A 280,588-nucleotide genomic window follows, 5' to 3' on the forward strand; every position below is an offset into this window, starting at 1 on the left:
TAGACTATTGTTGTTCAGTTGCCCAGTTGTGTCCAACTCTTTGCGACCCCACGGACTGCAGTATGTCGGGACCCCCTGTCCCTCACCATCTCCTGAAGTTTGCCCAAGTTCATGTCCATTGCATTGGTGATGCCATCCAGCCATCTCATCCTCTGATGCCCTCTTCTTCTGCCCTCAATCTTTCCCAGCATCAGGGACTTTTCCAGTGAGTTGGCTATTCGCATTAGGTGACCAAAATACTGGAGTTTCAGCTTCAGCATCAGTTCTTCCAATGAGAACACAGGGTTGATTTCCTTTAAGATTGACTGGTTTGATCTCCTTGCAGTCCAAGGGACTCTCAGGAGTCTTTTCCAGGGCCACAGTTTGAAGGCATCAATTCTTTGGCGCTCTGCATTCTTTACAGTCCAGCTATCACCATTGTAAGTGACCACTGGGAAGACCAAAGCCTTGACTATACAGTTCTTTGTTGGCAGAGTAATGTCTCTGCTTTTCAACACACTGTCTAGGTTCGTCATAGCTTTTCTTCCAAGGAGCAAGCGTCCTTTAATTTCATGGCTGCAGTCATCGTCTGCAGTGATTTTGGAGCCCAAGGAGAGGAAATCTGTCATTGCTTCCAACTTTCCCTCTTCTATTTGCCATGCAGTAATGGGGCCAGATGCCATTATCTGAGTTTTTTAATATTTAGTCTTAAGCTGGCTCTTTCACTCTCCTCCTTCACCCTCATCAAGCATTTTAAGTTTCTCTTTGCTTTCTGCCATTAGAGCAATATCTGCGGTTGTTGATGTTTCTCCCGCCTATCTTGAATCCAGTTTGTAACTCATCCAGCCCGGCATTTCTCATGATGTGCTCAACATATAAATTATAAAAGGGTGACAGCAGACAGCCTTGTCATACTCCTTTCTCAATCCTGAACTAATCAATTGTTCCATACAGTGTTCTAATTGTTTCTTCTTGATGCTCATACAGGTTTCTCAGGAGACAGGTAAGATGGTCTGATATTCCCATCTCTCTAAGAACTTTCCACAGTTTGTTATGATCACATAGTCAAAGGCTTTAACATCAATGAAACAGAGGTAGACGTTTTTCTGGAATTCCCTTGCTTTCCCTATGATCCAGCGAATGTTGGCAATCTGAACTCAGATTCCTCTGCCTTTTCTAAACCCACTTTGGATATCTGGAAGTTCTTGGTTTGTGTAATGCTGAAGCCTAGTATGCAAGATTTTCAGCATGACCTTACTAGCATGGGAGATGAGTGCGATTGTCTGTTGGTTAGAACATTCTTTAGTACTAGCCTTCTTGGGAATTGGAATGAGGATTGACCTTTTCCAGTCCTCTGGCCACTGCTAGGTCTTCCAGACTGCTGACATATTGAGGGCAACATTTTGATAACATCATCTTTTAGAGTTTTGAATAGCTCTACTGGAATTCTGTCTAGTCAAGGCTATGGTTTTTCCAGTAGTCATGTATGGATGTGAGAGTTGGACTGTGAAGAAAGCTGAGTGCCGAAGAATTGATGCTTTTGAATTGTGGTGTTGGAGAAGACTCTTGAGAGTCCCTTGGACTGCAAGGAGATCCAACCAGTCCATCCTAAAGGAGATCAGCCCTGAGTGTTCATTGGAAGGACTGATGTTGAAGCTGAAACTCCAATACTTTGGCCACCTCATGTGAAGAGTTGACTCACTGGAAAAGACCCTGATGCTGGGAAGGATTGGGGGCAGGAGGAGAAGGGGACGACAGAGGATGAGATGGCTGGATGGCATCACCGACTCGATGGACATGAGTTTGGGTAAACTCCGGGAGTTGGTGATGGACAGGGAGGCCTGGCGTGCTGCGGTTCATGGGGTCACAAAGAGTTGGACACGACTGAGTGACTGAACTGAACTGAACTGGCATTCCACCGCACCACTAGCTTTATTAACAGCAGTGCTTCCTAAGGCCCACTTGACTTCATACTCTAGAATGTCTGGCTCTGGGTGACTGACTACACCATCGTAGTAATCTGGTTCATGAAGATCTTATTTGTACAGTTCTTCCATGCATTCTTTCCATCTTTTCTTGGTCTCTTCTGCATCTACTAGGTCTCTACCTTTTCTGTCTTTTATTGTGCCCATCTTTGGGTGAAATATTCCCTTGATATTTCCAATTTCCTCTTATACCTAGCTCCCCACAAAATTTGCCTCTGTGCCCTACCCTGTAGGCACCTCTGATTGGTACTCCAGCCTGTGTCCTGAAAGCATACAGATACCATTTCTTCGCAAGCATCTACTACAGGATAGGATATATTTGTCAACTTCTACATGGATTGAAATTGTGGAGTCAGCTTCCTCATTGTCTGGGAACAGCTGCAGGTGGGAATATCTTGTCTGCATTTCTGCAATAACCTCCTCCTGGACTCCTGGTCTCCTGTCCTTTGGCCTGTCCTCCACAAGACCTCGAAAATGAGCCAACCAAGACACTAATGCCACCAAGTCCTTCTGTTTGCAACTTTCAGTGGCTTTCCATCTTCTTTAGGATGGAATCAGGACTCCTTAGCCCAGAATCAGTGGCTTCTCATGACATGAGGCTGGCTCGCTTTTCCTATTGCTTCACTTGCCTCCCCACTAAGGTATTGGTTCTCTACACTTGTCAGGCAGTTTGCTCTTCCTAGTGTGGGATGGCATTTTGTGCTCCAGGATCTTTGTATCCACTGCTCTCTCTGCCTTGAATGAGCTTCCCTTCCCCCTCCTCTGGATGATTTCTTTAAGACCTAGCTTAAGCATCATCTCCTCCAGAAGCCTTCTCTAACCACCTCCCCCCCCAATCTTGTCCCATCTCAGTTCAGTGCTTCCTCTCTGTGAGGACACATCATGTTACCTGTGGAACTTGACTCATGACTGAAAATCTGCTGTCTTGTTTATCTCCTTCACTAGTTCATGAATTAATGAGGGCAAGGACTGTGTTTTTTTTAAACTGTTTTTTCTAGTCATTAACAAAATGTTTGGACTACAGTTCAATTTTTTTTTCTTACTAGAATATAAGAATGAGAAATACACCTGTAGCTGCCCAATGTTATATTCCTGCTTAGGAAGTAAGCATTTTTTTTTTTTTGATCCAGGTACAGCATACATTTCAAAATTATTTCAGACTCTAATTTTGCACACACTTATGATCACAATGCTTTATGTTATATGTAAATTATCCCATTTAATATTATTTTAAGCTCACAAAAACCACATGAGATAGTAATTATTTCCATGTTATAGATCAGCAAGACTCAGGGATATATCAGCATCTTACAAATAGTAAGATGAACCAGAATTTGAACTAACATCAAGGAGCCTGATAGGCTGCAGTCCATGGGGTCGCTAAGAGTTGGACACGACTGAGCGACTTCACTTTCACTTTTCACTTTCATGCATTGGAGAAGGAAATGGCAACCCACTCCAGTGTTCTTGCCTGGAGAATCCCAGGGACGGGGGAGCCTGGTAGACTGCCGTCTATGGGGTCGTACAGAGTCGGACACGACTGAAGCGACTTAGCAGCAGCAGCAGCAGCAGCAAAATAGTCATCATCCTCTGAAGAAATCACTGAGATTCAATTAAGGTTTTTTTGGATGTAGAAAATTTGTTTCCTCTTCTGGTTCTTTGTAATTCAGTCTCAAAGGCAGTGAAGGAATTTGTGGCTAACTCATGAATTGGTGGGTGACTCTGGAGCTTTCAGTATCACCACTATCATCAAGTTGCTCAAACCCTGTCCCTTCCTGTCCTTCTTCTCATAAATATGTTATAACTTATTTTTAGTCATCTTTCTTTAAACCGACATTTTCAGCTCCACTTGAAGAAGTGGCAAATGGTTACCCACCAATGAATTACCACCAACATAGGTGACATAGATGGTATTTTGACCTGCCTTTAAGATCTGAATAGAAGGATTCTGTTACCGAGTGTTCCTTATGGGTAGAAAAGGGTCTTGTTAGACTCTGTAGACTCTCATTCGAAAAACATTTACAGAGGGCCTAATAATCACAGTTAATAACAGTAGCTAACATTTGAGTGTGTGTGTATTCAGTCACTCAGTCTTGTCCGATCCTTTTTGACCCCTTAGGACTGTAGCCCACCAGGCTCCCCTGTCCATGGAATTTTCAAGGCAAGAATACTGGAGTGGTTTTCTATTTCCTCCTCCAGGGGATCTTCCCAACTCAGGGATTGAATCTGTGTCTCCTGTATTGGCAGGTAGATTCTTTTCCACCCCACCACCTGGAAAGCCCCAGCTAACATTTATTGAGGGCTTAATATACATTGCTGCTGCTGCTACTTCTAAGTCGCTTCAGTCGTGTCTGACTCTGTGCGACCCCATAGACGGCAGCCCACTAGGCTCCGCCATCCCTGGGATTCTCCAGGCAAAAACACTGGAGTGGGTTGCCATTTCCTTCTCCAGTGCATGAAAGGGAAAAGTAAAAGTGAAGTCGCTCAGTCGTGTCCGACTCTTAGCGACCCCATGGACTGTAGCCTACCAGGCTCCTCCATCCATGGGATTTTCCAGGCAAGAGTACTGGAGTGGGGTGCCATTGCCTTCTCTATTACTGAGGGCTTAATATGTGTTCCATGCCCTTCACATGTAGTAACTCATTTAGTTCTCATTGGTGGAAGATTCCCTCAGGCAGGAACGATTATTTTGATAGTTTTATAAGTGAACAAAATGAGAGACAGAGAGGCTAAGCAACTTGTCCAAGGCCACACAGCCTATGGTATATGCCTCTCCTGCCACACACAATGTTTTCTGCTGTCTTTGGGTACATGGAGGTGAGTGTGAGGCCCTACCCTCAAGGAACTTATGTGTTCATGCATAAAAGATATGAAGCCTATAGCTGCAATACTCTGTGATCTCCATGTGTGAGATGAAAAGAAGCATAAGAAAGGGATGCTTGGTGGCCAGTTTATGACATCAGAGGAGCCATAGAGGAGGTGACATTTCAGAGTTTTAAAGGACTAATATGAGTTAAGGATATCGGAAAGGCTAGGGATTGTTGCAGAGAACAAACTTTGCGGTGGAGATAGAAGCAACAAAGTGTGGAGATGGAAGAATAACTTTCTTGAAGATAATAAGAAGTTCCATGAGGCTGGCTCACAGGATCCACAGGGAAGTTTGATGAGAAGTGAGCCAGAAGAGTAGATTGAACCAAAATCACGGAGAGTCTAGAGACATTGTACTTTATTTTGTGAGAAATGAAGATTTGTGGAAGGTATTTTTAACAAAAGAATGGCATGATTATATTTGTGTTATACCTGTAAGCATTAGGGAAGGTGGGTAAGTGGAAGAGTCAAAAAAAGAAGCCAGGAAATTAGTCCACCAATTCCTGGCTGGAATTACCCATGCAAGAAACAGAGACCCCCAAAGAAGGCATTGGTTGGAAAAGTATTTTAAGTAGAATCAACAGAACCTGGTGACCTTATGCTTCTTGCTTGGGCCTATGTGGATAGGATGACATTAACCATGGCAGGAATAAAGGAGGAAGAACTCACTCATTTGTCTGCTTTTGCGTTCGTACACACTTGATCAGAGAGCCAGGACCTACACCAGGAAGTGGAGATCCAGCAGCCAATCAGACATAAATCCACCCTTGCAGAGCTCACAGTCTAGTGGGTGAGGCAGACAAGTAAACAGACTGATTACAATAAGAAGGATGAGTGAGCCACCCATGGAGTTGAGTCCTTGAAGTCTGAGGATGAAGTCTTTCCATCAGCCCTCACTGGCATGACCCACCCTGGAGGCAGCACTAATTTCTTCTCTGTTCCTTTGATGGGTGCTCTACTTCCCTATCACTCGAGTTGTCCAGCCTGGCTTCCCCGGGGCAAAGGCCAAGAATCTGGTGTAGATATTTGGGGTTGGCAGGACTGGAGTCAAGGCATAGCTCCTACTAAGGCAATGCAGAAACTGGGCATCCCAACGTGTGAGTCGAGTCAATGCCCATCTCAGAATGCCAAGAAGACTAGATAGAAACCCGAAGTCCAAAGGGCCAGGAATGGGGAGACAGAGCCAAGAGTTTGAGTTGGGCAAACACCAGGCCAGAAGAAGCCAGAACCCCCAGGATGACTGCCACAATCTCGGGGGAGATTTGATGTTTTCCCGTGTGGGCTGGTAAGCACATAGTACACGGGTTCTGGGAGCTGGCAAAGGGTCAGAGGTAGGACACCAACCAGTGTGCCTTTCCTACCTGCTGCAGAGAATGGCCCAGTCCCCACCTGCTGTCGGCCTCCCAGGTAACCCATGCTGATTCATCTGGGCCTGCTGTAGACTGAAGAGCAGGGGGCAGGCTGCCTGGGGCTAAAGGAAGCAGAGTCAGGAGTCCACTGATTCTCGACAACAGGGCCTGTGGGAAGACTTGTTTCCCACTTTCCCTCTCCAGTTCCCTCAAATGAGGTCAGCAAAAGCTGGAGCCTGTGTTTGAGCTGCCAGTGTTGTTGAGGAAAGCCAGCAGTACCTGCTCACCCATTTGGGATGTCCCAAGAATCTAGGCCCTGTTCAGAACATTCAGGGCATATGGTGGCAGGTAGAGAAGAAGATAGTAGAAAATGAGAGGAAAAGGAGGTATAGAGGTCAGGAAAGGGAGCAGCAAAGGAGAACAAAGGAGATTTGGGAAGGAAGACAGATGCCAAGGCCCTGTTTCCTGACTCTGATTCTTGGAGGTCTGCATACAGTGGCCTCATTCCACACTACACGGCCCCTTGGCAAGGGAGGGGGGCAGGGGGCATGTGGAGAGAGAGCTAGCCTGACCAGGGAACCTACCTGGGGCTCTGGAAGCCTGACAGACCCTGACAGGAGATGATAGCAGGCCAACTGAGTCAAGAGAGGGCAGGAAATAGGAGAGGGGAAGGGAGTGGTGAAGAGACCAGGGGCCCATGATCACCGCAGGCTCCTCTGCCATTGATCACGGCTTTGGGCAGCGTTTGCATTGATTGTTTGTTGCCCTCTCTTCATTTTATTAACTTTAATTCCTAACTGGGTTGATCGGCAGTTGTTCTTCCTGGAGGGTATAATTAGGATCATAAATAAAGCCAAATGGGGAGTTTGGACGACCAACAGCTGTGCATTCTGTGTTGCTGTAATGAGCCTGGGGGCCCCCTTCTACCCCCACCCTGGAGAACTCATTTTCCAACAATGGATTTGTTGCTTCGTTGGCTCAAATGGAAAGCTGAGGTCTCAGAGAAGTCTCATGCTTCACTGTTGGGAAGGAATCAAGGTTGAGGTTCCAGACAAATTAGCTTGGGTATTTATTGTAGCAGCCTTTTGAATTTAGAGGCCATAGCAAGAAATCAATTCCAGAAGTCACATCTTCTACATGAAACCTCCCTGGGCACTACATGAAAACTCCCTTCCCACCTGCTTCACCCAGGTTAGACCAACTGTCCCTCAGATCAATCCCCTTTTCTCCATGCCTATTGTTCAGGACAAGTTTTTTGCACCTAGATTGTTCCATAGTCCTCCTAGTTGGTCTCTCCATGTTATGCATCTCACTTTCTCTAAGGTAATCTTCCCAAAATGCAAATCTCTCCATGTCTTGCCCTGCCTTCCAGAATAGATTCCCCTTAGCAGAGCACAGAACCTTTCATAATCTGGCCTGTCTGACCCCCACATACCTGCCTTACCACTCTAAAACAATCCCAAACACAACCACCCCTCATACCCCTGGACCTTTGCACATGTAATCCCTTTTCTTTGAATATCCTTCTGCCTCCTTCATATGGAAAACTTCTATCTACCCTTCAAGGCCTGGTCCAAATACTTTCTCCTCAAAATGAGTCTTGTTGAACTCCTTCCAAAAGATACCCTTCCTTGGAGCTTCCACAGGACTTTAAATTCACTTCTCAGCACTCTCTCTCTTTCTTGTATATATCCATCATGCTTGGTCTAATATTTGTCCTCTACCGTCTTAAATCTTGTGTGTCATTGTATCATTCTGGAAATGCAGATGCATTTTGGGCAAGGATTGTACCTTTGAGGTCACTTTTTTCTTTAAGGCCCTGCCCATAAGCATCCTGGTAGATGATGCAGGAATGTTCTATGTGATAAAGCTGATGCTGCATATATGGCTAAGTATTTAAACCACAGCTGTCCACTAGAATTTTTGGTGATGTTGGAAATGTCCTACATCTACATTCTCCAATATGGTAGCTACTAAACCACTTGTATCTATTGAACACTTGAAATGTGATTGGTACAATCGAGGATATAAAAACTTAATTTCATTTAATTTAACTTAATTGATTTACATTTAAACAGCCACATGTGGCTAGTGGCTACCATAGTAGATAGTACAGACTTCAGTTCAGTTCAGTTGCTCAGTCATGTCCGACTCTTTGCGACCCCATGGACTGCAGCATGCCAGGCCTCCCTGTCCATCACCAACTCCCAGAGTTTACTCAAACTCATGTCCATTGAGTCGGTGATGCCATCCAACCATCTCATCCTCTGTTGTCCCCTTCTCCTCCTGCTTTCAATCTTTACCAGCATCAGGGTCTGTTCAAATGAGTCAGTTCTTCACATCAGATGGCCAAAGTATTGGAGTTTGATCTTCAGCATCAGTCCTTCCAACGAATATTCAGGACTGATCTCCTTTAGGATGGACTGGCTGGATCACCTTGCAGTCTAAGGGACTCTCAAGAGTCTTCTCCAACACCACAGTTCAAAAGTATCAATTCTTCAGCGCTGAGCTTTCATTATAGTCCAACTCTCACATCCATACGTGACTACTGGAAAAACCACAGCTTTGACTAGACAGACCTTTGTTGGCAAAGTAATGTCTCTGCTTTTTAATATGCTGTCTAGATTGGTCATAACTTTTCTTCCAAGGAGCAAGCGTCTTTTAATTTCATGGCTGCAGTCACCATCTGCAGTGATTTTGGAGCCCAGGTAAATAAAGTCTCTCACTGTTTGCACTGTTTCCCCATCTATTTGCCATGAAGTGATGGGACCAGATGCCATGATCTTAGTTTTCTGAATGTTGAGCTTTAAGCCAACTTTTTCACTCTCCTCTTTCATTTTCATCAAGAGGCCCTTTAGTTCTTCTTCATTTTCTGCCATAAGGGTGGTGTCATCTGCATATCTGAGGTTATCTCCCGGCAATCTTGATTCCAGCTTGTGCTTCATCCAGCCCAGTGTTTCTCATGATGTACTCTGCATATAAGTTAAATAAGCAGGGTGACAATATACAGCCTTGATGTACTCCTTTCCATCTGTTGGAAAGGAGTCTGTTGTTCCATGTCCAGCTCTAACTGTTGCTTCCTGACCCTGCATACAGATTTCTCAAGAGGCAGGTCAGGTGGTCTGGTATTCCCATTTCTTTAAGAATTTTGCTGAGTTTTTTGTGGTGCACACAGTCAAAGGCTTTGGCATAGTCAGTAAAGCAGAAGTAGATGTTTTTCTGGAACTCTCTTGGATTAAGGACAGACTTGGATTAAGCTAATTCAGAATAAATTGGTGAAGATGGTGAAGGACAAGGAAGCCTGGTGTGCTGCAGTCTGTGGGGTCACAAAGAGTCAGACACGACTGAGCAACTGAACAACAACAATTTAGAATAAAAGTTAGCCTAAAGAGGCAGCCTACCTGTATTAGATTTAGCACCTCATATTAATAGCTATATTGTAATCTTTGAATAAAATAAACGCTAACAGTAATAATAATAAGGGGTCGATTTTTTCTTTTTTTTTTTTTTTTGGCTGCACTGGATCTTCATTGCTGCTCTAGGGCTTTCTCTAGTTGTGGGAAGTGGGGGCTACTCTCTAGTTGTGCACAGGTTTCTCATTGCAGCGGCTTCTCTTTGCAGAGTGCAGGTTCAAGGGCATGTGGGGTCAGCGTGGAGCACAAGCTTAGTTGCCTTGCAACGTATGGGATCTTCCAGGTCCAGGGATCAAACTTGTGTCCCCTGCATTGGCAGGTGGATTGTTAACCACTGGACCACCAAGGAAGTCCTTGAATGGTATTTTGATAGCTTAATCTGGGGTGATATCACAATCATCTTCCCAGTCAAACTTTTGAGAGTCTGGGGCCATATCATCTGTGGACTTGATTAAAACATACAGGGACTGGCAGGATCTTGCCAGTAAGAGTCTTCTAAAGAGTCAGAGGTTGAAAGCAGCTAAGTGAGTGACTCCTAAAATGGGTAGTGATATGCTTTCAAGCAGGGAGAAAGGTTTCTTAGGATAGTATCCTGAGGTCTGAGAGATATTACAGCCTGAGAGTCTTATGCATGTATGCTCAGTTGTGCCCAACTCTTGGGACCCCATAGACTGCAGCCCACTAGGCTTCTCTGTCCATGACATTTTCCAGGCAAGATTACTGGAATGGGCTGCCATTTCCTAATCCCTGGGATCTTCCCGACCCAGAGATCGAACCCTCATGTTTTGGTGTCTCCTGCATTAGCAGGCAAATTCTTTACCAAATGTACCACCTAGAAAGCCCAGAGAGTCTTATAAAGAAGATCTTAATTTACCCCGAAGGAGCCAGTTATTGACCAGGGCCTAAAAACATTACAACAGGAGTAGGATAAGACCAGCCCAGCAGATGTGCAGTGCCAGGCTTATAGGTTTCTTTAAACTCTTGCTCCAATGGAAGATCTTTCTTTTACTTTCCCCACCTCTTGGCAATTAGCAAAGTGTCTGAACTCAAAAAGAAAGCTTCATCCTTTCTCTTTGGACAGCTGCATCATTTGGAGTTAGGGGTGTTCAAAGCTCTCTGGTGACTGATGACAAGGTAGAACAATGTGACAGGGAGGTGAGAGCTGGGGTGGGATTGACAGCAAAAAAAGCGAAGTTCTCTAGCTACAGGCTGCCTGCTTCAGCTATCAGCCCACGCTAGTGAAGAGGAAGGGCTTGGGAACAGAAGTACCCACCGCCCCCAGCCTTGGGAGGAAATGGTTTTACCTTGGGGGAAGGCAAGCAGAAAAATCAGGGTGAGACTGCCAACGTGGCAATACGTCTGTTTAAAAACACTCTCACGGGATGGTAAGAACTAGCAAAAGGAAAATAATTACAGCTTTTTAGCTAACAATGCATCTGCTTAAACTAAGGTATAAATAGATCCTTAAGCCTCCCCTACTTGGCACAGTTCATTAATCTCAACCTTGAGCAGCCTCTCTGAGGGGAGCAGGGGACTGTTTTTGGTGAGGCAAAGGGGCTCTTTTCCCACCCTGAGGCACCAAACCACCTTATAAAACCAGTTCAGTCCCTGGGGAGGAGAAAAGGCCAGAATGTACAACAGGGAAGGGCTGCATTCAAAAACTGCCCCCACTCATACACTGTGAAAAGATACAATCATTTTGGGAAACAGTTTGGTGGTTTCTTAAAGAGTTAAACACATGCTTATCTTATCATATGACCCAGTGATTCCACTTCTAGGTACTAATGCAAGAGAAATGAAAACATACATATACATAAAGACATATACACACATGTTCATATCCACTTTATTAATAAAAGCTGCAATCTGAAAGCAACGCAAATGTCCAAAAACCAGGGAATAGATAAACAATTTCTGATATATCCATAAAATGGAATATTAGTCACCAATATAAAGGAAAGAGCTACCAATAGACACAATGACATGGATGAATTTCAAAATTATTATGCTGAGTGAAAAAAGTCAGACACAAGAGTACAAGCAATATGGTAATATATATGAGACAGGAAAGTCTAATCTATAGGGCCAGGGGACTTCCCTGGTGATCCAGTGGTTAAGATTTCATTCTTCCAAAGCAGGGGGGGCAGGTTCAATCCCTGGTCGGGAAACTAAGATCCCACATGCCACTTGGTGCAACAAAAAGTAATGATAATAATAATAATAATAATGTATAGGGACAGAAAGCGGGTCAGTGGGCACCTGGGGCCAGAGTAGGGGGTGGTGATTGACTGGGAAGGGGGCTGGAGGGAATCTTCATTAATCAACTGTGGTAAGATTGTTGTAGGACAAGCTGGCAGGCTTGGAAAGGTCATTCTGATAAGATGGAAGCTCCAGCCCCTCATCAAGGCTCTTGGGAAGGAATTATTTTCCTAATCAAGAGATGTTCTATACCTTGATTAGAGAAGGGAATGGCAAACCACTCCAGTATTCTTGCCTGGAGAAATCCATGGACAGAGGAGCCTGGTAGGCTACAGTCCACGGGGTCGCAAAGAGTTGGACATGACTGAATAAGTAATGAAGGCATGCATACATTGATTATTGTGGTAGTTACATAAGCACATGCATTTATCAACTCATTGACTGGTACATCTAAAATGAGTACATTTTATTGTACGTAAGGTACACTTTATTGTGTGTAAATCGACCTCAAATAAAGTTGATTAGGAAAATAATTCCTTCCCAAGAGCCTTGATTAGGGGCTGGAGCCTCCATCTTATAAGAGTGACCCCAAGCCTGCCAGCTTGTCCTACAACAATCTTACCACAAGCAGACAAATGTCTTCCCAGAATGCCCAAGCAAAGATCAGGGAAGTCTCCCTCCAGGCTTGGTGATACTGCCAAGCTGGAAAAACAGCTCCCTGGTGCCCTGGAAAAGGCTCCTCTCTGGCCCTTGATCCTTAAGAGGCTGGAATTTCTGGGTGAACAAGAAGGCCTGGGCCCAGTCCCCGGGCAACTTCTCTTCAGCTTCAGGCAGGACGCCCAGCCACTCCTCACGCAGGTGCTGGCTTGCTGTTCAAACACAGTGCCTGAGGGCCCTGGTAGGTCCCCCAGGGGGGCAGAGGAGGGAGGCCGCTTAATGCCCAGCCCATCCTCTGCCCCTTCCTGCCCACCGCCCCCCCCCCCATATGGTGGCAGGGCTTCTGCCTAGAGAGCAAGCTAGCAGGGGAAGGAAGCAAGGTCTCAGCACCCACCCTGCTTCCGCAAACAAGTTCTGGGCCAGGGAGCCCAGAGTCACCCAGACCTTTACTCTGAGTACAGGTGGTTTTAACAGCCCGCAGAGAGCCAGGGGATCGGGACAGGACAGGGCCTGAAGCCGTGGACTTCGAACTCTTAGCCCAGTGCCCTTTCCCCTGCCTCAGACTGGGCTCCCAGTTATTTTCTGGGGGTGAGTTTTTCATGGGGGTTAAGAGTTCTCCAGAGCAAGGCCTATGAAACAAAGGGACTGTCTCTGGCAGTGGCTGGTGGCCCTTGGGGCGTGGGGGCTGTGGCTGCTGGTTTGTCAAAGGGCAGATGGTCCCCAGGTGGGCACATTGCCTTTGCACAGTGGCTTAGGCCAAGGTGCTCCCTTCAGATTCTTCTGTTTCTGCAGTTCAGGGCCCTTGGGGGCCTAATCCTCTGTGGCATTATAGAGAGGCTGGGCCCAGACCAGATTCTGCTCACCGTGGGATCTGGCCTTCTGGGCCACCCGATTCGCAAGGGTCCCAGGAGCCCCACCTCCTCTGCTCTGCTTCCATGTATCATCTTTGTCTCTGTTGCTCTGCTTTTCTCTGTCTTAGCCTCCCCTCCCCCATTCTCTGTTGTCACCTGCACTGTTTTTCCTGCCTTGCTCAGTCTCTCCAATCAATGGACTGTTCATTCCCAGGGGTCTCCTTTCCTTATCTTCCTGGCAGCAGATGGCCTTGGCCCAGAGGTACAGCATTAGTTAACTCTCTCTCCTCCCATCCACTGTATTTCCAGAGAACTATCAGCAGCAGAGCCTCAAGGGCAGCCCAGGGTTAGAGCTCAGGAAGATTGGGGTCTGCTCTTCTCTGCTGTGTGACCCCTCCCTCATCATGTGCCATGAGCAGGGCCCTTGCCCATGCACCTCAGTTTTACCATCTATAAAATGAGAGCATCTTACCTTTTTACTATCGTAGCTCTGCACTAGCCCCCAGCATACACACATGCTTCATGCTTTAAAATAAAAAAACCTTGTGCTATCAAACTACATTTTTCAGCAATTATGAATTCAGGAGGCAATTTTGTATGAAGTAAAACCAACCAAAACTTCTGAGCATGCCATAGTTTTGTTTCATATTAGTAGTTACTGAATAAATGTACATTATCATGTTCTTCCACAAAGAAACTTGACATTTTAGTTAAGCCTGCGTAGCCTTCATACAGATAAATGCTCTATTTCTGCTAGGCTTTTGGAAAGACAGAAATCAGCTCCAGGCCTCCTCTTGCCTCCTCTTTTCTGATCTGGGGTGTGAAGTGGAGAACCAAGGATAGGTGATCGTTAAGACCCCGTGGATTGCTGGAGTAGTAGGCCCAGTGTGTCTCACTATCATACTGGTCACTCATTAGGCACCAATATCAATGATCATGCCCACCAAAGCCTGGCCTCCCATCAGATAACAAAGAAAACGGCCAGCAGGTTAGGGCCTGGGTACTAAGACACACATACCACCACCACCACCCCATACCGGCACAAGCCCTTTTGCTCCTCACCTGCCAACCTAACACCTAAGTAACCCCAGAATCCAGAGCTAGTGACAGTGGAAGCAAGAAGAAGCCACGGTTGTCCGAAGTGCCTCAGGATTTTCCTAAGGGAAAGAGGTCAGGTGCATTGGCAAGGAGACCACACTTGCGAACAGAGGCTGTTCCCCCGACCACCCTGAGGGCTTTAAAGCAAAGGTGAAAGAAGAACCGGTCCCCTTGGCACCCCTCTCCCCTGTCCACCTGCTGTCAACATCTCCTCTCATTCCACAGGTGGGGAAACTGAGGCCCAGGAGTGTCATTTCCTTGCCATTTTCTTTTTTTCTTTGTCCCTCCTACCCGTGCATCCCAGGAATAGGTCAAGGGTGCTGAGCTGGATGGGTTAACAGGGTTTCTGGCCTGGTCCACATCTAGTGATTTGCAGGTCTGCAGCCCCTGCTCCTAACTCCGTGGTCTACTAGACACTCCACATGGTATCTTAGAGGTGCCTCAGTTGGTGCTCACACCAACCCACTTTCCCTCTTTGGTGGAGGAGTTGCCCCTCTGGCTGGGTTTCACAGTTTTGCGCTCAGCCACCAATCACCCAGGCTCTGCCTTCTGAGCCAGGGAACCCGCCACCTGCTGCCCTTCACTCCTCTCAACCCAGGCCTCATCCTAGCTCTCCTAGACCACAATGATGGTCCTTCCAGCCTCCCACCCACTCCTATGATTTGTTTTCTTCACCTCTGACTGATCACTCACAACCTTGGTCAAAACCTTGAGTGACATCATTGTACAAAGATTCAGCATATGTGCAGAAGGCAGAAGGGGGAGAAATGAAAGGAATAACTGAAGTTCTTGGAGGACAAGATGGGGAACCATTCATCAGACTCAGTGCCTGGCTCAAGGTCACCCAGCAAGGCAGAGATAGAGTGGCATCTTTGGGGGACAATAACACTCTCTCACCAGGAGAACTGACCACCCTTCCCCATCCCCCATCACCCACTGGATACTAGAGATGTCATGTACCCTGTTCTCGCACACTCTTTCACACCTCTGCTTTCTTCTTCATGCAGCAATGTCCTTCCTCTCTTCCCCTACCTATGGTTAGCCAGCTGCCCAAGCCTAGCTGAAATTCTGCCTCCTCCAGGAAGCTTTCCCTCATGCCTCTCAAGGGACACCTCTCTCCACGTCACTCAACACTCTCCGATTTAGGTTAGAATTATTCCTGTGCATGTCCCCTAGGAGGGGTGGGACTCATCTTACTCACCTTCATATCTCCAAGAGCACCCTGCACAGTGCCTGGCCTACCATAGGTGTTCAACAAGTATTTCTAGAATGAATTACCATTATATTTATTTTGTCATTATAAATGGCTGGCATTGCCAGCGTCCTTTTTTGAATAAGTCACTGGACTCAGCATGCAAGTCGGAGCACAAGTGTCTTCACAATGATTAGCGCCAATGATCAGCCCCATTTCACAGGTGGGAAGACCAAGACTCAGAGGAAACAAGTCCCTTGTCCTGGGTCTCACTGCTAGAAGGCAACTGAATTGGAACTCAACCCCAAGGGTAGCTGATTTTAAAGCCTAGATGTAGTCCTGTGATTCTTGATCTCTGTGCTCTGTCTGCAGCCCAGATGACAATATACCTGGGCCAGATGGGAAGCTGGTGAGGGCCCAAGGACTTTGTGGGCCCCAGATGGCCTTTCTAGCTGTGGTGACACAGTCTCCACTCAGGTCTGCTTTATAGATGACCTTGGTGGTTTAGATCCTGTCCTAGAATCCTCAGTCCAGCAAGGTAACAAGAGTTCCCCACTGGCCCCATGCAACGGGAACACAAAGTACCTTTGCACACAACCTTTGTTGGTGACGGCAAATAGGGCAGGCCAAGGGCAAAAAGGTAAGGTGGCAGAAGTTTGTCTTGGATGGTGTTTGCAGCCTTTCTGTTCTGTTCTCTTCCTACTTGGGGTTTCCTGCTGGCTGCCCCCTCCCCTTGCTGCAGATTGCATGATGCAGTTTAATCTGTTTATAACCCAGAGTGGTATGAAAAGACTGCTGAGGGAACCTAAGGCTTTGGAGGAGATTTGCGATGAAGGAGGGGGCTTTCTCCTCCCTCATGGAACTTGGACCAACCTACAGTTGGTCCCAAAGAGAGCCTGTGATTGTTCTGCCCCTTGAGTGGCCCCTTTAGCATCTCTTCTTTTCTCAGCTATTTGTAAGGCCTTCTCAGACAACCATTTTGCCTTTTTTCATTTATTTATTTCAGGGATGGTCTTGATCACTGCCTCCTGTACAATATCATGAACCTCCGTCCATAGTTCTTCAGGCACTTTGTCTATCAGATCTAATCCCTTGAATCTATTTCTCACTTGCACTATATAATCGTAAGGGATTTGATTTAGGTCATACCTGAATGGTCTAGTGGTTTTCCCTACTTTCTTCAATTTAAGTCTGAATTTGGCAATAAGGAGTTCATGATCTGAGCCACAGTCCGCTCCCAGTCTTATTTTTGCTGACTGTATAGAGCTTCTCCATCTTTGGCTGCAAAGAATATAATCAATCTGATTTCAGTATTGACCATCTGGTGATGTTCATGTGTAGAGTCTTCTCTTGTGTTATTGGAAGAGGGTGTTTGCTATGACCAGTGCGTTCTCTTGGCAAAACTCTGTTAGCCTTTGTCCTGCTTCATTTTGTACCCCAAGACTAAACTTGCCTGTTACGCCAGGTGTTTCCTGACTTCCTACTTTTGCATTCCAGTCCCCTATGATGAAAAGGACATCTTTTTTGGGTGATAGTTCTAGAAGGTTTTGTAGGTCTTCATAGAACTGTTCTATTTCAGCATTACTGGTTGGGGCATAGACTTAGATTACTGTGATATTAAATGGTTTGCCTTGGAAACAAACAGAGGTCACTGTCATTTTTGAGATTGCAACCAAGTACTGCATTTTGGACTCTTTTGTTGACTATGAGGGCTACTCCATTTCTTCTAAGGGATTCTTGCCCACAGTAGTAGATATAATGGTCATCTGAAATAAATTCGCCCATTCCAGTCCATTTTAGTTCACTGATTCCTAAAATGGATGTGAGATTTGGAGTATAAAGAAAGCTGAGCACTGAAGAATTGATGCTTTTGAATTGTGGTGTTGGAGAAGACTCTTGAGAGTCCCTTGGACTGCAAGGAGATCAAACCAGTCCATCTTAAAGGAAATCAGTCCTGAATATTCACTGAAAGGACTGATGCTGAAGCTGAAACTCCAATACTTTGGCCGCCTGATGCAAAGAACTGACTCATTGGAAGAGACTCTAATGCTGGGAAAGATTGAAGGCGGGAGGAGAAGGGAACGACAGAGGATGAGATGGTTGGATGGCATCACCGACTTGATGGACTTGAGTTTGAGTAAACTCCGGGAGCTGGTGACAGACAGGGAGGCCTGGCATGCTGCAGTCCATGGGGTCACAAAGACTCAGACACGACTGAGCGACTGAACAGAACTGAACTGATTGGCCCCTAGTCACAAAGCTCAGTGGGGAAGTACGTTTTCACTTTTGTTTCCTTCACTGGATCCAAGTCCCTGTGCCGAGGTCCCCCGATATGGGGCCTGCACAGTCTCCTATTCCTGCTGCTACCCCTGTGCCCCTGCCCCACAACACACCGGACCTACTCATGCTCAAGCCCTCTGTGCGTCAGGCCTGCACTCAGCCTTCAGACATCAGCTCATTTGATCATCACTAGAGCCCTGAACTCTCCACCCCATTTGATGGATGACGCGCCCAAGCTCAAAAGGATTTGACGAGCTGCTGAGATTTGAACTTCGTCCCAGGTGGCTACAATGCCAATCCACTTTGACCTCCTTTCCACCCACTGTAGCCTGGAGATCCGGCTCTGTTCCCCTGGGCAAGCACAGAGCCTGACGCTTCTGCTGCCCTCAACTGCCCAACACTGATGTTCCCAGGGAGCAGAGGCCAGCCAGGAATGAGGGAGGGGGGCTGCCCAGCACTGTGGCTTCACTCCAGGGCAGGGGCAGACTGCCTGGGTTGGCTCATTCCTACTTTTATGACCGACTTGAACCTCAGTTTTCACTTTTGTGAATCTATTTCTGGGGATTCTTCTGAGGATTAAATAAGAGAGTTCAAGCCAAGTTCTTGGCACAATGGCCCTGGGTAGGTGCTCAAGAAAACCTTTCTGACTGGCAGTCACCTGACTGGAGGCAGGGTGAGGAGGGGATGGTGATGAAATGGCACAGAAAACCACAGGAAACTTCATTACAGAGACTGACAGCATATGCAAGGGAAGGAACAAAACAAGAAGAAAAAACTTCAAAAATGTGGCTGAGTAAAGGCAACAGTATAATTACTATCATTTATAAAACTACTTTCCCTTAATGCCTAATTCCCATGAAGTGCAACAATGATTATCTCATTAACTATGTGTCAGATTAGCTTTATTGTAGGCTTTATTTGATTAAAACAGTGAACTCTCAACTTATACACTCATTCTTTATAGTCTGTAGTTTCTGGAGCACAGTCCTCTGCTGACAACTTTTTCTACATTAGAAGGCATATTTCCAGGCAAGTGACTTGTAAAATTCAGTTATTTTGCCTTCCCAAAGTGAAGTGGAAAAGGGTGGAGGGAAAGTCTCAGAACTTTCATCAGTGTTTACCTTGGAGTTTGCAAAGGCCAATGATGAAAGGTGAATTATATGTCAATGTTTTTAAAATCGGGGGGGGGACTTTTATATTATTTGAATATTTTACTGTGTGCATTTGCATTATTTTGTAAGTAGTGGAGGATGCTATTTTTTTCCAGATATGTTGGAAACTCAAAAGTTGTTACATTCTGGATTCTATTTCCCCCATGGGGAGGAAAGGTTGCTCTCTATCATAGGTGCTTAAGCACCTGATATTTTTCTCATTGTCTGATAGGCAGTACAGCCCCCTCCCCCTTCTCCTCGCCCCTACCTTAACAGAGAAAAGCTGCTGGCTGACAGCTCCCTTCTACACAGGGTGATAGCTGAGAATTTTCAATAGGGAAGTGTCATGCTTGGCCAACTCTGGGGAAGATAGAGTAATTGGCTGGAATCACAGAGCTGGGCACAAGAGGAGACAGAACTGGTTGGGGGAGGGTCCCCTAGAGACTGGGCATCTTCTACGATGCCTGACTAGAGTCATCGTGTCCGGAGGCTCAGGCCCTTCAGCAGCCTCTCTCACCTCCAGGGGCACTAGTGTGTGCTGTTGACATACGGGAGAGTCTCTGAACCCCACAACAGACTCAAAGGACCCTCTTCCCAAGGTCGAGTTGTATGTTTGTGGTGGGGGGAGTTCAGGATGAAGAGCCCAGCGCCAGCACTCAGGTCCAATGCAGAGGGGAAGACGGGATGGGACAGCAAAGGCCCCTTACATTATTACAGAAAAGGAGGCCAGAGATCCAGGAGAGGGTACTGTCCCACTGTTCTGATTCCCTGGGGTCTATGCACATAGGGGCCTGCAGGTGAAGGATGAAATATCAGATGGAGATGCTTACTCTGATTCCAACTCAGCTCTCAAGGCCTGAGACAAGGGCGAATTGGGATCCTGGAGGACCAGGGTGGGAGGGCCTCCAGAGAGGAGCCCCTCACAGTGAGGTGCGGGAGGTACTTACTGGTTTCACCCTGTCCTCATCAGAATCCAGTGCCCAGATGTGGCCCATGGAAGAAACCTCCAGCTCAGGGCTCCTGGAGACCATCTTCCTCCAGCCCTGGTCTCACTCCTGTGGTCTGGCTGCTTTGCCTTTGGCCTGAGCATAAGGCCCAGGGCAACTGTGTCCAGCAGAAACATGCCAGCACATATATAACTTAAGATTTTCTATGGTCACACTTTTAAAGTGTAAAAGAAACAAGTGCAATTTTTTAGGAATATATTTTTGCTTAATCCCACATATCCAAAATATTATCACTTCACTATGTAATCAATATAAAAATTAATGAGATCTTATGTATTCTTTTTTTGGACTAAATCTTCAGAACTGGGTGTGATGTTCACTCTTGTAGCACCTCTCATCTTGAGCTAGCTCTATTCCAGGGCCCAAGAGCCACAGGGGGCTCGTGGATGCCACACAAAGGGCTTTCCCTGTGCCCTGACACTCCTCAAAGGGCCCATCCTTTGGCCTCCTCAGAGACCCCAGGCTTTTGCCTTTCTCTGACCCAGGAGCAAACTAGCCTTTGGGTCTGGGTGCGTATCTATCTTTCTTTTGTTGAGCAAGGAGGCCCATGGGGAAGCTGTCACCTCCTCTCTCTGTCAGACAAGGGATTCCCATTAGACTTGTAACTTTCAAGCAATGGAACTTGTTTTTCAAATGAGATCTTATGCAGAAGCCCCATGTATACCTCAGAGGAAAGAGTTGCTGCTGTTTGTTTGAAAAAGATGAGCATCATGGGCCTTGCTTCCTCCAGGCCCTACACTGGAGGTAACTGATTAGCCAGGTCCCAGAGTACTAAGGAGGAAAATCCTGTACCAAGCATTAGTCTGCAACTCACATTTCTCACATCATTTTATAAATATGCAAAACTACACTGTAGGTTGCTTGTGAACCCATATGTATAGTAAAAGTATGAAAACACACACGGGAGATGCATCTGTCTCAAGTTAGTGGCCTCTGAAGAGGAAGGAAAAAGGATGGGTTAGGGATGGGACTTCTGTTCTGTGGCCAACATTTAACTTTCCGACTAAATGAGACTAAAGAACATGAGCAAAATGTGAACATTTCTTCAAGCTTAGTGGTGGGTATGTGGCTATCTAAAATATTACTCTGTACTTCTCTGTATGATTGAAATATTTTATAATGTAAAATTTATGTAAAACTTTAATAAGGGTAAAAATATATAACGTGATGTCACCTAAAGCAAAAAAAAATTTTTTTAATAGTAAAGTAAAATGTAAGGGCCCTCCCACCCCCACTACAATCCCCCACCCCCACATTATCCCTAAGATGCCTTCCACCCTTCCTGTTCTGATAGCCCAGGAATCCAGAGGCGCGACTGACCAAGGCTTGGGGTCCTGGAGAAAAGGACTAGAGTCAAGTAGTTCTTCAGTGAGCGTTGATTGCATCTATGGCTACCAGACACGTGTGTGCCCCTCAGGTGATTAAGAGCCAACCTGGTTCAAGAAGTGCTTAAGAGAAGAGCCCTCTGGCCACTGGCCTCTGGTGCTGGAGTGGGAGGGCTGAGGGAGGCGGCTGGGCTCTGCTACTTCCCTGGCTCCCACGGCTCCCAGTCTGTAGATTTTGGGGAGCCCCCTCCGATCCCAGCCTGCCTCTCCAGTGCACTATGGATTGCTCTGGACTCATCTAGCCAGCTCTGGGGGACACCGCTTGCTCACTCACTGGACTATCTGCGTCTTCTCCCCTGAGGCCTGGCTCTGGCTCCTCCCAATAGGCCCTCCTCTCCCCTTGGCTCTTGAGTCCTGGAAGCTCAGAAAGGTCCTTTTTCTGGTCTGGGCAAGGGGGAGGTGGAGGGTTATTTGACGGCAGCCATGAATTAGGTCTGGTCGGTTTATTTCATTCCAGAGAACAGGTCCTGCTGGTTTGCCATTTGGAGAGTTTGGCCCCAGTTCCCAGGGGCTGGTTAAATGGTAACTTGTCTCTGGTTGTTTGTGGAAAAGTGACAGAGAAGGAGCCACCAGCTCTGATGAGCAGGGGGAGACCCAGTTAGCTCTGGGTGCTGGACTGTAAGTGAAGCTTATTTTTTTTGTTTCTTACTCTTTTCTGGGATCTCCCTCCATCACACGACTTCCTAGATGAGTTAAGAGCAAGGAGGCGTGGTGATAGTATTAACAGAGTTCCACAGTCACCCAAGACCCTTCATGAGGACCTTTCATGCTTAATCAAGAGCCCTGTGTCCATTTGACAGCAAGAACAACAAAGGCCAAGTCGAGTGAGGTCACTATGAGTCACTAGCCTTCCTGGCTCAACATTTCCTGGCTCAAGAGGTTGAGCAATCTAGGTGGGGGTGGGGCCTCTGCTTCTTCCATCAGACTGTCCCTCCTGGTTTTCAACCCCTCCATTGTGTGGTTGGGGGTAGGGCCAACATCCTCCCTTTGTTCAGCACCTGCCTGATTATAGAGCTGGACACACGGATCTCATCTGCTTCCACAACAGCCTTTTTAGGCAGGGATGTTTTTGCAGACGAGAGAATCTAGGGTCAGAGAGATTAGGGCCCTTGTTCAGAGTGTTGCTGCTGATCAGCCCAAAGGAAACCCGGCCTCCAGGCACCAGCTTGGGACATGGGCTTGTCTGATGCTCCCAGGCTTATGCCAGACCTGCCTCTGTTTCCAGAGGAAGGACTCCAGAACACAATGTTTCTGGTCTGAATGCAGGAAGGATAAGTGTTGGGGATGTACAGGGGTCCATCTTGGAGTGGACAGTCAATTTGAGAGCAAGGCTTCAGACCAGCCCTCCATTTTCACCTTTCTGCTGGGTTAGCCTGTCTTAGCCTTGAGAGTCTGTCAGCTCACTCCCAGAGTATCGGTGCTATGCTTACTGGCATTAGTTTGGCCATTTCTCAAGTAGAGTCCCACCTGTCACTGTATGCTCACCTGGTGTCAACATTCTAGTGAGAAGAAGGAAGAAGAAGCATCCCCCAACTCCTGGCCCACGATTCCAAGTGGGCAAAGGGAGGTCTTTCCAGCTTTTGGAGACCTTGGGGAGACAGGCACCCACCCACCTTCTCCCAGTCAAAGACTATGTGCAACACAGGACAGGCCTGGGTCATCCTGGCTTCTTGGGGCATGAGCTGTGACTCCTAAATTTCCTCCTTGGTTCCCTGGAAAAGATACTACCTTCTTCAGCAGGTCTTATGAGGGTACAATGACATAATGTGTGTGGAAGAGTCTCAGGCAGAGGCTAGCACAAAATGTGGGCCCAGCAGCCTCATCCCCTGTGGCTCCCTGGGCATCTCTGCTGTGATTTCAGCCTCAGAGGAGTGGGAAGCTCCAGGATTTCACCAGGAGGGAGCATGGTGTCCTTATCCTCAGCATCTGGCTCTTGCTTCATTGAGGCCACTTGCTGTCAAGCAAGGGCCAGATGTTTTTGCTGAGGAATCTGTAGAGGTCAGTGGGAGTCAGGAGCCAGGGTCACAGGGCAGGTGGGCTAAGGATAGCTCCCCACGGCAGGTCACAGCTGGGGCTCTCCCCAAGCTGAATGCTGGCTTGTTTCCTCCTGCAAAACCATCTTATGTAAATAGGTGCTGGGTTGAGCACACACAAGCTAGAGTTGAGAATTGAACCCCCCAGTGTGTTTAAAGGCCTGGCCCAGGGTGAATCATCGCTTAGCCTGCACTGGGAGCCCCTCTAAGGTCAGAGCAAGGGGCCCAAGGAGCTGGGCTCCTCCTCAGTGTGTCCTGGGAGGGTACACTAGGCCTCCAGGCCTGATGCTGGGCCCATCCTCCTCCAGGGAGGAGGCTGAAGGATGCAGCCTTGAAAAGCCCATCACCTGGTTTGGGAAGAGGGACCCTCTTGCCAGGTATTTTCAAACTTTGATCCAATTTCTCCCGCCTTCAGGAGGCCCAGCAGGGAAAGGGTGAGTCAGGCAGCTCACATCTGCTGGGAGAGTGTGTCTCAAGTGGGCACCCAGTTTTGCTTCCAAGGCGCTGGGCCCTCTATCTCAGAAAGGGCATTCCTTTTCCCTGCACCTTTGGACCTCCTGCTGCTACACACTTGCTTCCTCCAGGGCATCCCAATGAGTGACTTTCCCGCCCCTAGGACAATAGACTGTGGCCTCCCTTACAGAACCAGTTTGAAGCCAAACAGTGACATATCCCAGTTCGACTGAGCAGGAGGCAACAGTGGGGTGAGCACAAGTCAGTTCAAGGCCAAGAAAGGCAAAATATCCATAGGGACCCAAAGTTAGACCATAGCAAAACACACTGGTTCATTTTCTCTTCATTACAACAACAGCTTTGGTCTAGTTTTTGAGTTTTCTGAAAGAAACAGGCTGCTTGGCTCTTCTTGCTGGGAAGATATCTGACAGTACTGCTGCTGCTGCTGCTGCTAAGTCGCTTCAGTCGTGTCTGACTCTGTGCGACCCCATAGACGGCAGCCCACCAGGCTCCCCTGTCCCTGGGATTCTCCAGGCAAGAACACTGGAGTGGGTTGCCATTTCCTCTTCCAATGCATGAAAGTGAAAAGTGAAAGTGAAGTTGCTCAGTCGTGTCCGACTCTAAGCGACCCCATGGACTGCAGGCTACCAGGCTCCTCCGACAATGGGATTTTCCAGGCAAGAGTACTGGAGTAGGGTGCCATTGCCTTCTCCGATCTGACAGTAGTTTCAACTAATCACAGTAACAAGTGGTATGGCAGTCAACACTCACAGAACACTCTCCCCTGGCTCTTTTCTCCTCTGATGGGCAGGGACTACATGGCCTTGCAAAGTAACCCAAGGGTCCCTTCTCTTCCTTGTGACCCTATCAGGGCTGCTGGGCAGCACATGCCTTCCTCTCCTCAGCAGCAGGCCCGATCCCTCACCCTCGGCGGCAAAGGAGGGGGAACAGTTTGGGGGGCTGTGGCCTTCCTAACGTGAGAGAGGAGCATTTAGGTCCAATCTGCTGTCTAGAACTTACAGAAACATCCTGAGAGGTTGATAAGTCTCCATGGGAGGTCTGTCCTCCCCCCAAGGGAGCTGAGAGCCCTTAGAGGTCTCATGGATCAGAGGATAGCCCCAGCACAGGCATCTGGGTGGATGTTGAGCAGAGCCTGGCAGGACGGGAACCAAAGCAGAGGCGGAGCCACTGTAGGGGAACAGGCTCTAGCAATTTCCTCAAAAATGGAGAGCCTGACAGGGCTCATACAGTGTACATTCCAGCCTGGGATGGAAAAGCTGGTGGGGGCTGCTGGACAGGCAGCCCAAGACTTCTTCCTAGAATGGCCCTCAGCCATGCGCTGAGGCCTGGGAGGCCCTCACCATGTGTGCAGAGCAGGCTAGGGTGGGTGTGGGGTAAAGAGGGGGGGCACTGCTAGATAACAGATTGGGCTCCCTGGCCAGAGCTTAGGGATGAAAATGGCCAAGGATACCTTCTGAAAGTGCTGCCTGGCCTCTTCCTCTGAGAAGGAGGAAGTGGCAAAGAAGAAACCCGAGTGGCCTTTGTCAGCCCTCTGCTGCCTGGCTTCCCTGCTGCCAGGCACCTTGGGGGTGAACTCCAACCCATAACTCCACCGATCTCAGAAGGTCACATCCTCTGCCGCTTTGTGCTCCTGACTTTCTGCTGATTTCCTGCAGAGCAGTCTGTTATTCCCACAGTGTGAAGAACAGGGACGGCTCCTCCCCCAGGGCCCACTCACTGGGCACAGGGGACCCTAGCTGACAACCTGGCTCCTTCATAATGCAGGGTATGGTTGGGGCAGACACATCCGCTTCCTGGACCTCTAAACCCATATCTGCTGACCGAGGGCATGAGACCAGAACACCCTTGAGCTGCCATCCAGACCCTACAATCTCCCATCCCATGGCTTTCCTCACCAGTACCATCCTTTTCCTGCCCCTCATCCATGGATAGTTGACAAATAACTCTGTCTTCTCCTCCTCAACCGTGAGGCATCTCTCCTGGACCCCACATCAAGGGGCCCAAGAGTCAGGTGCAAACACCTGAAGCTGCCACTCACCGTTGGACTCAGTTTAGTTCAGTTGCTCAGTCGTGTCCGACTCTTTGCGACCCCATGAACTGCAGCACGCCAGGCCTCCCTGTCCATCACCAACTCGCGGAGTTTACCCAGACCCATGTCCATCGAGTCGTGATGCCATCCAACCATCTCATCCTCTGTCGTCCCCTTCTCCTCCTGCCCCCAATCCTACCCGTTGGACTAGGTTTTCACAATTTACCACACACCTGTCTATTATTCATGATTTCCTTTCACCTTCATTGCAAGATAAATATTGTTAGTTCTATTTTACTAACGGTGAGATGACTGAGTCTCAGGCCTTGTGGCTTTGCTCAAAATCACCAAGCAAGTCAGGGAGAGGGCTCGGTTTTGAACCCAGATCTGTATGGGGCCCACAGCTGGGCCCAGCAGGGCCCGTGGGTCACCTTCCTCTGTGGGGCTGAGGTGTAAACACCCAGGTGCCTCCATTCAGGGCTTGGCTCTGCTGCCAGCTGAGCCTAGTGATGTCAACATTGCCATGGAAACCCTTCCCTGGGCATTGGGCAGGTCCAACCTCCCTAGTGCAATTTTCCTTTGTGTGGACTTTGCAATGCGTTGCCAAGGCAGTGGGGCCTGCTGGGCAGGTTGGCATGGGGTGGAGAAGGCAGACAAACTCACACTGCATTCCAGCAACACGGCCCACGTGTTGGGAGAGTCCATTGCTCTCTGGAGGGAGGGGCAGTGGTCTAGGGCCTTGGGCTAGTGGCCAAGGCCATGAAGGTTTTGGGGGAGACCCTGGTAAGAGCCCCAGCCTAACCCTTTTGGCATATTTAGTGCTCCCTTTGGGTCTTGCCATCTCAGAATCACCTGGGCCAGAGTCTTGTGATAAAGGCAAATTCAGAGGTCATTGCAGACCTGCTCATCATGGGGTGAGGAAGAACCTCAGTTTAACCTTGTCCCCAAGAATAGGCAATTCTGAGAACCACCGTTTATGGGAGATTAGATTTACTGAGCACCTAGATGTGCTAGGTGCTAGGTGCTAGGTGCTTTGGCCTAGTTTACCTTGCATAGTCCTCTTCCCAACACTGAGAGGAGAAGGTGAACAGAGGAACTAGGTTTTTGGTGGGTCTTTCTAATCCCCATTTCACAGTGGAAGACAGTAAAACTCAGAGAGCTCAAGTCTCTTTCCTGCCTACTGTCACCCAGCTTGAAAGTGGCAGAATGTGGATTCAAACCCAGGGGTTCAAAGCCTCACCCTGCAGCCTCTCCATTGGGCAGGGCCAATGGTACGGGCCAGGAGCCTGGCATTGTTAGCTTCCTCCTGTTGGTTTTCCAGGAAGAATCCTTAAGTACCCTTGTAGAGTGGGCCAGCTCTGTCCTGAGCCTCCCACATGCTCCCAGAACTGAACAGATCTTGAGCCAACAGAGAACCACAAAGCCTGTGCCTCCCTGCCAGCATCTGCGGCCCACCCTACCTGGTGAGAAAAATCATTGTCCCCCACTAAGTCCCACAACACCTTCCTCTGCCTGTCTGTCCCAGCATCCTTGCTTTCTTGAAGGTCTCCTGAAGTCCCTGGTCCCTCTGCCTGCCCCGGGGTGGATGGCCACTGACCCAGTCCACAGAGATGCCACCTTCTTGGAAGTCTCCAGGAAGAGAAACTCTGTGACCTTTGCCTCTGTGTTGATAGCCCACAGCCTTCCTTTGTTCAGCTTCACCCTTCCTGCTTTCTTTGAATACTGGCTCCGCTAGCACTGTCTCCTTCTTTCTTAACAACCCTTCAAGGTGTTTAAAGGGACTTTAGTCCCAGGGTTCTATTCTGCTGGTAACTGTTGGGGGAGGCTGAGACCCTGGCTGACCCCAGGGCCACTGGGTTGGGACTCTTCCTCCCCACATGCATCTCTCACATTAAAGGTCAACAAACATCAGTGATGTTGGATGAAGGCTGAACACACAGCAGGGATGCCAAAAAGTGTTGGATGGTGAATGGTGATGGGACTCTCAGCCCTGTGCTGGGCGCGTCAAAGACAGTCAGCATTCTGGCTCCAACCATTACCTGGCTCTGCTTGTCTTCCTTCATCGAACAAGTATTTCCTGAAGACTGTGCTATGTATTCTCTGCGCTAATAGGAAGGATTAAAAAAAAAAAATTTCCAAAAAGCCAAAAAAAAAAAAAATGAAGTGCATAAAAAACTCCAAACAACTAAATACTTGTGATCCCTGCCCCTGTAGAAGAATAGAGTCTAGCTGTAACTCCTGTTTAATATCACTTTGGACAGAAACAAAAGATACCTCCAGATACTCAGAACGGTCATCTTTAGCTGGTTGCATCGTGGGGGACGTTTAATAGCTTTGCCATGTTTTCTGAATGCTGTAAGATATGTTACATAAGAAGAGCCGCCCTGGTAAACACAAGTGTTTCTTGAAATCCTATTAAGAACATACCAGGGGCTTCCCTGGTGGCTCAGTGGTAAAGAATCTGCCTGCCAATGCAGGAGACACGGGTTTGATCCCTGGTCCAGGAAGATCCCACATGCCATGGAGCAACTAAGCCCCTGTGCCACAACTATTGAGCCTGAGCTCTAGAGCCCAGGAACTGCAACTACTGAGTCCACATGCTGTGACTGCTGAAGCCCTCAGGCCCTAGAGCCCGTGCTCTGCAACGATAAGCCACTGCAATGAGAAGTCTGTGCACCATAACTAGAGAGTAGCTCCCACCTGCCAAAGGAAAGAAAAGCCCACACAGCAACAAGGACCCAGCAAAGCCAAATGTGAAATAAATTAAAAAATAAATTTTTTTTAAATTGTTGAAAAGATCTTTTAAAAAAAAAAAAGAACTCACTATTTACAGACTCTGGGCCTGGAGGACAAGTTGGAGGTGAGGTTAGCCATTCCCTTTCCCTTGCCCAGACAAGTTAGTAAGTTTTCCCAGCCCCACCTCTACAGGGAGGGTGAGGCTACTTGGGCTGAGAGATCTGGCCACAGGGCCCTGGAGACCCCCATCCCAAGCAGAGAGTGCAGAGCAATCAAGGCACAGAGAAGAACTCCTACCACAGTCCTCTTAACCTCCTCCCTGGCCTGCCAGCCGTGGGGAACAGAGGGGAGAGAGGGAGGTATAGCTTTCCTGAAGGGGAGAGGCACCAGTGAGACTCGGCCTCTCCCAGTCTCAGTTTAGTCATCTGAAATGAGGACAACACCTCTTGTACTGTTGGGGGAATTCAGTGTGATAACTGGCTCACGGGCACTGAGGGGGCTTCTGCTGAGTGAGTGGAAGAACCACAGGCTGACTTTTCTCCCTTATTGGATTGAACCTCCTCACTTTGACCTCGAAGTTGTAAAACTTTTATAATCTGGATGAGAAGCCTACTCCTCGCATTTTTGAGCACAGGCTGCAGCAGGAAGCCCAAGGCTGATGATGCCCTTGTGCCCAGTTCTCTGGAAGTTCCTCAATGCCCTGGGGCCCAGGTGACCCCATTAGGACTGTCACACCCAGCTCCAGCACACCCCAAGCAGCAATCGCAGGAATGAAAGGGGTTATGACTGTCTTGTGGGAAACTCAAACATTTAAAATCCCTGTGAAGGCCAAAAAAAGTCCATCTGTAGGTTACAATCCATGTTCTAAATCTCAGTATTAATCTTGCTAAAATAGCACCTTTGTATTTTATCAGGGCCTTTCCTCCAAAAAAAGAGACCACAGTGAGGGAATCACAGGCCATTTTACTGTCCCTGGGTCATACCAGGCATCCATGTGCCATCTCAACACAATGGGTTTTCAGGCTCCAGTGGATCTGAGATTTTGGCGACGGTCCAAGGCATTGAATTTTGCCAGCAAATAAGGTAGGGGCCTCTGTGGAAGTAGAGGATATGAACTGTGTCCTACATTTGCAGAGAGGAGGTCCACTGCAAGGCTGGGCTTGGGATTCTTGGGGGGGTCCCAGAAACACCCTCTTCCCACACTAAGTATATAAGGATTTGTACCTGCTCTTCCTTCAGTAATCCCTGCATTTGCTTCTCTAACCAACCATGAACAAGACCATGATTCCCATTGCAAGGGAAGGAATCGAGGCCCAAAGGATAATTTATGAGAGGTTGCGCGGGGATAAAATTCAAGCCCTAAGAACTAGGACCATGTTACAGCAGATTTCCCAAAAGCTTTTTGCTGTCATATCTTTCCGAGGAGACTGTGGTTAGTGGGATTTCTTTTTCTTTGTAAGTTTTATTTTGTAATCATTACACAACCCCCATGTTAATACCCATGACAAGAACCCCAAAAGACCAAAAGATAATCTGTAACCAACATCTGTTGTATTTCCACATATTTCCTTCCAACCATTATTCACAGGAAAATCCTATTTCATTGCCTCTGAGATATGAATTTTTCACTTTTCTAAAATATAAAAATATAAATGCATTTTATAATTGATATATACACATAATGTGCCTGTATTTTTTTTGCCCCAGAAAAGCTCTTGGCAAATCTCTTGTGTCACAGAATCAAAGAAATAGGATAGGTCTTTCGTGGAGATATAAGACCATCAATGTGACTTGCCCTCAACTCCACTTCTCTGTAGAGCTCTCTGCATCAGCGAAAGTCTTAAAGACAAGCAGCCCCTACTGGATGAGACCCAGTATTTCATAATCCCTGGCTGGCCACACAGAGCACTCTGGTAATATGACTAACTTCAATACAAATCAAAACAGCAGTATGACATATGTAAGCCACTGCTCATAAATTCTAAGAGGAAACAGAAAGGAAAGCTGACATTTAGATGCATACCTATTATGTGCCAGCCTTGTGTTGGGGAATTTCAGGAATGAGGAGGGCTTCTGGCCTCAGATTGTAAAGGAAAGGTGTTTAACAATTTCAAGGTCAGGGTGGGGAAGGTTTCCAAGGGAGAGTAGCCCAACCTGTAGTGTCCCCTGACCCTTAGGATTAATAAACCAGAGTAAATTTTTTTAAAAGCATCTTTACATTGAATGTGTCTTGTTAAGCTGCCTCTTTTCAGGTGTCAAGTTACGGGCAGCCACCACCTGTACCTCTCACCTCAGTCTTAAATGATGAGCCTCAAAGTCTATTGACAATCAGGATCACCCGGAGGGTAGGTTAAACCACAAATTGCTAGGCCCCAGCTCAGAGGTGCTGAGTCAGTTGGTCTAGGGTGGGGCTTGAGATTTTGCATTTCTAACAAGCTCCCCATGATGCTGGGGCTGCCTGGTGTGCCTGAGGATGACCTGAGGAGCTTTTGAAAAAGCTGGTGCCTGGGCCCTCTCCGAGGATGCTGGGTACAGCCTGAGCAGCAGGATTAGCAAAGCTCCCCCATGATTCTAGTGTACTGACAAGATTGAGAGCCACAGGGGTTTATGACAAAAGACACCAGACATGATTCAGTTTCCTCAGACCTGGAGGGCTCCTTGCATTTCATGGACAAACTGCTCTATCTTCCTAGATTGGGGCCTGCCAGGCAGGGTCTCTGAGGGTCAAAGGGAAGTTTCTCATTGCAAGCCATACTTCCATACCTGTTTCTTTGAAGCCAAAAAAATAAAAAATCAGTTTTCCAATGCTGGAAAAAATGTGTAAGCCTATTGTTGTTGTTGCTGTTTAGCTACTCAGTTGTATCCAACTCTTTTGTGACCCCATGGACTGTAGCCCGCCAGGCTCCTCTGTCCACGGGATCTCCCAGGCAAGAATACTAGAGTGGGTTCAATTTTCTTCTCCAGGGGATATTCCCGACTCCTGCATTGGCAGATGGATTCTTTACCACTGAGCCACCAGGGAAGCCCTGTAATTCTATTACTCATTTGTAAATCAGGCGATGTCATAAAACCAAGCCTTCGGGTTCCTCTCGGCAAGCATCTGGGCACGTGCAGTGTCTGGCTGGAGCTGAGGATGGCCACCCTCAGATAGGCACGACTTGCCAGCTTGCCACAGTTCCCATCACTTCCTAGTGTTATTAGCTTCCCTGGGCCTGAGACACCCATTAATCTTAGCTCCTTAGAGCCATTTACATCCCTCCCCATTTAGTGCATAGGTATGAGTGGACAGGTGATCTAGCTGTGGAAATCCAGAGTGGTACCTTCAACTGAAGACAGGTGACCTGGGGAAAGTACTGTGGCAGTATGTGTGTGTGCGTGTTGGGTGCATGTTGGGTATGTGTTGGGTGTCGGAGTGTGAGCTTAGGTTCTGCTCTTAGCCTGGGAAGTCACAGCGGTGTGGGGCTCGAGATCCAGGTTTTAATCCCAGCTCTGTCACCAATTTGCAGGGTGACCTTAGACAGCTAACAACCTCTCCCTATGCCTCAGTTTTCTCACTTGAAAGATGAGAGCATGGAACCTGTCAACCTTCTGGGTCTTTCCCATTCTAGGAGCTGAGAGAAGACAGCCCAAGTCCCACAGCCATGAGCTGACAGGAAGTGGAGGAGGTGGCCTAGGGAGGAGAGACAACAGGGCCCTGGCTGTGGGCTGGGCAGACAGACAGTCTCAAGCCTCAGCCCTACTCCATCCTCTGCCAGGTGCCATGTCTTGGTGCCCTGAAGCATTCTGGACATGGAGCCAGACAGCCCACCTCTCACCAGCTGCGTGACCTTGGATCTCTGAGTTTTTGTCAAATGGGAATAATAACCTCCCCTGTGTATACCCTAAGCTCCATGAGGGCTGGGAAGGTGTTTTATTCACTATTACATACCCAGCACCTAGTCCAGTGCCTGGCACATAGTAGGTACTCAATAAATATTTGTTGAATCCATAAATGGATTGACTTAAGGATTAAATTGAATAATATACATGGAACATAGTACCAGGCACATAACAGTTGCTATATTAATATATTTCTTGGATCTGAGTCTCCTGACTCCTTGGACTTCTGTATTTTCTTCCTTGTCCTTTCTTGTGGCCTACCCATGGGGACACATTCCAGGAAATTTGACCATGGATCACCAGGCTATTGGTTATCATATCTGCTGCTGCTAAGTCGTTTCAGTCATGTCCAACTCCGTGTCACCCTACGGACTGCAGCCCTCCAGGCTCCTCTGTCCATGGGATTCTCCAGGCAAGAATACTGGAGTGGATTGCCATGCCCTCCTCCAGGGGATCTTCCCAACCTAAGGATCAAACCTGCATCTCTTATGTCTCCTGCATAGGCAGGTGGGTTCTTTACCACTGGCGCCACCTGGGAAGTCAGAAAGGCAGTGAGCTCGCCCAGGATCACATCTGGCTCCCACCTATACCCCCACAGCCAGTTTCAGCAGTAAAGTCAGTCCACAGGGCCAGTCCCACACCCCTCAATACCTCATCTAACCCACTGCACTCACTTTCCTCCTGGTACACATTTATTCATTCACTCATTCATCCAGCACACTTTATGGAGACTCTGTGGTCACCACACCTCCCCAGATCTCTCCCCCAAGTTTTGGATTAAACATCTAATGAGTTGTTGAACGTCCCACCTTGGACCTGCCAAAATGCAGCAAAAAGGCCAGATCACACTCACTTCTCCTCCAGGGCTCTCCCAGCTACTGGTGCCACAGCCCACTGGGTCCCCAAGACAGAAACCCAGGAGCTGCCCCTGACACTCCCAGCCAGGCACCCAGGCCTGACAGTTTATTTCCCAAATATTTCTTACGTCTCATGAACCCTGGCCTTTTCTAGCTTTGATATCCTCCTGTTCTCTTTCCTGTTCCTAGGTTTTTGCCTCCTCACCGGTCTATCTCCACTCCCCTGCTCCCTCTCCTCTTCTCCATCCTGCTCCCCTCAGAGGCTCCACCTCCTGCCTTCACCTCCCAGTTGCTCTCCTGTCCTTCAGGGCTCCCATGATCTGGGGTCCCTGCCACTTACCCAGCCTCATCTTGTTCCCTCCCTGTCTCCTATTTCATAAGGGGGCTTCCCTGCTGGCTGACTTTATTCTGTTTCTCACCTCAGGAGCTTACTCCAGCGTGCTTACTTCCTCTGCCTGGACTGCCTTTCCTTTCTTACCTCATCCCTTACCCAGATAACCCTTACTGACTTTTCAGAGCCAGTTCAATGTCACCTCCTCCAGGAAAACTTTTCAGACCCCACCCAGCCTAGATTACAGACTCCTGCTTTATTCCCATATTACCAGTGCATGACTCCACCAGTGTGCTTGCCACATTATTTTGTAATTATCTGCCTGTGTGTTCAGCTTTGCCATTAAATTGCTATTATGTTGGGGGCAGAGACCATGCTTATTCATCATTCTACTCCTCTGTGTGCAGAGTAACCCCCTTTTCACATCATATCGCTTCATAACAAATCACCCCACAATTTAGTGACTTATTTTGCTCATGATTTTTTGGATCTGGAATTTGGGAAGGTCTCAGCCAAGTAGTTCTCACTTGGGGTCTGCCATGGGCTGCAATCATGCGGAGGTTCTACCAGGCTGGATGCAAAAGATAGTGTATGCTCATGGCTGCAGCTGATGCTGGCAGTTGGCCAGGGGCTTGATGGGGTTTTGATTAAAATGCTACAATGTAGCTTCTCCAGCATGGCAGTCTCTGGGTAGTCAAAGTTAACATCTTGGGATGTTAGTCACTCAGTTGTGTCCGACTCTGCGACACTATGGACTATAGCCCGCCAGACTCTGTCCATGGGATTCTCCAGGCAAGAATACTGGAGTGGTAGCCATTCCCTTCTCCAAGGGATCTTCCTGACCCAGGATTTGAATCCGGGTGTCTCCTGCATTGCAGGCAGATTCTTTACCATCTGAACCACCAGGGAAGCCCAGTCAACATCTTACATAGCTTAATTCCCCAGAGCAAGCATCCTAAGAGAGCCAGAAGAAAGCTGTGTGACCTTTTCTGATCCAGTCTTGGAGTCAGGCAGTGTCATTTCCACTGTATTATATGGGCTATAAGTGAGTCACTGAGGAAAGCCTAGAATCAAGGGGGAGAGACAGGGATCCACTTTCGAAAGAGACGAGTTTTGAAGAATTTGCAGACATGCTTTAAATCCTCCATCACCCTCAACACATTTGTTGGATGGATGGTTGGGTGGATGGAAATTGCTCCCCGCCTAATCTGCCCTGTGGGCACTTAGTTCTTTCTTTCCTGCTTCCTTCTCCTGCCCCACTGTGACCCCAGCTATTTGAGAATTGGCAAGGCAGGGCAGCTGGTGGTGGAAGAGCCAACAGGCTAACAACCCACAGCCTGCTGTCGGCTGCTGGGAAATGGTGGGGCCAGTCCCTGTCAAGTCCTGGATTTCAGTTTCCCTGTTCAGATAACAAAGTGCTAGGCCACATCTCTTCAAGACCCTCTCTCCTCTAACTCTGAGTACATCCAGACCTTCCTTCTTGCTTTCTGAGAAGGTGGCTGGAGGTGGAGTCCAACCTCCATCTGCAAGGCTGCTCCCAGCCTTTATGTCTTTGAAGATTTGCTTCTAAATGACACAGCACACACAATACATTCTGGTGTGAGAAATTCAAATAGTACAGAAGTATACAGAGTAAAATATGAACTTCCCTCTGACCTCTCTTTAGGCTCTGCCTCTTTTCAAAGGAGACCAGCCCCATGAGGCCACACTCATGGCCCTTTTAATAGCATCTGCTTTCCTGAACATTGTAGATGCAGGGATAGCTTTGCTGGGGATTTGTGGTTTTCTTTTTCTTTTAACATAAACGAGACCATAGTGTTCACGTTGTTCTGCAACTTACCCTTCTTCACTTAATGCTGTATCTCTAACATCTCTGAATAGGGATAATACCCAAGTCTTTTGTAGTCCTCTAGGATATGCCACAGCAGGCACTCCACGTGGTTCATTTGTCCATTCTTCTTATTGTCAAACATGGGTAGATTCCAGTTTTCCATTATTCCATGCAATCTTGGACGTTCCCAAGCTGTGTTCAGCTCCCCCCGGGCTTGGAGGGCTGCACCACACTGCATCTCTGTCCAATGAGATGGAGAAGCTCTCTCCAGGCAAACCCAGTTGAAATTCTGAGTGCAAGTCTGGGACGCCTCACTTAGGTTCTCTGAGAACTGGCAGAGGAGCCAGCGAACACAGCCCCCACCTCCTCCAGGCAGGCAGGCAGGCGCAGAGGCAGGAAGGCCGGTCCGCGGGCTGCTGCGCTCCCCAGCCGGGTTCTAGTGTGGTTATGTAACTGGACGGCTAATGCTGCTTTCATGGTCGGTAGAACCCAAATTAAAAGAGGAAATTATTCTCCGGATGCTCAATTCGCCTAATCCCCATCTGTCTCTCCCCTGGTCCCCCACACTCGCCGAGCGCTGGCATCTAAGGGTCTTGAACGTACTCCAGATTTCTAATTTAGTTTGCTTATGCAACCAAAAATATTATGGCCGCGTTTCCTGGGGGTGACTAAGTCTGTATTCTGGGCTCCAGGCACGCTAAAAACGGCAGCGCCAGGGCCCCAGGCTGCTCGCGCGCGCACCACGCGCCGGCTTTTTTTGGTTCCTCCGAGGCGCAAGCAGCTCTGCGCCGGTGGGGGCCGCAGGAGCTAGAGGCCGCCGGACCTTGGGAACGAGGAGGGCCGGGACTCCCGGGAGGAAAGAGTGCATCTCCGTGAGGGCCAGTCTCGGGTGGCGGCAGACGCAGGGGAGGGAAGTGGAGGGGGGACGTTCTGGTCTCCGGCACCTGGGGTCCTCTCAGAACCTCACCCTCCTCCCTTTTCTTTTATTCTCCTGCTCTGATTCCTCTGTGCCAGGCGCAGGAATCCATCTTTTCCGCGTGTACCATCGCCCAGAGATTTGTGGAAAGGTATTTGCTGCACCACTCTTGACTCTGAAATAGCGAAAAATTGGAGACAGCACTTCTATCAGTGGGGATCCATCTCGTAAATGAGGGGAACTTCAACACTTTGGGGTCTGTGCAGCTGATAAACAATGGGTTGATCAAGAAGGCTTGACGTGGATGTGATTAAATTAAAATTTTAAAAAAGGCAAATCACAGAAAAATAGAGTAGAATTCTATTTTGTTTTTCAAAAAACCATCAGTGTGAACTCAGAAGGCGACATTGAACTGTAGGGGGTCACCTCTGGCCCGCAGACTGAGTTTGAGGGTCGGGGAGGGTGAAAGAGTCTGGGGTTTTATCCTACTTCTGCAATCTTTTTGAAACATACAGAAACTATATTTGTAATTACTTGCACACTTTGCTTTCAGTGTTACAAGGGAACTGGAGAGAGGAGCAGGGAGCTTCCCTGACTCTGTCCTAGTCTCTGGAACCAGTGGTCAGATCAGGAGTGGGACTGGCAGGAAGGTATCTGCTCTCTACCCGCTCCTGGCTGGGTGTCAAGATGCAGGACCACAGTGCTTTGAGGTCTTGCTGCCAGACTTCTTGGAGTTGAGGACTGGATGGGCACCTGGCCTGGCAGGGCAAATACTGAGGGGCAGAGCACCGGACCTGGAATCAGAAACTCGGCTTCTAGTCCTGGAGGACTGGGTAGAGGGCTGGTCTCGCTTCTGCCTGCCGCTTTAGTATCCTCTGCCCTGGTGGCCAGACCAGGGCTGGGTGAGAAGGTGTGGCGACCCGGCCTCCAGCCCTGAGGCCCGAGGCCAAATGTGAGACCTCAGCCACCTCTTGGGGCAAGACCAGGACTCCCTGAGGCCCCAGATACAGAGGGCAGGAAGTGTTTCCCAAGCCTATGACAGGCCCAGTCTGCATCCATACAGTACCAATCAGCCGGATAGTGGAGGCATCTATACTGTCACTGGAGAAGAAGCGAGGCAGCTGCCCATAAAAAACAAGGCGTCCCCACATCATGCTGCACACACCCCGGTGTGCAGGGAGCCCACTGTGGGGCTGACTTAAGTGTTTTTACTTCATGACTTCTTGAGGCCTTTAATCGCTCAGGCACATGGAGACTCTCCATGAGATGTACTGAATGCAGCTTTTACCAAAAACAGGTGACTCAGGAGCCCTTTCCTTCCTGAGCCTCTCAGAGGTCCAGAGTGCTACAAACTGGTGAGCGATGGATGGGAGGTGAATGGAACTGGCAGTGTGGAGAAACTTCAGATGAAGATGTGTGGGGGAGAAATATCTGTGAGAGATAAAAACAAACAGTCCTGCTAATGTCTGTCAGGGCAGGGGCGGGGGACCAAGGCTAATCTTTTTTCCTCAAAGCTTGACCCCCTGCACATAACAAACATGAACTCAAATAGAAGGCATGAAGAGCTCAGCTCCTCACGACCTGAGCACATTCACTCGTGCACACTCCCACGTACGCCCTCACATGAGAGGCACACCACTCATGAGAAGAACACAGATCCGTGCACATTTCCAGTACACACCCACACAAACCCTCGTGCCCAGGCAAAGCCACAGGTGCTCATGCACAAGAAGGCAAGCACACAAGACACCAAAGCTCAAATAGGGGCACACATGTCCGCACACACGCTAGCAGCCATGCGTGTACACACACATGCAGGTGAACACAGTGGATGCTGGCCTAAAGGAGCCGCTCAGGCAGGCACACTCTGAGGACACACTTGCATCCGCACACCCTCATACACACGGTGGTTTTTAAGGCCATACAGGCTCCATTCTTCTTGTAAGTGGAGCCGGCGGGAATGGAGTGAAATTGTGGTTTAGAGGGAAGCTGAAGGACTCCTAAAACGCATTTAGCAAAGCAGTTCACAGAGGCATATGTCCTTGAGTATTTTTATCTTTAGCACTCTTATATGTCTAGCAAAGTCTGGGTGGCTCAGTATTGCTGCCAGGAAGGAGGACAAGTGGCATATGGCCTCTGGGTGCAGAGAAAGGATACCCCTAGTTCCTTGTCACCCTCCTGCCCTGCCCCTCCCCCCACACCATAGTGTTTCCTCCCCCAACCGACTGGGTTCCCCAGAAGCATGCCCAGGCTACCCTCTTCCCACCAGGGAAACAGCCAGCGGGGCAGATTCCCCAGCCCCCACCCAGGTGCCTGGAGAGCAGGTCTGCCAGTTCCAGGCCCACCCCGAAGGAGCTCAGCTCTCCAGAGCACTTGAGGCTGTAGCCATCAGCCTTGAGTGTGGGCTATGGCTGATGGTGGGAGGCCTGGCTCCAGTTCTGCCAAATGTATGCATGGGTAGTGTTTTCCACTATTCCTGAGCTGGCAAAAGTTCTGGGCATGTGCCCCAGCCCTCTGGTTGGTCGCAGACAAGCCAGTGGATTTTGGAAGCTATTTAATCCTTGGGTTCTGACGTGCCCAGTTTACCATCAAGCAGCATCTAGTGCCCACGGATCTGATGTCAGAGGGCGGCCCTGGCACAGCTCCATCCTTCCTGCCCACATGAGCGTGGTGGAGCCGACAGAAAGAGGCCCAAAGACTTGCCTCGTGAATCACAGCCATTTGCTTCACGCTAGGCCTGCAAACATCAGCACCTTCTGAAAAATGATGCTGTAAGAGAAAAATTGCAAGGAAAAGTAACCAGGAGCTATCAAGTGAAGGTAGCAGACAAGCAAAACATTTTGACCTTGTGTTTATTTTAAACAATACTAAGTGTATTTAGGCAGAGAAAAAACTGGAAAAATGAACAGTGATTATATTTAGAAATTTATCATTTAGCAAATGTTTGTTGAACACCTAGTATTTGTATTTGTCAGATTGCTCGAGGTGCTGGGATTGTAACAATGAAGTGACAAAACCCTTAGGGATCTTAGATTCTTGAGAGTTAACAGACAATGACAAACACCTAAGCTCAACTTGTAGCTTAAATGTTGATAAGCTTAAATGTTAAATGTAGCTTAAATGTTGATAAGCGTGATGGGAAGAGGGCAAGGAGAAGAGATACAGGGCACTGGAGAGCTGTAATTTTTTTTTTTTTTTTGATGTGGACCATTTTTAAAATCTTTATTGAATTTGTTACAATACTGCTTCTGTTTTATCTTTTGAGGGGTTTTGGCCACGAGGCATATGGGATCTTTGCTCCCTGCCAAGGAATTGAACCCACATCTCCTACATTGGAAGGCAAAGTCTTAACCACTGGACCACCAGGGAAGTCCCAGGAGCTGTAATTATTAATAGATTTTATTTTTAGAGCAGTTTTAGATTTATAGAAAAATTAAAATAGTACAGAGAGTTCCCCCAAATCCCACACCCCACCCCGTACACAATTTCTCCTGTTATTGATGTCTTAGATTCAGTTCAGTTCAGTCACTCAGTCATGTCTGACTCTTTGCAACCCCATGGACTGCAGCATGCCAGGCTTCCCTGTTCATCACCAACTCCAGGAGCTTGCTCAAATTCATTTCCATTGAGTTGGTGATGCCATCCAACCATCTCGTGCTCTGTTGTCCTTTTCTCCTCCTGCCTTCAGTCTTTCCCAGCATCAGGGTCTTTTCCAATGAGTCAGTTCTTCACATTATGTCGCCAAAGTATTGGAGCTTCAGCTTTAGCATCAGTCCTTCCAAAGAATATTCAGGACTGATTTCCTTTAGGATGGACTGGTTGATCTTTTTGCAGTCAAAGGGACTCTCAAGAGTCTTCTCCAACAGTTCAAAAGCATCAGTTCTTTGGCACTCAGCTTTCTTTATGGTCCAACTCTCACATGTACATGACTACTGGAAAAACCATAGCTTTGACTAGATGGACCTTTGTCAGCAAAGTAATGTCTCTGCTTTTTAACATGTTGTCTTTTTCTTCCAAGGACAAATTTCTTCCAATTAAGCATCTTTTAATTTCATGGCTGCAATCACCATCTGCAGTGATTTTGAAGCCCAAGAAGAGAAAGTCTGTCACTGTTTCCATTGTTTCCCCATCTATTTGCCATGAAGTGATGGGACCAGATGCCATGATATTAGTTTTCTGAATGTTGAGTTTTAAGCCAGCTTTTTCACTCTCCTCTTTCACTTTCATCAAGAGGCTCTTTAGTTCCTCTTCACTTTCTGCTATAAGGGTGGTGTCATCTGCATATCGAGGTTACTGATGTTTCTCCCAGCAATCTTGATTCCAGCTTGTGCTTCATCCAGCCCAGCGTTTCTCATGATGTATTCTGCATGTAAGTTAAATAAACAAGGTGACAATATACAGCCTTGACATACTCCTTTCCCAATTTGGAACCAGTCTGTTCTTCTATGTCCAGTTCTAACTGTTGCTTCTTGACCTGCATACAGATTTCTCAGGAGGCAGGTAAGGTAGTCTGGTATTCCCATCTCTTTAAGAACTTTGCACAGATTGTTGTGATCCACACAGTCAAAGGCTTTAGCATAGTCAATGAAGTAGAAGTAGATGTTTTTCTAGAATTCTCTTGTTTTTTCTATGATCCAACAGATGTTGGCAATTTGATCTCTGATTCCTCTGCCTTTTCTAAATCTAGCTTGAACATCTGGAAGTTCTCGGTTCATGTACTGTTGAAGCCTACCTTGGAGAATTTTGAGCATTACTCTGCTAGCATGTGAGATGAGTACAATTGTGCGGTAGTTTGAACGTTCTTTGGCATTGCCTTTCTTTGGGTTTGGAATGAAAACTGACTTTCATTCCTGTGGCCACTGCTGAGTTTTTCAAATTTGTTGGCGTATTGAGTGCAGCACTTTAACAGCATCATTTTTTAGGATTTGAAATAGCCCAGCTGGAATTCCATTACCTCCGCTAGCTTTGTTTGTAGTGTTTCTTCCTAAGGCCCACTTGACTTTGCACTCCAGAATGTCTGGCTCTAGGTGAGTGATCACACCATCGTGGTTAGATTTGATGTCTTAGATTAGAATGGTGCATTTGTAACCCTTGATTAATGAACCAATATTATTATTAACTAAAGTCTGTTGTTTATTCAGGTTCCCTAAGTTTACCCAATTTTCATTTTCTGCTCCAGGATCCCATCCAGGATGCCACATTTATACTTGTCTCCTTAGGCTTCCCTTGGCTGTGACACTTTCTTAGATTTTCTTTGTTTTTGATGACCTTGATAAAACAAGGAGGTCCTGGTCAGGTATATTGTGTTGGAATTTGCCTGATATTTTCTCATGATCAGACTGGAGCTATCGGTTTTCAGGAGCAAGATCACAGAGGTAAAGTGCCATTTTCATCACATGTCATCTCAAGGGTACATTTTATTAGCCTGATTTATGGCTCTTGATGTTGATCTTGATCACCTGGCCGAGGCAGTATTTGTTAGGTTTCTCTACTGGAGAGCTACTCTCACTTCCCTTCTTGAAGTGTGTGCTCCCCATATTTGGGTGAAAGGGATGCTCCCCCTCCCCCATTTAGGGTGAAGTATCAACATAAATTATTTGGAATTCTTCTGCATGAGAGAGTGATTTCTTTTCCCCCATTTATTGATGTACTCAACACATTTATAACGGACTCACAGATATTTATTTTACATTTGGGTTATAATCCAATAATATTTATTCTGTTGCTAAAATTGGGAGCTCTCTCACTGACTCCTGCGGCCCTTTGACATATCCCCATCAATTTTTTTGTTTTTTAGCACTGCCTTACTCTCTGGTACAAGATGCTCCAGACTCATCTTGTGTACTTCCCGCCCCAGTTCTGGAATCAGCCATCAGCCCAGAGTAGGGAGGGTGGGGGAGTTGGGGAGGTGTGTGTGTGTCTGGGCATGGAGTGGGCCACCACGGAGCCGGCCAGAGAGGCTGCCTAGGGCGCCAACAATGGCTCATGGGGGTTGGCCCAGCACAGCCCAGTCCGTGTCCTCCTCCTCCTGACTGCCACTTTCAGGTGCCAGGAGCAGGCCCAGACCACCGACTGAAGGGCCACCCTGAAGACCACCTGGAAAGGCATTCACACGATAGGCTTGTACCTGAATTCCACCTCGGACCTCCTGGGAGGCAAGGACGGCCTCTGCCAGTATACGTGCAATGATGGATCTAAGCTTTTTCCATGTTATGGATATAAACCCTCCCCTCTGCCTCCTACTGTTTGGTGATCATGTTAACCTCAGCATCCCTTCCTTGAAAAAGTGCTTCAACCACCCTGGTGGGTGCTATTTGAGACCTGCGGTAAACACAAAAACGACTGCGATGAGTTTCAGTATTGCCCCTCCAAGATGTGCGGAGATGTGCAGAAAACACGAGGGCTCGCTCAGCACATGCAGGCATGTGAAACCACCGCGGAGCTTTTGCTTGACAATGTAAGCTTACATTTGGGCTGTACGCTGTACTGGGCAGCCAATGAGCCACATGTAGGTGTCGCTAAGAAGAAAAAAAATGATCTTTAAAGAAGATGCTGACAAGTGGTCACAGCAGATGAGGACAGAAGAACATAACCGTGGACAAACAGCTTACATTTTTACAGCATAAAGCTGCCTTATTTTTGTGAAAGGATTATTTTAAGACCTTATCTTGACATGAAAACTTCAAACGAAAGAAACAAATGCAGGTTATCTTCCTGGATGTTGATGCCTTAGTGTTACATTTTGCCTTGAGCAAGGGGTGCGTGTTAAAGGGAGAAATTGTTAAAAGAAAGAGTCTGACTCAATTTTCACAACTGTATTTACCAAAAACTGAAGCCAAATGTAAAATTCATTACAAAGTATATTCAACATTACCTTACTTGGAAATACGGGGAAATCTTCACTTAAGAAGTATGTTTGTTTACTGTAAAATTTAAAATACACATTTATGCCCTCCCACAAAAAATCATTATATCAGGAATAGAATGAAGGGGATGAGCAGATACCATTATAAGAATCCAAAGAGCAATGACTTTGGCTTAGATTGGGTTGAAGCAATGGAGGCTGGCGGAGGGGCTGAGATTCTGAGGCAGAGCTGATGGCATTTTCCGATAGACTGGATGTTGGATGAGAGCTGGCAGCCTGATCATATGGAAGGAGGCTGATGTAACTAGTCCCGTTGCGGGAAGGTTGGAAGAGCCGCAGGTTTGGTGGAGTGCAGGAGCTCACCTTTTTGATGTGTTAGTTTGTGTCCATGGTCCTCAGGATAAGTCCAAAGTCTGGATGTGTCTCCTCTGGCCCCATTTCCTCTCCAGGGTCCCCCAAGGCTCTCCTTTCTCTGAGATCCTGGGCGAGTCACCCCCATGATGCCCTCACATCCCCCACTTCTCTCCACCACCCTCTTCTTCTCGTCTTGCATGACTGCAATTAATTGTGTAACTGCCATCCTGACGTCCCACTATGAGTTCTCAGGGTTTCATTTGGAGTGCTGTTTGCACAGCAAGCTGGCTAGTCTATTTGGATGATAACCAAGAGTGGCTGTGATAGGTGAAGGATGGTTGTGGAGGGGGAAGACCATGGAAAGAGGAGACCAGCGAGCGTACTGAGGCCCCTGGTCTGTCCCCCGGCAGCACTACTGCTGACCTGGTCCCAGACCCTAGGCTCCATGGAGAAGACCTAGGTCTCTCTGCTCTAAGGCCTGACAGAGAAGAGGTTCTTAGGGAACATACACTGGCTATTGGTTGAATGATTGACTCTAAGTAGTAGCTCTGAATGATATTTTCTTTTCTACATTTCTGTATTTTCCAATTTTAAAATATAAGGTATTTCCCTCAATATTTAAAATGAAACCCAAAAACTAACCTTGAAAAATCATTCTTATTAAAATGTTAAATAAAAAGCAACACTTTCTGTGTCTTCCAAAGCTGAGGAGACACACATTCCTTCGCCTGCAATCTCTGCTATGGACATACAACCAACAAGAGACGCGGCCCTGTAGTCACAATAGATCAAGACTAGCGTGTTCATGGCAGCCAGAAGCTGGAACCTAACTAAATGTTCACCAACCATAGGATGGGTGAAAACATGATAGAGTCACTTGGTCATGCTACCACCCAGAAGGACTTAAATAGACTTAAATAAAATATAATATCAGGCAAAAGAAACTAGACACAAAAGAGCACATGCTATATGGCTCCATTTACAGACAGCATGTACAGTTTAGAAGCAGAGCTAGGGGGTTAGTCTAACTGGGGGTAGTAAGTGAAGTTGTGCAGAAGGGGCTTCTGGTGAGAGGCTATTTTTTGACCTGAGTGCTGGTTCCATAGGCATGTTCAGCTTATGCAAATTTATCCAGTTGTACACTTTCGAATTTTACAATTTTCTGTGTGTATGTTTAACTCCAATAAAAATGTTAAGGGGTCAGGGGGAAAGGCTTGCATCCTGGAGTGAGTTAAATCCATCTCTCTTTTCTGTCCAAAGGGAGGTGGAGTACAGGTGCCTGGGGTCCCTTGTGAGTTCCAGAGTTCTTCCCCAGTCTTGGTGACATTCAACCCCCAGGCTTGGAGATTCTGTTTCCATCAAGCCTAGAGAATGCCCAGAGCTCTGGGGTCAATTCCCAGAGTAAATCTCATCATCACAATTTAGGACCTAGAAGCAGGAGTCTGGGGGGTGGCTACAGAATGTGCCCCCTTAGCTGGGTTACTCTGGGCCTCCCTGCTACCAGCCACCAGCTATGAAGCAGAGCTGGGACTGAGGGCTGTGGGGAGGAGGCAGGCTTGATGTGGGAGGGCAGAGCTCAGCAGCACAGGCCACTAGGTCCCTGAGTCCTGTCTGGCAGCCTCTTGGCACCCTCCCATTCCTGAAGAGGGCAGCCTAGCAGGTGGGTCTGTCACACTTCAGTACCTCCGTCCTAACTTCCAGCAGAGGACAAGGAGCAGGACATCTGCTTGGCCTTCACTCAAGGTCAAGGGAAGCTTAGGGGCCTCAGTGACCTTGTACTTAGCCCCCAGAGGTCACTGCACCAGGGCTCTAGGGGCTCAGGTCACCACAGCCAGGATGGGGAGGACAGTAATCAATCGTAGCCCTGCGGCAGGCTGGGGAGGGGCGCAGGTCCAGCCCTGCCCTCCGCAGCTGGCCAGGAGGTTATTTATAACCACGGGTTGCCTTACCTCCTGACCTCCAGCTGGAGCCCAGCGATCCAGCGATTAGTATCTCCTCACCTTGCACTGTGAACAAAATACCTTCTGTGTGCCCAGGCCTCACCTCGGGGCTGCAGGAAGTAGGATGTTGGCCCTGAGTTAGGAGCCCCAGGCTCCCTTGGGTAGACCCAACCAGGCATGAATTGAGGGGAAGGTGGGAGCAAGGCTCAACGACGCCCGTTCCCTTACTTCCAAGGTTGAAAATGTTGGTCTCTTCTGAGTGGTAGTTTTATTTACAATATAGGACTCTCCTGTATTGTAGGGCTCCCTTTTGTGGGCTTAGATCTGCCCACAGGAGTGCCCTCTTCAAAGTCAGTGGGAAGGAGGCAGCACTGGTGATGGGATCCCCTCCCCCGAAATGGTTTCTGGAATCACACAAGACAAACAGCATTTTCCTTAGCAGGGGCCTCTCCTTCCCAGATGGCAGCTGAAGCTCAGAAGGATTCCAGTCACACAGCCATTCATGGCAGATCCCCTGCTCTTGGCTGACAGGGAAGCACCTGGATGTCAGACCTCCTAATTTCAACCCTGAGGAGGGGGTTGGGGATGGGAAGACTGGCCTTTGCGTTCAACACATGTTGGTTGAGCACTTGCTAGGTGCCAGGCACCATTCCAGGCAGAAACCCTTAGCCTTTTGGAGCAGTACTCTAGGGGACAGAGTCATTGACTCCCTGGAGCCTGGGGTCCCTTGATGGAGCCATAGTCCAGGCAACTGCTGAGGGTCTTGAGTCTCAGAGGGGGGTGACTGAGTTAGGGAGTGAGAGCGCCAGGCTGAGGGCGCTATGGGACTGCGGCCTGAGGCTGAGTATTTGCTGCAGGTGACCAAGGCCAAGTGAGTGTAACATCCCAAGCAGGTTTTGGATGCCTCCTTCCTTTGCTGCCATGCTCACACACACATGGAAGCACCTGGGAGAAATTTGGCTGTGTGACTTCACTCTCTCCTTGCCCTTTCTGGATCACAATTTTCACAAGTGAAAATGAAAGGGTTTGGCTACCTGGGTTCCTGTTCTATGGACTCAGAGATCCTCCACTCTGAGTTGGGCTCAGCCTGAGAGTGTCCCCTTGCCCCATGAAACCCAGAGTAGAGGCTGGTGGAGTCGGGCAAGGCTGAGTGGCCATGGGTAGCCAGTGCTGGCCAGACATGCAGTATGGCCATGTGTATGGAAATGCCATGCGCACATTGCCTGTGTGAGCATGCAGGATATGCCTGCAGCTGTGTGTGTAGGAGTGTACCTGGTGGGCTGGTGGCTGTATAAAACATGCACAGAAGGATGTGTATGTCCTGGCGTGTGTGTAGGACTGTTCACATGGGGGTGGAGAGGAGACAGTGTGTGTGCCAAGTGTGGAGTGTGTGGGGTCACATGTGTAGGTCCAGATATGGAGGCTGGTGTGTGTTGGAGGAGGGTCTTAGCTGGGCTTAGCTTAAGGCATAGGATGAAAGCCAGGAGGGTGCTCCCTCACTCTGCAAACCCCCTCTGCCCACATGGTCAGCCTGTGGCCGACGGGCCCTGACCAGTCAGTGAACTCAAGGTCTGGAAGAGTCAGCGGCTTTTCCAACCTCTTTGCCAAATGAGATGTCAGCACAGAGGCAGGGGTGGGGAGGCAGGCTGGGGATGCAGGCTGGTGAAGGTGGCAATGACTTCATGACAATGGGCTGCTGGGGAGGGGTAGGGAGCTGGGCCTGGCTGAAGTGAGGAATCCTGCCCCATTGGCCCCTATTTGGAGCAAGGCCCAGAGACCCACTCTGAGTGGGAGCAGCAGCTCAGCCCCAGGCTCACACTTCTTGGGGACCCCTTGGTTCCTTTTGTGGGGGCCATGGTTATGCCAGGGTCTCCCAGGAAGGTGAGGAGGAGTGCTCTGGAGCACCAAGCACCCTCCAGGGGCTTTCACAAGCCATCCCATCCCATAAGTTCAAAGCAACCCCATGAGGTAAGGACTCATTCCTGTTTTGCAGATGAGCAAACTGAGGTTCAGGGAGGCAAAGGAATGGAAGTGTTTGAAACTGTGCAGCTAGAGTAAGTGGTAGAACTGGCCCAGAAATGTGGGTTGGTGTGTCTCCTACTCCATCCCCTGTGACATGGGATGGTGGCTCCTCTGTCGACACCTTGAAGTTTAGGTGTTGGACCTTCTCTGAATCCTCAGACCTGGGGCGCAACTGTTGTTGTTCAGTGAATAAGTTGTGTCCACTCTTTGTGACTCCAAGGACTGCTGCATTCCAGGCCTCCCTGTCCTTCACTATCTCCTGGAGTTTGCTCAAATTCATGTCCATTGAGTTAGTGATGCCATCCAGCCTTCTCATCCTCTGTTGCCCCCTTCTCCTCCTGCCCTCAATCTTTCCTAGCATCAGGGTCTTTTCTAGTAAGTAGCCAAAGTATTAGAGCTTCAGCATCAGTCCTTCTAATGAATATCCAGGGCTGATTTCCTTTAGGATTGACTGGTTTGATCTCCTTGCTGTCCAAGGGACTCTCTAGAGTCTTCTCCAGCACCACAGTTTGAAAGCACCATTCTTCGGTGCTCAGCCTTCTTATGGTCCAACTCTCACATCAGTAGACATCCCTGACCATGCAATGCAGCCTCCACAAGTTATCAGAAGCCTTACTCTAAGCACAATCCAGAGGCTGGGCCCTATTCTGAGCACAATGCCTTGGTCCAGTCCAGGCTGCCTTGATTCACAGGGATCAGGCTTTCACTGCTCCTTTGTGGGATTAGAGGGGCCCCAAGATCACAGACCCAGTGGCTCATGTGAGTACCGTCTTTACACCCAGAAGCTGAGATCACCTTTTCGTGTTGTTTCTTCAGCCATTTACTAGTGTCTCATAATAATAATAATAACTACCCCTGCCTAAGTTTTATAGTTTACAAAATACTTTCACAAACGTTCTCATTTAATCCTTACAGCTGCCCTGTGATGAGGAGATAATATACCCATTTTATGAAACCAGAAGCTGAAGTGCACCAGGGAGGTTCTGGAACTAGTCTCAGATCTCATGACCAGGAACTGGCAGCCACCCAGGCTTCCTGACCCTCCTTCAGACCTGCTTCCACAGCAGCAGCTCTTTGCAGAGGAGCATGGTGATCATCCGTTTTCTCTAGAGGCAAGCCTCCATCATTCCCTACAGTGAGACCAGGCAATCTGTTCTCTTCATCTGGAGCTGAGTGAAGACTGTTCCCCATCCTCCCCTCCTGCAAATATTGGGGGCTGGGCTGGGTTGGGGGAAGATGTAAAGAAGCAAAAGGGCTGCAGGAGAGTGCTGGAGAGAGGTGCTGGGAGGGGTCCCTGCTGCCCTTGGCACTGGGCCCAGCAGAGGAGTGGAAGAGAGCAGAAGTTCCTGGAACATGAGCCCAATTCCAGCTGTTGCCGTGTTCTCATCTGCCTGTGGCAAGATGAGAAAAATAAAGACAATATAATGAGGTTTTCATAAAGCTTTTCATCAATCTGAAGGACTGTCCTCTTACCTGAGTTGTGTATTTTCCTGTGTGTATGTGTGTGTCTTAAAGGACTTTTCCTTTGACATTTCCTTTTAATGTCCTTAACTCAGCAAAATGAAAAACTGGTGACCATGTCAGATACTAAATTGTTGTTTTGGAAATATTACTGACCTGAGAAATCTGAAGACTGGGAACCACTGAGCTAGCTCTTAGTTCTTGGTGGGACCAGGCACAGAAGTTGTTTTTTAATTGAGGGATAATATCTGAACAGCTGGAAAAACTCAGGGGGAAAAGGGAATGGGTGGGGTTCCTGCCCAGATTCAGCCCCACAGCCTAGGCATCCCCAGGAAACCTGAGCAAAAGGGGTATTTGAGTAAGTGTACAGGGAATTCTGAGAAAGGTCTCAGGGCTAATTCTCCATGCCACACACCCTCGGCCTCTTCTGTGATCCAGAGACAGGTGCAAATATTCCCTTAAACCTCACCCCTGCCTTCCCCAGCCCTCTCAAGGCTGATTCCAAAATAGCCCAGGCCCTGGAGGAGACGTCATGGGTTAGGCTGGCTGCCTGCCCCTCAGAGAGGGCACATTGGTAATGCCAAGGCCAAATATAGAGGGACACAGGACACCAGAGGGGGTTTGGGGCTTGAGGAACCATGACAGCTTCAAGATGCCTATGCTACCCCCACCTCTTCTGAGCCCCGAACCCCATAGCAGCTGGGAGGCAATGCCTCCTGGCCCGGCCATGGCCCTGGAACATGTCTTAACAAGTCCTGATTAGAGCTGGAGGCGGGCTAAGAGGGTGCAGGGCCTGGGCTGGGCGTGAGCATGGGGACACCGCCTCCATCTGGGGGTCTCTCAGTGCTTTTATAGGCGTCACTTCCCACAAGTTGCGCTGAGATCAGGAGATTCAGGAGACAGAGGAATTAGGTGCCTCCCAGGCGGAAGCACTCTTGCCTTCCTTTCTTCCCAGCTTCTGAAGGAGACCAAGGCCGTAAACCTGGGGGTTGGAGGCAAAGAAGAGTGCAGGCAACCAGGCCAAACCCCAATAAACTACTGGTTCAATCGAACTGCATATAATTAGTCCTGATCGCCAAGGTTGCCTCCACCCTTCACTCCCAGGGATTAAAAGTCAAAGGGCAGAGCTGCTGACGCAAATGTCAGGGGAGGCAGGCACTTTGGATCAGCTGGGATCCGGTTCCCTGGGCTCTGCCGCCCTGGCGCCCTGGACATGGCATCTTCCAGGCCAGGCTCCAAGAGCCCGGTGTGCACGCAGGGAAGGGGGTCCACTGCCTCTCCCTCTTCCCGGTTCTAAGGTTAACTGTATTTGGTTGGAGGTTAATCAGAAATTTCTGTGACATGGCATCGCCGATGCTTGGGGAGTTGGGGAAAAGCAGCAGCTCAGTGTCTTGTGAGCCCTTCTCCTTCCCATGCCTAAAAAGGAGGACAAGAACTCTGCCCTCCCTACCAGGGGACTGGCTCCCTAAAACCCGCTGTCTGCCCCCCAAGGTTGACCCTACAGCAGGCGAGCCCTGGGTAACTGCACTGTGGTCTGTGCACCAGTGGGGACCCCCAGTGGTCAGTGTGGGACTTGGGCTATTGCAGACCCAACGCTGAGCTCAGCCCAGAGCAGTGGCTGGGGAGCTCCAGGGTGTGCAAGGTTTAGGGATTTGATTTTGGCAAGAGGGCTGTTGGCATTTGGAAGTTTTTTTTTTTTTTTTAATTTATTTGGCTGCACCAGGTCTTTAGTTGCAGCATGTGGGATTTAATTCCCTTACCAAGGATTGAACCCAGGCCCCCTGCATTGGGACCTTAGAGTCTTAGCCACTGGACCACCAGGGAAGTCCCTGGAAGTATTTTTGGATGTGCTGATTTTTCCTGATTGAACTGTGGCTGGATCTCGGCCTAAAGGTCCTACTGTTGGCAAATCAGCTCCAACATGTCTAAGAATGCACTCATCTACTAGCCCTGAACCTGTTCCTCCTCCCGACTTCCCTGTTTCTATTAAAAGCATCATCACCCTCCCAGTCCTTCAGAATCTGAACCTCAATCCTCCGAGTCATCTTCCACTGCTCCCCACACCGGGCTGGGTACCTGGTCCTGCCCCTCCTTGCTCTGCAGGTCACTCTAACAACCCTCTCCCTGGTACTTATGGCCACTGCCCCAGTTAGTGGGCCTCTCACCTGAGCAACCACCATCCTCAATATGCCTCTGGGTCAGACCTGGGTACATGACTGGCCCTCCACTTACTCACCGTATGACCTTGAGCAATTACTTATCTTCTCTGAGCTCAGCTTCCTCAGTTGTAAAATGAGGATAATAATTACAGTTTCCACCTCATAAAGCATTGCAGAAATTGAATGACAGAATGTACATAAAGAATCTGTCACACAGGAAATGCTCAATGGATGTGAATTATTAGAGATCATCCATCCAGTCCAACTTCTCCTGGGTAAACAAGTAAACTGAGGTCAGAAGCTGGAATGAGAGCTAATGTCTGGAATTGAGTTCCAAGTGTCTTCACAGCTTGCTACAGTGCAGGGTGAGTAGAAGTTCCTGGAGTCTTGAAGTTCTTCCATTGCACCCATCACCATGTTCTAAACCCAGAACCAAAGGCCACCTTCAGAGTTCACCTTGTTTAGGGGCAGGTATGCCTGGGAAGTGTTGAGGTCACGCAGCCACAGCAAATATTCTCTGAGATGAGACAACTACAGGTCACGTCCAGTGGCTAAGGCTGGCCAGGGTGGCCTGGCACAGCTGCCTCCCGGGGGCTGCTAGGCACACAGCAGAGGTCCAAGGAGGGCAGGCTCTTCCTCTTGCAACCCTGCCCTCACATCCCTCTCCCAACTCACACTCACCCCACCTCCAGTCCCCAGGGACCTCGGTTTGAGGGTCAGAGGGAGGAGGGCAGACTAATTCAGCTGGCTTCCCATTAAGGCACAAATGAGCACCTGAAGTCCACAATCTCACTGAAATTAAAGGTGAGAGCCTTGTTCTCAAGTTTTAAAAGGGACTTTTCTGCACAAAGAAGCAGCAGTAAGAAAAGCAGATGATCCAGGTTCAAACGTAGGCCTATCCTAGGGCCCCTGGACACTTACTGTCTAAGACAGTGGCTCTGGAACAGAGATAGTTTTGTTCCCAGGGACATCTGGCAATGTCCGGAGACAGTTTTGGTTGTTATAACTGGGGAGGGGCGTGTGCATATTCTCCTGGCATTTAGTGGGTAGAGGCCAAGGATTGCTACTAAATATCCCACAATGCACAGAACAGACCACACGACAGAGAATTATTCAACCCAAAGTCAATAGTGCCCAGGTTGACAGAAACCCTGGACAAAGAGCCTTTGTCCAAAGAGGGGAACTCTTGGCTCAGAGCTGCCCTAAATACTGAGGGAAGCAATGCATTTGAAGAACCCAGGACTGGGCCTAGTTCATGCATGTTTGCAAGGAACCTTTCTTTGCTGAGGCCTTTTCTTGGCCTGGGATATACTTTCTTGTGGGCAGAGGTAGAGTGGGCACATATTCTGCCCCTCACATGAGATCTTTCTGGACAGTCTGGTGCTCACTTGCAAACCCTTTCAACAAGGAAAACACAGGCTCTGGCAGAAGCCTACTGTCTCAGCAGGTGAGTTCTGTGGGAAATGGGCACTCGCCATTCCACCTGTGGGCTCATGAGGTCTCCCTATGACCCACCGACCTACCCCTTTCGCTTGAGACTGTGAGACAAAGAGAGAGAAGAGGATAGGAGGCAAAAAATCCCAAAAGAAAACCCTACCTCCTCCAAGCTGTCCTCAGACCTAGTAGATAGCCTGGAGGAAGACGTGTGTAGAAGAATCCCTGCACAAAGGCTGGTGTGAAGCCAAGCCAAGGATTGAGCAAGCCCTCCCTGCCACTCACCTCAGTTGGCACCAGGCTCTCCTTCAGCCTTAGCAGCTGTGGGGTCAAGTGTCTTCTCTACAAAAATCAGTCCCAAATAAGTGATTACCTTCTCCTCTGGGATGGGACTGGTGAACCCAGATCAGAATCCCCATACCCTGGCCTCTGAGCTCTGCTTTGCTGGTCTACCCAGCAAGTATTAATATAATAGATTATTGGACTATGGCCCTGACAGAAGACAGGAAGGGTCAGGCCAGCTGATATAATGGGACCCTAAGAATGTTTCTAACATTGCTCATTTGTGTGGTCTGGGGACCTGGGGGATTAAAATCATACCCTCTCTCTGCATCTCAGTTTAAGGCACCTGTTCACCAGGGACACTGCCACCTTCCAAACCTCACTGATAGATGAGACAAGACAGGGGTGGGGTTTCTGAGTCTGGAAACCCAGGCTCCAGGACAAACCCAGACACACAGCTCTTCTCAAAAAGGAAGCATCTGCCATGGGAGAGGGGCAAAGCACCAAGAGGTGGAGAAAGAGGAGACCCAAGGACTTGAGACTCATTGAGTACCATTAAAAGGGCCTAATAAAAGGATCTGTTCTCATCTTCAGGTTGGAGCTGCCTCCCGCCACTGAGATCCCTTTTCTGGGGAAATATTGTGTTGTTTTTTTTTTTTGGCCACACAGTGTGGCTTGTGGGGTCTTTAGTTCCCTGACCAGGGATTGAACCTGGGGCCCAAGACAATGAAAGCATGGACTCCGAACCACCGGACCACCAGGGAATTCCCTCTGGGGAACATTTATGGGCTTCCTATCCAAGGAGTGATTCCATCATGAAAGTTCTGGGTCCAGACTGCTCACCAAAAGTTGCTTCCAAGGACCCTCAACCATCCAGCTGTTCCAGCTCCTAGCCTTCCTGTCACTTTTTAACGCCACAAACTTTCTGACATCCTCCCCTCCCAAACCAAGCTTTTCCCTTCTTCAACTGGCTTTTATACTGCATGTTCCCAGATAGTGGGATCTAGACTGTAGTTTTGCATAGGTGGCTGGGCAAGGATGGACAAGCTCCGAGTATCATGTGGATCATAGGAGCTGTCTCTCTCTGACCCTGGAGTAATAGTGGTGGTGAGCAACAGAAAACTGTGTGTGGGGCCTCTCCACCCCTCATAGCCACCTGAGGGCCCTGGAGCAGCCCTGACCCCTCTTATTGAACTCCCCAGATATGAGAGTGGCAAAAACCCCTATTCCCTAGGTCTGTGTCTATGCCCCGTTCCCATTTCACCCCTGTGTGTGTGTTTTGACTGGTCTACAGCACTTGAAGGCCAAGGGGGAGGCATTCCCTGTGAATTCCTGTGCATTCCCTGCCCCAGGGCTGGCTGGTCTTATCTTACTCCTTGGGGCTCTCACCTGCCTCATCTGCAGGAGAGGAGACTGGAGGGTGCGCTTGGAGATTTATTCCAGTCACAGATGCTCTCCCTCTAATCCTTACCCCCTCCCCCTTTTCCCTTTACAGCAGTGGTTATAAAATCCAGGAAATAAATGTGGATTGATGGCCTATAAAGGGCTTAGTTAGTGCCCTGACCTACTGAATTATGTAACTCCTATTTATTATCGGCCTTGGATGAAGTTTCTATTGAAGCAACTCACTAAGCTGATTCCGTGACATTTCTTTTAACCTCGTTCAGAGGTGGCAGTAGCAGAAATTCCTTTGCAACTTCAAAGACCAGAAATTGGTGGTGTGGACACTTTCAAAAATTCCCTTCTTTAATCCTTTGGGTCAATGTTTCTCTCTTACCCATGGCAACCCCTGCTCACCTCAGCAGGGTTCCAGGCTCTAGACCACCTGCCTTCCTTTTGGGTTCCTGGGTTAAAGGCTGCCTTGGCTGGAGAGGCTCAGAAAGGGTGTCTTCCCCATCCCTGGTGAATGAAAGGAGTGAGAACTCTGGGCCATGAAAATCTAGAGGCAGTCTAGTTGAAAAAGAGAGTCAATCTCTGCTGTTGGATAACAGCCACTCTGGGCCTCTGCTTGCTTGTTAGATGACTCTTTGTGACCTTGTGGACTGTAGCCCACCCAGCTCCTCTGTCCATGGAATTCTCCAGGCAAGAACACTGGAGTGGTTGCCAATCCCTTCTCCAGGGGATCTTTCCGACCCAGGAATCGAACCCAGGTCTCCCTCATTGCAGACAGATTTTTTACTATCTGAACCACCAGGGAAGCCCAGCAGTAAAGTGAACTACTTTACCTTATCTGTACAGTTTGACCTTCAACAGGCACCCTCCTTGATCTGGTCTGGCCTGCCCTCACTAGGGTGGAGGGCCTGGTGAGGATGAACAGGAGGGATGAAGGGCAGACTGTCTTTGGAAGGCAGCATACCACCACAGCATCACAATGTGTTCAAAAGGGAGCAGAGCCCAGCCTCTCTGGAGCAAGGCCACTTTCCCAAACAAGTTCATTTCCTGTTCCCCCAAAGCCTTTTTTGCTGTGGGAGGAGGTGGTATTGGGAAACCAAGGATCCTCCCTAATTCAGTTTCACTGTTTAGCCCTTCTCTTTTTCCCTCTAGTGATGACACAAAAGGGCACTAGGAAGAAAATGTGAAGGCTCAGATGACATTCTAAGGTAGACTTTTGGAGACCTGTTCCCAGGTTCAGGAAGGGAAAGATTGACACCCAAGGGAAGAGCAAGACCTATTTAAGATAAACATACACCTATGGCTGATTCATGCTGATGTATGGCTGAAACCAACAATAAGTAACTTTTTTTTAGAAAAAAGACCTAATTAAGACATTTCTTCCATTCCTTGATGCCTCAGGGACAAACTGATGTATCAAAGCAGTTGGCGTAAGCTACATGAATTCCCTCCATTAAGGATCTGGATGGGCCTGAAGGCTCAGTCCATACAACTCAATGGCACAGATGACCAAGCCTCAAAGAATGTCACCTTAGAAGAAGCTTTAGAGCTCATTTGAGCCAAGTTCCAACTTTTAAAGATAAGGAAAGCTGAAGGTCTGAGAGAGTGATGACTCCTGATGGATCAGTGGTAGGGAAACATTCTTTATGGAGACTCGGCTTTTATGATGCTTTCTTGGCTCCCATCACATCACACCAGAGTAGCTTTTCTGTCACCTTGGGTGGGACCCCAGAAACATGGGCTTAATACCTAGTGAAAGTGAAAGTCTCTCAGCTGTGTCCAGCTCTTTGTGACCCCATGGACTACAGAGTCCATGGAATTCTCCATGCCAGAATACTGGAATGGATAGCTTTTCCCTTCTCCAGGTGATCTTCCCAACCCAGGAATTGAACCCAGGTCACCAGCAACACAGGCGGATTCTTTACCAGCTGAGCCACAAGGGAAGCCCAAGAATACTGGAGTGGGTAGCCTATTCCTTTTCCAGCAGATCTTCCCAACCCACGAATTGAACCAGGGTCTCCTGCAAGGCAGGTGGATTCTTTACCAGCTGAGCCACAAGGGAAGCCCCGTCTAATACCTAGATAGAATATTAAAAAGCCGAGACACTACTTTGCCGACAGTGGTCTGTCTAGTCAAAGCTATGGTTTTTCCAGCAGTCATGTATGGATGTGACAGTTGGACTATAAAGAAAGCTGAGCACCAAAGAACTGATGCTTTTGAACTATGGTGTTGGAGAAGACTCTTGAGAGTTCCTTGGACTGCAAGGAGATCAAACCAGTCAATCCTAAAGGAAACCAGTCCTGAATAGTCTTTGGAAGGACTGATGCTGACGCTGAAGCTCCAATATTGGCCACCTGATGTGAAGAACTGCTTCACTGGAAAAGACCTTGATGCTGGGAAAGATTGAAGGCAGGAGGAAAAGGGGATGACAGAGGATGAGGTGGTTGGATGGCATCACTGACTCAATGGACATGAGTTTGAGCAGGCTCCGGGGGTTGGTGATGGACAGGGAAGACTGGCGTGCTGCAGTCCATGCGGTCGCAAAGAGTCAGACAAGACTGAGTGACTGAACTGAACTGAATATGGAGCAGAATAGTCTGATAAACCTTCTGTTAGGTAGAAGCTTAGGAATGGGTCTCTAAATCAGCCAAGGTTTGTCCTGAGGCATCTGCCCAGTTTCCGCTCATCTCCAGTCAGGGTCCTTTGGGAAGGAAGAATGTGTGAGATGACTATAAGAATCAAAATTGGAATCTTTTCTGGTGAAGAACATGTCAAACTTTTGCTTCTAGTTCCTTATTTACTGCCCCAGGCATACTCTCCAAGATAGAAATGTAGATTTTCTACAGAATAAAAGCTTGTTTCAACAGAAGCAAAATAGGCCAAAATGCATCAAAAGGCCAGCAGCTAAAAATCCACTCTAGGATTTGTCACTTTGTCTGGGCTAGCCAAAAGTTAAAAAAAAAAATAAAAAAGTAAGCTTAATGAAGAAAGGTCAATAGGAAAATAAATTGAAGCCTCAGTGGGGGTTAAGGACACAAAGTTTGTTTACTGTTGAGTAGTACATTATCTCATTTAATCTTTCCAGTAATCCTTTGAATCATTAGTACAATACTCCTGATGAGCAAATTCAAGCTTTTGAAAGACTGCTCCACTCTTTTTGGAGGTTTTTGCACTGGAGATGGCCTGCAAAAATCTTAACAGATGGGGGTTTGTGTTCTTGCCTGGGCAGAGTAATGCTAAGCTTCTTAATCATGTAGAAAGCACATAATCCTCCTTGCCACTACACCACACCCTACTGTGCATCAGATGTTAGTATTTTATTTAGTTCTGTATGTCTTCTACCTGTTTATATGCAGTGACTAGGAGTTTAATAAAACATATGAGCAACAGATACTGAAAAAATACATTCTAATGGCATCTAAAAATGTCAAACTTATCACTCTTTTCATACTTCAACATGTTCCTCAGTGTGCCTGCAAAGGAATGAAATGAACTCTTCCATGAAAAAGAGAATACAGGTCTCCTCCTGTGTTTAGTTTTTATGGAACACTCCGTTTCCTTAAATTGGGGGGTGTGGGGGCAAGAGAAAAAGGCATTCCTTGAAAGGTTCAATAGGCCCAAGGTTTCCTAACACAGTTCTCTTAGGACAGCCAAGGTCTAGAACACTGATAAAAAGATTATAAATAAGAAGATTCTGTACTACGTAAGCACTGAAGACAGTTTTTCTCTTGTTTTTACCACATTAGAAAATAAATAGCCAAAGCAGACACCATACCAGTATCATTTTTCAGATAATGCCCCAATGGACAGTCGTTTAATACTTGACTCCACTTCACCATTTCGTTCTATTTTCCTCTCTTATCCTAATCTTCTCAAGGGTGTCTTACTTATCTTCACACACCTGACACCTAGGGACCACCAAATCCTGTTGTTGAGTGCCTAGTGGGGGCATATAATGTGTCAACTGCCATCACATCGTTACTTCATTAAGCCGTCATGAGAACCCTTTGAGATATTACTCTCCTTTTATAGTAAAGGAGCTAGTGACGGAAGGGTTGCAAAATTAGGGAACAATAGACTCAGGATTCAAACCCAAATCTCCCTATCTGAGATCTAGTACTTTCCCAACACATTGTGGTAGCCTCCAGTGTAGAGTTTAATCTGGTTTATATACCTCCCTATGAGGACCCTAGGCCTTTACTCATCTCAATTTAGACTTGATTACCAATGGGTAAGTTGTCTCCTTTGGCCAAGCCTCTGGATCACCTGAGGACAAAGAATAACACTCCAAAGGGTGGCTCTGTGGTTCACCTGTGAATTTATGGAGTAAACACCTTGAGAAAATTATTAGACGTTATGCAAGCTAGCCATAACAACTAAAGGGTAATAGCTTTTTTTTCCTATGAAAAAAAGAATAGCCTTACCAAATGAATGGAGTGAAATATTCCCTTTATGCTTTTAATGTAGCAAAGTGCCCTAAACTTCAGTTATCCGTAAATCGAAAAGGAAAGAGCACTGGGTTGAGCCTGGGGTAAGCCTGCTAGCAAGTCACCATGTGCTAAGAATGAAGAAGCTGTTTGTGAATCTAGCTGGGCTGCTTGAGTTCCTCTCAAGCAGCTAATCCCAATTAAAAGGATCAGAATCACCAGGGTAACTGTTTTACCAAACACATCAGTACTCTGATACTCCGGAGATTAGAGGAAGAAGGAAATATCCACTAATTCACTTCTGGAACTAGCTAGCTCCTGGATGATTCTGGCCACACCTCCCTCTCCTGGCCTGGTTGTGAATTGCAGCTTTTCTGTGAAGTTGCTGCCCGCAGAGCTGGTCTACCTTCTTCCTTGAGGCCTCAAATCAAACCATAATTACTTTCTTTATGTGGGTGGGAGCCAATGTTCTGCTTGGACATAAAAGCAAGGAGCTAAACTGCCTCCTTTTGTATAATGATGTTCTGATAAACTGGATTTCATAATTGAATTCTACTGAGATTGGACAACCTTGGACCTGCAAGCAGGTATGGTTAGCATCTGCAGACAACATACCAAGACAAATTAGAGCCAGGGTCACAGAACCAGAAAGATTAGAGCTAGGATTTTTTTAAGATCACCTGGATAAACTAAACCTCCTTTAACACACGAGAACTAAGGTCCAAACCAAAGATGTTAAAGCAGTAGATGCCTGGGCCCATAAGATAGTCAATTCATCAGGTCTGGAGTAGTTTCATGACTTTGTGGATGGCTGTGGAGTGCTGTGTTGAAGTGAGAGGCTAAGGGTCACAGTAGGGGTAGGGCCTATTCAGGTCTACCGCCTTCTTTCCCATTATACCACTGTCTTTAAAGGAAATGAGTTGTAAACTTGAATTGTATTACTTACCAAATATTTAATGCATTCTGAGAAGTTCTCCATCTTTCCTAACATACTGGCTACAACTGGAGATGAAAGTGAAAGTCGATCACTCATGTCCAACTCCTTGCAACCCCATGGGTGTTAGTCCTTGGAATTCTCCAGGCCAGAATACTAGAGTGGGTAGCTGTTTCTTTCTCCAGGGGATCTTCCCAACCCAGGGATCAAACCCAGGTCTCCCTCATTGCAAGCGGATGTTTTACCAGCTGAGCCAGTGAAGCCCAATGAGGTGCACCTTTGGCCAAAACCTGGGACCTTCTTTAGAGCTGAGGATGAAGTTCATGCTTTTGTAGTCACCAAGGCTCTCCAGCCCACACTGAGTGTGAGAGGCCTTGGGGCTAGTGAGGTAGAGCTTGGAGGTTTAGGCAGTATCTTTTCACTAAGTTTTGAAAGACAGTCTCAGCACTGTGTGGGACTGAAGGCTACAATTCCAGGCTCCTGTCCTGTTCCCCCAACAAAATTCTTATGAACATTTGCTGTCCTGCACTGAGCTACTCTAGTCTCTCACTAGAGACTGGCTGAATAAGGAATATGACTAAACGAGGCTCAAAAAAATCAGCTTTCAAAACAATGACTGGGTAGGCCCCAAAGTACCAAGGGGCAGTTAGGTAAGGTCCTGTAAAGTAGGAATGAGACAGGCTGTTTGTTATATTCTAGAGCATCCAACCTCACTGGATAGAAGGATGTGCCGTCAACTAGCGAACTGTTCCGTTAATGTGGCAATCAGGACTACTTTTACTATCATGTTAGAACCCCACATTCTTATAAACAAAGAACACGGCATTAGACTACATACCACTGCACTGGGTTCACACTGCGCTACCACATGATTAGTTTTATAATCGCCCTTCATTCCAGAGTCTCTCTCAAGCAAATGGATCACAATAAGCACACTGTATTAACATCTACATTACAGCCTTCCTCTTATTACTGAGTGACCTGGCAAATGGTATGCCTCAGTATCATGTGTGGGTTGTTACTCAGCATACCCACATTTCTAGAAAGCCTTATTGTCTATTATTCACATTGTCACTTAAACACGTGAGCTAAGCAAGCATGTTCTTCATGTATTCCTCACTGCTCACTTTCAGCCAGTGCCAAATGGCGACAATTCTGACCCTTGGAATGACATGTTTGATGGGGGATGATTGGGCTTTTCAAATATAAATCAAGGTCAGACCCCTGGGAAAAGCAAAAACAAAACAAAACACACTCCTCATACATGTTTCATATACATATTTATATATATATTTCATATACAAAGTTACATTCCGAACCCCAGGGATTCCATAATAGAAATAAATACTGAAATAACTACATTGCCAACTGAGCTTTTTGCTCATAGAAATGAAGCATCAGCCTCTAAAGAAATACCAAGTGGGATACTCTAGAACCCATTTTTAAGATTAGAGAGGCAAATAAAATTCCAAATAAAATGTCTAGGACAAAAGACAAATTCAGACCATAAAACAGTTAAAATAATGTTGAGAAATATACGACAAAATTAATAATAAAAACTTATTTTATGTTTTAAAAAAGGAAAGACATTTAGTGTTACAAAATAGCATAACCCTGTTAGAAAAGCACTTATGATTTCCACATTTAATTCTCTCTTCTCTTCCCTTTACAAACTGGGACCAAAATGAGTCCCTTTCTCAACATGATCAATTAAGAAGAGCCCTAAATCTGACTGAATCCTTTGGTAATGGTCATAATACTCACAAGGAAATAAATATTCAGTTCTACAGCATTTGCAAGACACACGTTCTTTAGGACAGTTACTTATTATGAGACAAGTGTTTTGCTTTGTTTTGTCACTAAGGCAGCCATTTAAAGGTTCTATTCTCAAATGTAGGAAGACCTTTACAAGAAATGAACAACACAGCAACTCAGAGAATGCATTTTAACCTTTTCTATGCAACACACTTCATGTGAAAAGTTATGTGCTGCATATTTTGTGCTCAAAATGTTTCACACTCTCAACAAGCTGTAGTTATTAAGACATTCATTCCTATTTTAAAGTTTTAGATCCACATGAGTTAAGAGAAAAACATTCAAAACTGAGTTCCTAAAGAATATTCTCCCTTTGCCTCATAGGGATTTTAACCTGCATTGAGCAGTAAGTATTAGGTTGATGTATATGATGATACTGTCATTTTTGTAGATCGGCAATGGTTGAATATCGGCAATTTTACATGGTTCAATGACATACATAAGCCAAATATAACAAAATGAGAAAATTCTCAGGTATTCCTTATTTCTTCCAATGGGGGTAATTTCTTCTTACATGGAGAGACCAACCCAAGGTACTCAAGCCTCTTCTCTACCATTGATGTAGTAGCTATAGGCAGTTTAAACCAACTACTCACTGCTTGCAGAAACTTATATTTGGGCATTTTCTACCAAAGGTTACCACCTTGACCAAAGTGAACACTACAAGAATATAAACCTATTGTTGGAGAAAAGGTGGAAGTAAAGCAATCTGTAGAAAATATAGAACTGAAATTACAAACATAAAGACAAGCTCTTAAAACAAATTGTATAGGCATTTTTGTACTCTCTCTAGTCCCTGAAGTTTAACAGGGCCACAGACATCTGACAGCTTTAGATAAAATAACTACACAGCTATATTCCTTAAGTTAAAGCCAATAAGTTTATAAAGAGCAATAATAAACAACCACTGTAACATGTTTGCATTTCTCATTTTTAACTCCTGATTTCCTAAATTACATTCAGTCATAGAAACGTGTAAAAGACTGAACAGCATGGGGTCTGACTCTAGGATGTTTACTTCTTGGGATTAAAATTCTCAAACATCTGGCTGTCTCTTTTTTGTGAATTTTATACAACATTCTCCCAAAATATTTAATGATGTGACTTTTTCTTTTAAGGTACTGCCAACAATGGCTCAGATTTAAAATAAAATATCAGTAAAAACATAACTTACAAGCTATGGAAAAGTAACCTAAGTTTTGGTGGCTTGAAAAAAGTGACTAAGTACTTCAAGTTAAAAAATTATCCTTTTCCTAAAGCTTTTACCAAGAGTTTTTTTCCTCCTAGTCATCTAAAGTGGGAAAATTATAATGTGTATAAAATGTGCTTCTAGACACATGTGACCAAATGTATCCAAAGGCCCCCTCTGATGTATTAAATCCTATGTACTTTATAATCTAGGCTAATCATCTATATGTTTAAAAACATACTGGTGGTACTTTTTACAAATATCTTTCCACTACAGTTCAGAAGTAAAGTACTTGGTCCTTAAGGATGCTGAGACAATCTGAGACCTTTGCTGCTTTCTTTTCCTGAAGCAGTCCTTCTCACTTGGGGCGGCGCCTTTGTCCTGTAAGTTTATATTTTAAATTAGTACTTAAATTTATATTTAGTTTTGTTTAAAGTGATGCATTAAGAATGGTAAATCATACATTTTCAAGAAGTCTGAGAGGGGAAGAAAAACTATAGCATAATGGTTTTTAAAACTTATTAAACAAGAAAGTCAGTTAAACCCAGACTCTATTTTTCACTCTATTGTGAGTGAAAAGATGTAATGTCAACTTTTACTTTATGCTATTTTGGCTTCTCTTTCAGTTTTCTTCTTTGAAGATGGCATTTTAATCTCAAAAGGGCATAAAAGCTTAAATGTTGTTTATGTACAGCTTAAATGTTGTATATCAAGTACGGGCAGTTATATAGTTTCATACAGGACAACAGAAAATACCACTGCTAATCAAATCACTCATTCAGTTCATTAGGCCATACTCCATCACCACTAAAGCTTTACTCTTACCTGGTAAGAGCAGTCAAAGAACAACTGGTAAACAAGTGAATTTTTTACATGGAAAAAACTCATCCAACCACCACCATCCACTGGTATAAGAAATCCAAACCACAATTTCCTTAAAAAAAAAAAAAAAAAAAATCCTCCATTGCCAAAGTGCATCTTCTAAGCCTTTTAAATAATAAACCTTTCAAATACGTCAGTATGAAAATGATGACACCAGCCTCAAAAACAAAAAATCAAGTAGAATATTCAGAAAAGCAGGCCTCATAAACTTTAGAGCTCTAATAAGTCAGAAACAAGAAATTTTTATTTAAATAATGTAGTCTTAATTTCTTTAATATAAAACCCCCCCCCGCAAAATCTGATGAAAACAAAGTTTTATATACCATATAAACAAGATTTGTCAGATTTGAAAGTGAAAAATTAGAGTAATTTACAGTTAGCTTTTAGCCCTCTAGGGACGTTTAGATAAATCCTGATAATCCACCTAACATTAGTTTGTGTCAATTTTATAATACATTGGGAGGAACTTTACTATTGTACTTAATGGTACAGTTTCATATATCAAGTATTTCCATTAATTCCATTATTAGTGACAGCTAAAACGTGACCCCATCAAATGAAGTAAGTGACATTAACTGTGCAAGAGTAAACCACATCTGGATTGCTTTCTAAAATTTGCCAGTTTGCAGAAAGTAAACATTCTTTGATTTGATCATAATATACTGAAATTGCCTATAACACTGGTGCAGTAAAACAGCTAGCTCCTGTATTGTTACAGTAGGACAGATTTTATAGTATAAAGTTAACAGAAAAAATGCTCACACATTATGTGGTGAAACTTATTTCACAAAGAGACCATTAAATAAAGGGAAAATAAACCATGCAGAAGAGATGGCTTCCCTGTTGCCATCTGTTTCCTATGGGTTCACTCACTACCATACATCACTTGCCACACTATCAAATGACTCCTTTCTGCTTTGGCGACAGAAGGTTCAAGTGGAAGATCTTCTCCAAGAAGCTCTGATTCTCCACCTTCATCACCTGGTGGATGATAAGGAGACGCAGATTAAGTACAAGATCGAAGGTGTAGGCTGATGTACATGACTCAGGGTGAGTCCATTTGCAGCACACATAAAACTTGCCTGATGCCCATTTCAGAGAACAGAGTAAAAGAAATGCCATGAGTCAGAATCTTCACTGTCTAACTTCTGCAAAGGACTACTGAGATCAATTTCTCATTGTTAAAATATTACAGGATATGAAAAAAGAAATGAAACAAAAAATATCAAATTCAATTTTAAAAAAGCATGTGCGTGTATGTGCTAAGTTGCTTCAATTGTATCCGACACTTTGTGACCCTATGGACTGTAGCCCGCCAGGCTGCTCTGTCCATGGGATTCTCCAGACAAGAATACTGGAGTGGGCTGCCAGGCCCTCCTTCAGGGGATCTTCCCAACCCAGATCAAACCCACAGTTCTTATGTCTCCTGCACTGGCATCTGGTCCTTTACCACTAGCACCACCTGTGAAACCCTTTAAAAAAGCATAGTTACTATTAAAATTGACCTATGCTATAAGATAGGCTTCCCAGGTGGCTCAGTGGTAAAGAATCCGCTTGCCAGTGCAGAAGTCATGGGTTCAATCCCTGGGTGGGGAAAATCCCCTGGAGGAGGCAGTGGCAACCCACTCCAGTATCCACTGGAGAATCCCAGGGACAGAGGAGTCTGGCAGGTTACAGCCGATAGCATCACAAAGAGTCAGACACACATGCACAATTCACACGCTTTAAAACAAATTCTGCTTTTCAGGCTGTGTTGCCTAGAGATATTGACAAACATAGTTAAGCAATTTTTACATTCCAACTACCATGTTGCAATGGAAGAAAAAGTTCCAAAAATCACCCAGCCAAATGAAGCCCATCTCTATAAAGGTATTCTCCATTCCTACTGACATCACCGTTGCTAAACTTAATATTAAAAATCCTGCCTTTAAAATGTGTCAATAAGCCTTTTACATCAACTCTCCAGCTGTGGTTCGCAGGCTCAGTAGTTGCTCCTTAGCATGTGGGATCTTAGGTCTCCCACCAGGGACTAAACCGGCATCCCCAGCATTGCAAGGTGGATTCTTAACCACTGGACCACAAGGGAAGTCCTAATGTGACCTTAAATTTTATATTCCTTTTTTTTTTTTTAACAGAATTTATAACTGAAGTATTTGTCACCAGTCTACATTATATTCCCTAAAGCCTTATGCTTAGAAACTTTTTCAATCATTGTGATTTTAGGCCAGTCCAAAGGGTTTCTTTATTTATAGCAAATAAATATATATCAGTGCTTTATAGTTTACAAAGCACAACACTTTCATAATCATCAATTCTCTGTATTTTCTTTTAAACTTCTCTAGCCATTTCTTCTTAGATCCCTTCATAAACTCTAGTGATTCTTTAAATGGAGTATTAAAACAGCGTTCTATCCTAGAATCTTTTCTTCTGGCCCCTACATATTCTTGGGTGAACTAATCAACCCCTGTGATTCAATTTTAAAAAAGCATGTGCGTGTATGTGCTAAGTTGCTTCAATCGTATCCGACACTTTGTGACCCTATGGACTGTAGCACCATTTTTTTAGCACCACTGTATGCCAAGAGTCCCCATAACCCTCCCTCCTGAGATATAAAACCCTTATACCTAAAAGCCCCATGGACTTCTTCCACCTAGACAACTCCCAACTTCCATGTGCTCCAAGGCCAGCATGTCCAACCCTGTGCTCACTCCTCTCCCTCCAGACCTGCTGCTTCTGTTCTGAGAGTCCTTACTGCTGATAGATCATCCCCTCTTTCTTCACACCGTTAGTTACCAATTCCCCGTAACAGTGCTAGTCTACTCCTACTGTTACTACCTTATTCACCTATTTTTTCCTAACCCATTTTCCTACCACTAGTCTTATATCTCCAATCCATTTATACACAAATATAATCCTATTGCTCCTCTATTTAAAGTTCTCCAATAATTTTCCTTTGCTTTAAAGTACAAACTCCTTAATTAGGTATATAAAGGCCTTTCATAATCCAGACCCTTCCTTCCTTTTCTGGACTGATCTGTGGTCAGATTTATTCCTGCTTCTACTCCATGCTCTAGTCATTTTAAAATAATTTTTCTTTAATTAAGGCAGTTTCACATTTTGAGCCATCTCTTACCTTGAAATGCCAGTCTCCCCAGCCTTCCCCATATCATCCCCATCCCAGTTCTTCAGACTCATGCCCTTCAGTGCTGAGTCATCTCAAGCATCATTTCTTGATTTCCCTCTTCTCCTACTCCTAGAAAGAACTGACTACTCTCTATCAGAGCATCTGTAACACTGTAATTTATTGACATGTTCTGTAATTTACTGAGGGAGACTTTGTTTTTGTATCTCATGCACACAGTAGGTAATTAATGTTTATAAGATGAGAGAATGAACAAATGAAACGTATTTGGTTACATACACTTTATGAGATATTTTTATTTCTCCACTTTGTAGGTGAGGAAACTGAGGTTCTGGTTGAATGATTTCCCTAAGGCCTTCTGACTGCATAAGCTCTTCACATACACCTCAATATACGACCAAACCCTGCTATTTTCTAATGCTCCTTCAAACAAACACACCTTGGCATAAAAAGAAAAAAAATTATGAAAGTAGCAAAAAAAAAAAAAAGAAAAAAAAAATCCAAGTAAAGGGTTCAAAGAAAACCTTAGAAATCACGTATCTGAGTTTCTTGTTTACGGTGAGTGAAAACCCACATCACAGAACAGCAGAAATGGAGCCCACAGGACCAACGACCTACCCATTCGGAAGTCAATGTAGCCCTCTCCTCCACTGAGGACAAGCACAGACTTCAAGGGTGTCTGGATGCCAGGCTCCTGTGCAGATGGCCCTGCTTTGTCAACTGCCAGATCTGTACCACTGCTGCCACTTTGTGGGCTGATGACTTGACCTATTTATATAGGAATGCAAGCAAATATTATTTATCAAGGATTAGAGTGGGAGAGTCTCATTTTCTCCTGAGTATTTTCAGAAAGCTGAACAACATAATAAGTACATTCTAATAAAAGCCTCTGCATGATGAGAAAACATCTATAAGGTCATGAAAGCCCAATCTGAAATCAAAGTAAAGCTATTCTGTCCCAAAGCACAAACACATCCAGAATCCAGTATGAGAACTGTATATGGCTCAGCTGTCTTAGCTGTCTGCTTCAGACTATTATAACCTACATCATTTTATCTGAGGGGTAGCGGAAAGATCTCTCCTCTGGCAGGGTACATATGCGTTTACATAAGAGACTGAGAAAAGTCTTCAACTTAAGCCTTATGAATTTGGATATTCATAATTAATATCTGAATTAATTCCAAATCCATAAGTTAAGTTATTAGCTACTCAGTTGTGTCTGACTCTTTGCAACCCCATGAACTGTAGCCTGCCAGGCTCCTCTGTCCATGGGATTCTCCAGGCAAGAATACTGGAGTAGGTAGCCATTCCCTCCTCCAGGGGATCTTCCTGACCCAAGGATTGAACTCAGGTCTCCTGCATTGCAGGAAGATTCTTTACCATCTGAGCCACCATGTGAAAACTCAAATCCAAATGTTTTCTCATATTTAAAAATAGTACATATTATTTTAAATTTAGATGATGCAAATAAAATTACTGGTTAATATATAATGCTAACATTTACGTTTCAAGATACAATCTTTAAGTATGAAATGATAGAAATCTTGAAATATTATTCATACTATAATCTCTATGAACATGGAGTAATTTCTTGCCAGATCTGCTATCTTTTGGTCAAGCTACACAGACCATCCCTTGAGGTGCTACCGAGACATAGTCCCACGATGTGATACACTTTATAAAAAATTACTTTATGTTGGACATGGACAGGATAGTTGTAATGAACTAGATTTTTATGTATAAATATTAACAAATCTCAAAAAAGAGAAACAAGTTGCAGAATAATATATGTGCAACATAAGACATAAGTTCAAAAATATAAAAAATACTATATATTATTTATAGATATGTCCCAACATGGTAAAAATACAAAAACATGGGCAGAAGGATACATGTCAACTTTAGGATAGTGGTTACAGATGAACAGCAAAGAGGGAAGGGAGTAAGATTAGAAGAATATAAAGGAGACTCAAATGAGTCTCTATGGCATTTTTTTTTAAAGCAAGAAAAGCCTGTAACCAGCAATACCACTTCTAAAAGTTTATTTTGAGGAAATAACTGTACAAAAATATTACACATACACTTCAGGAAGCTCATTACCATGTTGTTAAGAATACTGAATAACTGGTTAGGGTACCATGTGCCAGCTAGGTACACTTAATCATTTAATCTTTGGAATACCCTCAGGAAAAAGTATGGTGGCTAATCTTATGTATGTCAACTTGGCTAGGCTCCACACATTTTGGTCAAACTCCAGTGTATATACTACCGTGAAGGTATTTTTTAGATACAATGAACATTTAAATCAGTGGACTTTTGAGTAAAGCAGATCACTTACCATAATGTGGGCGCGTCAATCATTTGAAGGCCTTAAGAGAAAAAGATATGTCTCCCAAGGAGAAGGGAATTCTGCCTCCAGGCTGCCTTTGGACTTAAACTGCAAACACTAACTCTTTCCTAGGTCTTCACTCTGCCCTGGAGATTTCAGCCCCCATAATCACATGAACCAACTCCTTAAATTAAATCAATCTCTCTCCCCACAGCCCCCTTCTCTTTTTCTTCTTTTTCCCTCCCTATTCCACATGCTTTTGGTTCTGTTCCTCTGCAGAACCCTGACTTATACACTGAGATAACACCACGTCCAACGTCACATAGTTGCTGTGGCAAAGCCAGATTTAAACTTTGTCTAACTCTTAAACTTGTGTCTTACAGGGGAAAAAAATAATTCAAAACACAGGTCCTGCTTACAGATGATCAGTAACATCATTTAGTATTCTCAAGGGACATTTTCCATTGGACGTCATAACCACCACTTTTCATCTGGATGGTGCTTTATAGTTCCCAAAGCCCTTTCATTAATCTTTACAACAAATAAGGTTGGTTGAACAGCTATTAATCACACCCACTTAGGAAATAAAGAAATGAGTATCAGAGGTTAAGCAACTTGCTCAACACAACAACCAAGTGGCAGAGGCCCAGACCCCCAGACTACTTCTGTTCTTTGCCACAACACTGATAAAGGAATTAGAGCACCTTTTCCATCTCTTCCTGAATAGAGCCTTGATGACAGGGCTTCAGATGACCATTATATCTACTACTGTGGGCAGGAATCCCTTAGAAGAAATGGAGTAGCCATCATGGTCAACAAAAGAGTCCGAAATGCAGTACTTGGATGCAATCTCAAAAACGACAGAATGATCTCTGTTCGTTTCCAAGGCAAACCATTCAATATCACAGTAATCCAAGTCTATGCCCCGACCAGTAATGCTGAAGAAGCTGAACTTGAACGGTTCTGTGAAGACCTACAAGACCTTTTAGAACTAACACCCAAAAAAGATGTCCTTTTCATTATAGGGGACTGGAATGCAAAAGTAGGAAGTCAGGAAACACCTGGTGTAACAGGCAAATTTGGCCTTGGAGTACAGAATGAAGCAGGGCAAAGGCTAATAGTTTTGCCAAGAGAACGCACTGGTCATAGCAAACACCCTCTTCCAACAACACAAGAGAAGACTCTACACATGGACATCACCAGAGGGTCAGCACCGAAATCAGATTGATTATATTCTTTGCAGCCAAAGATGGAGAAGCTCTATACAGTCAGCAAAAATAAGACCGGAAGCGGACTGTGGCTCAGAACATGAACTCCTTATTGCCAAATTCAGACTTAAACTGAAGAAAGTAGGGGAAACCACTAGACCATTCAGGTATGACCTAAATCAAATCCCTTATGATTATACAGTGGAAGTAACAAATAGATTTAAGGGACTAGATCTGATAGACAGAGTGCCTGATGAACTATGGACAGAGGTTCGTGACATTGTACAGGAGACACAGATCAAGACCATCCCCATGGGAAAGAAATGCAAAAAAGCAAAATGGCTGTCTGAGGAGACCTTACAAATAGCTGGGAAAAGAAGAGAAGCGAAAAGCAAAGGAGAAAAGGAAAGATATTCCCATCTGAATGCAGAGTTCCAAAGAATAGCAAGGAGAGATAAGAAAGCCTTCCTCAGCGATCAATCCAAAGAAATAGAGGAAAACAATAGAATGGGGAAGACTAGAGATCTCCTCAAGAAAATTAGAGATACCAAGGGAACATTTCATGCAAAGATGGGCACAATAAAGGACAGAAATGGTATGGACCTAACAGAAGCAGAAGATATTAAGAAGAGGTGGCAAGAATACACAGAAGAACTGTACAAAAAAGATCTTCACGACCCATATAATCACGATGATGTGATCACTCACCTAGAGCCAGACATCCTGGATGTGAAGTCAAGTGGGCCTTAGAAAGCATCACTACGAACAAAGCTAGTGGAGGTGATGGAATTCCAGTTGAGCTATTTCAAATCCTCAAAGATGATGCTGTGAAAGTGCTGCACTCGATATGCCAGCAAATCTGGAAAACTCAGCAGTGGCCACAGGACTGGAAAAGGTCAGTTTTCATTCCAATCCCAAAGAAAGGTAATGCCAAAGAATGCTCAAACTACCACACAATTGCACTCATCTCACACGCTAGTAAGTAATGCTCAAAATTCTCCAAGCCAGGCTTCAGCAATACATGAACCATGAACTTCCAGATGTTCAAGCTGGTTTTAGAAAAGGCAGAGGAACCAGAGATCAAATTGCCAACATCTGCTGGATCATCGAAAAAGCAAGAGAGTTCCAGAAAAACCTCTACTTGTGCTTTATTGACTATGCCAAAGCCTTTGACTGTGTGGATCACAATAAACTGTGGAAAATTCTGAAAGAGATGGGAATACCAGACCACCTGACCTGCCTCTTGAGAAACCTGTATGCAGGTCAGGAAGCAACAGTTAGAACTGGACATGGAACAACAGACTGGTTCCAAATAGGAAAAGGAGTACGTCAAGGCTGTATATTGTCACCCTGCTTATTTAACTTATATGCAGAGTACATCATGAGAAACACTGGGCTGGAAGAAGCACAAGCTGGAATCAAGATTGCCGGGAGAAATATCAGTAACCTCAGATATGTGGATGACACCACCCTTATGACAGAAAGTGAAGAAGAACTAAAGAGCCTCTTGATGGAAGTGAAAGAGGAGAGTGAAAAAGTTCGCTTAAAGCTCAACATTCAGAAAACTAAGATCATGGCATCTGGTCCCAGCACTTCATGGGAAGTAGATGGGGAAACAGTGGAAACAGTGTCAGACTTGATTTTTTGGGGCTCCAAAATCACTGCTGATGGTGATTGCAGCCATGAAATTAAAAGACTCTTACTCCTTGGAAGGAAGGTTATGACCAACCTAGATAGCATATTAAAAAGCAGAGACATTACTTTGCCAACAAAGGTCCGTCTAGTCAATGCTATGGTTTTTCCAGTGGTCATGTATGGATGTGAGAGTTGGATGGTGAAGAAAGCTGAGCGCCGAAGAATTGATGCTTTTGAACTGTGGTGTTGGAGAGACTCTTGAGAGTTCCTTGGACTGCAAGAAGATCCAACCAGTCCATCCTAAAGGAGATCAGTCCTGGGTGTTCATTGGAAGGACTGATGTTGAAGCTGAAGCTCCAATACTTTGGCCACCTCATGCGAAGTTTTGACTCAGTGGAAAAGACCCTGATGCTGGGAAGGATTGGGGGCAGGAGGAGAAGGGGACGACAGAGGATGAGATGGTTGGACGGCATCACTGACTCGATGGACATAGGTTTGGGTAAACCCCGGGAGTTGGTGATGGACAGGGAGGCCTGGCGTGCTGTGATTCGTGGGGTCCCAAAGAGTCGGACACGACTGAGCGACTGAACTGAACTGAACTGATAGGGCTTCTTAGAAATCTCCCTTATGAGGTCAAAACTACTCTTGGTATTCTGTAGTGACAAAACAATATTACTGCTTTTCAAAAGTGAAAGAAGTCTCTTAAATAAAATCAAGTTTGTTTTTGGGGTGGAAGAGAGATTCTAAAATAGCTCCTATCAAGTATCTCTCTAGCACTTTATTCATATCTCCATTACAGACCATTTCAAGGATTATGTTGGAATTATCTGTAATTCCAGTACTTAGAGGGATAGACTGGATAGAGGGACAGACAATTACAGTTGGTCCTTGAACCATGCAGGAGTTGGGGCACTGACTCTCAGTGTAGTCAAAAATCTGAGTAAAATTAATAGTCAGCCTCCCATATTCACGGTTCTTACATGACTACAGTCTGTATCCAAAGATTCAACCAGCCATGGAATGATGCAGTATTGTGGTGTTCACTAAAAGAATCTGTATAAGTGAATCCATGCAGTTCAAATGCACATTGTTCAACAGTCAACTGGACACGCAACTTCTCAACAGAATACTCTAACTCACCTGGGACTGCCACAAAGAATTTCACAGCATCCCTGTGCCCATGGAAACAAAGCTGTGCATGTGCCATTGAACAATAGGGTATAAATGTCCCTGGTGTCACTTTATCACTGTTTTCATCACCATATACTCGGATGACACTTCCAGGACGATTTCCTGATGCTCCTGATGTTTTATTTGCTGCAACAGAAAAACCAAACACCAAATATTTTCCCCTAGAAAGTAGTAATGATGCAAGAGGTTACTGGTTAATCCTTATATTATCTAAAAGCTACAGCCAGTTGAGATAAAACAAGAGCAGCAATACCAATTCAAGGCAAAGCTGGAAAAAAAGAGAGATATAGCATGCTAGTTATTTTAAGTATCTTAGTAAATGGAGTAGGGGATTTTGCCAGTCTAGCACTAAGTTTACTTTCTAAACACATCTACTAATTAAAAAATCATTTTAGTTAAAACAGCTTTCTCAGGTACATCCATTTTGTTTTTTAATCCTCATTTTAGAAAACTAACCAGTTATATAGCTTAAAGTAAATAGGTATATTTTTAAGCAGAATTTTTATACTTTATCTTTTCATTTTTCTCCCTTGCGCTAAGTATATTTCCCTTGTGTGATGGTAAAAAGCTGAGCTTAAAAGGATCCATCCAGTACAATAAAATAGCTTTTATTTACACCAGATTGATGGTTGGTTAAATTATTTTAGAATGACCAGACTCACAAAACACCCCATTCCATGTGCCAGTAAGTGAATGAAAGAAACATGATTGGTAACAAGAGTAAACAATGTAGATTAATGACAGTTTTCAGAGAGGTTTCATGTTTTTATTGGAGGGAAAACAAAGTCTGACAGAAATTTCAGCTGCAACAAAAGATGATAAATAGACTAAGCTGCTGAGCAGTAGTTTGGTGGCCATGTAACAAACATTAAAAAACAAAAGAACACCTGCTGCAATGCAGTGATTGCAAGTGGATGACATTTAGGAACATTCAAGAGGGTATCTAGAGACGTGAGAATGGCCTCACGGTGGCCATGAGAAGCCAGGAAGAAGAGTGTGGTTCAGGATCTGAACTTACCCCTCAGCCCCAGTAAACGTCCCTGGTGGAGGATTACGGCTAAAGTGAGAAAGGAGGAAAGGGGACATGGAGAGGTGCATGACAGGGAGGAGAAGGATTACTATGAGCTGCCACTCTTCGCATATTCTATCTGGCAACTCAGGAGCTCAAAGCTCCTAATTAAATAAACAAAATACAACTTGGTATAATACCAAGAAACATACAAAGTTCTTACCAAAGCCTCTGAAGAACATCACTGCTCAAAAAGGACAATTTTATTTACTGTGATTTTGCTTTTCTTAATTATAAAGCAATTTCAGTGAATAAGAACTTACTGGGGAGCATTTCCTAAATGCAAATATTCCCCCCTTTTCTTGAAGAAATCCTGTGCAAATGACTATGCCAAAATGGAACTCTCATCTATAAAGAACGGAAATGAACTCTGGGGATCCTGGAATCTCTTAAGATATAAGATGTGGTCTAAACACGTAGATTTATAAGTAGTTGTCCAGTGGTTAAGAATCTGCCTTTCAATGCAGGGGACACAAGTTCAATGGTCAGGGAACTAAGACCCCACATTCTGTGGGGCAACTAAAGAAGCCTGCATGCTGCAATGAAGACCTTGCACAGCCAAAATTTTTTTAAAAATTAAAAAAAAAGAAAAAAGAAAAAAGGGACTCCCCTGATGGTCCACTGGTTAAGAATATGCCTGCCAATGCAGGAAACATGGGTTTGATTCTAAGTTGAGAAGATTCCCTATGCCATGGGGCAACTAAGCCCTGTGCCACAACTACTGAGCCCATTCCTGGAACTACTGAAGCCCGGATACTCTAAAGCCTGTGCTCTGCAACAAGAGAAGTCACTTCAATGAGAAGCCTGAGCACTGCAACTAGAGAGTAGCCCCTGCTTGTCACAACTAAAAAAACCCACACGCTGCAACGAAGACCCAGCAGAGGCCCCCAAAATAAATTAATCAAATTTTAAAAATTTTAAAGAAAATACAGCTGGGATTAAGAATTTAGGTTCTTTAGGGAATTCCCTGGCAGTCCAGTGGTTAGGATTCCATGCTTCCACTGCTGGGGACCCAGGTTCTATCCCTAGCCGGGGAACTAAGATCCTGCAAGCCATGCAGTGTCAGGGAGAAGGAAAAAAAAAACTTAGGTTCTTTAAAGGCTCAAAATGTAACACCATCCAGTCTTCCTCCTTTCTCCTAAAAGTTCTGGTGTGTTTATTACATTATTTTATGGTAATATTTTCAAATCATTTTAAATTCTGATGTGTTTATTTATTAAATTACTTTATGGCAATTTTCTCAAATCCTGCCCATGAATTCTGCAACACAAAATCACTTATATAATGAGTGATCAATGTAATGGAACACAGTATGAAAAACATACGAAGTACATTTTGTTCACATTCTTTCCAAATATAAGATAGCTTATTTCTAACATAAGTCAGTGTTTGATGACTTCCTCAGTAAGAAACATCTCCCACAACTCATAAGCTAAATGGAATATTCTAAACTAATTGCCACAGAGGTATGAAAAACTAGGATATTAGGTAGTTAAGAAATGTTTCTGGATACTAGTATAATAAAGTTGAAAGAAAAACGGACTTTGACAATTATTTAAGGAAATAGGACTGTGATTCCCAAAATGAGAAAAAGAGTTTTTCAAAATGAAAAACTTTTAACTGTAAATTTTATCTTGATACATTTGCTAGAGTTCGTAAATTTCACAGAAAGAGTGAAGGAACAATAGTTAGATCTTTGCCATCAGCTTGACTTTCTGAGTTACCACAGGTTTGCCAATTTAGTTCTATTATTTAGTTCAATTCCTTCCACTTGAATTTCAGACAAGGTTATTCCCCACAACTCTTCTATGACAGTTACCTAAAAACGTACTTACTTTCTGTCAATGGGATGGAGATAATGACACCATTTCCTGTTCCCACCCACAAACGATTACAAGACACCATAAGCGCTGTGATCCTCACAAAAGAGAAGCCCAGTTTTCCAGTACCTGTAATGGAAGGAGGGAAAACATTTTATCGAAAAGACAGAGCAGATGATGTTTTAGGTTCCAAGTCCCTCAGAGCAGCTGGACTAATATAATAGAGAGGATTGTGACCAGAGCTGGTTGGATATTTCCAGAAGTCACATCAATTAAGATCAACTCTCATTTGACTTTATTATCTATCAATTCATCTGACAATTCATGGCTATTATCTATCAATCAATATCACCTGACAATTCACGGCTAATAGAAAAAGAAAACTCTGAAAGCGGCTAGCATTATATCATCATTCAGAAGGAAGATGATGTGGATTAGGAAATATGATGCAGAATTTACTTAAAGACATGCAAAACCAAGTCAAATAAACCAAAACACAAAACAAAACAAAACAAAAGCTCAATAAAAACAGTTTACTAGATTGGGGAAATTAAATGTTCTTCCATTTTATAAGCTTAGAGAGTTCTTGCTTGCCTCAAATTTCTTTGCATAGGTTAATAAAGGATCTTTGCTAACAAAATCTATACTCTTTCCTTTTTATATATTTGGGTCTAAAGTAACTTAGAAATTTTAGGATACCATATGCATATAATTTAGGGAGAATTAATGCACTTTTTAATTTCAAAGGAATTTTAAACTGATCTTATTTTCAGGGATTTGAGAGGCAAAATTATTAAACAGGTAATATTAATACATTTAAGGCAAACAACATTTAGTCATAAGTTCCACTTACTAGAAATGAGAGTATGACCATAGAATCTCAGTGTTTGAAGGAATCTTAGTCTAAGCTAGAGATCTTTAACCTATGGTCAAAGTATATTTCTGAAATTAGTTTGTGTCTATGTTTATATATGTGTGCTTCTAGGAAGAGGACACACAGCTATCATCAGGTTTTCTGAGGGCAATGATTCTAAAAAAAGTTAAAAACCACTGATTGTAGTTCAACCTCTCTTCATAAAGAAATCATCTATGATGTTCCTAACGGCACTGGATTTGGTGCTAAGGATACTGCAAGGAATAAGCCAGAGACAGTCTAAAGCCCCCTTTCATGGGGCTTTAGTTCTGCAGGGGGAGAGACAGTATGATGATACTGGTACAACCACAGTAATGATAAGTCCATGAAGAAAAAGTATAAACCTGGAAATAAAGATGAGGAAAGGTCTTTTATGGATGCGACATATAAGACATGACCTGAAAGCCAAGTAAAAAGGGACTAAGAAAAACTTCTCAGACAGAAGATATAGCACCATATGAAGGCCTTGAAATGGGAAGGAACCTGTTGAATTTAGGTCAGTGTGGACAGACCAGAGTGAGCAAGGAGAGCTGTCCATACCATTTAAGTTCTTCTAATAATGTCACAAAAAAATCTCATCTAAAGACAAGAGTATTCTGCATGGCTGGCATTACATAAATGTAATGTATGGAGGTATGTCATGGTGATATTTGCACACTGGTTACTATGTAGAAAACTGACTGGAGTAGAGACAGGAAGATCAGAGGCTGTTGGTCATCTGAGGAGGAAAGGATGGTGACCTGGCCTGTGGGAACAGTGGTAGAGATAAAGACGTAACTCATTTAAGGGAACTCCCTAGTGGTTCAGTGGTTAGGCCTTGGCAATTTCACTGTGGGCCATGGGTTCAATCCCCGGCTGGGGAACTAAGACCCCAAAAGTCTAGTGTGGCCAAAAAAAGACATTACTGGTTTAAGATATTCTGGGGGGAAGACTTGACAGTTCTTGCTGATGGATTAGATGTGGGGAACAAGAGAGGAAGAGTCAAAAATCATCTTAAGTTTTTGTCAAGAATCACAGGGTAGATGGATCATTTGCCAACAATTTCAGTGATAAGAGATCACTACTCCTGAGGCAACTTACTCATTGGTTCTACTGAGCAATTGAAATCATTTAAAGATAAACCATTTTCTGATTGACAAAGATAAAATGCTTTGGACACTTACCTAGCATTTTGCTTACATAAGGCTCAATGTCCACATCCTGCAGATGTTGATAAGTATGTGCATGATAGAGACGGAGTGTGGAATCCAAACGAATGGAGACCCACACGCCATCACCCACCCAGGCAAGCTGCCGCACTTGGCTCTCCTTCCTGGGGTGTGCATCAAATGATTTCTAGAAAAGATTGTTCAATCACAATGTTACTTTAATTACTTAGGAGTTAGTGTTTAAAAATTGTGCTAATTTGCACAATAATTTGACAGACTATCTAGTAAAAGAGGAGCCTAAATATTGTTTACTCTTATATACACAATTGCTATTATCCCATACTACAAAAAAAAAAAAGAACTAAAGGATGTTGTGTAGACTATCAACTTATGAAAGTAATCTTGACACATTCATTCTATGTAACAGCATTCAACAAAAAGACTGAATTGGATCTCAAGATTTTGCATTGTTCCAGAGCAATACACAAAATAAGATCCTATTTATAGTTAAACAAAAATGAACCTACTGTGCTGTATGTGTATGTATATACCTGCATGTAAGGAATATATCTAAAAAATAAACACCAAATGGAACTTCAAGGTTTGTAAACAGGATTTGGGACAAATGGAGAACTTCCACCTTAAAAATTTTCTACTATTTTTCTTTCTTTAAACAATTAGAATAAATTTATATATTTGACAAAACTTTTTAAAGACAACAATGCTAAGAGGTTTTGTTTTTACAACAAATTCCCACTGCAATATTATTCCTCAGCCTGTGACATATATACGGATTTGCCTGAATACACACTGAGCAGTGGGGGAGACTTGAGTTTTCCTCCCAAACCACCTCTACACGACTAAACATTTCAAGAACCACGTATTCAAGCAATATATGTATGGGTGTACGGATACTCAGACATACATTTAAACATTCATGTGTGAATCTTCCTTCCTTTAAAAAAAAATCACTTCCCATACTCATAGTCAAAAGCAGCAAGAGAGACAAAGTACCATAGAAAGCTGAGAATTCATCCAGTGTTATCACTGAAGTACCTCAAAATACACAGATTCAGAAAACAATTTCTAAAAAAGCTGAAAATAACTAAATCTTAGGGATTTCAGGTAATGTAAATTCAGTAAGTACAGAAAACATGGGTTAACTTGCCTCTATTTTCATGGCCTTTGGCTGAACCACATAAATTTTGTTCCTATATCCACACCAAACTTTGTCATGTACCACAGTCATGCATCGGATGGAATGGTGAGGTCGTCCAAGATCTAACAGGTGATAGTTTGACAAATCCCACTGCCCATCTTTAAAATAAGAAATAGATTTTTAGTTTATGCATACCATCTTTTACTCAATTTTAACTCAAGAAATATTTTATTTGGGTGTGTAATTAAATTTATTAATGAAGCACCTCCAAAATATCATGTATTTCAGTGTATATTTACAGATATTAACTCCAGGCAAGCTGTATATATTAGATATATATATATACACAATGTAATATATACAGTGTATATATTACAGATATTAATCTGTAAATTAAATCTGTAAATCAGATATAAATCAAACAGAGTTGGACGAGACCTCAAAGATCATATGGTCCAACCTGCCACCAATTACCTGGACCCCCTTGCTCTCAACAGAGGTGATGTGATAAGTTATTTTTAAGTTACCTGTTTACAAAAGTATTTTAAGTATTAGAATGAATTTAAGGTTATTTTGGGCATAGCATTGCTCTGGCTCACTTGCATTTTTGATGTATCTTCTTAGGTAGAAGTCAAGGGCAACTCACTGCTAACGCTTTAGGAATTATGCATAACTTTAGTGATGACAAGAAATTCATTACAAATGAGAACGAACCACTGTAAGCTTGCTTTGCTTGATAATTTCAGTGAAAGAAAACATACTTCCTCACAAAGCAGCTGTTTCATTTTAAGAAAACTGTAATTATCGTAAAAATATTCCCCATACTCAGCTACAGTCTGCCTTCTTGTACATCAGTCAGTTCAGTTCAGTCGCTCAGTCATGTACGAATGACTCTTTGCGACCCCATGAATCGCAGCATGCCGGGCCTCCCTGTCATCACCAACTCCCACAGTTTACCCAAACTCATGTCCATCGAGTCGGTGATGCCATCCAGCCATCTCATCTTCTGTCGTTCCCCTTCTCCTGCTGCCCCCAATCCTTCTCAGCATCAGGGCCTTTTCCACTGAGTCAACTCTTCACATGAGCTGGACAAAGTGTTGGAGTTTCAGCTTCAACATCAGTCCTTCCAATGAACACCCAGGACTGATCTCCTTTAGGATGGACTGGTTGGATCTCCCTGCAGTCCAAGGGACTCTCAAGAGTCTTCTCCAACACCACAGTTCAAAAGCATCAAGTCTTTGGTGCTCAGCTTTCTTCACCATCCAACTCTCACATCCATACATGACCACTGGAAAAACCATAGCCTTGACTAGACGGACCTTTGTTGGCAAAGTAATGTCTCTGCTTTTTAATATGCTATCTAGGTTGGTCATAACTTTCCTTCCAAGGAGTAAGAGTCTTTTAATTTCATGGCTGCAATCACCATCTGTGGTGATTTTGGAGCCCAAAAAAATAAAGTCTGACACTGTTTCCACTGTTTCCCCATCTATTTGCCATGAAGTGCTGGACCAGATGCCATGATCTTAGTTTTCTGAATGTTGAGCGTTAAGCCAACTTTTTCACCCTCCTCTTTTACTTTCATCAAGAGACTTTTTAGTTCCTCCTCACTTTCTGCCATAGGGTGATGTCATCTGCATATCTGAGGTTATTGATAATTCTCCCGGCAATCTTGATTCCAGCTTGTGCTTCTTCCAGCCCAGCGTTTCTCATGATGTACTCTGCATGTAAGTTAAATAAGCAGGGTGACGATATACAGCCTTGACGTACTCCTTTTCCTATTTGGAACCAGTCTGTTGTTCCATGTCCAGTTCTAACTGTTGCTTCCTGACCTGCATACAGGTTTCTCAAGAGGCAGGTCAGGTGGTCTGGTATTCCCATCTCTTTCAGAATTTTCCACAGTTTATTGTGATCCACACAGTCAAAGGCTTTGGCATAGTCAATAAAGCACAAGTAGAGGTTTTTCTGGAACTCTCTTGCTGTTTCGATGATCCAGCAGATGTTGGCAATTTGATCTCTGGTTCCTCTGCCTTTTCTAAAACCAGCTTGAACATCTGGAAGTTCATGGTTCATGTATTGCTGAAGCCTGGCTTGGAGAATTTTGAGCATTACTTACTAGCGTGTGAGATGAGTGCAATTGTGTGGTAGTTTGAGCATTCTTTGGCATTACCTTTCTTTGGGATTGGAATGAAAACTGACCTTTTCCAGTCCTGTGGCCACTGCTGAGTTTTCCAGATTTGCTGGCATATCGAGTGCAGCACTTTCACAGCATCATCTTTGAGGATTTGAAATAGCTCAACTGGAATTCCATCACCTCCACTAGCTTTGTTCGTAGTGATGCTTTCTAAGGCCCACTTGACTTCACATCCAGGATGTCTGGCTCTAGGTGAGTGATCACACCATCGTGATTATCTGGGTCGTGAAGATCTTTTTTGTACAGTTCTTCTGTGTATTCTTGCCACCTCTTCTTAATATCTTCTGCTTCTGTTAGGTCCATACCATTTCTGTCCTTTATTGTGCCCATCTTTGCATGAAATGTTCCCTTGGTATCTCTAATTTTCTTGAAGAGATCTCTAGTCTTCCCCACTCTATTGTTTTCCTCTATTTCTTTGCACTGATTGCTGAGGAAGGCTTTCTTATCTCTCCTTGCTATTCTTTGGAACTCTGCATTCAGATGGGAATATCTTTCCTTTTCTCCTTTGCTTTTCGCTTCTCTTCTTTTTCACAGCTATTTGCAAGGCCTCCTCAGACAGTCATTTTGCTTTTTTACATTTCTTTTCCATGGGGATGGTCTTGATCTCTGTCTCCTGTACAATGTCACAAACTTCCGTCCATAGTTCATCAGGCATTCTGTCTATCGTATCTAGTCCCTTAAATCTATTTGTTACTTCCACTGTATAATCATAAGGGATTTGATTTAGGTCATACCTGAATGGTCTAGTGGTTTCCCCTACCTTCTTCAATTTAAGTCTGAATTTGCCAATAAGGAGTTCATGATCTGAGCCACAGTCCGGTCCCGGTCTTGTTTTTGCTGACTGTATAGAGCTTCTCCATCTTTGGCTGCAAAGAATATAATCAATCTGATTTCGGTATTGACCATCTGGTGATGTCCATGTGTAGAGTCTTCTCTTGTGTTGTTGGAAGAGGGTGTTTGCTATGACCAGTGCGTTCTCTTGGCAAAACTCTATTAGCCTTTGCCCTGCTTCATTCTGTACTCGAAGGCCAAATTTGCCTATTACTCCAGATCTCTCTTAACTTTCTACTTTGCATTTCAGTCCCCTATAATGAAAAGGACATCTTTTTTGTGTGTTAGTTCTAAAAGGTCTTGTAGGTCTTCATAGGACCATTTAACTTCAGCTTCTTAGGCGTTACTGGTTGGGGCATAGACTTGGATTACCGTGATATTGAATGGTTTGCCTTGGAAACGAATAGAGATCATTCTGTCGTTTTTGAGATTGCATCTAAGTACTGCATTTCGGACTCTTTTGTTGACCATGATGGCTACTCCATTTCTTCTAAGGGATTCCTGCCCACAGTAGTAGATATAATGGTCATCTGAGTTAAATTCACCTATTCCAGTCTGTCTTAGTTCGCTGATTCCTAGAATGTCTATGTTCACTCTTGTCATCTCCTGTTTGACCACTTCCAATTTGCCTTGATTCATGGACCTAACATTCCAGGTTACTATGCAATATTGAGCTTTACAGCATCGGACCTTGCTTCTGTCACCAGTCACATCCACAACTGGGTATTGTTTTTGCTTTGGCTCCATCCCTTCATTCTTTCTGAATCTCCAGTAGCATATTGGGCACCTACTGACCTGGGGAGTTCCCCTTTCAGTATCCTATCATTTTGCCTTTTCATACTGTTCACGGGGTTCTCAAGGCAAGAATACTGAAATGGTTTGCCATTCCCTTCTCCAGTGGACCACATTCTGTCAGACCTCTCCACCATGACCTGTCTGTCTTGGGTGGCCCCACACGACATGGCTTAGTTTCACCGAGTTAGACAAGGCTGTGCATAATCATTCATTAATCTATAGTTTTGCCTAATGGAAACACAGAATAAACCTAGTCTCACTTCATTGCTACTTCCCTGTCTTCTCCTTTCAAAACCATGCATCTTTGGCATGTGTTTTGGACACATCAGTTTATGGAACTTTAATCCGAACTCCCATTTGTCCAGATCCATTTCATGCTATCTTTCTACCAGCGTGAAGCAGGATCACCAGCCCTGCTCTGGACACTAATTTCTACGAGGTTTAGCATGTTAACTAACTTGTACTGAGCTTAATGTCACCCTTTAGGTAACTGTCACCTTTCACACAAATCTCCATCTACTCTTCAGAGCCCAAAGGAAGGACTTCACATTTATCCTTATTAAATGTATTTTGTCTTGCTCAGTTTTGGATTCAGTTTACCAAAACATTTATTATTCCACTTTTCTAGGTTCTCCTACTCACTAGCTGAGTGACCATGAACAGGTAACTAAAATACTGTGCCTCAGTTTCCTCATCTACAAAATGAGGACGACAATAGAATTTTCTTCATAAGTTGTTTTGAGGATTAAACTCAGATACAGTCTATAAAGGCCCTGAACAACATAAAACAGAGGTCTCTCTTTTCGTTATGGAGTCATTAACCAAAAATCTCTGGGCACCTAAGTATCATCTACCTCACATTTCTTGAGGCTGCAAAAAGACATGAGACTTTGGAAAAGCCTTGTAAAAATTTGAATTTAGTGGATCTGTATCTTTATAATATTTCCCTGATCCACCAATCTAGTAGGAAGGAAATATCACTTTTGGATGATGCATGTACCAAAGAATTGTATGCTCAATTTCTTTAATTCACTCAATGCAGTTTTCTGACACCTTCTGTCTGCAGAGGGGAAGAATATAAAAAACGTGACAAGAAAATGATTAAGCTTTACCTAATTAAAAATTCTTTTCAAGAACATTCCAAATGTAAGTAAATGCAAATTATTTTTAAAATACTGGACAAAAGAAAACATATCCTCTCACTAAATTAGGTCTATGACTAGAAAACAAATAAATGCTTCCATTGCACATTATTTAAGAGGACCATAAGGACAATTTGATCAGAATGGTAAACAAATTTTCACTGAGGTATATGATTAATGTATGCCTCCAGTCAAGCACTCATGTCATACATGGTTAGTATTCAGTTTAAACCTTTATTCTTTCTCCTATGAAATATCATTTCTTTAAAACATAAGAGGTCAATCTGTTTGAAAATGCTCCTGCAAAGCAACAAATCAGTGTACATGTTATATATTCATAACAACTCACCAACTCCTCTGTGAAAGATTGCAAGGGTACCATCAGCTAGGGCCACTAACACAATTCCTTTCACATGTCTGCAAATAGGAAAGGGGATTTTAGAACTCTCCATTTGGGAATACAGAAGACACCACATGCTACTGAACTAGTTCAGAGGTTCTCAGAAGGCCAATCTGTGATGTAAGGAGCTTACAGGAGAATCTAAAGGAACAGATTCTTTTCTTCATTGAGAAAAGTCTCGCTATGAAAATGTCTGCTGGACTAAATAGGAAGCATGTGTGGTGACTCAGCTGTTTCACTTTCTAACCTTCTCTCATTGCAGACAAAAGGTCCACAGACCAGAGGCACACACCTTGAGTAGAAAGAGTCAGCTCTGTGGATCTAAGAGACAAACTGACTTTTGACAGTCAACATACAGAAAGGGACTAGTAAATCAATCACCCAATCAACATATTCACAAAGTATAAAGAATATTCTAAAACAAGTATCACGGGTTTTAGTCGGTTTTCTCGCCAATGGACTAAAGAACTCTCAGTACAGTGAGGAATCAATCTGGCAAGTTTTCTCTTCTTAAATTTCTCTGGTTTATTTTCTAGTTTCAATCTCATTCATAAAGAGGGTTAAAAAAGACATGGATACTGCTTTAGTCATGAAGTACATGTTAACTTTAATAGTCTTAGAATCTAGTTTATACCAAAATACATATTTTTCAAAGGAAGAATTTCTAAAATAAAACTTACACAATACTGAGAATCGAATCTTTAAGTTTAATAGAATGGAGACATTTCCTCCACTGGGCTACAGATGAATGGACATACAAACTGTAAGAACAAAATCAAGACTGGTAAGGCATAGAGAACATCAAGTTCTTATAGTTGCTTATATCTAATAATGACACAAAGTTTCTTCAAAAGAAAAGAAGAGTAACATAAAAATTTCAGGACAAAACAAGGAAAGGATAGGCCTAAGAAATAAGAAATAAGCTGCTTACGCAAACAGAAACATAAAAAGAATGAAAAGCCAGAACTAATGCATGCTTGGTTTCAGATTACCGCATACTTCAGAATCCTTGGCTATCACTCTTTTTAAAAAAGTAGTCTTTTTACTTTTCTACTACACTGAACTATAAATTTCTGATGACAGAGTGGTTTACATCAGGGAGTGCAAACTAAGGCCCATAAGCCAAATCCAGCCATCTACCTGTCTTAGTACAGTCTGCAAGCTAAAAATGGTCTTTACTTTTTAAATGGTAGGGAAAAAAAAACCAAAAGCAGAGTATTTCACGACATACAAGACTTTTATGAAATTCTGTGTTCGTAAGTTTTATTATTATTAGGACATATCCACACCAGTTCACTTAGGTATTGTCAATGCAGTGGCTGCTTTTGCACCACAACAACATAGTTAAGAAGTTGCTACAAAGATCATAAGGCAACAAAGACCTGATATATTTCTTGTCTGACCCTTCATAGAGAAAAAGTATGTCAAACCTTCATTTTGTAGTATTAGTCCTTTATGGGAAAGATGCACTAGAGATCTTGTTTAACTTTAGGAAAAGCACAAGTTTGTAAGACTCTTAACACTACTACAAAGTGGAAAAGTCCTATAGTGTTCATCAACTCCTAAGCTTTTAGACTGTGATTTGTCCTTGTTTTACCAGAAGTTATGTTTAAAATTGGGCCTTAGCCAAAGAGATTTTTTAATCCCTTTTATTTATTGACAACTTCTGTTGTTCAGGATCTCCTATTTCTAGATCACCCAGATTTTAAAGTTTACTTTTTTTCCAAGAATATAATATGAAGGGAACATCCTATGACAAACATACGGTTTACCATTCAGAAGCAATGCAAATCCAAGTCCAATTTACGAGGTAGTTGCAATATAACTTCAGAATTGTGTGTATATAAAATTCTTCACTTTAATAGGCACTTTTTGTTTGTATTTGTATGTAGCACATTTTAGTTACCTTAAGATTTCTAAAGCAAAAGTGAAAGACTAAAGATTTCTAATATTAAAAGAGTTGATACCTACCAACCATTTTGAGCTCCAAGCCACATAGTTGGTAAAAGGCTACTCATTTTCTGGGCTTCCTCTCTCACCAGGTCTTGTTCATTTGACAATACTGATATTTGATCTTTATATGCATCTGAGTCATTACTGGACAAGGTGGGACAAAAGGGAAAAAATCTTATTGTGTTTAGCTGCAGTTTTCAGGAACTGATAATTTCTACATTTTAGTATATTGTTAAAAAATAAATTCCAGTAAAGCCAAAGTTAAATGGTTATATTAAACATTTCAGAGACAGTGAGAAAGGGAGGGAGGAAGGGTGGAGGGAAGGAAGGAAGGAAGGCAGACAGGCAGGTAGGCAAGGCAACGGGAGGCGGAGGGGAGGGAGAATAAGAAAGAATGAAAGGTATATAAATATATATATTGCAGCAATTGTACCAGAAGTAACAGTGACATACTAGGAGGCTCAAGGTACAGATAAAGGAAATAAGACACAGTAACGAAATATAGCAGTTAATATCCAGACTAAAGTTAAGGTTCTCCCTTATAGTTATCTTGAATTTTATGAGTTTCTTCTGTGGGGAGAGGAGAAGGAGAGATGGTTTGTTTTAAAACTACACATACATACATACACATACACACACACACACAAACACACAGAGAGACAAACACAGGAGGGTTAATTATAAACAATGTTCTAAAATAAATAAGCTGAAACATGCTTTTATTCTACCCCCAAACTTTATTTCTTTGGACTATCAGAGGACATTTAGTTTAAAAAAAAAAAGCATAACTGGGCTATCAAATTCAAAACAGACAAATGAATCAGTAAGTCTAAAAAGACGACTTTAGACCCTTATCAGCTTTCTATAAGGCCTAGAGAAGGCAAGAAAGAAAATTAAACAACTCTTTCTTTTGAAGGAAACATCTGAAACAAACTGTTTTCTAATAAAACATTTGCCAGACATCTAAATTCAAAAGGTCATTAAAACCCACATGGGAAATTTAAATGGTCAGTTTTGTGGATAGAGTGGGTGTAGGAGTGGGGATTAAAATAATGAGTTATTAACAGAATAGAAGACAGTGAGTACAATTTTTTAAAAAATCTCACTGTACTCACTGTCTTATATTCTGTTAATAACTCATTATTTTACTCCCCACTGACTGGTAAGGATTTTGACTAATATACTTTATAAGCAAGATTTTTTTAAGTTGGAAGGAATAGAGAGCAAATGGGGGAAAAATATGTCTAGAGACAATGCAGTGTAAGGAACAGATGAAGACATGGCGGGAGTAAGTAACAACATCTAAATCTGCCACAACAATGTCAATTAGTAGGAATATTTTGGCTGCTTGAGATCATTTTGGTTCCTTTTATATGTGCAATCTGGTTTCCTAAGTTGTTTACCCATTTTTATACCTTGATTGATATACTGGTGAGAGGTCTTCTGGGATTTGAACTCCCAAAGGATCTGTAAACACATGCTCTGTGTACACGCCAGTTTGGGAGACATCCACAGTATCTTCAGCTGATCCTGCATTGCCTTCTGTAGCTTCAGTTGCTTCTTCTGCTGTTGGAATATTTTCATCAATCTCACTATTTTCTGTTTCCTTTTCTAAAAAATAAATAAAGCATGCTAACTATTCCAAGTTTGAGCTTTTCTTCCAATCACTTCCCCCAACCAAACCCCCTCTATAGAATTTCACTCTTACCCTCCTCTTCTCCACATTATATAATAAAATTGAGGATTCCTGATTTCATTTAACAATCATCACAGCATCCTCTTTCAAGCTCTTTCATCCTTCTTACTTTAAAATCTAAGTTAAGTCCATAATGAGTCATCTGGGACAGGCTCAGATGCTATACAGATGGTATCTAAAGAAGACAAACATACCCGGCGGTTTTTCCATCACTGGAGAAGTTTCACTGGTATTAGGGGAAGTGGCAGCTGCTGTCACACCTTCTGCAGAACAACCAACTACCGTGATGCCTCCCAACAGGCTATCTGTCTCTGCTGAGCTATTGCTTGTCATGCTTCCACATAAAGATGCTTTGTCTACTTGTCCGGATTCTGAAAGCTCTTCTCCTGCAGGGTAGTCTGTTTCTCGGGCTCCTGAAGTTCAAGATAAACCTTCTTTAAATAGCTCAGTAAACTTCTATAAGTAGCATTTTCTCTATTAAGGCAACTATAGGTTTGAAATAACAGTAAAGGTGAGGCAAATATCTATGCAAATACACTGCCAAGATGGTAAATAAATTTTATTTAAACTAATTTAAACTCAATTCACAAATTGAGAAAGTAGTTTAAAAAATTAAGATAATAAATGCAACAATAATAAATAATAATTAATGCAAGCACAAGTAAACCAAAAAATGTCACAAATGTATTTCTGTTCTTAATATGAGTTCTTCAAGCAGCCAACTAATGAGATTAAAAACAACAAAATATAATTCTATCTGACAAGTCAGCAAAAATTTTTTAATTATCACTATTTCCATTTCAAATATGAATGTCTGCCACTATTAAAAATTAATACAGCCCAGGTGTATATAGTGCATTAAGATACTAGTAACACACTTAAAACCTAAGCATTTAACATTAAAAAAATCTTTTCAGTTCTCTTTATTTAGAAAGCTATCCTTATTCATATCACATTAAAAAATTTTATTGTAGTAAAATATACATATGTTGTTGCTCAGTCACTCAGTTGTATCTGATTCTTTGTTACCCCATGACTGCAGCACACCAGGCTTCCCTGACCTTCACTAACTCCCAGAGTCTGCTCAAACTCCTGTCCATTGAATTGGTGATGCCACCGAAACATTTCATTCTTCGTCATCCCCTTCTCCTCCTGCCTTCAATCTTCCCCAACAACAGGGTCTTTTCCAATGAGTTGGCTCTTTACATTAAGTGGCCAAAGTATTGGAGCTTCAGCATCAGTTCTACCAGTGAATATTCAGGGTTGATTTCCTTTAGGACTGACTGGTTTGATCTCCCTGATGTCCAAGGGGCTCTCAAGAGTCTTCTCCAGCACCACAGTTTGAAAGCATCAATTCTTTGGCACCTAGCCTTCTTTATGGTCCAACTCTCACATCCATATATGACTATTGGAAAAACCAAAGCTTTGACTATATGGACTTTTGTTGGCAAAGTGATGGCTCTGCCTTTTAAAACGCTGTCTAGGTTTGTCATAGCTTTCCTTCCAAGGAGCGGGAGTCTTTTAATTTCATGGCTGCAGTCACTGTCCACAGTGATTTTGGAATCCAAGAAAGTAAGACATCACTGTTTCCATTTTTTCCTCCATCTATTTGCCATGAAGTGATGGGACCAGACGCCACGATCTTAGTTTTTTGAATGTTGAGTTTTAAGCCAGCTTTTTCACTCTGGTCTTTCACCTTCATCAGAAGGCTCTTTAGTTCCTTTTCGTTTTCTGCCATTAGGATGGTGTCATCTGCATATCTAAGGTTATTGATATTTCTCCCGGCAATCTTGATTCCACCTTGAGCTTTATCCAGCTGGTATTTCACATGATACACTCTGAATGTAAGTTAAATAAGCAGAGTGACAATATACAGCCTTGACATACTCCTTGCCCATTTTTTAACCAGTCTGTGGTTCCGTGTCTGGTTCTAACTGTTGCTTCTTGACTTGCATACAGATTTCTTAGGAGGCAGGTAAGGTGGTCTGGTATTCCCATCTCTTGAAGGATTTTCCAGTTGGTTGTGATCCACACAGTCAAAGGCTTTAGCATAGTCAATGAAGCAGAAGTAGATGTTTTTCTGGAATTCTGTTGCTTTTTCTAGGATCCAATGGACGTTGGCAATTTGATCTCTGGTTCCTCTGCCTTTTCTAAATCCAGCTTGTACCTCTAGAAGTTCTCAGTTCACATACTGTTGAAGCATAACTTGAAGGATTTTGAGCATTACCTTGCTAGCATGTGAGATGAGGGTGATTGTGTGGTAGTTCAAACATTCTTTGGCATTGCCCTTCTCTGGGATTGGAATGAAAACTGACCTTTTCCAGTCCTGTGGCCACTGCTGAGTTTTCCAGATTTGCTGGCATATTGAAAGCAGTACTTTCACAGCATCATCTTTTAGGATTTGAAATAGCTCAGCTGGAATTCCATCACCTCCTCTAGCTTTGTTCGGAGTAATGCTTCCTAAGGCCCACTTGACTTCGCATTCCAGGATGTCTGGCTCTAGGTGAGTGATCACACCATCATGATTATCTGGATCATTAAGACCTTTTTTGTATAGTTCTTCTGTGTATTCCTGCCACCTCTTCTTAGTATCTTCTGCTTCTGTTAGGTCCTTACCGTTTTTCTGTCCTTTATTGTGCCCATCTTTGCATGAAATGTTCCCTTGGTATCTCTAATTTTCTTGAAGAGATCTCTAGTCTTTCCCATTCTATTGTTTTTCCTCTATTTTTTTGCATTGTTCACTTAAGAAGGCTTTCTTATCTCTCCTTGCTATTCTCTGGAACTCTGCATTCAGATGGGTGTATTTCCTTTTCTCCTCTGTCTTTCATATCTCTGCTTTTCTCAGCTATTTGTAAGGCCTCTTCAGGCAACCATTTTGCCTTTTTGCATTTCTTTTTCTTGGGGATGGTTTTGATCACTGCCTCCTGTACAATGTTACAAACCTCCATCCATAGTTCTTCTGACACTCTATCAGATCTAATCCCTTGAATCCATCTGTCACCTCCACTGTATAATCATAAGGGATTTGATTTATATCATACCTGAATGGTCTAGTTGTTTGCCCTACTTTCTTTAAGTCTAAACTTGGCAATAAGGAGTTCATGATCTGAGCCACTACATAAAGTCTGCCATATTAACCATGTTAAGTGTGTAGTTCAGAGGCATTCATTATATTCACAATGTTGTGCAGCCATCACAGCTATCTACATCCAACATTTTTCTGTCACTCCATACAGAATACCTATACCAAGTAAATAACTCTCTGATTGCCATACCCTTACCCCAAGAATCTCTAATTTAATTCTGTTTATGAATTTGCCAGCTCAGATAAATAGACAGCTCAGATAAGTAGAATCATACAGTATTTGTGTCTGAGTTGTTTCTAAGGTTAATCCATGTTATGCAACGTATCAGAGTCTCATTCCTTTATATGGCTGAGTAGTAGTTCACGCTATACATCAACTTTTTTTTTTTGCTCTGCTGGGTGGCATGTGGGATCTTAGTTCCCCAACCAGGGACTGAACCCATGGCCCTGCAGTGGAAGCACAAAGTCTTAACCACTGGACTGTCAGGGGATTTCCTTTAATTTTTAAACCAATGTTTTAATATCACATAATATTTAATATGAAATTTTAAAAGGGCTTTCCATACTAATCCATTTAAATAGTCCCTTGCCATCTGTTTTCCACCCTTCTCAAATTTCCATTGTTTTATTTTTTTTCACAGTATCTGAAAATATCCTCCTTAGTCATTTGAACTCAGTTTATTTTTTGCCTTCACAAACTAGAAAGAGATGCATAACTCTCTCTCCAGTAACCAGCTTCTACCAGTGAGGAGCTGTGGATGGTGCAAAGAGAGGAACTACTCTTACCTGGTACGCTTGATATACACAGAACATGAGAGTTACAAACAGTGAAACTGTCTAGGATGTTGCCTGGTTGAACAGCATCAATAATGATAACTTTTGTAGCTGAATGAGTGCTGGTACAGATCCAGACTAGACTGGATAATTCTTCTTGATTTTTTAACTCCTTCTGTTGTTCCTGCATAGGCAAAGCAAAGAAAATGAATGTTTAAAATGAGATGTGTGCATAAATATTTATATGGCTGTGCTATTACACTAAAGGACACTACTATTTAAAGTTCACTTCCAGATTATTTGGAAGGCTGAGAGTATAATCACCTTTCAATAATAATTAGTAGACGAAAAACTAGTAGTTAAAGCAGATCAGTGATAAAAAATGTTCTCTATCTTGACTGTGATAGTTGTTACACAGGTTCACACATTTGTCAAAACTCTTTGAACTGTACTTATTTTGAGTGTATACTTTATTGCATGTAAAATATACTCTAGTACAACTGACTTAAGAGTGAGGGCAGGGATGAGAAGTAATCAAGGGCATAGTAACCCCAATTAGAAGTTCGACCTAGAAGTAAGTCTGAGACCAAAGAGCTAAACTATTAGTCTCAGAAACTGGGGCAAATGCAATGCAAGCACTTACCTTAAGTTCCTGATCTAACTTGTCTAAGCTATTTTGAGATGCACTTCGCTGTTTACTGCCTTCTGCTTCCAGGCCAGCAACATCCTTGTAAAATACGCTTGCTCCAACAACAGAACCACCATCTCTGGTCTTCCCACCAGACAAATTGACGCCAACAGCACACCACAGCTTTTTGGGGTTAAAAAAAAAGATGGTATTAAGTCATTTTCTCTTTAAAAATGTTTAGAACTTTTCACATTTCCTTAAAAGATCTAATGATTACAAAGAGAGGGCTCTAATATTCAAACTATTTCAGTCTAAAACAACAAAATGAGTAACTTTGCCCACAAAAGTAGAATTTAAACTCCTTCTGTTTTAGAAAAAATCCATCAAGACTTTAAGTAATATTACCTTTAATTTCAATATTAATTTACCTTCATTGATGTATCTTTTTCATCTAGAGGTCTGAGATAGACAGGCACAGGTAAATTTTTCATCTTATTTTCCCCTTGTCCATTGGTTACCTAATAATTGGGAAGGGGAGAGGAGGACACATTGGCTAAGTTTCATCAAAAGTGAACTTACAGAACCACTGAGACACAGGCAAGCACTGCTATAACATATTTACTCTATGAAGTCAAGTTCAAGTTAACTTTGTCTTACTTTCTTGAAAAATAAGCAGAAAATCAAGTGGTAATTAGAGAAAATAAGGGAGCTCAGAAAAAATACACTAATTCACAGACCTGTTCGTACACATGCATGTGGGTGTGACTGTGTGTGTTGTGCATGTGTTTTAGGGGTAGGGAATATGTTCTTGAAAGACTTGAATTGAGTTTGTTGTTTTTTTTTTTATAAATTTATTTATTTTAGTTGGGGGCTAATTACTTTACAATATTGTAATAGTTTTTGCCATACATTGACATGAATCAGCCATGGGTTTACATGTGTTCCCCTTCCTGGAACCCCCACCCACCTCCCTCCCCATCCCATCCCTCTGGGTCATCCCATTGCCCCGGCCCTGAGCCCTTGTCTCATGCATCGAACATGGAATGGTGTTCTGTTTCACATATGATAATATACATGTTTCAATGCTATTCTCCCAGAATGTCCCACCCTCACCTTCTCCCTCAGAGTCCATAAAATTGTTCTGTGCATCTGTGTCTCTTATTCTGTCTCGCATAGAGGGTTATCGTTACCATCTTTCAAATTCCATATATATGCATTAGTATACTGTATTGTTTTTCTTTCTGGCTTACTTCACTCTGTATAATGGGCTCCAGTTTCATCCATCTCAGTAGAACCGATTCAAATGTATTTTTTTTAATGGCTGAGTAATATTGAATTGAGTTTTAAGTTAACAGTTTGAAAGGCTCCACGAGGAAGGCTTCTTTTAACATTTAAACAATAGATACTATTTTTCTTTTAAATGAAATCTTCAAATATTACAACAGACTAGGTTATCTCAAAGTCCCATACTCAACCATCTCCTATATTAACTCCTCTCCCTCTTCAAAGAACTCAGAGGCATTTCTTTTGAACTGTAGGGCTCTAGAAAACAGCCTGAAAACAAAACCACAATCCTTAATGCTTCTCTAAACATGTGGCAAATTCACGCTGCTTGAAACCAGCAGGTTTGGGATGTGTATTTAGAATCTTTCATGCTCAGGCCTACTCCTCTCTCTCTGTATTTCCCACTAGAAGCTCTTACCATATTCAAACGTTACCTGTTTGTACTTTTGAGGCAGACTCCAGCCAAAAGCCTGCACTCTACCATCTTCCTTCTGAACATGTGCCTTTACCTGACGATACTGTTCTCTCTTTTGTTCTCTGCGTGAGGCTAAACTAGCTTCAGTTCTAAAAGAAAAAGAAATTTCCTTTTTTAATTAAGTGAATATAACAATAGCTTATCTCCCTTCTTCTGCTAAAATAGAAATAATAAGAAAAAATTACCTTTGTGTCAGTTTACAGATAATATATAATTGAATCCTAACACCCCTGAGGTAGGTTATCATGCTCATTTATAGGCAGGGCTCTGAGAGGTTAACTTTCCCAGGTTCACATACTTAATGAGGAACAGAGTCAGGATGGGAAGCCAATTTCCTCTTACAACAAAAAGTGTTAGTCGCTCAGTCATGTCAGACTCTTTGCAACCCATAGACTATAGCCCACCAGGCTACTCTTTCCATGGAATTCCCCAGGCAAGAATACTGGAGTGGGTAGCCATTCCCTTCTCCAGGGGATCTTTCCATCCGGGGATCAAATCCAGGTCTCCTGCATTACAGGCAGATTCTTAACCCTCTGAGCCACTAGGGAAGCCCTTAATAGTTCCATCTGACCCCTTATAGCTGATCTGATAAGAGGCAAGAATATTCTAAACAGTTATTTAGAGCATAACCATTAGTCTGGAAAATACTTACTCTTCACTAAGGAAATCAAAGGCTTTGGACTTATCCCCAGGGAGTTGAGATAAGGTGCTACTTCTTTTCTTGACGGAAGGAGTAACATGAGAGGTTGGTGCATTGTACTTCAGATTAACTGGTGGTTCAGGCTTCTTAGTAGTGTTACTTGAGGAGCTGAAAAGTCGGCTGAAACTAAAAGGAAAGTAAGAGAGAATGTGTGTGTGCAGTGTGTGTATGTATCACACGCATGCTTAAGAACAATCCATAATTCTTCACAAATTTCAGAGTTTTTACAAGGCAATGAGTTAGAAGCTAGCAAAAAGACTTTTTGTAGTAACACACTGGAGCCTTAGCAAGAATTCACAGCCAAACTCAGACATTCAGGAAAGAGAAACTATTGCCTAGAATGGCAAATCCCTGTTTTTTAATTAGTAACTCTCATAATGAAAGGAAGAAGCTCTTGAGTACAGAGACCTTCTCATAATGAAGAAATAAGACAGTTCCTTTAGCCAGCCAGTGGTTGTTAAACAGCAAGGTACAGCTGTGTGGTTTGAACAGAAGCTTAGTAAGCAACTTCTAAAAATAGTAATAATAAAGTACTAGAACACATATTACCATTTTAACACACATCTTATACATTTCCTTACTAACCTCAATTTAAATAACTATTTTTCACATTCACTCAAAAAGAAAAAAAAAAAACACCTTATTTCTATTAAATAGCAGATTCCTCAAAAAGGGGTAAGTTTTAAGCACAATAAATGCATAGTACTTCTGGCACAAACACAGGTCAAGTCCAAAGCACAAACATATACACACTACTCAAACCCCACAAACACTAAATTTCTAATCTTCGCTCTCTAAATTTTCTTACAATCACACAATCAATGAATCAGTAACTTATTTAATGGGGATCTAGGAAATCAACTCTAAAAATAATTCCCCATTATTCTATTTAATTGAGCAGAGGATGCCATCAAATGCACAACCAACATGATGCAGCTTACGATAATACTAATTTTTTTGTCCTCAAGAACAGCCTTACCGAGCTGGCATACTACATACCAAAAAGAAAAAGTTCAGTTTAGCTATATACCCTGAATTTAAAAAGGAAAGTAACAAGAAAGAAATCATTTGTGAAAACAGATTGATTTTAATCTTCTTTGTCTCAAAGTGCTGGTATCTAATGTCTTCATGTGATTTTAGATACTTACAACTGCCAAATGCTTGACCTTTTCTTCTCCTGCATGGCTGGATTTTCTCTTGATGCACTACATGGAAAGGGAAAAGGAAAGAGAAGGAGGGAGAGAGATGAAATGAATGTGTTATCAGTGAGATGGTCTAGCTTTCTATCTAAACAACTAGGGACCCAAGAAGCTCATGAAATACACGGAGAATCAACAAGTTTAATAAAAAATTACTTTAATCTACATGTGTCAGTCAGTCTGTTAAGGCCAACACAACTAATAATATTGAAATTCCATCCCTTCCTCAAGAGCTCAGACTACTGATAGAGAAAAAATTGCTATCTGTGCAGGACAGATAACCAACAAGCCTGAATGTTGATGTTTAAATTTTTTATTGATGAGATATCCTCCAACTTTCCTTTTTATTAGGTTGGTACAAAAGTAATTGCAGGGTTGCATTGTTGAAACTTGCTGTTTGATATTGGAATACATTCTTAAATAAATGTGGTCATGTTATACATCATTTTAATGTGCATTTTTTGCTTTATGCTTTTTGTTAATGATTTTTTACTAGCTGTTTATATTTATTTTAGACTAGGGAAATGATGTCAGACAAAAAGCAAATTCAAGTAATTTTTTTATTCGAGTTCAAAATGGGTCATAAAGCAGTGGAGACAACTCGTAACATCAACAACACATTTGGCCCAGGAACTGCTAATGAACACACAGTGCAGTGGTGGTTCAAGAAGTTTTGCAAAGGAGACAAGAGCCTTGAAGATGAGGAGCATAGTGGCTGGCCATCGGAAGCTGACAACGACCAACTGAAAGCAATCACTGAGCTGATTCTCTTACAAGTACATGAGAAGTTGCTGAAGAACTCAACGTCAACCATTCTATGGTCATTTGGCATTTGACGCAAACTGGAAAGGTGAAAAAGCTCGGTAAGTGGGTGTAACATAAGCTGGTCAAAATTCAAAAACATGGTCATTTTGAAGTGTTGTCTTCTCTTATTCTACACAACAACGAACAATTTCTTGATGGGATTGACACGCAACAAAAAGTAGATTTTATATGACAACTGGCAACGGACCAGCTCAGTGATTGGACTGAGAAGAAGCTCCAAAGCACTTCCCAAAACCAAACTTGCACCAAAAGAAAAGGTCATGGTCACTATTTGGTGGTTTGCTGCCAGTGTGATCCATTACAGCTTTCTGAATCCTGGCGAAACCATTACATCTGAGAAGTATGCTCAGCAAATCAATGAGATGCACTGAATACTGCAATGCCTGCAGCCAGTATTGGTCAACAGAAAGGGCCCAATTCTTCTCCATGACAACGCCTGATGGCATACCACGCAACCAATGCCTCAAAAGTTGAACAAACTGAAATTTAGTATCATCCGCCATATTCACCTGACCTCTGATAAACCGACTACCACTTCATTCATCTTGACAACTTTTTGCTTCCACAACCGCAGGATGCAGAAAATGCTTTCCAAGAGCTCGTGGAATCCCAAAGTACAGATTTTTACACCACAGGAATAAACAAACTTATTTTTCATCGGCAAAAATGTGCTGACTGTAATGGTTCCTATTTTGATTAATAAAGATGTGTTTGAGCTTAGTTATAATGATTTAAAATTCACAGTCTGAAACTGTAATTACATTTGCATCAACCTAATATTAAAATATTGCATTATAAATCTCTGTCTCTACATAAAGATGTTGTTTGTCTTGTATTTCCAGTTCTCAAAAACTAGCTTGTAACTTTACTGTTCTAATGGGTCATTTTTCACAGGACTAAAACTTTTTCATCACCGAAAAGCTGACCAGGAAAGAAAATAAACTGGATTGATTAGGTAATTAGGCAAAATTCTTTTTAAAAAAAGGGCACTGCAAACTGATTTAGTATGGCTGTAAGGATTTTGCCATCACTGTCAGAGTTCCCTTTTCTTTTTTTTTTGACTAATTTTAAAATATCTTTTAATTCAATGGAGAAAGTTAAAAGTTACCTTTTTCTTTTCACTTGTTGACTACCATTTGGCTGTGAAAATTAAAAATAGTAATAAAAAGTGCAGCCTGACTATATGTCTCAGTTGTTAAACGATTTACTTATTATTTATTCAAAATCTCTTTATTAAAAGCAGGTGTTTAAGAACATATTTGTTAGTATATTGGTTTCTTTGTCCAATAAATAAAGATTAAGATACTAATCAGGCTTCTCTGGTGGCTCAGTGGTAAAGAATCCACTTGTCAATGCAGCAGACGTGGGTTTGATCCCTGGGTTAGGGAAGATCCTCTGGAGAAGGAAATGGCAACCCACTCCAGTATTCTTGCCTGGGAAATCCCAGGGACAGAGGAGCCTGGCGGGCTACAGTCCACTGGACTGCAAAAGAGTCAGGTATGACTTAGTGACAAAAACAGCAAGACACTACTTATCTTCTTCCTTCTTAGCAGTTATAAGCGATTACAACTTTTGAAAATTGTAAATGTGCTACATAAAATGTTTCATTCATTACTATTAAGTAAAGGATATAATCATAAGGAAGTAAAAGTGGTGGTTAGAAAATACTTTCATAAAGTTTAAAACAATGTGTCAGTGTGTACTGTTACTGGTAAATCTGATGTGACCATCCAAACTGAAAAATATGGGCAAATTAGGGGGCAATTCATGAACTCTTTAAAATTGAAGTAACAAACACTGTTACTGAGGATATGACCATTAGATGGCAGCAGTAATAAGTAAGATCCAACTGACAAAGGTGTCAATCGAAGGCTGCTTTTATACAAGACTAGTCAGAAAGGAGAAAAAAAATCAGGACTATTTTACAGGAAGACACCGACTAAGAATGATTTTGTTTCTTATGTTGAAAATGAAAATTTTATCTCTTCCTGACATTATTGCAAAAGTAGTGTCAGTTTCTATATTCTTTTAGAAAACAATTGATGAAAGAAATGTTCACATATTGAGGTACGGAGAAGTATTCTGGCTTATACATCCTTTAATTGAAATGTTATGCTAACTAAAATGCCTATTTATGGACTATCAAACATATATTATACATATGCTTTAATTATTAAAGAAAAGAGTGCACTGACCAGAAGTAAAGAATGTCTATGTTAAAAAAATAAAAGGTGAAATGCCTCCCTTCCTGGGACACCAATGCTGACACTCACTCTTTTGATGTTAAGACTCCCTTTCCAGGTGCCAAGGCCATACTGCCTCACTTACTGTACACACTGATCTGGTGTTTTAGAAACCCTGAAGGAATGTTCCCCTGACTTGTTTGACTTTGCTTGTTCTGACAAGATATAAAACTGTGCTGAAAACCACACATCTGTCAGTTATCAGAGAGGCTCTCTCCCAGGCCACAGTCCTCCATTTGGCACCAAAAAACTCTTCCATTTCCATTATAGATTGTTTATTGATTATTTTCGTCGACAGACTACTCAACTGCCTTTGAGAGGCTGTGGGAATATCCTCCAAGAGGCTCTACTGGCCCAAAAGGCACTCACTTCGATCACATTCTGTTTCTAATTGCCAGTGTTTCTTTAGACCTTTCCTAGTAAACAGAGAAAGGGCTTGGATCCCCAAGGGAGGACTCCAGTTGTGAACAAAGAAATGAATATTAGTAAACAATCAGAAACCTAGCAAACAATAAGTTAAGTAGGAAAACACCAGAGGTACTTCTCATACAAACCGAATCATCTCTGTCCATCGAACAGCTTCCTGAAGCTCCATCAATCTCTCTTTATATTGGTTTCTCTCCATGAGAACTCGGGCCATTTCTACTCTAGTAAACCTCTTCCTTTGGGCTGTGGGAATATCACTCTATAACGAAAAGAAGACTGCAGATCACTCTGGGAGCCTGTATCTGTTTTGGCCTTATAGCTCAGACTTAGGTAAAATTTTTAAGCTTTTAACATTCCTTAATTTTAATAGATTAACTTACAGAAAACTGGTCTCACAAAAATAAATCAATAAAGAGAAACAATTACTTATGACTGAAAAGCAGATGATAAAATTTCTAAATAAATACAAGTATTTGAATATATTATAAAGGAAATAAATACAAAGAATAGTGCAGATTTTGAATGAAACTAGAAAAAGCTGTTATCTCTATAGATTTAATATGCTCACCTGAAAATGCTGTTACCACAACAGTATTTTAAATTCATGTTCTATATAAATTGCTAGTTATTCAGAAATTAGTTACAAGTAAGTTCCAAAAGGGGTACATTTATCTCAAACAACCAATCTATACACATACTCAAAGCCACTGAAAAACATAAAAACCTGTTGGTTAGTTATCAAGGTACCCAATGCTGGGAGTCACTAAAACACCAAAGGAAATATAAAATAAATGTAAGATAGAGATAACTGTATTAACCAGAATTATTATTAGGGAAGATAAGGAATATGAGTATGGTCAGATCCCAAAGGGAGTTGCTCAAACTTCCTTCTACTGCTGCGTTCTTTCCAAAGGCTCTCCTGAAAAGGAAGGCTGGTTTAACTATTGGGCTTTTGTTTCGCTAAGTGGAGTATGCACATTTTGAATCAAAGCTGAAAGGCATGGGACAGTAAGATAAGAGCTGAGCTTAGCCTTCAGTAGTTTCTTCCTTCATCCTCCTGCCACAGAACCCAACCTCTCCTTTGAAAAAAAGAGTCAAACAACAAATGATTAAAGGATTTTGAGTTTGCAACATAGCAATCCCACTACTAGCTATATACTCTGGAAAAATTAGGAGACTCTCACTGCAATGTTCATAACAGCTCTGTTCGTAGTACTAAAAAGCTGAAAATAACCAAAATACTCATTTACAGAAAAGCAAATACATAAATTATAGTACATTTATATAATTGGATATTATAAAAGAGTTAACATGAATGAATTATATACCACTATACAACTAGGGTAACTATAAAAAACATAATACTGAAAAAAAGAAGTCTCCAAGACTAAATACATATAAAACACAAAAACAATGAAAATTAAACCATAGCTTATAAAGATACATATGTGTGTGATATGATAAAATTACTTTTCTTTCAAGTTAAGAAAATGGTAAGTACAGGATAGTAGTATCCTCCAGAGGGAAGAGCATAGCATAGCTTCAATGTCTGATAATGTCCTAGTTCTTAAACAGTGGGTTCATAATGTTAATTTATTATAATGTTATATTACTCTTAACCTACATATACAGCATATATTTTAAATGTATCAAATATCATATAAAAGCACAAATAAAAGATGGAAGGGGCACCAAATAATCATTCTGATCAGGACATCCATATATCTCAAGTCTGATACTTAAGCAGCAAACACCTATTATAGGGATGATAACCTAGTTACCAACATAATAACTAGTATGCTAACATTGGCAAGAAGTTCATATTTATTCTTTTGTATTTATATGTTGAAAACAATATGGGCTAATTGCTTATAAAGTTGATAGACATCTTTTTGTGTTTAATACCATTAAATTTTTTATTACTAAAGCTTTCATATATTTCTAAGTTAAAATTGGAAACAAAACAAACAACAAACAAAAAAACTCCAAAATTCTCCAGCTAGCTCTTGAGCTTGAACATGCAAACACAAGTGAGAGTACAAAGCCACAGAGGAAAACTGAGAACATGCAAAGAGCTAGAAAGCTTACCATCTGGATAGTACATCGGAGCATGATCTATCCTATTCATGATCATAAACATGATTTTGACTTTTTGATACCACCCTTATGGCAGAAAATGAAGAACTAAAGAGCCTCTTGATGAAAGTGAAAGAGGAGAGTGAAAAAGTTGGCTTAAAACTCAACATTTAGAAAACTAAGATCATGGCATCTGGTCCCATCACTTCATGGCAAATAGATGGGGAAACAATGGAAACAGAGACAGGCTTTATTTTGGGGGGGCTCCCAAATCACTGCCGATGGTGACTGCACCCATGAAATTAAAAGATGCTTGCTCCTTGGAAGAAAGGTTATGACCAACCTGCATATTAAAAAGCAGAGACATTATTTTGCCAACAAAGGTCTGTCTAGTCAAAGCTATGGTTTTTTCCAGTAGTCATGTATGGATGTTGAGAGTTGGACTATAAAGAAGGCTAAGTGCCGAAGAATTGATGGCTTTGAACTGTGGTGTTGGAGAAGACTCTTGAGAGTCCCTGAGAGAGGAGATCCAACCAGTCCATCCTAAAGGAAATCAGTCCTGAATATTTATTGGAAGGACTGATGCTGAAGCTAAAACTCCAATATTTTGGCTACCTGATGCACAGAACCGACTCATTGGAAAAGACCCTGATGCTGGGAAAGATTGAAAGCAGGAGGAGAAGGGGACGACAGAGGATGAGATGGTTGGATGGCACTACCGACTCAATGGACATGAGTTTGAGTAAACTCCGGGAGTTGATGATGGACAGGCAGGCCTGGCGTGCTGCAGTCCATGGGGTCGCAAAGAGTCGGACACAACTGAGTGACTGAACTGAACTTTCATCTTTAAAGTGATATATCCAAAGCTTAATTAATAAGATTTCCCCAAAATACCAGAATGTGGCAACGTAAGAAAAACAAGTTCAAAATTATAAACTTACATCATCATCATCTTTTGCTTTTTGCTTTGCATCTTCAACTTCTGCACGAGCTCTAGTGGGGGGAGTGGAAACAAAATATGTTATTCAAGTTGACTTCAACTTTTTACAGAAGAGAGAATAGGTCAAAAATTTTAACTATCGTTAAATGATTGTTTTTCTTTTTCCAAGCAGCTTTTTTAGCTGCTTTCATTTTAGGGAACATTATTATAGCACTGTTGTCAGAAAACCAGGTAGTAAAGAAAGCTGGGTAAAGAAAAATAATGAATGTTTACAGTTTCCTGATTAGCAACATCTGAACAGTCTAACTTCTTTCACAATCATGACATACACAAAAAATTGTAATAGTCAATAAATGGGAGGGTGTTCAGAGTAGAGGCAATCAGCCAGGCACTTAACCCTATCCCAGGCAGTTCTGTGCCCTTTGTGATTTGAGAGGACTAAAGGTAGCAGTCTTGTTATAATCCTGGTGGTACAATGGCAATGCTTGTTTGGTTTAGAACAACATGGTAAAAACTTACTTCCTAAGCTCTTCTTCCAATTCTTTGTTCTTTTCCTCCAGCTTCAGCTTGGCTTGTTTCACAGCCTCCAGCTCCCCTTGCAGCACATCTTTCTCACAGGTAAGTTCATCTACTTTTGCTATCAAGTCATTCTTCACTACATTCAAGGCATTTCTAAGAAACACATATTTAAAGAGCACCATTACAAATAAATATTCTATCTTTAAGCTGATTGCTCTTGTAGACTAAAGTAACTACAATCAAAAAGCTAAATAATAATTGAATGCTTCAAAGATACTCTACCTGATGTTGTCTGCAGGTTTAGAAAAAAAAGCCCACAAAGTAATGGCCTGTTTTTACTTTTCCCACTTACCAAAGAATAAATAGATAAGGCAAGACAGACCACCAAATTATCAAAAGTCAGAATTAAGATTAAATTTATAGCATCCATAAGGGTATTACTCTTAATAAGTTCTGAAATGATACTACACAGGACACATTCAGAAGGTTAAGAGAAAGGCATGGATATTTGTAGGGTAAAAGGAGATCAAAATCTGTTTATGGAAAAAAAAACCCACAACCCAGAGCAATGAAACCTATCTATTAGTGAAGTTAGGTCCCATTAACTATCTGCCTGTGTACATGTGTATGCACAAGGCCATACACAGAGACGGGGAGGAGATAGGGTAGTAAGTCTGCATTTGTACTATGTTAAAGATGTGACATTGACATGGATGAGAAGAAAATTCAGTATCTCTTATTCCCTGTTAAATTCTGTATATACTTACTTGGTTTCCAACAGTTGTGTATTTTCCAATATAAGATTTTCAACTTCACGACCCATTCCTATCAAAGAAAAAAGATAAAAACTTTGAAAATAAATTTATTAAAACTATATATAAGACTTAAAACAAGCTATAGTCACAAATTTTATTTTAACATTTTATCTGTCCCTCAATAATCTCATTTTGTCTATAATTTCATTTTTATATGTTTCCTTGCATACATTATAAAATTATAATTATCTACCACAGAACAAAGCTAAAGGTTTTCTTAAGTCTGTATTTTGCTTCTCCTAGATAATATTCCAAACAGTGAAGACTTTTCTGCCAAATATTTTTAAAAGTAACAGTATTTAGTGGGGAAAAAAGAATAGCATTAATTATGGATGAGAAATCATTTCTAAATCACACTTGATATTGTAGGCTTTTGCGTAAAAATTAGGTCCTATTAATACAGAACAGGCAGAAACAAGAAACAGAACCCCAACACAGATGAAACCTTACCAAAGAAATTATGGTCTTAAAGCCCATGCATTCCATGTAAAGCAAAAACAAAGAACAAGAGATGCTTCATGTGAGAAACAGCATGAAAACAGATACTTAATCCAACAAGTTTTATGCATGATATGAAAGACATCTGAAATCACAATGTTATGATTTAATGCATAATGATGTGGAAAAGACAGAAATTAAGATGATTTCCTTCATTCATAAGGATACTCTGATATGTTACTAATTCTTTTACAAAATAAACTTGAATATAATTAGAGTGAAAATTCCAGATCAATAATACAAAGGTTTCTTCAAAGTGCCATCTTTGAAACAGTGTTTACTTGTCAATTTATAGAACCTTGCTTAATAACTTAATGAGTACTGTAAGGTGGGTGGTAGAATATTCAATGCAAGATCAAACATAGTGATCTTCAGGGAGAAGAAAGCTATTCAGTTTGCGACTTGTAAGAAACTGAAGAAATTAAACAACACACTAGGGAACATACCTCAAAAAGTTACAAAAACAAAACAAAGCAAAACAAAACCCCGACCATTCCATGTTTCATAAGCTAATATTGGAAAATTACATACAGTGGAAGAAATAATATTCATAACCCACCTAAAAAAGTAAATATTTCTAAAGAAAACAAAAAAAATTAATAGAGCTAACATGTCTCTTTATTTTAAAAAAGAGGTAATATTTCAAATAACTAAAAGATAATTTAAAACTCAACCAACCTGGGAATGCTAGAAATTCTCTGCTCACTTATGGACTCCTATATTGTATTATAATGATCTCAGATATTCTCAAAGAACAAGGTACTTCCACCATGAAGAATAAATACCAGAAATAGTAGCTTATTTAATCATCTACATATTATCCAAAAGCTGAAACTAAACACAAACTAAAACAGTTTCCAAATTCCAATTTAAAAATGAATTTGACAAGATATGTTGAAATATTCGCTTTAAACACTAAAGTTAATAAAGCTATAAAGTCAAAAGAAACAGGGTTGAGGTTGGGTGAAAAAGTTTATATAATGACTGTCTGCTAAACTCTCAAGCATACAGGGAGATAAGCATAAAGGCTGAAAAATATATGCGGGAAAATATAGTTGAGCAGAAAAAAAATGAGAAAGCATTAATGAGAAAAGCAGCCAAGACCACCTAGCTTAAAAAGCTGTAACATTAAAGTATTTAAAAGCATACACACCAGAATATTCCCCTGGGGAAGCAGCCCAAGCAAAAAAATGAATGAGAATCTCAATTAGATTGTTTTCAGAAAGCAAGAGCCATACTCATTTATTTCAAAATGAGAGAAAGGAGCCAATAAAATTGAAAAGATGTAGAGAAACCAAACACAGTAAAGTATAAATATCATAAACAGGAATATTTTTGAAATATGTACTCTATGGAAATCATCTTATAATATAGTTTCTAGAGTTTACACATTCTCAGTGAAGAGCTCTTCTAAAATCTAGCATATAAATCTAATGCATAACCAATACCATTGTCCAAAATTTTCACTTTGAAATGTATTGATAAAAATGATGACTATAAGAAAAACGTAACTTGAAGTGGCCATATTTCTACAAATGTCTTCAACTAAGCATAAACTTAGGTGTAACATATTTGGAAAACTTATCCTATTAAAACAAGCAAAAAACTGCCTGACAGTTTTAAAAATAAAACACATCACATATGGATTTTAGCACTGATTCACAAGTTAGGTTTATAGATGGGATTCCAGATTATCTGTTGCTCCCTTGAGGAAGTATGCACAATTTTATCTATTTCTGTATGTGCATTTTCCCAAATGTACACTACTCTCTTACAAATTCTCCTGTAAGGGAGTTTTAGTTTCAAAAGTTAAAGAAGCATAGATTTAGAGGTGAAACAAAACTGGTAGAACTATTTAACAGTCCACTCACCCAGTTGCTGTGCCATGTGCCAAAGACTCAACAGTGAGCAAAAGATATAATTGTCTAGGCCATACTGAGCTTATAGTCTAGTCAGGGAGGCAGGCACATTAAAAAAACTGCAATAAAGTATCATGAAGAGTTGTGTAATAAATGTAGTGCTATGGGAATGCTTCCAGACACCTGAGCTTTAACTAGGGGATTAAAGCAGAACTCGTAGAGAAGGGTATGCCATTTAGTTAGAGGCAAGAAGGAGATATAGAAACAGATACATAGACTTTTTTTTTTCTTAAGGAAGGAGGCAAAAAATCCTCATGACTGGTTTTGAGGGAAGTGAGAGAGATTTAGGATGGAGAAAGGAGTTGATGGTGAGGTCATTCATTGAGTTAATACATACTGATATAAGAACAGCCTTGGGGGACATAAAGAAAGATGTTGATGAACTGAGTTTTAACTACAAAGTTCTACAAATCATCTTAGAAGTGGTCTAGAGTGCTGTTTGGAAGTAATAGTCTGGTGCTATTGAAAAAAATCTTAGATGGAGAGAAAACGTTTGGAGCAATGAGCCATGAAAACCCAGAAAAAACAAGAGCAAATAAGACATCTCAAACATGGAAGCAAGCCTAGACTAGGAACATCTGAAAGCTGGGCAGAGAAAGGATCCTGCAAGGACTGAAAAGAAATCATCAGAGGCAGGAAAGAATACAGAGAACTCTGATAGGACAGAACCCACAGCAAAGACTGTTTAAAGACAAATGTTATTTGAGAAGTCATGGGAAATAACTGAGAAGGAGCTGCTGGAGACAGCAAACAAGAAAGCTATTCCTGGGAAGGTCAGTGTGGGGCCGAATGACAGACTGCAGGCACATGCAGTACAAGTGAGGCCGGGAAAATCCTGCCGGTTAAAAGTAGACACACTTTCAAGAAGTCTGTTTTGTTCACTAGTATATCAATCTAGAATAGTGCCAGGCACATAACAGACACCTGCCTCACTGATATTGCTGCAAAAAAGCATGGCTGGAAATGGGAGGAGAGTCATCTAGTGGAAAGGTACTAAAGATATGGAGTCAGAAGAGGGCAGTAGTTTTATCCTCAACATGTTTAAATGATAACAGGAAGAAGTTAATTAAAATAGTGAAATTGAAAAAATAAAATTTAATCAAGAGTAAGAAAATTAAAGAAAATCTCAAGAATAGGATGAATGAATGTATGATTCACAAGTTCTAGAATGTGGCCATGGGGGGGTAAGTGACAAAAGTGAATGGAGAAAAGAATCACTGGAAATAAAGTCAGAGAATGAGATATCAATCAAGATAAAGGACAAACTGTGGGGGATTATCTTTTTTAAACTATTAAAATTTGAAAACAGTAATCTAAAACTGAGTACGTGCATAATGATTACAAAGACCAGGGAAGAGTTTTACAATAACACAGTAATTGTAAAACCAATAATGAGTTATAGAAATGGACTTATTTATCAACTGAAGACAATTTAAGGAACTTTGGGAAACAATTTTACCAGTTTAACCATGTTCCAGTTAGTGAGTATTACAATGCAATTACTATTGCTGAACAAAACAGAAGAGAAGCCAAGGAACAACTATGTGCGTTGGAGGTTTCATTTAACATCTTTGACCAAAAGTATTCATACAGGCTTAAATCACTTAAGGTAATATATTAAAACTTCAAATCTGGAACATTTTCCAGGTAAATATAAAAATATCTGCAAAAGGGAAAAGAGAGTAGTTTACAGTGTATTTCTTTTTTTCAAAGTGGAAAGGAAATCAGGATTTTGTTTTAAGCTATTTATTATGCTTAATTTTCTGACTTAAAGAATGGAAGCTTTTGGAAAAATATTTGATTTAAAAGATGACAATTATTTCTAAGCATTATGTGGCTTCTTACATCTTTACAAGTAAGTAAGTTTAGGGCCACCAACCTCAATAATGATATATTCAATACTGGATTATAAGGAAGCAGAGGGTAAAAAGTACATTTAAAAAGTACTTCACTCTGGTAAATTACAAAGGGGAAGCATGAAGGATTTTTTTGAGAGGTGATATATATTAATTCTGGTGGTGGCTATACAATTCTATGCATTTGTCAAAACAAAAAACTGTGCTTTACTGTATATAAATTTTAGTATGTGCTTAAACATTAAAAATTCTTTTTTCTAACATTTTTTTGTATCTGTTCCTCAATTTTGGCAGGAAGTCAGTTTCTTATATCAAATCTTAAAAGGAACTTTTCATGCACAATTTAATGTTAACAAAGAGCATAAATTTAAACGTAAAAATGGAGTGCTTCTTAAGAATTAATCCTTGAGACACCCTTGAAAAATGCAAGTTTGTTCAAAGCTTCCAATGTTTTACTTAGACTTTAGTGGTGGGAGTCTATACCTAACTCAGTTTATGTACTTTCAATCTCTCTTACTTTAAATAAGCCAATAGCTCTGTGTAGACAGAAACTGTGTTTCCTTCAAAATATACTTATTGAGGACATAACTGGTAATCAATAAATTTGACATAAATGAATGCAAGCAACACCTCTCTATATCCACAAGATTGATAAACAACACCTTTTAAGAACAGTGTAATCTATACTGAATTACTAAGGGATACAAAAAATGTTTGGAGACCAGAATCCATTCCAAAGGCACAGACTTTTAATACTATAATGTATTCAATTTCTATAAGGTCTTAAGTTATAAAGAAAGGCACATCAGAGCTAATTGACAGGAGTCAGATTCATGTAAACTTTTTTTTTTTGCCTGCATGGTGCAACTTGCAAGATCTTAGTTCACCGACTAGGGACCGAACCTATGCCCCCTGCAGTGGAAGCACAGAGTCTTAACCACTGGACCCTCAGGGAAATCTCATTCATGTAATTATTTTTCAAAGGAACTTTAAAGATCACTTAGAGCAGGTGCAAACTTTTTTGTGTGTAAAGGCCCAGATGGTGAATATTTTCGGCTTTGTAAACCACATAATCCCTGTCAGGGACAACTTAACTCCGCTATTGTGGGGCAAAAGCAACTACTGTGTGTGGGTGTCTGTGTGTGTTCCGTCCTGACCAACTCTTTGAGACCTTATGGACTGTAGCCTGCCAGGCTGCTCTATCCATGGAATTTTCCAGGCAAGAATACTGGAGTGGGTTGCCATTTCCTCCTCCAGGGGATCCTCCTGACCCAGGGATTGAACCTGCGTCGCTTGCATCTCCTGCATTGCCAGGAAGATTCTTTACCACTGTGCCACCTGGGAAGCCCAAAACCAAAGATAAAACGTTTAAAAAAAAAAAAAACTATTGGCAGTGTCCCAATAAAACTTTATTTGTACACACAAATAATCCAGGAGTCACAGCCTATCCAATCCCTGAATTAGAGCTCATGTCTTTCTTTTTATACACAAAGAAACTAATGCCCAGAGAGGTTAAGATATTTGGCAAAGGTCATTCACTCTCTGGTAGCTCAGCAGTAAAGAATCTGCTTGCCAATGCAGGATACCAGGGTTCAATCCATCGGTTAGGAAGATCCCCTGGAGAAGGAAATGGCAATCCACTCCAGTATTCTTGCCTAGGAAATCCCATAGACAGAGGAGCCTGGCAGGCTACAGTCCATGGGGTTGCAAAGAATCGGACAAGACTTAAGCGACTGAACAACAACAAACTAGATCAATAGTAGAAGAGCCAAATACAGTATCCTTTTCAAACCAGATAATCTTCAACAACACAAATTCTAACATATTTCTCAAGAAGATAAAACAGAATACTCTGTGAAACCTCAGAAAAGTCAAGTGAATTTAGTGAACTCTATTTAAGCCAGGAAGTAACTATCCATCAATCCATAAAATCTATATATCTATATATAACCCCATGTATACATATATTATTGTGTTTCTTATATGTAATACTGTTCTCAGAACATAGCAGGAAGGAGTTCAATAAATTGTGTATGTGAATTCAAAATACAAACTAAAACGCAATTCAATTCTAAATGCATCCATATGTGAAGACATTTTCATTTAAAACTTGCATGATTTCAAAGAATACGTTCCTACTAATTAGTTAAAAGCACAATAACTCTGCCCCACTGTACAGTTAGGGACTTCTTTTTAAATTTGTTTTTGGTTGTGCTGGGTCCTTGATGTGCAGGCTTTCCTCTAGTTGCAGGCGAGCAAGGGCTATCCTCTAGTTGTAGTGCACAAGCTTCTCACTGTGGTGGTTCTCTTGCTGTGGAGTACGGGCTCTAAGGCACATGGGTTTCAGTAGTTGCGGCTTCCAGGCCTAGAACATAGGCTCCGTAGCTGTGGTGCACAGGCTTAGTTGCTTTGTGGCACATGGGATCTCCCCAGATCAGGGATCAGACCAGGGTCTCTTGCATTGGCAGGCAGATTCTTTACAACTGAGCCACCAGGGAAGCCCAAGTTAGGGACATTTTAAAGAAATGTTCCATCATATCATTTTAAAAATCTATTTTTAAAACAGTATTATACTATTTCAGATAAACTATCATACCTAGTAAATCTGCTCCTTCATCCACATCTCCAATTAGACCTGAACCAGCTGAAGACAGTTCTTCAAAGAGAGATTCTGTATTGCGATCAAAAGCTTTGTTCTCTATGCCTTTGGTGGGAGTGCTAGGCAACAAAAACAAAACCAAATCAACAGATATGTCAAAGATGTTTTTAACAGTGCAAAATGAATACAAAAGGCTAAGTTACATAAGAATTTTTAACCTGTAATATTTAATATAAAATATAAATTAAAAGAATTTCTCAAAGGTTTCCTAAGAAATTTTCATTATACTCCACAGAGAGAACTAGTGAAGAAAATACAGATGTTTTTGTGGTGAGATCCTAGCAGACACAAACAAAAACAGCAGCTAAGAGAGAGTACTATTCTGCATTGTTCAGGCGCTGCTCTAAGTCTTTTCATAGATTACCTTATTAAAGCCACACCTACTCTACAAAAGAGCTGCTTGCTCTTATCCCAACTTTACAGAAGAGGAAACTAAAGAGGTTACGGAATTTGCCAAAATCATCCAGCAAATGAGTCAAAGAGGCAGAACTCAAACCTAGGCAGCCAGGCTTCAGAATCCATGATCTTAACTACCATGATCTATGTTATCTGGGTATAAACTGGAACAGCCATTTTATTTTTCTTTTAAGGGCAACTTGGCAGGATCTACTAAAATTAAAAATGCAAATACCCAGTGACCAAGGACTTGATGTCTAAAATACTCCTACAGGGAAGCATCCCTGGTGGGTCCACTGGTTAGGACTTGGCACTTTCACTGTGGTGGTCCAGATCAGGGAACTAAGATTCTGCAAGCAGTGTGGTATGGGCCAAAAAAAAAAAAAAAATTAATAAAAAATCCTACAAAAGCTCTGTCAAAAGAAGGCAATTATGTATGTAAAAGGATGGTCAGAGCAGCAAAAGTTGAAATAACCCAAGTGATCATTAAAAGGGCATAGATGAAATAAGTTACGTATACATCTAAGAGTTTAAAATTTTAACTTTAAAAACATTAAAACAGAGCTTCAAAAATGAAAGAAAACCATAATATAGAGGTGCTTTTTAAAAAGCAAGTTGCAATACAGTGCGTGTAAGCCCTTTTTGAAGCAGTATAGAAGAATGGGGAAATGTGAGTGTCTAAGCATTAATGTTACAATAATGGAGAAAAGTCTGCACAAGATTTCCAGTTAAATATGGTGGAGATAGTCATTTCTCACCCAATAATTCAAAAATGCAACTAAAATGACAGTAAAAGAATCTTAAAAGTATATGCCCACAAGGACAGAGGGAACAGAAAAAGAACCTACAGCAGACACAACATGAACAAAATTCTGTAAGATGGAAAACATGTGGGTAAACATTAGAAACTGATTTAACTGACCAAACTAAGCTGAAACTTAACCCAGTAGTGTTTAGAGAGAAAGTCAGTATGCAGCCAAAATTCATGAAAAGCTTAGGAATTGATGGAACCAGCAATCTGCAGAAAGAAGTATGCAACAGAAACATTAAGATAGAGGGATGGGATGAAAGTAAGTACAAAAAGCAGTATGAGAACCTATATCAACCCTCCAGAGCAGTGAGACCTCCCTTTTCCTGGCATTACTCCCCGAACAACAGAAGCCAAGGTCAAGTGTTACAGGCAGAAAACTGAAGAAGCAATATCATTTACTTGTTGTTGTTCACTCACCAAAGTCGTGTCTGACTCTTGGTGATCTGAAGGACTGTAGCCCACGAGACTCCTGGACATGGGATTTTCCAGGCCAGTATACTGGAGTGGGCTGCCATTTCCTACTCCAGAGGATCTTCCCAACTGAGGTAAAGAACCCGCGTCTCTTAAGCCTCCTGCATTGGCAGGCAGATTCTTTACGACATGTGCCAAAACTTTGTTGTTGTTCAGTTGCTCAGTTGTGTCGACTCTTTGTAACTCCACAGACTGCAGGACACGAGGCTTCCCTGTCTTTCTCTGTCTCTCAGAGTTTGCTCAAACTCATATCCATTGAGTTGATTATGCCATTCAACCAGTTTATCCTCTGCTGCCCCCTTCTCCTTTTGCCTTCAATCTTTTCCAGCATCAGGATCTTTTCCAATGAGCAGTTCTTTGCATCAGGTGGCCAAAGTATTGGAACTTCAGCTTCAGCATCAGTCTTTCCAATGAATATTCAGGGTTGATTTCCTTTAGGATTCACTGGTTTGATCTGCGTGTAGTCCAAGAGACTTTCAAGAGTCTACTCTAGCACCAAAATTCGAAGACATCAGTTCTTCAGGACTCAGTCTTCTTTATGGTCCAACTCTCACATCCATATATGACTACTGAAAAAACCAAAGCTTTGATTACACAGATCTTTGTTGGCAAAGTGATGTCTTTGTTTTTTAACATGCTGTCTAGGTTTCTCATAGCTTTCCTTCCAAGGAACAAAAGTCTTTTAATTTAATGACTGTAGTCACCATCCACACTAATTTTGGAGACCCAAAAAATAAAACCTATCATTGTTTCCACTTTTTCCCTTTCTGTTTGCCATCAAGTGATGGGACTGCGTGCCATGATCTTAGTTGCATGTTGAGTATCAAGTCAACTTTTTCACTCTCCTCTTTTACCCTCAACAAGAGGCTCTTTAGTCACTCTTCACTTTCTGCCATTAGAGGGATATAATCTGCATATCTGCTGTTGATATTTCTCCCAGAAATCTTGATTCCAGCTTGTGATTCATCCAGACCAGCATTTTGCATGATGTACTCTGCATGTAAGTCAAATAGGGAGACAATATATAGCCCTGTAGTACTTCTTTCCTAATTTTGAATCTGTCAGTTGTTCCATTTAAAGTTGTAGCTGTTCCTTCTTGACCCACTTACAGGTTTCTCAGAAGACAGGTATGGTGCTCTGGCACTCCCATCTCTTCAAGATTTGCCACAGTTTGTTATGATCCACACAGTCAAAGGCTTTAGGGTAGTCAATGAAGCAGGAGTATAGATGTTCTGTTAGAATTCCCTTGCTTTCTCTATGATCCAGCTAATGTTGGCAATTTGATCTCTGGTTCCTAGGCCTTTTCTAAACCCAGTTTATACATCTGGAAGTTTTCAGTTCAGTTCAGTCACTCAGTTGTGTCCAACTGCTTGCATACCCATGGACTGCAGCACACCAGGTCTCCCGGTCCATCACCAACTCCTGGAGCTTACTCAGACTCACATCCATTGGGTCAGTGATGCCATCCAACCATCTCATCCTCTGTCGTCCCCTTCTCCTCCTGCCTTCAATCTTTCCCAGCATCAGGGTGTTTCCCAATGAGTCAGTTTTTCACATCACACGACCAAAGTATTGGAGTTTCAGCTTCAGCATCAATACTTCCAATGAATATTCAAGACTGATTCCCTTTAGGATGGACTTGTTGGATCTCTTTGCAGTCCAAGGGACTCTCAAGACTCTTCTCCAACACCACAGTTCAAAAGCATCAATTCTTTGGCGCTCAGCTTTATTCATAGTCCAACTCTCACATCCATACATGACTACTGGGAAAACCATAGCTTTGACTAGATGGACCTTGGTTGGCAAAATACTGTCTCTGCCTTTTAACATGCTAAGTTGATCATAACTTTTCTTCCAAGGAGCAAGCATCTTTTAATTTCAGAACTGCAGTCACCATCTGCAGTGATTTTGGAGCTCCCCAAAATAAAGGCTGTCACTGTTTCCCCATCTATTTGACATGAAGTGATGGGACCAGATGCCATGATCTTAGATTTTTGAATGCTGAGTTTTAAGCCAACATTTTCACTCTCCTCTTTCATTTTCATCAAGAGGCTCTTTAGTTCTTCTTAACTTTCTGCCATTAAGGTGGTGTCATCTGCATGTCTGAGCTTATTGATATTTCTCCCAGCAATCTTTATTGCAGCTTGTGATTCATCCAGCCCAGCGTTTTTCATGATGTACTCTGCATGTAAGGTAAATAAGGAGGGTGACAATATACAGCCTTGATGTTGGGACCAGTCTGTTGTTCCATGTCCAGTTCTAACTGTTGCTTCTTGACTTGCATACAGATTTCTCAAGAGGCAGGTCAGGTGGTCTGGTAGTCCCATCTCTTGAAGAGTCTTCCAAAGTTTGTTGTGATCCACACAGTCAAAGGCTTTGGCATAGTCAATAGAGCAGATGTTTTTCTGGAACTCTCTTGCTTTTTCCATGATCCAACGGATGTTGGCAATTTGATCTCTGGTTTCTCTGCCTTTTCTAAATCCAGCTTGAACATCTAAAAGTTCATGGCTCATGTACTATTGAAGCCTGGCTTGGAGAATTTTGAGCATTACTTTACTAGTGTGCGAGATGAGTGCAATTGTGTGGTAGTTTGAGCATTCTTTGGTATTGCCTTTCTTTGGGACTGGAATGAAAACTGACCTTTTCCAGTCTTGTGGCCACAGCTGAGTTTTCCAAATTTTCTGGCATATTGACTGCAGTACTTTGACAGCATCATCTTTCAGGATTTGAAATAGCTCAATTGGACTTCCATCACCTCCATAGCTTTGTTCATAGCGATGCTTCCTAAGGCCCACTTTACTTCACATTCCAGGATGTCTGGCTCTAGGTGAGTGATCACACCACCGTGATTATCTGGGTCATGAAGATCTTTTTTGTACAGTTCTTCTGTGTATTCTTGTCACCTCTTCTTAATATCTTCTGCTTCTGTCAGGTCCATATCATTTCTGTCCTTTATTTTGCCCACCTTTGCATGAAATGTTCCCTTGGTATCTCTAATTTTCTTGACGAAATCTCTAGTCTTTCTCATTCTATTGTTTTCCTCTATTTATTTGCACTAATCACTGAGGAAGGCTTTCCTATCTCCCCTTGCTGTTCTTTGGAACTCTGCATTCAAATAGGTGCATATTTCCTTTTCTCCTTTGCCTTTTGCCTCTCTTCTTTTCACAGCTATTTGTAAGGCCTCCTGAGACAGCCATTTTGCCACTTTGGATTTCTTTTTCTTGGGGATGGTCTTGATCCCTGTCTCCCGTACAACATCATGAACCTCCATCCATAGTTCTTCAGGCACTCAGTCTATCAGATCTAATCCCTTGAATCTATTACTCACTTCCACTGTATAATCATAAGGGATTTGATTTAGGTCATACTAGAATGGTTTAGTGGTTTTCCCTACCTTCTTCAATTTAAGTCTGAATTTGCCAATAAGGAGTTCATGATCTGAGCCACAGTCAGCTCCCGGTCTTGTTTTTGCTGCCTGTATAGACCTTCTCCATCTTTGGCTGCAAAGAATATAATCAATCTGATTTTGGTATTGACCCTCTGGTGATGTCCATGTGTAGAGTCTTCTCTTGTGTTGGAAGAGGGAGTTGGCTATGACCAGTGCGTTCTCTTGGCAAAACTCTTATTAGCCTTTGTCCTGCTTCATTCTGTACTCCAAGGCCAAATTTGCCTGTTACTCCAGGTATTTCTTGACTTCCTACTTTTGCATTCCAGTCCCCTCTAATGAAACGGACATCGTTTTTGGACGTGAGTCCTAGAAGGTCTTGTAGGTCTTCTTATAACTGTTCAACTTCAGCTTTTTCAGCATTAGTGGTTGGGGCATAGACTTCGATTACTGTGATACTGAATGGTTTGCCTTGGAAACGAAAAGAGATCATTCTGTCATTTTTGAGACTGCATCCAAGTACTGCATTTCGGACTCTTTTGTTTACTATGATGGCTATTCCATTTCTTCTATGGGATTCTTGCCCACAGTAGTAGATATAATGGTCATCTGAGTTAAATTCACCCATTCCAGTCCATTTTTGTTCACTGATTCCTAAAATGTCGATGTTCACTCTTGCCATCTCCTGTTTGACCACTTCCAATTTGCCTTGATTCATGGACCTAACATTCCAGGTTCCTATGCAATATTGCTCTTTACAGCATCAGGCTTTACTTCTGTCACCAGTCACATCCACAACTGGGTGTTGTTTATGCTTTGGCTCCATCCCTTCATTCTTTCTGGAGTTATTTATCCACTGATCTCCCATAGCATATTGGGAACCTACTGACCTGGGGAGTTCATCTTTCAGTGTCCTATCTTTTTGCCTTTTCATACTGCTCATGGGGTTCTCAAGTGGTTTGCCATTCCCTTCTTCAGTGGACCACGTTTTGTCAGAACTCTCCACCATGACCCGTCCGTCTTGGGTGGCCCTACATGGCATGGCTCATAGTTTCATTGAGTTAAAGAAGTTTTCATTTCATGTACGACCAAAACCTAGCTTGAAGGACTTTGAGCATAACCTTACTACCATGCAAAATGAGCACAAATGTACAGTATTTTGTATATTCTTTGGCACTTTCTTTGAGATTAGAATGAAAACTGACCTTTTCCAGTCCTGTGGCCACTGCTGAGTCTTCCAGATTTGCTGATATATTGAGTACAGTATTTTATCAGCACTGTTTTTTTAGGAATTTTAACAGCTCAGCTGGAATTTCATCACCTCCACTAGCATTATTTTTAGTAATGTTTCCTAAGGCCCACTTGACTTTGCACTCCAGGATGTCAGGCTCTAGGTGAGTGACCACACCATCGTGGTTATCTGGGCCATTAAGACCTTTTCTGTATATAATTCTTCTGTGTAGTCATGCCATCTCTTTTTAATCTTTTACTTAAGTATGAGCAGAACAGCCAAAAAGCACCAGACATCCAAAGAAAGCCTCTGTTATAAAATTAAAACCCCCAAGTCATGGACTGTGGTAGGGTACTCAGAATAAAAGGAGACAATGAAAGCAAACAGCAGCAAAAATTTGAAAAAAAAAAAACCACAATAATTTTATTTTCATAATAAAGCTACGTCCACAAGAGAATTGTAGGATGTTATAAAAAGTAAACATCCAAGAAAAAGCTTTTAAGGAAAAAAATGGTGACAGTTGAGAGATAAAGTTGGGGAAATCATCCAGAAATTACAAAAATAGAAGAGATAGAAAAAAAGAGGGAAAAGGGATTTATGAGTGTCAGTTCAGAATGTTCAGTATCCACCTAATAGTTCCAGAAAGAGAGAAGACAAAGAGAAACAAAGAAAAAATTTCTCAACTGGAAATAAAAATTTGCAGATGAAACACGTTACCTCAGATACAGAAGAAGACCCCTACACCAAACACATCATCATGAATTTTTAGAAAGGAAAAAACAAAGCAATAACAAATAGGGATAAAGATCCTAAAGCTTACAAAGAATATATATAAAAAAGCAAGAGTCCACATAGCAACACTCCAAACTGACCATGATAATGAATTAATGTCTTCACAATTCTGAAGGAAAACTTACAAAGATTTTCCAATATAGAATTCTGTATTCAATCAAACTATGAATCATCCCTTTAAATGACATATATCACATTCAAGTTCTCAAAAAACTTAGTTGCAAACAGCCTTTTCCAGGAAGGCTAGTAGGAATATGATCTGCCAAAACAAAGGCATACATCAAGAAGCAAGATGACATGAAACAGAAGATATTAAGAAGCGGTGGCAAGAATACACAGAAGATACACATACAATAAAGATACACATATAAAAAATAAATACATACACATATAAAAAATACACATACAAAAAAAGATCTTAATGACCTGGATAACCGCAATGGTGTGATCACTCACCTAGAGCCAGACATCCTGGAGTCCAAAATCAAGTGGGCCTTAGAAGGCATCACTAAAAACAAGGCTAGTGGAGTTGAGGAAATCTAGCTGAGCTATTTCAAGTCCTAAAAGATGATGCTGTTAAAGTGCTGCACTCAATACGCCAGCAAATTTGGAAACTCAGCAATTGCCACAGGACTGGAAAAGTTCAGTTTTCATTCCAGTCCCAAAGAAGGGCAATGCCAAAGAATGCTCAAGCTACCACACAATTGCACTCATTTCACATGCTAGCAAGGTCATGCTCCAAATCCTCCAAGCTAGGCTTGAACAGTATGTGAATCAAGAACTTCCAGATGTACAAGCTGGATTTAGAAAAGGCAGAGGAACCAGAGATCAAATTGCCAAAATCCACTGGATCATCGAAAAAGCAAGAAAATTACAGAAAAACACCTACTTCTGCTTCACTGACTAGGCTAAAGCCTTTGACTGTGTGGATCACAACAAACTATGGAAAATTCTTCAAGAGATGGGAATATCAGACCACCTTACCTGCCTCCTGAGAAACCTGTATGCAGGTCAAGAAGCAACAGTTAGAACCAGACATGAACAACAGACTGGTTCCAAATTGGGAAAGGAGTATATCAAGGCTGTATATTGTCACCCTGCTTATTTAACTTATATGCAGAGTACATCATGCAAAATGCTGGGCTGAATGAAGCATGAACTAGAATCAAGACTGCTGGGAGATATATCAATAATCTCAGACATGCTGATGACAACACCCTTATGGCAGAAAGCCAAAAGGACTAAAGAGCCTCTTGATGAAAGTGAAAGAGAGTTAAAAAGCTGACTTAAAACTCAACATTCAGAAAACTAAGATCATGGCATCTGGTCCCATCACTTCATGGCAAATAGGTAGGGAAACACTGGAAACAGTAAAAGACTTTATTTTCTTGGGCTCCAAAATCACTGTGGGATGGTGACTGCAGCCAGGCATTTGCTCCTTGGAAGAAAAGCCATGACAAACCTAGAAAGTGTATTAAAAAGCAGAGACATTATTTTGCGGACAAAGGTCCATCTAGTTAAAGCTATGGTTTCTCCAGTAGTCATATATGGATGTGAGAGTTGGATCATAAAGAAGGCTGAGCACAGAACTGATGCTTTCGAACTGTAGTGTTAGAGAAGACTCTTGAAAGTCTCATGAACTGCAAGGAGATCAAACCAGTCAATCCTAAAGGAAATCAACCCTGAATATTCATTGGAAGGGACTGATGCTGAAGCTGAAGCTCCAATACTCTGGCCACCTGATGCATAGAGCCAACTCATTGAAAAAGACCCTGATGCTGGGAAAGATAGAAGGCAGGAGGAGAAGGGGGTGACAAAGGATGAGACGGTTGGATGGCATCACCGACTCAATGCACGTGAGTTTAAGCAAGCTCCGGGAGATAGTGAAGGACAGGTCCGTGGGGTGGCAGAGTGTCAGACATGACAAAGCAACTGAACAACAACAACAACAACAACAACAAGATGACGTGGTGCCCAGGAAGCAGAACAGAGGAAAGACATGAAAAAAATTCCCAGCAAGAAAATGAGAGCAAATTCCAGGACCAGAGCAAACACAATAAAGTCTACCACTGGAGAATGGAAATAGATGCTGCCAGGAAACTGGTTTTATATTTGGCCATTTGAGAATGTTTACATTTATGATTCGTTGGGTATCTGTCAGTGAATTAGTGATAGGTGTGTAGAAACCTAAGCAAAAGAAACAAAACAAAAACAAAAAACCCTGCGACTTTACTAAAAATTAAAGAAAATCAAAGTTGTAAAAGAAAGGAAATGTAATCATAGCATAATCTGTGACTAGGCTGTTGTTAGTATTTATACAATCATAATGATACAAACAGTGAATCTTAATTGAAATGAAACTGAAATATAATTATATGGGGCAATGAAAGGAAAGATGATGGTTTAAATAGCTATGTCCTTGTCATCTTTCACTATAAAGTCAATAGCTAATAATGCAGCCTTTTTTAAACCCACAGTCCTAATGTGATCCACAGAATTCAGAAAATGAGTGACAATTTGTTCAATTTTTTCAAAGAAGTACATAGCTAGTGCTGTTCTAGACACACAGGAGTATAGTTAATTCACTATACAGACGGGGTGCTGTAGGGCATTAGGACTTGATTTTCTCACAGAATCCCAACTGAAAAAGAGCGAGACCAAAGAAGAATAGCACATGAAGATGTGATTTAGATACCTGAAGATAAAGACGCAAAGCGATGTGAGAGGTGATAAGAGATATCCTCTTGAGAATGGGAATGAAAGGTCAGTAGGGGCAAGGGGCTACTATTGCCCTTCATATTTTGTATTACCATTTGACCTTAATACTGCATACATACACTGGAAAAAAAAAAGTGTTAGTTGCTCAGTAGTGTTCAATTCTTTGCTCAAACGGACTATAGCCTGTAGGCTACGCTGTCCATGGAGTTCTCCAGGCAAGAATACTGGAATGGGTACTCATTCCCTTCTCCAGGGGATCTTTCCGACCCAGGGTCTGAACCCAGGTCTCCTGCACTGCAGAAAGATTATTTACCATCTGAGCAACCAGGGAAGTATTTTGTTATTACCATTTAACCTTAATACATGCTTTACTCTAATAAAAATATGTTTTTGATTTTTAAAAAGAGGTTCAAAATGGTAAGTGGGCACAAGTGTTAATAAGTAGGCTTAGGAGAGAATGGAAAAGCAAATTTCACTTTTTATACACTGCATTGTTTAATTTCTTAAATAAACAATAAAGAAAAAATATTTCAATAGGGCACAGCCTTTGAAATCAAAGTCTTCAATTGAATGCTAGTTCTACCTCTTGCTAGTCTGGACAAACAGACTATACAACTCTGAGCTTCTTTATATGTGAAGGGAAGGACATCTGTCTCATAAGGTTATAAGTAAGATAAAATTATATGATGGTAACAATAATGTTAGCTAACCTTTATTGAACTGGGCACTCTGCCAATGATTTAACATATATTGATTCATTTACTCCTTACAATCATCTAAGGTATTATCACAATTCTCTTTCATGGATGTAGAAACTTACCTCAGATTCAAATCCATGTCAGGATTAGAATGCATCTAGTCTTATCTTAGGGTTTCCCTGATAGCTCAGAAGGTAAAAATTCTGCCTGCAATCCGGGAGACCTGGGTTTGATCCCTGGGTTGGAAAGATCCCCTGGAGAAGGGAACAGCTACCCACTCCAGTATTCTGGCCTGGAGAATTCCATGGACTGTACAGTCCATGGGGTTGCAAAGAGTCGGACATGACTGAGCGGCTTTCACTTTTTCAGTCTTACCCTAGGCTCAACCTTTTTAACCACTACTACATATAATGTCTAGTAGTGATCAACAAACGGCATACATTTTTATGATCACTGTTAATTACTTTACAAAATAAAATTTAAGGGAGAAATTAAAAGAAAGGCAGCAGCTCTTCTATGACATTCTTTTCTATATTTTTCTTTTTTAGTCACGCTGCACTGTGCAGTATGTCGGACCTTAGTAACCCAAACAAGGATCAAACCTGCACCCTCTGCGTTGGAAGCAGAAGTCTCAACTCCTGGAGTGCCACCAAAGTCTCTGTGTGACATTCTTGAACATCAGTATGTTTCAGATGATCTTCATTAAGATGATACATAACCATTCTCCTCTAATCACTAAACAGCCTCCCCATGTAAAATGATACTAAAATGAGACTAATTTCTTGCAGTAATGAAACCATTACAGTTTTGAAGGGAATACATTCTCTTCTTCCTGATTTGGAGGAAAGAATAGGTTTTTTTCAAATTATACTTTCCCCACTTTTGCTTTTATGTTTTCCCAAGTTCCACAAACCATGGAATACTCCTTTATGGAATACTCCTTCACTGTCTTTTTTCCCCATCCTTCTGCATGCTTCTAGTCTCTGATGCTACAAGGATAACAGTTCACAGAACACGTAAATTATGTACAAGGTCTGGCTTCAAAAAGAGAAAACTTAAATATAACATCAACATTTCTTCAGCAAAACATCTGAATGCATTTTATCTGGTCAGAGACCAAGGAACAGCAATGTGCTTTAGGGGAGATGGGAAAAGGGAAGAAGTAAGATATCCCAATTAGACTTGAACAGTACCTTGAGCCTTTATATCCACTGAGATCTCTGTCCATATCCAACTCAGGAGTGGATTCAATGATTGCCTGAACTTCTGACTTCTCTTCATTTTCAGCAGAACCTGAGAAAAGGACAAGATAACAAAAATAACGCATATAACACATACAGCCCCGATATGAAAATTGTTTCTATGGTTGTAAATACACCATTTCATAAAAATTTTTAGAGAGCTGAGAAAACAAGGTTAGACAGACAATAGGTCATATAATCAATTACCAGTAAATATGGAAATTAAAAAAAAACAATGAAAGTTTTCATTTGTGTTACTTTGGACACAATGCACTGTACACCAGGCCAGAACTCAGCACTTTCATTTTATTTAAGGAGTGAAATAGAGAGATTAAGGACAGAGGCTAATGACCCACGGCAGGGAACAGGTAAAGAATGTCCTCCTGCCTTTCAGGCTCTCCAGACCCCAGCCACTCTCTACCCACGCCATTTTTACTCCCTAAAATTTAACTTAATCATCACATCTTTTAAGCTTATTTACAATTGAGTACAATTTTATGAATCTACAGTAGCAACACCCCCAGAGATGCACCTTCTCACACATTTGCATCATTTGGATTTACTGAATACTTCGCCAGTATAGAAAAAACTAAGGTTACTTACCTGTTGATATGTTTCTAGTTTCTTGGACTACTTGTACTTCAATATGCTTGCTTATCTCTGACTTATCTGGTGTATCTGCAACCTTCACAATTCCTTCATTCTCCTCATGTAAGGGAGTATCGCTAGGTATTGCTGCCACATCTGAAGCAGTTGTTGATGCTGGAGTGGTAGCTTTAGATCCTCCCTGGCTAACATCAGAAAGTTCATCCTACAAATATAATTAGGGAAAACATTTTGATGAGTAATTTATTTAAATGGTCTTTTAAATAGGTTAAGAAACTTGAGAGAAAATTCTGTTAAAAACCAGTAAGTCACTTATTACCAAAGGTAATCAATAAATAATCTCTGTAGCTTGTTTTCAAGTAACTGGGTAATAGTTAAGTAATAATATTTTTCCAGACATACGTGAGATTCTTCTAAATAGAAAAAGTAAAGATAAAGGAGGACTGGCAGTATTAGCAATAAAAGTATACACTAATGTCATCATCAGAGTTTATAATGGCAGTTCTAATTTGCACAATCATTTGATAATGAAGACTTGTCTCAAAACACTTAAAGATGTACTATGTGGTTGTTGTTATTACTGTTCAGTAGCTCAGTCATGTCCAGCTCTTTGTGACCCAATGGACTGCAGCACGCCAGGCTTCCCTGTCCTTCACCATCTCCCAGAGTTTGCTCAAATTCATGTCCATTAAGTTGGTGATGCTATCTAACCATCTCATCCTCTGTCACCCTCTTCTCCTGCCCTCAATCTTTCCCAGCATCAGGGTCTTTTCCAATGAGTCAGCTCTTAGAATCAGGAAGCTAAAGTATTGAAGCTCCAGCTTCAGCATCCGTCCTTCCAATGAATATTCAGGGCTCATTTCCTTCAGATTGCCTGGTTTGATCTCTTTGCAGTCCAAGGGACTCTAAAGAGTCCTCTCTAGCACCACAATTAGAAAGCATCAATTCATCTTCATGCTCAGCCTTCTTTATGGTCCAACTTTATGGTCACATCCGTACATGACTACTAGAAAAACCATAGCTTTGACTATTTGGACCTTTCTGGGCAAAGTGATGTCTCTGCTATTCAATACGCGGTCTAGGCTTGTAGAGCTGTCTTTTAATTTCATGGCTGCAGTCACCGTCCACACTGATTCTGAAGCCCAAGAAAATAAAATCGGTGACTGCTTCCACTTCTTCCCCTTCTATTTGCCATGAAGTGATGGGACCAGATGCCATGATCTTAGATTTTTGAATGTTGAGTTTTAAGCCAGCTTTTTCACTCTCCTCTTTCACCCTCATCAAGAGGCTCTTTAGTTCCTCTTCACTTTCTGCCATTAGAGTGGTATCATCTGCATATCTGAAGTTGTTGATAATCTCTTGATTCTAGCTTCTGTTTCCTCTAGCCCAGCATTTCACACGATATACTCTGCATGTAAGTTAAATAAGCAGAGTGACAATATTTGAACAGTCAGTTGTTCCCAATTTTGAACCAGTCAGTTGTTTCATATCTGGTTCTAACTGTTTCTTCTTGACCCATATAGAGGTTTCTCAGGAGGCAGGTAACGTAGTCTGGTACTCCTATCAGTAGAAGAATTTTTCCCAGCTGTGATCCACACAGTCTCAAGCTTTAGTATAGTCAGTGAAGCAGAAGTAGATGTTTTTCTGGACCTCCCTTGCTTTCTCCATGATCCAACAAATATTAGCAATTTGATCTCTGGTACTTCTCCCTCTTAGAAATGCAGCTTGTACATCTGGAAGTTCTTGGTTCAAGTACTACTGAAGCCTAGCTTTAAAGACTTTGAGCATAACTTTGCTAGTATGTGAAATGAGCCCAATTGTGTGGTAGTTATGCAGATGACACCACCCTAATGGCAGAAAACAAAGAGGAATTAAAGAGCCTCTTGATGAAGGTGAAAAACCAGAGTGAAAAAGTTGGCTTAAAACTCAACATTCAAAAAACTAAGATCATGGCATCTGGTCCCATCATTTCATGACAAATAGATGGGGAAAAAATGGAAACAGTGACAGACTTTATTTTCTTGGGCTCAAAAAAATCACTGTGGGACTGAGACTATAGCCATGAAATCAAAAGATGCTTGCTCCTTGGAAGAAAAGTTATGACAAACCTAGATGGCATATTAAAATGCAGTCATCACTTTGCCAACAAAGGTCTGTATGGTCAAAGCTATGGTTTTTCCAGCAGTCATGTATGGATGTGAGAGCTGGACCATAAAGAAGGCTGGTGCCAAAGAATTGACGCTTTCAAACTGGGGTGCTGGAGAAGATTCTTGAGAGTCCCTTGGACTGCAAGGAAATCAAACCAGTCAATCCTAAAGGAAATCAACCCTGACTATTCAGTGGAAGGACAGATGCAGAAACTGAAGTACCAATATTTTGGCCACATGATGCAAAGAACCGGCTCATTGGAAAAGATCCTGATGCTGAGAAAGATTGAGGGCAGGAAGAGAAGGGGGCATCAGAGTATGAGATGGCTGAATGCCATCACTGACTCCACAGACATGAGTATGAGCAAGCTCTGAGAGAGAGGGAAGGACAGGGAAGCCTGGCATGCTGCAGTCCATGAGGTCACAAAGTGTTGGACATGACCAAGCGACTGAACAATGAACAAATGAAATGAAAAGTCTCCGCCACAGTATTTGACTGAGGGCACAATATTTTTTTCTCCTATGGAAGAAATTATGAAATTCTGTCACTAACAATGCATCCAACTACAAATAGAAGGAAGAAAGACAATCCTAAATATTAGCCTGTTGTTAAATATAAAATGTATCACTCGTCAACAGGAAGTCCATAAGACTCCAGGTACAAAATGAGGAAAAATTTTTACTAGGACCTAAATGGAAGCTGGAAGCATTGATATGAATTATTTAATGTGAAGTTGTAGGGGAGCTGCATGCTATTATTTCATATTCAATCTGTGACATCAAGAGACCTCTAATTCTTATTTTATGTTGCTCTATGTCAGGTTGTGCTGTTTCAGCTACCAATTTTGACTACAAATGCTGCTTTATTTATCTGAAGACCACCAGCCTAACAATTTGAATTGCCTGACGTCATTAAGTGTCCCCTTCAATGCCACATATAGGTGCCATAAGCGGAGACTTACCAGGTGATCAAGTCTCTTTCTAATAAACGTACTTGTTTTGTAACCCCACTCAAAGTCTTTCAATCTTTAAGAAACTTTCTTATTACAGGCTTTCAAGTCACTGAACAATGCCCACAAAACTAAGGAACCTGACTTGGGGTTCCAGTGCTGTAACTACAAAGGACTGGCACTCCTGTGCAAGATAACAAGTCCTGGTGAGATGTGAAGAAATTAGGATCCCTGTGTACTGCTGGTGGGATGATATGATGGTGCAACTGCTATGGAAAACAGCATAACATTTCCTCATAAAATTAAAAATAGAACCACCATATGATCCAGCACTACCCCTTCTGCTTATAAAACCAAAAGATTTGGAAACAGGGATTCAAAGAGATATTTACACATGCACATTCACAGCAGAACTATTCATAGTAATCAACAAATGGAAGCGACCCAAATGTCCAACAAGGGATGAAATGTATCAACAAAATATGGTGTATAAATATATATATATATACATATGTATGTATATATATGTGTACACATACACACACAATGGAATATTATTCAGTTTTAAAATGGAAGGAAATCCTGTGATTTCCTTGATACAACATGGATGAATCTTGAGGACATTACGCTAAGTGAGATAAGCCAATCACAAAAAGACAAATACAACATGATTCCACTTACATGAGGTCACATTCATAGAAACACTAAGTAGAGTGGTAGTTGACAGTGATGAGGGAAGGGACCCAAAGAGGAGTTTAATGGGTATACAGCTTCAGATGTGCAAGATAAAAAAGCTCTAGCAATCTGTTTCACAACAATATGAATATTCTTAACACTACTGAAGTGTATAGTTAAAATGGTTACAATAGTAAATTTTACTTTTTTTTTTTTAATCACACATACAAAAAAAGAGAATAGGTGGCATTAATTTTAGCTTCACTTGAGATACCATGGTGAAAACAATCTGGTCTTCATGCTATTTTTCTACTGATTTTAGATATCAGGCTAAAAGTCTATACACCTTTACAAAATACTTTCAATCGTTCCATTCATCAATGCCTCACGTACCCAGTGCTGTATAGAATATATATGTCACATATTATCTGCCACTGTCCCATTGCTAGTTATATTCAGAGAGACTATAAAGTAAGTTCACAACTATAAAAATAAATTAGCCAATTAAGGACAATTTAGAAATGTTCTAATATAGTGTTTTCTTAAGAAGCTTGCCTGATTTCATCTGAAATAAGCTAAAAAAGAGGGCAAGTAACTCTGCTATATAAACCTGTCTTTAGCTTCAAAGATTTTAAGCCTAAGCTAAGTAAAAGATAAACAGAATCACAAAATTCTGTGTATACATGTATTTTCTGGAGAGTTTCATAACTTTAATCTGATTCCTAGAGGAATCCGTGACCCAAAGAAACACTGAGAACCACTGAGACGAAGTAAGTCTAGCTCTAAGTCATACTATAGGTTAAAAAAAATTTAGCTTATTAAAACAGAGGCACAGATGACCTACTTCTGAAAATATTTCTGAAAACGATACTGGTACCACTGTTATCAATCAGGTAAAGGCCTTACCCTGGTTAACCCTGATCTAGTGGGTAAGATAAAGTCTTATTTTGTCCTTATATCCCCAGTGCCTAGCATATCAAGCCTGACATGAAGTAGGCTCTCAAAAGATGTTTGCTGAATGGTGCCCTGACAGGCGCTAAACAAATCTGTTTAACTAGGGAGGCAGCCCATGGGAAAATGATTTACTAGGCTGTCTCTAGGATACTTTCAAGTTAAGTACATTCTGCCCTGAGGACGGTATTTGTGCAAACATAGGAGAAGGCAATGGCACCCCACTCCAGTACTCTTGCCTGGAAAATCCCATGGATGGAGGAGCCTGGTAGCCTGCAGTCCATGGGGTCGCTAAGAGTCGGACATGACTGAGCGACTTCACTTTCACTTTTCACTTTGATGCATTGGAGAAGGAAATGGCAACCCACTCCAGTGTTCTTGCCTGGAGAATCCCAGAGACGGTGGAGCCTGCTGGGCTGCCATCTATGGGGTCACACAGAGTCGGACACGACTGAGGTGACTTAGCAGTAGCAGAAGTCTTCTTACCCAGAGCTGTATAAAGAGAAATAAGCTGAACTTCCATAGGATTTACTTATTCTTTTCTCTCCTTTATAGATTACAGTAAAGCCCTAGCAACCACCGTAGAAGAAACAATTTTCTTTCATTTCAGTGGGCTTCCCTGGTGGCTCAGCTGGTAAAAAATCTGCCTGCAATGCAGGAGACCTGGGTTTGATTCCTGGGGTTGGGAAGATCCCCTGGAAAAGGGAAAGGCTACCCACTCCAGTATTCTGGCCTGAAGAATTCCATAGGCTGTATAGTCCACGGGGTCACAAAGAATCAGACATGACTGAGCGACTTTCACTCACTCAGTGAATAACATCAGTAGTCTTCCAAACTGAGCACTTGATATCTTGAGAGCAGCAGTTGAGGAAGTAACCAAAAGTTAATCACTTTCATCTACTTTTTGTAAAATGTTTTGAAAGCCCATTCTCACCTCCTGTTCTATAGCTTTCAGAGGTTCAGGGCTACTTCTGAGCTGGGAATAGGGAAAAATTATAAAAGAGAAAAAAAACATGTATTTACTAGGTATCAGCATATGTCTAAGTATCTTTGGCTTGTACTACCTCTCAGGATAACAAGGTCTATCTCTATTTTCTACTCGGTACAAACGAGGGTTTGGGGGTTTTGTTTTGACTTAAAATCATCTCCTTTAAGTCTCTATTTTAAGCCATATCATGACTCAAAAGCCTGGGTCTTATCTTACCCTATACTTTGTCAATAAGCAGTTTATCACTCTACCGCTTTTTTCTATTCATAAGGGCTTCCCTGGTGGCTCAGTGGTAAAGGATCCACCTGCCAATGCAGGAGAGACTGATTGGGAAGATCCCACATGCCACAGAGCAACTAAGTCTAAGCCACAACTATCGAGCCTGTGCTCTAGAGCCCATGCTCTGCATCAAAAGAAGCCATCGCAAAGAGAAGCCCACATAACATAACTAGCCCCTGCTTGCTGAAACTAAAGAAAAGCCCACACAGCAATGAAGACCCAACTGAATTGAAGCAAAAGTCGCTCAGTTGTGTTGGACTCTCTGTGACCCCATGGACTACACAGTCCATGGAATTCTCCTGGCCAGAATAGTGGAGTGGGTATAAGTTCCCTTCTCCAGGGGATCTTCCCAACTCAGGGATAGAACCCAGGCCTGCACTGCAGGCAGATTCTTTACCAGCTGAGCCACCAGGGAAGCCCAAGAATACTGGAGCGGGTAGCCTATCCCTTCTCCAGCAGATCATCCCAACCCAGGAATTGAACCAGGGTCTCCTGCACTTCAGGTGGATTCTTTACCAGCTGAGCTACCAAGGAATCCCCCCAAAAGAGAAACCTTCCTGAAATTTATCCTAATCATCTTGAGTAATTAACATAATAAATATTCCAATTTAGCATACCTGGAAATGCTAAACATGCTCTTCTTCCCCCCGACTCGCCCCCTATCATTTCTGAAACTGATAGAGAACACTAATAATTAAAGGGTGACCAAGATTCAAATCCTTTCTCACAAAAACATCTATTTACTCATATTCTCTACTTGTACATTTACCCTTTTTGACACAACAGTGTTTCTCTTAAACACAAAGCAACTTCAAGTTTTAAACATTCTTAGTCTGGAAATCCATCAGTCTTTTTGAAAGTCTAAAATATAGCTGTGCTGCACTCTCTTAGTTCCCACCCATAAAAGTACAGATGAACAAGACAAGATTCACTTTTTTTCTAAATGAAACATAATTAACTTACAACATTATATTAGTTTCAGGTATGTAATACAGTGGTTTGGTATTTTTAGACATTATAAAATGACCACCATAATAAGTCTAAGTACCAACTGTTGCCATACAAAGTTATTACAATATTATTGACTGTATTCCCTATGCTATACATTACATCCCTTTGACTTCTTTATTCTATGAATGTAGCTTTGTAACTCCCTCACCTATTTCACTCATCTCCTCACACTTCACTTCCTTCCGGCAACTTCAATTTGTCCTCTGTACCTACAAGTCTGCTTCTGTTTTATATTGTTCATTTTGCTTTGTGTTTTTAGGTTCCACATATGAGAGAAATCACATGGCATTTGTCTTTCACTGATTGATTTTTTTCACTTGGCGTAATACCCTCTAGGTCCATCCATGTTATCAAAAATGGCAAGATTTTTTTATAAGGTTGGATGATATTTCATTTAATATACCACAGCATGATTCACTTTGTACAAACCAGACTGCATCTCCTTTAATATCTGTTTACACGATCTTTGATTCTGGATTCTCATCTTTAACTCTTCTCAACTAACATTTCATCAAAAGCTAGTAAATAACTCTCTAAATAAAAACGAAAGATTGTGAATATATATTTCAAAATGGAAAACAAAAACCTGCAGGAAATACTTAAAAGAGCATAAACTCATTTATCTTACAAAGACATATATGAGTATGTATTATCTATGTGCAATGTGGACTTCCCTGATAGCTCAGTTGGTAAAGAATCCACCTGCAATGCAGGAGACCCCAGTTCAATTCCTGGGTTGGGAAGATCCCCTGGAGAAGGGATAGGCTGCTCGCTCCCGTATTCTTGGGCTTCCCTTGTGGCTCAGCTGGTAATGCTAAAGAATCTGACCGCAATGCAGGAGACCTGGGTTCGATCCCTGGGTTGGCAATGCGGAAGACCTGGGTTGGGAAGATCCCCTGGAGAAGGGAAAGGCTAACCACTCCAGTATAACCCATGGGGTCACAAAGAGTCGGACACGACTGAGCGACTTTCACTTTCACTTTTCATGTGCATATGTGAAGAAAGGAGCATGAAGAATATACCAACTGACGATACACCAATAACTGAGGTGAAGGAATGGAATTTTACATTTTTTACTCTAGATTCAATATTATTTGATTGTGAAACCTTATTAATATAACCTTTTAAAAGAATTATTAAGCCTGTTTATAAAATATGTGATCTCAGATCAACTTTACATTTCTAGCATCTGGCACTGTTTGTGACCCAGTAGGTATAAAAGTTTTTTAATGTAAAAAGCAAGGCAATTTTTCTTCAACAGAAAATACTTAAAGCTATTTTTCCTATTCTAAGAGTTTGTTTAAACATTAAATATCAATAGTAATAAATATGCACGTGCCAATTACTTCAAAAGAAGTCACATTAGAAATATAAGCTTTAAATACCATCATTTTTAACAGTGTTATTTTTAACCAACTAAGTTTTACCAGTTTTCATTCTCAACATACATGAGTATCTTGGTCAACATACAACATAATAAATATGCCAAAAAGAGGAGGGGAGAAAATCTTATTTATTAACACCCAGTAAGAAAGAACTAATCCATTGCATCTTTTCTAAGCAAGAGTTTAAAAGGGCCTTCCCTTTTAAGTATGAATCTTATAATTTTGTCAGTTATACCTCAATAAAAATGAATGAATGAATGAATGGGAAAGTACCAAAATATTAAGAAGAGTAAATCTTAACTCAGTTTTCCCTTTAAACCCTCATTGTCAGCTGTGGATGATTCCTGAAGTTATCAAATAAGGATATACATGAGTGGGAAAGTTGGTAAATAACAATTGAAATTATAGGACTTCCCTGGTGGTGCAGTGGTTAAGAATCTGCCTGCCACTGCAGGGGCCATGGGTTTGATCCCTACTCTGGGATGATTCCACGTGCCATGGGGAAACTAAGTTCATGTACCACAACTACTGAGCCCACACTCTAGAGTCCATGTTGCAACGATGGAGCCTCCATGCTCTACAGCCACTGATCCACAACTAGAGAAGCCATGGCAATGAGAAGCCTGGGCACTACCATGCTCTCCACTACTACAGAAAGCCAATGCAGCAACAAAGACCTGGTGCAGCTAAAGGTAATACATTTTTATTATTATTTAATATTATTTAACTATTGGTGGATGTATTTTGAGACTTATAAGTAAGTCTCAATTATTAAATAAGTCTTAATTTGAGAATTATTAAACAACAATTATTTAATATTAATATTGTTAAATAATATTCCTTATGCTCTGTCCCAAGCAAACCATAAAATAATACAACATGTAATCCATTTTTTTTTGCACCCAGCACATATTTTGAAAACTTTTACACTGATACCAAAGACAGGCAAAGACACTACAAGAAAATTACAAATATCCTTTACAACTACTGACATAAAAGTCTTGAACAAAACACGAGCAAACCAAAGCAGTACATTAAAAGGTTTATACACTATGATCAAATGGGATTCATTCCTGGAATTTGAGAATGGGTCAACAGACAAAAATTAATCAATGTGATATGTCTCCTTAATAGAATGAAGGAAAAAAACCCCAAATCATCTCAATTGATGCAATAGTAGAATGACAAAATTCCACATCTTTTCACAATAAAAACACTTAATGAAAGAGAAACAGAAGGAAACTCACTATGATGAAAGCCATATATGAAAAATCCATGGCTAATAACCTACTCAGTGGTGAAAGACTAAGTTTTTACCCTAGAATTAGGAACAATATCCACTTTTGCCACTTCTAGTAAATATTATATCAGAGGTTCTAGGCAGAGTCCAACACGACTGAAGCGATGCAGCAGCAGCAGCAGGCAGAGCAAGTAGGCAAGAAGAAATAGGCATTCAAATTAGAAAAGAAGAAGTAAAATTATCTCTATTCACTGACAACATGATCTTATATCTAGAAACCCCTAAAGATTACACACACAAAGTTAAAGCTAATGAATTCAGCAAAGTTCCAAGATACAAAATCAACATGCAAAAATCAGTTGCAATGAACAATCCAAGAAGATAATTAAGAAAACAACTCCATTTACAATAGCATAAAAAGAATAAAATACTTAGGAATGAATGTAACCCCTAATCAAAGTCTCAATGGTGATGAAGCTTTGAAACTAGAAAGGTAGTGGTTATATAACACTGCGAATGCACTAAATGCCACCTGATTGTACACTTTAAAATGGTTAATCATGTTTTGTCCAGGCAGTACCCAGCTTGCTTTCTCTTTTCCTCCCAACATTTTACTTTTAGAATTTTTCAGTGAATACCCACATACTCATCACCTAGTTTATACCCATTAGCATTTTACTATTCTATTCTTTACTATTCTTTATCACATAACTACCCATCTTTCTACCAGTCCATGATGCATTTCAAAGATATTGTCATCATCAATACACTTCACCCCTAAACATTTCAACATGCATGTTATCAACTAGAGCTCAGTATCTGTTTTACATATTTTTGAGTTAAACTTACATAAAATGCACAAATTGTAAGTGCATTTTGCTGAGTGTTGACAAATGCACCCATCTGTGCAACCCAACACCCTATCAAGATACAGTACATTACCATCATCCTAGATATTTCCCTCAGGCCCTTTCTTAGTCAATCCCACCCACATCCCACCAGAGACAACTACTGTTCTAATTTTGTCCCTATCATACATTCATTTTCCATTATATAAAACTTCATATAGTTGGTACCACAGAACATGTGTTCTTTTGTCTAAGGCTTCCATCATTCAGCATGATGTCTTTGAGAACTGCTTCTCTTTTAGACCTCCAATTTTTTAATTCAGAGCTAGGAGGATGCTCCCAGACCAATTAAGGAAAAAAAAAAAAAAGCAGAACTATATGTGCTGAAATTGAGCAATTCACAAGACATATAAAGTGAAAGGGGGAAAAAAAGCAAAGTGAAGTGTGATGCATATGGTACTTGTGGGAAAAAAAAAAAAGATGTAAGCTTTTATATGCTTAAAATAACTCAGGAAGGACACAAGAAACTGGTTACAGAAGTTGCCTGAGGGAGGAGAAAGATACTAGAGGAGAGATTTTTTTTGGTAAAAAACTGAAGCATAATACACATACAAATAAGTTCACGTACCACAAGCGTACAGCTCAATTTTCACAAACTGAACACATCTGAGTAACCTGCACTTAGAAGTCAGAATCTTGTCAGCACCCTAAAAACAAAAAAGATGACCCTCTATCACAATTCTTGTGGGGGGGCGCTCTGCTGGGTCTTCGATACAGTGTGGGCTTTCTCTAGTTGTGAAGTGTAGGGGCCACTCTCTAGTTGCTGTGCTCAGACCACTCACTGCAGTGGCCTCCCTTGTTGTGGGGCACGGGTTTCGGGGCACACAGGCTTCAGTAGTTGCAGCTCCTGGGCTCTAGAGCACAAGCCCAATGGTCATGGGCTTAGTTTCTCCAAAGCATGTGGGATCTTCCTGGCTCAGGGATCGAACCTGTGTCTCTTGCATTGGAAGGCGGATCCTTTACCACTGAGCCACCAGGAAGCCCGCTTCTGTTGTTTATACTCTGGTTTTTGGCCATGAGGCATGTGGGATCTTCTGACATTTTAACTGGGTTTTGGTGTGGGTCTCTTTGGGGACATCTTGTTTGGGACTCACTGCTTTCTGGACTTGGTTGTCTGGTTTCTTTGCCAGATTAAGAGACTTGTTAAATAAGTTTTCAGTTCAGTTCAGTCGCTCAGTCATGTCCGACTCTGAGACCCCATGAACCACAGCACTCCAGGCCTCCCTGTCCATCACCAACTCCCGGAGTCCACCCAAACCCATGTCCATTGAGTTGGTGATGCCATCCAACCATCTCATCCTCTGTCGTTCCCTTCTCCTCCTGCCCTCAATCGTTCCCAGCATCAGGGTCTTTTCAAATGAGTCAGCTCTTCGCATGAGGTGGCCAAAGTATTGGAGTTTCAGTTTCAACATCAGTCCTACCAATGAACACCCAGGACTGATCTCCTTTAGGATGGACTGGTTCGATCTCCTTGCAGTCCAAGGGACTTTAATAAGCAATAATCTAATAACTTATTAAATAAGCCTCAATTATTAATAAATAAGTCTTAATTTGAGTAGTAAATAATAATTATTTACTATCGATAATATTAAATAATAATCCTTATCCTCTGTCCCAAGCAAAACATAAAATATTACAACAAATTATCCATTTTTATTAAGATTCTATTTTTATTTTACTCTACTGTAAATACTAATAAAAATACAAAAGGAAGTAATGTATAATATAAACCAATGGAAAAACCCAACATAAGGATCAAAGGAAGAAAGGGCCAGAAACAATCACATTCCAATCAATAAGCACATTTAGTGCCTAGATCTTGGTCCCTAAATATTGTCTCCAATAAATAGAACCAGGGCTTCTTTGAGAAGCAGTCAGTTGCACAGCAGGTACAGAGAAAATACAAGAACCTGAAGCATCTGATGGTGTCAGGAAGGAAGGACTCAGAAGAGTATGGGCATAAAGGGTATTAGGATGATTCCTGAAAGAGTTCCTGATGTCCTAAGCTGAAACAATTTAAGTAACAAAATAAATATAGTAAGTACCCTACACACAAAACTGCAAGTTTCGAACTTGCAAAAATGAGAACGTGCGTTCCATCAATGTCAGGTATGAGTGAAATTGTGAGTCTCCTACTGCTGACGATCTTTCAGCTCCACCATCTCCCATCTTCTCTTCCTCCTCCAGTCAGCAACTCTTCTTGCCTGTTGTACTACTATACTTTTAAAGGTACTGTACTGTAAGATTAAAAAGTTTCATTTTCTGCATTTGTTTTTATTTGTGTGAAAAGTATTATAAACCTGTTATAGTACAGTACTATTTGGCTGGTTGTGTTAGCTGGGTAACTAGGGTAACTTTGTCGGACTTACAAATGGGACCTAGGAACGTGCTCTGAAAATGGAGCTTGTTCATATGTACAGGACTTACTATAACAGTGTTGGATAACCTACAGAATAAAATATCTATTAGTTCAAACAAGGAAAGAAAGAAGGGAGGGAATGAGTAGCTCTCTCTTCCCAAAGAATTCCAGTCAATAAATTTGGAATGAAAAAAATAGAAAATAAGCATTAGAACACCACAATAATGATTATAGTAGCTAAGATTCACTGATGGGTACTAAAATCAGTAAATGAAAGTTTGAGAAACGGGATATCAGCACAGTTTCAAAATACATCCACCAAGATATTTATTAATCAAATTATAAAGAGAAAAACAATAACTTTACAGTGGGGAAATCCAACATACACTAGATGAACCAAGCAATCAAGGTTAACATCACCATTACAGCATGCTGCTTCTGTAGCAACCTTATTAAAAATATATAGCCTCAATCTAACCATGAGAAACCATCAGAGAAGCCCAAATTTAGAGACAGTCTATAAAATAACCAACCAGTATTCTTTCAGCTTGAAGGTCATGAAAGACAAGGAAAGACTGAGAAGCTCCCATATTAGAAGACACTGAGGCAACATAACTCAATGCAACGTGGGATCCTGGACTGGATCCTGGAACCAAAAGAGAACACTGGCGGGAAAATTGGCAAAATCTGAATACAAGTCTGTTGTTCAGCTAATAGTATTGTACCAATGTTAATTTTTTAGTTTTAATAATCTTATCACGGTTAGTTAATACTGGTGGATGGCAGGTGATGGGTATTGTTCCCAACATATTAGACATTGATGAGTCTATGTCTAGTCAATGTCTCAAAATGAAAAGTTAAAAAAACAAAAAAACAACCAAGAGCATTAACTGTTTTGAAATGTAAAATCATACATGCATTTTACGACAGGATCTTTAATCACAGAAGATACAAGAGTAAGGTTTAACTACTAGAGATTCAAGCTTGGGAAAACTAAATAGGAATGACTAAACATAAACGGAGGAGGATGGAAAATTCTTCTAAACAAGAATGCTGGCTCTGTTCAGGCATTTTTCGTTTTGCATGCTAAGCACATCCTCTGAAGAATGCAGCACGCATTGACCACTGGCTTTATATACCAAACCCCGTTAACAAGACCTTTTCACAGCAGCTCCACTGAAGTATTTCAAGTCTTGCAGTTTTAAAAGAACTCTTTAAAACTTTCGTAAGTAGGTACCAACCCAATTGCTTTTAGCTAAAATTGTTTTTTCTCAGTTTTAAAAGTCACATTCTACTAATAACCAACAACCTAGGAGACTCTTAAAATGAAAAAATAATAACCTTTTTGGAATATATATACATATTTGCACATTCACATGTCTGTAAGCGAGTGCAGGTGCATATACATGCACCAGCTGTATATATACATACATACGTGTACATGTGAAATTAGATGGAACCTATGAAATCACTCCCAAAGTGATACCAACCAAGGTCTATAAACTGTGACAATTTTATGTATAGCATACTTTAAATATTTAAAACATTTTGTTCTCTTTCTATATATGGGCACAAGGGAGAGATATATGAACCCTAAGCTTGTAAAGCAATGACGAACTTACACAACACAGCTGGTGAGAATACAAATGGCTATCATCCCTTTGGCAGGCAATTTGGTGATATCCAGCAAAATCTGAAATGTGTGCTTTGATTCAGCAATCCCACTTATGGGAACTATAAATACCAGCACAAAACTATGTACAAGGTTTATTCAACTCAGCATTGCTTGTAATGGCAAGGGATTAGGACAAAGTGAGGTGTCCTATCAGTAAAGTAGATTTTAATGGCAGTTGGAATATATGTGATCCCTTTCCCCTGGCCCTTCCTCTGCAATTCTGATGTATCATTCATCTTCCTTCATTCCCTTGTTTTCAATTTTACACTGGACTCTTCTTCTAAGCACACAAACAACCCAGTCTGTCCCATTTTTGTTGTTGTTGGTTTGTTTTTAATTTTATAGGGCTCTAGAGGATGGGTAGGGAAATATCTCTGCAAGTTATGCCTCACTAGGAAAATGTCCATTCTAGTTTTCAGGGGATAGGTTTCAGAGCTTTTTCTTTTTCTTGGAGCCACTATTCTTGCTTCCCTGATAGCTCAGTTGGTAAAGAATCCACCTGCAAGGCAGGAGACCCTGGTTCAATTCCTGGATCAGGAAGATCTGCTAGAGAAGGGATAGGCTACCCACTTCAGTATTCTTGGGCTTCCCTTGTGGCTCAGCTGGTAAAGAATCTGCCTGCAATGCGGGAAACCTGGGTTCAATCCCAGGGTTGGGAAGATCCCCTAGAGAAGGGAAAGGCTATCCACTTCAGTATTCTGGCCTGGAGAATTCCATGGACTGTATAGTCCATGGGGTCGCAAAGAGACGGAGAGGAGTGAGCGACTTTCACTTTCTGTTCTTGCTAGCAGAAGCCTCTTAAAGTCCACTGCTGAGTGGGTCTGCCTTGGAAGAGAATTTCCTCTTTTTCTTTGGGGACCCTCTTGTTTCCTGACTCTTCAGGGTCATTAACTGATTCCTCTTTGGGAAAAGACTTCTACAGCCAGCCGTCTCTTCAATATCGCTACTAGCTCCTCTTTGGAAAAAAGATTTCTTTTTCTTGGGTTTGGAGGTGATAAGATGGGTCTTCCATTCCATTCTCCCAGGGAGCCTCCTCAGGCTTTTGCTTTTTCTTCTTTTTGGGTCTTTTACTTGTCTCCTCATTCTCCGGGGCACTACTGTTTTCTGCAGATGCCAGGGCAAGCGCAGCCAGCCTCTTCTTTTCCTTATTCAAGTGTTTCTTCTCCTGTTTCTCCAGCTTCCTAGTAATCTCAGCAGCTACTTCATCTGCCTGAATCGTTGCCTCCTTCATGACATTCAGATTCTTTTGTGGAATCTCTCCAGTCTCATACACAGAAGGACAGTCCCTCCTCAACTTGTTCTCGAAGCTTCTCCCCAAATACACCGGTGGGTACCTCAGAGAAGCAATCAATTTATGAGACAATACTGCCTTGTTTTGCTAGGTATTAGGAGAGGCGGCCTCTGTTCTTGGCAGCTACTTGGCCAATGAAGGTAGAGTGCAAAATGAGTCTGGAAATCTTATCCCTTTGCTGGACCCAGGAAATCACTCAGACACTAGGACTGGCCATCAACCCTATAGCAAGAGGCCTGTTTAAGTGACGGAGCCCTAATCAACCATCACCGTGAATGTCCCATTCTAAGAGTACTTTTCCCTTTACCCTGCCAACTCAAGATATCCTTTTACTTTCCTCTAACCACAACTACTTACTTCTTGAGTAACCTACATACTATTTTCTTTTTTCATGAATATAATTCAGTTGGAGGAACAACCTTACCCTACCATTTTTAATCATTTTCAGCCTTAGCTTTTTAACTTTTATTTATTTATTATTTGGGGGTTTTGCTGAGTCTTCACAGCTATCCGGGCTTTTCTCCAGTTGCCCTCTAGTTTCCGTGCACAGGATTCTCACTGTGGTGGCGTCTCTTGTTGTAGAGCACGGACTCTAGGGAGCAAGGGCATCAGTAGCTGTGGCACGTGGGCTCAGCAGTTGCGGTTCCTGGGCTCTAGAGCATAGGCTCAGTAGTTGGGGCACACAGGCTTAGATGCTCCACAGCATGTGGGATCTCCCCACATCAGGGATCAGACCCGTGTCACCTGCATTGGCAGGCAGATTCTTTACCACTGAGCCACCAGGGAAGTCCCAGTTAGGGACATTTTAAAGAAATGTTTGGTTAAGTCATTTTAAAAATCAATTTTTAAAACAGTATTATACTACTTCAGATAAACTATCATACCTAGTATATCTGCTCCTCCATCCACATCTCCAATTAGGCCTGAACCACTGAGCCACCAGGGAAGCCCCCAGCCTTAGCATTTTTATAATACATTTTCAACAGAAAATGTCATTTAACATAAGAAGTTCCTTTTTACCAATTTCACTAGAAGCCCCCCAATAAAAAATTTCTGTTAGTGACACAATATAATACTCTTCTGCTTTCAGCTTTAAACTGATCTCTAAGCTAGATTTGAGGACCATTGAAAAGGTGTCAGGTGAAGCTTCAATGTAACTTGTGGCATTTAGATTGGCCTTGACAAGAGTACTTCTACTGGTGGTAACCTAAGCAGGATACAAATGCATATGTGGGAAAACTATAAAGAAAAGCAACTGGATGCAAAAGTGTGGAGTTCGGGAAAGGGATCAAGGTCAGAGATTCAAATTTGTGAAAGCTGATGGGTGGATGGTATTTACAGACATGAAACTTGAGTTACCTAGTTTAAGTAGAGTAGAGGGCTGAGCTTTAAGCCCTAGAGAACTCCAACATTTAGAAGTCCAAAATCAGTAAAGGAAAAGGACCTGTGAAGAATACCAGAGACTGTGGGGTTGGGGGGAGTGGGGAGGGGGTGGGGAGAAGTATCCTGGGAGCAAAGTGAAAAAAGCATTTCAAGAAGCAGAGAGTATTCAAATGTATCAAATGCTGCTACAATGTAGCAAGGGAATGGGAATTTTTCATGTTTGGAAAGATGGATATTTTGGATAATCCTAAAAAAGGCACACTGGTGCAGTAGGTAGAATTAAAGTCTCAGAGGAATAGGGTGAACAGAAAAAAAAACAACACATTCTTCAAACATGCTAAAGTTTGACCCCACCTTGAGGTCTTTACAGATGCTATTTGATCATTCTGAAACACATATTTCCCTGGACCTTTCCATGTACCTGTACATCTTCTTTTCAGGGCACAAGTCACCACTTCCAAGAGAAATTCCTTAACTACCCCTCTTTACTACTATTCTCTAGCCCCTTACTTTGTTTTATAAAAACAGTACGTAACACTACTTGAAATTCCATGCTTTCATTTATTTGTTTCTTTGTTGATTTTCCCAACAAGAATACAATACACAAAGGAATAAATATGTACAAATACTTCTTTGTAAGTTTTTTAAGAACAACATGTATATTTTTCTAGGTGCACCAGTCTTGACAGATATTCCTTTACAGTTATCCCTTGTTATCTGCAGGGGATTGTTCCAGAACTCCCTGTGGGTACCAAAATCTACAGATGCTCAAGTTCCTTACATTAAATGGTATAGTATACCTGAAGATATAACCTTGTTGACTATAACTCTCTCACAGTGAGAAATCTGCAATGAAGCAACAAAAAAGGTCCATAAATTTATAATCATGGGCAAATCTCCTTTACTGTCATTCTTCTGCCATAGTTTCCCTGGTTTTCTCACACAACATTTTCACCTTAACCTTATTTCACACACATAAAAAAATGTGCTAGTAAAATTAATACTATGAGCATACTCTTAATAGAGCTAGGTCATCCTCAAAGATCTTAGAGAAATGAAAGTTGAAAAACACATTACAATAGAGATGGTCTAGTCCAACTTCTGTCAGACATGGAAACCAAGACTAGTGTATTTGTTCAATGCAATCCACATGTGAACTTTAAATCCGACTCCCAGGCTTTTGCAAAGTTAGAGAAAGACATCTGACTAATAACAAAGACTTAAGTAAATAGTAAAATATGTCCTGATTATGAGACATATTTCACAAACTCATCCCTTTTGGGTTGGGGAGAGGCTGCACTGGGCCTTTGTCGCTACACGCAGGCTTTCTCTAGTTGCAGCAGCAGGGGCTACTCTCTAACTGCAGTGTGCAGGTTCCTCACTGTGCTGGCTTCTCTTGTTGTGGAGCACAGGCTCTAGGGCGCACAGGCTTCAGTAGTTGCAGTGCATGGCCTCCAGTAGTTGTGGTACACAGGCTTAGCAGCTCCACAGCATGTGGAATCTTCCCAAACCAGGAGTCTAATCCATGTCCCCTGCATTGGCTGGTGGATTCTTAACCACTGGACCACCAGGGAAAGTCCTGTTAAGCCTTTATCTCATTTACTGGCTCCATGTCCACAGTAGAAACAGACAGGATTTTATTTTAAAAACCTCTCTTGGGAAAACCTACCTTAGTATCCCTAGGGAGGACACAACTCCCCTGTTCAAATCCATCTGTTAATCAGTTTATAACTTGTCAGAGAATGGAAAAAACATGAGGTTAGGCCTACTGTTAAAAATACTTTGCAGTGGGAGCAAAGCTATGAAATATTTACTGCTTACTGTTTTGAACACATTTCAAAGGTCAATGAAATGATTCTAAATGCCTCTACCTACTAGAGCAGAGAAACAGACCATTTACATTATGTCAAAAGAATCTTTCTAACATCTAAAACAAATAATTCATTTGACAAACATGTTGTGAGAGACCACTATGTGCTAGGCACCTTTTCTAAGTGCTAGGGACACGGCGGTAAATAAACCGCATGGATTTTACATTCTTAGTGGAGAGAAACAAAATAAATAAGTAAATGACTTTGTGTTTTAGAGGTATCATAAGAGCTATCTAAGGGGACTTCCCTGGTGGTCCAGTGGCTAAGAATCTGAGGTCCCAGTGCAGGGGGCCTGGGTTTATTCTTAGTGAACTAGACCCACATGCCACAACTAAATATCCCATGTGTCACAACTAAGACTCAGTGCAGCCAAATAAATTTAAAAAAACTTTTTTTAAAAAAAAGGAGTTATCTGAGTGTTTAAACCATGATAAGAAATTTGGAGAAAGAGACCAGAAAAAAGAGATAAAGATGTAAGTAACTCAACTGTATTCATTTGGGTGGTCTGTTTGTTTTATGACACAGTAGATTTTCTAATGTAACAAGGTTGCTTTATAATCAGTTCCCTTTATAAATATTCCACTTTATAAGATATAGACTATAACTTCAAATATTTTTAATTATTAGTATATCTCCACTCTTAGAATATATTATTTATTTATATTTACAACTTATTTTGTAACAAGTTCTTGGTCAAGAATATAATTTATAATGAACTAACACCACGCCTTTTTAGCTAAACACACTGTACTTTTGGATATTGCTTTATGAAGGTTTTGAGGAAATTGTCATGCTGTCACTCAGCCATGTCCGACTCTTTGCTACTGACCCTATGGACTGCAGCCTGACAGACTCCTCTGTCCATGGAATTTTCCAGGCAAGAATACTGGAGTGGGTTGCCATTTCCTTTTGTTTTTTTAAAGTAAAGCCCTATTAAATTGTGAAGCTTCCCAGCAGTGAACCAAGGATTTCAGGTGGCAATGATTTTCAATTCTTAAAAACATAGTTAGGTTCACTGATCACCCCATCCTAAATTCACATAATGTAAATCAAATAGGAACAGCCTAAATGAAATAGAAATGTTGGTCATTAGTATGACAATCAAGATGTAACAATGCTGGACTCTGTTTTCCTATAAAACTTGAAAAATGAGTAATATAAAACGAACTCTTTGGGAAGAGCTCATTTCCAATTTAAAAAACGCATTAGTTTTACAAAACAAAATGGACACATACTATTTCATTTTATTCTCTTCTGGTTGTCTAGCACTTCAATTTGGATAAGAAAGCTTGTAAAACAAACTGAAGATTTTCATAGGATAAAGCTTACCTTCAGACTGGTATGAGAACGTGGTTGACTTAATTCCTGAAATTTCCATTGTTCTGATCCAGGGGTCTCTCCACCTTTCTGAGTGTCAGGTGTAAGCAATCCGTCTCCAGAAGGTAATGGGAAAATCCCTAATGATATAGGACGTTCTTTTCTATTTGGAGAGGGCAGAAGAACTAAGCATTAATTCATTTTTAAGTTTTATTCATCATGACTGTAAGTAATAAGCCTGGGCTGTCACTGCTTTAGAGTCATCACTCTTAAATAATATCGTGTGCCTATCTGAACAAGTAGACTTACCAAAGAGAAAGGATGAAGTCTCAGAACTTAAATTAAGCCCCAAGAAATCAATTAAGAAAGGTAGTAAAAAAAAAAATAGTTTAGAAAATCTTAAGTTACTGATGAGTTCCTTGCTCAGGAAGCAGTCTGTGGTGTGGTTTCACAGTAAGGGGAGCTGCTACAGTTTCACTCATGCTTAGGTCAGCCCTAGGGAACTGCAAACGACCCCCACTCCTGCTTCTCTAGACTTTCCAATTTCTCATATTAATCCCTAAGTACTTACCCAAGTCTCTTTAGGGTATGTTTTCTCTGCCTTGAGGAAAATGAATACATGGTTTAAATCAGGCCTACTGATTAAACAGTCAAAAGAACATGTACAAAAAAATGTTGCCTGCCATTTCAATCAAGAAAGAATAGAATGTTGTCTGCCATTCAGCCATTAGCCACTGTAGCCAGTATGGATGGAGTGCCCTGAGAGGAATTCAGGATGGAGGAAAACAGGATACTGACCCTAGATAGTTAAGACACATATCAAAGAAATAATTTCAGTAAGCCCAGACTCCTCCATCTTCCCAAGCACAGAAAAGCACTAAAATCATTAACTTGAGATGTTTGTCTTTTGTAATTAGCAAAAACTCCTGAGTATCAGAGTTCCTCCCTTGCTCCCTTTGGAACAGTTCCTCAGAGCTATCTGAGAGGCTGCCCTGACAGACTATGGTCCTTAGAAACGTCCCTGAGTAAAACATAATTTCTCAACTTTTAGGGTGGGCTTTTTTTGCCCCCAGAGTTTTATCTCTTAAAGTAGGAAAACTGTATTTTTCTACAGGAACTCATATTTTTTCTGTATGAGTTCCTTTTCATCACATAGGTATGACAATACAACTGTCAGTTTTTCCAAACAAGGAAGCCCAAAGATTCTATCAAAAACTGTAGAGTTTTCAATGCTTGGTGGGAAATTTCAGTGAATAAGCGTTTCAATTTTAATAACAGAACTTGAATGAGAAACACATCCTTTGTGAATACAAAGGGTTTTTAAAGAGTAAGCAAGCCTGGTTCTTCCTGGGTCATTAACTCAAATGGAAAGTCTCTAGAAACCAGACACTAAAGGTTTGGAGCTTCTGGTAAAACTGTAAGAACAGGAACACCAAAGTTATAAATAAAAGTTGGAAAATATTCAGTTCTGCTAAATAAATCTTTATTCTGTAAGCTTATCTTTACACTAAGAAATTTTAAGCCACTTTTGAAATGTGCCCTCATTGAACACAAAGGGTACATTGCTTTCATTCCTAATAACAATCAGGAAGAATTAGTACAACTGTCAAACACCTTAAAGATTAGGTGAAGCAAAAGGGTTGAGAGATTGTATTCTATTAAAGTTGTATGCACAAAGAAACAGAATAGGACTTTTCTCTATCAGAGTTAACTACTCATCACTTCTTCACACTTGGGGTACTTTTCCTATTTGATTTGGGAGAAAAATTCAAACAGACATAGGCAGCACAATAAAAGGTTAGATTTTAAAACCAAATCTAAAACAAAATCCAAGCTTGTCTTTATGACCTGCCAGAACCACCAAATAACAAGGCAGTCAGCTATTCTGTTTATACAAGTTATTCCCAACTGCTAGTTCAGCACAAAAGTTTTCGTAAGTCTACAGCAAAAAGAGGCATTATTTATTATATCCTTACTGGATAATACAAAACATATTATACACATACATGTTTCCACTTGTTGTAGAACCTATTCTTTCTTGAGAATGACTCACCCCTTTCCCCCATCTTTTCTGCTTGATTTTAAAACGCCCTTTCTTTCATCAAATGACAATGACTGGAAATTTGGGACAGGCAACATATTTTGGGAACTGAAAATATTAGGATCTTAGACTTACTAGATTACTTATTTTTTTTAACATATCTTGATGACTTAAGCAAAAAAGTGACCAAGAATTTAATCAGATGGAATTTAATGGAAAGCTCTCTGACCCCCAAATACAAAGAAAAGTAATACAAATTTCATTTGAATTTATCACACTGCCAACAGAAATAAAAACACAGGCCAGTCATGAGAGTTATATTCCTTTATGAATGATAACACAATCATTTTCACACATATCAAATACTGGAAAAGTGTAAAACTACTGGGGGAAGGAGTCAGCTAGGAGTCCAAGCTTTACTTTCCTATTTCTGTTAACTACAAAATCTACAGTCCAAAATATGAGTAGAATTCAAACCTTTACATTGCTTTTATTTTCCTCCAGAAACTGCTCTACAGAGAGAGAACTTTTCTTCAGAAACTGATAGCTGCCAAGAGGGTCAATGATGCTCTAGGTTATACTGTTTCAACTCTGGAAAAACAGTATTACTACACACCACTCTTCACTCTTTTTTTTAATGACTTGGAAGGAGGGGGAAGGACATATAATTATGCATGTTAATTAGAGTCCTATTTTCAAAAGGAAACCCTGAAAAGAGAACATTAGGTCCTGTACTATATTGGTATGTATACTTGATACTCTATATATTAAGTATATATTATATATTTATATATAAATATACATTAACTATTTAACTATATATTAAATGCTTCAGTAAAACAGAAGAAACCAAAGAATGAAAATACATGTGGGAAAATATCAAGTGGCAGATTTAAACACTAGGTGTTTCAATAATGCTACTACTGTCAAGAAACGGAGCTATCAGAATCAGCCATTAGAATCGTTATTACATCTATTTTTTTAAACTGCCATACAGCCATTTTTAAATTGGTTATTTAAATGTTACCTATGTGCATAAATAACTTCACAAATATGTCTTTAAATATTTTTATTTCCATTTAAGACAAATAATCATTAATAAAATCTACTATACATATGTATAAAGAGCAGTAAAAAGATTACATTTGTTCAACACCCACCAATGTGGAAGCACTGAAATGGATGACTTATTTACATATTCTCACTTAATCCTCAAAGAAATAAGAATTATTTTCCCTATTTTCAGATTAGGAAAAGTGATGCTCAGAGACTTTGGGCACTAGTAATTGGAAGAAATGGGATTCAAAGTCAGGCCTGTTTTGACTCCAAGACCCATGTACATTCCCTGGAACTACTACTTCCTGACAATTGCACTTCAGTCATGTTTGAGTCTTTGCAACCTATGGACTGTAGCGCATCAGTCTCCTCTGTCCATGGGATTCCCCCAGCCAAAATACTGGAGATCTGGACTGCCACACTCTCCTCTAGAGGATATTTCCGACCCAGGGATCGAACCCACTGGCAGGTGGGTGCTTTACCACTAGCACTACCTGGGAAGCCAATCTTAATGTTAAAGACTTTGACATCTTTCTTCAGTCAGATCAACAGCAACTTTTATGTCAAGAAACTCTATGAATTTAATCATAAGCTATTTTATGAATAAAATAGCTAGAGCTGATATAGTTTTACTAAAAATGGAGTAAATATAAATGATTATGAAAATTATTTACTTGTTTAATTTACAATATATCTTTAACTGATTAAATACAAAATAATCATCTCACGTAATTTTTAAAATGACTCAGTGGGGTAAGAAGCTCAAAGGAGGAAACTCGGGTACAGAGATTGAGTAATTTGCCAAAAGTCCCACAGCTCATATGTGGCAGAGCATTTGTAGCCTGGTAGTCCAACTCTGCGGAGAAGGCAATGGCACCCCACTCCAGTACTCTTGCCTGGAAAATACCATGGATGGAGGAGCCTGGTAGGCTACAGTCCATGGGGTCGCTAAGAGTTGGACGACTGAGCGACTTCACTTTCACTTTTCCCTTTCACGCACTGGAGAAGGAAACGGCAACCCACTCCAGTATTCTTGCCTGGAGAATCCCAGGGACGGCGGAGCCTGGTGGGCTGCCGTCTATGGGGTCGCACAGAGTCGGACACGACTGAAGCGACTTAGCAGCAGCAGCAGCAGCAGCCCAACTCTGAACCTCTTATCCACTGCACAGTACTGGCTTCATAAATGGAACTGAAACCTAGGACAGCCCTTTAAAATTAATCTTACTTTAATAGTCCATATGTTCTTGAGTTTCAATTTCCTAAAAGCCTATATATACATACACACAAATCCTTTATGTACTAAAATGTACACAAAGCAATAAGATTGCTCCCAGTTTTTATAAAATCAGGAAAAAAATAAATAAATGATCAAGTTTTAAGACCACAGATGAAATTTAACTTCTGGACCTTAAACTAATGTTGAACCTGAGGATGAGGGAATTTACTACTTTAATTTCTCTTTAAGTCCACAATTAGGAGTTGAGTTTTAAGTAAACATTTATATAACATTTATATAATAAAAGCTATACATCATGAACCTTCATTTAAAAACCACACACGAAGCAGAAATCTCAACAAATCAAATTTTTATCTTGGTGAGTTAGAAAACAGAAGAAACTACAACATTAAACCTCTAAAATATAGAAGCTGGTTCTTAGAGCATGCAAGTACAGTGACCAGCAGAAAAGCTACAGAGATTAATGATATCCCCACAAGCAGGCATGGATATCTGTTACCCAAGTCTACAAAGAAAAGGCAACATCTGAAAAAACAATAGTGAATAGGCTTTGTAAAGCTTTCCAACTTTGATGCATAAATAATTGGGAGAAAAAAATGAATTCCTTGCCCTAAAAGGTTTAAATCCTTTCACTTCAAATATATTTTGCTTTAGGAAGAAAATATTTAAATTGTCAGATCCCATGAACTGCTATCAAAAACTGCAAAAAGGATGCCTGAACCTCCAACAGTCAAAGGATCATTGGAACAAAATAAACACCTATGGACTTTGTCTAATCAACTACAAGTCCCACCATACAGATATTTGCTTCTAAACGCTCAGATGCTCTCATGAACAAGTTGTGTAAATTTGGACCCAATGCTCTACTCCTATTTTCCCTTTACTGGTTGAACCCTCTGCTTAAAACAAGACCACTCTGACCTTGTATTTGTGTATAAGTACAATCTGAAAATCCTTTTCTTAAGTAGGTGGTTTCCAAACACAAAGCATATCCCTAAGTGATAGCCTATAAATTACTATATATAAGAATAGAAGTCTTAGCTTCAGGCCATTTTCCATTGTTCAATCTGCAACATGAATGGTTACAAAGAAGACCCATAAAGCTAAAAATAAAAGAAAAACCAACTGAAAAAGGACTTCTAAGAGAGACTGAAGTACCTGAGTATCCTTGGTAGGTTCTGCGTCAAAGCTGGCACTCCGGTAGAAATAGAAAAGTGCACAAGCAGCAAAACGGAGAGAGAGACTAAGATAGCAGAATTAATGACCACCGCCCCGCCAACAAAGCCAAACACAAACAGCAGCATGCATCCAGGACTCATGGCGCTGTGCTGGCATGGTGAAACACCCGAACCAGGAGGCCTACACGGGGGCCAAAGGGGTATCTTTGTAGTGAGGATCTGTCATTCAGCTGCTGCCACAAAAACAATGCCATCAGCAGCAGCTTTCCACTCCATCCTGCTGCAGCTCCGAAGCACTGACGTCATCCTGCTCTCACCGCCTCATAACCATAGAGCTGCTGCTCCTAGCATTTATGCAGCAATCCAGAGCAGACCGCCAGCCTATTAACTATTTTCCTCCCCACTAAGAGGCCTGGCTTAGCTCATTGGCTACAATGCTTGGAGATCTACATAATTTATTCACACTCCTACATCAAACAGAAGTCTAGCTAACCCTTTCAAACATGCCTCTCTGTAGCAAAAAGGACTTTTAGACCAATTATACAGGAGAAATGAAAAATTTACAGTATTCTGACAAATAAAAATTTTAAACCTACTACAATCTTTGTTAGGTATCAGAAAACAATCAAAATACCTCGATATGTTGCTTATATGGTATGGCTATCAATTTACCTTTTCATTAGTGAAAGTTGTTTTGTTTTTCTATGCTACCCCCTCCTATAGCGTTCTAACCGGAGAGAGCTAACTATTGTTTGAGGATTAAAGAACAGAGAGAAACAGTAACAGATTATTTTATTTTCCTTTTTCCCCAAGGCAAAAACGTATAAAAAAAGCTTACCTAATTCTACTATGAGCTGTGGATTCTAGTTGATCACTCCCTGAGATCTGATGAAGTTTTGTTCTTTCTAAGTGTTCCATATAATTATGGATCATCTATTTTGAAGAAACAAAAGAATACACAAAATTTTAAGACTAATACCTGGAATAAAAGTGTAACATTTTAACAAGGGAAACCTTTTAATATAAATTTCTTATTTATCGGACTACCCATTGTTCATATAAAAGAATATTAAGGATGAAATTTTATTTTATTCTCAAAGGGATATGCAAATGCTTACATTTAAGGATGCTAGAGTCCGGAAAAGTAGCCAACATTTTACTTAACACAGCAAAAAAAAATTTTTACAATATGTAATGCTATTAAATAATTTTGACATAAATAACACAAGTTAGATACAGACATTGGGAAGGAATTGACAAGAGATTACTGATTAAAGGGGACAGATGGCATTTGAGAAATCCATTGCTAAAGTGGGAAACAACAAAGAAATTAACTTGAAACTTGAGTAGAGATAATTTTCAATTTAATACCAAGATGTTTGCTTATTTTTGCTACAGATTTAGTTCAAAGAATGCTAAAATATTCTCTATGTTAGACTGCCAACTTACTGGAATCATTACTTAATATAATCATATAAAAATGGCAGCAAACTGAAACAAATGAAAAATTAGAGCACATAAACTCTTTAATAAGAAACCATAAGACACAAGCTGAATATGGTAGTGAAATCTTCAAGAATATCAAGTATAAAACCTGTCAAGAAATTCTACAGTCTGATTTGATTCTTTTTTTTTTTTTTGGATGCACTGGGTCTTAGTTTCAGCACGTGGGGTCTAGTTCCCTGACCAGAGATCGAATTCAGGCCCACTACATTGGGAGCATGGAGTCTTAGTCACTGGACCAACAGGGAAGTCCCTGATTCGATTCGTGATATAGTTCCACTTTTAAGAGACCTAAACCTGGCATTAAAACATGTAAAATGCAACAATTTCAGTCATAAAATCAAAAAGCCTTTGCTAGATATTGATGTGATTTGAATAAGAAAAAATGAATACAAAAAGTTATGTTAGCAATTTCAGTTCAATTCAGTTCAGTCGCTCAGTTCTGTCTGACTCTTTGCGACCCCATAGACTGAAACACACCAGGCTTCCCTGTCGATCACCAACTCCCGGAGTTTGCTCAAACTCATGTCCATCAAGTCGGTGATGCCATCCAACCATCTCATCCTCTGTCCTCCCCTTCTCCTCCTACCTTCAATCTTTCCCAGCATCAGGGTCTTTTCCAATGAGTCAGTTCTTTGCATCACATGGCCAAAGTATTGGAGCTTCAGCTTCAGCATCAGTCTTTCCAATGAATATTCAGGACTGATTTCCTTTAGGATTGATTGGTTGGATCTCCTTGCTGTTCAAGGGACTCTCAAGAGTCTTCTCCAACACCACAGTTCAAAAGCATCAATTCTTCAGCGTTCAGCTTTCTCTATGGTCCAACCCTCACATCCATACATGACTACTGTATTTAGCTACATGACTACTGATTTTCAGCTCAGTTGTGTCCAACTCTTTGCGACCCCGTGAATTGCAGCACGCCAGGCCTCTCTGTCCATCACCAACTCCCAGAGTCTACCCAAACCCATGTCCATCGAGTCAGTGATGCCATTCAACCATCTCATCCTCTATCGTCCCCTTTTCCTCCTGCCCCCAATCCTACCCAGCATTAGGGTCTTTTCCTATGAGTCAACTCTTCCCATGAGGTGGCCAAAAGTATTGGAGTTTCAGCTTCAACATCAGTTCTTCCAATGAACACCCAGGATTGATCTAGTTTAGGATGGATTGATTGGTTCTCCTTGCAGTCCAAGGGACTCTCAAGAGTCTTCTCCAACACCACAGTTCAAAAGCATCAATTCTGCGGCGCTCAGCTTTCTTCACCATCCAACTCTCACATCCATACATGACCACTGGAAAAACCATAGCCTTGACTAGACGGACCTTTGTTGGCAGAGTAATGTCTCTGCTTTTAAATATGCTATCTAGGTTGGCCATAACCTTCCTTCCAAGGAGTAAGCGTCTTTTAATTTCATGGCTGCAATCACCATCAGCAGTGATTTTGGAGCCCCCCAAAAATAAAGTCTGACACTGTTTCCACTGTTTCCCCATCTATTTCCCATGAAGTGATGGGACCAGATGCCATGATCTTAGTTTTCTGAACGTTGAGCTTTAAGCCAACTTTTTCACTCTCCTCTTTCACCTTCATCAAGAGGCTCTTTAGTTCTTTTTCACTTTCTGCCATAAGAGTGGTGTCATCTGCATATCTGAGGTTACTGATATTTCTCCCGGCAATCTTGATTCCAGCTTGTGTTTCTTCCAGCCCAGTGTTTCTCATGATGTGCTCTGCATATCTGAAAAACATAGCTTTGACTAGATGGACCTTTGTCAGAAAAATAATGTCTCTGCTTCTTCATTTGCTGTCTAGGTTTGTCATAGCTTTTTTTCCAAGGAGCAAGCATCTTTTATTTTCATGGCTGCAGTTAACATCCATGATGATTTTGGAGACCAAGAAAAGAAAGTCGGCCACTGTTTTCATTGTTTCTCTATTTGCCATGACATGACGGATCCAGATGCTATGATCTTAGTTTTCAGAATGTTGGTTTTAAGGCAGGTTTTTCACTGACTCTCCTCTTTCACTTTCATCAGTTCCTCTTCACTTTCTGCCATAAGGGTGGTGTCATCTGCTTATCTGAGGCTGTTGATATTTCTTCCAGAAATCTTGATTCCAACTTGTGCTTCATCCAGTCCAGCATTTCTCATGATGTACTCTGCATATAAGTTAAATAAGCAGGGTGACAATATACAGCCTTGATGAACTCCTTTCCAAATTTGGAACCCGTCCGTTGTTCCATGTCTGGTTCTAACTGCTGCTTCTTGATCTGCATACAGGTTTCTCAGGAGACAGGTAAGGTGGTCTGGTAGTCCCATCTCTTGAGAATTTCCAGTTTGTTGTGATCCACAAAGTCAAAGGCTTTAGCGTAGTCAATGAAGCAGAAGTAGATCCTTTTCTGGAATTCTCTTGCTTTTTCTATGATGCAATGGATACTGGCAATTTGATATCTGGTTCTTCTGCCTTTTCTAAATACAGCTTAAACATTTAGAAGTTCTTGGATCACATAGTGTTGAAGCTTGGCTTGGAGAATTTTGAGCAGTACACTTTGCTAGCATGTGAGATGAGTGCAATTGTATGGTAGCTTGAACATTTTGAACATTTAGTTTGAACACTGCCTTTCTTTGAGAATGGAATGAAAACGGACCTTTTCTAGTGGTGGCCACTGCTGAGTTTTCCAAATTTGCTGGCATATTGAGTGCAGTACTTTTACAGCATCATCGTTTAGTATTTGAAATAGCTCAACTGGAATTCCATCACCTCCTCTAGCTTTGTTCGCAGTGATGATTTCTACGGTCCACTTGACTTCACACTCCAGGACACCTGGCTCTAGCGAGTCACCACACCATCATGGTTATCTGAGTCATGAAGATCTTTTTTGTATAGTTCTTCTGTGTATTCCTGCCACGTCTTCTTAATATCTTCTGCTTCTGTTAGGTCCATACCATTTCTGTCCTTTATTGTGTCCATCTTTGCATGAAATGTTCCTTAGTATCTCTAATTTTCTTGAAGAGGTCTCTAGTCTTTCCCATTCTATTGTTTTCCTCTATTTCTTTGCACTGATCACTTCCCTTTCTATTTTTTGGAACTCTGCATTCAAATGGGTGTATCTTTCCTTTTCTCCTTTGCCTTTAGTTTCTCTTCTTTTCTCAGCTATTTGTAAGGCCTCCTCAGACAACTATTTTGCCTTTTTCTTGGGGATGGTCTTGATCACTGCTTCCTGTACAATGTTATGAACATCCGTCCATAGTTCTTTGGGCATTCTATCAAATCTAATCCGTTGAATCTATTTGTCACTTCCACTGTATAATCATAAGGGATTTGATTTAGGTTATACTTGAAAGGTTGAGTAGTTTTCCCTACTTTCTTCAATTTAGGTCTGAATTTTACAATAAGGAGTTCATGAACTGAGCCACAGTCAGCTCCCAGTCTTGTTTTTGCTGACTGCAAAGAGCTTCTCCATCTTTGGCTGCAAAGAATATAATTAATCTGATTTCGGTATTGACCATCTGGTGATGTCTATGTGTAGAGTCATCTTTTGTATTGTTGCAAGAGGGTATTTGCTATGACCAGTACGTTCTCTTGGCAAAACTCTGTGTTAGCCTTTGCCCTGTTTCATTTTGTACTCCAAGGCCACACTTGCCTGTTACTCCAGGTATCTCTAGACTTCCTACTTTTGCATTCCCGTCCCCAGTGATGAAAAGGACATCTTTTTTTGGTGTTAGTTCTAGAAGGTCTTGTAGGTCTTCATAGAACCGTTCAGCTTCTTCAGCATTACTGGTTGGGGCAAAGACTTGGATTACTGTGATATTGAATGGTTTGCCTTGGAAACAAACAATATTTTGTCGTTTTTGAGGCTGCACCCAAGTACTGTATTTGGACTCTTTGGTTGACTATGAGAGCTACTCCATTTCTTCTAAGGGATTCTTGCCCACAGTAGTAGATATAATGGTCATTTGAATGCGATTCGCCCATTCCGGCCCATTTTAGTTCACTGATTCCTAAAATGTCGATGTTCACTCTTGCCATCTCCTGTTTGACCACTTCCAATTTACCTTGATTCATGGACCTAACATTCCATGCTCCTATGCAATACTGTTCTTTACAGCATCGGATTTTACTTCCATCACCAGTCACATCTGTAACTGGGCATTTGTTTTTGCTTTCGCTCAGACTCTTCAATCTTTCTGGAGCTATTTCTCCACTCTTCTTCAGTAGCATAGTAAGCACCTACCAATATGGGGAGTACATCTTCCAGTGTCGTATCTTTGTGCCTTTTCATACTGTTTATACTGTGGCTGTTGTGACCAGTGCTGCTATAAACATAGGGGTGCATGTATCTTTTTGAATTATAGCTTTGTCTGAATATATTCCCAGAAGTGGAATTGCTGGATCATAGGATAATTCTATTTTTAGTTTTTGAGGAACCTCCATACTGTTTTCCACAGTGGCTACACCAACTTACACTCCCACAACTTAAAGAAATGTAAATATCAAGAATAGGCAAAAAAAGGAGAATATGCCTAGAATTCTTAAAATTACAGCATGGAACAGCTTTGTAAGTTGCTAAACTTTAGCTTCATGAAGATAGGTTTCAACCTCAAATAACTTAAAATATGCATTGTAGCAATATTAAAAGGATAGCTACTGAAAGAAAATTTAAGCAAGTTTTCAAAATTTATTTTTAAGAAGTATGCTTTTGTCAGGAGTTTCCTGGTGGTCTAGTGGTTAGGATTCCACGTTTTCACTGCTGTGGCCCGGATTCAATCCCTGGTTGAGGAACTAAGTGAGATCCCACAAGCTGCACAGTGTAGCCAAATAAATAATAAGTATGTTGTGAAATTTATACTTGGCATGGAAGCATATACAGAAATTAAGAAGTATATAAATCAACTTGAAAGTGTTATTTACTTCAGATAAACAAGAAGTCTGATGCATGAATTAAGATGGGTAATTCCATCAAATCAAATATAAAAGAATCAACCAGGCTGTTCCCCAAGTTAAAATTAGCCCAAATAAGAAGTGTATCAGGCAAAGAAAAATGAATATATAATCACACAGATATATAAATGAAAGCATTTTTAAAAGCTTTTAAATTTACATAATTTTAAGTTTAAATATTTTCTCTTTTCCAACAGTTCTGCAGAAATACAATTTTTGTTTGTGTCAGTGAGGCAGAAATGCTGAGCTGAGCTGCTTCCTTCTAGTATCAGGAAAAACCTCAAGTGAGGAAGAAATTTAAATGAGACTAGCATAACGAAGTAATTGTTGGACCAAACATATCAATTTAAATTTTCAAAAGATTTTAGAAAATCTAAGTTGAATTCTTTTATAATGGAAAGTAATCAGATGAATTTGATTCATTCAAATGAAGACTCTAAGTTTTCCTAGGGATTGAAATGAATAGAAATCTCTCCTAAATTGCTTCTATAACAATCTATTTATTCAATATAGAAAAATAAAAAGATTAAATGCAAAGATACAGAATTGGTTCTACCCCAAATAGTCCGTTCTACAGATTGACTCTTGTCTTAAATAAATTTAAAATTTTTTAATTTAGATGTTGAATTCCAAGCCAATTCCCAATCAAAAAAGTGATCCCAAGTAACTGGAGATACAGTATTCTAACATTTCAAAATGGTCTACATAATGAAACTGGTTTTAACCCAATTAAACTAGCACTTCAGTTCAGCTCAGTTCAGTCGCTCAGTCATGTCCGACTCTCTGCGACCCCATGAATTGCAGCACGCCAGGCCTCCCTGTCCATCACCAACTCCCGGAGTCTACCCAAACCCATGTTCATCGAGTCGGTGATGCCATCCAACCATCTCATCCTCTGTCATCCCGTTCTCCTCCCATTCCCAATCCTACCCAGCATTAATAGGACAAAAGAACAACAACAAAATGGCTGCTAATATTTATTGATCACCATCTACAAATCAGCTAATGCATGTAGAGCTATTGTTTCAATTAATCCTCACAACAATAATATAGTTTTCTAGATAAACTCCATTTTAAGGAGGTTAAAATAACTTGTCCAATTTGACCAGCTAGTTAATGATTAACTGTGTTCTAACTATCAGTAGCTAGTTGGCTTTACAGCCAGAACTTAGATCCATCTGACTCAGTCATCAGAGCAGTTAATCGTTCTAAGACTCATGTATATCTAGGTGCCGTTTCAGTCAATTCTGGAGGCAGGCAATAAGCTCGTTGTCCCTTTCTCCTCACACCCACAAGAAAACCCCACATTCTAAGGCATTTCTTGATGTCTGAAGTATATTCTATATAAGCATTATATTCTATATAAGCACAAAAAAGTAGATAAAATAAATTATACATAAAAATTTTAATTTTAATTACAGGGCTTCACAGAGTAGCTCTGGTTTTTTATTTAAAAAAAAAACAAAACCAAAACGAACTGAGTACTGGGCAATGCTGCAAGGTAGAAAAGAGAGGTACGAAAGTGAAATAGAATATATTTTAGATAATCTATTTTGGGTCCACCAGACCCATCCCTCCTGATCTCAGAACTGCAACTCTCAATTTTCTCAGGTATGCATATTAATCTACACATATTCAGGAGTCAATTCAGCAACAAGTAGCTGGAGTCATGGAGAAAGATCCCAAGCACATTGTTTGGAACATCCCAATTCCCCTCCCACCTAGAGAAATCTTCACAGCAGAGGTTGATTTAGCTTTGGCTAAAACTGAAATGCAAGACAATAGTTATCAGAAAAACAAGGCAAAAAAGAGAGATTTTGGAGACAAACAGCATGAATCCTTTTAATTCTGTTGGCCTTTAATCTTTCCATATGCAGCTCAATAAGTATATCCACAAGGCCACAATTCTTAAAATGGTTGAGACACCATGAAACAAAGAGACAGAAAATTTTCTAGTGCATTTAACATCCATGTGTTTCATAACTTAAAGGCACTGAAAATTCAGGAAAAGGGAATCAGAGAGACCTAGATTCAAATCCAGCCCCATACTAGCATAGCATTTGGGACAAATCACTCCATATTCTCTTTTAAGCTTCAGTTTGTAAAATGGGGGTGGGTGATAAAGAGTTTGCTCAGAGAATGAGATGAGAATGCATTTAAACACTCCCTGGAGTAAAACAAGGATTCAAGTTTTTGGTGATTAATGAGTATGTATGTTTCCTCCACTGTCCTTTTAAGCAAATTCAATAATGTGTATAAAATTTTGAATTTGATTAGAGAGCAATTATGCATATTACAAAACAAGCCAAGATTTCCCTTAAGCAGCTAACAACGTGTTTGATAAAAGTGCTGTTTAAACAACTTTTTTGTGTACCTATAAAAAAGGTTACAGAGTTAGAAGTAACAGTTGAAAGATTAAACCCTTCAGACTTCCTTTCCCTGAAGGTTTTCAAAATTTACCTTTAAAGGACCTAGTTCTTTAGCATTGGATAGCAATTTATAATTGCTAATTGAATGGTATTTCTAGTACAGATGTGTAAACACACAAATACATTTTAAAGAAGCCATGTTAAGTGTCATATAAACATTCCTTGGGGCAAAACAAAATACAGAGAGCCTATCAGAGGACAGAAGCTGCTTATGACTAAAGGAGGGGATCCTGTGAAAATGCTACATGTAAGATTTGTTACAGTTATTAGACAGGCCCAACTCTCTGCCTTGGTATTTAAAGATTTTCCTGAGATCCTTCTTTTTTTCTTTTAGACTGTTCTTCTCTGAAGGAATAGAAATATAAAAAATATGTACATATATGAGAGAAAATATGAAATTTCACTTTACAATGACTTTTTCAAGACAGCATATATTTTAGACATATTTCAATTTAACAATCCTCAATTATTACAAAGGTTAATGAAAATCTTCAATTAAAAAAACAACATAATTCATTATTCATCACTATCAATTATTTATGGCACATAAACCTATTCCCCCAAACATGTCTGTAATTATCAGCATTGATAAGAATTACCAGTACAGGGCACTGTTGGGGCATGAAATGAATGGTGTGAAAAGAACAAACAATAAACCTTTAACAACCAATTGTTTTTTAACAGTCTTAATATGTACCAAATACCATCTTATTAAAATGTGGTTATTTTTTCATACTGAAAAGGCTGCTGTGTAAGCTGTTTCTGTTTTCCCAGAGCTCTATGGTTCCAGCCCTCTGTGGCCAATCTTTTTCCTTTACCGTTCAATATCAATTCCGTGACACTTCATGCTTGGTACATGGCTATGTTAGCTAAAACAGTAATAAACCTCACATGCCAGGAAGAAATTCCAACAAGGTGTGGAAGGTGTTAAAAGCACATTACTCTCAAAAACAAATGAAACTGACTGCAGTGGGGTTTTATACTACTTAAAAGCAACAATATAGGTCCCTACCAGAGGCAGGATAAGAGATCACCCCCAATACTGAAAGGAAAATGGAAGCTGAAGACCATAACCATCTGTATCATGGGAAAGATTGGACTAGAAAGAGAAAGAGCAATTACGTTTTTCATGTAACAGTGCATGTGTCTATGACAATTCTATTTAAGTATGTGAACCCCAGTTCACAATTTTCACATGAAGGAGACAGAAAGAAACAAAGGCAACACAGAAAAGGCTGACAGAGAATCATAAAAAGGAGTTTAAAAAACCCTCAAGTACATTTTCTAACTTGCTTTGAAGAGATTATCTGCTAGAGTTGTTAATCTAAAACACTGAAACTTCATGCAGAAAACCTGTTTTAGAGTCGTTCTAAGACATTGTAATTTGTTTGTCATTTGCTAGGAGCTTAATGCAAATTAAGTACTTTATACTGTATTAAAAATGTAGAGACTCTGACCAACAATTTAGCAACCCACCATTTCCCAACAGGTATCAAAATAAGTTATAACAACTCTCTCATATTAGTATCACGTATACTTTTTAATATGTACAAGTTAAGTTTTCACCCAGTCAAAAACATAACTATTGGAACTGCCTTAATAATTACATTATTCATAACATGAAAAGTTAACTCCAGATAAAAGACATTAAAGTCAGCATTTGGTAACTAAGTAAATGCTACATGAAATTTAAAGTCTTCGCGAATAATAACCCCCAAGGATAATACTGGCTGATTTTCAAAGAAAAATTAAAACATATTTTCCCAGGTTAATTTCTTTATCTTAATGTTAGTATGGTAAGAACCAACCTAGAAACTCACCTCAGTGTGTCTCTGATGCAAGGCATTATATTCTTTCTTCAGTTCTGCTTCTCTTTCTTCAAGTCTGCTAACTGAAATTAAGATACATACACTTAATCAAAACCAAATAAAAAATTTACTTGAAAATTCTATCTTTAAAACTTGGAATGGGTTATCCATAATCCTTGGTAACTTCAAGCCTCTTTATATGAAATTCTTCACAAGGCTAGTGACCTTGTTTCCTGTCCTTAATAAAATTTTTGGAGAGGGAATAAACAGAATATTTTTAAAAAGACTAAACATCTTACTGCTTCTCCCAATATGCTTACTTAACAAACATCCTTATCTAAGTAGGTTTTTAACATGATACAGAATTACCTCTTTGAAAAAGATTGTACAAATCTCCTCACAGAAGTCTTAACCTGAGCCTAACCCCAAACCACTGATTTCTAACAGTATTCCACCTCTTTTTCTACTACTGAGCAGTGTGTGAACATGTTACTGTTTTTATAAGCACTTTCTTTAACTTCAGGTCTTAATTTCAGGGACTCATCTTCTTGTATTTAGCTCCCTCTGCTGATGGAGTTTGTGAGTGGCACTAAGTTGGGATAGAGCACAACTTTGATATTTTAAAAATAAGTTTTAGATCCCGAGATACACAGTGTCAGGACAGGATTTCCGAGAAAAGAATGGTATCAGAGAGGAATGATTCTGAGAGAAAATGGAATCCAAGCAGGACCAGGAAGAAATGACAGTACTCGATAGTACAGTAAGTACAGATAGTAATGGGACTGTAGCAGGCAGGTACTGCTACCACAGAGAAGGGAACACAAAACCATGGAGCTGGCAAGGCAGAGGAGAGACTGGCCAGTCTGGAGGAGCTCATGCTGATTAAGGAGCAGTGGGAGACAGTCGGCTGGTGCGAAGTAAAGCTGGTGCTAAAGGAGTTTGTCAAGATACTCACGTTAGTCTGTTTGAAAGCATGAGTACAGTTGGAAATGTTCTCTTGGTATAAGGGTCAGCCAGCTACAAACATGCAAGACTATTTATAAGAGACAGCTGGTGACTGCGTTAGCTGGCTCTAAGAGTTAACTACTATGAACTATAACAGCACAGACATGAATGTTTTTATATGCCTAATATTAACATGCCAGACACCAAATAACACATAACTTGTGCTGACTGGTAAACTCATGTTTTTTATTTGTGTAGCTCTACTGTTCACCTTTATTTGAGTACCTTGAAAATATGTCATGAATCAGGAAAAGTGTAGCTCTGACTTTCAATTTGTTTTTAATCAAGCCTATGTGTTGGCTCATTAAATTTGCAACAATAAGTACACACACGATAACAGCCACAGAGTCTCACTTTATCATGCCAGGGAAGGCCTGAGGACATGGGCTGATGGTCTTATCCTGTGGCTGAAAGCAATAAAAAGCAAATCTGTAAAGCAGCTGTTCTGTGATAACACAACAGATACTGAAGCCATAATAAGTTTTAGTGCCGCTTCTGTGATTTTTATTTAAAAACAAGAAATCCAACCAAACTTAGATATTATATTTAGTAACAATTTCAATATAAACATTTTCTACTATTTTTTGTCAATTAAATTGTTCTAAAAGCATAATCCTAAAATTACTGGGTGAACCTTAAATGTTTTTAATTGCTCATCTACATGAATCAAAATTTTCCTCAAATTGTGCAACCAAAACAAAAAACTGGAGACTGAGGCTAAAATAAAATTGCAAAGAATAGCAAGGAGAGATAAGAAAGCCTTCCTCGGGATCAATGCAAAGAAATAGAGGAAAACAATAGAATGGGAAAGACTAGAGATCTCTTCAAGAAAATCAGATACACCAAGGGAACATTTCATGCAAAGATGAGCCCAATAAAGAACAGAAATGGTATGGACCTGACAGGAACAAAAAAGATCTTCATGACCCAGATAACCACAATGGTGTGATCACTCACCTAGAATCAGACATCCTAGAAGGCGAAGTCAAGTGGGCCACAGGAAGCATCACTACAAACAAAGCTACTGGAGGTGATGGAATTCCAGTTGAGCTATTTCAAATCCTAAAAGATGATGCAGTGAAACTGCTGCACTCAATATGCCAGCAAATCTGGAAAACTCAGCAGTGGCCACAGGACTGAAAAGGTCAGTTTTCATTCCAATCTCAAAGAAAGGCATACCAAAGAATGTTCAAATTACCACACAATTGCACTCATCTCACACGCTAGCAAAGTAATGCTCAAAATTCTCCAAGCCAGGCTTCAACAGTACGTTAACTGTGAACTTTCGGATGTTCAAGCTGGATTTGGAAAAGGCAGAGGAACCAGAGATCAAATTGCCAGCATCTGCTGGATCATCGAAAAAGCAAGAGAGTTCCAGAAAAACATCTACTTCTGCTTCATTGACTATGCTAAAGCCTTTGACTGTGTGGATCACAACAAACTGGAAAATTCTTCAAGCAAGAGATGAGAATACCAGACCACCTGACCTGCCTCCTGAGATATCTGTATACAGGCCAAGAAGCAACAGTTAGAACTGGACATGGAACAACAGACTGGTTCCAAATCAGGAAGAGTACACCAAGGCTGTACACTGTCACCCTGCTTATTTAACTTATATGCAGAGTACATCATGTGGATGAAGCTGCTGCTGCTGCTAAGTCGCTTCAGTTGTGTCCGGCTCTGTGCAACCCCATAGACGGCAGCCCACCAGGCTCCACCGTCCCCGGGATTCTCCAGGCAAGAATACTGGAGTGGGTTGCCATTTCCTTCTCCATTGCATGAAAGGGAAAAAGCTGGAATCAAGATTGCTGGGAAAAGAAAAGAAAGAAAGTGAAGTCGCTCGGTCGTGTCCAACTCTTTGCAACCCTATGTACTGTAACTTACCAGGCTTCTCTGTCCAGGGGATTTTCCAGGCAACAGTACTAGAGTGGGTTGCCATTTCCTTCTCCAGGGGATTTTCCCGACCTAGGGATTGAACCCGGGTCTCCCACATTGTAGGCAGACACTTTACCATCTGAGCCACCAGGGAAGTCCAAGATTGCCAGGAGAAATATCGATAACCTCAGATACGCAGATGACACCACCCTTATTGCAGAAAGCGAAGAAGAACTAAAGAGTCTCTTGATGAAAGTGAAAGAGGAGAGTGAAAAAGTTGGCTTAAAGCTCAACATTCAGAAAACTAAGGTCATGGCATCCAGTCCCATCACTTCATTGCAAATAGATGGGAAAACAGTGGAAACGGTGACAGACTTTATTTTGCGGGGCTCCAAAATCACTGCAGGTGGTAACTGCAGCCATGAAATTAAAAGACACTTGCTCCTTGGAAGAAAAACTATGACAAACCTAGACAGCATATTAAAAAGCAGAGACATTACTTTGCCAACAAAGGTCCATCTAGTCAAAGCTATGGTTTTTCCAGCAGTCATGTATGGATGTAAGAGTTGGACTATAAAGAAAGCTGAGAACCGAAGAATTGATGCTTTTGAACTGTGTTGGAGAAGACTCTTGAGAGTCCTTTGGACTGCAAGGAGATCCAACCAGTCCATCCTAAAGGAAATCAGTCCTGAATATTCATTGGAAGGACTGATGCTGAAGCTGAAACTCCAATCCTTTGGCCACCTGACGCAAAGAACTGACTCATTGGAAAAGACCCTGACGCTGGGAAAGACTGAAGGTGGGAGGAGAAGTGGACGACAGAGGATGAGATGGTTGAATGGCATCACTGACTCAATGGACATGAGTTTGAGTAGGCTCCAGAAGTTGGCAATGGACAGAGAAGCCTGGCGTGCTGTAGTCCATGGGGTCGCAACGAGTTGGACACGACTGAGCAACTGAACTGAACTGATCATCCATAACCCTCAATTTCAAATCTGTGCACAACAATAAAGCCTCATTCTCATCAACTAACTTTGTACAAGTTCATAAATAAATTTCTATCAATCTCCACCACTAACAGCCAAAATGACACAGTACTTGTCATGTACCATGCACTGTCCTAGATACTTTATATTCAAAACCTAACTTGACCCTGACATTAACTTTATGATGAAACTTCATTACATTTCATTTTAGGGATAAGAAAACTGAAGTAAATAGGGGTTAAGTAACTTGCCCAAATTCACAAAACTAGTAAATGGCAGAATTACAACTTCTAATGGATGAGACTAGGCCCAGAATCTTCTTTATCATGGCAGTCTGCCTCTCAAGAAGTACTTTGTTTAATTTGTTTTATATATTGGAATCTACTTTAAATTTTCACTTTGGGAAAAAAAAAGTATAGAGAGTGCTCCTTTATTACTTGAAACAAAAACCCCTCTCTTCTGGAAAGAACCTAATCACTGGTACTACAATTCAAAAGTATCAAACTGCCATGTAACATATGTACAATGCCAAAGAATGCTCAAACTGCCACACAATTGCACTCATCTCACAGGCTAGCAAAGCAATGTGCTAGAAGTTAGGATAAATGTAAATTGACTATTTTACATAGTCTGATGCATTCCCTCTTTTATCCTGATTGTGTCTCTCACCTATAACCATGCTTTTTAAGATGATTCTATCCAAAAGCTGCAAACACTGTACAGTCCCCTTTGGGGAGGAGTTATGATCTAATGAATTTACTGTGTATACTGCTCCATTCCATCTGATTCCAAATATAATGTGTACCTCCTTCACACGAGCACTTTCCTTGGCTAAATACTCATGTTTATGTTCTCCAACAACTCCTATAAATTCTATATACAGCGCAGGATTTAAACAGAGTACTCAGAACCATAACAAATAAGCTGTGCTGATTCATCATTAAAATGTATAGGGAGATGAGCAAAAATATTACCAGATTGGGGAAATATAAAAAGAAATAAAAAACGATTGCCATCATTGGAAAATAAATTGGAATTACACTTTTGAACATCATGTTGGTGACAGGTATTAAAATAAGCAACGTGTATAATCTCTGGCCCACTGTTACTACTCTTATTTATCCTATGAAAGTACACTTGATGCCCAAAGATATGAAAATGAATATTCTATGTGCTTTTGTCCATAGTGCTTTTCAGGTCTACTATATCCTTCTACTTCTCTGTCTATTCATTCTATTAATTTTTGAGAGTTTGAAGCTCCAAGTAAAAATCTTCAGTTTACCTAATTAATTTGGAATCCCTTCCCAAATGTCATTAATTGGTTGGCAACGTAAATTATGATAGTCATATGACAGACTACAATGTAGTCACTAAGCTACTTCCAAGGTATGTTATATCAAGTATATTAACCTCTCTGGACCTCTATTCCTTATTTATACTTGGGGAATAATAATAATATATCACAGTTGGCTATCAGGATTAAGGAAGAGTTAATATTTGAAAAGGGCATAGAACAGAACCTGGCACGTGTGCTTTTTCTCTTTCTTTTCTATTTTTTAAATTATGAAAGTATAACACATTTACAGGAGACTTAAAAATTATCGAACAAGAAAAAACTTAAGAACAAAATTACACAGTTACATTATATATTAGAATTATTTTTTAAGTAAATAAATTAAGATTTTAAATTGGATCTTCAATATCAAACTCTCAAAAATTAATAGAATGAATAGACAGAAAAGTAGAAGGATATAGTAGACCTGAGAAGCACTATGGACCAAGTCAACATAGTTAAAATTTATACAATTTTCACACAAAAGCAGGACACAAATTCTATTCAAGTTCCCAAAGACTATAAAGCAGGAGACGCTGGAAGATATGCAGGGACATAAAACAAGGTGCAAAAGTTTCACAGTCCAAAGGTACTGAAATCATACAGATTGTTCCCTTATCACTGCAGTATTCTGGCCATACGTGTTTTTAACACAACAATTAAAGGTACTGTTAAAATGAATGCAGTATTATTGATAAGTACTGGCTCTTCTGTTCATGGAATTTTCCAGGAAAGAATATTGGAGTGGGTTGCCACTTACTCCAGTGGATCTTCCCTCGACCCACAGATCAAACCCTCTTCTCTTGTGTCTCTTGCATTGGCAAGCGAATTTTTTACCACTAGTGACACCTGGGAAGCCAATGTTAAAATGAATGCATCGTTATCCATAAGCACGGACGTGGAATAGTGCCTAGAACTTAAAAGAAGGATGTTGAATATTATTGCTATATCTGAAATTTTAAAACAAAAGTTTATGTATAGTATGACGCCTACAAAGTCAAAACGTACTGATTTTTCTCTCCCAAACCTGCTCTTTCCCATAATTTTCTTAGGCAAAAATCTTGCAGCTATACTTTTGCTCTTCTCTTTTCCCACATTACATTACATCAGCAAATTCTGTCCATTTTGCCTTCAGAACAAATCGTGAATCTGACAACCTTTTACCATTTCTATTACCCCCACCTTGATCTAAGACATCATCTCATGCCTGGATTATTACTATTATCTTCTGACTACTGTCTCTGCTCTAGTCTTTGCTCCTCTGTATTTTTAAATTCGTAGCCTGGAGTCAGATAGTGACTGCTCAAAACCCTTCAACAACTTCCTGTGACAGAACAAAAGAAAGTAAAGAGGAGGGAGGGAGCCTGTATTATGGCCGCAAGACCCTTCAGCATCAGATATATCAAGCCATATCACTTTTGCTCCCATGGAGAATTATTCTCTCCTGACCCAACTATTAAAGACTGAATTGTGTCCTGCCCAAATTCATATGCTGAACCCCTAATCAATGTAACTATGCTTGTAGACAGGACTTAAAAAGGCAATTAAGGAGAATTCGCTGGTGGTTCAGTGGCTAGGATTCAGCACTTTCACTGCTGGTGCTTGGGTTCAATTTCTGGTAGAACTAAGATCCTGCAAGCCACACAGTGCGGACAAACAAATAAAAATAAAATAAAAAGGTAATTAAGGTTAAATGAAATCATAAAGATGGGGTCCTAATTGAACTGATGTTATTTCTTAAGAAGAGGAAGAGGTAACAGAGCTCTTTCTCCCTACACATGCACAGAGAAAAGGTCACACACAGAGATGGTGACCATCTATAAGCAAGAGATAGCGGTCTCAGAAGAAATCAAACCTGTCAGCACTTTCCAGCCTTTAGAACTGTGAGAGGGGACCTCCTTAGTGATCCAGGGGCTAAGACTTTGCACTTCCAACACAGGGGGCCCAGGTTCGATACCTGGTCCGAGAACTGGATCCCACATGCCGCAACTAAGAGTTCTTGTGCCTCAACTAAACATCCTGCATGCCACAACTAACTATCTCACATGCCGCAGTGAAGACTGAAGATCTTGTGTGCCACAACTAAGACCTGACACAGTCAAGACAGAGAAAGAAAGGAAGAAAGAAAAATTAAAAAAAAGAAGAACTGTACAAAAATTCTGCAATTTAAGCCACCTAGTCTGTGGTATTTTGTTATGGCAGCCCTAGCAGATTAATAATACAAGAACTAAACATTATTAAGATAACCATGGAGAGGAACTTTCATGCAAGATGTTGATCAAGTGACTTGGGACAGAGGGCTGGGCTTGCAGCTTATAGAAACAAGTCCTGTTTATAGCAGCTTGCTAACTGATACTGGTTTGGGTTGCTTTGTTGTAATGTACCACTTAATAGCAAGAATGTGGAAATGGAAACATAAAGCCCCAAAATACCACTAATCGCCAAAAATTTCCTATACTTACCTAAATGAGTGTGATCATTGGTCAAAATGGCTGAGGCTTCTTTACAAAAATTTCTTAAATTTCTATTAATCACTCTGTCCCATTAAAGCATTTTGGATTGTTTCTATTGATAATTACTTAATCTTCCACTCAGGGCTTTTTAAGTCATTAAACTTACATTTCACTTATTTTCATTTAGCATCATATTCTTACTTCTGACTCAAAAATAAATTTCATAAACTATCAACCCATTCTCTTTATCAACTCTTTCACATTATATTTACTAATCTCATAGAAATTGTCTATATATGTATTATTTTTTAGCAACCCTATATGATATAAAACAAGGCATTTAGTATATGCAAACTACACATAGTTACACGTGACTTGCCTCTTTACCTGAAGTGAAGTGAAAGTTGCTCAGTCATGTCCAACTCTTTGAGACCCCATGGACTGAACAGTCTGGAATTCTCCAGGCCAGAATACTGGCATGAGTAGCCTTTCCCTTTTCCAGGGGATCTTCCCAACCCAGGGATTGAACCCAGCTCTCCTGCATTGCAGGCAGATTCTTTTCCAGCTGAGCCACAAGGGAAGCCCAAGAATACTGGAGTGGGTAGCCTATCCCTTCTTCAGCGGATCTTCCTGACCCAGGAATCGAACCGGGGTCTCCTGCATTTCAGGCAGATTCTTTACCAACTGAGCTTTCAGGGACTTGCCTCTTATTCTGATGTTTTTTTCAATAGATTCTATTTTTCAGAGCAGTTTTAGGCTCACGGCAAAACCAAGAGAAAAGTATTTTCCACATATCCCTACCCCCACACACCCAGAGCTTCCCCTATCTACATCCCACACCAGTGTGGTACATATATGACAGTCAATGAACCTATCTGACACATCATAATTACCCAAACCAAAGTTTACCAAAAACCCAAAGTTTACCTTAGGATTAAGTCTTGGTACTGAATATTCTACAAATTTGGACAAATAAATATATAATGACCATTATGGGGCTTCCCAGGTGTCTCAATGGTAAAGAATCCACCTGCCAAAGCAGGAGACATAGGAGATGCGGGTTCAATCCCAGGGTTGGGAAGATCCCCTGGAGGAGGAAATGGCAACCCACTCCAGTATTCTTCGCTGTAAAATCCCATGGACAGAGGAACCTGGCGGGCTGCAGTCCATGGGGTCGCAAAGAGTCAGACATGACTGAGCAACTGAGCATGCACACATACACATCCACCATTATTAAAGTTTCATACAGAGTAATTTCACTGCCTTAAAAATCCTCTACTCATCTCTGCCTTCCTCCCTCACACCATCCATTTCATCCATCAAACCTTTTAATGTATGTAGTCTTTTTAGATTGGCATTTTTTACTCTGTAATATCTATTAGTGGTTCCTCCATGTGTTTTCATGGCTTAATATATCACTGCTTTTCAGCACTGAATAATATTCCACTGTATGGAGGCACCACAGTATATTCCTATTATTTTCATAAGTCTACAATCTTACAACTATAAGCCTTAAATACTCATCATCTCACCTAAGCACAAAAGTTAATTTTCTTAATCTACAAAGATATTTTCAGTTAGTACTGCTGCATATTACAGGCTTTTATGCTGACAGATGATTTCCATATTTTCACTGTTTTTAATACAAAATAAATCACAAGTACACTTAAACAAAGCTCTCATTCAGCTTTTGGTACAAATCTATTTTACCTGTTACACTATTTAACACAACTAATTTTATTTCTTAAGGCAGAAAAAAGATCCAGGGGAAATGTTGAACATATTCACCTAAAAATGTAAATTGACTGTATTTTATATCAGCCAATTAGTCTGATGCATTCACTATTGTATCCTGATTTTGTCTCTCATCTGTAACTATGCTTTTTAAGAACATTCCATCCAAAAGCTGCAAACACTGTGCAGTCCTCTCTGGGGAGGAGTTATGATCCATTTCAAATGCACGTGAAACATCCTCCAAAACAGATCACATGCTGACCACAAAACAAGTCTCAATAAATTTAAGAATACTGAAATCATATCAAGCACCTTTTCAAACCACAACATTATGAGACTTGAAATCAACCACATGAAAAAACTACAAAAAATAGACATATAGAAAGTAAACAACATGCTACTAAGCAACCAATGGGTCAAATGAAAAAATCAAAGAGAAAGTCAAAAAATACCTTGCAACAAATGAAAATGGAAACATAATGTTCCAAAATCTATGGAACACATCAAAAGCAGTTCTAAGAGGGAAATTCAAGAAACAAGAAAAATCTCAAATGAACCATCTAACCTTACACTTTAAGGAACTAGAAAAAGAAAAACAAAACCCAATGTTAACAGAGAGAAGGAAATAATCAAGATTAGAGTGGCAATAAGTGAAATCGAATCTTAACAAAATAGGAAAAAAAGATAAACTTAATAAATCTTTAGTCAAACGGCTCAAGAAAAAAAAAGAGGGTCCAAATAAAATCAGAAATGAAAGAGAAGTTACAACAGATTCCACAGAAAGGCAAACAGTCAAAAGTGACTACTACACACAATTATACGCCAACAAATTAGGCAATTTATAAGAAACAGATAAACTCCTAGAAACATACAATCTTCCAAGACTAAATCAGGAAAAATTAGGAAACCTGAACTGATTACTAGTCGAGAAATTGAATCAGTAATAAATAAAAAAAGAAAAAATTTCCGACAAACAAAAGGTCAGAAGCAGATGACTACCAGGGGGAATTTTACTAAACATTTAAAGAAGAGTTAATACCTATCATTCTCAAACTACTGTAAAAAATTAAAGAGAAAGGAATGTCTAAACCCATGAGGCCAGGGTTACTCTGATATCAAAACAAGACAAAGACACCACACACAAAATATTAAAATTACAGGCCAATATCCCTGATGAACAATAGACGAAAAATCCACAACAAAATATTAGCAAACAAAATTCTACAAGACAACAGAAGAATCATGCACAATGATCAAGTGGGATTTTTCCCAGGGATACAAGGATGGTTCAATATGAGCAAATGTGGTATATCATTCAATATACCATGTTAACAAAAGTCAAGAATAAAAACACATGATCACACAATTCAAAAGATGCAGGAAAAGCATGACAAAATTCATCCAGTTATGATAAAAAGAAAACCTCTCAACAAAATGGAAACAGAGCAAAAGTACCTCAACAACACAATGGCCATATATGACAAAAGTCACAGCTAACATCAGTTCAGTTCAGTTGCTCAGTAGTCACAACTCTGTGACCCTGTGGACTGCAGCACGTCAGGCTTCCCTGTCCATCAACAAATCCTGGAGCTTATTCAAGCTCATGTCCATTCAGTCGGTGATGCCATCCAAACATCTCATCCTCTCTCGTCCCCTTCTCCTCCCACCTTCAATCTTTCCTAGCATCAGGGCCTTTTCCAATGAGTCAGTTCTTCACATCAGGAGGCCAAAATATTGGGAGTTTGAGCTTCAGTCCTTCCAATGAATATTCAGAACTGATTTCCTTTAATATTGACTGGTTGGATCTCCTTGCTAACATCATACTCAACAGTAAAAATCTAAAGCTTTTCCTCTGAGATCAGCAACAAGACAAGAACATCCATTCTCACCATTTTTTTTTTTTTTTTGGCTGTGCTGTGCAACATGCAGGATCCTAGTTACCTGATTAGAAACCAAACCTGTGTCCTCTGCAGTGGAAGCACAGAGTCTTAACCACTGGACTGCCAGGAAGTCCCTACTTTCACCATTTTTATTCAACATAGTACTAGAAGTCCTGGCCACAAATCAGACAAGAAATAAAAGGCATTCAAACTGGAAAAGAAGTAAAACATAGCTATTTGCAGATGGCACAATACTATATATAAAAGAAAGACTCTACCACAAAACTATGAGAATAAATTAATTCAGTAAAGTTGCATGACACAAAATTAATATACAGGAATTTGTTGCATTTCTATACACTAACAATGAGCTATCAGAAGGAGAAATTCAGGAAACAATCCTACCAGAAAGAATAAAATATCTAGGGATAAATATAACCAAGGAAGTGAAAGACTGGTACTCTAAACACTATCATGGGCTAGAAGAATTAGTATGGTTAAAATTCCACACCATCCAAAGCAGTCTACAGATTCAATTCAATCTCTATCAAAATACCCATAGTGTTTTTCACATGCATGCATACTCAGTCATGTCCAACTCTTTGTGACCCCATGGACTGTAGCCTGCCAGGCTCCTCTGTCCATGGGATTTTCCAGGCAAGAATACTTATGTGAGTTGCCATTTCCTACTCCAGGAGATCTTCCCAACCCAGGAACTGAACCCAAGTTTCCTGTGTCTCCTGCACTGCAGACAGATTCTTTACCTGTTGAGCTGCTGCTGCTGCTGCTAAGTCGCTTCAGTCGTGTCCGACTCTGTGCGACCCCATAGACAGCAGCCCACCAGGCTCCTTCGTCCCTGGGATTCTCCAGGCAAGAATACTGGAGTGGGTTGCCATTTCCTTCTCCAGTGCATGAAAGTGAAAAGTGAAAGTGAAGTCGCTCAGTCGTGTCTGACTCTTCGCAACCCCATGGGCTGTAGCCTACCAGGCTCCTCCGTCCATGGGGTTTCCCAGGCAAGGGTACTGGAGTGGGGTGCCATTGCAGTCTAGGACAAATAATCCTAAAGTTTTTATGGAACCACAGAAAATCTCAAAGAACCAAAGCAATCTTGACCAAGAACAAAGCTAAGATAAAATGTTCCCTGATTTCAAACTATATAACAAAGCTACAGTAATCAAAACAGTATGGTACTGACACAAAAACAAACACGTATATCAATGGAACAGAATAAGAGCCCAGAAATGAATCAATACTTATATGGTTAATTAATCTATGATAAAGGAGGCAAGAATATACACTGGGAGAAAGACAGTCTCTTCAATAAATAACACAGGGAAAACTGGACAGCTACATGTAAAAGAATGAAACTGAACCATTTTCTTACCTCATATACAAAAATAAACTCAAAATGGATTAAAGACTAAAATGTAAAACCTGAAACCATAAAACTCCTAGAAGAAAACACAGGCAGTATGCACATTGACATTGGTCTTAGTAATTTTTTTTTTTATCTATCTCTGCAGGAAAAGGAAATAAAAGCACAAATAAATGAGTAGGGATATAGCCAACTAAAAAACTTATGCAGAGAAAACAAAGCCATCAAAAAACAAAAAGGTAAGCTACTAGATGGAAGAAGATATTTGCAAATGATATGTTGGATAGGGGTTAATATCCAAAATACATAAACAACTCATATAACACAATTATTAAAAAAAAATAAACAATCTGATTAAAAAATGAGCAGAAGACCTGAACATTTTTCCAAAGAAGACATATTAATGGCCAGCAAGCATATGAAAAGATGCTCATTAGCCCTAATTATCACAGAAATGCAAGTCAAAACCATCATGAGACATCATCTCACATCTGTGAGAATGACTATTATCAAAAAGACAAGAAGTAACAGGTATTGGAAAGAATGTGGAGAAAAGAGAACACTTGTGCACTACTTGTGGGAATGTTAAATTGCTACAGCCACTATAGAAAACAGTATGGAGATTCCTTAAAAAATAAAAAACAGAACCACCATACAATCCAGGAGTTCACTTCTGGGTATTTATCCAAAGAAAATAAAAACACTAATTCAAAAACACATATGTATCATAGCAGCACTATATACAATAGCTAAGATACAGAAGCAATCTAAGTGTCCATCGACAGATGAATAGATAAAGATATGGAGGCTTCCCTGGGGGCTCAATCGTAAAGAATCTGCCTGCCAATGCAAGAGACACAGATTCGATTCTTGGTGCAGAAAGATATCACACACCGAAGAGCAACTAAGCCCATGCACCACAACTACTGAGCCTGTGCTCTAGAGCCTGTGCTCAGGAGCTATAACTACTGAGCCTATGTGCTGCAGCTACGAAGCCCACACACTCTAGGGCCCATGCTCCACAATAAGAGAAGTCACCACAAAAAGGAGCCTGTGCACCATAACTAGCTTCTTCTCTCCAGAATTAGAAAAAAGCCCACACAGCAATTAAGACACAGCACAGCCATAAATAAATCAAACTTTTTCAAAAAAAGATGTGATTTTATATATGTATACACACACACACAGTGGAATATTGTCCAGCCATAGAAAAAATGAAATCTTGCCCTTTCAGACAACATGCATGAACCTGAGAGAATATTACCCTAAGTGAAATAGACAAAGACAAGTATCTGATGATCTCACTTATTTGTGAGATTAAAAAAATAAATACCACAAAATATATATACTCAGAGAACAAACTACAGCTTGCCAGAGGGAAGAGATTTTTGTGATACATAAAAATCATCAAATCATTATACTGTAACTAATGTAATATTTTAAGTCAATTATACTTCAAAATAAATAAAATTAATGAAATGGTAATCAGCTTCTCTAGCATTGAGTATCATCCTTCTCTCCACTCCAGTACAACTACTTAAGAGTCTACTTATTTGAGGCACTTAAATTGTTTCTCTAACCCATTAAAATTAAATAGGTTTTTTCTTTTGTATAGTTACACCCAGATGTATTATACAAATCAAAACAAGAACACTAATTTATCACCTGCTACCTATGATTCAAAGACGGTGCAAATATTAAGATATCTACTTCCCCATTTATGAACTAGTAACTAAACAAGTCAAGTGGGCCTTAGGAAGCATCACTACGAACAAAGCTAGTGGAGGTGATGGAATTCCAGTTGAGCTATTTCAAATCTTGAAAGATGATGCTGTGAAAGTGCTGCACTCGATATGCCAGCAAATCTGGAAAACTCAGCAGTGGCCACAGGACTGGAAAAGGTCAGTTTTCATTCCAATACCAAAGAATGGCAATACCAAAGAATGCTCAAACTACCGCACAATTACACTCATTTCACACACTAGTAAAGTAATGCTTAAAATTCTCCAAGCCGGGCTTCAACAATACGTGAACCGTGAACTTCCAGATGTCCAAGCTGGTTTTATAAAAGGCAGAGGAACCAGAGATCAAATTGCCAACATCCACTGGATCATCGAAAAAGCAAGAGAGTTCCAGAAAAACATCTATTTCTGCTTTATTGACGATGTCAAAGCCTTTGACTGTGTGGATCACAATAAACTGTGGAAAATTCTGAAAGAGATGGGAATACCAGACCACTTGACCTGCCTCCTGAGAAATCTGTATGCAGGTCAGGAAGCAACAGTTAGAACTGGAACAACAGACTGGTTCCAAATAGGAAAAGGAGTACGTCAAGGCTGTATATTGTCACTCTGCTTATTTAACTTATATGCACAATACATCATGAGAAATGCTGGGCTGGAAGAAGCACAAGCTGGAATCAAGATTGCTGGGAGAAATATCAATAACCTCAGATATGCAGATGACACCACCCTTATGGCAGAAAGTGAAGAACAACTAAAGAGCCTCTTGATGAAAGTGAAAGAGGAGAGTGAAAAAGTTGGCTTAAAGCTCAACATTCAGAAAACTAAGATCATGGCATCTTGTCCCATCACTTCATGGCAAATAGATGGGGAAACAGTGGAAACAGTGGCTGACTTTATTTTTCTGGGCTCCAAAATCACTGCAGATGGTGACTGCAGTCATGAAATTAAAAGACACTTACTCCTTGGAAGGAAAGTTATGACCAACCTAGACAGCATATTAAAAAGCAGAGACAGTACTTTGCCAACAAAAATCCGTCTAGTCAAGGCTATGGTTTTTCCAGTGGTCATGTATGGATGTGAGAGTTGGACTATAAAGAAACCTGAGAACCGAATTGATGCTTTTTGAACTGTGGTGTTGGAGAAGACTCTTTAGAGTCCCTTGGACTGCAAGAAGATCCAACCAGTCCATCCTAAAGGAGATCAGTCCTGGGTGTTTATTGGAAGGACTAATGTTGAAGCTGAAACTCCAATACTTTGGCCACCTCATGAGAAGAGCTGACTCACTGGAAAAGACCCTGATGCTGGGAAAAATTGAGGGCAGGAGAAGAAGGGGACGACAGAGGATGAGATGGTTGGACGGCATCACCGACTCAATGGACATGGGTTTGGGTGGACTCCAGGAGTTGGTGATGGACAGGGAGGCCTGGAGTGCTGCGGTTTATGGGGTCGCAAAGAGTCGGACACGACTGAGTGACTGAACTGAACCGAGCTGAACTAAACAAGTCAGGATGCCAATGAGAATCTCAACGAATATCTTCTTTCAACTCTACAAATCCAGGTAGAACTTCAGACAGCCAAGGAAGACTTTTGATTGCTTCTAGTTCTGAGACTGAGAACCAACTAACTGTCTGTTTAGCATGATAAACAGACAATTAAAGGTAGGAGGGTAGTCATAAAATGTATTACATCCATATGGAATATTATTCACCCTCAAAAAGGAATAACAATAATGCTACAACGTGGATGAATTTTATGCTAAGTGAAAGAAACTCATAAAAGACCATATATTATATGATTTCATTTACATGAAACGTACAGAATAGGCAACTTCATACAGATCACAGTACCATAGATGCCACAGTATGTTACTAGAGGCTAGGGGAAAGCCAGAAATAATGAGTACTATCAGGTATGATGTTCCTTTTGGAATGATGAAAATGTTCTGGGGAATTAGATGTGATGGTTGTACAATTTATGATTATACTAAAACCACTGAATTCTATACTCTAAAATGGTGGATTTTACGCTACATAAATTACATTTTTTAAAGGGGCAAGGAGTGTCATTCAAAGTTTATCCTTTACCATAGGTATCAAAAAATTGTATCTCAATTTAATAGCAACTTATTTTTTTAAAAAGGAAAAATTAGGGAACAAAAAAGAAAATCTCAACACTTAGTGTTTGTTGAATAAACGAATGACTATCCAGCAAGAGTTTTAAAGTGATAATAAAAATTAAACCAGAGTAACCCTGAAGTTATTAAAAAATCAGATGAGAGTACAAATCATAAATGCTCTATTTTCATTAAAGTTTGCTCACCTTCTCTTCCTCAGATTACTTACTCACAGTAGAAAGAATAGGCAGGCAGATGGTTGCTTAGCTTTAGGTACATCCCCTCCCTTGCCTCAATATGGAGCAAAATCATGTACCATCTACTAAGGCTTTTAGGCTAAAGGAAAGATGGGCCAGATATTATTACCCAAAGCAGTTTCTCTTTTTCGTGGGATACAAGGCTAGACTACATATTTCAGCCTCTTTAAGTGAGCTTCTAACTAAGTTATACAGCCAGCAGAAGCAAAAGCTATGTGTGCTACTCCTAGGCCTGGTCCGATAAAAACCTTCCACATACAATCCTCCATGCTCTTTGCCTCTTCCTCCAACTCAATGTAGGTATGACAAACTTGGAGCAAAATTGGAAAGAGTCTGCATCTCCAAAGGAGCCACCCATGTATTAGAAACAATCAATTTAAATTTCACACGGGGAAAGAATTCCTTGGCAGTCCAAGAGTTAGGACTCAACACTTTCAGTACCATGGCCCGAGTTTAGACCCTGGTTTGAGTAATATGGCACAGCAAATAAATAAATTTCACGTGAACAAAAAATAACATATAACATCTGAGTCATTATATATGCCTTTTGTGGCTTGTTTGCTACAGCAACTAACTAGAGTTGCCTTAATTCATACATTAGCTCATAAACATGCATTAAAAATCTCTTAAAAGGCATTCTAAATTATCAAAGGTGTGTCACCCCATGGTGCTAAAGAATAGTTTATATCTTTGTTATTCTGGATGATTTTCTGAATGTTATTCTGGCCATTATTTTCTCCAACCTAACATTTCCAGCAAGCATCTTGACAGAAACTATCTATGGCTTCCCACATTTCATGATTTATCTGTACTATGATTGTGAAAATCAATATTATATTTTTAGATATATGAGTTAACCACCAAGATCATATACAAATTAAGAATCTTTCACTCTTTTCTTAAAATACTACTTAGATCAGCACAACAGCATAGTCAATGGACTCGGTTTTCTCAAGGCTTAAGTCACATGAGACGGTATAGTGTTTAACTGAAAAGTACCTTTAAATGTTGGGAAGAGCCATATCTTCAAAGTCCTGAATGCCATTAAGTAATCAGTAAGGAAAAGAAAAGAGAAGTAGAAGGGATGGGAAAGTGGGAAAGAAAGGCCCATCTGGGCAAAAATGGTAGACAACTCCCAAAATCTCAAGTACCATAAAGTTAACCTATACCTATACTGTTGTATCATATCTGAAGATATGAAGTACAATCTTAAACAAGAAAAGATTGTTTCTTGTCTAATAGTTCTCATGTGAATCCAAACTTCAAAATAATCTCAGAAAAAGTCCTAAAATCATATCATTTTACTCAAACTAGTAACAAGCTGAGATTAACTTGAAATAAACAAGATTCTGTTCATCCTTCCTATCCCAAAACAACAGATAACTAATCTGCCAATTTTTAAGCTGTTAATATTCAATGGGAGAAAAAAATAAAACAAATCAAGGCATCAAAAAAAATCAAAAAACAAAAAGGAGGAAGCAGGGAAAGAGAAGAATCAAAAGACTAATTCAAAATATTTCCCTTAGAATAACTAATGAAGATACTTCAGCCTCGTTTTAATTGCTCTTTCTTTCCATTCATCTTTCCAAAGAGCAAGAGGATATGATTAAGGCAGGAAGAGCCACCTGCTCTACCTGCTCAAAATCAGAGCTTACCTCCTTAGATTGGTGGCCTTTGCCAAGTTTGGAACACCTTTTCCATCTGTTGTCTTCTGCCCCATCAGACTGCTGATAGGCCTATGGGGGGAAGAAAGAGAAACAGACCTGCTAGAACTCCATATCCAACTCATTATTTGCCTTCTCAAAAGGAATCATCAATTCTTACTATTCAAGGAAGGCAGATAATCCAACTGTTACTTGGCCTCAGAAGACAGACATTGGTCTTTCAAAAGCTTTCCTTGAACAATTTAGCATTAAACATCTCAACAGGTATTAAACGTCTCAACAGGTAAGCAAGCATCAAATGCTCACTTGAGAGCAAACAAATCAGACACAACCACATCAAAACAGCAATTAAAACCTCTGCTCTGCCAATTAAGTCCTTCACCATGTCCCTAACCTTCAACAAAAGATTTTTCAAACAGATATTATATGCCACCTAAAGTCTCTTTGTAGGGAGAATCTATGTTTTCCTTCAACACATATTCCTATATATCATCTTCATGATCAAGAACTACTTCCTCATGATCAACCAAAAACAGCAAATTCATTTTCTCTGATTTAATGTTCCAAATTTATAGAAATCCTTGCTCATTTCTTTAGTAAAGAAGAACCAAACCATTCATGTTTATTCTGTTCTCTAAGCTAAATCACCATCAATCCTTACTCATAAAATTAATTATCCATGAAACTTTATTCTAGACATTAATTATGAACTTCAACCTTAAGTTTCTCAATCAACAACACATCTACAGAAATCAAACAATCCAAATACAGATAATAAAACATAAAACAGATGTGAAGGCCACATAGGTCGTACCTAATGATGCAGAAGCAATAAAATGTTCCTATTTGCATAAATTATCTTGTGCCAAATTGTCTGCTTCCCTCTCATGTACTCTTTAAAAAAAATCCTTATATAAGGCCTATTAAATACACAGATATTCTTAGTATTGCAAGGAACTAGATTCAAGTTAAATGAACTATAAAAAACTTTCTATATAATAAATTTTATTTTTGTAATTTTTTAAAATCAGGAAATATAAATCTGAAACCTTAAAGCTGCCTTAACAAATATGCTTTCAACAAAAATATAAATCATCAGTTATCTCTTTACATCATTCTAAAATTAATGTAGAAAGGGACTGCCTATTGACAAGATAAAATTAAACAGAAGTAACTTATTACAGTATTATTGAAATTCTGAAAGTATTAACATTCTTTGCCAATTGCAAAGTACAGTAAGAATGCTGATAAAGCTCTGTATTGGCCTGAAGCTATTTTTTTTTTTTAATAACTTAAAAAATAGTGACAGAAAATATTTAGGTCCTCTCAACTATTAACTTTGGTGTGAAATTATACCTGTTAGCGGAAAAAGATTGTTTTTCTTCTGTGTTGTAAAAATTCTAATTTATCAACCACATCACTAACAGAGCACTTACTTTTAAATAATAATTCTCAAATGTGAAGTATGTTTTAAGCCAGTTATTCCCTTAAAATTAAAAACATGTTAATGATTTTACTGCCTTCCCACTATGTTCCATCTAATGATGTGCTATTCTTATGACCAATAAGAAGAGTTCTCTTTCCAGTAAGTGTTTCAGGTAAAGACTTGCAGGTATTTCATTAGACTAAAATCAGTGCCAAATTTGAAAAGCAAATACGGGAGATAGGAAGTGTGGAAAGGTCAGAGTATAAAACTCTACCATAAATGTTTTCAGGTGTCAAAAGCATTTTTTCATTTATTTTTAAAAAGTGGATTTTCATTCAAAGGAAGAAAGGGAAGAATCAGAGATTACTTAAGCAGCTTAAAATCACTAAATCTTGCCATCTTCTAAACAATTCAAGGAAAAAGCCATCTCTTTTAAACTTGAGGGCAACAAAATTTTCCCAAGGAAAAAATCAAATAAATAATAAACAGTTCAGTAACAACTCTGGGGGCTAATATGTTGTAAGTAAAGATTCCAATTCATAAGTTATAAAAAATTAAATGGAGTTTGCTACTAATTCTTACTTCTCCAATTCTATACACATTAAAAATGGCCAAACACTACTAAATACCAAAATCCACTAAATGTTCATATTCTTTGACCCACTTCTGTAACTTTGCTCATGTTCTTTGACCTACTTCTGAGCCACCAGGGAAGCCCAACTATATCCTAAGAAAATTACCAAAAGAGGGCAATCCAGGTGTGACAAAAATATTCACTATAATATGATTTGCTACACTAGGAAAAAATGTCCAGCCAACCAATAGAAATTTTTTTACTTTTTTTTTTAATTCATCTATATTTACTTTTTACCAATTCATGTATTCCTTCTTCCCAGAAAGGATTTTAGGTATCTTAACAATTCACTATATATATATAAAATTTGGACCAAGGGAAAAACAATTTAAATACACAACTCAAGTAATATGACCCAAACCAGTTGTTATGGTTGTACTTCAAAAGTATTCTGAATTTCTGAGTAGCCAAGGTAAAAAACCAAAGTAGCCATTAAATAATTCTCAGAGAAAAGAAGAAAGCAAAGTTCCTCAGGGAAAACAGAAACTGTCAATAGATGGCATAGCTTTGGGATGATGGGTGTGAGCACACATTTAAAAAATAATTATTAAACATTAAATGCATGAACATTCACATTATAGGGGTCCCAGAAGGAGAAAAGAGAAAGGACCCAAAAAAATATTTGAAGAGATAATAGCTGAAAACTTCCCTAACATGGAAAAAGAAATAATCAACCAAATCCAGGAAGTACACAGAGTCCCAGAAAGGATAAACCCAAGGAGGAACACACGGAGACACAGAGTAATCAAACTGACAAAAATTAAATATAAAGATAAAATATTAAACACAACAAGGGAAAAATGACAAATTACAAGGGAACTCCCATCAGGCTATCAGATGATCTCTCAACAGAAACTCTACAAGCCAGAAGGGAATGGCATGACATATTTAAAGTGATGAAAGGGAAGAACCTAAAACCAAGAATACTCTCCCAGCAAGACTCTCCTTCAGATTTGATGGAGAAATCAAAAGCTTTCCAGACAAGCAAAAGTTAACAGAATTCAGCACCACCAAACCAGCTTTACAACAAATGCTAAAGGAACTTCTCTAGGCAGAAAACAAGAGATGGAAAAGTCCTACCTACAGAAAATAAACCCAGAACAATTAAGAAAATGGTAATAGGATCATACATATCAATAATTACCTTAAATGTAAATGGATTAAATGCACCAATCAAAAGACACAGACTGGCTGAACAGATGAAAACATGTTCATGTACACACTTCCACTTCCCACGTGTAATTATTTTTTATTGTTAGGTTAATCATGTTCCCATTATGACTTGCAATTGCAATTATCTTTCATTTTTTGTCTAGTTATTGATTATGAAAACTGATAAACATCTTTTACTATTGTGATTATGTGACTATTATTCACTTAATACCACTGCATCATGACTGGTCAACAGAATAATTATAGAATTCTATATCCCAAAACTGCCATTTAATAGAAAAACCTGTAATCACTTTTTAAAGTCCAGATGTATATCAGAATTATCTTGGAACTTTTTGAAAAATACAAATGCCCAGGTATTGCTTTTTTTTCAGAGCTCCAGATGTGTTTTTAATGAGCAGCCATATTTAAAAACAACTGGACTATATGAGGATCTTTTACTTTTATCTAGTTTGTTTCACTTTTTCTATTTCATATTCAGTGTTCCCATTTCATTTAGTTTGTTTTCCAATTTCTCCATCTTTTTCTTTTTTATGCTCTTTCTCAAGCCTTTATCTAGTGTAGTAGAAAAGCTTTTGTATACATGTATCTTAAAAAATATGCATTATATATATACTTTAGAAAACTTAACGAATTTTTGCCTAACTAAAAAATTTATGACATTTTGATTCCACGTGTTTGACTTAGTATGAATAGAATGCTAGATTTCTAATTTTAAAAAAATAGATACACAACAAGCAACAAAGGTTTACTGTATAGCACGGGGAACTATAGTCAAGATTTTGTAATAACCTATGATGGAAAATAATTTTCCATCAAAAATAACACAGGTGTAAATGTATAAATGAATCACACACACACACAAAAGAATTCTACTTTTGAAATTTACTAATGTTTTATCTTTCTGCCAGTTTTTCTAAGTGTCCTATGGACATCTAATAATGTATGAGATACAAAATTTTAAATATATTTGTGTAGGATATGATATTAACTAAATATAAATCTATTATATTTAAATTAGTAACATCATTCAAGATGCTCCTATTCTTATTTTTTCTGCATTTGACAAAATATTCTCAGAGAAATGTTAATATGTCTCACTATAATTATATATTTTTTCTTTTCCCCTATATTTTTTCTGATTTTTGCTTTATGTATCTTTCTTGTTAAGGTGTCTAATGGTTTATGATGTCTGTCTTCTTTGTGAATTGTACCTTTTAGCATTAAAAATATTCCTTTCATTTAAAATAAATTTTTAAAAATAATGATTAAAGATTATACATAAGGAAAATACTTATGATAATGTTAAAGATACAAAATTATATACACACTATGTAGTGATATAAATGCATGATACATATGGAAAAGGTGAGATGGTCATACACATAACCTTTTTTCCCTACAAAATTATGATTTCCATTACTGCAATGACCATATCATGCCGTTCTGTGCCAGAACATACCTAGAGGCTGAATGCTAGGCAGACAGTAGTAGTTCAATATTTTTTAACTTACTAAACTGTCTGTACTTAGTTGACTTAATCAAGATAGTATTTGGTTTATAAAAATAGAAATAATACAAAAAGTATTTTCTGATGAGGAATTCATTGCTGCCACTATCAATGGCAAGGTTGACTGTAGACACCTTTCATAGCTGAAGAGCACCAAAAAGGCCTCAATCCACAACTTCCTTATACTACTCCATACATATTTCAAATTCTTCCTTAAACCTCACAAGATGTCAACTACCAAAAAGTGTTACTATTATTCTCAAATAAAACAATATACGCCCTTTAAAAAAATGCTTTATTCATGTTTGAAAAGCCAGAATATTTCTTAGGTAGTTCAAATTTTTTATAAGAGAGCAACCAGAAATCTCCAAAATCAAACATGACCATAAAATTATAACATAATTTTTGTATCATCAAAAATTTAAAAATCATACCACAAAAACCTGATAGATTCCATAGTGTTAAAAGTTGTCAAGTACGTCCTTTAATTCAGTTCCTGTTTCTTGACTTTTTCTTGCTTCTCAAATAGCAAGTAACTACATAAAAATTTCCCCTTTTAACATAAAAAGTAGTCTCAAAGTAGAATCTGGGTTTTCACTGAGACTGCTTTTTACAAGGGGTATGTGCCCTCAAACACGTCAATTAAAATTGACAGTCTTTTAAAGAGTCTAACATATTTATACAAACAAACATGGAAATTGGATGATACTGCTATCATATGGACTCAAAAAATAGTACAGAAAAAACTGATCCATCCTTCCTCTCTATAGGTATCATCATTGGTAATTTCTTTGGCCTTAAATGCTTAAATATAGATGTTCAGAACACTAAAAAACACATTTAAAAAAAAGATGTTGGGTTACAATGACTCTAATAAAAATCACTACCCAGTCTTAAAATATAAAATAACAGAATTAAGATTAAAGTCCAGATATTCTGTATCCTATTATACAAAAAAGAATTTATATACTCTGACATCCATCCATTTATATATGCTTTCATCTTTTTAAAAAACATATTCCCAGTCCCAGTTTTCCCATGAGATAGAGCACTGCTGATACTTTAAAATTACCTCTTACCACCAACTTTGTTACAAAACAAAGGGGCTTTGATTCATATTGGAGACCTGGGGAAGCAAAAACTAAAGCAGTAAAATGAAAAAGGTCACACTATGTTTCCCTACCTACAATTTTTTTCAGATGTTTAAAATGTGGTAAAATAAAGAGAAGAAAAATTTTAGATGTTCTTAGATTTCATACCATACTTAGAGAAAAATAGAAGAGAGGAAAACAAGTAGATGGGAAAGATAAAAAATATTCCAAAGTATCAAAAGAGAAGGGAGTAAGTTCCAAAGCATTAATAAAAGGAGATTCATGATAGCCTTAACTCATGGACCAAGAGATTATTAGTTTTGCACCTGAAAGGTCAATTTTTATTAACCACAGTTTTAAGTTCTTAACTGTTATTTATTCAAGATTTATTTCAAATTGGAAGAGCTGGAAAAAAGCAGAGGATGACAAACATCCAGGGGGAGAAATTCTTAGAATATTATATTAATAACAAAAATAAAGTTTTCTGATCAAATTTAGCTCAAGACCATATCCAATATTTGGTGAATATTTACTCATACCTTTCATAAAGAATTGTCAATTATTTTTAAGTGATACCATATTTTTAAAAATTGTTGTTCAGTCACCCAATTGTGTCTGACTCTTTGTGAACCCATGGACTGCAGCACAACAGGCCTCCCTGTCCCTCACCATCTCCCAAGTTCATGTCCATCGCATGGTAACCATGGTAACCAGTGCAGTACCTTTGAGAGAGAAATGAGGGAATGGATACCAAAGAATATGACAATTCCAAAAAAGGTAGGTATGATTCATTAGACTGGACAAAATATTAATTTTTAAAGCTACTGTTATTATTGCTTCTTGGCCTTTTGGCTAAGATCAAGTATAAAAGCTACTGTTACCAAGTATAACGTAATTCTTCCTTTAATAATTTCCTATCACAGAAGCAGCTTATTTAATGCATCAAAAGATTCTAGACAGGGTGTTCCTTTGTAAGTCAAAAGAAAATTTTGTTACACAAAACTTGATACTCCTCAGAAGCTAACAGGAAAATGTACAGGTAAAAGAATGAGAGGGTAGTTCTGTCTCAACTGTGGCTTTAGTGTTTTGTTCTAAAATACGTCCCTGACGTGAAAACACAATCAAGTTAGACTGATGCTTAACAAAGGAACGGTACAGCACTCAAGGTATCTACAAGCCTAAAAGACGTGACACATCACTCATTTTGTCTCATTTTGGTTGTCTTCCATTACCAAATATCCACTGGCTTCCTTCTGCGACATCTGCTTAATAGCCATGTGAGTTCTCCTTGAATTCTAAAATGCTTAAAATGCAAAATCCCAATGATTCTAGGTTTAGTTCTACTGAACTCTTCCAGAGTCCTAAAAGAAGCAGTTATTACACACATTCTAAGCCTGATGAAAGTTATTCTTCATAAATGCCAGTCCTTTTACAGCAGTGTCACTATGTGACCATAAAGGGTGATGTGGGTAGAGTAACAGCTGGGCATCTCTTGTCCCCTAGAATTCTAAAAGTCGACAATTCTGGGAGAAAAAAACTGGAGAGCAACCTACCTGAATTAAACATGAAAATATGCCATGATGTTTCTTTTTTGAATTTTGACTTAATTAGGTCCACTTTCATTAGCCAAAAGGGGGGACTTGTCTATAGAATTACAAACAATCATTATTTTTGAACCAAGAATATATGAAATTATATTAAAAATAAAATGATTTTGAAAAATGACATTCTATAGCCCTAAATGCCCTCAGTTTTCCATTAGAGAGGAATGAAAGAGAATTCAGTAATTTTTTATACATACTCCAAAGCTAGAGTTTCTCTTAATTTTTAAATTTCAAAGCAATACAGAAACCAATGGAACTTTGTATTGCTGATTAAAATTTGAAGAAATGATCCACATGTACACACCCCAGAATCCTGTATAATGGATACAGTATAATGTTAACTACTATTCAATGTAAACTACAGACAAAACCTGAGAGGTACAGTGAAGCAGAGAGTCCTACAGGTATCTGACTTGGGTCATTTCTGTAGACATGGGCACATCAAAATGTGAACAAAAAATGCTAAAACTAGATCTCAGATTTCCAAGCATATATTTGGAATCCTAGTCAAATGTCAGGATGAGTCATTCCACTCTTTTAACATATTTTACTTACTCTGGTCAGCATAGTTTTTGGCCTTGAGTTCAAGTTGTCTTGTTTGAGATTCTAAAGATTCCACTCTGGTCTGTAAATCTTTTTTTTCTTGTTCTTGAGAGTCTTCAAATTCAATGAATTTCTAATAAAGAAGAAAAATATATTACTTTCATTAGATAAATGAAATTTTTTAACATTATAAACTCCTGTGTTTCTTGGTATCAAGAATTACAATTAGGCATTAACTACTCAAAACAATCTCATGAACTTAGATGTAAAGGTCTAGGGGACTTTCCTGACAGTTCAGTGGTTGAGATTCTGTACTTCCACTCAGGGAGCATGGGTTTGATCCCTGGTCAGGGGAATTAAGATCCTACATGCCTCACAGCATTGCCAAAAATTTTTTTAAAAATTAAGGTTTAAAAATCTCCAAATATAGAAGGGAAAAGATGGTAAAATAATGTTTATGAAAATGTATCTACTTCATTATAATATGCATTTCAAAGAAAATATATAAATCTTTTAACTTAGCATGTAACATGTAAAACAGAAAAGTACAGAATAATGAAATATCAATAAAAATATATTAAATGATTCTCTGAATAATGAACAGTCTTCTAAATTACCGGAACCACGTGCTAGCATGTGCTAGAAACATCTCCATTAATCAAATTTACTAAAATCACTCTCATTATGGAGTTATCCATAAATCTCTTCATCTTGTTTTATGAATCGTTTTATCTGCATCATTTGACAGCTGACTACTCATTTCTCCTTAAAAAAATTTTCCCCCAATTTGATCTTTTCCTTGTTTTCCTCCCACTTTGCTGGTTGCTCCTTCTTGGTCTTCATTCTTCCTCTTGTCCCCACTTTCTTAACACCGGCAAGCTCAGTCCCGGGGCAACTCTTTTTCTTCATTGTTTATTCTTACTACCTAGTGACCATAACGTTAAATGCTAAATGAATGCTAACAATCTCCAAATTTCTAACTCAGTCTCTAGCCCAGACCTGAATTCTAGATTTGCAGTATTCAAATGCCCACTGGACAACTTCATCTGAATGTCTAATAAGCGCCTTAGGGCTTCCCTGATGGTCTAGTGGATAAGAATCCAACCGCTAATGCCAGCGTTCAAGCTCTGCTCCAGGAAGATCTCACATGCTGCAGCAACTAAGCCCAGTGTCCTAAAGCCCTCAAGCCACAACTATTGAGAACTCCTTAGAGCTGTTGCTTCACAACAAGAGAAGCCACCGCAATGAGAGAAACTCATTCACTGCAACTACAGATAGTTCCCACTCTCTACAACTGGAGAAAGCCTGCATGTAGCAATGAAGACCCAATGCAGCCAAAAATAAATAATTAAAGAAAAAAAAGGAACCTTAAACTTAACATGTCAAAGCTTGCTCCTTCTGGTCTTACCTAACTCATTAAATTACTGTGGTCAATTGCTCAGGCCCTAAATTCTACTTCAACCCAATCCATTGGCAAATCTACCTTCAGATTTGACCACTTCTCATCATCATCATCATGTTGCTCTGTGCCACCATTATCCATTGCCTGGATAAGTGCAGCAGCAGTATTTTCCAAACTGGCCTCCTACTTCCACCTGTGCCCCTTTACAATGCATTTTCCACACAGTAGTTAGGGTGACCCTTCTAAAAAAATCACATCAGTGTACACCTATGCTGAAAATACTTTGAATTCATTCTTCCAAAGTCCTTAACCGTAGCCTCCGCAGGACCAATATAATCAATCATCCTCTTACTTCTTTGACATCATCCTCTACTATTCTTCCTTCAGATATTTAAATGGCTCACTCTGCCCTCACCTCCTTAACATCTTTGTTCAAATGTTAGCTTCTTACTAAGACTTTCTTTACCTATCATATTGAAAACTGCAACACCCACTCACTACTTCTCTTGTTTCTTCCTCTATTGCACTTATCCTCATCTAAAACACTATCAGTTCAGTTCAGTCACTCAAGTCATGTCCGACACATTGCAACCCCATGGGCTGCACCATGCCAGGCTTCCCGGTCCATCACCAACTGCTGGTGCTTGCACAAACTCATGTCCATTGAGTTGGTGATGCCATCCAACCATCTCATCCTCTGTCACTCCCTTTCCCACCACCTTCAATCTTTCCCAGCATAAGGGTCTTTTCCAATGAGTCAGTTCTTCGCAGCAGGTGGCCAAAGTATTGGAGTTTCAGCTTCAGCATCAGTCCTTCCAATGAATTTTCAGGACTGATTTCCTTTAGGATGGACTGGTTGGATCTCTTGATGTCCAAGGGACTCTCAACAGTCTTCTCCAACACCACAATTCAACAGCATCAATTCTTCGGCACTCAGCTTTCTTCACAGTCCAACTCTCACATCCATACATAACTACTGGAAAAACCATAGCTTTGACTAGACAGACTTTTGTTGGTAAAGTAATGTCTCTGCTTTTTAATATGCTGTCTAGGTTGGTTGGTCATAGCTTTTCTTACAAGGAGCAAGTATTTTTTAATTTCATGGCTGCAATCACCATCTGCAGTGATTTTGGAGCTCAAAATATAAAGTCTGTCACTGTTTCCATTGTTTCCCCATCTATTTGGCATGAAATGATGGAACTGGATGCCATGATTTTTGTTTTCTGAATGTTGAGTTTTAAGCCAATTGTTTCACTCTCCTCTTTCACTTTCATCAAGAGGCTCTTTAGCTTTTCTTCACTTTCTGCCATAAGGGTGGTGTCATCTGCTTATCTGAGGTTATTGATATTACTCCTGGCAATCTTGATTTCAGCTTGTACTTCATCCAGCCCACCATTTTGCGTGATGTAGTCTGCACATAAGTTAAATAAGCATGGTGACAATATACAGCCTTGATGTACTCCTTTCCCGATTTGGAACCAGTCTGTTGTTCCATGTCCAGTTCTAACTGTTGCTTCCTGACCTGCATACAGGTTTCTCAAGAGACAGGTCAGGTGATCTGGTATTCCCATCTCTTTCAGAATTTTCCACAGTTTGTTGTGATCCACACAGTCAAAGGCTTTGGCGTACTCAATAAAGCAGAAGTAGATGTTTTTCTGGAACTCTCTTGCTTTTTTCATGATCCAATGGATGTTGGCAATTTGATCTTTGGTTCCTCTGCCTTTTCTAAATCCAGCTTGAACATCTGCAATTTCACAGTTCACATACTGTTGAAGCCTGGCTTGGAGGATTTTGAGCATTACTTTGCTAGCGTGTGAGATGAGTGCAATTGTGCAGTACTTTGAGCATTCTTTGGCATTGCCTTTCTTTGGGATTAGACTGAAAACTGACCTTTTCCAGTCCTGTCGCCACTGCTAAGTTTTCCAAATTTGCTGGCATATTGAGTGGAGCACTTCCACAGCATCATATTTTAGGATTTGAAATGGCTCAACTGGAATTCCATCACCTCCACTAGCTTTGTTCATGGTGATGCTTCCCAAGGCCCACTTGACTTCACATTCCAGGATGTCTAGCTCTAGGTGAGTGATCACACTATCATGGTTATCTGGGTCACGAAGATCTTCTTTTTTATAGTTCTTCTGTGTATTCTTACCACCTCCTTAATATCTTCTGCTTCTGTTAGGTCCACACTGTTTCTGTCCTTTATTGTGCCTATCTTTGCACAAAGTGTTCCCTTGGTATCTCTAATTTTCTTGAAGAGATCTCTAGTTTTTCCCATTCTATTGTTTTCCTCTATTTCTTTGCATTGATCACTAGGAAGACTTTCTCATCTCTCCTTGTTACTCTTTGGAACTCTGCATTCAAATGGGTATATCTTTCCTTTTCTCCTTTGCCTTAAGTTATTTGCCTCAGCCATTTGTAAGGCCTCTTCAGACAACCATTTTGCCATTTTGCATTTCTTTTTCTTGGGGATGGTCTTGATCACTGCCTCCTGTACAATGTCATGAACCTCCATCCATAGTCCTTCAGGCACTCTATCAGATCTAATCCCTTGAATTTATCACTTCCACTGTATAATCATAAGGGATTTGATTTAGGTCATACCTGAATGGTCTAGTGGTTTTCCCTTCTTTCTTCAATTTAATTCTGAATTTGGCAATAAGAAGTTCATGATCTGAGCCACAGTCAGCTCCTGGTCTTGTTGTTGCTGACTGTATAGAGCTTTTCCGTCTTCGGCTGCAAAGAATATAATCAATCTGATTTTGGTACTGACCATCTGGTGATGTCCATGTGTAGAGTCGTCTCTTGTGTTGTTGGAAGAGGGTGTTTGCCATGACCACTGCGTTCTCTTGGCAGAACTGTAGCCTTTGTCCTGCTTCATTCTTTACTCCAACGCCAAACTTGCCTGTTACTCCAGATATCTCTTAACTTTCTACTTTTGCATTCCAGTCCCCTATAATGAAAAGGACATCATTTTTGGACGTGAGTTCTAGAAGGTCTTGTAGGCCTTCATAGAATCATCCCACTTCATCTTCTTCAGCATTACTGGCTGGGACATAGACTTGGATTACTGTGATACTGAGTGGTTTGCCTTGGAAACGAACAGAAATCATTCTGTCATTTTTGAGATTGCACCCAAGTACTGCATTTCAGACTGTTCTGTTGAATATGAGCTACTCCATTTCTTCTAAGGGATTCTTGCCCACAGTAGTAGATATAATGGTCATCTGAGTTAAATTCACCCATTCCAGTCCATTTTCATTCACTGATTCCTAAAATGTTGATGTTCACTCTTGCCATCTCCTGTTTGACCACTTCCAATTTGCCTTGATTCATTGACCTAATATTCCAGGTTCCTATGCAATGTTCTTTACAGCATCAGACTACTTCCATCACCAGTCACATCCACAACTGGGCACTGTTTTTGCTTTAACTCCGTCTCTTCATTCTTTTTGGAGTTACTTCTCCACTGATCTCCCGCAGCATATTGGGCACCTACTGACCTAGGGAGTTCATCTTTCAGTGTCCTATCTTTTTGCCTTTTCATACTGTTCATGAGGTTCTCAAGGCAAGAAAACTGAAGTAGTTTGCCATTTCCTTCTCCAGTGGACCATGTCTTGTCAGAACTCTCTACCATGACACATCTGTCTTGGGTGGCCCTACAAGGCATGGCTCATGGTTTCATGGAATTAGACAAGGCTGTGGTCCATGTGATCAGTTTGGTTAGTTTTCTGTGACTGTGGTTTTCATTCTGTCTGCCCTCTGATGGATAAGGATAAGAGGTTTATGGAAGCTTCCTGATGGGAGAGACTGACTGTGTGGGAAACTGGGTCTTGTTCTGATGGGTGGGGCCATGCTCAGTAAATCTTTAATCCAATTTTCTGTTGATGGGCGGGGCTGTGTTCCCTCCCTGTTTGACCTGAGGCCAAGCTATGGCGACCTCCTTCATGCCATTATCTTCATTACCTCCACCATAAGGAGTCACTCAGTACCCCCCATCCCTGCACCAGGCCACCAACAACCCATGCCTCTGCTGGAGACTCCAGGACACTCACAGGCAAGTCTGGGTCAGTCTCTTGTGGAGGTCACTGCTCCTTTTTCCTGGGTCCTGGTACACACAAGGTTTTGTTTGTGCCCTCCAAGAGCCTGTTTCCCCAGTCCTGTGTAAGTTCTGGTGGCTCTGTGGTGGGTTTAATGGCAACCTCCTCCAAGAGGGCTTATGCCATACCCAGGTCTGCTGTACCCAGAGCACCTGTCCCTGCAGCAGGTCACTGCTGACCCATACCTCTGAAGAAGACACTCAAACACAGTTCTGGCTCAGTCTCTGTGGGGTCTCTGGGTCCTATATATTTCAGTAATTTATCTTATTTATTACTTGCCTTGCCTCACTAGAATGTAGGTTTCATGAGGGCAGGGATTTGTTTTGTTTGCTGTTGTACTTCCAGTGCAAAGAATGACAATGGTGCACAGCAGGTGCTCAAATATTTGTTAAACAAATGAATAAATGAAAAAATTTTCAGAGTAAAAAAACTAAAACCCATATAGAAAAATGTATAGTTCACAAATAAAATTGTTGTTTTTGTAGTTCAGTTGCTGTGTCCAACTCTGCAACCCCATGGACAGTAGCATGCCAGGCTTCCCTGTCCTTCACTATCTCCCAGTTTGCTCAGATTCATGTCCATTGAGTTGTTGATGCTATCTAACCATCTCATCCTCTGCCACCTTCTTCTCCTTTCTCCTTCAATCTTTCCCAGCATCAGGTCTTTTCCAATGAGTTGGCTCTTCTCATCAGGTGGCCAAAATATTGGAGATTCAGCTTCACCATCAGTCCTTCCAATGAATATACAAGGTTGATTCTGTTAGGAAATAAATATCACTAAATACACTCTAGTTTTAATATGAAATTTGCTATTACCTACTTCATCTATCCTGAAACTTTTCAATCACTGTAGTAGACATTCTGCACACATTATCTTTCTTTGAAGAACTTCTCTGCAGTTTCATGTTAAATCTATTCAGCTCATGCAATTTGACTAGTGAGGACTCCATCTCCCTAGGTCTGGGCATACAACCTGAACCCGACTGATCAGAGTCCTCTCTCTGGGACACATGCTAGTTTTTGGGAAGAAGAGACATCCTTTTCAACAGATGGAAAGACCATGCCTCAAAACAAAGTCAATATAAAAGGAGACAAAGAACATGCTGCAGGGGCAGCGAGGAACCCTAATTAGAGATACTATTTGAGTCTTAGATTCAATATTTCCTGGAGCCAGCATTTCCCAATTGTTTTATTTTTTCAGTTACATTAGCCAATAAATTCTATTTTTATAGAGGCTTGAGTTGGTTTCTATCACAAGAAACTGAAAGCATCCTATATATTCATCTACTTTCCCTCAAGAGCTATTTTATTTTCTCATTTTATTAGCCAATATTTCCTCATCTTTGAAGCCTGAAACATCCAACATCTGACTATTGGTTCTTACTCATTCAGGGGTCTGCCCTTCCCAAACCCTGCCCTCTACTTTTCTATGAAGATATTTCACATTTCAGAGATTTCTGGGAAGCCTGAAGCAGCCATTGTCTATTTTTTCGTAGAGTATTAATCTAAAAATGATTACATAAAGGAGTACACCAGAAAATTCGAATTTTAAATGTGTGTTAAATCTTGGTTTGGAAATGTGCAGCTGCTGCCCTCCTTTAAAATGCTAATTACTACTGCACAACAAAAATAAATATTCCTTGGTTCTGATACCGCATGTTAACAGATCACACAGGGCAGAGAAAGCCTGGGAGGACAAACACTTCGTAATAGACTTCAAAGAATAATCAAGAAAAAGTAACAAATGACTGAAATTTTCAAAACTATTATCCAAGAAAAATGTATCTTTCAAATAGGTTAGAACCACTGTTTCATGAAATATCCCTGATACCACAGATAATCTTGGGAAAAGAAGCTGCTATAGGGTAGGATAATTCAAAAGAACAACACTGATAATAAGTATAAAAAACTTCAGAAAATGGCCTGGTTCTATATGGCACTTGGCAATAATGTGAAAGTAAAAAACATAAAAATTTAAGAAAAAAATTAGAAATAGAGAGAGTGCTATGAAATTCAATCAGCTGCTAAAATAAGACTATTGGCAAAAAAAGGTATAGACTCCTGGTTCTAATGGGAGTCTTTTTCTGTCTCTTTCTGTACTTAATCTTCTCATGCTATATTTCACTATATATTCATATATATTTCACTACAGTGAAAATAATTAGGCAATAAGTGGCATGGATTACACTAACAGAAAGTTCTCCTCTATGCTAGAGACCCTAGGTGGCCTAGTTAGCATATATATGTGAGTACTGCTGAAACTCTTCATAGCTTTGTAGACTACAAACATGTTTAACTCAAGTTTTAAAATCTTAACTTACTTCAAAATAACATGTCTGCTTTCTACTCCTGTATTTTCAAATTAACACACAAACTGAGACAACATAAAAATAGGAACGAAGCCCATTCTGTCACTTTCTAGTCAAAGAAAAATTATTGTCACAATTAAATAAAACCATACATTTGCAATGACTGTTTTCCAGATGCCAGCAGAAGTATACTAGGCAGTGAAGTAGTGCAAAGAAATTTATTACAAACTACTAAGTAATGAAATTCGTAAGACTAAATTAAATAACACATTAACTAAAAAGTAAAAACTCTTTGTTCAAACAATCTATGCACTTACTTCATGACAGCCACCAAAGAAACAGTTATCAAAATAACATGCTAAATACTACAATGGAACCAAGTACAAGGGCCAATAGAAACATAGAGAAATAAGTAACTAATCTCCCTTAAATAAAAAAGAAAGAGAAGCCATTTTGGCTACCTTGAAAGAAACAGTTTATCTGACAAAATGTGGTAAAAACATTACAGGCAGAGTTAATAGCATATGCAAATGCATAGAGGCATAAAGATCACAGCATGCCCAAGGAGATAAAACTCAGGATTTGGAATTTCAGTAAATGATGTAAAGAGTAAACTATTAGCCAAAGAGTGAGTTGGAAATCTCTCCTCTGATTCCCAAAGGTAGTTAAGTGGGCAAGTAAGATTTCATTCATCCATCCATCCTTTCAACACACAATTTGAGTATTCTAAGGTGATGAGAATGTAGCAGATCATAAGACACTCCTGGTCCCTATGCTCCACTGCTTGAAATTTGGCAGAGGAAAAGAACCATTAAATATGTGTAACTGATGGGAATTCCCTGGCAGTTCAGTGGTTAGTATTCCTCGCTTCCACTATAGAGGACCTGGGTTAGATCCTCTTTGGGGAACTAAGATCCCACAAACCGTGTGACAAGGTCAAAAAAAAATAAAAAAACTGACAGAAGACTGATTTGCAAAGATAAGTTACAAGATAGTTGTCTACTTGGAGGTTACTGCTGATAAGGAATGGCTGTTATTTCTTTTTTTCTTTCCGCAGCCTTATAGTTTGTATGGTTAAGTAAGTCAAATTAGTACACTATACTATGTTACACATTTCACAATCCACAGAATTGTCTCTTTCACACAATTAACAGTTGAAAACTGCAAAACAATTTTTTTTAATGCTTTGTTTCTATCTTTAGAGAGACTTTTTTTTTTTAAATTGGAGTATAGTTGATTTACAATATTGTGTTACTTTCACTTAGGTATACAGCAAAGTGAATCAGTTATACATACACGTATGTGTGTGCTGTGCTAAGTTGCTTCAGTTGTGTCCGACTCTGCGACCTCATGGACCGTAGCCCTCCAGGATCCTCTGTCCATGGGATTCTCCAGGCAACAACACTGAAGTGGGTTGCCATGCCCTCCTCCAGGGGCTCTTCCCAAACCAGGGATCAAGCCCATGTCTCTGGTCTCCTGCACTGGCAGGCGGGTTCTTTACCACAAGCACCACCTGGAAGCCCACATACACATATATCCACTCTTTTTCTTAGTTTTTTGTAGATTCATTCCCCAATAGGCCATTACAGAGTATTGAGTAGAGGCTGTTACTTTCTCAGTGATAACAGCATGGGATAACACAACCTTGGTTTACAACTTTATCCCAGGCTTGAATATGATGTGATTCTCTCCAAGACTTTCTAAAATGAGGATTTAACATTTCAAACTCTGAGTACAAAAAAGATTTTAAAAATCATAGTTCAAGTTCACACATAATTGCAACCACACTGTAATCATATGTGACAAAAGAAATAGGATACCAGAAAAGTGTATAATGTGGAAATAACACGATATGACTAAAGACATTTCTGAGACATTTAAACTGAGACCTAAAGGATTAAAAAAGTTTATAAAGAGCAAAAAGGTCATCAAACTGAAAGAAACTAAGGAAATCCAGTATGGCCAAGCTCAGAGATTTGAGAAAGAGAATGGCCTGAGATGAGGATGGAATATAGATAAAGAACAAATCATATAGAGCCTTACAGGATACTAGGTCACAGTAAGGATGTTGGAACTCCACTCATACTTTGAAAAGCTTAGTTTGCGAGGATATGGAAAATGGGCTGTGCTGAGAAGGAAACAAGAGTATTTGAATGGAGACCAAAGGTAACCACATTAATGAGAGATGATTACATGCTAGCAGTGAGGATGGAAAGATGAAAATGAATTCAAGATATTTTGGAGATAAAATAAACAGTACTGGTGACTGAATGAAAAAGAGAGAATGAGGCTCAGGAAAAAGTCAAGCTTCCTGAACTGACCAAAAGTGAGGATGGTGGTATCACTTGTTGAGTATAAACAGGAGAGTGGTATGGGTAATATAATAATTTTTTTTTTCCCAGATAGTTTCCTCCATTTTTATTGAAAAGTCAGGCTTTTGTCAGTTTCCCATCAGGCCTCCCTTTCAGGCTTCCAGCAATGCAAAGAGGATCTTAACACTAAATGAGTATAAATTTCCACTTAGTCCAGCCTGTGGCCTATGTTTCAAGGGGACCCAACACGGGGAAGATTTTGGAGGCATGTTTTTCTCTTTCTAGCCCCTCCTCAAAGCTGGAGAAGGGGCTAGAAGGAGATAACCCTTCCTTTCCCCCGGTATTCAGTAAGCTTCATCCTTTCACCTCTTCTGCCTTGAAAAATTTGCTCTCTCAGGAAGTGTTGGTTGCTCAGTCTTGTCCAACTCTTCGCGATCCCATGGCCTATAGCCCACCAGGTTCCTCTGTCCATGGAATTCTCCAGGCAGGAAAACTGGAGTGGGTTGCCATTTCCTCCTCCAGGGGATCTTCCCCATCCAGGGATCGAACCTGGGTCTCCTGCATTGCAGACAGATTCTTTACCATCTGAGCCACCAGGGAAGCTCTTGCAGGAAATGAACTGACACACTCATCCACACTGAGGTTTACATGGTGGATAGGGCCTCACTGCTAACTTCTCTTGGGGTATTTTAAGTTCAAATGGTGTGAAATCCAAGAGCTGAACCAGGAAAACTGGAACTTTACACACCAGAAAGTAGACTGTGCCTTCTCAGAGTGCACATCTTTGGGGTTCAGCCATATGGCCTCACTTCTCACAGCCTCATGGCTGGATGAGCCCCATCTCCTTTTTGGGATGCTTTGCCTATGTTCTGCAATCCACAGGTTCTGGGGGGTCACACCCTCTCTTGGTTGTAAGGCTGCTTGATTCTTTATCCAAGGAGGAGACAATTACAATATTTTGCCCCAAAGCCCGCACCCGTCCCACCTGGGAGGGCTGACTGGGCTGGTGTCCCTTTGGTGGCCAGTTGCTCCTGGATCTCCAGATGAAAGCTCCAGGCCATGCCACTGATCTGAACCAGAACAACATTAACAAGAATAGAATAATAGAATTGATTTTAAATACCAAGGCAAACTACCTATGAGGTATTCAAGTGCACCATATGGAATATTTATTTGTAAAGGTATCTCATTATTTGGAATCTAACTGGTACAACCAACATGGAAGTTAGCAATGTGGATCAAAGTCCTCAAAGAATGAATGAAAAGAATGTTACTTTTACCACACTTTAAGAGCTTTGATATATTACCTCATATATAGTGTGATCCTACAATTATAAACTGGAGGAAAAGTAAATGGGCAAAAGAAAAGCTTTGGAGGCCTATATTAAAATGGCTGTTTAACAGTGATGGGATTTAGGATGACTTTATCTTTTTTTAATAGCCTTATTCTTAAGTAGTCTTCAGACTTCCCTGGCAGTCCAGTGGTTAAGACCTCCCACTTCCAATGCAGGAGGTTCTGGTTCTACCCCTGTTCGGGGGACTAAGATCACATATACGGTTGGTGAAGCCAATCAAAAAAAAAAAAGAAGGAAGTCTAAAGATGCTGGGTTTTTTGTTTGTTTTTGCAATAAACATGTAAAATTAATAAAGGAAAGGGAGAAATCCAAACTGTAGGCCTATATCCCTTTAAAAGTGGCTCAAGAGCTAAAGATAAACCTTGATTTACTTGCATTTCATCTCAGAAAAAGCTTGATATATCAAGCATTCATTAATATTATCATTTACCTAACCAAATATTTTTGTTTTTTTTCCTAATGTGGCTGCATGTGGTCTTAATTGCAGCATGCAGGATCTTAGTTCCCTGATCAGGGATTGAACCCAGGTGTACTGAATTGGGAGTGTGGAGGCTTAACCACTGGACAATCAGGGAAGTTTTTAAGAGTATTTTTTTTGAAATGCAGTTGATCAAAAAAATCTGAAATGGAATACTGAAAAAGAGGAAAATCAATGTGAAGGGATAATTCACTTTTAATTATATACAATTGGCCCCCTGGAGAAGGGAAAAGCTACCCACTCCAGTATTCTGGCCTGGAGAATTCCATGGACTGTATAGTCTATGGGGTCTCAAAGAGTCAGACACAACTGAGCAACTTTCACTCACTCACTCACTCACTCACTCACTCACTCACTCATGGAGATAGTAAAGGACAGGGGAGCCTGGCATGCTACAGTCCATGGGGTCACAAAGAGTTGGACACATCTTAACTACTGAACATGTTATATATACACCATGAGAACATGTTATATATACACCATGACAGTATATTAGATCTGTTGAAGTTGAATGCTAAAATACAAGAGTGATGTATTTCAGGACTAGGAGATCAAAGTGTGGATCCATTCCAGAAAGCTTATTATTACTATAACTTGCATGAAACAGTACTTTTACGGAATTCCCTAACGGTCCAGTGGTTAACACTCCACGCTTTCCCTGCGGGGGCACAGGTTCAGTCCATAGTCAGGGAACTAACATGCCACAACCTTGCATCACAGTCACCAAAAAAAAAAGAATAACAGTTTTTTTAGGCAAAGTAAATAGGATTTTGGAGGCTGTACCCTAGCCAGAGACAGTTTAAAGAAAAAAGAAAGTAAATGAATGTTCATAAGAAACTTGTAAGCGTTCATCATTGATTTAATGTGATTCAATTTCTTGCCAGCAGCATAACTTTATAAAAATGGCAACCTACATTACATTTGGCAAATGGTAGGGTTAGGGCAATATGAAAATCAAGGCAGGAGAGAGACAGTTTCTCAAAACACAAAACAATACTATCCCTAGAGAATTCTGGTTCCTTTCCCCCAATACAGGAAGGTCTGTCAGATTCCTCAGATATATTGGTATAGGGTGCACACCTCTCCACGACCCACCTGTTTGTCCATCCGTTTTTCTAAGCTACTCTCACATACAGTTCTTTTAAAAATTGTTAGGGGACTGGGATAAAAGCCCATGAATGAGCTTTTTCATCATGTGTTACAAATACATCTTCATTAGATACTCCTTTCTCCTCTCAATAACTAATTGGCCAACAACAAACTTGACTCCAGACAAACTCTCCTGGGAGCAATGAGACACTTAATAAAAAAAAGTCCATATACAATACAAATTCATCTCAAGATTCAAAAAGAATCATCTTTGTGATGAAGCAAAATGGTTTCAAGTTCAGATGGCTTATAAGAGCTGTTCTGCCACACTGTTCTGGAGAAAAACAAAGCTTTGAAAAGGCATGATCCTTAAGCTAAAAAAAAATCCCTCGAGACTGTTGCTTATTGGAAAAAGATAGTGAAGTGAAGTGAAAGTCACTCAGTCGTGTCCAACTCTTTGCAACCCCAAGGACTATACAGTCCATGGAATTCTCCAGGCCAGAATACTGGACTGGGTAGCCTTTCCCTTCTCCAGGGCATTTCCCCAACCCAGGGATCGAATCCACGTCTCCCACATTGCAGGCGGATTCTTTACCAGCTGAGTCACAAGGGAAACCCAAGAATACTGGAGTGGGTAGCCTATCCCTTCTCCATCAGATCTTCCCGACCCAGGAATCGAATCAGGGTCTCCTGCATTGCAGGTGGATTCTTTACCAACTGAGCTATGAGGGAAGCCTGGGAGAAAGATATTAACAGACAAAAAACAAGCAAAAAACCTCTACAACCTTTAAAGTAGTAACTTTGTATATAGTATTTTTCTTTAAAAAAATAACAAAAAAACAACCACCAAATAAAAGGCTGACTTACTGCTCAGAATCTACCAATATGTTATCCACCACCCCCATTTACTCTGCAAAGTGGGAGAAAGAAATATTTCCATTATTTTAAATAATTATTGTTAAACTCAGTTCATTAAAGTGTAACGGTTTTCAATACAGTATCTTTTAAGAAATAAAGAACAAACCATATTATTAAGCAACGCCTGAGGAATGTAATTCCCCAACCCCTCCCCAATCCAAAATGCAGAAAAAAACGTCTAATACAAATGACTCAGTTTCTTCAAACCTAAATAACAGTGGGGGTGTGGGGTAGGAGGAGAGCACCTACAGATGATGAGATGCTTAAGAGACATAGAGAAAGGAAAGGGAGAAAGGGAAAGATATACCCAAATGAATGCAGAGTTCCAGAGTATTGTAGCTGAAATAAGAATGCCTTCTTAAATGAAGAAAGCAAATAAAAAGAGGAAAATAACAGAATGGAACAGACTACAAATCTCTTCAAGAAAACTGTAAATATCAAGGGAACATTTCATGCAAGGATGGGCACGATAAAGGACAGAAATGGTAAGGACCTAAGAAAAGCAGAAGCGATTAAGAAGAGGTGGCAAGGATACACAAAAGAACTATACAAAATAGGTCTTGAAGATCCAGATAACCACAATGGTGTGGTAACTCATCTAGAGCCAGACATCCTGGAGTGTGAAGTCAAGTGGGCCTTAGAAAGTACTACTACGAACAAAGTCAGTGGACGCGATGGAATGCCAGCTGAGCTATTTCAAATCCTAAAAGATGATGCTGGTCAAGTGCTGCATTCAATATGCCAGCAAATTTAGAAAACTCAGCAGTAGCCACAGGACTGGAAAAGGTCAGTTTTCATTCCCATCCCTAAGAAGGGCAATGCCAAAGAATGTTCAAACTACTGACAACTGCACTCATTTCACATGCTAGCAAGGTGATGCTCAAAATCCTTCAACCTAGGCTTAAGCGGTACGTGAATTGAGAACGTCCAGAGGTATAAGATGGATTTAGAAAAGGCAGAGGAACCAGAGATCAAATTGCCAACATTCGCCGGATTACAGAGAAAGCAAGGGAATTCCAGAAAAACATCTACTTCTGCTTCATTGACTATGCTAAAGCCTTTGACTGTGTGGATCACAACAAACTAGAAAATTCTTAAAGAGATGGGAATACCAGACCTCCTTACCTGCCTCCTGAGAAACCTGTATGCAGGACAAGAAGCAATAGCTAGAAATGGACACGGAACATCTGACTGGTTCAAATTTGGGAAAGGAGTACAGCAAGGCTGTATATTGTCACCCCACTTATTTAACTCATATGCAGAGTACATCATTCGAAATGTCAGGATGGATGAATCACAAGCTGGATTCAAGAAATATCAACAACCTCAGATATGCAGATGATATCACTCTAATGGCAGAACATGAAGAGTAACCAAAGAGCCTCTGGATGAGGGTGAAAAACCAGAGTGAAAATGCTGGCTTAAAACTCAACATTCAAAAAACTAAGATTATGGCATCTGGACTCATCACCTAATGGCAAACAGATGGGGGAAAAGTGGAAGCAGTAACAGATTTTATTTTCTTGGGCTCCAAAAATCACTGTGGACAGTGACTGCAGCCATGAAATTAAAAGACTCTTGGTCCTTGGAAGAAAAGCTATGACAAAACCAGACAGTGTATTAAAAAGTAGAGACATGTACTTTGTCAACAAAAGTCCATATAGTCAAAGCTATGGTTTTCCCAGTCATGTACGGATGTGAAAGTTGGACCATAATGAAGGCTGAACACCAAAGAATTGAAGCTTTCGAATTGCGGTTCTGAAGAAGACTCTTGAGAGTCCCTTGGACTGCAAGGAGATCAAACCAGGCAATTCTAAAGGAAACTGACCCTGAATATTCATTGGAAGGACTGATGCTGAAGCTGAAACTCCAATATTTTGGCCATCTGGTGTGAAGAGCCAACTCATTAGAAAAGACCCTGATGTTGGGAAAGATTGAATTCAGGCGGAGAAAGGGATGATAGAGGGCAAGATGGTTAGATGGCATCAGCGACTCAATGGACATGACTTTGAGCAAGCTCCAGGAGATGGTGAAGGACAGGCAAGCCTGGCTTGCTGCAGTCCATGGGGTCACAAAGAGTTGGGACACAATTGAGTGGGTGAACAACAACAACAACTCGTAGGTCTTGCAGGTCTTCATAGAACCGTTCGACTTCATTGGCTTTAGTGGTTGGGGCACAGTCTTGGACTAGTGTGATGTTAAATGGTTTGCCTTGGAAACAAACAGAGCTCATTCTGTCGTTTATGAGACTGCACCCAAGTACTGCATTTTGGACTCTTTTGTTGACTATGAGGACTACTCTATTTATTCTAAGGAATTCTTGCCCACAGAAGTAGATATAATGGTCATATGAATTAAATTCGCCCATTCCCATCCATTTTAGTTCACCAACTGCTAAAATGTCTATGTTCACTCTTGCCATCTCCTGAAATAAAAGTTTACTATTCTTCATAGTAAGTGTGTGCTTAGTCGCTAAATTGTGTTCGACTCTTTTGGGACCCCATGGACCATAGTCTGCCAGGCTCCTCTGTTCAGAGGATTTTCCAGGCAAGAATACTGGAGTGGGTTGCCATTTTCTTCTCCAGGGGACCTTCCCAACCCAAAGATCAAGCCCGCAGCTCCTGCATTGCAGGTGGATTCTAAACTTTCTTCAAAACATATCAATTTTTTTTTACTAAACAGTTTATGTTACTACAGGGTACTACTGCTGTATCCTAATTAGAAATGTCTATCAAAAATTCTAAGCAACAGTTAAAATTAAGGGTTGGCCCTTAACCATCATTTGTGTGGAAAATTTATTCAGTTAATAGAAAATTTTCAACAAGTAACTTAGAAATAAATATTTGTGGCTAAAACCAATTAAAAAGCAATCAGAGCCTTCTTTCCTATGAGGACACAGTGAGAAAACTACAGCCATCTATGAACCAGGCAATGGGTTCTCATCAGACACTGAATCTGTCAGCCTCATGATCTTGGACTTCCCAGCTTTTAGAACAGTGGAAATATATATTTGTTGTTAAACCCACTCAACCTGTGGTATTTTTGTTATAGCAGCCTGAGCAGACTAAGAGAGAACAGACGTGGCTGACACCACCTCTTCTCTCCTCTTTTTCTCTTGAAAGCAGCCTCGATGCCCAGAGTTCTGAATATTAATTTTTAACCATGAGGTATATTGTAAGAAGTCCAGAGTCTTGGCCTGGACTTTGATGCCAGCACCCTCTATTTCCAAACTTCTTGCTGTGAGGAAAAACTTAAACAAACATAGAAAAAACCCTAACAAACTAACAACCACAGAAACAATCAGAGAGGGAATTCCCCGGTGGTCCAGTGTTCCACTTCAGGGGGCACAGGTCCAATTTCTCACTGGGGAACTAAGATCCTTCAAGCTGTGTGGAACAGTCAAAAAAAAAAAAGAGAGAGAGAATCATGGTGCTAACATGATTTTTAAGTAGTCTGCAATATTCTGATAATAGTTTCAATGATCTTAATATTTCAAATTTTTAAATGCCTAAATATTTCTAGAATATCTAGTACATACAGGACAATGCAGCCAAAGTGTCTGTAATAACTGTATTTAGGAGAAGTCAGTTTTTCTGTATATGCCTAAGTCAAAGGACTCACTGAAGAACTTTCTGGAAGTTGTAGCATAACTTGGTACCAGCAGTAAATAAGGACAATAACTTGAATGTACAAAAGAGAATTTTAAATAGCTAGCCTCGGCAATTTGACCTTTAGTATATTTATCTATCCACCATCCAACCAAACAAAAAATATCTAGTACCTACTGCACCCCTGTAATCTAGTGGGAGAATTAAAGCAATAGGTTAGTCAAACACAACACTGAAAGTACTATGAAAGGAGGATAGTATGCTATGGCAAGATACAAAATGGGTACAATCCATACTTCAGTGTCATAAAAGGCATTCCAGAATTGAAACCTGAAAGATGAATAATGGTAGCCAGGCAATCAAACAGAAAGAGAGTGCCATGCAAAGAGGCAGCTTTTAAGAAGGCCTGGAGAAACTACTTTTTACATAACAAACTCAGGTGTTCAGCATGGCTCTAAAAGGAAAAGATTAGACCAGTAAAGTCAGAAGCAGCCAGATTACAAGGCCTTCTATGTTAGGAACTTTAGTCAATTCAAGAACAGATTTTAGACAGATCCACTAAAAGCTTTTAAGTGTGGAAATGATCTGATCATATTGCCATTTCGGAGAGATCCTGGCACAGTGTGATGGACAGTGTTTAGGCTGGCAATACAAGATGCAAATAGATCATTTATGGGACAGTGTGAGTTGCCCATTTATTTATTCAGAAATATTCAAAGGGTATTTCTCATGTGCCAGACCTGGTATTCAGTTTGAATGAAAGAAGCTCCAGCTCTTCAGAGTAGTAAACATTACTTTCAGAGTTGTAAAAATAATTTTGAAAAGTAAAGAGATTCCAGATATATTTAGGAGTTGAAAACAAAAGAAGGCAGCAATGGGGATGAAGGAGAGAGAACAGTTAAGAATGATGACATGGTTTCTGGCTAGGTAGACAGTGGTATCCACTCCGGAAGAGGATGAGCAAAGCAAGCTTGTGAGTTAAGTTCTGTTTTGGACATGCTGGGAGACATTCATGTCCAATAAGCAACAGTAATATGTATCTGAAACTCCAGAGAGAGAGATCTGGACTTAAAAGGCTGTTCTTAGTAGGCTATCAGCTCCATGAAGGAAGAATTTTGTTTTACTCACCACTGTATCCCAATAGCCACAGTACCAGGCACACAGCTGGCCTTCAATAAATATCTGTTACATGAATGAATGAGATACACATTTTGCAATGGTCAACAAAATGGTCACTGAACTGATCAGAATGGATTATATGAGCTAGGCAGCATACAGGGTGAGAACTTAAGGGGATCTTAGAAAAAGCACCAAAGAACACCAACACTAACGACTGTAAGAATCCACAGAAAAGCAAGAGGAAAACCAAGAGATTTCAAAGTTAGAGAGCCAAAATATAATGTTTCTTACAGAATGAGTGACCAAAAGAGACAAATGTTGCTAAGAAGTATGAAGAGTAAGACAGAAAATAGAAGAAAGACATCTGAGAGTGTTATTCACTTTTGTGAATTTTCTTACTCGTTTTTTCCTTCTTTTTGGTTTTTGTTTTTTGGTTGAGCCACACAGAACTTGGTCCTCCTACTAGGGATCAAACCGTGCCTCTGCAGTGAATACATGGAGTTCTAACCACTTAGTGCCAGGGAATTCCCATCACTTTTGTGAATTTTCAAGAATACGAGAGAAGGAGAAATTCTATTATGCCTAACATTTCATATCTAAATAATGACTCTACATATCTAAATAATGAGATGGACTGCTTACCCTTTTATAAACTTGTTTGTTCTATCTAACATGCCTGCCTCTTTACTCTGTATCACCTCACTTTATTTCCTGTGCAACACCTATCACAATCTGTAATCAACTGGTTTGTTATTACAATATGAACTGTAAGAAAGAAAGGGCTACTTTTCTTGTCTGATCTGTTTGTGGACACATTCCCAGAGTCTAGAATAGTGCCTGGCTCAATAAATATTTCTTTTTTCTGATCATTCATGTGTCTTGTTTATCTACCTATGGGAATGGGATAGAGAAGAACTAAAAGATCATGGAGATTCCTCTCAGCCCTTAAAAAAATACCTGCAGGAAAAGCAAGTAAAAATACATTTTAGGGACTTCCCTGGCAGTTCAGTGATTATGGCTCCGTGCTTCCAATGCAGGGGGTGTGGCTTCTATCTTGGTCAAGAAACTAAGATCCCACATGCTTCCTAGTGTGGCCAAAACATAAATTTAAAAGAAATCAAGATTTTAAAAGAAAAAACATTTTAAAGCATAGTAACAGAATCGAGAAACACAAAAACCCCAAATCCATCCCTTATAGAGGATCTAATCAGCAGGACCGCAAATTACAAGGAAAAAATTCTTCTTAGGCTCTATATTCCTAGTGGATCAGGTAAGCAATCAGAAACAAGGTATCCTAAAATATATGTAAGACTGAAAAAAAAGTTGCCAGAGAAAACATTAAATGGAGGGTAGTTTCTCAATTTCTGCATTTCAAAGCTTAAAAGGGGAAAAATAATCCCTTACACTTTTATACTGTAATCTTAAAAAAAATTTAGACAATTTTAATTGCTTTGAGAACTCAGGTTTAAATTTCTATTTATAGAAAAGTAGTTAAACTGCAATAATTTCTTCCTTTCCAGATGAGTGCCATTAGTTCACTATAAAAACATTAACTTACTCATCTCTATAACCAACACACACTCTGTTCTAAAAAATGAATTCACAGACTTCCCTGGTAGTCCAGAGGTTAAGACTCTGCGCTTCCATTGCAGGGGGTGTGGGTTCAATCCCTGCTTTGAAAACTAACATCCCATATGCTATGCAGTACAGCAAAAAAAAAAAGCAAAACACGAACTCAAATGGAATACTAGATATTAGAAAATGTTCTCTTATGTAAATAAAATTGTGACTATATGGTAGAATGCTTTAATTTTTAGGATAAGTACTTTAAGTACTAAAGGGCAAAGTGTCATAACATTTGCAATGTACTTTGAAATGGTTCACAAAGTAAAAATATGTGTATGTATATATGTTGTGTGTATATATATGTGTGTGTGTGTATACATAAAATTTGTTGTTGCTGTTTAGTCACTAAGTTGTGTCCAACTCTTTGTGATCTCATAGACTGCAGCACACCAGGCTTCCCTGTCCTTCATATCTCCTGGAGCTTGCTCAGATTCATTCATCTCATCCTCTGCCACCCTCTTCTCCTTTTGCCTTCAATCTTTCCCAACATCAGGGGCTTCTCCACTGAGTCAGCTCTTCACATCAGGTGGCCAAAGTACTTACTGGAGCTTCAGCATCAGTCCTTCCAAAAGATTTCCTTACATTTAAGACTTTGATCCATTTTATTTTTGAGTATGGTGTTAAGAGAATGTTCTAATCTCATTATTTTACATGTAACAGTCCAGTTTTCCCTGCACCATTTATTGAAGAGACTGTCTTTTCTCCACTGTATATTCTCGCCTTTGTCATAGACTAAGTGACCACTAACTGAATAGCAAGGAGAGATAAGAAAGCCTTCTTTGGTGATCAATGCAAAGAAATAGAGGAAAACAATAGAATGGGAAAGACTAAAGATCTCTTCAAGAAAATTGGAGATACCAAGGGAACATTTCATGCAAAGATGGGCACAATAAAGGACAGAAATGGTATGGACATAACAGAAGCTGAAGATATTAAGAAGAGGTGGCAAGAATACACAGAAGAACTATACAAAAAAGATCTTCGTGACTCAGATAACCATGATGGTGTGGTCACTCCCCTAGAGCCAGGCATCCTGGAGTGTGAAGTCAAGTGGACTTGACTACATCACTACAAACAAAGTTAGTGGAGGTGATGGAATTCCAGCTGAGCTATTTCAAATCCTAAAACATGATGCTGTGAAAGTGCTGCACTCAATATGCAAGCAAATTTGGAAAACTCAGCAGTGGCCATAGGACCGGAAAAGGTGTTTTCAGTCTAATCTCAAAGAAAGGCAATGCCAAAGAATGTTCAAACTACTGTACAATTGCACTCATCTCACACACCAGCAAAGTAATGCTCAAAATTCTCCAAGCCAGGCTTCAATAGTACATGAACCGTGAACTTCCAGATGTTCAAGCTGGATTTAGAAAAGGCAGAGGAACAAGAGTTCAAACTGCCAACATCCGTTGGATCATGAAAAAAGCAAGAGAGTTCCAGAAAAACATCTATTTCTGCTTTATTGACTACTCCAAAGTCTTTGACTGTGTGGATCACAATAAACTGTGGAAAATTCTGAAAGAGATGGGAACACCAGACCACCTGACCTGCTTCCTGAGAAATTTGTATACCGGTCAAGAAGCAACAGTTAGAACCGGACATGGAACAACAGACTGGTTCCAAATAGGAAAAGGAGTACATCAAGGCTGTATACTGTCATCCTGCTTATTTAACTTATATGCAGAGTACATCAAGTGAAATGCCAGGTTGGAAGAAACACAAGCTGGAATCAAGATTGCGGGGAGAAATATCAATAACCTCAGATATGCAGATGACACCACCTTTATGGCAGAAAGTGAAGAACTACTAAAGAGCCTCTTGATGAAAGTGAAAGAGGAGAGTGAAAAAGTTGGCTTAAAACTCAACATTCAAAAAACTAAGATCATGGCATACAGTTCCATCACTTAATGGCAAACAGACAGGGAAACAATGAAAACAGTGAGAAACTTTATTTTCTTGGGCTCCAAAATCACCGCAGATGGTGACTGCAGCCATGAAATTAAAAGATACTTGCTCCTTGGAAGAAAAGCTATGACCAACCTAGACAGCATATCAAAAAGCAGAGACATTACTTTGCCAACAAAAGTCCATCTAGTCAGAGCTATGGTTTTTCCAGTAGTCATGTATGGATGTGAGAGTTGGACTATAAAGACAACTGAGAGCCGAAGAATTGGTGCTTTTGAGCTGCTGGAGAAGACTCTTGAGAGTCCTTTGGACTGCAAGGAGATCCAACCAGTCCATCCTAAAGGAAATCAGTCCTGAATATTCATTGGAAGGACTGATGCTGAAGATGAAACTCCAATACTTTGGCCACCTGATGCTAAGAACTGACTCACTGGAAAAGACCCTGATGCTGGGAAAGATTGAAGGCAGGAGGAGAAGGGAAAGACTGAAAGTAGGAGGAGAAGGGGAAGACAGAGGATGAGATGGTTGGATGGCATCACCAACTCAATGGACATGAGCTTGAGCAGGCTCCGGGAGTTGGTGACGGACAAGGAAGCCTGGTGTGCTGCAGCCCATGGGGTCGCAAAGAATCAGACACAACTGAGCGACTGAACTGAACTGACCATGGGTGTGTGTGTATTTATTTCGGGGCATTTTGTCTTCTTTCATTGGTCTATATTTGTTTTTGTGCCAGTACCATACTCTTGATTACTGTACCGTTATAGTATAGTCTGAAGTCATTTTGAGTCACTTCAGTCATGTCCGACTCTCTGCGACCCCATGGACTGTAGCCTGCCAGGCTCCTCTGTCCATGGCATTCTCCAGGCAACAATGCTGGAGTGGGCTGCCATGCCTTCCTCCAGGAATCTTCCCAACTCAGGGATCAAACCCACATCTCTTATGTCACCTGCATTGGCAGGTAGGTTCTTTACCACTGATGCCACCTGGGAAGTCTGAAGTCAGGGACCCTGATTTCTCCAGATTCATTTTTCCTTCTCAGGATTGCTTTGGCTATTTGGAGTCTTTTGTGTTTCCATATAAATTTTAGAATTTTTTGTTCTAGTTCTGTGAAAGTGTCAGTGGTAATTTGATATAAATTGCATTAAATCTAAAGATCGCCTTAGGAAGTATAGTCATTTTGATAATATTGATTCTTCCAATCCAAAAACACAGTATATCCTTCCATCTGTTTGTGCTATCTCCAACTACTTTCATCAGTGTCTTATACTTTTCAGAACACAAGTCTTTGGACTCCTTAGGTAGGTTTATTTCCAGGTATTATGTTCTTTTTGATGTGATGGTAAATGAGATTGCTTCCTTGATTTTTCTTTCTGATCTTTTGATGTTAGTGTATAGAAATGCAAGAGATCTGCATATTAATTTTGTATCCTACAACTTTACCAAATTCACTGATGAGCCCTAGTGTTTTTCTGGTAGCATCTTTAGGATGGTCTGTGTGTAGTATCATGTCACCTTCAAACAGTAACAATTTTACTACTTGTTTTCCAATTTATATTACTTTTACTTCTTCTTCTTCTTCGATTGCCGTGGCTAGTACTTCCAAAACTTGTTGAATAAAAGTGGTGACAATGGACATTCTTGCCTTGTTCCCAATCTTAGAAGCAATGAATTCAGCTTTTTACCACCGAGAATGATGTTAGCAATGGGTTTGTCATGTATGGCCTTTATTATGGCCTCTATTCCCACTTTTTAGGGAGCTCTTATCATAAATGGGTGTTGGATTTTATCAAAAGCTTTTTCTGCATCTACTGAAATGATCATATGCTTTCTTCTTATTCTCACTTGGTTAATGTGGTGTATCACACTGATTTGTGGATACTGAAGAATCCTTGCATCTCTGGAATAAATCCCACTTGATCACGGTGAATGACTCTTTTAATGTATTGTTAAATTCAGTTTGCTAGTATTTTGCTGAGGATTTTTGCATCTATATTTATCAGTATCAGTTCAGTTCCGTTTCTCAGTCGTGTCCAACTCTTTGCAACCCCCATGGACTGCAGCACACCAGGCTTCCCTGTTTATCAACAACTCCCAGAGCCTGCTCAAGCTCATGTCCATCGAGTCAGTGACACCATCCAACCATCTCACCCTCTGTCATCCCCTTCTCCATCATTATAATTGGCCTATAATCTTTTCCTGTAATATCTTTGTTTTTGGTATCGGGCTGATGGTGGCCTCATAGAATGAGCACGTCAGTATTCCTTCCTCTGCAATTTTTTTATAACAGTTTCAGAAAGATAGGTGTTAACTCTTCTCTAAATGTCTGACAGAATTCACCTGTGAAGCCCTCTGCTCCTGGACTTTTGTTTGTTGGAAATTTTTTAACAACTGTTTCAATTTCAGTACTTGTGAATCATCTAGTGACATTTTCTATTTCTTCTTGGTTCAGTATTGGAAGGTTGTACCATTGGCATATAGTTGTTTGTAGTAGTGTCTTATGATCCTTTGTATTTCTGTGTTGTCAGTTGTAACTTTTCCTTTTTCATTTCTAGTTTTATTGATTTGAGTCCTCTCCTTTTTTCTTGATGAGTCTGGCTAGAGGTTTATCAATTTTGCTTATCTTCTTAAAGAATCAGCTCTTAATTTCATTGATCTTTGCTACTGTTTTCATCTTTATTTCGTTTATTTCTGCTCTGATTTTTGTGTATTTTTTTCCTTCTACTAACTTTGGGCTTTGTTTGTTACTCTTTCTCTAGCTGCTCTAGGGGTAAGGTTAGTCTGTTTATTTGAGATATTTCTTGTTTCCTAAGGTAAGATGGTATTGCTATAAATGTCCCTCTTAGAACTCCTTTTGCTGTATCCCAGAAGTGTTGGACCATCATGTCTTCATTGTCATTTGTCTCTAGCTATTTTTTTATTTCCTCTTTGATTTCTTTAGTGATCCCTTAGCTGTTCAGTGACATATGTTTAGCCTCCATGTGTTTGTGTGTTTTTTTTAGTTTCTTCCCCTGTAATTGATTTCTAATCCCATAGCATTGTGGTCGGATAAGATGCTTGATATAATTTCAATTTTCTTAAAGTTATCGAGGCTTGATTTGTGGCTCAAGATATGATCTGTCCTGGAGAATGTCCGTGTGCACTTGAGAAGAAAGTGTATTTGGCAGCTTTCAGATGGAATATTCTTTAAATATCAGTAAAGTCCATCTGATCTAATGTGTCATTTAAGGCCTGTGTTTCTTGATTTTCTGTGTAGACGATCTGTTTCTTAATAAAAGTGAGCTATTAAAATCCCCCCAAAATTATTGTTTCTGTTGATTTTTCCTTTTATGACTGTTAGTATTTGCCATATATATTGAGGTATTCCTATGTTGGATGCACACATATACGTATATACAATTGTTATATCTTCTTGGATTGATCTTTGGATCATTATATAGTATCCTTCTTTGTCTCTTGTAACATTCTTTACTTTGAAATCTATTTTGTCTGATATGAGTACTGCTACTCCAGCTTTATTTCCATTTGCATGGATACTTTTTTCTATCCCCTCACTTTCAGTCTGTATGTAGGCACCAGAATTCTTAGGTGAATTCCACAGCCTTGTACTGAAGCTAGTAACTAAATATCACTGGCCAAAATTTCAAAATGTATAAAATTCACACACATTTATTTTTAAATATCAGCTTTTTTGATAGACACATTACATACATTATTAAACTGCTTCTATGTTGATATTTCTCATCTCAACCTAGAAATTTAGGTAATAGCTATATTCATTTTAAGTGTTTAGCACAGCAAAAAAAAAAAAAAAATGGTATTTTTAAAATAACTCAACCATTAGTCAAAGGAACAAAAGAAAATGTATTTGGCTACTTTATTCTAATACTAGTTCTACTGGGAACCAAAAGTATTTAAGTATGTAGTGTGTAGTTAAAGGTAAGCTAAGGAATCCAAGAAACTCACTCACCGATCACAGGCACAGAATTGGATCAATGACCTGTGGCATATACCACAGTAATCTAGTAAGTAGTTTTTACTCAACTAATCCATCCTGGTACCTTAGCCATTTTCACAGTCTCTTTTGTGATTTTAAATAAGTAAAATGTGAATGTCACTATCCCAGGGACACATAATAGATACTTAGATACTTAAATTCAGAAATCTCTGAAAGGTAAATGGTAAACTGTTAGTTGCTCAGTTGTGTTTGACTCTTTGCGACCCCATAGACTAGCCTGCCAGGCTCCTCTGTCCACGGAATTTTCCAGGCAAGAATACTAGAGTGGGTTGTGATTCCCTTCTCCTGCGGATCTTCCTGACCCAGGGAATCAAACCTGGGTCTCCTGCTGCAGGCAGATTCTTGACCATCTGAGCTACCAAGAAATCCTGAAGGTAAATGGTAAGGTCTATCTTAATAGCTAAACAATAATTATCTCTAATTACCATTTCAAAAGGTAACATACATACCCTCTCATCAATGTAAGCACCATTCCCTGAAGAACAAACAGATTGTTCATTTTAGAAAGTGCCTGGAAGTAGGGACTGACAGGGGCAAGGACATATCTACTCTGACAAGAGGCAGTGTGAAGCTTATTTCAATAGTTCAGCAAAAAAAAAAAAAAAAGGTATTTTCAAAATATGAAAATATGTATTTTTAAAATGTACTGGTTTTATGTATAAATTCATTTGCGTATACAGACATCAATGAAGCACTAAAGTGTATTTTGAGCATTCTAAAACTTAGGTTTAAAGTTAAGATGAAACAGTCCAAAAAGCTGTTGACCCTTGCTGTAACTAAACCAAGAGAGAAATGAAGTCAGCACCTCAATTATCCTTGGACCAAAAATCTTTAGTTCCCTAAAGATACCACAAGATACTGGTTTTAAAAACCACTGAGCAGGGCTTCCTTGGTGGCTCCATGGAAAAGATTCTCCCTGCCAATGAAGGAGATACGGGTTCGATCCCTGATGCAGGAAGATCCTACATGCCACAGAACAGCTAAGCCTGTGTGCCACAACTATTGAGCCGGGGCTCTAGAGCCCAGGAGTCGAAACTACTGAAGTCCACACACCCTAGAGCCCGTGCTCCATGACAAAAGAAGCCCCCGCAATGAGAAGCCTGCACACCACTACTCGAGAATAGCCCCCGCTCACCACAATGAGAAAAGTCCATGCAACAACAAACACCCAGCACAGCCAAACATAAATAAATAAAATTAAAATAAAAAAACACTGAACAAGTGGTTTGAAAACTTCATGTCAGATGTTGTTCAGTTCAGTTCAGTTCAGTCGCTCAGTCGTGTCCGACTCTCTGCGACCCCATGAATTGCAGCACGCCAGGCCTCTCTGTCCATCACCAACTCCCGGAGTCTACCCAAACCCATGTTCATCGAGTCGGTGATGCCATCCAACCATCTCATCCTCTGTCGTCCCCTTCTCCTCCCGCCCCCAATCCTACCCAGCATTACGGTCTTTTCCAATGAGTAAACCCTTCGCATGAGGTGGCCAAAATATTGGAGCTTCAGCTTCAACATCAGACCTTCCAATGAACACCCAGGATTGATCTCTTTTAGGATGGATTGATTGGATCTCCTTGCAGTCCAAGGGACTCTCAAGAGTCTTCTCCAACACCACAGTTCAAAAGCATCAATTCTGCGGCGCTCAGCTTTCTTCACCGTCCAACTCTCACATCCATACATGACCACTGGAAAAACCATAGCTTTGACTAGACGGACTTTTGTTGGCAAAGTAATGTCTCTGCTTTTAAACATGCTATCTAGGTTGGCCATAACCTTCCTTCCAAGGAGTAAGCGTCTTTTAATTTCATGGCTGCAGTCACCATCAGCAGTGATTCTGGAGCCCAAAAAAGTAAAGTCTGACACTGTTTCCACTGTTTCCCCATCTATTTCCCATGAAGTGATGGGATCAGATGCCATGATCTTAGTTTTCTGAACATTGAGCTTTAAGCCAACTTTTTCACTCTTCTCTTTCACCTTCACCAAGAGGCTCTTTAGTTATGAACCCAGATCTCCCGCATTGCAGGTGAATTCTTCACTGTCTGAGCCACCAGGAAAGCCCATGAATACTGGAGTGGGTACCCTATTCCTTCTCCAGGGGATCTTCCTGACCCAGGAATTGAACTGCGGTCTCCTGCATTGCAGGCGGATTCTTTACCAGCTGAGCTACCAGGGAAGTCCGTAAGTCTTCATATAAAACATCAATTGTTACTGCTTTAAGTGCTGATTCATTGGAAAAAAAGTTAATTAGGAAATTCTCAGTAATATCCCTCACCTATGCATTTAATCACTCCATTTTAGACAAAAACCCACAGAAAAGCAGTCCTAAAAATCACATAATCACATCTTCTTCCCAGCAAAGATATTCTGTCTTCATATATGCTTCTACCACTCAAGGAGGATGAAGAGGGTACATCTTCACTTTTATACGCAATCTCCCTACAGTCAATCATGCTAAACTCTCACTTTAAAACTAAATTCCCTATGTATAACTGGATCACTTTGCTATACATCTGAAACACAGCACTGCAAATCAACTATATATATTTCAATAAAAAAATTTTAAAAATGAATTTCTTAAGAAAAGTTTTCTTTAATTCATTTGCCTATTTCAGGAAAGTTTTTTTTTTTTAATTACTCAAAACAAATCATGAATCAGAACTTATACAAACAAAAACATAAAGAATACTAACATATTCTTCCCAAGAATAACATCTCTCTCCAGATTTTTTTTTTGGTCCATGCCACACAACTTGTGAATTGTTTTTTTAATTATTGATTTAACAGATCAATTGTTCATAGATTCACAAGGTTTACTCTGGATAGAGCAGACAGGAAATGTTGAGCTGAAGAAGCGAAATTTAAGCTGAATCAAAAGTGAGGAGCTAGTCAGGATGAAGCTCTGAGGGAAAAGTATTCTAGGCCAAGGGGGCGAAAGCATCAGACAGTACTTTGTTAAATGGAAAAATATATATATATGGTTGGGGACTTCCCTGATAGTCCAGTGGCTAAAGCTTCGTGTTCCCAATGCAGAGGACCAGGGTTACATCCCTGGTCAGGGAACTAGATCCCACATGCCTCAATGAAGTCAAAGATCTTGTGTGCCACAACTAAGACCTGGCACAGACAAATAAATAAATATTTTAAATATATACTGTTGTTGTTCAGTCACTAAGTCATATTCGATTCTTGGCAACCCCATGGACCGCAGAATGCCAGGTTTTCCAGCCCTTCATTATCTCCTGGAGTTCGCTCAGATTCAAGTTGATTGAGTCACTGTTGCCATCCTACCATTTCATCCTCTGTCACCCCCTTCTCCTCAAGGCCTCGATCCTTCCCCAGCATCATGGTCTTTTCTGTTGAGTCCACTCTTCGCGTCAGGTGGCCAAAGTGTTAGATCCGCAGCATCAGTCCTTCCAATGAATATTCAGGGTTGATTTCCTTTAGGACTGACTGGTTTGATCTTGCTGTCCAAGGGACTCTCAAGAGTCTCCTCCAGCACCACAATTTGAAAGCATCAATTTTTCGGCGCTCAGCCGTCCTTATGGTCCAGCTCTTACATCCATATATCACTACAGGAAAAACCACAGCTTTGACTATATATATATATGGCTACAGCAGGGAGCCCAAACGGGAGAGTGGTAAGCTACAAAATGAGATTTCTTGACTAGCATTTGAAGCTGGTTATGAATCTATATAAAATCAGCCCTTCTTCAGATTGTTTTTATAGACTCAAAACCAGCAGGTTAACTCCTCACAACAAATTCAAATAAAAGCAAAGAAAAAGATAGAAGGTATTCAAATTAAGTAATATCATTATAATAAAGATTAAATTTCTTATTTAAAGGCCACAAAACTTACAGAAAATTAAACACAGAATCATTTCTGCATATTTACCTAAGAGAGACTGAATTTCTGAGTACTTGGGTAAAACTTGATCTATGATCTTATATGAAAACTGGTAACAAGATGATTTTACATTTGTGGTCATCTAGCCATCAGTGTTCTTAGTCTCAAGTCATGTTTCATTACAGAGAATTTACCAGCATATTTGAAAAAGCATAAATTACAAAAGAAGTCATTGGATATCTACTTTCTAAATGTCATTTACTTAACAAATTAATATACAATCCAGAGTCTAGCAGCTTAGTCAGTTGTATTTTCTGATTCGGCAACCTGTGGCAGATGCTTTTCCTGGCATGTGTGACCCTGGCATTTTGCCCATGTTCACATGGACTCACAAGAGTTTAAGGCTGATGGGAGTAATTTCTTGCTTTTTAAAATTATGTATTTATTTACTTATTTACTTATGACTATCCTGGGTCTTTGCTGCTGCGTGTGGGCTTTCTCTAGCTGCAACGAGCTGGGTGAGGGGGGACAACTCTTCCTTGGAGTGTGCAGCTTTCTCACTGCAGGGGCTTCTCTTGTTGCAGAGCACAGGCTCTAGGGTGTGTGGGCTTCATCAGTTGTGAAGTGCACAGGCTTAGTTGCCCCACGCCATGTGCAATGTTTTCAGAACACAGATCAAACCTCTGTCCCCTGCATTTCCAGGCAGATTCTTAACCACTGGACCACCAGGGAAGTCCAACAATTTCTTTATTATCTGCGATAATAAAGTCATGCTGGCCTGTTCCTCAGCTGTGTGTATATTTGGTTAATTCCACAGTCTTCCCATGTACATCCATAAAATAGCAAGGGCCTCTCTGAGCATGAAGACATGACAAGTCATCTCAGGAGTAGTACATAAGCTCCATTCCATAAAGAGTGCTAGTAAACTAGTGGAAATTGTGATTCCATCCTTAGATTTTCTTTTTCAACCTTTCCTTCCATATATACTTGGAAATACTTTTGAAATAAAATCAGTTTTGTTTGGCAAATTCAACAGCATCCCTTTGAGACAAATGGATCACAAAATCAGAACTAAAAAGCATCATGCAGTCAAACTTAAGGGAAAATAAAAAATTATTTGACCTCGTACAAAGGTATTAAGTAAAAAAAAGTTTAAATGGTGGTACTATTTAGTGTCAGGAAATGAGCTGCATATCGGTAAAACTTTTCAAGTATTTCTGAAAGACAGTAGGTCAATAATTAGTTACGTAGCTTCCTTCCATCACCATATACTTAGCCAGGTTTGCTAGATGCTCAGGAAACAAAGATGAATAGGACACTTCACCTGCATCAGGTAAATTCCACAGAAATAATGCCAACACATCCTGAAAGCTAGAATCCTTGACCACCTCCAGAAGTTAAAGATCTATCACTTGCACTCCAGAGCTCCAAAAGTCAGAGTCAAGGTTGGGGCACCGAGCTCACTAAAGTTAAAAGCTGAGGTATTATAAAGTTAAAAGCTGGCCAAGTGCAGTCTCTGAAAAGAGTTGCCAACTGTCACCCACACCTCCTTAACCCGCCCCCTACCACTTCCCCGTCCATTTTTATAAATAGTTTTTAAAGGGAACTGTCCAAGGTTACCACCTGACAAGGAAGAATGCATTGATGTGGCATACCAATAAAATGAAATTGTATACTCTCCATATTTACAGAGTATTCCTATACAACATCTAAGTGTCGACAAAGTGTCAACCAAGGCACATAACACATAAAATAAAACTTCCTCAGTAGGGTTAAAATATCAAGAAACTGACCGAAAGAGGAAGATATATCTAACTTCCCAAAGCAGCAACCCCCAGGAAAGGTACTGGAACCAGCGGAAGTTACATATCCAGGACAGTTGTTCAAAGGCGCTCCACCCACCACCCCAAGGTAAAAGTTTGAAACGCCGTCTGACTACCCCACGGTGGTCGGAAACTTCCCTAAACTACAAGAGGCAAGCAGATATCCTAAAATACCGCTCTCAGCCAACCCCACGTGCCCTCAGGACAGGCTGTGGCTTCCTCCCCAGGCCTTGCTTCCCCCATCTCACTCTCTTCTCCAGGATACTCACCAGTCTGCCTGGGCTTCCAAGGCTGGCCGGGGGTACTGGGGCCTCGCGGCCGCCAGGCTCATTCCGACGAGCCTCGGACTTAGGCCTGCCCCCAGGAGGCCGGCGCGCCTCCCCTCCGAGACGGACCGCGACCCCCCGGCCCTCGGGCCCGGCCCTCACCCTCCCCTCTGGCCCGCCTCACCTCCTCTGCGTGCTTGCGCAGCGCCTTCTCTCGCTCGTACTGGGTGATGAGCTGCTCGTTGTCGTCCCGGAGCAGCTCCAGTTCCACCTGGTGCTCTTGGTCCTGCGCGAACACCGAGTCCAGGTTCTCCAGCACGGCTACCACCAGTGGCATCAGCTCCTTGACCACCTCCTCGTCGTAGCGCCCGATGAGCCGCTCGAACTCGCGGTAGATGGAGCCGGCCAGGCCGGACACCCGCTCCGACATCACGGCCCCGGAGCCGCCGGGCTCCTCCTGGTACACCACACCGTCCTCCAGCTCCATGGTGGCGGGCTGCCCGCCGGCCGGGGGCGTCTCCGGCTGAGGGGGCGACACGGGCCCGCACGGGACGGGACCGCTGCGGCTGGAGCTGGGGCTGGGCCCGGCGAGGTGGGGGCCAGAGCCGGAGGAGGGGAGGGGTGAAGCGAGCGTATTCAGCCCAACCGCCGCTGCACCAACTGCCGGGGCGGCCGGGCTGCGCGCGCCACACGTCACTGAAGGGGCGGGATCCGCCCGTGTCGGCCCGTAGGGCGGGACCCCGCAGGAGGCCAGGCGCGGTCGGGGGCGGGGCCAATGCAGCACCCTGCGCCAGAGGAGGCGGCGTTGCGTCAACACTCGGCGCCGCGCGGACGTCGTGTAAGCCAAAGGGAAAGACTGCGATAGGAGGGTGGTGAGAAGTACCCACCGCAGGCGCGACTGGCGGCGCGAGCCCCAGTGGAAACGGAGGATTTCTAGAAGAGTGATTAGCAGTCCAGAATAGCTAACATGTTATTACTTTTTACAGCGCACAAAGGGCTTTCATATTTGGGCCTCATCACAGGCTTGGTGCGGTAGACGTTTTGGCCTTCGTTTCACAGACGAGGAAAGTAGGCCCGGAGAAGTTAATGGTTCACTCAAGGTCACGCAGCTAGAACGGGAAGGAGGCCGATCAGGGACTCAAAGCAGTTCTAAGAATTTGAGAATTCCGGAGTCAGAGTAGTGGAAAACAGAGGCAAAAGGAAAGCAACCTTAACTGGGACAAGGTCCGCCTCAGTAATAAGGTGGTCTTGAATAGGAAAGAATTACTTGGGGTTAAGACAGTAAGGATAGCCTTAAAGAGAAGACGTGCAAAGCATCCTGGAGAAGAGTAAAACAAACGCCACAATCTTGCACTTTCCCAAACAGGAGTTTTCTCTCCTCGCGGACGACTTGCGAGAGTGGTATTTCCTGGCTCCAAGCACCCTCCTTTCCACTAATCTCTAAGCAGGGCAGGCTAATGCGGGGTGGAGAGTAGAGGAGGAAAGAGGTGGAGTCACTAGGATGAGTAAATCCGATGGTACGTGAGGTCTCTGGTAGAAAATCACGTGTGACAACACCCAAACCTTGGGCGGGCTGAGTCAAGGATCACTTCCTGGTGTTCTGACCGCTGCAAATAGGGCAGAAAATACACCCCAAAGCCCCTTATCTCCGCGGCAGGTGACGGAAGAGTACTGTGGCCTCAACTCCTGTAAGAATAGGGCCAGGAAAGGCAAGATTTGACTAAAGAAGGGTTCAGTGGGGAATCAGCTACCTCCCAGGATCATAAAAACCCTCAATTTGCTATTTACAAGTTCAAGTTCTCTAAGTACGAACTAGTTCTCCAAAGTCTCCCGGTCTACCCAACCAGAGACTCACAAAAGCAGTAAGGAGGTGAAAAACTAAGCCTTACAAGGTCACACGTGACTGAATTTGTGGCCTGTACTGTTCCCCTTTGATACCCTTACCCGGCAGTCACGGCTTATTGTTTATGTATATGTGTGGGTCTTAGATTTGCCAATCAGCTAGTTGCATATATGCCCCCAATGCCCTTTCTTTTCTAAAGCTCGCATTTAAAAACCAGAAAAGAATCTTGCTCTGGATCTTTTTTTTTTCCCTCTCCTGAGGACTCTTACTTGGGCACCTATATTTATGCCTCTCTCTCTCTTTCTATATATATATACACCTATATATATGCCTCTGTTTTCCTAGAAGTCCGAGGAGTAGAAAAACTTAGGGCAAGACTTTACTTTGTCTTTCCACACTACTATCATACACATCAGAAAATTTAGAGGGAAAAAAATTGATTTTCAGATCTGAGATTATAACAAAGTCTTAAGTGTGCTTCTTTAAGTATAAATTCAACATATAAATATATGAGATACATATTTATATGTTGCTTCTCAGATGGCCCTAGTGGTAAAGAACCCACTTGACAATGCAGGAGACATAAGAGACATAGGTTCAATCCCTGGGTCAGGAAGATCCCTGGAGAAGGAAATTGCAACCTACTCCAGTATTCTTGCCTGGAAAATCCCACGGACAGAGGAGCCTGGCAGGCTACAGCCTATAATGTTGTGGAGAGTCGGACACAACTGAAGTGATTTAGCACACACACACGCATATATGTACTAATTTTAAGCTTCTGCTAGCTCAGTGATCACATTTGTTTAAAACAATATTCTGCCAAATATCCACCAATTCTTGAATTAAAATATTATATATATATGCATATAATGAAATATTTATTATTCTACAATAAAAAGAAATGAAGTACATATTACAACATGGATGAACCTTGAAAGTATTCTAAGTAAAAGAAGCCAGTCACAGAGGACCACATATGAAAAATCAGTGGTTGCCTCACGCTGACTGGTGGAACAAGGGAAAATAAGAGTGAATGCTAAAGGGCATGGGTTTCTTTTGGGCCTAATGAAAATATTCTAAAATTGATTATGGTGATAGATAATGTACTAATATATTATACTATATTATGATACTAATTATATATATTATTGGCTCAGCTGGTGAAGAATCCACCTGCAATGCAAGAGACCTGGGTTCGATCCCTGGGTTGAGAAGATCCCCTGGAAAAGGGAAAGGCTACCCACTCCAGTATTCTGGCCTGGAGAACTCCATGGACTGTATAGTCCATGGGGTCGCAGAGTTGGACATGACTGAGCAACTTCACTTTTTTTTCACTTTCTATACTAATATAATATAATATAGACAGTATACTAATACTCTGAATATACTAAAAGTCATTGAATTGTACACTGCAAATAGTTTAATTATTTATGTGCATGGGTGCTAATTCACTTCAGTTGTGTCTGACTTTTTGCGACCCCATGGACTGTAGCCCATCAGGCTCCTCTGTCCATTGGATTCTCCAGGCAATAATATTGGAGTGGGTTGCCATGCTCTCCTCCAGGGGATCTTCCAGACCCAGCAATCAAACCAGCGTGTCCTGTGGCTCCTGCATTGCAGGCATATTCTTTACCGATGAACCACCAGGGAAGACCAGTTTAATTATATAGTATGTGAATTGTATTTCAATAAAGCTGTTTAAATTAAATTTATGGCTATAATAACTTTATTCTAACCCAATAGAACTACATAATTTATTGTGACAAAGTGGAAAGAAAACAGTTTTTAAATTGGGAATCTTATACTCTTAGTATGGACTGGTCATTTTGAAGAACTTAGGCCAGAAACAAAAAAGTTAGTGGTTAAGAATTCACCCGGAAATGCAAGGGATGTAGAGTTCAATCCCTGGTGAGGGAACTAAGATTCCACGTACTGTGGAGAAACTAAGACTGTCTGCTGCAGCTACTGAGGCTGCTTGCCACAACTAGAGAGTCAGTGTACCACAATGAAAGATCCCTGATGCAGTCATATAAATAAATACTTACACACACACACACACACACACACACACACACACACACACACACACACAGCTAATAGTCACTGAGTACCTACTGGGTGCCAGTGGCTGTGGTAAGGACTGTTAAGAACTGTGAGCCTCAACTTATTCATCTGTATGATGAAGAGGTGTATTACAGAAACTAGAAAGATTTCTTGCAGTTAAGTCCTATGATTCTGGTTTGTAGGTGGGAATGAAAGACAGGAGAGAGAGCCTGAGATTGAGTCCCTTTAGTCGACTCCTAATTCTGTAGGTGAGAATACTATTTTCTGTACTCAACCACCTGGAAAAATTCCCAGCTCCCACCTCTAACCCTACAGCCTGAGATTATTGTTAAAGACTACTAGTCATTCAGGTTATGTTGTAGATTAAGAGCAAATGTTTACTTTTGGTTCCTGAAAGGAAGGAAATTCCATTTTTGGAATTCTTTGGCCTTGCACAAATAGTGAGGACAGTAAGGGGAGCAGCAGAGGGGTGGGGTTGACTGGGGAAGGAAGGGAGGAGTTTCTTCCGAAGCTTAATTACTGTAATCACTGGAAGACCGAAATTGCTAGTCTTGTTGTTTGTCTGGCTTTCAGGAACTTTTACAGCTATTTCTATGTGAATCAATTTCTCTGGTTTCACAAACTACATTTTCCCACATGGGGAGAATGGGTCCCTGAAAGAGGAAAAGAAAAGAGGGCTCTTAGTGCACAAGACCCTCTACCTATGGTAGTGTGAAATGATACATGATTTATCACCCCTTATAAACTAGAACGTGCTCAGTGAGGCAGTCCAACTATGGAATTCAGGCTGTTGAAAAGTGCCAGAGAATTTTTCTGAGCCCTCAGTTTTTCCTTTGAAAGCCTTTTATTTATTTATTTATTTATTTTTTATGTGGCTGTGCTGGGATCTAGCTCCCTGATCAGAGATGGAACCCAGGACCCCTGCTTTGGGAGTACAGTCTTAACCTCTGGACCACCAGGGAAATCCCATGATAGCCTTTTAAGGTGTCAGGATTAGATGGCTAAATCTATCCAGGTTGAAGTTGCAAGAAGGCTTATTCCCTTGTACACTCCTCTACCCCTCACTCCCCACCCAGAACATTGGACTGCCAAAAATTCCCTCTAAAATGAGAAGGCTGAACATATGGCTGAAGCAAGAATCCCATTATATGAGACTGTTTTAAATGGGACCAAGTTATGTTAGTCACATTTGTATTTAGGTCTATTTTCTCTTCACCTCCTTCGGACTTGAGTTGGTGGAAGAGGAGGCCCATTGCCCACCTCTCAGTATACTTTTTATACCTGAAGTTCACTCTGGGAATAAAAGACATGTTTTCAAAACAGTGGGTTAGTTGGATTTTTCCCCCCAATTACAGACAAAATATATACTCACTAGAGAAAATTTGCTAAATACAGAAAAGCACAAAGAAATGTAAAACCACCCAACAAATCCCACTTTCAAGATATCACATGGTTAACATTCAACAATCTGTAAGGTAATCCAGGAAATCATTGTCCTTGTAGGAGAAGAGTCGAGTGCAAGGGAACTTGCTTTGTCTGGAGCAAGTAAGCATCCAGTGAGACTCACTAGCCAGAAACTTGAATTTTGTTCCTCCACCCCCTCACTTGAGTCTCCTAAGTAAACAGATGAGAAAGGCATACATTAGAATTTTAGGAAACATCAGAGAAACTCAGAGCCCATTTCCAAACGAGTTTAAAGAGTTTTCACTGGGATAACAGTGTTAGTCTATTCTAGTTTAGAAATGAATTTTGACACATTTTTTAACTTAACAGTCATGCTGGGAAAGGAATGGAGATGAGAAGAAAACCGTCTAATTTTTCTGAATACCAGTTAGTTCATGTATATATTTTGGGGGAAGATCTCAATGACCCAAAACATCATACCTAAAATCCACCATCTTTAAGAACTCAATGCAATTTAGCCAGATTTGTTGCCTGTTAGTTACTATTCCTGTATGAAGCCCAAGCTGAAGGTGCTAGGCCAAGATCAAGATGAATCAGGCACAATATTTTCCCCCAAGACAACCAACTAGTGAAGGAGGCAGGCCTCAGGAGCATTAGAAGCGTTAAGTCCTGTGCAACAATCTAAATATGTATAAAGTGCAATGATAAAGAGAAAAGAATAGTTAACTCTGTTTGGAGGTTATTTAGGTGAAGGCCTCCTGGAGGATTTTGCCAAGGGGAAGGTAATCTCAGCAGAGGTTTGGCTTGGGGGTTAACTCACAGATTCAGATAAGCAGAGAAAAATGATTTATTTGTTTTGTCTAAACTTGATCTGGCCTACTTCCTGAAATCTCGTTGGTAGAACAGACCAAGTTCAAAGGAAAGCTCAGTCTAAATGGATTATTGAAACAGTTCCTTTAGGTCATGTGCAGTCTCTCTTGGATAAAAATGATGAGTCTTTTCAGCTGACCTCTCCCCTTCTTGGTCTTCCCCTTTAGAGTATTTAGATTATGGGAGAGAAATCTTTCTTTGGGCACTTGATCAGGATGGATAAAGGTGAATGGGGTCTTCGGATCCATGAAGTGAACATCACTCATTGTCTTCTAATCTCTAAGCAGTGTTACTTGCTTGCCTAGTCTCTAGATATCCAGCTGGCCTTCAAAGTTGAAGTTTTGAGGGACTTCCCTGGTGGTCCAGTGGTTAAGACTCTGCCCTTCCGCTGCAGGCAGTGTAGGTTCCATCCCTGGTTGATGCACTAAGATCCTGCACGCAGTGTGATACAGCCAAAAAAGTTGAGTTTTGAGCTACTAGAACTCAGAGTCCGTTCTTCTGCTATCACTCCCCGTGTAACTTGAGCTTCTTTGACTCTGATGTTACTGAGATGTCTCTGAAGTCTGGCAGTGATGGTAGCCTTCCCTGGAGTCCTTACCTCAGAGCTACCTGCTCTACTGCCCACCCCCACCCCAAGTTCCCAGGCTAAGAAAGCTAAACCACTGAGCCTCGCACTACCCAAATCCACAACATAGACAACTTGATGTACTTGTTGCTATCTTGATATGGTGTGGTCTTCAAGGTGGCATCATCCTGAGCCGCAGATAAGAGAAGGGTAGAGCCCTGAATGTTATTTTCATTTATTCTACACTTCTACTCCCTAGGGCAAAGCCTGGATTTCCAAAAATGTGGATGCATATCTGATAGTTTTATTCTCTTTATTCCTGTGCTCATTGCCTCCATCCTACCAATTTTTCAGTGTGAAAAGTGATGCCTTTTCCCATATATTCTTTCTCCATTTCAACTTCAAGTGAAATCTTAATAGTGAGCAGAGGTCCTCTCTCTACATTTTGGGAGCCCTGCAGGCTAGGCTACTGATATGTTAAAATGTGGTGGTGGAGATAAAGTGCTATGGGTAGGAGTCAAGAACTTTGTCTGGCTTGCCAGACTAATGTCTTGGTGCATGTATTTGGTGCATGAAACAGGAGGGAAGGGAACAGGGCACAACTTGGAAAGAATGACATAGAGGACAAAACATAAACTGATTAGAATCAAATAGGTCCAAGATGGCAGACAAATTAATTTCAACTAGACCTTAATCCTCAGTGTATGTTCATTGTAACACATCAACAAGCTAAATGACACACCCAGAGGCACCATTACTGCTCCAAGCCTAACCATCAAAGACCAAAAAATGGGCAGTAGCCCAATTCATGGAAATCTCTGCCCGTTCCCTCAAATAGTTAGAATAATCCACCCACTCATTAGCTTATGAAATTACCCAGCCCATAAAAGCTAACCACACCACATTTTGAGGCTGCACTCACCGTTTGTGATGGCTCATACTCTTGTCTGTGGAATATGTTTCTCCCAAGGTCACTCTTGGCTTATGAGATGGCCCACACTTTGTCTATGGAGTGTGTTTCTCTCTAAATAAATCCACTTCTTACCTGTCACTTTGTCTCTCACTGAGTTCTTTCTATGATGAGACATCAAGAACCTGAGCTTCTTTAAGTCCTGAAAACAAGAGTGTGATCTCAGTTGGAAGACTGTTGATTTTGGCTACTTTCGAGTCCCAGCCTTGTGAGTTCAAATCCCAAGCAGGGTTTTGGCCAAGTTCAAGTCCCGGCCACATGGGTTCAAGTCCCAAACTGAGGTGAATGGTTTCGGTCTTACTTAGATCCTACTCTTTGCATTCCATTTGTATCTGCCTAATCTCCCTACCTGCCTCCCCATCCTTTATGTTAAGGTAATGACAATGTTATGGATGTGAAAAATATTTGAGAAATCCAATGGACAGAACTTGGTAGTTTTAGAAGATGACAGAAAGAGACCCACAGTTTTCTGGTTTGGACACATGGGTAAGTGATAGCACCACCAATCAAGAGAATTAATTCAGGGAAATTCCCTGGTGGTCCAGTGGTTAGGGCGTGGAGCCTTTACTGCCAGGGGCCCTGGCTCAGTCTCTGGACAGGAATCAATATCCCACAAGCCACCTTGTGCAGCCAAAAAAAAGAGTTAATTCAGGAAGGAAAGTAGTTTTTTTTTTTCCCCTCAAGAAAGCAAGGCAAGGATTTGTTAAGACATAGTGAAACCGTGTACCTTAGACTGGACTTGAACCTACGAGGCCAGGACTGAAACCCAGCCAAAAGCCACAGTCTTTAACTGAGGTCACATACCTAGTGTCTGGACTTACTGAGGCTTAGAGTCTTTGTGTCTCAGCACAGAAAGAATTCAGTGAGAGACAAAATAATAGGTAAGTGGATTTATTGAGAGAAAAACACTCCACAAAGTGTGGGCCATTGGAGAAGGCAAGAGTGGCCCTGAAATATAGCGTGGTTAGTTTTTATGGGGTGGGTAATTTGATAGGTTAATGACTGGGAGGATTATTCCAACTATTTTGGAGAAGGGGTAGAGATTTCCAGGAATTGGGCCACTACACACTTTTTGGTCTTTATGGTCGATCTCAGAACTGTCACGGCCCCTGTGGGTGTGTTATTTAGTTTGCTGATGTGTTACAAAGAGTATATACTGAGAATCAAGGTCTAGTGGAAGTTGACTCATCTGCCATCTTGGACTTATTTGGTTCTAATCAGTTTATGTTGTGTCCCCAGACTTTCAAATGTTGTGCTCTGACCCCTTCCCTCCTCTTTCAGTAGTACACTCTCAAGGGGAGAGCAGGCAGACTCAGGTGAGTAGCTGCCAAGAAAGTAGCTTTTTAAAATAAAATAGTAAGTTCATTTTGAATATTTTTAGTTTTAGGTGCTTCTGGATTGGATCTCAAAGAAAGATGGTAGTGTTGCCAAAATTGGCTGTCTGTGCATGAGTGCCAAGCAGAAATACAGAGATAAGAGTCTTGGGGGAGAAGGAAAGAGTGGCTTTATTACTTTGCCAGGCAAAGGGGTAAAACAGTAGGCTAGCACCTCAAGAACTGTGCCCTTCTCCCTGGTGAGTATCGAGAGGTTATATAGTCAGTCAGGACTACCTGATAAGAATCAAGGTAGTAACAGTCTCATGTTCTTCTTTCTTCTGCAAAGTTTCAAAAGCGTAGTGTTATTGACAAGGTTAGGATGTGTGCAGGGTCTTAGGTGGTCAGTCTCCTAATCTTGATGAGCCTCTCTGGCACCTTTAATCTTGCTTCAGGTGGTTTCCTGGCTGCTCCTCCTTTGATCAGTAACTTTTTCTGCCCTTTGGAACTCAGGTTCTGGAGGCTGGAGTCTCACTTCAAAGAAATGGGAGGCAAAAGACCTCCATGCCCAGGAGTTCCACAGGGCACTGCTGGGCATCACTAGCTGGACAAACCATTCTAAGTCATTAATTTATGAACATAGTTAAGTCTTGTTTGTGGACAATACTCCTAGGAAACTCATGATTCAATATCCACCCTTTATATTTTGCTTAGTCAACAGTTTTCTACCAAATAGCTAGCTGAAATCAGCAACCCTGAGGGAATGGGAATTTTATTGGATAAGAGAAAGAAGCCTGATATAATTTTGCAGTTTTTTTTTTACTGCTTCTTAGAAAGGCATACTTGGAAAAAGAAGTTAGATTAAGAAAGAACTTTAGTGTTTTCTTCCTCCAACTTTCCTCCCATTTTACAGCTAGGAGAATAAGGCTGATAGAGTAAAGCTTTGAGTAGAAAGCAGAATAAGGGCCCAGCCACAGGGATGGAAGGAATGGAGATCCTAGAAGGTGAGAAATAACCCCCAAAGCCTAAAGAGAAAAACCACCTTAAAACAAGGCAAAATCACTTTACCATTTTGCCCAGACTGTGTCCTGTCCCCATAAGATTTTACTACCTGGAGTGGAATGCTTGATACCTATTCTCAAGTTGCCACATCACCAGCGGGTGGCTGACTATTCAAGAGAAACTATGTATATGTAATCACTTTGTGTACTGTAAAGCATAGTTGCAAATGTTCTTAACATCAACCTCTGTTCCTCAGAAAAGTACAAAACCAACTCTAAAGGAAAAGCCTAATCTACAAGCAGTGAACAGGATATGAACAAACTAAAATACAACATACTGTTGAATATGTTCTCTATTTAAAGTATACAGCTTATCTGAAATAAAACAGAAAAAGTGGGGCTGGTTGGGAACAAGGTGTGGTGTCTGGTTGGAAGGGAAATAACCCACAGTTCCTTTATGACCTTTGTCACTTTTTTCTTCCACATATTCATGTGTGAAGATGACTCAGCCCTAATACCAGTGGCTTATTTTTAGTAGAGGCAACAGAGCCATTTGAAAACCTAAGCATAGTAACTATTGCCAATTGACAGCTTTACACGTCAGAAACAGTCAACAGATGCTCATTTGTTCATTTCAATTTAATATGTATGACTCAAGGGGCACCAGAGAGTCTTTCCTTCTGCCACAGTACTGGAAATTCCTGGTGAGAAAGTCATTCCTTTGGACATGAGATTTCAACACTGGATGTCCCTTAGAGTGGAATGGAGTCCAGTTCCCTCATTTTACAATTGAGGAATTAGGCAAAGTTATGTCTATGTTGGAATTAGTATCTAGAGCTCTGGACTGTTAGCTCAGTGACTCATTCAACCTCCCATTTTTCAGATTCCTAGATCAAAAGCCAAATAATATCACATGTTTGGTACAAGACCTATGGTCTGAAAGGAGGAAATATCCTGGGCTGATATCCTGTTCTGATGTATATGTTGCATATAAGGGAATAACATTCTGTTGTTCACTATCAAATTAGCAGAAATCAAGACTCAGAGAAATGTATTCTTTGCTGCTTTGTAAAAATATTGAAATTCAAAATCTTAGCCAAGCATGAAGTAATAAGCAACACTGACTGAGAGAGTACAAGGGGTCTGGAATTAGCTGCTGAGTCTGAATTGTGTTTCTGTCACTTACTAGCTGTGACATCTTGGGCAAGTTACTCTTTGTACCTCACTTTCCTCATGTGTAAAATGAGGTTAAGAATAAGAGGACCCTTCTCATAAGGTTATTGTGAGGATTTGATCAGACAATACACGTAAAGTGCTTAGAATAGGGCTTAGCACATAAATGTCTAATAATTGTAAGCTAACATTATTAATTGATGTAGAATTATTAGCAAGCAGTCAAGCCCACTTCCCTTTCCTATGGGGATCTCTTCTTACTACAAGTCACTGTTTCAAAATCACACCTAAGATGTCATTCTCTCAGAAAGATTTTGCATTTTCTTCTTAAGATTTCTGCAGGATGATATTATCACTTGAAAACTACAAAGGCCAGATATATTCTGGGGAAGTGGCCTGGTTGGAAATGAGACTTGAAGTGTTGACATGATTACCCTATTTAAGAGGGCCTCTGAGGAGATTTTGGAGCTGTCTTGAAATAGCAGGTCATGTAGGGTGACAACTAGAGGGCAGATTATAACCAAAGCTACCGGAGGTCCATTTTTTTCTCAAGAGAAGATCTTTATTTTAGAGGACTTACCTGGTGGTCCAGTGTTTAGGAATCTGCCTTTCAGTGCAGGGGATGCAGATTCAATCCCTGAAACTGCCAAGCAACTAATCCTGCAACTACTGAAGCCTGCAAGCTCAGGAGCCCTCAGGAAACTAGTGAGCCTCTGCACCACAACTAATGAGTCCCTGCACCACAACGAAAGGTCCTGCATGATGCAACAAAGATCCTGTGTGCAGCAACTAAAACCTGATGCAGCCAAATAAACAAATCTTTAAATATTTAAAAAACAAAGATCTGTATTTTAAAAACTTAATAAAGCTAAAATTAAAAAAGATTTTTTCTTTTTTAAAGAGAGAGAGTTGTTCAAAATAGTTAGGGAGATCTTGGGAAATAGTGGAGTGCCCAGAACTGGAGTTTTTCAATCCCAGTTTTGGCAGCAAACGGCAAGGATATGGTGAAGGGAAACACAAAATAGTAGTTGGAATAGATGAGTTTCAAGAATCTATTCACTAGATTTGTGATCTTAAAACCGTTAGGCTGGCAAAGTTTCTTTTGGAGGCAGCCACTTCCCTTTTCTGCTTCTTTTTTTAATTCTAATAATCTACCTGTTGGCCCTCCATTCCCCAAGATCCAGTGACTGCTTGCTGCATGGGCTACCCAACGTCTTTTACACACACCCACCAGCTCCCCTGTTGCTCCTTCTATCAAGAACTTTTAGATCCTAATTCCAACCAGTTCATAAAGAAAAAAAAAGGCTCTTCAAGCTAACTCTTACTAAAATATAAATGACTATGTGTTCTCTTTTCAGGGATACATCCTTCTTTTAAACTGAAATACTCATTTGCTAGTTATGTTTGGCATCATCACAAACATATAAAATAAACAAAGACCAGAATATGCCACTCCAAAATATTCCTCTTTGGCATATGGATTACTAACAGTCTCAGGAAACGCTTGAAAACAGAGTGTAAGTTTTCCTTTTGTAAAGGAAATTTCCAATTGTGTATCTCCCTCTTCCTAACCAGGCTTTTTTTGTTTTTTCGGCCATGCTATAAACCTTGCTGGATTTTCTTAGTTCCTGGGTCCTCAGGGCAGAGTCCTAACCACTGGACCATTCCCTTAACAATTCTTATTAAAAGAGAAGGTATCCACTTAAATTTGCATAACAAACCTTACTAAACAATCCTTGTTTATTGCGCTATTCTTATGCCTTCCCATAACTTGCCTCCTCTGCCCAGAAGCCCCAAATTTCTTCTTTATTTACCCCTTTGCATAGCTCATCATCACTGGGTACTCCCTAGATGCATGTGCAACACATCTGGTTTTCTTTTGATAATCTGTCTTTGGCCAGTCTAATTTATTGGTGGGTTCCATTTGGAGATCCTAGGATGGGTAGAGGAAAAGACATTTTTTCCCAGCTCTACAATAGGACAGTGATGTCCCTATACTGCAGACAGTGACTGCAGCTGTGAAATTAAAAGACGTTTGCTCCTTGCAAGAAAAGCTATGACGAACCTAAATAACGTATTAAAAAGCAGAGACATCACTTTGCTGACAAAGGTCTGTATAGTCAAAGCTATGGTTTTTCCAGTAGTCTTGTACAGATGTAAGAACTGATGAGAAAAGTGTGACACTAATGCTCATACAATTGATGCTTTTGAACTGTGGTGCTGGAGAAGACTCTTGAGAGTCCCTTGGACAGCAAGGCGATCAAACCAGTCAATCCTAAAGGAAATCAACTCTGAATATTCACTGGAAGGACTGACGTTGAAGCTGAAGCTCCAATACTTTGGCCACCTGATATGAAGAGCCAACTCATTGGAAAAGACTCTGATACTGGAAAAGATTGAGGGTAGGAGAAGAGAACGACAGAGGGAAGATGGTTGGATGGCATCATTGACTCAATGGACATGAATCTGAGCAAACTGGGAGAGAGTGAAGGACAGAGAAGCCTGGTGTGCTGCAGTCTATGGGGTTGCAAAGAGTCGGACATGACTGAGCAACTGAACAAAAATAACAATTGGAAAGAAGTATGCATGCAACAATAATTTTAAGTTGATAGGATTAGATTTTCTTTTTTAAAAATTTCCTTAAAAATTGCTCTTGAGGAATGATATTAAAAACAAAAGCATGACACTAATGCTCATTCTGATCAGAACATGATTAAACTGTGGAAGAGGAAAACCCAGAGAGTAGAGACCATTATCGTTCTTTACCAGAGGTCTTTTTGTTTGACCTATACTAAACTGTCCTAGGGAAAGAGTGAACCACAGTTGTTCCTGAACCTTGGCCTCCAGAAGATTTATTCAACCTGTTTTTTCCCCTTCAGTTTTTCCCCCTCTCCTTTTATTCTGTCCACTTCAGAGACTGTTCCTTGTTCTTAGTATCTTAGATTTTAATTGCAAAAAATAGAGGGGTCTTTCCAGATTACTCTCAGCTGGGTAGATCCTGGAAAATGGCTAGATGCAAAAGCAGGGATGGGAATGAGGGAGGAAAACTGCATCTGTGAGGTATACCAGTAAAAGAGCAAAGCCCGGGTCATCTGGCAGAAGATAAACATTCCAAAGGACAGGATTGGATTAAACTATAATTAGTGGATTTAGAGGTAGAAGGTACAAGTGAATGGGCTGTGACTAGACTGGGAAAGAGACAAGATTGCATATACAATACAATAATAAGGCAAAGATATTTCCGGCTCACAGAATGCCCTGTGTTCCTCCTTATTTCCTATATCCCTTAGAGTTCAGTTCAGTTCAGTTCAGTCGCTCAGTTGTGTCCGACTCTGTGACCCCACGGACTACAGCGCGCCAGGGTTCCCTGTCCATCACCAACTCCCGGAGTTTGCTCAAACTCATGTCCATTGAGTCGGTGATGCCATCCAACCATCTCATCCTCTGTCATCCCCTTCTCCTCTTGCTTCAATCTTTCCCAGCATCAGGGTCTTTTCCAATGAGTCAGTTCTTTGCATCAGGTGGCCAAAGTATTGGAGTTTCAGCTTCAACATCAGTCCTTCTGATGAATATTCAGAACTGATTTCCTTCAGGATGGACTGGTTGGATCTCCTTGCAGTCCATGGGACTCTCAAGAGTCTTCTCCAACACCACATTTCAAAAGCATCAATTCTTCAGCACTCAGCTTTCTTTATAGTCCAACTCTCACATCCATACACGACTACTGGAAAAACCATAGCCTTGACTAGACAGACCTTTGTTGGCAAAGTAATGTCTCTGCTTTTTAATATGCTGTCTAGGTTGGTCTGGAAAAGGGAATGGCAACCCACTCCAGTATTCTTGCCTGGAGAATCCCATGGACAGAGGAGAGTCTCGTGGGCTACAGTCCATGGGGTCGAAAGGAGTTGGACACGACTGAGTGACTTTCACTCACTCACACTAGGTTGGTCATAACTTTTCTTCCAAGGAGTAAGCATCTTTTAATTTCATGGCTGCTGTCACCATCTGCAGTGATCTGCCACTGTCTCCACTGTTTCCCCATCTATTTCCCATGAAGTGATGGGACCAGATGCCATGATCTTAGTTTTCTGAATGTTGAGTTTAAGCCAACTTTCTCGCTCTCCTCTTTCACTTTCATCAAGAGGCTCTTTAGTTCTTCTTCACTTTCTGCCATAAGGGTGGTGTCATCTGCATATCTGAGGTTATTGATATTTCTCCTGGCAATCTTGATTCCAGCTTGTGCTTCATCCAGCCCAGCATTTCTCATGATGTACTCTGCATATAAGTTAAATAAGTAGGGTGACAATATACAGCCTTGATGTACTCCTTTCCCAATTTGGAACCAGTCTGTTCCATGTCCAGTTCTAACTGTTGCTTCCCGACCTGCATACAGATTTCTCAAGAGGCAGATCAGGTGATCTGGTATTCCCATCTCTTTCAGAATTTTCCACTGTTTGTGGTGATCCACAGTCAAAAGCTTTGGCATAGTCAATAAAGCAGAAATAGATGTTTTTCTGGAGCTCTCTTGCTTTTTCAGTGATCCAGCGGATGTTAGCAATTTGATCTATGGTTCCTCTGCCTTTTCTAAAACCAGCTTGAACATCTGGAAGTTCATGGCTCATGTATTGTTGAAGCCTGGCTTGGAGAACTTTGAGCATTACTCTGCTAGCGTGTGAGATGAGTGCAATTGTGCGGTAGTTTGAGTGTTCTTTGACATTGCCTTTCTTTGGTATTGGAATGAAAACTGACCTTTTCCAATCCTGTGGCCACAACTGCATTTTCCAAATTCGCTGGGATACTGAGTACAGCAGTTTCACAGCATCATCTTCTAGAATTTGAAATAACTCAACTGGAATTCCATCACTTCCACTAGCTTTGTTCGTAGTGATGCTTCCTAAGACCCACTTGACTTCACACTTGACTTCCAGGATGTCTGGCTCTAGGTAAGTGATCACACCATCGTGATTATCTGGGTCGTGAAGATCTTTTTTGAATAGTTCTTCTGTGTATTCTTGCCACCACTTCTTAATCTCTTCTGCTTCTGTTAGGTCCATACCATTCCTGTCCTTTATTGTGCCTGTCTTTGCATGAAATGTTCCCTTGGTATCTCTAATTTTCTTGAAGAGACCTCTAGTTTCTCCCATTCTATTGTTTTCCTCTATTTCTTTGCACTAATCACTGAGGAAGGCTTTCTTATCTCTCTTTGCTATTCTTTGGAACTCTGCATTCAAATGGGAATATCTTTCCTTTTCTCCTTTGCTTTTTGCTTCTTTTCTTTTCCCAGCTATTTGTAAGGCCTCCTCAGACAACCATTTTGCTTTTTTGCATTTCTTTTTCTTGGGGATGGTCTTGATCCCTGTCTCCTGTACAATGTCACGAACCTCCATCCATAGTTCATCATGCACTCTGTCTATCAGATCTAGTTCCTTAAATCTATTTCTCACTTCCACTGTATAAACGTAAGGGATTTGATTTAGGTCATGCTTGAATGGTCTAGTGGTTTTCCCTACTTTCTTCAATTTAAGTCTGAATTTTGCAATAAGGAGTTCATGATCTGAGCCACAGCCAGCTCCCCGTCTTGTTTTTGCTGACTGTATAGAGCTTCTCCATCTTTGGCTGCAAAGAACATAATCAATCTGATTTTGGTATTGACCATCTGGTGATGTCCATGTGTGGAGTCTCCTCTTGTGTTATTGGAAGAGGGTGTTTGCTGTGACCAGTGAGTTCTCTTGGCAAAACTCTATTAGCCTTTGCCTTGCTTCATTCTGTAGTCCAACGCCAAATTTGCCTGTTATTCCAGGTGTTTCTTGACTTCCTACTTTTGCATTCCAGTCCCCTATAATGAAAAGGACATCTGGGTGTTAGTTCTAGAAGGTCTTGTAGGTCTTCATAGAACCATTCAGCTTCAGCTTCTTCAGCATTACTGGCTGGGGCATAGACTTGGATTACCGTGATATTGAATGGTTTGCCTTGGAAATGAACAGAGATCATTCTGTCATTTTTGAGATTTCATCCAAGTACTGCATTTCAGACTCTTTAGTTTACTATGATGGCTATTCCATTTCTTCTAAGGGATTCTTGCCCACAGTAGTAGATATAATGGTCATCTGAGTTAAATTCACCCATTCCAGTCCATTTCAGTTCACTGATTCCTAAAATGTTGATGTTCACTCTTGCCATCTCCTGTTTGACTACTTCCAATTTGCCTTGATTCCAGGTTCCTATGCGATATTGCTCTTTACAGCATTGGACCTTGCTTCTATCACCAGTCACATCCACAACTGGGTGTTGTTTTTGCTTTGCCTCTGTCTCTTCATTCTTTCTGGAGTTATTTCTCCACTAATCTCCAGTAGCATATTGGGCACCCACCACCCTGGGGAGTTCAACCTTTAGTGTCCTATCTTTTTGCCTTTTCATACTGTTCATCAGGTTCTGTTAGAGTTAGGCAGGGTCATTTGACTAATTCTGGTCAATGGACTGGAAGGAACAGTGACAGGTATCACTTCCAGGCCAAGCCAGCCGTTTAAGGGCTACTGAATGATTCTGCAGCTGTCTCTGCTCTGTTGTGCTGCACATAGGCTATGTATTAAGATGGCAGAGTCACATGTTGGGAAGAATCAGGCTCCCAAGTCATTGCAGGGGAAGAACTAACCACAGAGATGATGGCTCTGCAGCAGATTTTAGGTGAGTGATAAAGTCTGGTTTTGATCAGTGCAATAAACTATGTTTATGTCCCATCCCCATCTTCGGACAACCAAATTCATGTTGAAATCCTTAGACCCTAGACAATGGTATCAGGAGGTGGGACCTTTGGGAAGGGCTCCACCCTCATGGGGCTTCCCTGGTGGCTCAGACAGTAAAGAATCTGCCTGCAACGTGGGAGACCTGGGTTCAGTCCCTGGGTTGGGAAGATCCCCTGGAAGAGAGCTTGGCAACCCACTCCAGTATTCTTGCCTGGAGAATCTCCACAGACAGAGGAGCCTGGTCGGCTACAATCCATTCGGTTGCAAAGAGTTGGAAATGACTGAGCGACTAAGCACAGCACAGCCACCCTCATGCATAGGATTAGTGCCCTTATAGAAAGATCTTGAAAGATCTCATGCTTGTTTCCACCATGTGAGGTTACAGTGAGAAGACTGCAATCAGTGAAGAAGGGGATTCTCACTAGACACCAAATCTATTGGCACCATGATCTTGGACTTCCCTGTCTGTAGAACTATGAGAACTAAATGTTTGCTGTTTGTTTATTTCTTTGTTTGGCCACATTGTGGCTTGTGGGATCTTCGTTCCTGGAGAACCCAGGCCCTTGGCTGTGAAAGTGCAGAGACCTAACTACTAGATCGTCAGGGAATTCCACAATGTTTATTGTTTATAAACTATCTAGTCTATAGTATTTTGGGGTTTTTTGTTTGTTTGTTTTTTGGCCTCGCTGTGTGGCCTGTGGGATCTTAGTTCCCTAATTAAGGATTGAATGTGCCCCCTGCATTTGAAGCATGTAGTCTTAATTGGACTGCTAGGGAAGTCCCAGTATTTTTGTTATAGTATCTGAAATGACTAAGATATTAGCTGTGGAAATGAAACCTTTCACCTCAGATTAGGTCTTGAACCCATGTGCTTGGACTCAAACCTGGCCAAAACCCATGGTCTTCCAACTGAAATCACACACCTGGTTTCAGAACCTAATGAAGCTCAGACTCTTGATGTCTCATCACAGAAAGAAATCAGTGAGAGATAAAGTGATAGGTAAGAAGTGGATTTATTTAGAGAGAAACATAGTCCAAGAAGGCAAAAGGAGAAAAGGGTGGGAGAGATAGCTAGATAGCATCACCGACTCAGTTGACATGAATTTGAGCAAACTCCAGGAGACAGTGGAGGACAGAGGACCATGGTGTATTGTAGTCCATGGGATCACAAAGAGCTGGACGTGATTTAGCAACTCAACGACAACAACACATCATCGACAAGAGTGTGGGCCGTTGCAGAGGGTGAGTGTGGCCTTGAAATGTGGTGTATTTAGCTTTTATGAGCTGGGTTATTTCATGGGTGATGAATGGGAAGATTATTTCAACTATTTGGGGGAAGGGGCAGAGCTTTCTAGGAATTGGGCTACTGCCCACTTTTTGGTCTTTGATGGTCAGCCTTGGAACTGTCATGGTGCCTCTGGGTGTGCCATTTAGCTTGCTGATGAGTTACAATGAGCGTATACTGAGGATCAAGTTCCAGTTGAAGCTGACTTGTCTGCCATCTTGGACCCATTTGATTCTAATCAGTTTATGTTTTGTCCTCGGATGTCATTCTTTCCAAGTTGTGTCCTGCCTCCTTCCCTCATGTTTCACGATCAGTTTGAGTGCATGCACCAAGACGTTTTTTCTTAAGCACAACCCAGCCTATCCTGACTAATACAAAAGGCACTACAATCACAGTATTATAGAAATCACAGATTATATGACATTTACATTCAGCCCCAATTTGAAGAGGTTGAAGGGAGGAAGGAGAGATATTGCTGAATCAGTCTACTATCATCATCTTCAACAGTACAGACCAAAGATATCATGTCCAAGACACAGGCTCCCAGTAGGCATCCTGGAGAATCAAAGGACGTGAAAGCAAGAAACACATTGAAACTAAATCTCTGCTCTGAATGTAGAACCTCTTCAGCTACATAATTTTCCCCAGAGAGTTTTACCCTGAAAGACTATCAGGGTTAAAGCAAGTGGACGGACTATTACAGGCAAAGTCCTTATTTTTGCTAAAGGCTTTAATATGCCTATTACCTTGTTATACCAAGCTTAAAACTTGAAGACAAGAGAAAAAGAAAGAAACAAAGTGGAGACAAGAGGAGAGTTGTAAGAAAATGTAAAAGTAAATGGGATTGAGGAGTTTATGGAGACAAGATCAGTGGTATTAGTGTTATTGTTCAGAGGCAAGAGCAGAAAATTCAGGGATATCAAAAGCAGGCAATATTATTGAATAGAACAAAGATGACTGATGTAATTTGGGTTGGGTTGTGATCCTTAAGGTCTCATTGGGCCAGAGAAGTCTGTGATTCCTGAGGACATCATATTCTATGTGGTATAGCATGGTAGTTAAGCATGTGAGCTCTGGAGTAAGAGTAAGATGGATTCACAGCCCAGCTCTACTACTTACTAGTTGTGCATTCTTGGGTAAGTTATTTAACATTCCTGTGTCTCTGTTTCCCCACCTGTAAAATAGGAATTAGAATAGTGCCCTTTTCATATGGTTGTTGAACCAGACTATGTGAGGAGTCTCTCATGATTCCTTCCCCAATCAGCAAATGATGCAGGTTTCTCAAAAAACCCTCCCTCCCCCTCCCTCAGTGGTCAGGGTATCACTCAGAAGACTGAGGAGGTAGTTTTTCCTTCTACACTCTATAGCTAGAGGCAGACAGATGATCTGTGTATAGTTTTTGTTAAACAGAGGCAATTACCCTCACCAAATGATCCTGCTGTTTGATTTGTAGTTTGACTCTGGAGTCAAAGGTGGGAGGATTCATACTTCATTCTTGCTTACAGACAGTGAAGATGCCCTGGGGGCCCATTCCCACATATTGTTATGAATGTTCTCTTTTTGCCCTGCATTCCCAGATGTCTTTCTGTTTCTCATACACAGGCATAACGCATTAGTTGTTCTGATTCCTTAAATCATTAATAACAAGACAATCAAGACCTGAGTCAATTCTATTCTTTCCACAGTATTAGGGTATTGGTTTAGAATAATGATTTCTCTGCACCCCACAGTGATTCCCTCCATGGAAGTGAGACCAGGAATATAACTTTTTGCAGAGTGAAGCAGCACATATGTAGTTTAGGGCCCAGGCTCTGACACTGCATGAATTGGTTTAAATCCTGGTTCTACCTCTTTTAGCTATCTAAACTTGAGCAAGTTACCCAGGCCCCATGAACCTCAGTTTCCTCACCTGAAGAATACGAATAGGCCTGGCTGGTCGGGGACCTGGAAGTTGGACTGGCCTTGGCCTGGGTAGGACAGCAGAGGTGACAGACTTCTGCTGGCCCCAGTGACGATGGCAGTGTTTCACAATGAGGTTGAGATCAAGGACTTCCAATATGTAAAGAACTCAGAGACGTACTTCTACCCCTGCCCACGTGGGAGTAAAATCTGCATCACCCAGGAAGATTTGGCAAATGGGGAAACATGGCAACATGATCTAGCTTCTCTCTCATTATAAAAGTGATTTATGACAAAGGTCAGTTTACTTGTAGAGAGACAGTCCCAGCCTCTTCTACCACTAATGAACTAGTTAAATGCTAAAGAAGACTTTAGGACCCCAAAGCCTGAACTTTGGGGAATGAGCCAACCTGGAAAAATCAAATTCAATCACTATCTTCTACATGGGGATAATTTATTTTTTATTTGCTGCACCATGTGGCTTTCAGGATCTTAGTTCCCCAACCAGTGATCAAACCCATGCCCCCTACAGTAGAAGCACAGAGTCCTAACTGTTGCAGGAAGGGGGACCCCTTCCAGGGCCTGAAAGGGGGTCTTTTGTCTAACACTCAGAAATGAGTTGTCTGAGGAGACACAGGTGCTGACAAAGCAAGAGACTTTATTGGGAAGGGGCATCTGGGCGGAGAGCAGGAGGGTAAAGGAACCCAGGAGAACTGCTCCGCCTGGTGGCTCACAGTCTCGGGTTTTATGTTAATGGGGTTAGTTTTCAGGTTGTCTTTCACCAATCATTCTGACTCAGAGTCCTTCCTGGTGACGCATGCTTTGCTCAGCCAAGATGGATGTCGGCGAGAAGGATTCTGGGAGGTGGTCAGACACGTGGTGTCTCCTTTTGATCTTTCCTGAACTCTTACAGTTAGTGGTGGCTTGTTAGTTCCGTGTTCCTTACCAGGACCTCCTGTCATAAAATAACTCACATAAATGGTTACTATGGTGCCTGGCCAGGGTGAGCAGTTTCAGTCAGTGTGCTTCCCCTAACATAATCACTGGACCATCAGGAAATTTCCAACAATCATTTTGTAGCTTGCTGTTTGTTAAAGTGTGGATTCTTAAAACTGGATGCTGAGTTCGTCTCCAGTTGAAGAAGCAAGTCCACCACGTGACATACCTGAATTTTGTGCCTAGAACTTTGAATTGAAAGTTTTCTTAATTTTCCATCTGAACATAAAAGAAGATAATTTCAAATCAGAGCTATCTTTCTTTCCTTCAGTTTTGTTATTTATATATTGTCCGCCTAATTGCTCCATTATCTGACAAAAACATCATCTACCTCAAGTCATTAGGATTCTTTTTTTTTAATATTTATTTATTTGGCTGCATTGGGTATTAGTTGCAGTACGAGGGATTTTTTTTTGCAGTGTGCAGACTTTCTAGTTGTGCTGTGAGGGCTCTGGAGTACGAGGGTTCAGTATTTGCAAAATGCAGGCTTAGTTGCTCTGAGGCATGTGGGATCTTATTTTCCCAACCAGGGATCAAACCTGCATCTCCTGCATTGCAAGGTGGATTCTTAACCACTGAACCACCAGGGAAGTCCCCAGGATTCTCTAATTTTTTAAAAAAAAAGAGGTTAAAAAAAAAAGAATGAGGATAATAGTATATATATCATTAAGGGGTTATTCGGATTTAAAAAGTTACTGTTAGTAAAGCAGTTTGTACTTGGCAAACTTTTAATAAACATTGGTTATTATTCACTTCTGTGTAATAAATGAATGGTAAATATTGCCCTTTCATAAATATTTTATAGACCTACAGATCACTTTTATGCAAATAATTTCTGCATGTTTCTCCCTAGCCCTAGCATCTCTTCTGAACCCCAGATAAATGTCCTCAGTTGATCACTACATATTTTCTCTCTTTCATTGCTCTCCATCAGATTCGTCATTACATTAAACTCATCTTCCTCTAGCTGACTCCCTCTGGTCGTCCCTATTTCTGTTAATATCATTATTGTCACAGTTTCTTAGGTGTAATAATTTTGTCACCCATAGCTATAAAAAAAAAACAACCAACAGCTGACATTTATTATTTACTATGTGCCAGACAGTGTGTTAAATTTTTATTGAATTACTTTATATAATCCTCATAACAGTCTTATGATGATTTATCCAATATAGAAACTGAGGGTTAGTGATATTGGATAACTTGTGCAAGTTTATATAATTAATAAGTGACTGAGTCAAGAATCACCCCGACAGGACTTCCCTGGTGGTCTAATGGTTAAGAATCTGCCTTCCAATGCAGGGTTCAATCTTCGATAGAGGAACTAAGATCCCACATGCTGCAGAGCAACTAAGCCTGCCTACCATAATTAGAAAAGTTCATGCCACAGCGACGTCCTAGCCCAGCCAAAATAAAAAAAAAAAACACCTCACATCTTTTTAAAACAGAGCCACGCTCCTTAGCCCTATCATCACTGTTAAACAGGTCCTCTCTCTCTTTTTCAGTTATATCTGATCAATTCCTGTCAGTTTATCCTAGAAATTGTTATAAACATTCCTTTTACCACTTTAATCCTTATACCTTGATTATTGATGATGTCAGCATCCTAGTAATGAGTTTCTTTTCTTCCAGCTTCTTGCTCTTCCAAATTTCAGCTAGATTCTTTACTGTTTAAAACATAGCCCCTCCTACATACCAGGGTAATTTCGAATCATCTCTTCTGATCTATTTGTATCTCTGTAAAGTGAATGAATGGCACTGAAACCATCCATCTCAGATTGGGACTTGAACCCACAGTCTTTTAATTAGAATCACTCACCTGATGTCTGGACTTACTGAGGTTCAGGTTCTTTGTGTCTCAGCACAGAAAGAATTCAGCGATAGGCTAAGTGATAGGCAAGAGGTAGATTTATTAATATAGGACCCTTGGGAGAGGTGTAAGCAGGCAGGTGAGGGGGCTCTGCCCTCTGGATTAAGTGGGCTACATTTTTATAATCAAAGGAAAGTGAGGAAGGGGGAAAGACACCTTCTTCCTCATTCTTTGAGTAGATGTCAGGCTTACATCACTAGCTCCTCCTTTTGCATCTGACAGGAGAATGTCTGACCCTAAGGGGTCAAACTAGGACTGTCACAGCACCTATTCAAATCAGTGGAAGGGTGGTAATATTTTTCTTTCACTTAATGACCTGAGGTGTATCTTGTGTTTTATAGTTAAGTAAGCCTGCTTCATTCCACAAAATTCCCAAAGCTTTCTTGAGCGATCATTAACTTACAGTGGTCTCCCAAATTTCCCTAGGTTTCCCTCTCTATCTATAATCTTCTACTGGGACTTCTACAACTACCTGTGTAACTATCCTATTCTATCCCTATCAGCCTTGATAGGTTTTTTTGAGTTATAGAATATTAAGATATTTCTCATGTTATTGTCCTGTCCCCAAGCTTCAGTGGGTTTCCATTAATTATAGCCGAAGGTCTTAACTTAACCTAGCATTTAAAATTTTTCTCTAATCTTGGTGGTTCTATCACTGACTGTTCTGTAGCACTTTATTAAGAATGTCTAATCAGTTTCTCAAACATTTTCTCCGTTTGTCTTACACCTTTAGTCTTTGCTGCTTTCCTAATCTCATAGTACCTACAAACTTATCTAGTTACCATCTTCTTTTTGTGTACACAAATCCTATTTCTTCTATAAAATGTTTACTCCATCAAAGCAGTCTAGTGACCTCTCTTTCTCTCTTCACATAGTTGATATCGTTAGTACAGTTCACTAAACATTACTGCTATTACTATTTTGGGAGATGAATAGATTTGATTGGCAGATTTTATTTTATCAAGGAGTGGGTGAAAAGCCAGTGATCTAATGTCTGAGATAGTGAATTCCCATTCTTGGAGGTTTCAAGCAGAGACTGAAACCTGTAGATAGGGTTTCTGGAGAGGGTATTGGTGCATTTGCCAGTTAAGATTACTTTCACCTTTAATTTCATATTTTTTTCTGATTTTGTTTGCAGAAACATTTATGTATGGAGGGATGGAGGGTTTTGTGTGAGGTTGGGAAAGGAAGATTAAGGTGAATCATGTAACTAGAATGGCTTCTAGGAAGAGATGAGATCATCCTGTTTTCTATTGCCCATCTCCCTTCTCCAGCATTTGTCTGGGCAAGACCTTCCCCACCCAATAAAGTTTAAATCATCAAGTTAAAAGAACCTAACTCTAAGACACAGTCTTGCAGTCTATCCATCAATAGCATTGGAATTCTCAGATTCTCAGGATCCATCCTAGAATTGACTGAGTCAGAATTTGCATTTTAACAAATTCCCAGTGATTAATTTGTAAACAGATATTTTAGACGTACTAGTAGAGTGGACTCCAAACATTAAAAGGTGATTTATATATAACTCTATTGAGCTGATAATGATAGCTCAGTTGTTAAAGAATCCGCCTGCAATGCAGGAGACCCCAGTTCAATTTCTGGGTTGGGAAGATCCGCTGGAGAAGGGAAAGGCTACCCACTCCAGTATTCTTGGGCTTCCTTGTGGCTCAGCTGTTAAAGAATATGCCTGCAATGCGGGAGACCTGGGTTCGATCCCTGGGCTGGGAAGATCCTCTGGAGACGAGAAAGGCTACCCACTCCAGTATTCTGGCCTGGAGAATTCCATGGATTGTATAGTCCTTGGGGTTGCAAAGAATGAGACCCTACTGAGCAACTTTCTACAAAAAAAGAAGAAAAAAGAAAACTAGCAGTCAGTCAACAACTTTTTTTCTTCTCTCATGCCCCACATCCTATCCATCAGCAAGATTTAGGTATAGGCTTGAAACCACCCAATTCATATGGGACTTGAACTCAGTCAAAACTCAGATTGGGACTTGAACTCAGATTCAGACTTGGACTCACTGTCTTTTTCTATTTTTTGGCTGCACCACACATCATGCAGAATCTTAGTTCCCTGAACAGGGATCGAATCTGTGCTCTCTGCAGTGGAAGCACAAATTCTTAACCACTGATCCACAAGGAAGTCCCTTGAACCCACTGTCTTTTAATTAAAATCACTCACCTGGTGTCAGGACTTACTGAAGCTCAGATTCTTTATGACTTAACACAGAAGGAATTCAGTGAGAGGCAAAGTGATAAGCAATAAGTAGATTTATTAATATGGGATACTTGTGAGAGATATAAGCACACAGGCAAGGACCCTCTGCCTTGAGAACCAAGTGAGAAGGTAGGTTTATTTAGGGAGATGCACACTCCATAGACAGAGTGTGGGCCCCCTCAGAAGGTGAGACGCCCTGGGAGATACACATTTAATAGACAAAATGCAGTCTATCTCAAAAGATGGGCACAGCCTGGAAATATAGGGTGGTTACCAAGTTTTTAATGGGCCGGCTGAGAGGATTATTCCATCTATTTTGGGGAAGAGGCAGGATGTCTAGGAATTGAGCCACTGCTCACTTTTGGTCTTCAATAGTTGGCCTTCAACTGTCATGGTGCCTTTGGGTGAGACCGTTAGCATATAAATGCATTTCAGTGAGCCTATAATGAGGCTCAAGGTCTACTGGAATTGAGTCTTCCTCCATCTTGGGCCCAGTTGGTTCAAACCAGTTCATGGTGTATCCTCAATAGCTATGTCATTCTTTAGGGGTTGTGCCTTGCTCCCTCCCCTCCTATTTCAGGTTCAACCTTAAATATATACCCTGTAACTAACTACTTTTCTTTCGTCACCACCTACTGCAAACCACCATCATCTCCCACTTAGACTACTACTATAGTCTCAATTAGTTTTTCTTTTTTTATTTTTAAAAGATTTATTTATTTATGCTTTATTTTTCGGCTGTGGTCGGTCTTTATTGCTGCACACAGGCTTTTCTCTAGTTGCGGTGAGTGTGTGCTACTCTTTGTTGAGGTGTGTGAGCTTCATTAGTTGTGGCACCTGGGCTTAGTTGTTCTGATGCACGTGGGATCCTCCTGAACCAGGGATCGAACCAGTGTTACTTAAATTGCAAGGCGGATTCTTAACCACTTGACCACCAGGGAAGCCCTCAATCAGTTTTTCTGATTCTGTTCAGAAATTTTTAAAATTTTGAAATTTTAGATTCAAGGGAAGTTGCAAAAAAAAAAATAGGTATAAAGAAGTCCATGTATCCTTTATCCAGTGCCTCTAATGGTAACATCTTGTACAACTATACTACAATATTGAAATTGACATAGGTATAATCCACAGAATTTATTCGAATCTGATCATTTTACATGCACTAATTTTTTTGGTATGTGTATACTTCTGTGCAACTTTGTTACATGTGTAGATTCATGTAACTGTCTCCACTCCACAATCAATATACAGAACAATTCCCTACTACACAATTCCCTTCTGCTACCCCTTTAGAATGTACCCTGCCCTCTCCCTAGTCACTAATTCCTGGCAACCACTAATCTAGTCTTTATCTCTATAATTTTGTTATTTCAAGAATGTTGTGCAGTGGATAAGAATTCACCTGCCAATGCAGGGGACACGGGTTCAATCCCTGGTCCGGCAAGATTTCACAAGCCAAGGAGCAACTAAGCCCATGTACCACAACTACTGAGCCTGTGTGTTGCAACTACTGAAGCCCATGTGCCTACAACCTGTGCTCCACAACAAGAGAAGCCACTGCAATGAGAAGCCCACACACAGCGATGAAGAGTAGTCCCTGCTCACTGCAACTACAGAAAGCCTGTGTAAAGCAACAAAGACCCAGCACAACCAAAAATTAAAAAATGAATAAAAAATTTAAAAATAATATTAAAAAATAAAAGCAAGACAGACTTCCCTGGCAGTCCAGTGGTTAAGACTCCATGCTTCCAACGCAAGGAACATAGATTTGATCCCTGGTCGGGGGACTAAAATCCTGCATGCCGTGTGATGTTGCCAAAAAAATAAAATTAAAAAAAAGCAAGAATCTTATATAAATGCAATAATATAGTAATTAATGTTTTTGTGACTGGCTTTTTACAATAAGCATAATTCTCTTGAGATCTGCCCAAGTTATGGCATGTATCAGTGATTTCTTTTTTATTGTTGAGTAGTGTTCCACACTTAGGGGGGTGGTTGTTGCTTGTTTCTTAATTTTTATTAGAGTGTAGTTGATTCACAATGTTGTGTTAGTTTTAGATGTACAGCAAAGTGAATCATGGACTAGAATCATGGGTTGATTCCAGTTTGGGGGCTATTATAAAAAAAGCTTCTATTGTTACTCAGAAACTGGATTCACCTCTTTGTGGGTGTCGAGCACAAAGACACATCCAAGCCAAAGTGTGGGAGAAGGAAGAATTTATCACTTAACAGCTAGTAAGGAGAACACCAGGGATATTTCCCAAAACAGTGTCTCCCCAACAGCAAAACTGGGAAAGCTTTAAGCTAAGGGTACATGTATCTTCATGAAGGGGCTTGAACAGAGGAGAATTTACCTTAGATTTGGGACAAAGGTTGACAGAGTTCAAGCTTTTGTTAACTGAAGTCATGAGGTTCAGAATATGTCCATATTGTTATTCCTTAGGTTCTGACCAGTCTGGGATCTCACCCTATATCCATCCTCTACTTGGGTGGGGGCCTTAGTTCCTGCTGAACTCAAAGATATGCATTAGATTGTTATGCATGTCCCTTCAGGATCTAGGATTCTTTTATGGATAAACTATTGCTTCTTGATTGCTTTCTCTTTGCTCCTGCATTCTTTAGTTCCTTCAGAATCCGTAATTACTGAGCCCTCTTCAAGGGCAAGCCTTGTGGCCAGACTTTGATCACAAAGTGGCTTAGGCCAAAAATGGCTTCTCTTAAAGTCAAAAACACCAAGGCTAGGTCTCTTTCTCTGAGGACCCCCTATCTTATCTGCTTACACCATAATTTGTGTACAAGTTTTTGTGTGAACAGAACATAAATCACTTTCTCTAGGATAAACACCCAAGAGTGCAATTGCTGGGTCACACAGTAAGCATATGCTTAGTTTTATAAGAAACTGCCAAATTTTTCCAGAGTAGCTGCACCATCTTACACTCCTGCCAGCAATGTATATGAGTGGATACAGTTCCTCTACCTCCTTGAGAGTATTTGGTGTTTTCACTATTTTTCAAAAATTTTAGCCATCATCATAGGTGTATAGTGCTACCTCATTGTAATTTTTAACTAATTTTGTTTGTTTTTGGCTGCACTGGGTCTTCCTTGTTGAGTACTTCTCTAGTTGCGGACAGCATGGGCTTCTCATAGAGGTGGCTACTCTTGCTGTGGAGCTAGGTGTGCAGGGTTCAGTAGTTGTGGTCCATGGGCTTAGTTGCCCCATGGCATGTGGAATCTTCCCAGACCATGGATGGAATCCATGTCCCCTGTATTGGCAGGAAGATTCCTAATCACTGGGCTACCAGGGAAGTCCTTATTGTGATTTTTACATTTTCCTAATGGCTAATGAAATGGTATGGACCTAACAGAAGCAGAAGATATTAAGAAGAGGTGGCAAGAATACACAGAAGAACTGTACAAAAAAGATCTTCACGACCCAAATAATCACGATGGTGTGATCACTCACCTAGAGCCAGACATCCTGGATGTGAAGTCAAGTGGGCCTTAGAAAGCATCACTACGAACAAAGCTAGTGGAGGTGATGGAATTCCAGTTGAGCTATTTCAAATCCTCAAAGATGATGCTGTGAAAGTGCTGCACTTGATATGCCAGCAAATTTGGAAAACTCAGCAGTGGCCACAGGACTGGAAAAGGTCAGTTTTCATCCCAATCCCAAAGAAAGGCAATGCCAAAGAACGCTCAAACTACCGCACAATTGTACTCATCTCACACGCTAGCAAAGTAATGCTCAAAATTCTCCAAGCCAGGCTTCAGCAATATGTGAACCGTGAACTTCCAGATGTTCAAGCTGGTTTTAGAACCAGAGATCAAATTGCCAATATCCGCTGGATCATCGAAAAAGCAAGAGAGTTCCAGAAAAACATCTATTTCTGCTTTATTGACTACACCAAAGCCTTTGACTGTGTGGATCACAATAAACTGTGGAAAATTCTGAAAGAGATGGGAATACCAGACCACCTGACCTGTCTCTTGAGAAACCTGTATGTAGGTCAGGAAGCAACAGTTAGAACTGGACATGGAACAACAGACTGGTTCCAAATAGGAAAAGGAGTACATCAAGGCTGTATATTGTCACCCTGCTTATTTAACGTGAGAAACAGCATATTCCTGCCATATCAGTAAACAAGGATGCCATAGTCATCAGTGACTGCAGCCCTCAATTGTGAGCTGGTGAGCCCTGAGAAAACTCGGTATGTGAAAACACAAGTTACTGGCCCCAGATAGTTGAAGTGCATATCAAAGTAATGATTTCAGTAAATCCAGACTCTTGTATCATCCCACACATAGAAAAGAGTTAAATGCCTTAACTAGAGACATATGGTCTTCTTAATTTACAAATCTTTTGATGTTTTCTGATGTTCAGACTACCTGCCCTTTGTTGCAAAACTTCTATATAATCTGACACTCTCCACACTTCCTTGGAGCAGTTCTCTTAGGGTTACTTGAGATGCTGCCCCTTGGGCTTAGAGTCCTACAAATCCCCACCAAATAAAATGTAGCTCTCAACTTTAGGTTGTGAATTTTTTTGTTTGTTTGTTTAGTTATGGTGACCACAAAGGGACCAGAGCAGATTCCTCTTTTTTGCCTGAATTCTACAAATATCTGGCACCTTGGTACCAGCAGAGACCTCTTGTGCCCATCTGCCTCCTCAGGGAATCCAGGTGAATTTGGATGAGTCTCTCCTGGTTCTAGGATCTCCCGTCATTGGATGATAATACTAAATTTTATTTGATAGGGGAATAGGCTATCCTTGAAACTTAATTTCAAGAAGTACCTGGGTTATCCTCAGTTGAAAGGTTGGGAAGATTTTGCTCAGTTTACGCATCGAGTAAAGACTAGAGAAGACTCTTGCGAGTCCCTAGGACAGCGAGGAGATCAAACCAGTCAATCCTAGGGGAAATCTCCCCTGAATACTCATTGGAAGGACTGATGCTGAAACTGAAACTCCAATACTTTGGCCACCTAATGAGAACAGCCTACTCGTTGGAAAAGACCCTGATGCTGGGAAAGACTGAAGGCAAAGGAGAAGAAGGCGACAGAGGATGAGATGGCTGGATTCAATGGACATGAACTTGGGCGAACTCTGGGAGATGGTGAGAGACAGGGAGGACTGGTGTGCGGAGGTCCATAGGGTCACAAAGAGTTAAGACACGACTTAACAACTTTGAACAACAGCAACCCATTGAGTGAGTTATCCTCAGTGTAAAAGACACTAGGGAAACTCAATTAGATACTGAGTGGTTATCCTCAGCTTAAGGACTGGAAAGATTTTGCTCAGTTAAATACTGAGTAAGGTGGGACTGATTTACTAGGGGAAAGACTGGCTTGTCATTTTTCCTTGAATTGGGTACCTTGATAGAGTCCACTGAAAACAAACAAACCAACCTGAAACTTTATGAGAGCTTCTGAGCTCTGAAGAAGGGACTCTTTCCTCCTGGCCCACAATGATTTTCTCAGGTGACTGAGAAACTTGCCACAGTGGTAAATGCAAGGCCTCATCTCATGCAGCTGTACCTATAAGGAAAGCCACTTATTAATAATTATATGCTCAACTGGGGACACAAATAGGAGATGGGCATTCTGTGATACAAAATTAATACACAGAAATCTGTTGCATTTCTATACATTAAAAATGAAAGTCCACAAAGAGAAATATAAGAAGCAATTCAACTTACCATCACATCAAAAACTAAAATAAAATATCTAGGAATAAGCCAACTCAAGAGACAAAAGACTACTTCAAAAACTATAAGCTGTTGATAAAAGAAATCAAAGAAGACATAAACTGATGCAAAGATATACCGTATTTGTGGATTGGAAGAATTAATATTGTCAAAATGACTATACTATCCAAAGTGAAAGTGAAAGTGTTAGTCATTTGGTCATGTCTGGCTCTTTGCAACCCCATGGACTGTAGCCTGCCAGGCTCCTCTGTCCATGGAATTCTCCAGGCAAGAATACTGGAGTGGGTGGCCCTTCTCTTCTCCAGGGGATCTTCCAGATCCAGGGATTGAATCCGAGTCTCCTGCATTTCAGGCAGATACTACCCTGAATTTGCATTAGAAATTCAATACAATCTCTATCAAATTATCAATGGCATTTTTCACAGAACTGGAACAAAAAAAAATCTCAAAATTTATATGGAGACAGGAAAGACCCCAAATAGCCAAAGCAATCTTGAAAAAGAAAAACAGAGCTGGAGAATCAGGCTCCCTGACTTCAGACTATACCACAAAGCTATACTACAGTCATCAAAACAGTATGGTACTGACACAAAAATAGATCCATGGAATAGGATAGAAAACCCATAAATAAGCCTATGTACCTATGGTCAACTAATCTATGACAAAAGGGGCAAGACTACACAATGTTGGAAAGACAACCTCTTCAACAAATGGTGCTGGGAAAACTGGAAGCCACACATAAAAAAATGAAATTAGATCATTCTTTAACTCCATACACAAGAACAAACTCAAAATGGATTAAAGATCTATATGTGAGACCAGAAACTATAAAACTTCTACAGAAAAACATAGGCAGAATACTCTCTACATAAATCACAGCAACATCTTTTTCAATCCATCTCCCAGAATAATGGAAATAAAAACAAAAATAAACAAATGGAATCTACTTAAATCCAAAAACTTTTGCACAGCAAAGGAAACAAAACAAAAGGACAACCCATAGATTGGGAGAAACTATCTGCAAATGATGTGACTGGTAAGTGATTAGTCTCCAAAACTTACAAGCAGCTTATGATGCTTAACAGCATCAAACCAAAAAACCCACTCGAAAAATGGGCAGAGGACCTGAATAGACATTTCTCCAAAGAGGAAATACAGATGGCCACTAGATGTTCAACCGCGAAAAAGCGTTAAATGTCACTAAGATGTTCAACCTCACTAGTTATTAGAGAAATGCAAGTCAAAACTACAATGAGCTATCACCTCACACTGGTCAGAATGGCTGTCACCAAAAAAAATCCACAAACAACAAATGCTGGAGAGGGTGTGGAGAGAAGGGAACCCTCCTACACTGTTGGTGGGGATGTAAATTGGTACACCCACTATGGAGAACAGTATAGAGGTTCCTTAAAAAACTAAAAACTAAAACTAAAAAACTAAAAATAGAGCTACCATGTGACCCTGCAACCCCACTCCTGGGCATATATCTGGAGAAAAAGATGATCTGAAAGTATACATGCACCCCAGTGTTCATTGCAGCACAGCTTACAGTAGCCGAGACATGGAAGTAACCTAAATGTCCATTAACAGAAAATGGATTTTGTGCATGAGTGCATGCTAAGCTGCTTCAGTCGTGTCTGACTCTTTGTGACCCCATGGACTGTAGCCCACAGGCTCCTCTGTCCATGAGATTCTCCAGGTGAGAAAACTGGAGTGGGTTGCCATTTCCTTCTCCAGGGAATCTTCCTGACCCAGGGATGGAACCTGTATCTCTTACATCTCCTGCATTGGTATGTGGGTTCTTTACCACTCACACCACCCAGGAAGCCCCAAGAAGATGTGGTACATATATGCAATGGAATATGACTCAGCCATTAAAAAGAATGAAATAATGCCATTTGCAGCAACACAGATGTACCTAGAGATTGTCATACTGAGTGAAGTAAGTCAGGCAGAGGAGAAATATTGTATGACATCCCTTATATTTGGAATCTAAAAAGAAATGATACAATTGAACTTACTTACAAACAGAAAGAGATGCACAGACTTAGAAAACAAATTTATGGATGCCAGGGGGACAGGAAAGTTAGAGACTTCTGAAGGTCATGTACACACTATTGAAATTGGATAACCAACAAGGACTATTGTATAGCACATGGAACCCTACTCGACGTTATGTGCCAACCTGGATGGTAGGGGGACTTCGAGAGAATGGATACGTGTATATGTATGGCTGAGTCCCTTTGCTGTTCACCTGAAACTACCACAACATTGTTAACCGACTATACTCCAACACAAAATAAAAACTTTAAATTAAAAAAAACCCCAACAGAACCAGCAATTCTGCAATCTGATCACCCATGGTATTCTTATGCGCCACCGGGAAAACCCAAGACACATGAGACGGGGCTCAAACAACTCTGGGGCCAAACCTAGAGGAGTCAAGCTCAATACATTGAGAGTATTGGCTCAATATACGATCATCACTAGCAATTTTAGTTTGACAAACTGACTTCAGAATAAGAAATAAAGGTTTCAAAAAAAAAACAACCAAAAAAACAATAAATTGCCAAACTTCAACTAATACTCCAGTCAGGTTAATGTACATGCAAAACTTACAAGCATTTACTTAATTCAAAATTAAAGAAAATCATCCCCTAAAAATGAGGAAACTCTTTTATCCTGCATGAAATTAAATTAAAAAGCTGGCTTGATAAAAATATCTTCAGAATTGTTTTTAAATAAAGGCCTTCTAGTCGGAAACTTTCATTCCTGTGTCTTTTGGATTTAAATGTTCTACCAGATCTTCCTAGGATGTTCTGTGTGTGTGCTTGCATGTATGTGTTTTAGAAATCTGACCTCTTCCTTGATACTTTAAAAAAAATAATTAATTTTTGTCTGTGCTGGGTCTTTGTTGCTTTGCCTGGGTTTTCTGTAGTTGCATCAAGCGGGAACTACTCTCTAGTTGTGGTGCCCTGGCTTCTCATTATGGTGGCTTCTTTTATTGTGGAACATTGGCCTCTAGCTGTGTGGATGGGGTTCAGCAGTTGCAGTGGGCGGGCTCAACAGTTGGGGCTCACCTGGTCTTAATTGCTCCTGGCATGGGGAAATCTTCCTGAACCAAGACTCAAACCTGTGTCCCGTGCATTGACAGGCGGATTCTTATCCACTGTGCCACCAGGGAAGTCCCTCCTTGAGCCTTTAGTTTACTTCTCAACCTTCCCCTCAATCTTGCTTTTTAAAACAGCATTTGCATAATATATTGCATACGAATTTGCTCATTTGTTTATTGTTTATCCCCATTCTCAATCCCATCGCCAGCTTCAAGAAAGCTTATTGCCATACCCCAGACCCTGAAACAGCGCCTGGTACACAGACGGTACTTGGATAAGTAAATTTGCTTGGCAGGCTGGAAAGAACGAGTAAATGTAAAAGGAGGGCTACAGTCTACTAGGTCAGAAGCTCTTCAGACTTAGCTTGAGCGCCACCTCTCGGGAGCCAATTTGGTCGAGGAAAAAGAAAGTGAGTCACAGAATCTTAACGCAAAAAATAAAACTTTTAAAATGGCGGAAGGTAGCTTGCCGGAAGAGCAGGGAAAAACAAGACTAGCTGCCTAGAATGACGCCGGACTGTCAGGAGGAAGCGTAGGCGAGCGGTGTTCAGCAAAACGGGCCCTCCTGCAGCCGATCTAGGCAGAAGCGTTCCGCGCGGGTGGGTGCCAGGAATCTGGAGGAGCCGGGGCGCGTTACCGGTGCTGGCGGCCGCAGACGGTATTGAAGCTCAGGTAGCAGGAGGGTTGGTAAGAAGAGTTCGGGCTCCTGAGAGGAAAGGGAGACGAGTAGAGTCTGGGAAAGAGCAGGTGAAGAGGTGGGACTTGTTCTGCTCAGAGAGGTGGCCAGGGGGATCGGATGGGAGGGAAGCGCCTGACGACTGGTCCAAACCTGTCAGCTCACGTCCGACGCCACGTGGACTTACGTTTGCCCGTGGCTGCCTTTCCGTGACTGTAGGGGTTGTGTCTTGTTTCTGGGCAGCAATAAATGACTCACTCTAGTACTCTTGCCTGGAAAATCCCATGGACAGGGGAGCCTGGCGGATTAAAATCCACAGGGTCGCAAAGAGTGGGACACGACTGAGCATGTGCCTACGCATACACACAGAATGAATGACAGCTGTGTGTGTCAGGTGTATGTGGGGGACACTGATAGGGACTGTTTGTGGCTCTTTAGTCCCATTTTCTCCTGGGGAATCGGTGCTTATCTTAGGCTTCCATTAGAAGTTCTCCACCAGTTTTTGGGTTTTGTCTTTTTTTCTTGGAGGTGCAGGGTGATTATCATTTAAGAAATTTTCTTTGCTCTTATTGGTGCTAGGCCCTGTGGCTAGGTAGCAGGACAGACACAGAAGTAACCCATCCCTGTGTAGATGCAGCAGGCCAGTGGAAAGACAGAGAAACAGAAAATTCAAATATATTGTTAGAGTGCTATAATAAGAGGTAACTAAAGTACAGGAAGAGAGAGCCAGAAAGTGGTCCTGCTAGCCAGAGGGATTGTCTTTCAAGGTAAGAGGACTCCTTTCTCATCTTGTGAAGAGGGATCAGTTTCTGAGCCCAGTCTTCTCTGTAAAAGGAAAAGTCTAGAATCGGTTCTCTCTAGGCTTCCTTCCAGCGTGATGTCCCATGTCAGATATTACTCATGGTTTTGGTGCTCCCACAATCCACCATTTATTGGTTAGTCATAATATGCTTTATGTCTCATGAAATAGCATAAGTTGCATAGGGTTGGGTGATCTGGATTTTGGTCCTCATTCTGGTGCTCTGAATCTGTTTCCTCATTTGTAAAAGGAGATTGTAATGAAATAATCTCTAATACCCCTTCTAGGTCTAAAACCATGACTGTGGCAGTAGGTCAAACCACATTTCAGACTGCCCTTTACATTAGCACTGTGGTTTCCCTCATCTGGATAGTTGAGAAAGGTAGTGTCTTTTTAAAAGTCTCCTGCCTTAGTTCTGCCACAGTATTGGGTACACAATACTGTGTTAGTTTGAAAAGTGGCTCCTGTACACAGAAGGAAAGGAAGACAAAAGAAAGGCCAACCACTCAGATTGGTATGTGGCAGGTGTAATGAGCAACAGAATTTGAGGCCTGTCTTGGGTGGTTGCAAGATGAGTAGATTTCAGCTCTTGTCCACCAGAATTTTAAAATTATATTTAGAGGCCTTTACTAGGTATAGTCAGAGAAGGAAATGGCAACCCACTCCAGTATTCTTGCCTGGAGAATCCCAAGGACGGCAGAACCCGGTGAGCTGCCGTCTATGGGGTCACACAGAGTCGGACACGACTGAAGCGACCTAGCAGCAGCAGCACTAGGTATAGTCACGTGGTTCAGTTCAGATGGTCTCAACAACACCTTACTCTCTCAAGGCTGCTGTCCTTCGAACAGCCCCTAATATGAAGACAGTAGGCAGAGTGTGAATCCCAAGGACAGGGTGGGGGGGTGAGGAGCTTGCAATTGCTAAAATCAGCTGGAGTGTCAACTGATGGTCAAAACCTCCTCCAATACTCCATCCCTTGTGACCACCTCTTACAATCTCACCTCCTCTCCTTCTGCAGGGTCAGAAGTGTGCCCTGAGAAGTCAGCAAGTGGTTCTGCCACATGGAGGTGGTTTGTTTGGCAGCTGTCTGACTGCAGTGGAGGCAGATGCCACAGCAACAATATAAAGGCACATGCAAGAGAAAAGACAGATTAAAATGATTCTCAAAAAGTAACAGTTTTCTCCATCAAGAGCCCCATAATTTGAACCATTGGTTTACTAAGTCCCCTTATGAGGCAGTAATAATGTCCAAGGCTATTCTGTTTTAGAGGACAGCTTTTCTCATTAAAGATTATTTTAGTGTTCAGTTAAGACAGGCTTCGCACGCTGTCATTTAAGACTTGCTGGGTGAACTGAGTAAGGGCCTCTCTCTATGTTTTAATGTCCTCCAGGCCAATGGAGGGGACCAAGATGGTGGCTCTGTCCATGGGATTCTCCAGGCAAGAATACTGAAGTGGGTTGCCATTTCCTCCTCCAGGCATAGGGCCTGGGAGTGCCCACATTTCTAGAGACAGTGGACTGGTAGTAGGGTGCTCAACTGCTACAAATAGACAGGTCATTTAGTCATTGTGGGGGTTTGAGCCATGGCAGAGGTGGGTAGATGGAACTTACTCTTAACAACCCCTTCAAAGGAAGGGAAGCTCTTTCCATGATGTGCTGTTCCTTGGTGAGAAGCTCTACCCAGAGGAGCATTGTGTACAGTGCTAGAAGCTGTTGCTCTGTGGGGTGTATTGGGTTTCTGCCCTCTTCCAGGGCCAGAATCAAAATCCTAGGGGTACTCTCCTCTGCCACAGTGCCCAACTCAGACCTTCTGGAGTTGTAGGTACATCTAACTCAAATGGTAGCCCAGCTTGGGAGATGCCCAGATCTTTAATTTGCTTCACCAGTATTTTTTGCCATCTCAAAGGCAAAATAATCTGCTGCTTTAATAAGAATGCTGCTGTAATCCCCAGTCCCACGTATGCCTTCTCTTTACCAGGTGATATAAGGGATGGAGGCACTGTGCCAGGTGGGGAATAAAAGTCCTCCAAAAGTCCTACAAAGACTTGTACCTGTTTCACGTTCTTAGGGGTTGAATAAGCTTGTACCTTATCAGTGACAACTTCTGGGACAATTTATCTGACCAAAGGACTGCCAAAAACTTTACCAAGGTGTCTGAGCCTTGAATTTTCTGTGGATGCACTGCCAACCCTCTCCTTCACGGATGTTCCAACAAAGCCTGCAGAGTGTCCTACAGCAGGACACATGTTAACAAGTCATCACATGTTAATATTATTATATCATTGATGTAATTGACCTGGTTTTATCGAAGTGGGGAAGGGAAACAGAGACAAGTCTTGGGCTATCACCCTGTGACATGTGGGGTTGTGCAGGTAGCCGTGGGGAAGTCCTTGAAACGTCCATTACTGCCCCTCTCACATGAAGACAAATTGATCTTATCAGTAACTTATGCTTGTAAAAAGTTTTCCATAAATCTCCTTGAAGATGAAGCACATTTTAAAAAAAAAGTTTCTTTTTCACTGTACCGGGTCTTCATTTCTGTGTGCAGGGTTTTCTCTAGTTGCAGTGAGTGGAGGCTATTCTAGTTGTGGTGCTTGAGCTTTGCATTGCAGTGACTTCTTTGTGGAGCATAGGCTCTAGGGTATGCAGGCTCTGTAGTTGTGGCACTTGGGCTCAGGAGTTGTGACTCATGGGACCTAAGCACAGGCTCAGTAGTTGTGGTGGACAGGCTTAGTTGCTTGTGGCATGTGGAATCCTGGACCAGGATCGAACCTGTGTGCCCTACACTGGCAGGTGGATTCCTCACCATTGGACCACCAGGGAAGTCCAAGATGAAACACTTTTGCAGGAACAGTTTTGCAAAAACGTCAGAGTAAAACAATGGCTGTAAATGACAAAAAAACCTTTTAAATGGCTATGGCTAAAGATCTTATGAGAGTTCATTATAATTCAATTGACAAGGAAACGTGATTTTTTTTGACACATGTTGTAAAATTATAGTTGATAACATTATACCAAGACATAGCAGATTTTTAGAAATTTCATACAAATATACGCCAAAGAAGGTTTAACATCACTTCTTATTTGATAATGCTTCCCATATAATTTAATATATTAAATAGGCTAATTAGTTTAATATCTTTCTTTTATAAGGAAAGAGAATATATCTTTTGAATTGTTCTAGAGACTCTCTGAAAAATCCCAGGGTTAATTCTGGGTCAACAAAATGTTATTTAGGAATAGATTTTTGGAGAGCTTATCAAAAATACCAAAAGGTTTTAAAACATGATTAAATAGGATCTTAGGTCACTGTGAATTAATAGTTATCCATTTAACTTAAGTTACAAAGACTCCAAAGGCAAATACAGAAAGTTACATAATTGTTAAAAAAAAAAAACCCAAAACTTAGCCCTTTTAATAGAGAAGACTCATAGAGAAATACACCCCAAAACTCCTAAGAGAAAACTTTCATTCTTTCTCTGTCTCTTGAAATTGTAAATCTTACCATGTGTTTGAAATGTAAATATCACAGGAGATAACTAAAACATTGCCCACAGATTGAAGAAAGAGGGTGAGGAAGGGTGTGAACACACGTCTTCTATAGGACCCCCCTCACACAAAATCAAGTCCTCAGCTTCTATCAAAGGCAAATACAAATTTTTTTTTGTACTTTTCTAGAGTAATCAAAGACCTGAGAAAGATAACATGAAGCACAAGAAATTATTTTGATAAAACACAGAATCTTTTTTTCTAGGCAAGTTACTCAAAAGGTAAAGAAAAGCCTCTCACAATCCCATAAGGAACAGACCAGTAGTCCAGCAAAACTGTCCTTTGAGCACATGAAAGAAAATTGTTTCAGCTTTATATAAGTACACTATTGATATCAAAGCTTATTTTTCTTTAAAAGCTTTAGAGCTTTTTTACAAATTGATTTTGACAATACTCTCTGGAGATAGAAAAACATCACCTATATATATAACATACGTCCATAGACATACAAAATACAGACAGACACAAAGAATCCATAGCTGTCTCTCCAAAACTTTAGCCATGAATAAGGTATCCACTCACATGGCTAAAGCCTTTTACTAATATTTGTAGAGAAGACTTTAAAAATTTGGGAATTTCTGGGCAGTAGAGTGGTTAGGACTCCATGCTTCCACTGCAAGGAGCATGAGTTCAGTCTCGGGTTGGAGAACTAAGATCACTCAAGCCTCACAGCACGGCCAAAAAAGTTTTTTTTGTATTTGCCTTTGATGGACGCTGAAGACTAGATTTTGTGGGAGGGCGGTCCTACAGCAGACTGTTTTCACACCCCTCCCCACCCTTTTTCTTCAATCTGTGGGCAATGTTTTCATTATCTCCTGTGATATTTACATTTCAAACACATGGTAAGATTTACAATTTCAAAAGACAGAGAAAGAGTGCAAGTTTTCTCTTAGAAGTTTTGGGGTGTATTTCTCTATTATCATAAGTCTAGGGTAATTACTGATTAAAATTTTCCTTTGTATTAGGGGTTGGACAGCATGAAGTGCTTCATCTGTTCCATTGTCAATCACCACAACATCCTCCCCTTTGTGCTTCTCACTTTCCCAGGGATTCTGTCTCTTAGTGTCCTAATCAGGCTTTGTCACAGCACTTAGACGTTAATCTGCAGCAGCTTGTGCTCTCCTAGCTTTGCTACATAAAAGCTAAGGTCTCCAGCTTATCAGCCTGCTCTTTCACCTTGTCTCCCAGCCCCAGAGCTGGCAGAGCAGAGGATACCTGCATGTTCTTCTCTAACTTCAGCTCCTCTTCCAACTAACTCAAGCTTCAGCCTCCAGTGCCTCTGTGGCCAGTGGCCTGCCCACTGTGGCAGCCATTCATTTCTCTTTGTTGCCTGTGTAGTTTCTCTAACAAACATGTTAAAGTAGCCAGTATTTTCAGGGCATCCCTGTTCTCCTGTAGTGGCCCACAAGCATCAAACATACAGGCCACCTTCCCCACATAGAGGTAGATGTTCTGCGTAGAGTTCCTCTAGGAATGCTTCTTTCTCAAGGCCCATTTCTTCTGTCTCTTGGCTGGCTTACCAATCGTTAGTTCACAAACTGGCCCTGTACGCAGAGGGCAAGGAGAGACCAAAGAGGCAGCCCACTCTAGCTTGGAAGGTGGCAGTTTTAATAAGACAGGGAACATACACATGAGGCTTATCTTAGCTGATTGGATTGTACCCACCCACCAGAATCTTAAAATTTATATAGAGGCCTTAACTGGGTTCAGTCACATGTTCTGTGCAGATGGTCCAATAACACCTTACTTCTCTCAAAGCTGCATCCTTGGAATGGCTCCTGCTATGGGAACAGTGTCCAGAGTGTATATTCCAAGGACAGGGGAGGGAGTGAGGAGCCTCTGATCGCCTGGGTCCAGATTGAGGGTGAACTGGCAGTCACATCCTCTTGATATGACTTAACAGAAGCTTATTAAATCAAATGAAATAGCAATTATAACCCTGGTTTTTCAACCCTTCCCCACTCTGGGATATTAGTTCATAGATGAGGGGACTGAGGTGGAATTAGGTTTTTACTGCTGCTGCTGCTGCTGCTGCTAAGTCACTTCAGTTGTGTCCGAAGAGTCCTGGAATTGATGTCACAGATTTAAACCAGCTTTATGGGATAATCTGCTTGAGAAGAATAATGATGTAGGCAGGGTATTCAGTGTTGTTTCATCCCTCCACCTGTCTATCCCCAGGACCATGGCCAACAGCGAGCGCACCTTCATCGCTGTCAAGCCCGATGGAGTCCAGCGAGGCCTCGTGGGAGAAATAATCAAGCGTTTTGAGCAAAAGGGATTCCGTCTTGTTGCCATGAAATTCATGCGGGTAAGTGGACTTCATTCTTGCTGTTTCTATTACTTCATAGAAATAGGGGAACATCGTAGGTCAGCCTCTGTCTTTCTCCCTTCAGATCATTTTAGACTTTTCCATTTAGGGTGAACAAATGTCCTGAAACGGTGGCCTCTCCACTGAGTCTTGGAACAAAGCGAGTTATTCAGGACTTTCAGAAGTAGCCTCCTTTTTCTCTTGGCAATGCAGAGTTCCACATATTACTGTAGCACGGTGATTTCTGACTCAAAGCCCTGGGCCTGTTTGAGCTGCTGATCTTCAGCTTCCTGAGCAGATCATTTTAGAGACTCCCCCACCCTCACCTTTGCCCCCACCCCCCACCATTTGAGGCAAGTTGCTTTTCAGCAAGGAAGTCTTTTTATCATTGTTGACCACCTGCCTAGTGTCTAGCATGTATTAGGCACTATCGGGGCGCATAGGGGAAAGTTGTGGTTGTGTCCTTGGGGAGGCCCACCTGAAACAATAGTGAGCAGACACACTTGCAAGATACCTGCAAAGCAATATCTCAAACACTCCAAAGGATTGATTGGCCAAGAACCTTTCTTCGAACAGACCTGGGAAATAAATTCTCAAAGCAAATACATTAGGGGATCATCTATTTTTTCCCTATTAAGAGGCAACTTTAGTGAATGAATCAGAGAAAAAGAGTCAACTTTGGACTTTCCCAGTGCATTTTATTTTTTAGCTGCGCTGCATGGCTTGTGGGATCTTAGTTCCCTGACCAGGGAACGAACCTCGGCCCTGGCAGTAAAAGCATTGAATTCTAGCCACTGGGCTGCCAGGGAATTCCCCATTTAGTGCATTTTAAATTTAGTTTGATTTGCACTATAGTTCCTATGTGATGTTTTAGAAAGTGTGTGTTAATATAAAAGGGAGCAGACTGATGTTAATGCTGAGGGGATAGCACGATAGAATGATTAGAGCCAGATTTTGGACTAGCAGTGCTTTCCAGAGAGTTTGTATATTGAATTAGGTTTTGAAGGTAAAGTGAAATCAAAGTATTATTGATCAGATATTTACCATGTGTTGGGCACATGTGTTTTCTCACTAGCTCTCATGACAACCCAGAGCAGTACTTATTTCTATTCCCATGGTTGTTAACAATAAGGAAGCTAACTGAGGCTTGGAGAGTTTAAGCAATGTGTGGTTACCCAGTTGGTGATGTAGCTAGGATTTTAATTCAGGGCTCTCTGACCTGTAAGTGCATACATTTTGTCCTTTACACTGTTTCCTATCAAGAGTTTGGACTTGGTGAAGAATGGGAGGAGGGATAGCTACCATGAGCCTACAGGGTTATTTAAGTCTGATGGTGGAGGAAAGTGAAGGAAAACTTGAGTTCCCTTCCACCTGCCCCCCCACCACACACAAAAAAGCCAGCACCAATTAATGGAATTAAAAGAATGTTGGTAAGGGAAGGTCATCAGGAGACAATCACTGCAAGTCTCTCATATGGATTGAAGGGATGGGTCAGGATGGATACTAACGGGGTGATGATGTGGCTGTGTAATTTTACTTTGGCAAGAGACGATCAGTGGGGCTGAACGATAGCATGTTCAGGATGTGCTTTTTGGCAGCAAATCCCCACGTTTGTGTGTATCACTGAAGTGTGCAGCATTCTGTACGAAGCAGTACTACAGAACTGGGAAAACTAAGGGATCTCATTAGACCCTTAACGAGCATGTAAGTGGTAGCAAAGAGGAAACACAGGTGAGTCAAGTTGGCATTGATTTGCTCTCTGTAACTAGTCTGATTTGTTCCCAGATACCAGCCTTGCAACGTGAAAGATTTATTCTTTAGTAAAATGACTTATTGTTAGATGGCATGCGCTTTTGGGTGGTTTGCAATACCTGTGGAAATTGCATGATCACTGCACTGGGCCTTTGTTATTTTTCAAATGTGATGAGAAATCGCCTGGTTCAATTTGCTTTTCATCCAATGCTGAGACCAACTCCCTCTAACATTTTAGTTGAGGATTGTTTGGGAATGGAAATTCATTGTATTGTTAGTTTTCCTGTCTAAAATACCATGGCTGGATTCAGTTCTAATGTTCTGTAATTTTATGCTGATCAATCAAGGACAATAGGGGAAAATTGGTACAAAGCTGAAGCACTTATAGTCCCTGTCACTTCTTCCCTTTGGTAAGTTGAGTGAATTAGATTATAATAGAATAAGTGAGCTGAGAGCTCACGTTTTAAATAGCAGGATGGGTGAGTGGGAAATAACTAAATTGCTGGTTCTTAAATAGTTTGGGAATGAAATTTATTTCTCTATCTTATGGGCTAGGCTTCTGAAGACCTTCTCAAGGAGCACTATATTGACCTGAAGGACCGTCCATTCTTTGCTGGCCTGGTGAAGTACATGCACTCGGGGCCAGTGGTTGCCATGGTGAGTGTACATGTTTGGGATGTTGATACAAATGGCTCAGTTGGGAGCAAAGAGTGAATATTGTGATTCCTGCTCCTAATGCCAGGTCTTCATTGATGCAAGGATGCTAAGACTGGGACATTGGACAATTAGGGTATGAGTTTTCCGACTCACCAAAGGCAAAATACATTTGCTTGGTGAGCTGAAGACTCACATCTGGGAGACATCAGGAGAGATATGCCTGATTGTAAGTTCCTGGAGGGCAGAGAGACTGTGTCTTATTTATTATAGTAATTCTTCTCTGAATATGTATTGGTTGTCATCTTTGTGCCAGGCTCTTTTTTAGACACTGGGGATATAATCATGAATGAGACAAAAATAGGTAACTGTTTTCATAGTTTTCCTTGCCTATATATCCTGAAAAAGGAGGATGGGTAGATAATAAAGAAACCAAAAATCACACATATCAGCTAATGATTAATGATGCACAGAAATGAAATAAGATGACGTAATAGGAAGTGACCACATTAGATTGAATGGTCAAGAAACATGATTTTCAAACTGAGATCTGTATGAGAAGGAGCGGGCTATGCACAAATTTACAGTGAAGAGCATTCTCAACCAAGAAAATAGCATGTGCAAAGGACCTGGGGTGGGAAACTTTTTGAAGTACAGAAGAACGTTTGGAATAGATGAAATCTGGTGGGTGAAAGTCAAGGTTGGGTGAGATTAATTCAGTGGCACAGGCAGAGGCCAGATTATGTGGGGCTATCTTGGCCCTGTACTTCATGACTGCTGGGAGGCTGTAGGAGTTTTTTACACTTGGTGTTTTAAAAAGGCCACTCTGGCTGCTGTGTCAAGAATAGATAGTAGAAAAGCAAGAGGAGTGCAGGAAGACCAATATTCCCAGTGCTGGAACACTCAGATGCCCCATAAATACTTGTTCAATGAATGAATGTCATTTTATGAGAGCCTTTTATTTTCTTTTTGAATTAATAGTTTTCAGATTTTCTGCTGAGATTGATGTTTTTCCTTAACCATATCTTCTTTTGTCCTTGGAGGTCTGGGAGGGACTGAATGTTGTGAAGACAGGTCGAGTGATGCTTGGAGAGACCAACCCTGCGGACTCCAAGCCTGGGACCATCCGTGGGGACTTTTGCATCCAAGTTGGCAGGTAGGGGTTGTTGCATTTTACTCTTTTCTAAAATCCAAGTTAGGTGCAGTAAGAATTTGGTTTTCTGCAGCTGAGGGTAGACATGATGCCATATACAGATCAATTTATAGTCAGAGTTTATTGTTTCCCTCTTTCTTAATTTGGCTTTTCTTAGTTTGGCTTTGCAGGCCCTCTGCCTTTGGTCATCATCCTCACTATGGTTGTGCCTCTGCTGTGAGAGTAGAACCTGGCCAGAGTCTTCCCGAAGGCTCCCACTGCTTGCGTTAGTGTTCAGATGGGCTGAACATCAGAGGGCTGGATGTGTGGAGGGAATTCTTTATCCTTACTTTGATGGCAATTATAGGTTTCTTCTTTTGACAAGGAATAATGTACATGGAGCTTTGTTTTTTTATCCTGCTCTTGTGGCTGAAGGCTTTCTGGCAATGGGAATGAGGGGAGCTTCTGGGCAGTTTAATCCTGGTTTTGGCCATCTCTTTCCCCATCTAGGAACATTATCCATGGCAGTGATTCCGTGGAGAGTGCAGAGAAGGAGATTGCCTTGTGGTTTCACCCTGAGGAACTGGTGAATTACAAGAGCTGTGCTCAGAACTGGATCTACGAGTGACTTGGAAGCAGACCACAATGCTGGTCCCATGCTAGTTTCCCTCCCTCCCGCAGGCAAGGACCAGGCCATTGCAAACCTGGTTATTTCTGAGAACTTGCTTTTCATTTGGAGGGAAACTCTTGGAGCTGTGGGTGCTCCATGTACAGTGTTATATGCTATCATCAGATTAAAATGTTTCATCTCAAGGAAAGAGTCATTGAGTTACTTTTATTGTATTGCTTTGTATTCTTTCTTTTTTTTTTTTAGGTACTTGGCTAATCTAATAGAGTGTAAATACAATATAAATTATTTATATTGGCCTGAGAGATCATACATACACACACATTTTTTGCCTGTCCCTCTTTTCCCCTGCATGCTGTCTATTCTTGGCACTGAGCCAGTCAACAGCTATCTGCCAGGGATTTGCTAGGTTGCCCAAACTGTATTATATACATCGAGGATTCACTGGAAATAAAAGATGTTAATATCTTTCTTGCTCTTGAGAAGCTCTCAGGGATTCAGTGTTTGGGCGAGTGTGAGAAGTTGTAACTACTCCAAAACAGAAAAGCTGTGTGGATAGTGGGCCTGGATTTCTGAGATGACCTTAAAAGATGCAGGAGTTATTTTGTAAAGAGTTTTGATTTGTTAGGATATTGATTTGGTTGCTTTAACAGAGACAAGATGGAAATGTATTTATGTATAAGTTCAAACTGGAAATCTAATGTTGATCACTGTGATTGCAATTAACAATTCTGTACTGTATACTTCAAATTTGCTAGATTGGGTAGATCTGTGTTCTCACCACAAGAAAGAGAGAGGGAGGGAGGGAGGGAGGGAGGGAGGAAGGAAATGGTAACTATGGGAAGCTGTGGTTATATTAATTAGCTTGATTTTATTAGCTTGCAGGTAGATAGAGCCACAGGATCAAGTTCTGGCCAAAGAGATGTGAAAAAGTGAAGATGGTAAATTTAAGGTTGTACCTTGAAAAAGAAGAGATAATCCTACTTCCCAACTTGCTGGAAGCTGGATATAGGGGTGGTAACATCTATCTTGGATTGGACGGAGGAAACTGAGTCCCTGGACCACCTCAAGGATTAGAGCCTTACGACTATCATCATCTCTATGTACCATACCTGCTTAGATTCCGCCCCTCCCCCCCTGTCAGTTTTACTTAGGTATAATTGACAAAATTGTAAGATATTTAAAGTGTACAACATGATTTGATATAAGTATACAAACAATATACATTGTGAAAGGATTTATTCCATTGGGAGCCACCTTCTTTTGGAGCAACTGAGGATTAGATGTATTTCTATTTGATACAAAGAATGGTGGGGTGGGGGGCGAGACAGAATACCAGGACTTTGGGGGAATGAATATGTGTGTAGTAAGACAGGAGGGTTGTGAAATTGCATACCTCATCTCAGGACTTAATGAAGCTCAGGTTCTTTATATCTCAGCACAGAAGGAATTCAGCAAGAGACAAAGGTAAGAAGTAGATTTATTAATATGGGATGCTTGTGAAGGGTACCAGTGGGCAGGCAAGAGGGCTGAGAACTAAGTGGGTTTTTTTTATATCAAAGGAAAAGTGGGGAGGTAGAGAATGAAGGAGGAAACAGAACAGGCTCCATCTTGAAAGCAGGACTCCATCTTGGGCCGGACTGTGGACTTTGAGCTATATGCCCAGTATCTATGGAAATGACATACCAACTGGAAAACCAGACCCCCCTGGATGGAAGAGCCCCAGGGCTCCTACCTAGACTCTCCCTCGCCTAAAATACCCTAATTATCTGTGTAACCAAATAGAATCATAAATTCTATTATGCTTATTGGGGTCTACTGAAGTTGAATCTTCCACCATTTTGGGCCTAGTCAGTTCTAACTAGTTTTTGTTGTATCCAGTTATTTTCAAGGCTACGTTATCTTTTAAGGATTGTGTCCTCTTCTCTTTTTGTTTATACCTTCTCCAGTCTTCCCAGGAAGAAAAGGAGAGGTGAAAGGCAGAGGGCTGCTACTGACTATAACCACAAGGTGGTATTAGTGACCAGACCAAGAGGCAAACAGCTTTGCGGAGAAATACCCACTCTTGCCCACAATTGACATTTGATAACTCTGGAAAGGAAACCCAAATAAAAGTGTGCTGCAGATTGGGGCCCAAGGGAACACTGGGTGTTCCTGCTCCAGAATGAAAACTGCCAGTGTACTGTGCAACTAGAATTTTGGAAAGCCAGCAAAGTGTAATAGAGGCCTGGACTGTCAAGTCTTCTAACACAGGTTATCAGTGCAGTGCCAGGACTACTAGGGTGATGACACACAATTCCTATGGTTAGCTCACCATCCTGAGCAGAGAGTGTGCTTGCCTATCTCAGGCTGTAAGCACTGCTGGAGAAGTGGAGGTGGGGGAAGCTGGTCACCACCAAAGCTAGTGGTTTGCCAGACAGGAGATAGATACTGTCTGCAAATGTATGACAGGCCTGATTTCTGTGAGAGAATCTAGAATCTTGTCAAGGGTGTGCCTCAGACTGAACTGTATAACCTGGCCACAGGGGCAGAAGAGACCATCATCTCAGGGTGGGAATGTCGCAGGGAGGAAGCCAATTCTGACTCCATGTTCGAAATTGTTTCTTTGACTTGATTTTCATTGCTTTATTATTATAATCATACTTAATGGCCTCCCTGGAGGACCCTGCCCCTCTGCTTGACAGGAAAGTGCCTTTGTTCAGCTCTTGGAGAGACAGTTTGTCTCTGCCCACCTGTGAATAGAGATTAACACACCCCATCCAAAGGCTGACCATTCCCTTGGAGATTTTTGCAAGACTGAAGACCCTTTCACTTTACTTCCCCACCGCCTCTCCCTCTCTCATCTGTTTTTGATTTTAGTTCCTCATTGCTTCTTTCTCTCTGATCTGTAAAAGAACCTGGCATCCATAAGATGGTTATTTTGAAGCGCTAGCCTGCCATCGTCTCTCTCAGCTGCTTTCTGAATAAAGCTGTTTTTCCTGCCTCAACACCTCCTCTCTTGACCTGTCCTGTGGCGAGCAAAGCGAGCTTGGACTCCATAACAGGAACAGGGCAGCTAAACTATGCTGGGAAGGTTGGTGGAGAGACAGGCAGGAAAGAGCAGGGCATAGGGCATTTTGTTAAATTAGCCTTGGATGCCATCCTCCAGGCAGAGGCAATAATCAAAGCAGGGCGGAGGGTCAGATAGTGTTTGAAGAGGATGCTGACGGAGGGTCCTTGCGGGGAGAAGTGAGGTTGAGGCGCGTTGAGAGGCTGCTAGTTAAGATAAGGGAGGTGGAGGGCTTGAAGCAGGGCTCAACTTGCTTGAAGGGAGGGAAGGGGAACCGATTTCACACGTAGGATAAGGGCTTGTGCTAGATGGGGAGGAGAGAAAGCAGCTCTGGGTACTCGGTGGATGGGGGGGAAAGATGGTACTGACTCATGACCTGGAGATATCTGAGTGCTAGGAGATAGTGAAGACAGGAGTTAGATTGGACGCGCGCAGTTCTACTAGTGGATCATCCAGGTAGGGAAAAAAATCACTTCCTGCCCCTGAAGCCCTAGCCAGCTTCTTCCTTAAGCTCGAGGCAGGTCAGAGTCTTCCGAACGCGTCCGGCCTCGCGGGTTGGGCGGCGGGTCGTCCGGGGTGTGGCTACTGCCGGCCCCTCCTCCGCGGGCTCCCAGCCAAGTCAGTTGCTCAGCTCTCGGCTCAGGTCTAGGCGCTGGCCCTCATCGCTACCCGCACCCGCGCTCACCCCCTTACCGGTAAGGCTGCGGCTCCGCTCCCTTTCTCGCTTCGGGGCCCCTCCCCGCTCGCACCGCGTCAAGCGGGTCCCGGGCCGCAGGCGTCCCCTGGGTCCCGCAAGCGTCCCCTGGGTCCCGCAAGCGTCCCCTGGGTCCCGCAGGCCTGGCTTTATCCCAAGATTCGGCCGCGTGTCCTCCGCGGCAGCTCTGGAAGGCCGAGGGGCGGCGGCTGGGTGCGGGTAGGGCTTGGCTTCCAGAAGGTCACGTAGCGGCGGGCGGCTGCGGGCTGGGACGGGCAGGCGCGGGCGCCACGTGGCCTCCTGGCCGGCGTCTGAGCCCCCTCGAGGCCTGTGTGGGAGCGGACACCGGGCCCTGGTTGCACCTGCCACCCACAGGACCATGGCCCACGCGGAGCGCACCTTTATTGCTATCAAGCCCGACGGCGTGCAGCGCGGCCTGGTGGGCGAGATCATCAAGCGCTTCGAGCAGAAGGGATTCCGCCTTGTGGCCATGAAGTTCCTTCAGGTGACGCGCCCCGCTCCCTTTCCCCCGGCTGCGGCGTGGTCTTGGGTGGTTTTCTTCCCCGCAGCGCTGATCCGCGTCCTTTTCAGAGTCGGAAAATCTGGCTGATCTAGGGCCCGGGAGAACTTCCTTTCCCCTCCCCTCCTCAAGGCTCCTGGGGTCCGCTGACCCTTCCCCAGGCCCCGGAGGCAGGGATGTGGGCGGGCACCCTTGGAAGGTTAAGGGGAGGTAACGTGACTCAGGTTGCGATGGGGCTGTGGGCCGCAGGAGGGCAGCAGGGAGTGGAGAAGGCCTGTGTTCTGGGCCCACGAGGGTCCACCCAGGCACAGGATGGAGGCTGCAATCCTTCTGTGCTTCAGTTTTGCAACTCTGAGATGATTGAGGTTTTAGATGGGGCTTCCCTTCCTCTGCCCTTTCCCTGCAGGTTCCCTTTGGCATAGGACAACTTTATTTTCCACATTAAATTCGCGGCACAAATCTGGACCTCAGGGGATACGTATCTAAGACTGAATTTTAAACCAAGCTCCTCAGTGAAGAGATCTTTCAGTTAACATCAGAAACGTTTAAAAGGGCATTATGAAAGGGCCAGAGGATTTGATATGACCTCTGTTTGGAATAGTTCCTTTGATTGCAGCCAACACTTAACTCCATAACCACCTTCTTTTAAGGATTATAACATCTGTATTACAAGGTCATTGACATGATAGTGTGTGTTCATGACCAGAAGAATCTTTATGCTAATAAACCGTCAGTTTCATGGTTTGGATGGGATTTTTAAAAAAACACATCTTATGAATGTGAACTTAAATACATAACCAGACTTTTAGAGAACCTACCAAGTTACTGGGGTAGGGAGGAGGTCTGAGGAGTTTAATTCCTAACTGGTACCTTCTCCTTCAAATGCCAAGGCCTCTGAGGAACTCCTGAAGCAGCACTACATTGACCTGAAAGACCGCCCATTCTTTCCGGGGCTGGTGAAGTACATGAACTCGGGGCCAGTTGTGGCCATGGTAAGTTTCTTGTGGTGGAGGAGGTGGAACCAAGTAGAAGAATAACAGCTGATAGGTAACTGGGTTTGCTCAATGTCTTCGTTTCCCTTTTTAGACATCATCTCCAGATACCCCAAATTCCTTGTTTTACAAATGCAGCCTGCCTGTGTTAGTTTACAAAGCAACTGGGAGCTTGGGAGGAAAAAGGAAGCGAGAATCAGATATAACAAAAAGTTCTTTTAATCCTGTGCTAAAAATGAAGTGGACTATTTCTTTCTGTGGCATTAACGTCCAATTGGAAATGAATAGAAGCAGGGGGTATAATACAGAGTCAATAAAATTGTTGAGAAAGAAGACCTACTTCCTGTTCCCTGACGGTAACCTTTTCTTTCTGCTTTTTGCTGGAATGCACTTTCCCCTTTCATGTCTGTTTTTGCCATGTCTTGCTCTACCAGTCTTCTATGATGCCCTTCCCACTGATCTCGTTCTAGTCTGGTCACTTTTCTTTATCCTTTCATCATTACTTTTTAGAGTTTGTGACTGCACAAGAATTCTTCAGTCTTGTTAATCTCTTTCCGTCAGACTAGGAAGTCCTCAAGTTGGGCAGACCTTTTCTCTGTATCCTAGCAATACACTTGGGATGGAGTATGGAGTATTTTATATCAGCCCCTATTACTTCTGGGGTTGGTTGATAATCAGGTCACTGATTGGTCTGATTGATGTGTGCTACTGTTGTTCAGTCGAAGTTGCATTTGACTCTCTGCAACCCCATGGAACGTAGCACACCAGGCTTCCCTGTCCTTCACTATTTCACGGAGTTTGTGCAAAATGTCCATTGAGTTGGGGATGCCATCCAACCATTTCATCCTCTGTCACCCCTTTCTGCTCTCAATCTTTCCCAGAATCAGGGTCTTTTTTGATGAATTGGCTCTTCACATCAATAGCAGAAGTATTGGAGCTTTAACATGTCGTTCCAATGAATATTCAGGATTGATTTCCTTTAGGATTGACTGGTTTGATTTCCTTGCTGTCTAAGGGACTCTCAAGAGCCTTCTCTGGCATCACAATTCGAAAGCGTCAGTTCTTCGGCACTCAGTCTTCTTCATGGTCCAACACTGACATCTGTACATGACCACTGGAAAAACCACAGCTTTGACTAGACGGACCTTTGTTGGCAAAGTGATGTCTCTGCTTTTTAATAGGCTGTCTAAAGAGTCACACACGACTGAGCGACTGAACTGGTTTGTCATAGCTTTCCTTCCAAGGAGCAAGTGTCTTTTAATTTCATGGCTACAGTCACCATCCGCAGTGATTTTGGAGCACAAGAAAATAAAATCTGTCATTGCCTCCACTTTTTCCCCTTCTATTTGCCATGAAGTGATGGGACTGGATGCCACGATCTTAAGTTTTTTTAATGTTGAGTTTCAATCTAGCTTTTTCACTCTCTTTTACCCTCATCAAGAGACTCTGTTTCCTCTTCACTTTCTGCCTTAGGGTGGTATCTGCCTGTCTGAGGTTGATCTCCTGTCAATCTTTTTCTTTTTTTCCCCCTTCCAGTAATCTTGATTCCAGCTTGTGATTCATCCAGCCTGGCATTTCACATGATATACTCTGCATTTAAGTTAAATAAGCTGCGTGACAATATATGGCCTCCCTGTGGTGTGCCTTTCCTAATTTGGAACCAGTCAGTTGTTCCATGTCTGGTTCTAACTATTGCTTCTTGACCCACATACAGGTTTCTCAGGAGGCAGGTAAAGTGGTCTGGTATTCCCACCTCTTTAAGAATTTTCCACTTTGTTGTGATCCACAGTGTCAAAGGCTTTAGTGTAGTCAATGAAGCATAAGTAGATGTTTTCTGGAATTCCCTTGCTTTCTCTATGATCCAGCAAATGTTGGCAATTTGATCCCTGGTTCCTCTGCCTTTTCTAAATCCAGCTTGTACAACTGGAAGTTCTCAGTTCACATACTGTTGAAGCATAACTTGAAGGATTTTTGAGCATTACCTTGCTAGCATGTGAAGTGAGCTTAACTGTATAGTAGTTTGAACATTCTTTGGCACTGCCCTTCTTTGGGATAGGAATGAAAACTGACCTTTTCCAGTCCTGTGGCCATTGCTGAGTTTTCCAAATTTGCTGACATATAGAGCATAGCACTTTAACAGCATCATCTTTTAGAATTTTTTTTTTAATAATAGTTTATTTTTGGCTCATAAATAGTTTATTTTGGTCTCTGTTGCTGCGAGGGCTTTTCTCTAGTTGCAGCAAGCAGGGGCTACTCTAGTTGTGGTGCTCAGGCTTCTCACTGCAGTGGTGTCTTTTGTTGCAGAGCACGGGCTCTAGAGCGCTTGGGCTTCAGCACTTGTGGCACATGAGCTCAGTAGTTGCTGCTCCTACGCTCTAGAGCACAGGCTCAGTGGTTTTGGCACACAGGCTTAGTTGCCTGTGGCATGTAGAATCTTCCCAGATCAGGGATTGAACCTGTGTCTTCTGCATTGGCAAGTGGATTCTTTACCACTAGCCACCAAGGAAGCCCCATCTTTTAGGATTTTAAATAGCTCAGCTGGAATTCCATCACCTCCACTAGCTCTGCTCATAATAATGCTACACTAAGACTTAACACTTCAGGATGTCTGGCTCTAGGTGAGTGACCACACCATGGTGGATATATCTGGGTCATTAAGATCTTTTTTGTGTAGTTCTTCTGTGTATTCTTGCCACTTCTTAATTTCTTCTGCTTCCATTAGGTCCTTAGCGTTTGTTCTTTATCATGCTTGTCCTTGCATGAAAAATTGGTATCTCCAATTTTCTTGAAGAAATCTCGAGTCTTTCCCATTCTATTGTTTTCCTCTGTTCATTTAAGAAGGCCTTCTTATCTCTCCTTGCTAGTGTCTAGAACTCTGCATTCAGTTGGGTGTATCTTTCCTTTCACTTTTCTCAGCTATTTTTAAGGCTTCCTCACACTGGTTGTTTGCCTTCTTGCATTTCTTTTTCATTGGGATGGTTTTGGTCACTGCCTCCTGTACGGTGTTACGAACCTCTGATCACAGTTCTTCAGGCACTCTCCCTACCAGATCTAACCCCTTGATTCTATTTGTCATCTCCACTATATAATCGTAAGGCATTTGATTTAGGTAGTATCTGAATGGCCAAGTGGTATTTCCTACTTTCTTCAATTTAAGCTTGAATTTTGCAATAAGGAGCTCATAGTCTGAGCCACAAGTCAGCTCCAGGTCTTGTTTTTGCTGACTATATAGAGCTGCTCCATCTTTGGCTGCAAAGAATCTGATTGTGGTATTGACCATCTGGTGTCCATGTATAGAATTGTATCTTGCGTTGTTGGAAAAGGGTGTTTGCGATGATCAGTGTGTGCTATTAGGTAGAGGTAAATGTTTTCAGTGGTCCTGATGGCAGAACTGATGTACTTCTTTTTTCCTACTGTCAAGGTCTGGGAGGGCCTGAATGTAGTGAAGACAGGACGAGTGATGCTTGGGGAGACCAACCCAGCAGATTCTAAGCCAGGCACCATTCGTGGTGACTTCTGCATTCAAGTTGGCAGGTAAGTTCTAAGGGGTGTTAATCACTTTTCCTCAAAGCCACTTACTTTGGGTTTAAAACATGTATTTTTGGCATATTACAATTTTAGAAAAACTTGAACGTTTAAATTAGGTGGTAATTATCATTGGATGAATGCTTTCATAAATAGTTACTTCTCGAGGCTACTTAAAATTTAACCCAAGACACTGCACAAGGGAGTTGCCATTAGGTTCTTTGTGACAACAGAAAGTGCAAAGAGTGGGGCACGGAATGTTTTTAGTGTTGGCTCTGCCCTGTGGTGCTGTGTCCAAGGGTGTGTCACTTTTAGCCTTTTTGCTTCCTTCACACAAAATTTTACAAAAATTTTACCGAGTTATGAGATTCAAATGAAATAAAGGAAGTCTCATCAGTAAGTGTGAATGTTTTGGCTGGGTTTTGCAAATTAATGTTGTAACAAAATACAGCAGAAATGGCTGTTAATAATATGTTATATCTAGTTTGGGGTTTGGTCTAGATATTCCTATATTTTTCAAAATTTGAGAAGGAATGTTTTGTGGCATGGCAATCTTGGGTACAAGCACTGTTTCGAAAACTTAGAAACATAATAGAGTTGAACCAAGGATGCTCTTGAGTTAAGTACCTTTATAATTTTACAGTTGCTTTTAAGAGGAAATAATTTGGGGTCATCAGCTGCTTCAAGGGGTAACTGAAAAAGTCTTTAGTGGCTCTCCTTTGTTTCATCCATTAAACAGACTTTTCTTGCACTTTAAAATGTGGTAACTAGTAATTATTCTCCTTAGGAACATCATTCATGGCAGTGATTCAGTAAAAAGTGCTGAGAAAGAAATCAGCTTGTGGTTTAAGCCCGAAGAATTGATTGAATACAAGTCTTGTGCTTTTGACTGGATATATGAATAAGAGGTGGTCAGAGCATCAGTCCCTTCATGCACCACTTCTGTGTTCCTGGGCACAGCTCTTCATTCCACTGATATGGAAGCAGCAGGATGGATGTTTCTTTCCTAAAGCATATTTACCAATAAAGCCTTTAAAAACTGCTTACAGCCTCCCGTGATGACTCGTTATTAAGCTGGAAGAAGTGACTTGGTCCCCTGGCTACTGTAGTGTTATCCAGAATGAATTAATTCTGCTTGTTATGGAAAACTCATCTGATCCTTCTCAGCACCTAGTATACTTCCAGACTAGAAGGAAAGCAGTGAGGCTGAAGAGGACAAGTGTGGCACTGGTTGCGTATCTGAGGAAACTAATGAGGAAATAATGAACGCTGTAAGATGTCAACCATCTAGAGAATGTAGAAATGCACATTTCTGTACAAAAATTCTGTTGCAACTTCGTAGGATGAAACAGGCTAGTCAAGTTGTCCAGATTTACACTGACTGCAAATTGGGCAAGTTGAAGAAGTGGAAAATGGAAACCTAAGGATATCTGTAAGATGAGGATGATACCATGGCAATGCAGGGTTAAATGAAATAATGCATGTAAAGCTGCTTAACCTAGTGCCTGGTCCATGGCTGGTACACAAATACTCCCTGCAATCCTACCTCCCTTCTTACTCTCTACCCTAGGATGGGATATTTATCATGATTATTCCCTGGTCTAAAGTAGTTAAGTGGTTACAAAATCCATATTGTCTGTTTTTAAGGTTAATTTTACTGGATTGGCACAGCTGTAAAACGATACCAAACAGTACCTATCATTATTATCTGGAGTTTGCCTTAAAAATGAGATTACAGAAATACGTGGGTTTATGGATAGCTGTTTTTGGAAACCAGTGACAGCTTTTTATGTCACTTCCACATAAAAGACTTAACGTTATGTGGTTTGTTTCTTTTGCTGCGGGATTCTCGGTTCCCCAATCAGGTATTGAACCCAGGCCACTGCAGTGAAAGCCCAGAGTGCTAACCACTATGCCACCAGGGAATACTATCATTGTTTTCTGTGCACATTGCTATACTATAAGACAATGACAAACACATCAATCAGTTCAGCTCAGTTGCTCAGTTGTGTCTGACTCTTTGCAACCCTATGGACCGCAGCATGCCAGGCCTCCCTGTCCCTTCACCAACTCCTGGAGTTTACTTAAACTCATGTCTGTTGAGTCAATGATGCCATCCAACCATCTAAAAATCCTCTGTTGTCCCCTTCTCCTCCTGCCTTCAATCTCTCCCAACATCAGGGTCTTTTCAAATGAGTCAGTTCTTCGCATCAGGTGGCCCAAGTATTGGAGTTTCAGCTTCAACATCAGTCCTTCCAATGAATATTCAGGACTGATTTTCTTCAGGATGGATTAGTTGGATCTCCTTGCAGTCCAAGGGACTCTCAAGAGTCTTCTCCAACACCACAGTTCAAAAGCATCAATTCTTTGGCGCTCAGCTTTCTTCACCGTCCAGCTCTCACATCCATACATGACCACTGGAAAAACCATAGCCTTGACTAGACGGACCTTTGTTGGCAAAGTAATGTCTCTGCTTTTTAATATGCTGTCTAGGTTGGTCATAACTTTTCTTCCAAGGAGTAAGCATCTTTTAATTTCAGGCTGCAGTTACCATCTGCAGTGATTTTGGAGCTCAAAAAAATATAAGTCTGTCACTGTTTCCACTATTTCCCCATCTATTTGCCATGAAGTGATGGGACCAGATGCCATGATTTTAAGTTTTCTGAATGTTTAGCTTTAAGCCAACTTTTTCACTCTCCTCTTTCACGTTCATCAAGAGGCTCTTTAGTAGTTCTTTGCTTTCTGCCATAAGGGTGATGTCCTCTGCGTATCTGAGGTTATTGAAATTTCTCCCAGCAATCTTGATTCCAGCTTGTGCTTCATCCAGCCTGGCCTTTCTCATGATGTACTCTGCATATAAGTTAAATAAGCAAGGTGACAATATACAGCCTTGACGTACTCCTTTCCCTATTTGGAACCAGTCTGTTGTTCCATGTCCAGTTCTAACTGTTGCTTCCTGACCTGCATACAGATTTCTCAAGAGGAAGGTCAGGTGGTGGTATTCCTATCTCTTTAAGAATCTTCCAGTTTATGGTGATCCACACAGTCAACAGCTTTGGCATAGTCAATAAAGCAGAAATAGATATTTTTCTGGAACTCTCTGGCTTTTTTGATAATCCAGCGGACGTTGGGAATTTGATCCTTGGTTCCTCTTTTCTGAAATCAGCTTGAATATCTGGAAGTTCATGGTTCACGTACTGTTGAAAAGCCTGACTTGGAGAATTTTGAGCATTAATTACTTTACTAGCGTGTGAGATGAGTGCAACTGTGTGGTAGTTTGAGCATTCTTTGGCATTGCCTTTCTTTGAGACTGACTAGAATGAAAACTGACCTTTTCCAGTCCTGTGGCCACTGCTGAGTTTTCCAAATTTGCTGGCATATTGAGTGCAGCAGTTTTACAGCATCTTTTAGGATTTGAAATAGCTCAACTGGAATTCCATCACCTCCACTAGCTTTGTTGTCATGCTTCCTAAGGCCCACTTGACTTTGCATTCCAGAATGTCTAGCTCTAGGTGAGTGATCACACCATTGTGATTATCTGGGTCATGAAGATCTTTTTTGTATAATTCTTCTGTGTATTCTTGCCCCCTCTTCTTTATATCTTCTGCTTCTGTTAGGTCCATACCATTTCTGTCCTTTATTGTTCCCATCTTTGTATGAAATGTTCCCTTGGCATCTCTAATTTTCTTGAAGAGATCTCTAGTCTTTCCCATTCTATTGTTTTCCTCTATTTCTTTGCACTGATCAGTGAGGAAGGCTTTTTTCTCTCTCCTTGCTATTCTTTGTGTTCTTTAAATACATCAGTAGCTCAGTATAAAAAATGTCAGGATTCTAATTCCAAGTTAAGAACTGACAAGAAATGTAACATTTCTAAGTCATCTTTTAGTTTCAAATGAATCTGTTTATATATGCTGCATGCTTTCACTACATTTAGTAACAATTTCACTACAATTAGTAGATTCTGAGGCAGACCTGGGATCTGCATTTTAATGTGGGGGTACCCATCCCTGATCCCCATGCACCCTGGCTGAGGTACTTGTAATTAGCATCAGCAGTTAGGTACAGGCTTATTCTGTGCCAGGGTTGTTCTAGGAATTTTTGTTACATGTTCAGAACTCCTCCTTTCTCCTGCTGGCTTACCTTATGAGAGTACAGGTTCTGTGAGGGAGGAACTGATCCAACTTTCCCTGGGGCCTTTGACTGCTTACAGAAGGCACTCAAGGGACTTCCCTGGCTGTCCAGTGGTTAAGACTGCAGTTCCACTGCAGGGGGCCAGGTTCAACCCCTGGTCCAGAAACTAGGATCCCTCCTGCCGCCAGGTGCGGCCAGAAAAACAATTACAAAGAATAAATAAAGAAGGCATTCAGTGTTTTGAATGAAAAAGGAAATTCCTCAATTACCAAGCATATTAAAGAACTGCTCATGTGCAACTTAACTTTAACGTTTTATTTTGTGTAAAAAAGGGCAAATTTAGTGAATTATTTTCATCTTGTACACAAAGTTATAATTTTAATGCTTTTAACACATCCATGCTGAAAATTTTCAATTTGGTAAAAATGAAAGGAACATAAATTTCTCCAAAGGAATTTTGCACGCCATTATATATACACTTCATGAGAAAGTTTCAAACACTTTCTCAATGATCACAAGTTACCAAGAAAATAAAAGATTAAATTTGTACAGATATTGATCTATACATCAAATACATACAGAAATGATGTAAAAACCTTATGCAGTTTACTTTGACCTCTGTCCTCAAAAGATTTGCCCAGGGACAGATGCTTTTCTTTTGTATAAATGACTGTGGCTTTATTTAAAATATGAAAATCAAAGGAAGAAACCCAGTTTAATCACAGTATTTTTAAAATCCCTTCCCAATAGTAAAGAATCATTACCAAATATATAGCACCATAATACAAATATTGATGGGAGAGGGTATTCACATCACACAAAATGAATAATAATAAAAACAAACAAACACTGAAAACCCGTGTTAGTATCCATAGAATAAGAAGTTGATAACAGCTTTAGCTTTCCTCATACACAGCAAGGAAAAAGTTAAAGAGTTTAAACTACCAAAAATCCCCAAATAATCCTAACAGGAAAAAAAAACAAGAACAAACCCAAGGTCAGCAGTATATTTGAACCGTAAGAGAACGGGGCTACTGAGTTGTACACTTGGAGTTGTGGCTAAGACATAAATCTCCTCTGCCACCAACTCATTTTCTGTTCTTTCGGCAGTAGGAGTTAAGAGCCTCAACAGTGAAGAGGGCTTCAGATTGAGTTTATCTGGTACAAAGTCCTTACCATGACCATGTTGGTCATGGGATTAAGACAAGAAACACTTCATAAATATTAATACGTGGCAAATTTGAAAACAGCCTGGCTTTGCTGTAAAATTAGAAGCTTATAAAATCTGGCTACAAATGAGCATTTCACAGAACTAATTACCAGGCTCCAAATCAAATCCCTCCTGGTTTATTCAGTTCCCCATAGAGCTCTTAAGCTCAGGGTACTGTTAAAGCACACGCTACAACTGGCTTCTTGTGCCCATAACATGGAATCGGAGTCCTGGGTTTAAATTCACTGAGCCTGAGAAAAAAGACTGTTGTAACCTTTGCTTTAGAAGTCTTCCAGGCTTTAAGTTCATGGGAAGATTCTTAAAAGTTGAAGATTTGGGAAGTTGAAGATTTATGTCACATTTACAGTAGGTCCCTCTCAGTAATGTTTAAGATAAATATCCAGTAATTTAACAGCTGAATTCACATATGTTTGACATGTAAGAATCAACCTGGCATTGATATGACTTGCATTTATGCCCCTAAAGAGACAGTATTAAGAAATGTTGACATGCAATTCCATACATTCTTACACTATAAAGTAACAAATTTTACTTCCAGTAGCAACTACAAAACCTTATGATATTAACCCCTCTTGCATAGAATGAGGTAAACCTGTGCATATTACCAATGCTATTATTCCCAAAAGTAGAGCAATATTTTAGAAAATAAATTGCTGGTTTTTAATGTTCTATGCATTTTAAAATTCAAACAAAAAAAATCTTACCTAATATAGTCTCCTGGGGCTTTCCATTAACATTTTTTAAAGCATTCCATAGGCTGAAGGATTGTAGAGGTTAATCATTTTGATTAATTTCTAATTAGCCCTACCAATTTCCAGAGGAGATGGTTAATATTACCACTCTGAAGAGGCCAGGCTAATACCCAGAAGCACTTCTACAACAGATGCAATTAATTCCTGAGAGTTTAGTTTATGAACCTCACTGGTAAATGCTAAAGCTCTCTCATTCAGTCACAACTCAGTCAGAAAAATGCAGAGAGCAAATCTTTCACCAATTTACCCTTACATCCTTTTTTAAACGAAGCCATGTGAATTTAAAAATAGGGAATGTTTCAAATGGTCCAAATCAGTTATTACTGTTAAAATTAAATCTGAATACAGTTAAAGACAATTCATACATACATATATATATATATATATATATATATATATATATATATGGAATTTTAAGATTAAATTCTCTTTCAAATTAG

The 280,588-nt window shown here is 40.9% G+C and overlaps 5 protein-coding genes and 1 non-coding gene across 52 annotated transcripts; 3 read left to right on the forward strand and 3 right to left on the reverse strand.

The window, feature by feature from the left end:
• Positions 1-63,878: 63,878 nt before the first annotated feature.
• On the reverse strand, positions 63,879-219,396 carry SPAG9 (sperm associated antigen 9). Of its 24 annotated transcripts, XM_081583306.1 has the most exons (31): positions 218,916-219,396; positions 192,346-192,822; positions 186,577-186,697; positions 160,176-160,246; positions 150,329-150,423; positions 143,991-144,141; positions 123,546-123,753; positions 122,895-122,994; positions 111,137-111,258; positions 104,220-104,277; positions 103,453-103,605; positions 102,935-102,986; positions 100,046-100,176; positions 96,373-96,429; positions 95,177-95,350; positions 94,484-94,613; positions 93,194-93,283; positions 92,781-92,948; positions 92,150-92,321; positions 88,473-88,691; positions 87,998-88,193; positions 86,601-86,726; positions 85,310-85,390; positions 84,579-84,646; positions 79,280-79,428; positions 78,127-78,298; positions 76,066-76,179; positions 74,180-74,218; positions 73,111-73,287; positions 67,417-67,566; positions 63,879-64,637 (listed from the first exon to the last, which is right to left on the reverse strand). In XM_081583306.1, exons 5-31 carry the CDS (start codon positions 150,421-150,423, stop codon positions 64,522-64,524), a joined length of 3,468 nt encoding a protein of 1,155 aa, XP_081439432.1. In that variant the 5' UTR covers positions 160,176-160,246; positions 186,577-186,697; positions 192,346-192,822; positions 218,916-219,396; the 3' UTR covers positions 63,879-64,521. The 24 variants fall into 24 exon arrangements, 16 of the variants coding, with proteins under 16 accessions (XP_081439432.1, XP_081439425.1, XP_081439424.1 ...); XR_014080401.1 differs by lacking the exon at positions 192,346-192,822 and having other exon boundaries at positions 79,276-79,428; positions 87,998-88,145; XR_014080396.1 differs by lacking the exon at positions 192,346-192,822 and having other exon boundaries at positions 79,276-79,428.
• On the reverse strand, positions 139,598-139,684 carry LOC145544035 (small nucleolar RNA SNORD86). The gene has a single exon (XR_014081260.1). It is a non-coding gene; the product is annotated as a small nucleolar RNA SNORD86 (small nucleolar RNA).
• A 20,580-nt stretch (positions 219,397-239,976) lies between the features above and the next one.
• LOC145543056 (diphthamide biosynthesis protein 3-like) lies at positions 239,977-240,224 on the forward strand. Its single transcript, XM_081583312.1, has 2 exons — positions 239,977-240,086; positions 240,161-240,224. The coding sequence occupies exons 1-2, from the start codon at positions 239,977-239,979 to the stop codon at positions 240,222-240,224; spliced, it is 174 nt and encodes a 57-aa protein (XP_081439438.1).
• A 13,443-nt stretch (positions 240,225-253,667) lies between these two features.
• Positions 253,668-266,474, forward strand: NME1 (NME/NM23 nucleoside diphosphate kinase 1). Of its 24 annotated transcripts, none has more exons than XR_014080417.1 (7): positions 254,335-254,503; positions 255,012-255,199; positions 260,959-261,088; positions 263,396-263,497; positions 264,538-264,650; positions 265,137-265,307; positions 266,133-266,474. XR_014080417.1 is itself a non-coding variant. In XM_081583382.1 (6 exons), the coding sequence occupies exons 3-6, from the start codon at positions 260,963-260,965 to the stop codon at positions 266,188-266,190; spliced, it is 399 nt and encodes a 132-aa protein (XP_081439508.1). In that variant the 5' UTR covers positions 254,335-254,511; positions 255,012-255,199; positions 260,959-260,962; the 3' UTR covers positions 266,191-266,474. The 24 variants fall into 24 exon arrangements, 19 of the variants coding, with proteins under 19 accessions (XP_081439502.1, XP_081439508.1, XP_081439506.1 ...); XR_014080416.1 differs by having other exon boundaries at positions 254,335-254,443; XR_014080415.1 differs by lacking the exon at positions 255,012-255,199 and having other exon boundaries at positions 254,335-254,443.
• LOC145543064 (uncharacterized) lies at positions 254,182-258,115 on the reverse strand. The gene is made up of 3 exons (XM_081583386.1): positions 256,843-258,115; positions 256,233-256,322; positions 254,182-254,462 (listed from the first exon to the last, which is right to left on the reverse strand). Exons 1-3 carry the CDS (start codon positions 256,921-256,923, stop codon positions 254,304-254,306), a joined length of 330 nt encoding a protein of 109 aa, XP_081439512.1. The 5' UTR covers positions 256,924-258,115; the 3' UTR covers positions 254,182-254,303.
• Positions 266,475-268,915: 2,441 nt separating the features above from the next.
• Positions 268,916-275,077, forward strand: LOC145543060 (nucleoside diphosphate kinase B). Its single transcript, XM_081583365.1, has 5 exons — positions 268,916-268,998; positions 269,373-269,502; positions 270,408-270,509; positions 273,931-274,043; positions 274,822-275,077. The coding sequence occupies exons 2-5, from the start codon at positions 269,377-269,379 to the stop codon at positions 274,937-274,939; spliced, it is 459 nt and encodes a 152-aa protein (XP_081439491.1). The 5' UTR covers positions 268,916-268,998; positions 269,373-269,376; the 3' UTR covers positions 274,940-275,077.
• Positions 275,078-280,588: the final 5,511 nt, after the last annotated feature.

This window comes from Giraffa tippelskirchi, chromosome 3 (genome assembly GCF_054371585.1).
Source record: "Giraffa tippelskirchi isolate mGirTip1 chromosome 3, T2T-mGirTip1v1.2.pri, whole genome shotgun sequence".
In the NCBI taxonomy this organism is placed as follows: domain Eukaryota; kingdom Metazoa; phylum Chordata; class Mammalia; order Artiodactyla; family Giraffidae; genus Giraffa; species Giraffa tippelskirchi.

Coding starts and splice junctions, on each gene's coding strand:
- NME1 (XM_081583376.1), top strand. CDS start 260,963: ATGGCCAACAGCGAGCGCACCTTCATCGCTGTCAAGCCCGATGGAGTC. Junction 261,089..263,395: donor TTGCCATGAAATTCATGCGG/GTAAGTGGACTT, acceptor CTTATGGGCTAG/GCTTCTGAAGACCTTCTCAA. Junction 263,498..264,537: donor CGGGGCCAGTGGTTGCCATG/GTGAGTGTACAT, acceptor TTGTCCTTGGAG/GTCTGGGAGGGACTGAATGT.
- LOC145543056 (XM_081583312.1), top strand. CDS start 239,977: ATGGCAGTGTTTCACAATGAGGTTGAGATCAAGGACTTCCAATATGTA. Junction 240,087..240,160: donor AAAATCTGCATCACCCAGGA/AGATTTGGCAAA, acceptor TTATGACAAAGG/TCAGTTTACTTGTAGAGAGA.
- LOC145543064 (XM_081583386.1), bottom strand. CDS start 256,923: ATGCTCCTCTGGGTAGAGCTTCTCACCAAGGAACAGCACATCATGGAA. Junction 256,323..256,842: donor CTTTGAAGGGGTTGTTAAGA/GTAAGTTCCATC, acceptor CCTCCACTGCAG/TCAGACAGCTGCCAAACAAA. Junction 254,463..256,232: donor ACCCTGCAGAAGGAGAGGAG/GTGAGATTGTAA, acceptor CTTTCCTCTCAG/GAGCCCGAACTCTTCTTACC.
- SPAG9 (XM_081583296.1), bottom strand. CDS start 219,218: ATGGAGCTGGAGGACGGTGTGGTGTACCAGGAGGAGCCCGGCGGCTCC. Junction 150,424..160,175: donor TGCATCAGAGACACACTGAG/GTGAGTTTCTAG, acceptor TCTTCAAAATAG/ATGATCCATAATTATATGGA. Junction 122,995..123,545: donor AACTAGAAACATATCAACAG/GTAAGTAACCTT, acceptor TCCTTTTCTCAG/GTTCTGCTGAAAATGAAGAG.
- LOC145543060 (XM_081583365.1), top strand. CDS start 269,377: ATGGCCCACGCGGAGCGCACCTTTATTGCTATCAAGCCCGACGGCGTG. Junction 269,503..270,407: donor TGGCCATGAAGTTCCTTCAG/GTGACGCGCCCC, acceptor TCAAATGCCAAG/GCCTCTGAGGAACTCCTGAA. Junction 274,044..274,821: donor TTCTGCATTCAAGTTGGCAG/GTAAGTTCTAAG, acceptor TATTCTCCTTAG/GAACATCATTCATGGCAGTG.